A 288,358-nucleotide genomic window follows, 5' to 3' on the forward strand; every position below is an offset into this window, starting at 1 on the left:
ATGAAAGTGACTCGGACTGATTGGGGATTATGATTTCATCTTTCTGCTTTATAGGTGGCCATTATACAAAAAATGATTGTGCACCAACAAAATAAAACTTTAAAGCTATTTACTGAATTTATTCTAAATTGCCTCAATGAGCCAGTTTTTGAACCCACCCCTTAATCTCTTATTTTCCATAACTCCGTCATTCTTTCTCAAGTTAGCTTCCAGCATCTGAACTGATTTCTGATAGATTGATAACAGTATACCCACAGAAACAAATTATCTGTATCCATAGGTTGTACCTCTAGGCAAATAAATAAAACCTTGAACACAATAAAACCATATACTGAGTTTTCTTGGCTTCTCATGAACTACTTGACAAGTGTTGAGTGCAGTCGGTAGACAGATCTCTTGTACATCTTTAACAATAGTGACCACAGGTGGAATTCTCCCCTGTATCCTAGGATAGGGTGTATAAGACTTGATTCATTTTGATAACAATTCCATTGAAACTAAATAATTTTACACTCTCTTCTCTTATCTTCTCTTAAAAACAGAATCCTGATGTAGATCCCAGGAAGTTATTTCAGCAAATCATTGAAGAACAGGAGGAAGACTGAAAGCTATCTTAGCGCATTTAATTTTTTTAAGATTTTGCTAGTCACACAAATTCAAATTTGAGTTGTATAATAGTGTTAATACAGAAGATTATGTTTTTGTTCACTTTTTGATATAAATACAGTTCTCGAGGGGTAAAAATGAAAAAAATATTGCTGTAAGTTAAAAAAATTAAAAACATTAAAAACAATTCAGTAAACATTAGAATTTTTTGCATTTAATTTGTATTCTGTATTTTAACGTGAACATAAATTTCACTGGTTGGAAAGAAGGAACGTTTCAGTTGTCACAAACACAATCGTCGGCAGTTAAATCTTGGAAAATGGAGATATATGCAAGAATTTTATTTTAACATACAGATTTTTTGTCCACTGAAGTTTATAAAATGGCATGTAATGGAAGTTCAAAATAATAATGGTGCCTTTTTTTTCTGTACCAGCAGGATAAGGTGAAGTATTCACCCACGCATCTTCCTAATCAATAGTGTTAGGCCTCACAGGACTGCCTGAACATGTACACATACATGCACATATTCACAACATTTCCTTCCACTGTCAACTTCACCATGTACCAAACATGAATAGCTATGATTCATCGATGTGTTAAGCACTGAAGACCTTAATTACACATAAATTGAAGATGGTAATATTCATATATTGCAGAATATATAAGGGTTTTGAAGATTTCTCTGGTAAAGTTGTGATATCAGGTGTTACAAATATTTATGATTACAGTGTTAAACGTGTGAACAAATGAATTTACATTTATTGAAATCACAAATGTATCATCTATTTTATAAAGTTTTGATTGCATGTTGAGTGTTGGAAGTCTGTATTGTTTCATTGAATCCATTCGAAGAGATTGTACAGATCCTCATTTTGAAAAGCATTGATTAATCAATATAGATTTGTTATGGATTAACAATCATACTCTTTGAGTGAAATTAATGAGGGCAGTGTATATGATGTGGTATTTGTGGATTTGAACAAAACTTTTGACAAAGTCCCGCTCAGCAAACTAGCCAAAAAATTACAAACTCACAGGAGATATGGGAGGGAAACGTACTGGATCCAAAACAGATTTTGCCAACCAAGATGACTTAATTATATTTTTTTGACTTGACGCTCTTAATAGAGGTGTACTACATTGCTCAGTACCTAGTTCCTTGCCTTTTGCAATATCACTGATTGAGACTTAGTTTATGGAGCATGATAAAAATAAAATCTTGCATACAGCACAGAAATTGGTTATCTGAGGAGGAATTCTTTAAATGGCAGGGAGTATTGCATACAGTTCTGGTTACCCACTATAGGAAGGATGTTGAGGCATAGATAGAGTGGATAGAGAGTATCTGTTTCCCAGGGTAGAAATGTCTAAACCAGAAGGCATGCATTGAAGATGAGAGGAGGTAGGTTCAAAGGGAATGTGAGGGGTAATTATTTTACTCAGAGGGTGGTGGATGCCTGGAATGCACAGCCTAGTAGAGGCAAAAGTATTAGAGGCATTTAAGAGACATTTAGGTAGGCACATGGATGTGGAAGATGGAGGGATATGCAATGGTGTAGGTAGGAGAGATTAGTGTTTGAGTAATTTTGATTTGCTTTTTAACTGGTTTGGTACAACAATGTGGGCCAAATGGCCTGTTCCTGTGTTGTACTATGTTCTGTCTATATGAGACATAGGTGACTGGTTAATGGGGCAGAGAAAGGGCAAATGGAATTTAATTCCGGCTGACAGGATTATTAACAAGGTATGATGCACTATCAATTACTCCAAAAGACTGGAAGTTGAGTAAATACTGAGAGGCTTTTATTAGCAGTAAAATGTGACCTCGACCATGCTGAGTATCTGCCCCTGGATTGAGAGGAGGGGTAGTGGCACAATTGCCTTTATTCAGGGATCTCTCGGAGGAGCCACAGGGGCAGTCAACAGAGGGGCGTGTCCAGACAGGTAACCCAGTTACAACGTATATATATATGGTTTAACCACAAGGTATATGGGATGCCTTCTTTTATTGGCCAAAGAAAAGAACGTAAGAGCAGAGAGTTAATGTTAGAACTTTGTATCACACAAGTTGAACCACAGCTTGAAGCGTGCATTGCAGTTTTGGTTACCATGGTAGGATATTTATGGCTTCAAGGCAGTATTGGGGTATAGGACTTTGGTGCCGACTAACTGACAAATTGTTGTGGCTCTGAAATGTACATTACCGATACTATAGGAGAGAGACCCTAAGGTCAGTGACATTCTTTTTCATTTTTATTATATTTTATTTTAGAAAAAAAATTTTTGAAATTCTCTTTATGTTTAATGGTAAACGCCCAAAATGACTCGTGAAATTATATGAGGAGGTGGAGTTAAAGTTGAGTGGCAGTACCATACAATGCTGGGGATCTAAACTGTTTGAAATACTGGGCAATTCTTGTAGGAGCGTAGCAACTTTAGAAAAAGACGATAGAACAGCATTTTAGCAAAACAAAAACTTAAGTTGAGAATCTTCAAAATTGAAAACAATCGACACAATCAGCAAAAGTGACAAAATAATATTTGAATGGTTAACAGGTCTCCAATGGAAACATGAATGTAACATATACAGTACTCAAAATTAAAGAAATAGAAATATAGTGCAGCCAAAAACAATTCGATGAGGAAGCTAAGTAGCGGGACACGTCAGGAGCAGCGAAAAGACTTGATAGAATGCAGAAAATGGTTAATAAATGAGGGAAACTAAAGACCAAAATTATTTAGGGTACTGGAGGAAACACGCCATCAGCCTTCATGTTCCAACAAATACTGTGATCTAAGGAATTGTGGAGGGAGTAGGTACGCCTATGAAGGGAGATAGGCACTGGCCTGGGACGCTTCCACCGGCTGCGGGCTGGGCTGTTGCTCTGGTCGCACAAGGCGATCGATCCCATTCCAGATTCCGGAGGTGACGTCGCGACAGCGGTTGCCAGGGTGACGCTGGTCGGGGTGCCGATCGGAGTGGCGGTCTGGCTCCCGGAGCCATGGTTCCCGTGCTAGACGCGCTGTGGGAGGACAGAGATGTTCGCTTTGACATTTCGCTTCAGTGAGTATCCGGAGCAGTCCTTGCTGAGGCCTACTGCTCCCTTTCCACCTCTGGTCTGTCGTGGGGTTTCACAGGAATGCGTCTGTCAGAGCTTTGGGTACTTAGAGCGCGCTGTATGGAAACCCGTCCTAACTACATAAAACGAAGAATGGCCTTGCAGTCTGGAGCCCTCGGGACGCTTCTTCATGTCCCTGCTTCGGAGAGCAAAACAAAAGTCAGAATTAAGCTACAGCTGACAAAACAAGCAGATATTTTCAAATAAAAAACAAAAGTAAATCAAGCAGCATTCAAAGCGAGAAATATCGGGTGTTTTTATTTTCTTACGACCGTGCTCTCAACGTGATATTGTACTAATATGGAAAATGCTAGAAACGTTCCAAAATTTTAATAGGAGGAGGGGAAAGCCGAGTGAGAAAGGGAAATGATATATTGGTGTTTAGTATGAGCTAATTTCAGTCCTGAAGTGAAGCCGCCTTGCGTGGTCGTGCAGCTCCTTGGTGACACCGTGTGGAGTATTGTGTACGCATGCATTTGTATTAGGAGTAAAGATTTATCAGACTGATAAATCAGAATCAGTTTTAATATCTCCGGCATATGTAATGAAATTAGTTAACTTTACGATAGCAGTACAAAGAAATACATGATAAATATAGAGAAAAACTGAGTTACATTAATATATATATATATATATATATATATATATATGTGTGTGTTAAAATAAGTAGTGCTTAAAAAAATAATAAAACTAGTGAGGGAATGTTCGTGGGTTCAAGGTCCATTTGGAAATCGGATGGCAGAGGGGAAGAAGCTGTATTTGAATCACTGAGTGTGTGCCTTCAGGCTTTTGAACTTCCTTCCCTACGTTAACAAGGAGAAGAGGGCATGTCCTGGTGGTGAGGATCCTTAATGATGGACGCTGTCTTCCTAAGGCACCGCTCCTTGAAGATGTCTTGGATACCATGGAGGCTAGTATCCATGATGGAGCAGACTAATTTTTTTTTTTTTTTTGCAGCTTACTTCAGTTTTGTGCAGTAGTTCCCCCCCCCCATACCAGTCGGTGATGCACCTAGCCAGAATGCTCTCAAAAGTGCATTTGTAGTTTTCAAGTATTTTAGTTCACAAACCAAATCTCCTGAAACTCCTAATAGCCATGGTCTTGCCTTCTTTATAGCTGCATCAATATGTTGCATCCATGTTAGGTCCTCAGAGATATTGATACTCAGGAACTTGAAATTGCTCACTCTTTCTATTTCTAGTCCCTCTGTGAGGATTGGTTTGTGTTCCTTCGTCTTACCCTTCCTGAAGTTCATAATCAGCTCTTTGATCTTACTGACAATGAGTACAAGGTTGTTGCTGTGATACCACTAGCTAACTGGTATATCTCGCTCCTGGACACACTTTTGTCACCATCTGAAAATCTGCCAACATTGATTGTATTGTCAGAAAATTTATAGGTGGCATTTGAGCTATGCCTAGCCACACAGTCAAGGGTGTAGAGAGCGTAGAGCAGTGGGCTAAGCACACGCCCCTGAGGTGTGTCAGTGTTGATTGTCAGCGAGGTGAAGATGTTATTTCCAATCTGCACAGCTTTGTGCTCTTCCAGTTAGGAAGCTGGGGATCTAGTTTCAAAGGGAGGTTCTGTAGCTCTTTGATCAGGACCATAGGAATGCTGAGCTATAGTCGATAAACAGCATACTGTAAGTATTTGCATTGTTCAGGTGATCCAAGGCCATGTGGAGAGCCATTGAGATCGTGTCTGCTGAAGACCTATTGTGGCGATAGGCAAATTGCAGTGGGTCCAGGTCCTTCCTGAGACAAGTGTTGATTCTAGCCGTGACCAGATTTAGGCCCAGCAGGCTAGGAGGTGTTGGTTCAAAACTTAGCTAGTTCAGGGGTTTCAGTCTTGAGGGATAAGTAAATTAGGACTAGTATGAGAATGTTCTTCTCTCAGATTGTGGTGAATCTATGGAACTCTCTGCCCTGGAAGGTTCTGCTGTTGAACCTGAAACATTAATTCTCATCCTTCCTTTATAGATGCTGTATAATCCATTAATTATTAACAGTATCTCCAGCTGTACTATTTTGATTTTGTGTTTGGAATGGTTAATCTCTCCTCAGAGGAGATCATTCACTCTGGGGCTTTGTCAAGGGGACCATCAGTGTATGGCCTAATGAGGCAATCTCTATGCTTCAGGACTGTTTTGAACAAACCACTGACAGATGTTCAAGGAGGTCACCACAAACCTGAGTAGGCATAGACCTCAAAGAATATGCCTCATCTGTCATCGGCTACAATAGTAAGTGTAAAGATGACACCTGTACCTCAAGAAGGGTTATTTCGCAGTCCAACCAGAAGCCCTGGCTAACTCACAGATGCACTCCCTACTAAAACCTCGGGATGCTTCCTTCAAGTCTGGTGACAGAACAGCCAGGGAAAACTTCATCCTAGGCATCAAGAGGGCAAAGACTGCCTATGCACAAAAATTCAGGAACACTTGTCTGATAATGATCACCGGTGCACATGACGAGGCATTACTGCACCAGTGATGCCTCCCTCACTGATGCTCTAAACAATTTTCTGCATGCTCCAAAGCATGCAACACAGCACCAGCTACAAAAGCTACCCCCTTCCCAGGAGAGCAGCCACTGTCTGTACAGCCACAGATGTGAGGAGGACTCTGCATAGAGTCAACCCCCGTAAGGCGGCTGGGTCAGACAACCTCCCAGGCCAGGTACTCAGGGAGTGTGCATATCAGCTCACTGACGTCTTCACGGACTTCTTCAACACTTCACTCATCCAGGCTGCTGTCCCTACATGCTTCAAATCAGCCACCATCATTTCTGTACCAAAGAACTCTTCAGAACTAAATGACTGCTGTCCAGTGTCAAGTCGCCAATCATCATGAAGTACTGATAATGACACATATCAAAGACTCCATTTCTACCACAATGGATACTCACCAATTTGGTTACTGACAGAACTGCTCTATGACAGATGCCCTGATGCACCTAGAAAACAAGGACACTGGTCCTGGACTCTCCCACTATAGGGAACATCCTCTTCATGTACACACTATCTAGGCCTTTTAATATTTGATCGGTTTTAATAAGATTCCCTTGCACTGCTGCCTTCCCCCCCCCCCCCCCATTCTTCCAAACTCTAGTAAGTATAGGTCTATAGCCATCAAATATTCATATATTAACTTTTCACTCCTGGGATCATTGTTTTGAGCCTCCTCTGGACTCTCTCCAATACCAGCACATATTTCTTAGATAAGGGGTCCAAACTGCTCACAACAGTCCATGCAGTCCAACCAATGCCTTACAAAGCCTCAGCATTACGTCCTTGCTTTTACATTCTAGTTCTCTCGAAATTAATGCTAACATTGCTTTTGCCTTCCTAACCACTGTTACAACCTGCAAGTTAATCTTCAGGGAATCCTGCCGGTACCCATTTTCAGTTCGGTAGACTGGAGCAGTGTGTGGTTAAGTGCCTTGCTCAAAGACACAACACGCATTCAGATTGTGAGTCCAATGCCCTAACCACCTGGCCGTGTGCCACACTGTCCTTTATCTAGACTGCCTGTGATTTCCTCAAAGAATCACAACATAGAAGACATCTGGTCAAGATGGCGATGGTTTAGTCGCTCAAAGCTATCACTTCTGCTTTATTTCTTATCTCCGCACTTGTCTCTTTTTTTTTACTCCAGATTGTTAAATTTTTTATTCTCCCTCCTGCCTGCGAATACGTCGGTCTTATTATGGCTGCAAAGATCACCAAATCAGGGAAAAAAGAAGTACCTGCTGCTGGTTCCTCTGCCGAGATTGTTTCCATTTTGGAACAGCACTGACATGATATAATATCTGAATTTAACTCTGAGTTTAAGTCTTTCAGTTTGTTGGAGTCAAAATTGGATCAAATTAATTCCAAAGTGGAGGCTCATGCAGAACGTCTTTCTCATCTTGAGTCAGCTACCGATGATTTAAAACTTCGTTTTCACAATTTGGAAACCATTTGCTCCAGCTTGAAAGATCATAACAGCAAGTTAATATCCAAAGTTACTAACCTGGAAGGTCAGAGCAGGCGTCAAAATCTACAAATCCTCAGCTTGCCAGAGGCTATCGAACGTGGATCTCCTGTTGAATTTTTTTCCACTTTGTGAGATTTTTGGGAACAACATACTTCCGACCCCACCCGAGTTAGACAGAGCTCACCGTACTTTTGTGCCTAAGCCGGAGTTGGGCCATGGGCCACGTCCAGTAATTTTGTGCTTTCATCACTATAAGGTGAAAGACCTTTTGATTATGGAAGCATGTCGTAGAGGAAAGTTGGTATACAAGTGTCAGCCTATTCGTAGTGTTGAGGACTATGCCTCCCAAGTTCTGAGTCTGCATGCTGAGTATAAAGGAGTTATAAAGGAGTTATGAAAGAGTTTTACAAATGCAGATTCAGGCCCTCTCTGCGTTTTCCAGCTGGTCTCCGAATAACTCTCGCTACTGGAGACAAAATGTGGTTTAACTCGGTTACAGAAACTCAGAAATTTATCAAAGGTCTCCCTGCTTGCTGCTGATTTTTGGTAGCTTTCTTATTGTGGGATTTGGGGGGGGGGGTGGATCTCTAATGCCAATAGCATTTATAGAACCTTTAGTTATTCTTTGTTATTCAGGACATATTTTTCTCCTGGTTCTCTTGTTTTATACTTTTGCCCCAGAGCTATTATCTGAATGTTTGATTTTGTTCATGCCTACTACCCTCTATGTTTTTTTAAACGACAATGGTTAGTCTGTTGAATTTTATAAACAGGAATGTTAAGGGATTGAACCATCCTGCTAAAAGAAGGAAGGTGTTTTCACATCTTAAGCAGCGTAAAGCTGCAGTTGCTTTTTTGCAAGAAACACACATTCATAGTTCTGATAATTTTCGTCTCATGTCAAGGTGGGTGGGGCAGCACTACCATTCTATTTTTCCATCTAAAGCCAGAGGGGTCTCAATTCTTATAAATCAAAATGTTCCCTTTGAGCTTCACAACAAATTATCTGATATAAATGGTTGTTTTATTATTGTCTCTGGGAAATTGTATAGTACTGTGGTAGTCTAAGCTAACCTGTACACTCCCAATTCGGATGATGTGGAGTTTTTTGATTGTTTTTTCTCTTTATTGCCTGACTTGAGTTTATATTCTCTTGTACTGGGCGGTGATTTTAACTGTTGGTTAGATCCAGTTTTGGATCGATCTTCTTCTGTTCCTAGACTACCAAGTAATTCTGCTTTATCAATTCAGTCCTTCCTTTCTAATTATGGTATCCATCCAAGTGAGAGAGATTATTCTTTTTTTTTCACATGTCCATCATACTTTTACCGGAATTGATTATATTTTAATCGATAACCTGCTGATTCCATCTGTTCACTCTTGTGATTATCAGAGTATATTGATTTCAGATCATGCCCCAGTTACCCATCTATAATTCTTCTTGGTTTCCCCCATATGAATAAACATTGGCATTTTAACCTGACCCTGTTGTTGGATAATGATTTTGTAAAATTTATGAAGGACCAGATTACTTTTTTTTTAAAATACTAGCATGTCATCTGAAATCTCAACTCAGGTTGTCTGGGATGCCATGAAAGCATATCCAAGGGGTCAAATAATTTCATATATTGCGAATTTGAAAAGGAAGACCTATACAGAGCGATTAGATTTGAAGGGATATGGAGAGAAAGCAGGAAAAGGGTACTGATTGTGGATGATCAGCCATGATCACAGTGAATGGTGGTGCTGGCTCGAAGGGCTGAATGGCCTACTCCTGCACCTATTGTCTATTGTTAGTCAAATTAAAGCAACAGACCAATTAAAATCCAGAACTGTGCAAGAAGTGAGTGGAACTTCAAACTAAGTTTGACCTTATTTCCACTCACCCAATTCAATGCCAACTTCTTGAAAGTAAGAGCCGGTTTTATATTCATGGTGATAAATCCGGTAAATTTTTAGTCAACCAACTTAAGACACTCTAAAGCTGGACGACAAATTACAAAAATTCAAATGGGAAATGGGAACATTACCTTGAATCATTCTGAAATCAGTGATGCATTTAAGAATTATTATTCTGGACTCTATACCTCTGAATCTTTAAATGATAGCGTTTCTGTCAAGCATTTCTTAAGTAGTTTAAATATTCCTTTGCTTTCTCCTGATCTCAAAGTAAAACTTAATGAGCCATTATCACTAGAGAAAATATCCTTAGCCATTTCTGCACTGCAGTCTGGTAAATCTCCTGGACCTGACGGGTTCTCTGCAGAATTTTATAAATCGTTTTCCTCACTGCTCTTGCCTTGATTAATCTTAGTTTTATCTGATTCATTTAAACATGGTAAATTACCAGCATCATTTAGTGAGGCAAGTATCATTCTTTTAGCAAAAAAAAGTAAAGACCCAACAGAGTGTTCTTTGTATAGGCCGATTTCTTTGTTAAATGTTGATGTTAAAATTTTGGCTAAAGTTTTGGCTCATAGATTGGAGAACATTGTACCCTTAATTATTTCTGAAGATCAAACTGGTTTTATTAAAAATCGCCTCCCTTTTTTTCATATACGGCGTCTATTTAATATCTTATATTCACCTTCAACTGGGACTCCTGAATGTGTCCTCTCTCTAGATGCGGAGAAAGCATTTGATCTTATGGAGTGGAACTATCTTTTTGTGGTTTTAGAAAAATTTGATTTTGGCCAAAATTTTATTACATGGATTAAATTGCTATATTCATGCCCCATTGCTTCTGTTTTGACCAACTCTCAGCAATGCCAACCTTTTACTTTTTATATCAAATCCGACTACCTCCTTGCCTCCAATATTTTCACTTCTTAATAAATTTAGCCAGCTTTCCGCATACAAACTTAATTTACATAAGAGCGAACTTTTCCTGATTAACAGAGAAGCACAAATATTAGAATTTCATAACCTCCCTTTTAAAGTAGTAAATAATCAATTTACTTACCTCGATATTACAGTAACAAGGAACTTTAAGCGTCTTTTTCAAGAAAATTTTGCTAACCTTTTAAATCATACAAAACAGAGTTTGGCACACTGGTCACCTCTGTCCATGTCTCTGGTAGGTCGAATTAATGTTGTTAAAATGTATATTCTTCCTAAATTTTTATACTTATTTCAATCTTTACCAATTTTTATTTCTAAAGCTTTTGATGTCTTTATTGCTTTTTACTTGTCTTCTGTTTATTTTTATAAGTCTCTAGCTTCCTGCTAATTCTCTTTGCATAGTTCTCTTTGCTTTCCCTTGTCAATCACAGAAACCTTGTCTTCTCTTTAGAATTCTTCTTTCAGATGAAAGGTTCTGCCTCTTCTGAATTACTTCTAGAAAGTCCTGCCACTGCTGCCCTACTGCCCTACTGCCATCCATATTTAAGTTTGCTGATGTTGTTGTTGGCCAAATCAAAGGTGGTGATGAATCGTTATAAAGGAAGGAGATTGAAAATCTAGTGGATGGTGCCGTAACAACAACCTTTCACTCAACAAACAGATGTCATGGGCCAGTCCTCATTAGGGGATCAAAGGTGGAAAGGGTCAGAAACTTTAAATTCCTGAGAGTTAACATATCAGAGGATCTGTCATGGGACAAGCACATAAGAACCATCACAAATAAGACACAGCAGCACCTCTACTTCTTTTGAAGTTTCCGAAGAAACTGCATGTCATCTGACACTTTGAAAACTTCTGTAGTTGAACAGTGGAGAGTATCCTGACTGGTTGCATAACGGCCTAGTGCGGAAACACCAATGCTGGAGAACAGAAAGGCCTACAGAAAATGGTGGATACAGTCCAATCTATCACAGGCAAAGTCCTCTCTACCACTGAGGACATCTAAGAGAGCTGCCACAAGAAAGCAGCATATATCATGAAGGACCTCCACCATCCAGGCCACATTTTCATCAGGAAGCAGGTATGGGAGCCACAGGTCCCACACAACCACGTTCAATAAAAATTATTAATGACCCTTCAACCAACCGGCTCCTGAATCAGCATGAATAACCTCAGCTCTTGATTCCATAACGTGTGGACTCATTTCAAAGTGTCTACAATCCATGTTCTCAGTATTATTTATTCACTTCTTTTGTATATGCAGTTTATCTTTTGCGTATTGGTTGTTTGACAGCTTTTGTATGTAGTTTTTCATTGATGACTCTATTGTGTTTCTTATATTTACTGTGTATGCCTGCAAGAAAATGAATTTCAGGGTAGTATATGGTGACATATATGTACTTCAATAATAAATTTGCTTTGCTAGGATCTCTTTCCAATCTACTTTGCTCAGCTCCTCCGTCATGCTTCTTTACTTAACTGTAATACTGATAGCTGATTTTAGCTTCTTTCTCTGAAATTGCAGGGTGAATTCGTTCTTGTTACCATCACTACTTCCTAAAGGCTCCTTTAATTCTCTAGTGAAATGTGTTCATTGCATAACACCAAATCCAGAATTGCCTTTTCCACAGTGGGCTCGATCACTGGCTGCTTAAACAGCCATCTCATAGGTATTCCACAAATTCCTTCTCTTGGGATCCAATCCAAATTGATTTTCCCAGTCTACTTGCATAGTGATGTCCCCTATGACCCAGTAACATTGCCTTTCTTATGTGCCATTTCTATATCCAGTTGTAATTTGTACCCCACATTATACTGTAGCTACTATTTAGAACCTGTATATAATTCCCACCAGTGTCTTCTTACCCTTGTAATTTCTTAACTCTACCCACAGGAATTCAATATCTTCTGTTTCTATATCACTTCTTGCTAAGGATTTGATTTCACTTTTTACCAACAGAACCATGTTACTCTCTCTGCTCACCCTTCGTCTTTTCAATAGGATGCATATCCTTGAATGTTTAGCTTCCAACTATGATCTTCTTTCAGCCATGACTCTGTGATGCCCACAAGATCATACCTGCCATTTTCTAACTCTTCTATTCTTCTACCTTGTTTTGTATACAGCAGTCATTCAAATATAATTCATTTAGTCCTGTATTCACCGTCCCTCTTCTCAAATCTGTTTCCATATCGCCTGAAGTTAAATATTTATCCTCTTTTTAACTTCCTGTCTTATTTTTTAATTCTGGAGACCTGGGCGTTTTTTCTGGATACTGGATCACTCTTGAGGCAGGAGCTGATTCATGTAATAACCAACGTCTCTAAGTACTTCATTATGGTTGATGTAAGCACTACCATACATTAGTTATTGAGGCAGGGCACCAGTATAATAGATATCTTTATGAAGCAGGTGGGAATGTCCGGTAGAGAGGTACTACAGTCAGTTTGTCTACACGGATCTTTAGTATTCAGTGAGATATGCTATCTGGGCCAGACACCTTCATGGATTCATCCTTCTGAAGAATGCCCTGACATTATCCTCAAAGACTGAGACTGCCTGACCTCATTGATAATGTCTCTTATGACTTAAGGAGTATTCTTCATTTCCAAGCATCCCTCCAACAACCCTAATTTTTATTTTAGCGACACAGCATGGAGTAGGCCCCTCTGGCCCTTTGAGCCACGCCACCCCAGCAACCCCCTTACAAACCCGATTAGCCGTGACCTCATCACAGGACAATTTACAATGACCAGTTAACCTGCTTGGTATGTCTTTGGGTAGGTGCAAAGAGATCATTATGCATTTTGATGTCCAAAGAGATCAGAAAAGTGCACTGCCCAACACAATAGTATCATGGCACTCTTCAGTGAATCTTCTGAAAGTCTGCAAGATTATTTTTCTGTGGTTCTCATCTCTTTGTTTGCTTGTTTGGTGTTGTGTTCATTGAATTAGAACTGATTAATATTTGTTTTGTTTTTAGACAAATGAAGATGAGATCTGGAGAGGTGCTAATTGACTGTTTGGACGCCATTGAAGATACCAAAGGAAATAATGGAGAAAAAGGTAGGGAGTAAATACACATTAAATGATATATTAGAAATAAGTTGTTTGTTTCCAACCAATGGCATGTACTTGTAATGGACATATAGAAGTACATTGACCTAAATTATAGATTCTGTAACATGAGATGAGCTGTACCCTTGCCTTTTGGATCTATGTTCATGCCAGCAACTAATGGAATTATATAATCATATTTCACTGTCTTTTTGGAGTTTTGAAAGTTTGATCTCGCAATAAGTGAATTATATATATGAAATTGGAAGCTATTTATTTCTATGTAAGGATTAAATTTTTTGAAAAGTTATTTTAATCTCAGTTCTCACTGCTTACATGTTCTGAGTGAGGTGATGTTCATTCCTGCTGGACAAAAAAACCACAGAGTAAAATTTCAAAACCTTATCAGAAGTTTGAACATAAAGGTGATTTATTTGGAAAATGGCAAAATATATGGAACACAACACGCTGTTGACATTGTTGTTTTTCCATTGAATTGGAATTAGCACTGATACAGTAGAGCAGACATGAATCTAATGTTCTGTTCATTGCAAAAGCATCTGAAATTAGGGTAACTGCTTCTGATAAAATGGGAATGTTCATTAATATAAGAAATAGGTAAAGGGAGATTTCCATTTGTTGACTCAGATACACCTTTTGTGGCCTTAAGTCATACAGAATTGTCTCCACCAAAGCATCTAATACTGTACGTTTCATTGGGCTTTTGCCATTGACAATCTTAAATCCATATTGGGACTGGTTTTCATGATGCTGAGTTTCAAGTTCAAGATTGTTTAGTGTCATTTCCTGTACACAAGTGTAAAGGAAAACAAAATAATTGTTACTCCAGACTTGATGCAGCATTAAAGAACACCAATAAGATAAAGTACACAATAGTACTAATAAAAAACATTGTAAATATAAATACGTAAGATAGCTCATGTGCATAGATTGATTTTATGTTCACAAAGTGATGCTAAGCACAGTAGTGCTTGGATATAAGGTGACTGACAGGAAATGATAAAGTGGTGATTAGGGGTGTGGAGGGGTTGGTTAGTGGGTGGAAGTGTAGATCAGCTGTACTGCTTGGGGAAGTAACTGCTTTTGAGTCTGGTGGTCCTGATGTGGATGCTACATAGCCTGGTCCCTGATGGGAGTGGGGCAAACGGTCCATGAGCAGGGTGGGTGGGATCTGTTGTGATGTTACTGGCCCTTTCCAAAATAGAGCTTAAAACTGGATCTTCGCTATAACTCAAAATTTAGTCACTAATTACCACTTTATAACCACAAGGTTCAAGTGGAGCAGCCATTGTGGGGGTGGCCTTTGTGTGAGTAAGCCAGTGTTAGAGTGGGTTGTTCAGTCTTTGATTCAGAGGCTTCAGTGAGGAGAGGTAAATGTTGTGGCTAGATTTTTTCCATTTAATTGTTCTTATTGCATAGATAGAGCAGTGGGGATGTCAAGCCGGGTAGTGGAATGCTCCTCTTTTGGGATGTGGGAAGGCAGGGAGACCTTCAGTGTCTTTGATGATTACACCTACAAGAAGTGCATCCAGCTGCAGGTTCTTTCAGACTGTGTTAAGGATTTGGACCTGGAACAGGATGAACACCAGATCATTTGGGAGACTGAGGGGGTGATCGACAGGACACACAGGGAGGTAGTTGCACACAGTAACTGGTTGACCGTCAGAAGGGGGAAAGGAGATAGGCAGCTAGAGCAGGGTACCTCAGTGGCCTTTCCCCTCATAAAGAGGTTTGGATACTGTTGGGCAGTGGGCAGAGGTGATAACCTTGCGGAGGAAAGCCAGAGCGGTCAGGTCTCTGGCACTGAGTCTGGCTTTGTAGCTCAGAAGGGAAAGGGGGTAGAACAGGTGAACTGTTGTAATAGGGGATTCATTAGTTGAGGAATAGACAGGAGGTTCTGAGTCCACAACCTTCTTGACTGGGAGGGTGATCAGCCAGATGTCATGTTCCACATTGGTATCAATGACAAGGGTAGTAAGGGGGCCGAGGTCCTGCAAAGTGAGTTTGGGAAGTTTGGTGTTAAGTTAAAGGACATGACCTGCAGGGTTGTGACATCAGGATTGCTACCTGTGCCACATGCTAGTGAAGCCAGAAATAGGAGTATCATACAGTTTAATACATGACTATGGAGATGGTGCAGGAGGGAAGGCTTTTGTATCATTGGGCTCTCTTCCAGGGAAGGTGGGACCTGCACAGAGGGGCTTGTTTGCACCTGAACTGGATGGGGACTTAATATCTTTGTGGTAAGGTTTACATTAGTGCTGCACAGGGTGGGGGAGAACTTAAACTAGAGTTACAAGGGGATGGGAACAAGTGTGCCAGAGCAGATAGTGGAGTGGTTGTGGAGAAAAATTTTGTTAAACTTGCATGCAAAGTAAGAAATCGAAATGTTGAGTATGATTGGACTAGTGTTTTTGAGTTGTGTACGTTTCAGTGGAAGGAGTATTGATGGATGAGCTCAGGGTGGATCAGCACATGGAATTATGATTTTGTCACCATTAGTGAAATTTGGTTTCGGGGGTGGGGGGGAGGTGCAGGACTAGCAGCTCAGTTTCCAGAATTCCATTGTTTTAGACATGATAGAGTGGGAGGGATTAAAGGGGCAGGGGTGGCTTTACTACTGAGGGAAAATATCATAGCAGTACTCAGACAGGACAGACTGTAGGGCTCGTCGATTGAGGGTATATGGGTGGAACTGAGAAAGTAGTAAGGGATGGCTATGTTATTGAGATTACATCACAGACCACCCAACAGTCACAGATTTATAGGAGCAAGTTATAGAAAAATCGCAGACTGTTGCAAAAAACATGAGGTTGTAATAGATGAGTTTAACTTACCACATATTGTTGGGGACTCCTATACTGTAAAAGGGCTAGATGAGATATAGTTTGTCAAATGATTTCAGGAAAGTTTCCTTAATCAGTACATAGAGGTCCCAACTAAAGAGTGCGATGCCAGATTTCCTATTAGGGAATGAGACAGGACAGGTAACAGAAGTTTGTGTAGGGGAACACTTTGCATCTAGTGATCATAATCCCATTAGTTTCAAGATAATTATGGAGGAGAATAGGTCTGGTCCTTGAGTTGAGATTCTAAATTGGAGAAAGTATCTGGCAAGTGTGGATCTGTGACAGGTTGTTTTTTTTATTAGATTATGAGGACACGCAGTCCTCTTTTATTGTCATTTAGTAATGCATGCATTAAGAAATGATACAATGTTTCTCCAGAATGATATCACAAACACAAGACAAACCGACTGAAAACTGACAAAAACCACATACAGTAATCATAACATATAGTTACAACAGTGCAAAGCAATACCGTAATTTGATGAAGAACAAACCACGGGCACGGTAAAAAGTCTCAATCAAAGTCTCTCGAAAGTCCCATCATCTCACGCAGACGGTAGAAGGAAGAGAAACTCTCTTCCTACCATGAGCCTCCAGCGCCGCAAACTTGCTAATGCAGCACTCTGGAAGCACCCGACCACAGCCAACTCTTGAATCTGTCCGAAAGCTCCAAGCCTCCAACCAGCCCTCTGACACCGAGCACCATCTCTGCCGAGCGCTTCGACCTCGGCCCCGGCAACAGGCAGTAGGCAAAGCCAAGGATTTGGGGCCTTCCCCTCTGGAGATTCTCAATGGCGCAGTAGCAGTGGCAGCGAAACGGGCATTTCAGAAGTTTCTCCAGGTGTTCCTCCGTTCATGGCTGAGTCCATCAAATCAGGATTGTGCACGGCCCCTAGTTAACACATAGGATATCATTCGGAACGGCCGCGTGCACTGTGTTGCACCGCCATCTTCTCCTTCCTCCTTTTACTGGCCAAGGTGTGATTGGTATGTGGAGTGAAGTTTTGAGAGTGCAATGTATGTATGTTCATGTCACAATGAAAGGAAGGATAACAGTTTTAGGAAACCTTGGTTTTCGAGAGGTTTTGAGGCCCTAGGCAAAAGAAGATGTACAGCTGGTATGGACAGGAAGGAGCAAATGAGGTACTTGAATATAAGAATTGCAAGAGAACATTAAAAAAATAATCAGAAGACCTTTTGGGGCCAGTGCTGAAATTGCAGGGGTCCTTAGCAGAGGTGTTTAAAAATGCCTTTAGCCACTGGTGAGGTGCTGCAGGATAGCTACTGTTGTTCCATTGTTTAAGAAAGACTTTAAGAATAAGCCAGAAAATTATAGGTAGAATCAGTTAATGTTGTGTGCTTGGATTTTTGGAAGGCATTTGACAAGGTGCCATACATGAGGCTACATAACAAATATGAGACCATGGTATTACAGGAAAGATTTTAACGTGAATAAAGCAGTGACTAATTGGCTGGAGGCAAAAAGTAGGAGTAAAGGAAACCTTTTCTGGTTGGCTGCAAGTGACTAGTGATGTTCTATCCGGGTCTGTGTTAGGACTGATTCTTCTTACGTTATATATCATTGACTTAGATAAGGGGTGGCCAACCTTTTACAAACCCCATTTCCAGAAAAGTTGGGATATTTTCCAAAATGCAATGAAAACAAAAATCTGTGATATGTTAATTCACGTGAACCTTTATTTAACTGACAAAAGTACAAAGAAAAGATTTTCAATAGTTTTACTGACCAACTTAATTGTATTTTGTAAACATACACAAACTTAGAATTTGATGGCTGCAACATACTCAACAAAAGTTGGGACAGAGTTAAAATAAGATTGAAAAGTGCACAGAATATTCAAGTAACGCCGGTTTGGAAGACTCCACATTAAGCAGGCTAATTGGTAGCAGGTGAGGTATCATGACTGGGTATAAAAGTAGCGTCCATCAAAGGCTCAGTCTTTGCAAGCGAGGATGGGTCGTGGCTCACCCCTTTGTGCCAAGATTTGTGAGAGAATTGTTAGTCAGTTCATAAGGAACATTTCTCAACACAAGATTGCAGAGAATTTAGGTCTTTCAACATCTACAGTACATAATATTGTGAAAAGATTCAGAGAATTCAGAGACATCTCAGTGCGTAAAGGGCAAGGTCGGAAACCACTGTTGAATACGCGTGATCTTCAGGTCCTCAGGTGGCACTGCCTAAGAAACCGTCATGCTACTGTGACAATTATAGCCACCTGGGCTCGGGAGTACTTTGGAAAACCATTGTCACTCAACACAGTCTGTCGCTGCATCCAGAAATGCAACTTGAAACTGTATTACGCAAGGAGGAAGCCATACATCAACGCTATGCAGAAATGCCGGCGAGTTCTCTGGACCCGAGCTCATCTCAGATGGACTGAAAGACTGTGGAACCGTGTGCTGTGGTCAGATGTGCCATACACCTCTTGTACCCCCACAATTCTTGTAAAATATGTTAATATAGAACTCATGCATGAAAATATTGACGCATGGAATGTAAAATGTTGGCCACCCCTGACTTAGATGATGGAATTAATGGCCTTGTTGCAAAAGTTTGCAGACAATAGGTAGAAAGTTGGAGGGGCAGGTAGTTCTGTGGAAGTAGAGAGGCTACAAAGGACTTGGATTAGGAGAATGGGCAAAGAAGTGGCAGATGGAATACAGTATTGGGAAGTATATGCTTATGCATTTTGGTAGAAGAAATTAAAGGTTTGCTATTTTCAAAATGGAGAGAAAATTCAAAACTCTGAGGCACAAAGGGACTTGGGAGTCCTTGTGCTTGATTCCCTAATAGTTATTTTGCAGATTGAGTCTGTGGTGAGGAAGGTAATGTGATGTTAGCATTCATTTTAAGAGGATTAGAATGTAAAGGCAAGGATGTATGTTGAGACTTTATAAAGCATTGGTGACGTTTCACTTGAAATATTGTTAGTAGTTTTGGGTCCCTTATCTTAGAAAGGAGATGCTGAAATTAGGGAGGGTTCAAAGGAGGTTTACAAAGATGATTCCAGGATTGAATGGCTTGGCATATGAAGAACATTTGGCTCTGGGCCTGTATTCACTAGAATTCTAAAGAATGAAGAGTGGTCTCATTGAAACCTATCAAATGGCGAAAGGCCTTGATAGAGTGGATGTGAAGAGCATGTTTCCTATAGTGGGAGAGTCTGAGACCAGAGGACACAGCCTCAGAATACAGGAGTGTCCTTTTTAGAACGGAGATGAAGAAGAATTTCTTTAGCCAGAGAGTGGTGAATCTGTGGATCTTGTTGCCACAGGCAGCTGTAGATGCAAGTTTTTATATTTTAAGGCAGAGGTTGATAGATTCTTGAATGGTCAGGGAATGAAGGGTTACGAGGGAGAAGGCAGGAGATTGAGGCTGAGACGAAAAATGATGAAATGGCGGAGCAGACTCACTGTGCCAAATGGCCAAATTCTGCTCCTATATCATATGGTCTTATGGTCTATGGTGAGCCTGGCATCAGTAGTGGGTAAGTTATTGGAAGGTATAATAAGGGACTGGATATATAAGTATTTGGATAGACAAAGACTGATGAGAGATAGTCAACATGGCTTTGTGGGTGATGGGTTGTTTCTAACCAATCTTAGAGTTTTTTGAGGAAGTTACCAGGAAAATTGATGAAGGCAAGGCATGGACTTTAGCAAGGCCTTTGACAAGTCCTGCATGGGAGGTTGGTCAAGAAGGTTAAGTCACTTGACTTTCAAGATGAGGTAGTAAATTGGATTAGACATTGGCTTTGTTAGAAGAAGCCAGAGAGTGGTAGTAGATGGTTGCCTCTCTGACTGAAGACCTGTGACTAGTGGTCTGCCACAGGGATCGGTGCTGGCTCTGTTGTTTGTCATCTATATCAGCATTCTGAATGATATTGTGGTAAAATAAATCAGCAGATTTGCAGATGACACCAAGATTGGAGGTGTAGTGGACAGCGAGGAAGATGATCAAAGCTTGCAGCTGTAGGTTTTCTATGTTTCTTTCTATGTAAGGTGGTGGATATATGAAATGAGCCATCAAAATGATAGAGGTAGGTACAGTTGAGCACTTTAAGACATTTGAACAGGTAAATGAATAGGAAAGGTTTAAAGGTTTACTTGTTTCAAATCATTGTTATTTAATCAAAGTTTTACAAAGTGACTTCCAATAAATGATGCAAAGCAGCTTACCTTGCTGCCTATTTTCCAGTTTGAAGTATTTTTAAATCAATCTGATTTGTAAAGTTGCTAATTTTCTTTTCCAGGTAGACTGCTTGTGTCTAATCTGCGAATTATCTGGCATTCACTGGCTATTCCACGAGTAAATTTATGTAAGTGAAGCTTCATTAAGAAATCTGGCTATTAGCAAAGTAAATTTTCAAATTAACCCAAGGCTATTGTTTAGTAAAAAGTAATTAAATACTGATTAAGTGGGGTTGCCTATTAGATAGAGCTGCAGAAGCTGTAGTGAGATTTTTTATAGTGCTTTTAAAGATAGAAATTGATGTCATTCATGTGACATGTAAGGAGATAGTATGAAAGGATCCACTGAATTAAAAAACAGGAATTAAATGCAATTTCACAAATTACCATTTCCAAAAAATGTTCAAAATGGCATTCCATAAAGGTCATGATGTGTTACTCTTAAACAAAGTGTGGAGGAACAGAGGAATCTGGAGTACACTTCTATAGATTCCTCCAAAGTTTCAGTGCAAGTTGATAGGGAGGTTAAGGCACATGGTGTGTTGTCCTTCATTAGTTGTGAGATTGAGCTCAAGAGCCACAAGGTAAATTTAAAACTCTGGTTAGATCACACTTAGAGTATTGTGTTCTGTTCTGGTCACCTCATTATAGGAATGAAGCTTAGACTGCGGAAGAGATTTCCCAGGATGCTGCCAGGGATAGAAAGCATGTCTTTTGAGGGTAGATTAAGCAAGCTAGGGCTTTTCTCTTTGCAGAGAAGGAGAATGAGAGGTAACGATAGAGGTGTATATTATGGTAGATAGGATGGACAGCTAGAGACTTTTTCCCCAGGGTGAAAATAGCTAATATGCAAGGGCATAACTTTAGGGTGTTAGGAGGATGTCAGGGGTAGATTTTTTACAGATAGTAGTGGGCGCATGGAACACGCTGCTAGGTGCAGTTGTAGAGGCAGCTCCATAGGGACATTTAAGAGACTCTTCGATGAGCATATGGTTGAGGCCAATGTAGAAGAGAAGAATTAGATTGATCTTTGAATAGGTTAAAGGATCAACACAACATTGAGTGCCCAAGGGTCTATATACTGTGCTGTACTGTTCTGTGTTCTATGATCCAAAACTTTAAGTGTGTGTTTTCAAGTTCCTATACTTCCTCCATGAGAAGAGAAGAGAACATATCATGGATAGTGATGGTCCTTCATGATGAATGTGTCCTTGAGGCATTGCCTTTTGAAGATGTCCTTGATGGTGGCGGGGGGGTGGGGGGGAGCCCTAGTGTCTATGATGAAGCTTGCTGACTTTACAACCCTCTGTACTTTTTCCCAATCCTGTGCACTGGTGCCCCCATACCAAATGCAACCAGTCAGAATGTTCTCCACTTGTAATTGCATTAATATGTTGGGCCCTGGATATATCTTCCAATATGTTAACACCCAGGACCCTAATGATGCTCATCCTTTCCACTGCTAACCTCTTGATGAGGACAGGTCTATGTACTCCCAACTTCCCTTTCCTGAAGTCCACAATCAGTTCCTTAGTTTTACTTAGGTTGAATGCAAGGTGGTCGTTGCAACACCACTCAGAAGGGGTGAAACTGAACGTTGTGTTAGAACAAATAACAAATTGTTGATGGAAGTTTAACTACAGTGTGTTGCATATTGATGATGGTTTAGAAAATGTCTTCTACCTATTTTTTCTTCATGTAGTCTTAAGTAAAACATACAACATTTTTAAACGTAAACACAAGAGGTTTTGTAGATGCTGGAAATCCAGAGTAACACACACAAAATGCTGGAGAAACTCAGCAGGTCAGGCAGCATCTATGGAAATGAATAAACAGTTGATGTTTCTGGCCAAGATCCTTCATCAGGACTTATTTTCTTCAATATTTTTCTCTTTCAGCTGTTGGCTACAACTGTATTATAAACATCACGACCAGAACTGCTAATTCGGTAAGCAATTTTAAAATCTTACAATTTTAAAGACCATTTGTCATCATTATAACTTCTCTTTTGGTTCATCATGTTACACAGATTATATTCCTTCTTAAAAAAACTAAGGTTGGAAGTGTAATCAAAGGGGAAAAATGCTTATGATAAAGTGCTAGGCGCGTTCACTAGTTATGAGTTGATCACTTTGTAAATCAGTGATTTCAGTGCTACGAAGTCCCTGAACTTGATGCTGAAATTTTGCTCAAGGTGATTTGAATTTTTGTGAATTTCTGTGTTTTGAATTTTTGAAGCAATTGCATTATATTCTTTTTTGATAAATTTGAAAGGTTAGAAAAAAATTAGGTTGAAGCTATAAAAGCTGGATGATCTTGCTTATGTCATAGTCATACTTTATTGATCCTGGGGGAAATTGGTTTTCGTTACAGTTGCACCATAAATAATTAAATAGTAATAATAAAACCATAAATAGTTAAATAGTAATATGTAAATTATGCCAGGAAATAAGTCCAGGACCAGCCTATTGGCTCGGGGTGTCTGACCCCCCCAAGGGAGGAGTTGTAAAGTTTGATGGCCACAGGCAGGAATGACTTCCTATGATGCTCTGTGTTGCATCTCGGAGGAATGAGTCTCTGGCTGAATGTACTCCTGTGCCCACCCAGTACATTATGTAGTGGATGTGAGACATTGTCCAAGATGGCATGCAACTTGGACAGCATCCTCTTTTCAGACACCACCGTCAGAGAGTCCAGTTCCATCCCCACAACATCACTGGCCTTACGAATGAGTTCATATGTGTATGAATTGACTCCATGTTTTTGTGTTACTGTGTGACCATTAAAATACAAAGGCCTAATGAAGATCTTTTAGGTTTTTGAATTTGTGGGAGCTGATTGGATTGGTTGGATCTCCTTATACCAAACTAAGCACTGCATGTAATCACATTTGTGTTTTGAATGTTTCCCACCTGTAATGTGAACTATCTGAAAGTAATACTGTTGAAAGTTAATTTCAGCAAGTATAAGCTGAATGATAAACTGTTGATTGAGATATTTTATCTAATTTAGTCAACTGAATGAATGTTACAAAAAATGCAAGCTTATTTCAACAAAAGCTAAACACCTTTGACCCAAAAGAGAAAGTACAGCAGTTACTTGTCTCTGTTCCATCAGATTTAGGAACTTTTTTTATTTCCCCAGCACCATTTCTTTAATCTCTGACAACTCTATAATCCTTTGAAACGTCTGTGCTCTCCAGTTCTGGTTGCTGAGCATTTTCCAATATATTTGCTGCACTATTAGTAGCAATGCCTTTTACGTTCTTGAATTCATTCCACCTCCTCTTCTCTATCCCTCTTCTTTAAGATGCACTTTGAAACATACCAGTAGTCAAGTGTTTGGTAATCTAATCTAATTTTTCCTTGATTATATTGGTATCAGTAATTTTAACATTTGCAAATGGACTTTCCATGCTCGGTTGGCATGCTATGTAAATTAAGTTGTTTTAGGCTAGCTCATTCCCATACCGTGGAGTGCAATTGCCCACTGAACCATCAGGTGATACTTCAGTATATGACTAAATATATTGATTTTAAAATGTGACTTTACAGAAACTCCGTGGTCAAACTGAAGCACTTTATATCCTGACTAAAAGCAACAACACACGATTTGAGTTCATTTTTACCAGTGTTGTTCCAGGAAGTCCTCGGCTATTCACCACTGTTATTGCTGTACACAGGTAATATTTCAATGGATTACATTAAATTAAGATGAAATAAAGTAAGCCATGTCAGCAGATCAGTTTTGAATTTAGTTTCTGCTTTATTCTTCAAATCTATCATGTTTATTAAGGCCTTATTTATATTTCGAATGTTCATATTCAGGATTTGTTCTTTACCTTTTTAAGTTCTGGTTATAAGTAATCTCTGCTTAGATGCTGCCTGATCTGCTGAGTATTTCCAGCATTTTCTGTTTTTATTTATGATTTGCTTCTTTTTGCATTTTGATTCCTATTATTTATATTGCTGTAATTTTTTTCCTTTTAATGCTTATTTCAGCTGAACATGATTTAAAGGGGGTATTCAATTGAAATATTCCCTGCAAATCTTTCAAAGTAGTAACTTCACAACATATCCACTTTGTTTTAAAAAAAAAGTGGATTTTCTGACATTTGAAAATTTCATTTTATGACTCCCACACCCTGAACTCTTCAGGAACTGCTGATAATGTAGAATACTTGTGTACCTGGTGTACCTAGTGCAATTTGATTTACTGGAGGCTATAGAAAAGCACTACATGAATAAGTACTGATAGGATGTGTACAGGGATATTTTTTGTCTCATCTATGAGGAAGAGCATAATTAGATGATATCAGTAAAAGATAGTCAATTAGATATCTTACAAGGAGTTCCTAGGTAACTACACTAAGAGTGGTGAGAATGTGAGACTTACATTAAACGTGAGTGATTGAGGAGAATAGTGTTGATTCATTGAAGAGAAGGTGGGGCAAGCATACAAGTGAGAAAAGAATAAGAGGATCGTGTTCACTGATTCAGATTTTTAAAAAATGGGAAGAGACTCTAGGATATAAATATCAATGTGGGCTTGTTATTCCTCATGGTCTGTTTGTGTAGTGTGTACCTCAATGTAATCACATGATCCAGCCAGTGGTGTACTAAACCCAAGAAGACGCTAAGCATTCTTCAACTTTTATAGCATTCATAAAAGCTACTGGCGATATTAATGCTAAAAGGTTACTGCTTCATAAATAATGCCTGTTGAAAATTGGGGAAGTAAATGCTAGTGATTTTTTAAAAATTTGAATATTAGAACATTAGAAAGTTTTTGACAAGAACAGACCATTCAGCCCAACAAAGCTTGCCAAATTCCTATTCGCATAGTGTGTTGAAATAACTATTGAGTTTAGATTTGAAAGTCTTTAAGGTACTACTCTCAACTACACAACTCAATAGTTTGTTCCATGTGTCCACAACTCGCTGTGTAAAGTAATGCTTCCTGAAGTTAGTCTGAAATGTTTCAAGATGGCGCCGGTATCTGGCAACTCTGCGCGTGCTCTCCCGAGCAAACTGCCCTCTACACTATCCTATACCTGAGAAACCCTTCTAAACCTTTAATCTGCTACATCTAGCAAGATCAATAACACCCTGGCGAAGCTACTGACCCAGCTGGAGATCACCGCACCAGAATTGCTTCTTCAACTCCAGACCGCACCTGAACCCGACCAGAGAGGCCTGGTCCGAGGCCCACCACGTTCCCGGAGACCTGCGGCCTGCTACCGTGCCGGAGCACTTGAAGACGTGGCCCATTCCAACCAGCACCTCTATGGAGCAGACGACCACGCAGAAGTGATGTTGGAGACCTCAAGGTGCCCCAGACGCTTCCCTGGAGCGACCACCATAAAGCCTCGTTGGTGGCCATCCACAGCTGCCAGAAATGAGGCCTCTGCCGCTGACCTCGGAAATCGAGCTGGAGGCTCGGCTGGAGTGGAGGCTTCTGCAACTGTGACTCAGCTCACAGACTTGTTTCAGCCAGGAGCCCGGCCCTCCGGGATTAAGTGTCAGCTTCAGGGCCTGACCCAATGGACAGCCCGGGCCTCTGGCAGCTAGAAGTGGCAGCGGAGCCTCTCCCCATCACTTGGTTTGACCCGGAGCGCCCGACGACGTGACCTGCCGATCGATCCCTGTGGGACGCGTCCACCAACCTCAAAGAGCTGCCAACAACACACTGCATCAATGGAAACCTGGAAAGATGCACTATTTACTGAGGAAGCATGGGAAAAGAGCTGGACTGCTGGTCAGATTGAAGCTGAGGGGCTACAGGATCCCTATGCCCACCATCCTACTAGCTAGTATGCAAGCCATAGAGAACAAGGTGGATGATCTTAAAGGGAGACTCATTTACTGCAGGGAGATGCAGAACTGCTGTGTATTCCGTTTCACTGAGACCTGGCTCTCCCCTGCCACCCCCGACTGTGCCATCTGACCGGAGAGATTTTCGATCCATCGGATGGACCACACGGCGTCTTCGGGCAAGACGAGGGAGGTGGTGTCTGCCTACTAATCAACACTGCGTGGTGCTTGGACACAGTGGTACTGACAAGTTCCTGCAGCCCGGACCTGGAACACCTGTCGGTGAAGTGTTGTCCCTACTATCTGCGACGGGAATTCACCTTGGTCATACTGACGGCAGTCTACATTCACCCCCAGGTGGACGTGGAGTGTGCTCTGAACATACTGTATGTCAACATCAGTGAACGTGAGACCAGGTATCCAGAGGCTTTGCTCATTACAGCCGGAGACTTTAACCAGGCCAACCTCAGAAAGGCGCTACCAAAGTTATACCAACATGTCTTCTGCCCCACTAGAGGCCCGGACATACTTGACCACTGCTGCACAGCAGTCAAAGATGCTTACCGTTCCTTCCCACGACCTCACTTCGGAAAATCGGACCATCAGGCCATACTCCTCCTCCTGGCTTACAAACAGAAACTGAAGCGGGAGGTCACGGTGTCAAAAGTGGTGTCATGTTGGATGGAGGAAATGGATGAGGTCCTCCGTGACTGCTTTGAATTGGTGGACTGGTTAGTATTCAAGGACTCGGCAGCTAACCTCGATGAGTATGCCTCAGCTGTCACGGACTTTATCTGGAAACGCACAGAGGACTGTGTGTCTCGCAAGATGATCCGGGTATTCCCTAACCTGAAACCTTGGATGAATTATGAGGTCAAGTCCTTTTTGAAGGCTAGAGCTGCGGCTTTTATGTCCAGGGATACCAGTCGGTACACGGCATCCAGGCATGAACTCCGGAAAGCCATTAAGGGCGCCAAGAGGCAATATCGAGCCAAGTTGGAAGCCCAGGCTAACCAGAGGGATGCTGGTAGACTATGGCAGGGTCTAAATGAGATCACTGGGTGCAAAGAAAAGGCTGGGAATATCAATAACTGTGGCGCTTCTCTTCCTGACGCACTTAACGTATTCTACGCGACTCGAACAGAAGAGGAGTGTCCCGCTCCCTCCGGATGAACCGGACCTGGTGGCATCGAGATTCATCGTCACCAAGGAGGACGTTAAAAGGGCCTTCCTGAAGATAAATCCAAGGAAGGCGACGGGCCCAGATGGCGTCCCGGGACAGGTTCTCCGGGCCTGTGCAAGCAAGCTAGCTGGAGTGTTTACTGACATCTTCAACTGCTCCTCGCTTCAGTCTAAGATCCCCTCGTGTTTTAAGAAGACAACGATAATCCTGGTGCCGAAGAAGAGCAAGGTGACATGCTTGAATGACTATCGACCTGTGGCTCTGACATCAATTGCTATGAAGTGCTTCGAGTGATTGGTTATGGCACACATCAACCACAGCCTACCGGTTAACCTCGACGCTTTGCAATTCGCCTACCGGAGCAACAGGTCAACGGCAGATGCCATCTCTCTGGCCCTACATTCCTCCTTAGAACACCTGGAGAATAAAGACGTATATGTAAGGCTCCTTTTCATTGACTACAGCTCTGCCTTTAATACCATCATTCCAAATAAACTGATTCTTAAGCTCTGGAACCTGGGCCTTAGCACTCAGATCTGCAGCTGGATCTTCAACTTCTTCACAGACAGGACCCAGGCTGTAAAAATAGGGGACAAGCTCTCCTCTACAATCACTCAGAGGACCAGTGCCCCACAAGGCTGTGCACTCAGCCCCCTGCTGTACTCACTACATCCATGATTGTGTAACCAAGTTTCCATCGAACTCAATATATAAGCTTGCTGATGACACCACAATTGTAGGCCGTATCTCGGGTAATGATGAGTTTGAGTACAGAGAGGAAATTAAGAACCTGGTGGCATGGTGCGAAGATGATAACCTATCCCTCAATGTCAGCAAGATGAAGGAATTGGTTGTTGACTTCAGAAGGAGTAGCGGACCACACGACCCCATTTACATCAGTGGTGCGCAAGTGGAACAGGTCAATAGCTTTAAGTTCCTCGGGGTCAATATCACAAATGACCTGACTTGGTCCAACCAAGCAGAGTCCACTGCCAAGAAGGCCCACCAGCGCCTCTACTTCCTGAGAAAGCTGAAGAAATTTGGCCTGTCCCCTAAAACCTTCATTAATTTTTATAGATGCACCGTAGAAAGCATTCTTCTAGGGTGCATCACAGCCTGGTATGGAAATTGTCCTGTCCAAGACCGGAAGAAGCTGCAGAAGATCATGAACACAGCCCAACACACCACACAAACCAGTCTTTCGTCCTTGGACTCACTTTACACCACACGCTGTTGGAGCAGTGCTACCAGGATAATCAAGGACACGGCCCACCCAACCAACACACTTTTCGTCCCTCTTCCCTCTGGGAGAAGGCTCAGGAGTTTGAAGACTCGTGCAGCCAGATTTGGGAACAGCTTCTTTCCAACTGTGATAAGACTGCTGAACGGATCCTGACCCAGATCTGGGCCGTACCTTCCAAATGTCTGGACCTGCCTCTCAGTTTTTTTTTTGCACTACCTTACTTCCCCTTTTCTATTTTCTATTTATGATTTATAATTTAAATTTTTAATATTTACTATTGAGTTGTACTCCAGGGAGCGCGAAGTGCAGAATTAAATATCACTGTGATGATTGTATGCTCTAGTATCAATTGTTTGGCGACAATAAAGTAAAGTAAGTAAAGTAAAATAAATCTCCCTTTAACCAGTCTCCACCTATGGGCCTGTGTCCTTGATGATAGATTAATTTTTAAGTAGCAGCTGGCATCCGCTTTACGTATACCCTTAATGATTTTGAGCACTTCTACAATGTCTCCTCTCATTCTATGATAACTTAGGCTAAAAAGATGTAATTCTTTCAGTCTTTCTTCATAGCTCATACCCTACAGACCTGGAGTGAGTCGAGTCGCCCTTCTCTGATATGGACACCAAAATTGTTCTCAGTACTCAAGGTGTGACCTCACAAATACATTATACAGCTTAAGGAGAACATCTCTAGGCTTGAACTCCACTGAGCGCATTAGATAGCCCAACATTCAGTTTGCCTTCCTAATCGCTTCTGTGCATTGTCTCGATGTTGATACTGGTGAGTATCCCAGGACGCCCAAATCCTTCTCAGGCAGTGCACTTTCTAACTCAAGACCCCAACCCCATAGTATATTTGTATCTATATTTCTATTTCCTATATGTAATATTTTACATTGATACATTAAATTTCATCTGCCATTTATCTTCCCTCATCTGGATTTTGTTTAGATCAGACTGTATTGATACTGCTGCCCGAATGTTATCAGCCTGTCACTTTAATTTTGTGTAATCTGCAAACCTTACTAGTTTATTTGTTATGTGCTTATCCACTCAAATCATTAATATAAGTTAAAAACAGCAGTAGCCCCAAAAGTGATCCCTGTGAAACCTCACTTTCAACATTTTCTGGGATATGTAAAACTTCTGTGTGTTGTCTGAATCTACATGTTTATAGTACTGCTGCAAGCAAATATTTCATTGTTCCTATACCTCACAATACTTGTGCATATGATAATAAATCTGACTTCGCTTGTGTTCCAACTTTTATAACAATACACATTGACTATTGATTCAGATATGTTTTTTGCTAATGGAAAATAATTTTATTTTCATAACTCCATTTTTCTATCTGCACTATATTACCTGTACTCTTTCTACCACCACTTGAAAGATGTCTTCTATTTAAAATTCTCTGCGTCTTCCCGTTAATTTTCCACACTCTCACCACAATAACAACTAATCCAAGATCTTGCATCCATGTTCTAAATGTATCATGTCCTGTTTACCTTTTTGGACTTACTTAATATTCATTGGCTTCCTCATATCTATTGAATTGTAATGAGATGATGATCCTTATTTACAAATTTCTACTTGACTCTCATCTGTAAACTCTTCCAGCCTGGCACCTCAGCTCACAATCTCCATTATTTATAATTTGTGCTATTGTATGTCCTGTCTGCCACGCATTATATTATTGGTGAGTGGCTTTCTGTACATTTGAATACAGTTCTTTGGTATCTTAGTGGAAAAAAAATCTCATCATCACTCCTATTTTATTTAACAAGCTCCCAACTCCTGCTTTCATAATGCTATCACTTAGCCTGTGCTAGTTCTCATCTACACACATTATACTTCAAAATTCAAAGTAAATTTATAGCCAAAGTGCATATGTGTCACTATATACAACTCTGAGATTCTTTTTCTTGCAATCATACACAGTCAATCCAAAAAACCAATAAAATTAATGAAAGACCACACCCAAAAGGATGGATGAACAACCAATGTGCATGAGACAACAAACTTTACAAATACAAAAGAGGAATAATAATAATAATAAATATAGACAGCATGAGATGAGTCGTCCATGAAAAAGTAGTGAGATCATGGAAACTGTACAGATTGAAAAGGAGATGGTGCTTGCTGTCTTGAGGAAAATTAAAGTGGATAAATCCCCGGGACCGGACAGGGTTTTCCCTCGGACCTTGAAGGAGACTAATTTGAAATTGCGGGGGCCCTGGCAGAAATATTTAAAATGTCACTGTCTACAGGTGAGGTGCCGGAGGATTGGAGAGTGGCTCATGTTGTTCTGTTGTTTAAAAAAGGATCAAAGAGTAATCCAGGAAATTATAGGCTGGTAAGTTTACCGTCGGTAGTAGGTAAGTTATTGGAGGGAGTACTAAGGGACAGAATCTACAAGCATTTGGATAGACAGGGACTTATTAGGGAGAGTCAACATGGCTTTGTGCGTGGTAGGTCATGTTTGACCAATCTATTGGAGTTTTTCGAGGAGGTTACCAGGAAAGTGGATGAAGGGAAGGCAGTGGATATTGTCTGCATGGACTTCAGTAAGGCCTTTGACAGGGTCCCGCATGGGAGGTTAGTTAGGAAAATTCAGTCGCTAGGTATACATGGAGAGGTGGTAAATTGGATTAGGCATTGGCTCAATGGAAGAAGCCAAAGAGCAGTAGTAGAGAATTGCTTCTCTGAGTGGAGGCCTGTGACTAGTAGTGTGCCACAGGGATCAGTGCTGGGTCCATTGTTATTTGTCATCTATATCAATGATCTGGATGATAATGTGGTAAATTGGATCAGCAAATTTGCTGATGATACAAAGATTGGAGATGTAGTAGACAGTGAGGAAGGTTTTCAGAACCTGCAGAGGGACGGACTTGGACCAGCTGGAAAAATGGGCTGAAAAATGGCAGATGGCATTTAATACAGACAAGTGTGAGGTATTGCACGTTGGAAGGACAAACCAAGGTAGAACATACAAGGTAGGGCACTGAGGAGTGCAGTAGAACAGAAGGATCTGGGAATACAGATACAAAATTCCCTAAAAGTGGCGTCACAAGTAGATAGGGTCGTAAAGAGAGCTTCTGGTACATTGGCCTTTATTAATCAAAGTATTGAGTATAAGAGCTGGAATGTTATGATGAGGTTGTATAAGGCATTGGTGAGGCCGAATCTGGAGTATTGTGTTCAGTTTTGGTCACCAAATTACAGGAAGGATATAAATAAGGTTGAAAGAGTGCAGAGAAGGTTTACAAGGATGTTGCAGGGACTTGAGAAACTCAGTTACAGAGAAAGGTTGAATAGGTTAGGACTTTATTCCCTGGAGCGTAGAAGAATGAGGGGAGATTTGATAGAGGTATATAAAATTATGATGGGTATAGATAGAGTGAATGCAAGCAGGCTTTTTCCACTGAGGCAAGGGGAGAAAGAAACCAGAGGACATGGGTTAAGAGTGAGGGGGGAAAAGTTTAAAGGGAACATTAGGGGGGGGCTTCTTCACACAGAGAGTGGTGGGAATATGGAATGAGCTGCCAGATGAGGTGGTAAATGCGGGTTCTTTTTTAACATTTAAGAATAAATTGGACAGATACATGGATGGGAGGTGTATGGAGGGATATGGTCCGTGTGCAGGTCAGTGGGACTAGGCAGAAAATGGTTTGGCACAGCCAAGAAGGGCCAAAGGGCCTGTTTCTGTGCTGTAGTTTTCTATGATTTCTATGGTTGTCGGAACAGTTCAGTGATGGAGCGAGTGAAGTTATCCCCATTGGTTCAAGAACCTGATGGTGGAGGGATAATGACTGTTCCTGAACCTGGTGGTGTGAGTCCTAAGGCTCCTGTACCACCTTCCTGATGACAGCATCAAGTAGAGAGCTTTGTCTGAGTGGTGGGGCTCCTTGATGATGGATGCTGCTTTCCAGGGACAGCACTCCGTTTGGATGGCCTGTTTCTGTGCTGTAATTGTTATATGGTTATATGGTTATATATGTGCACAGTGGTGGGGAGGGCTTTACCTGTGATGGACTGGGCCATATCCACTACTTTTTGAAGGGTTTTCCGTTCAAGGGCATTGACATTTCCATACCAGGCCATGATGCATTCAGTCAATAAACTCTTCACCACACATCTATTGAAGTTTGTCAGAATTTTAAAATGTCATGCGGAATCTTTGCAAACCTCTAAGGAAGAAGAGGTGCTGCCTTCCTTTCTTCGTAATTGACTATGGTGCTACCATCGCTTTAGAGAGGGGTAGAAACAGACAAGTTAGGAAAGTGTTTAATTGGAGTAAGGGGAAATATGAAGGTATCATGCAGGAACTTAGAAGTATAAATTGGGAAAAGATGTTCTCAGGGATATGTACAGCAAAAATGTAGCAAATGTTCAGGGGATACTTGCGTGGTGTTCTTTCTGCATAGGTACATTCCAATGAGACGGAAAGAATGGTAGGGTACAGGAACTGTGGTATACAAAGGCTGTGGAAAATCTAGTCAAGAAGGGAAAAAAAGCTTATGAAAGGTTCAAAAACTAGGTAATGATAAAGATCTATAAGATTATAAGGCTAGCAGGAAGGAGCTAAGGAATGAAATCAGGAGAGCCAAAAGGGGCCATGAGAAGGCCTTGGTGAGCAGGATTAAGGAAAACTCCAAGGCATTCTACAAGTATGTGAAGAGGATAAGACATGAGGGAATAGGACAAATCAAGAGTGACAGTGGAGAAGTGTATATGCAACCAGTGAAGATAGCAGAGATACTTAATGAGTACTTTGCTTAAGTATTCACTCCGAAAGAAGGATCTTGGCAATTGTAGGGATGACTTAAAGTAGATTGAAAAGCTTGAGCATATAGACATTAAGAAAGGGGATGTGCTGGAGCTTTTGGAAAGCATCAAGTTGGATAAGTCTCCGGGACTAGACGAGATGTACCCCAGGTTACTGTGGGAGGCAAAGGAGGAGATTGCTGAGCCTCTGGCAATGATTTTGCATCATCAGTGGGGATGGGAGAGGTTCCAGAGGATTGGCGGGTTGCAGATGTTGTTCCCTTATTCAAGAAAGGGAGTAGATATAGCCCAGAAAATTATAGACCAGTGAGTCTTACTTCAGTGGGTGTAAATTGATGGAAAAGATCATGAGAGGCAGGATTTATGAACATTTGGAAAGGCATAATATGATTAGGAATAGTCAGCATGGCTTTGTCAAAGGCAGGTCGTGCCTTATGAGCCTGATTGAATTTTTTGAGGATGTGACTAAACACATTGATGAATGTGGAGCAGTAGATGTAGCGTGTATGGATTTCAGCAAGGCATTTGATAAGGTACCCGATGCAAGGCTTATTGAGAAAGTAAGGAGGCATGGGATCCAAGGAGACATCGCTTTGTGGATCCAGAATTGGTCTTCTCACAGAAAGCAAAGAGTGGTTGTAGACGGGTCATATTCTGTGTGGAGGTCAGTGACCACTGGTGTGCCTCAGGGATCTGTTCTGGGACCCCTACTCTTTGTGATTTTTATAAATGACCTGGATGAGGAAGTGGAGGGATGGGTTAGTAAGTTTGCTGATGACACAATGGTTGGGGGTGTTGTGGATAGTGTGGAGGGCTATCAGAGGTTACAGTGGGACATGGATAGGATGCAAAACTGGGCTAAGAAGTGGCAGATGGAATTCAACCCAGGTAAGTGTGAGGTGGTTCATTTTGGTAGTCAAATATGATATCAGAATATAGTATTAATGGTAAGACTCTTGGCAGTGTGGAGGATCAGAGGGATCTTTGGGTCCGAGTCCACAGGATGCTCAAAGCTGCTGCACAGGTTGACTGTGTGGTTAAGAAGGCATACAGAGCATTGGCCTTCATTAATCGTGGGATTAAGTTTAGGAGCAGAGAGGTAATGTTACAGTTGTAAACACAAAATAATCTGCAGATGCTGTTGTCAAAGGAACACTCACAATACGCTGGAGGAACTCAGCAGGTCAGTCAGCATCAGTTGAAAAGATTAGTCGACGTTTCAGGTCGAAACCCGTTTGTCAGGACTGAAGGAAGAACTTTGGGGAGGGTTTGAAGAATGCTGGTAGTTGAAAAAAACAGTAATTTGAAAGACAAAGGGGTGGGGGAGGGGAAGCAGGGAGGTGATTGGCAGGAGAACAATGCGCAGTAGTAGAAGGAGGCGGAACTATGAGGGAGGTGATGTGAAACTCAGGTTGGAGGAGCAACACCTCATATGCCATCTAGGTAGTCTCCAGCCCCTTGGTATGAACATAGATTTCTCCAACTTCTGGTAATTCCCTCCCCCTCCCTTCCTCTATCCCTATTTCACATCACCTCCCTCATAGTTCCACCTCCTTCTACTGTGCATTGTTCTCCTGCCAATCATCTCCCTGCTTCCCCTCCCCCACCCCTTTGTCTTTCGAATTACTGTTTTTTTCAACAACCAGCATTCTTCAAATCCTCCCCAAAGTTCTTCCTTCAGTCCTGACGAAGGGTTTTGGCCCGAAACGTCGACTAATCTTTTCAACTGATGTTGACTGACCTGCTTAGTTCCTCCAGCGCATTGTGAGTGTTCCTAATGTTACAGTTGTATAGGACCTTGGTCAGACCCCACTTGGAGTACTGCGCTCAGTTCTGGTCACCTCACTGCAGGAAGGATGTGGAAACTATAGAAAAGGTGCAGAGGAGATTTACAAGGATGTTGCCTGGATTAGGGAGGCATGCCTTGTGAGAATAGGTTGAGTGAACTTGACTTTTACTCCTTGAAGTGGCATAGGATGAGAGGTGACCTAATAGAGGTATATGAGATGATGAGAGGCATTGATCATGTGAATAGTCAGAGGCTTTTTTCCCAGGGCTGAAATGTCTAACACGAGAGGGCGCAGTTTTAAGGTGCTTGGAAGCAGGTACAGAGGGGATGTTGGTAAGTTTTTTATGCAGAGTGTGGTGAGTGTGTGGAATGGGCTGCCAGCAATGGTGGTGGAGGCAGATACAATAGGATCTTTTAAGAGACTCCTGGATAGGTACATGGAGCTTGGGAAAATAGAGGGCTGTGGGTAACCCTAGGTGATTTCTAAAATACGTATGTGTTTGGCACGGTTTTGTGGGCCAAAATGCCTGTATTGTGCTGTAGGGTTTCTGTGTTAATTGCACTTGGGTGCTGCACCCAGGACAGGTCTAAAGAAATGATAACACTGAGAAATTTAAAGTTGCTGACCTTCTCCATCTCTGATCCCCCAATGAGGACTAGCTCATGGACTTCTGGTTTCCTCCTCCTGAAGTCATTAATCAGCTCCGTGGTCTTGCTGATATTGAGTGAAATGTTGTTGTGGCACCACTCAGCCGGATTTTCAATCTCCCTCCTATATGCTGATTTGTTACTACCTTTGATTCAGCCAACAATAGTGGTGTCATCAGCAAAACTTAAATATAACATTGGAGCTGTGCTTAACCTCACAGTCATGAGTATAAAGCAAGTGGAGCAGGGGGCTAAGCACACAGCATTGTGATGCACCTGTGCTAATGGACTTAGCAGAAAACATGTTTTCACATATTCACAGATAACACCCTGCTTTACCCAACTTCAGCTATTGACCCCTTCACTGACTTCAGATTATTGCACCTTAAACCCAACATCTAAAGATTAGATTAGCTTTATCTAGACTGACACTACACCTCTTCCTGCCATGTGCTTGAATCAAAATCAAATCTGTTTGTGATGTTTTGTAGTTCCAAAATATAAAACTAATTGAAAGAAAAACGTGGGAGCCTGGGGTACATGTCTTAGGGTGTCTAATACTTTTGCACAGTACTGTACTAATTTTATGTATTACACTATACTGCTGCCACAATGTAAAGTGACATATGAGTGATGATAAACCTGATTCTGATAAAGGTCTCAATTGTGGACTGAGAGTCGGAAGTGGGCAGGGAGAGGGGAATCATGGTTTGGAAAGGGGAAGGGAGAGGGGAGTGAGCTTTCAGTTTGACAATGTGTAGATGACCGGCTTGTAGCTTCTCCAACACTTTAGCTCTCAGCTTAGGTGGTAGTAACTCTCAATCTCCACATAAGGAAACCTTCAAGGGCAAGTTCCTCCCAGCACTGGTTAAAAATGGGGAAACTAAAATTTCAGCCGCACATTCCGGCCATTTTACAGTGGCATGTAGACCTAAGACAGCATAAGGTTTTTTTCTGGTTTCCCTTTGGATCATCTGTTCCGTAATAGGGAAACTTCTGATTTGCATAAGGGAGAATATGTCAAGAGGAGTGTCCTCTTTTGCAAATTTTTCAAGTATTTTCCTTTTCAAAGGTAAATGGGGCAATCCATCAGTATTTCTGTGATTAATTGTCCTGTTGAATTTGATCTTGTACTTGTGTCCTCCAAGAAATTGAGCTCATCTCTGCATTTGTGTTGCTGCTGGAAACGGAACACTTCTGTGGATTGAAAATGGATACTAGTGGTTGATGATCAGTAACAAGGGTAAACTCTATTCCATACAAGAACTGATTGAATTGTTTTACACCCCAAACCTGACTCAAGACTTCTCTGTCAATCTGTATGTAATTTTTCTCTGAAGCAGTAAGGGAATGTGATGCAAAGGTTATGAGTGTACACTTCCATCACTCATAACATGTGACATGACCTGCACCTATACCATAAGGCGTGGCATCACAGGCAAGCTTCTCTGGACGATGTGTATCATAATGTCTGAGTACAGTGGTTGACGTCACCATTTCCTTTGTCTTTTGGAAAACCATCTTGCACTACTTTGTCCATTACTATTTGTTTCCGATCTGTAGTAATGAGTTCAAGGGGTGGAGCACAGTAGCCAGGTTTGACAGGAACATGTTATAATAATTGACAAATCCTAAAAAGGACCACGATTATGACATGTCCTTTGGTCTTGGGGCATCCACCACTGCTTAAATTTTCTCAGCACACTTGTGAAAATCTTGTGCGTCAATCGTGTGACCACAGTAATTGATGCTTGGTTTATAGAATTCACACATGCTGCATCGTGCTCTGAACCCATAATCTTCAAATTGTTTTTACATTGTGTTGAGATTTTGGAGATGTGCCTTGTTATCCTTCCCGGTAACGATGATGTCATCCAAGTAACACTGAGTGCCTGGGCAGCCTTGCAGCACCTGATCCATAGCTTTCTGCCAGAGTTTAGGTGCAGATGCTTCTCCAGAAATAAACCCATTATAGCAATAATGCCCTTTATAACTGTTTATGATAATAGTGGTGACAAGGAGATTTAAAACTAACCCTACACGCCTACCTACCTGTTGAAGTACAGCGAAACACTATTTTTTCCACAAGGGGAAAAAGAGAGAGATGGTAGAATTAAAAAATTGTTTGTTTCTTCACAAAGAGAAGAGCAGGATAGCTAAGTTTTTTTTTAAAAAAGGCCGAAAGCAGATGAAATTCATGGGTACATAAATAGTGCATAATGGGTGATAATAATCATAAATTTAAAAAAAGAGTAGAAATGGTTGCCTGCTTCACAATGGCATCAAAGGGTATGGGGGGAAGGCAGGGGAGTGGGGATGACTGGAAGAATTGGATCAACCCATGATTGAGTGGCAGAGCAGTCTCGATGGGCCGAATGGCCTACCTTTGCTCCTATGTCTTATGGTCTTATGGTTATGTTTTGTAACTCCAAAATATAAAACTATTTGAAAGAAGAACGCAGGAGCCAGGAGATGCATTTCTTAGTTTCATTTTTACTTTTAGTGAGGCATGCACATATGACATGGTGGCATAATGATGTATGCCATTCTTTTACTTCATACGTATAACCTGTAATGAATTACATAAACAACAAAGAAAGCATAGATTACTAAAATATTAAAGACACAACACTGCTTACGATCTTCATGTTACCCTTCTATCAGCATCCAAATCTCTGCTGTGCTTACTGATTCACATTGGCTTTCACCAGCAAAGCTTCTATTTTAAAAATCTGTATACATGCTTCAGGGTATTTCCAAGAGTTGGTGTGAAGGATATCGAGGGAATAGCATTTTTAGTATGTGTTTAGAATAGCTTTATGAACCAGTACATAGAGAATCATTTGTCCTGGACGTAATCTTAGAGAATTATAGCTGACCAAGAGGTTGAAGTGTCAATGAGAGAGCATTTTGGAGAAAGTGATCATAGTTCTGTTTAAAGGTAGCCTCAGAAGGGGTAAGGTTAAGACTATCATTTCAAGATTACAAGAGAGGACCTGACAAAAGTAGAATCAGCCAGTTACAGAGGTCTACATCTGATAAGTAGGGGTCATTCATGATGAAGTAATGGAAGTTTAGGGCCATGTAGGTGAAAGGTGAGCACAGTGAGTCCAAAGAACCCAAAATATCAAGTAATATTGAGGGCTGGAAAAAGAAACAGTTAAAGAGAACAGAAATCAGAAGAGCATCTTTTTTTTAGATTAGATTGGACACACAGTCTTCTTTTATTGTCATTTAGTAATGCATGCATTAAGAAATGATACAATGTTTTTCCAGAATGATATCACAGAAACACATTACAAACCGACTTAAAAATTGACAAAAACCACATAATCATAACATACAGTTACAACGGTGCAAAGCAATACCGTAATTTGATAAGAACAGACCATGGGCATGGTAAAAGTCTCAAAGTCTCTTGAAAGTCATATCATCTCACGCAGTCAGTGAACCTCCGCACCGCAAACTTGCCGATGCAGCATCCTGGAAGCATCCGACCACGTTCCGACTCCGAGTCCATCCAAAAACTCTGAGCCTCCGACCAGCTGTCCAGCACCGAGCACCATCTCTGCCGAGCGCTTCGACCCTGACCCTGGCCCCGGCCCCAGAAACAGACAATAGGCAAAGCCGAGAATTTGGGGCCTTCCCCTCCGAAGATTCTCGTTCGCACAGTAGCAGCGGCAGCGAAGCAGGCATTTCAGAAGTTTCTTCAGGTGTTCCTCTGTGCTCCTCACGGCTATCTCCATCAAATCAGGATTGTGCACAGCCTCCTAGTTAACACATAGCGATATCATTTGGAACGGCCACGCGCGCTGCGTCACGCCGCCATCTTCTCCCTCCCTCCCTAACTTGAGTACATAACATGTAGGGGAGAGCTTAAAAAGAATTAGGAGGACAAAGGAGAGGCACAAAATATCACAGGTGGACAAGATTAAGAAAATCCTATTTGAATGATGTGCTGCTCTCACCCTGTGGAACAGTCACCCTGTCTGGTCACAGCCAAGGTGAGGAAGATCCTAGCTGGGCAAACCCACACAAAGCTGTGAGAATGGACAACATTCCTGGTAAAGTGCTGAGGGATTGCGCTGTCCAGCTATTAGAGGTCTTAAAAGACATCTTTAATATCTCTTTGCAAAAGTCTACTGTCCATGCAGGCTTCAAGGCAACCACCATCATTCCAGTGCCCAAAAGAGTGACAATAACTGGCCAAAACCATTACCGCCCAGTGGCACTAGCCTCAACAATCATGAAGTGCTTTGAGCAGCTGGTAATGGATCGTATAAAATCCCACCTTCCAGCTGCATTGGACTCTGTCCTGTCCCATCTAGAAAACGATGCCTTATTGTTGCCAGGTTGTTGTTTATCAACTTCAGCTCGGTGTTTAACGCGATCATTCTTCAGAGTCTGGTTACATTTTTATTCTGCATTGTTATTGTTTTACCTTGTTCTACCTCAGTTCATTGTGTAATGATTTGATCTGTATGAATAGTATGCAAGATAAGATTTTCACTATATCTCAGTACATGTGACAATAATAAACCAATTCTAATTACCTGAGACATCAAAAGAACAACTTACGGATGGAGCCAGAGGAAGTAGGTGAGATCTTAAATGAATTCTTTACATCTGTATGCATCATGTTGTTTGACATTGTATTTGGAGAATTCAGGGAGGGGAAAAATGAAATTCCAAAGAGGAGGAAGTATTGGATATCTTAGTGGGTTTAAAGCTGGATAAATCCTCAGCCTGATAAGAGGTATCCATTTTGCTGCAGCAGGCCACAGTAAGCATAGCTGACGAAGGGTCTCGGCCTGAAACGTCGACTGCACCTCTTCCTACAGATGCTGCCTGGCCTGCTGCATTCACCAGCAACTTTGATGTGTGTTGCTTGAATTTCCAGCATCTGCAGAATTCCTGTTGTATAGCTGAGGTCCCAGTTGATTTGTGACCAACAAATGTTCCTTTATTCAAAAAGACAGCAAGGATAAGCTGGGTGAGTACAGGCCTGTCAGACTAGCACAATTGGTAGGGAAGGTATTGAGAAAAGTTCTGAACAGAATCAATAAACATTTGGGAAGGCAGGGTTTTAGTCAGAGGTACTCAGCAAAGCTTTGCTGGTGAGAGATTGTGACAGAAAAATCGAGTTTTTTGAAGAAATAATAAAATGATGAAAACAATGAGTTCAATATAGTCTAAATGGACAAATAAGACCCTTGACAAAGCCCTGTGTGTGAAATTGTTCCAAAAGGCTACAGTCTAGATGCAAGGCAAGTTGGCAAATTGTATCCAAAGTTTGTTTGATATTAAGAGACAAAGCCCTGTGTGTGAAATTGTTCCAAAAGGCTACAGTCTAGATGCAAGGCAAGTTGGCAAATTGTATCCAAAGTTTGTTTGATATTAAGAGTCAAAGGATGAAATATAGATTTAGTGATTGTAAGGACCAGTAGTGTGACAGAAGAAGCAATGCTGGAAACCTCCTTGTTTATTTTGGATGTGAATGGTTGGTATCAAAATGTTTGCAAATAAGATAAAAATTGGTGGTGGTGATTTGAGTGAGGACGATGTCTTGAGCCACAGTTGGTAAAATGAGCAGAGAAATGACAGATGGAATTTAATCTCTGTGTGAGGTGAAGCACTTTGCAAGGACACAAAGATAGGACATGTACCATGAATAGTAGGACCAGGGGAATATTGAGGTACAGAGCAACCTTAGTGTACAAGTGCAAGGATTCCTGAAGGTGGCAGTACAAGTAGCTAAGATGGTGAAGGTGGCATACAAAACACGCCTCATTAACCATGAAATAAGATGTATTCGAACAACTTTACAATAAGACAAACAAAAATTCTGGAAGAGCTCAGCCAGTCAAAAACATCTGTGGAAAAAAACTCGGTTGAGGATCCTTCATCAAGACTAGACTGTTTGCCCCACTTGACATACGTGATTGCACTAAAAAGGGTGCAAAGGAGCCCCATCAGGGTGTTGCCTGGAATAGGAGCAATTCAGCTATGAGGAGAAATTAGATGTTTGCTTATCCTTCTTCTGAAAGGATAAGGCTCAAGGGGGAATTTGCAAACAGTATAAAAATTATGAGGAGCATTAATACAGCAATCAATAGGACGTTTTTCCAATACCAAAGATGTCTAATCTAAAGGGCAGAGGTCAGGGGTTTAGAGGGGATTTGAGAAAGAATATTTTCATCCAGATGTTTGGGATGTTGAATACATTGCCTGAGTGGGTGATGGAGGAATGTATTCTCACAATATTTAAAAAGTATCTAATATTTAAAACACCGTGAATTGCCAAAGCATAGAAGGCTACAGACCAGGTACTGGTAAATGGGATTAGTATAGGTCGTTGACCATCTAGCAACTTAGATATGGTGGCCACAAGACCTGTTTCTGTGTTATGTGAACCTGACTTAGTTCCTCCCAATCTCAATCATCTCTCATAGTTCCGCATATCTGCAACTTCTCAAAACTCTGACTTTCAGTCATTCTGCTGTAGACAGTTTTATCACATGCCATCCAGGCAATTAGCTCTGAAATAAATTTCTTAATTCTCTGCCTTCACTAAGACAATCCTTCAAACTTATAATATTTGACTCTTAACACCTCACCAATGTGGATTGGTGCCAGATTTTAGATAATGCATTGAAACTTGGTGTGTTATGCTACATTAAAGGAGCTATATAAATCTTAGAAATCCTTTTTCTTTTCAAAATAGTGTCGTAGAATTTAGGGTTATTAATATTGTATGTAAGTGAAAGTACACTTTTGTGCTGAAAGTGAGTTCTCTTATTATTAAAATCAGGGATATGGATGATAAAATTACAGGCTGTATAAAAAGTTCTTACAAGTTATTACCAGGATTAGGAGGATTCAAAATGTTGCACAATATTTTGAATTCAATTATATTACTTTTCTGACCTCTTATGAATAAATTAGACCAAAAATGTGATAGCTATGCTGTGGCTCAGGGATCAATATACCTTTGGACAAGAGAGATCAAAGAATGTACGGTTAGTACATGAAAAGTGTTAATGACACTGAAGGTCAACCACATTCTTATTAAATGTAAGACCACGTGCAATGGCCCATCACTGCTTCTATAGTATGATGGGCCTGAAACATCTGTATATTCTCCGCAACATATTTGCCCTGTGTACGTACAGAAACCATGTGAGGGAAGATTCATAATTTGCTCTGCTTGTTTATCAAATAGCCTGCTGACACTAATTGTCAATGAAACTTGAAACTTCAGAAGATTGCTGGTTACGAAATGATGCTGATTGCGTGGTTGCTAACTATTGCATTTTTAGTACTTCTGTATCTCTGTTAATGTTTAATTTTTGCAAAAGACAAAATACATTTTTTCTGCTATAAATTTTCAGAATTCAAAAATAGTTGTGAAAAGTAAATATTCACAGTCTTAAGTCAATTTTACAGTGATGTGACAAGTCTCTTAGTTAATGAGATTTTATTCCTTTGTTAAAATGATATATGATAATGTTCTGGCTGGTAAATGAAGTAACATAATACTTTAAGATATTGAGGAGAATTAGGCCATTCAGCCCATCAAGTTTTCTCTGCCATTTCATCATGGCTGATTTATTATCCCTCTCAACCCTATTCTACCGCCTTCTCCCCATAGCCTTTGAAACCCTTACTAATCAAGAACATCTGCTTTAATCAACCACCATTTTACACAGACCCAATGACTTGGCCTCCACAACCATCTGTGACAATGAATTCCATAGATTCACCACCTTGTAACTAAAGAAACTCCTCCTCATCTTTGTTCTGAGGGAATGTCCTTTTTATCTGGCCACAAAATCATCAGTCCTGTCATCCATATCTTTGACATATAATGTGAAAAGTACCTGTTCCAACACTGACCCCTGTGGGTAATCACTAGGCACTGGCAGCCAACCAGAAAAAGGCTCTTTGCCTCTTGTTAGTCAGCCAATCTTCTATCCATGGTAGTATCTTCCAAATAATACTATGGGTTCTTATTTTGTTTACCAGCCTCTTGTTAAAAGCCTTCTTTCTGAAAATCCAAGTAAACAACATTCACTGCCTCTCCTTTGTCTATGCTGCCTGTTACTTGCTCAAAGAATTCCATCAGATTTGTCAAGTAAGATTTCCCCTTAAGGAAACCATACTGACTTCAAGCAACACACACCAAAGTTGCTGGGGAACGCAGCAGGCCAGGCAGCATCTCTAGGAAGAGGTACAGTCGACGTTTCAGGCCGAGACCCTTCGTCAGGACTAACTGAAGGAAGAATTAGTAAGAGATTTGAAAGTGGGAGGGGGAGATCCAAAATGATAGGAGAAGACAGGAGGGGGAGGGATGGAGCCAAAAGCTGGACAGGTGATTGGCAAAGGGGATACGAGAGGATCATGGGACAGGAGGTCCGGGGAGAAAGACAAGGTGGCGGGGGGGGGGGGGGAACCCATACTGACTTCAGCCAATTTCATCATTGAACAATGCAGTCTTGTTATCTAATGCTGATAAATTGCAAAGGAGGCTTATTTTTTTAATTCACATCTAATTCATTTTCTTTACAGAGCATATGAGACATCAAAAATTTATAGAGATCTTAAGTTAAGAGGCGCTCTCATCCAAAATAAGCAGTTAAGACTTCTACCACAGGAACAAGTTTATGATAAAGTTAATGGTGTTTGGAATCTATCAAGTGATCAGGTATGTTATATTCCATGTTATATACAGTAAAGAGTAGCTTCATTGGGTTGAATTGTGATTTGTAGTAGATTTTGTTTTTGGTCGTTCAGTTCTTAATAAATAAGAGTCCTATGTGTTTTCCTCTCTCTATAGGGCAATCTGGGAACATTTTTTATTACAAATGTTCGGATTGTATGGCACGCAAATATGAATGATAGTTTCAATGTTAGCATTCCCTATCTTCAAATTGTAAGTTTTATTTTCCTTTCATATAACATAAGCTTTATCTTCTTTCTCAAAATATTGTACCTTATTAATGAAATATTAGAATATAATCTAAAGAACATGAATGTGATTTTTACAGAGTGAAATTTTCATCTGATTATTTTATTTTATTTTGATTTGTATTAGTATTTTTATAATGAAATTAAAGCAGTCAGTTGGATGGTTAGTTATATCCAGGGAGCTTTATTTTTTGATGCACTTAGTGTTTTCCATAAGTCTAATGATTTGAAACAAATTTATAGAGTTGGGACCACTTCTTTTCACCTTGTTTGTCAATGATTTGCTTAATAGAATTGATGGCTTTGAGGCAAAGTTTGCGAATGATACCAAAGTAAGTGGAAGAGTAGCTGGCGCTGAAGAAATAATGTGATTGCAACGGGACTTAGGCAGATTAGAAGAATGGGCCAAAAAGTGGTAGACGGAATCCAGTGGGAAACGTATGATAATGCATTTTGGTAAAAGGAACAACAGTGCAGTTATTACCTCAATGGGGAGAAGGTTCAAACATCAGAAGTGCAAAGGGACTTGGGAGTCCTTGTACAAGACACCCGGAAGGTTAAATCATAGGTTGAGTCTGTGGTAAAGAAGATAAATGCACTGTTGGCATTCATTTCAAGGGGAGTAGGATATAAAAGCAAGGAGTTAATGCTGAGGATTTATTATAGTCAGGCCACACTTGGAGTATTGTCAACTGTTTTGGGCATGATATCTCAAAGGATGTGTTGTCATTGGAGAGAGTCCAGAGGAGGTTCATGAGATTGATTCCAGGAATGAATGAAAGGAGCGTTTGGCAGCTTTGAGCCTGTACTCACTGGAATTTAGAAGAATGCATGGGGATCTCATTGAAGCTTTCCGAATATTGAAAGGGCTAGGTAGGGTAGGTGTGGAGAGGATGTTTCCTTTGATGGGGGTATCTAGAACTAGAGGGCACAGCCTCAAAATTGAGGGGCGACCTTTTAAAACAGAGTTAAGGAGGAATTTTTTAGCCAGAGTGTAGTGAATCTGAGGAATGCTCTTCCACAGACTGCTGTGGAGGCAAAGTCTGTGGGTATATTTAAGGTGGGAGTTGATGATTTCCTGATCGATCAGGGCATCAAAGGATACGGTGAGAAGGCAGGTGTATGGGGTGGAGTGGGATCTGGGAGCAGCCATGATGGAATGGTGGAGCAGACACGATGGGCTGAATGGCCTGCTTCTGTTCCTGTGTCTTATGGTCTAACTCATTACTTTTTGGTCTGATATAACCTATTGCTAAATTGGAGAAGGGTGCATGTGAGGGTTGTCACTCAAGTCCACTTAATCTGAGGCTGCTGCTGGGTGTTAGCATGAAGTGTATGTGTGAAGCTGTGATTCTCAGCTAGTACAGTACTTCCTGATTTGGATGCAAATACTGGCTTACTCCTAGGTGTGATTAAAAGATTATATTTTTAAAACTTAGTTGAAGTGATAACTTAAGTGAATAGCTTGAACAATATAAAACAATGTGGCTGCATAATTTGCAAATGGGAGAAGGCATGTTTATTTTTTGGTTCAACTTTTGTGTTTTTTTTTAAAGTTTTTTTGCTCTTTTTAGAGTCTCCCATATATTTAACCCAAGGAAAGTTGAAGCTCAAAAGTAAGGGTTTAATATAACTGAGGTCCAAATTAATCAAGGTACAGAGAATTTCAGTTTCAAAATTGAATTTACATAATCTTTGTACTTAAACCACAGAATCCCATATCCGATTAATTTTTAAGTGTCTGGAGTTTTTGACATATTTGGTTATCTTGTGATACATGTGTGGCATAAAGTTTATTTGTTGTTTCATTCCAGCGATCTATAAAGATCAGGGACTCAAAATTTGGGCTGGCACTTGTTATAGAAAGTTCACAACAGGTAAGTTCTTAATATGATGTTGACAATTTGTTTTTAAACAAATGGTAGTCCATTATTGCATAAATCTAAACATGTGCTATTTTTCATGATGTATTTTGTTTTGATGAACTCATGTGGGCAATGGTGGCATTGTGGCATTTTCTGCTACTTCCTCCCAGGTCCAGGGACTTCAGTTCAATCCTAGCCTCAGATTTTGTCTGAGTGGAATTAATCACAACTGCACAGATTTGCAGTGGCTGTTCCCCACTGAAAGGTGTGCTGTAGGCCAAATTGTTCCTGTAAGTTACCGCTCAGTTTAGATAAAAGACAAAAGAAATAAAAGAATGTTGATGAACATGTGAAAAAGAACTAGTTGCAAGGAACATAAAGTGAGCAGTGAATAATGTGATTGCTCTGTTGGAAACCAGCATGTACTTGATTGATTCTGATTATATCTGCATCATTATAAGTAGGTGAATATAAAAGTAGAAAGAGTTATTGTAAAAGTTCTTGTTATTTCTAGAGTGGAGGATATGTGCTTGGCTTTAAAATTGATCCTGTGGAGAAACTTCAAGAGGCAGTTAAAGAGATAAACTCTTTGCATAAAGTCTACTCTGCCTGTCCGATCTTTGGGGTCCAATATGAAATGGAGGAAAAGGTGTGTATTTATTATATTTAAAACATTATGACCCATTATTTTGTGCTATTATTTAGGTTTCATAGATTGTGATTCTTTTTTTAAAGGGGACAAGCATCTAACTGCTCTGATCTGTCAGATAAGTCAGGACAGCCAAATGAACATAAGTTTCTTTTTGTTTTCTCTTGGCCATGATACCATTCATCTTATTTAATAAAAAGAGGAAATACCAGCAACATAGCAGGTTAGGTAGCATCTATGGAGGGAGAAATGTTCCAAGACATTTACCCCTCAGCACAATTCATTGTGATCTTTGATGTCTGAATGAAATACCAATGATGGCAAAAGAGCTGTGGATCAGGATAACTTTCAGATATGCAAACAACAGAAATTCTGCAGATGCTGGAAATTCAAGCAACACACATCAAAGTTGCTGGTGAATGCAGCAGGCCAGGCAGCATCTCTAGGAAGAGGTACAGTCCATGTTTCAGGCCAAGACCCTTCGTCAGGACTGAAACGTCGACTGTACCTCTTCCTAGAGATGCTGCCTGGCCTGCTGCATTCACCAGCAACTTTGATGTGTGTTGCTTAACTTTCAGATACAGTGAGTTTGTGATGTTACAGAGGGAGGTCAAGAGCATGAGTATATCAAAGCAAAGATTTTGGGGTGTGACAAGAATAATGATTGAGAATGCTATATATTTTGAACATGTCATTGATTTTTAAGTAGATCAGAACTATCAGGAAAAGGATTCAGCTGGAATTCACGTGGGCTGAAACTGGAGACATTTGCTAAGGAAATAGATGTAAATTGGAAATGAGATCTGGGGTGTTCTGATGATGTTGGTTAATATCTGTTCCTCTGGGCCCTTTTAGATTGCAAATTGTTGTCCTTGAATAGAATATGCCACAATCAAGCTAGTATCTCTCCTTTTTTAGAGTCACAAACATTTTTAATACAATTAATTAAGATCTGGAACTCATTAATTGAAATCGGCAGTTTGCACATTTGAGCACAGAAGGAAATTCAATAAAGACTGAAAATAAAAATCAATGCAGAACTAAGGAATGGAAGGCAAATGAGTGGGCAGGTTATCTTTGACAAATTTAAGTAAATCTGTTTGTTCCTTTATTTATGGCAGATCATGATGTATGATCTTGGATGCAAATGTGTGTGCATTCCTCTTGCAAGTCCCCTTTTTCACAACCTCTCATAGGGTTTAAAACATATTCCTTTCAATTTGACACCAAATAACCAAACCCTATAGACATAGATATGCACTATTCTTTTAAGAAACTGTCAGTAGTTTATAATAAAAATTTGTTTTCTCATTATAACAATATTGCACAGGTTGTAAGCAGCTGCACAGAAATTTTATAACTCGTGTTGCTCTAGCAAACATGACTGGACAGGACAGTGCATGTCCTACAAGTTATGCAGGTTTTAGATTGCTATAGTAGCATATGAAAGTCAGTCTTGCAAATTACCAAAAAATCTGCAGAAGAATGTAAAATGCAAAAGATCATAATTTTGATTGTTTTATGTATTGATAATCATTTTCTTTAGGGATTCCAGCTGCTACTTTATAAGGTCATAGTAATTTTCAAAATATTAACTTTGGTATAGTAAATGTCATAACTATTAACTTGCCAAATATATTAAACACAGTGGTCCCGCTAAGGATTAAAAAGAAATCATGAGAGAGCATAAACTGGATTTCCACAGTTATGCAAATAACACACAATTGTCTATCTCGGTTGAGCCTGATGATGATAACACCCTATCTTCTCTGACTTCTGGTCTGGCTGCGATAAACAAATGGATGAGCAATAATTTCCTAAAACAAAATGAAGATAAAACTGAAATACTTTTGATTGGTCCCAAAGCCAAAAGAGATAAACTACTTGATAAATTTGGAGACTTGGCTGTCCAAGGCAAATCAAAAGTAACTAGCCTGCATGTTATTCTTGATTTAGATTTGCATTTTAAATCCCACATAAAGAAAATAACCAGAACAGCATTTCTACACTTAATAAAAACATAAGAAATAGGAGCAGGAGTAGGCCACCTGCCCGTAGAGCTCTGCTCCACCATTCAATAAGATCATGGTTGATCTGGCTGTGGTCTCATCTCCACCTACTTGCCTTTTCCCCATAATCCTTAATTTCCCTACTCTGCAAAGGCATGTTTGTTTCTGTCACATAATGATGCTGAAAATCTAATTCGTGCCCTTATATTGAAGAGACTAGATTACTCAATGCACTTTTTACTGACCTTCCAAAGCAATCTATTGACAAACTTCAGCTCACTAAGAATACCACGCCTAGATTTTTAATCAAAGCCAAGATGAGGGAGCAACGTATCACTCCCATACTTGCTACTCTGCATTGGCTTCCTTTATCTTTTAGAATAGATTTTAAAGTTCTCATACTTGTTTTTAAAGTTCTTAATGGGCTGGGACTGGAGTAAATCACAGAATAGTTTTCCTTTTATAATCCTGTTTGAACTCTCAGGTCTTTTTCCACTGGTCTCTTAAATTTAAATGATCTCCCTCAAATGATCATTGGCAGGTCAACTTTTTTGATCTCTTCAACTGTGGAATTCAATTCCTAATACTATAAGGGATGCAGACTCAGTTGACACTTCTAAGCACCAGCTCAAAACCTATTTATTTAACCTTGATTTTAGCTAGCACCTTTTTGTCTTTCATTTTTATATTTATTTTTAAAATTTATTTTCATATTTGTACTTTTATTCCATTGTAAAGTACTTCGAACAACATCATCTGTATGAAAAGTGCTCTATAAATTTATTATTATTATAAGCAACTGGTTGGATTTTATTTTCATTACTAATTAGTGAGTTCAAAGGAATTAACATTATTCTTGGTGATTTCAAGATCTAAGTAATAAAATTATGATTCCCTCCCCACTCAGAATGTCTGCACTGGACCGAGATTCAGTTATGACTTTTGATTGTTACATACTGTTATAGCCTCAGCCACTTGAAGACCTGACGGTTGAGCAAGTTCAGGATGATGTCGAAATTGAACCAGAGGAACCAACTGATGCGTTTGTGGTGAGTTAAAATTAATACACGCAGAACATTTGTAGACTATAAAGACGTTGATATTTCAGTATAAATTGTCGACTTTGGAAAATATAGTTGGTTTTGCATTGAAAAAAGAATGGATTACAGATTCATCTGGGTAATGTTTTGAAAAGGCTCTTCTGTTAAGCCAGTTATGAAGAGGTTTCAGTCCATAATAAAGTAGTGATAGTTGCACGTAAGTATCACAAATAAGTTAGCAGGGGCCTATGAGACGTTTTTGTCTTCTTGTACCACATATCTAAAAGTAGTGATTGTCTTAATTTTAAAACTAAAATAGTGGATTTTCCAGGTAATATCAGACAGAATCTTAGGAAGTTCAGACAATCCAGTATGTACACAAATCCCAAGATCAACAGGCAATCTTATAATGGGTTTACTTGCCTCATGTCCTACTGTGTCTTACTGTATTACTTTGCTTCTCCTCCAATGACAACGTAGCAGATGTCACAACATGTCATGGAGAGCCTATCAATAATCAAAAGCCAGTGTTAACTAAAGAGGTATGATGTTGGAGGTATAACAGCACACTTTTTGCCTGCTATTAGAAGATTTCTGTAGACAGAACCGTATTACCTGATGATAGAAATTGTAGTGATGCAGTTATTGATACAATATGGATTTCTGCACAAAAACTAAAACTACACACAATAGTCTAAGATTGGTTACAGCAAGATCATGTACAATTAACAAGAGATTTGGGACTGAAGTTAGATAAAATTTACTCACTCAGAGATAATGAACCTGTAAAATTTGCATCTACTGAGGGCTGTGGAGATTCAGTTACTGAATATTTTTATGGAGGAGAGAAATAAATTACTCAGAACAAAAAGGCATGAAAGAATAAGGAAAGAAAGTAACAATAAATGGCTGCTTTTCAGGTGACAGGCAACAATTAGTGATGTACTGCATGGGCCTTAAGTATTCATAATATTTTTCAATGCTTTGATTAAGGGAAACAATTATACTTCAAAGTTGTCTTGTGACACTGGTTGTATTATGAATTGTCAGTTGGATACAAAGAGGCTTTAAGTCAAATTAGACAGTTACAGTGAATGCATAAAAACACAGCTGATGCAGTATAATATGGTTAAATATTGTTACAAGAATCACCCCTTGTAATAATGATCAATGAGGCACAGAGAGAATCTCTATTGACTGACAAGTACCTTTATTGCCTCAACGGAAGAACACATGAATTTACACAACCAATACCTGTGTGCACACCTGCTAAGTTTCCCTGATCTTCCATGAACAGTCAAAGAACAGAAAATGTAGTATCAATTAAAAAGGAGTTTCTGCTGCTGATCACGTATTCCTCGTAGTCCCGTTTCGAATCTCCACGTATTTGTGGGCACCTCACATCCACGCTAGTTGTTCTTCTAGAGTTGCGGCTGCCAGCACACTTGAAGTGTCTGCTTTTATATTCATTCCTCAGCAATTCAAATATTACATTCCAGTGTCATCGGCTGTAGGTCATGTGTCTGATCTTTACCACCTTTTTATTGGCTTCTCTGCTCCAGGCCAGCATCCATTTATTACCCTCTTCCCAGCAAGTGACAATCAGTAATTTATGGCTCTTTATTCTCAATTAACAACTAGATCGAATCACGCAGAACAGATTCAGACCCCAACAGTCAAAAACCTGCATGCTACAGCCAACCAAAGAACACCTCACAAGTAACTTCTTATTTGGAAATGATCCCTGTCCAACAGATTACCTGAGCCATTATTGGGTCAACTTTAAAACACTGATCAAGCCAAATGACTAACTCACAAAATGGAGAGAATCTTGATAAAATGGCAACCTCCATTTCCTCCCTCATGGCATGAACAAAGGCAATTGGTCTGTCTGCTTCCACTGTGCTTGATTCATTCGAATTCACTGATTCGTAGACTAATTCTTTCTGGCCAACAATATGAAATAATCCACTTGGGCAAGTAAAACCAAAAGGCAGATTATTATTTAACTAGCTTGGTAATTGTTGCTATACAGAGAGATTTGGGTGTCTTGTACACCAGTCACTGAAAGCATACTTACAGGTATGCAAGCAGTTAACAATGCAAAATGTATTTTAGCTTTCCAAGCAAGAAGATTTAAGTACAAGAGCGATGATGTTCGTCAACCTAGTTTCAGTTCTTATTAACACATTACCACGCACTCTTAGTTGTGTATATTAACTTTTTATTATGAACTCTGAAAATCTAAGAACATCACATCCACTAGTTTGCACTATAGGTTGGTCACCATGATTTCCCTTTCAGGAAATAATGTTGAATTTTTGTCATCCAGTTAAGATTTTCTAAATATCCTTTCTTTATCTTTTATTGCAACTTCTAACATTTTCTTCATCAACAGCGTTAGGCTAACTCAACCATTTTCCTGATGTCTTGATTTTTAAATAGTGAGGTTACATTGGCTTCCTAGTTTAATTCCGAGCGCTCCTGAAATAATCGGCCTGTAGATGGGAGGCTATGTCACTGTGAAACTTGGATGAGGATGTTAAGTAAAAACTTATGAGATTTTTCTTTTTTCAAGTTGTACCACACATGAGCAGGTGTTTAAAAAACATGTAACAATGAAATAAATTTAAGGTTTGAGAGAGTAGCATTTTGATACTAGTTTTATTTATAAGTACAAAATTCATTCTGGTACAGACCTTAAAAGAGATTAGGAGGGTAACTGTTATGAGTTTTCCATATGTCTGAAGTCCTGAGACCACATAAAGTCTGCGTAGTTTTCTGATTTCTGTTTATTTTCTGTTTCAGGCATATTTTGCAGATACCAATAAGGTATTTATAGCTTTCTTTAATAAACTGATATGTTATTGTAATTACATTTTAAATATCTTAAGTATAGCTATTTTTCCCCAATATTCCAGTACACAAGTGTAAAGGAGAACAAGATAATTGTTACTTCAGATCCAGTGCAGTACATTAAGATAAAGAGCACAATAATCCAATAATCTATAGTGCTCTTTATCTTGTGTGTGTGTGTGCGTGGGTGTGTGTGTGTGTGTATATATATATATATATACACACACACACACACAGACGTACATAAGATGGCTTATATACAATGAGTAGAGACACAGGAGTGTCTGTGCATAAAGTGACTGTCAGAAATGATAAAATAGTTGTGGTGGGGTGGGTTAGTGGGTGGAGGTATTGCTCAGTCTTATTGTTTGGGGAAAGTTACTGTTTTTGAGTTTGGAAGTTACATTTTGAGAGACTAAATTATATGTTTTTGTATATTTTCTTTAAATAAGCAAGAAGATCGTGAACCAGTTTATTCTGAGGAACTAGGGCTGGCAATCGAGAAATTGAAAGATGGCTTCACTCTGCAAGGTCTTTGGGAAGTAATGGGTTGAACTTCAGGTTCACTTTTGTATTAATTTGTTTTAAGAACACTATTGAGACCTTATGATGTTAATTCAAATAATAACGTAATTGGGAGTAATGTACATAATTCACAACCATCGACATTAAGTTGAGATTTCACTAGAAGAGGCAAGTCTGACGTAATGACATTATTACGTAAAGATTTTAGGTTTTGGTGTTCAATAAAATGTGTTACGGGTTTCATTAAACATAAAATGCCTCACTTCATTTTATTTGAGAAAACCTACATCAGTGACCCTGATGCTCTGGGACAATTCCAGAGTTATTGAATATGTTGCTTTGAAGCTGCTGGATTTTTGGAAGCAAAATGCCATCGCTTCGTTTGTACAAACTGAGGCCCAATTTGCTCAGCAAGAAATCGCCGCTAATGACACCAAATTCTACTATGTGGCAGTATCGCTCAGCAATTCCACGACTGTGAGAGTGGAAGTCTGCTTGAACACCCACCTGAACACGATAAATACGGATCGCTGAAAACTCGCCTTTGACAGAATTTTGGATTATAAGAGATTGAGCATGCCACTCTCCTTACCCTGTCTTGGTGATGCTAAGCCATCAGAGATAATGGACCATATGCTGTCTCCCCTGGGAAATCATTATCCTTGTCTTATTTTTAAAGAACTCTTCGTGCAACAAGTGCCTGATCAAGTTTGCATTATCCTCTCTAATGCACCCATGATGGATGACAGGGAGCTTGCTAACATGGCTGATAGTCTCCACTCAGCCAGGCAGTGGTGCATCATTCCTCCTCCTTTCTCTACCTCAGTAAGCCTGGTCAGCAAGGCGCCCAACATAAGGACACCCGCGGCTGCGAAACAGATGATGCTAGGCCTGTGCTTTTACCAAACTCACTTTGGTACGAGCGCGAAGAAGTGCCGACCACCTTGCAGCTTCAACAGTGCTGGCACATTGGGACATAAGAGGTCTGTGACTACTGTGGGTTCCACCTACCTGGGTCGTCTACTGATCATTACGGACACCCTTTCAGAACAACACTTCCAGTGTGACACGGATGGTCAAGTGTGTGTGCTGCTAGCATCGCCTATTGATGAGAAGGCAAAGAGCGACGAAACCTCGCTGGAGGCCGCCAACAGCAGCAGGATCCATACTCACGGAACACGATGGGTAATGCTCTGCTTCAGTGGGCCACGTTACACATGGGATTTAGTCCTGGCTAAGTTGGCTACACCTCTGCTTCGCGCATACTTCCTGTGTGTCCAAAGGCTGTTAGTCGATCTTAGGGACTGCTGGCTTGTGGATGTCAAGCACTTTAGGTCATTACCCTGCTTCCCCAGTAAGTTCCCCATGGTGACTCTGTCAAGCGCATGCACTGCCACCTGTGACTTTACTCAACTGCTGGGCGAATTCCCAGACCTCACCAAGCCCACATTCTCCCCCTACAGTCACAAAATGTAGGGTCAAGCACCACATTCCCAGAACTGGTCTGCCAGTCCATGCCCATGCACGTAGACTGGATCCAGAAAAGCTGGCAACCACGAGCTTGCCAACCTAGAAAGACTCAGAATTGTACATCGGTTGAATAGCCCCTGGGCTTCACCCCTATATATGGTTCCTAAGTCCAGTGGTGGTTGCTGCCCATATTGCGATTAGCAACGCCTTAACAAGGCCACCTCCTCTATTCATTACCCGGTCCCACACATCCAAAACATTTCAGCATATTTTGCCGGAAAGTTAATTTTTTCCAAAGTTGATCTAGTTAAGGGCTACCACCAGGTACCTGTGTACTCAGAGGACATTCCCAAAACACCTGTGTTGATTCTGTTTGGCCTTTCTGAGTTTCTGTACATGTTGCTTAGACTGAACAATGCAGTACGGACTTTCCAGTGGCCAATGGACTCGATTAAAAGACTGAGATTTTCTTTTTGTTTATGTGGATGACATATTTGTCAGCAGTGCATCCCAATCCGAACACGTATCTCATCTCCGCACACTTTTTGAGCAGTTAAGCCAACACGGGTTGATTATTAACCCTGCTAAATGTCAATTTCCGTTGTCAACCATTGACTTTTTTGGCCGTCACATCTCCACAAAAGGTGCGGAACTCCTCCCATCAAAGGTAACGACTATTATGGATTTCCCACCGCACTGCACTACTAAGAAGTTAAAGGAGTCTTTAGGCATGGTGAATTTCTATCACCACTTCATTCCATGAGCAGTTGAAATTATGTTCCCCCTGTATAGGCATGCCTCAAGGCTGTGTGTTGAGCCCTCTTCTGTACTCCCTTTTCACCTATGACTGCGTTCCTGTACATGGTTCTAACTCCATAATCAAGTTTGCAGATGACACCACGGTAGTTGGCCTGAGCAGAGGGGATGACGAGACGGCCTGCAGGGACGAGGTCCAGCACCTGACCGTGTGGTGTGCCGACAACAACCTGGCCCTTAACACCAGGAAGACCATGGAGATCATTGTGGACTTCAGGCATGCTAGGAGCCACACTCACGTCCCCATCTACATCAACGGAGCTGTAGTGGAGCATGTATCAAGCTTCAAATTCCTTGGTGTCCACATTTCTGAGGATCTCACCTGGTCCTTGAACTCCTCCATCTTGATCAAAAAGGCACAACAGCACCTTTATTTCCTGCGGAGCATCAAGAAAGCTCACCTCTGTCCCAGGGTACTGACAGACTTTTACCGCTGTACCATTGAGAGCGTACTCACCAACTGCATCTCAGTGTGGTATGGCAATTGTCCCGTATTGGACCACAAAGTACTCCAGCGTGTGGCGAAAACTGCCCAGCGGATTATCAGCACCCAATTGCCCACCATTGAGAACATCTACCATAAACGCTGCCTGGGCAGGGTGAAAAGCATTATCAAGGATGCATCTCACCCTAACTATGGACTTTTTACTCTCCTCCCATCCGATAGGCACAACAGGAGCCTCCGCTCCTGCACCAGTAGGCACAGGAAGAGCTTCTTCCCTGAGGCTGTGACCCTGCTGAACCTCACATCACAGCGCTAATCAGTATTGCACCCATATTGTACTGTCTCAGTACTTTTATATTTGTGTGCTATAGCACTTTTTATTTGCAGTTATTTTGTAAATAACACTAGTCTTTGCATTTCTGGTTAGATGCTAACTGCATTTCATTGGCTTTGTATCTGTACTCAGCACAATGACAAAGTTGAATTGAATCGAATCGAATCTAATCTATAATGTGCTTAAAGGCTTTATCCCTAATCAAGTGCTTGACTGGTCTTTCTAACCAATGAGCTCTTTATAACAAGACCCTACTAGTGCACTCGCTCCCCAACACCTAATGACTGTACTGTGGGTGCTGTACATGAACAGATGGTTGGAGGTGTATGGCAGACACATCTTCTTCAGCTGGCAGCTCTGTCCCCCAAAAGGAAGTGCAGCACATTTGACCATAATCTTCTCCGTCTCCATCTGGCAGTCTGCCATTTCTGCTTTCTTCTAGAAAGTCACCATTTCACAGAGTGTGTTGACCACAAACCACTCATGCACACAATGGCCAAAATATGGGATCCTTGGTCTGCATGGCAGCAATGCCACCTGGCCTACATATCGAAGTTTGCAACTGTTATATGACATACCAAGGGGAAAAATAATGCTGTGGCCGATTGCCTCTCATGACTAGCCATTGAGACCGTACACATAGGGGTTGACTATGCCGGCATGGCAGTCGACTAAGTTACTGCCCCAAAGGTCCAGGCTAACTGACCAGCAGTCATAGGCCTGCGGTTGGCTGACATTAAGTTCAAGGAAGCTGGGATTTCTCTCCTGTGCGATATCTCAACTGGTCACCCTCGCCCCATCGTGCCTGCAAACTGCAGACAGACTGTTTTTGACTCTATACAAAGTCTCTTGCATCTGGGTCAGAAGGCCTCCAGAAATTGATTGCACTAAAGTTTGTTTGGCACAGCCTCAGAAAGGACATGCATGATTGGACTGCAGCTTCTGTGGAGTGCGAGTGGGAAAGATTAACCATCATGTTCAGGTACCATTGGCACTTTTTGAGGTCCTTGAGTGACAGTTTGACCATGTCAATGTGGACTTTGTTGGTCCTCTCTCCCCCCCCCCGCCCCCATAGTTTCACACCTCCTTTTGCAACGGTGGACTGTACCACCAGGTGGCCAAAGATCATCCCTCTAGTATCGATGATGGCTGCAGATGTGGCTCAGGTGTTCATCAGCACCTGAGGTGCTCAGTTTGGCACCCCATTTGATATTTCCTCTGACCGTGGTCCCCAATTCATTTCAGACCTCTGGGCTATGATGGCCCAGAACCTCGGCGTTAGGCTATGTCACACCACAGCATATCACCCGCAATCCAATAGCCTTTGCTAGCAGTTTCATGACTCTTTAAAGGCTGCTCTGAGTTCTTCCCTGATGGATGAGTGTTGGCATGATTGTCTCCCATGGGTCCTGCTGGGGCTCAGAACTGCTCCATGGTTCGTATACAGGCAACTGTTAGGATTTTAAGATGAGTAAACATGAATGTATTTCTGTAGATGGCCACAAACTAGCCTTGGCATCACAATATGACGATGAGCGTGTCAGCAAGGGCAGCTGCTGTTCCTCCACCCATGGAACACAGGATCCCAGTCAGGCAGCTCATCTGAGCTTCCGACAGGCTCAGTGCCAGTTCTAGTGAATTCTGGGTGGGGCCTGTGTAGGGTGATTGTAATTGGGAGGAATGTATCTTATTCACAACCACTGACAGTTGGGAATTCACTTTAAGAGGCTGGTCTGACGTGATGACATAATTCTGTAAAGATTTTTAGCGTGTTTGGGTTTTGGAGCTCAAAAAATGTATTATGGGTTTCTTTAAACATACATGCCTCACTTGGTTTTAATTGCCAAGACATACAATTACACTTCCAAAATAAAATATAGCCATTAAAAATACTGTGTAGTCTTTCCTGCATTATGCTTCTCACCACCCCTTTTAAGAGTATTTTACTCTTTTGAAGTTTAATCCCGTACCAAGATTTTGTCTGCTGTCATGTTAAAATGGGTCAGACCAAAAGACGATGATCATGTTTCTTTGGCAATTGCTTTTGGCACATTGGCCTTCATAAATCAAAGTACTGAGTACAGCAGGTGGGATGTTATGCTGAAGTTGTATAAGACATTGGTGAGGCCTAATTTGGAGTACTGTGGCAGTTTTGGTCACCTACCTGCAGGAAAGATGTAAATAAGGTTGAAAGAGTATAGAAAACATTTACATGTATGTTGCTGGGACTGGAGGACTGGAGTTATAAAGAAAGATTGAATAAGTCCTAACTTCATTTCTTGGAACATAGAATATTGAGAGGAGATTTGATAGCGGCATGCAAAATTATGAGGGGCATAGATACAATAAATGCAAACAGGCTTTTTCCACTGAGGTTGGGTGGGACTACAACTAGAGGTCATAGATTAAGGGTAAAGAGCAAAATGCTTAAGGGGAACATGAGGGAAAACTTCACTTAGAGGGTTGAAAGAGTGTGGAACGAGTTGCCAGTGCAATTGGTGCGTGTGAGCTCGATTTCAATGCTTAAGAGAAGTTTGGATAAGCACATGGGTGGCAGGGTATGGAAGGCTATGGTCCATGGGAATAGGCAGATTAAAGTTCAACATAGAGTAGATGGGTTGAAGGGCCTCTTCCTGTGCTGTACTTTTACATGACTCTATGCTGCAGAAATTTTAAAATTTCTGATCACTTTGAATACAGTTAATTAGAAGTATTAATTAAAATTAAAATTGTGCTGTCCCATAGCATCTATGGAAGTGAATACACAGTCAGGCCAAGACCCTTCATCAGAACTGGAAAGGAAAGGGGAAGATGATGGAATAATACGGTAAGGGGAGAAGGTGGACAAGCTAGAAGGTGATAGGTGAAGCTAAGTGAGTGCAGCGGGGGGATGAAGTAAGAAGCTGGGAGGTGAGAAGTGGAAAAGGCAAAGGGCTGGAGGAGGATAGGAGGGGAGTGTGGATCATGGGAGAAAGGGAAGAAGGGCCATCGGGTGGAGATGATAGGCAGGTGCAGAGAAGAGGGTAAAGGCCAGCAAGGGGGAAACAAGAAGAGAGAAGGGGGAGGAGAATATAATAACTGGAAGTTAGAGAAATCAATGTTTGTGCCATCAGGTTGGAGGCTACTTAGACAGATAACCACAACTTTCCCAAAGAGGAGGCCATTGACTGACATGTTGGAACAGGAATGGAGATAAGAATTGAAATGGTTGGCCACTAGGAAATTCCACTTTCTGCTGATGGAGCTGAAGTGCTGGACAAAGCAGACATCAATCTATGTCAGATCTCACCAGTGTAGAGGAGACCACATTGGGAGCACCAGGTACAGATAGATCATGTTGGTGTTGCAGAGAAAGCATGGATCTGAGGATGCATTGACTTCAGTGCTATGGGAAAGGCTGATTAATATGAACACAAACACAAGAAAATCTGCAGGTGCTGGAAATCCAGAGCAAGGCACACAAAATGCTGGAGGAACTCAGCAGGTCAGGCAGCATCTATGCAAAAGAATAAACAGTTGAGGTTTTGGACTGAGACTCTTATTCAGGATTGAGAAGGAAGGGGGAAGATGACAAAAATCAAAAGATGGAGGGAGGGGAAAGAGGCTAGCTGGAAGGTGATAGGTAAAGCCAGGTGGGTGGAAAAGGTCAAGGGCTAGAAAAGAAAGAATCTGATAGGGAGGAGAGTGGACTGTAGGAGAAAGGGAAGGAAGGGGAAACCAAGGGTGAAGTATAGGCAGGTGAGAAGAAGTAAAAGGTCAGAGTGGGTTATAGAGGAAGGGGGCGGGGGTGGGGGATTTGTTTTACTGGAAGGAGAAATTGATATTCATTCCATCAGGTATGAGGGTACCCAGACGGAATATAAGGTGTTGCTTCCGCACCCTGAGGGTGGCCTCGTCTTGGCACAGAACAGAAATGGGAATTAAAATGTTTGGCCACTGGGAAGTCCCGCTTGTGCTGGATGGTCACCAGTAATCATGGGTGAATCCAAATTGCAAAGAGTGGAATTTAATTTGGAATCCACATGGGTCAAGTTGGGTCCAGAGACATTTGGCTATGGAATTGAATTTTGGTCAATTGTGCCATCTTGTTATGGCAGCCACTGAGTATGAACAAAGCAAAATAAATGGAAATTATATCAGAAAACCCAACATTGCTTGGTCATAAGTCAGAGAGAAAATGTCGGGGTGGGATGAAGACCACTGCATGTGACCACTGGAGAAGCATTTGTGGATCCAGAATAGTCAAAAATTTTGAACATTCAGAGAAGGAACCTCCTTATTGTCGTGAGATCAGCAATGGCACAGATGTAATTTAGAAAAGAATACAAAGAGATCTGACATATAACTGAAGTAGAAGTGGCCATAGTGCTAGAACACCATGGCACAGAAACAGGCCCTTTGGCCCATCTAGTCCATGCTGAACTGTTATTCTGCTTTGTCCCATTGACCTGCACTCGAACCATAACCCTCCATGTCGGTATCTATCCAAATGTCTCTGAACTGTTGACTCAAGCTTGTATTCAACACTTGCACTGGCATCTTATTCCACACTCTCACCATCCTGAGTAAAGATGTCCCCCACATGTTCCCCCTAAACATTTCACCTTTCATCCTCAACCCACTACTCTAGTTCTACTCTCACCCAACATCAGTGGAAAAAGCCTACTTGTACTTACCCTATCTATACCCTTCATAATTTCGGATACCTCTGTCAAATATCCCCTCTACACTCTAGGAAGTAAAGTCTTAACCTATTCAATCATTCCCTATAATTCAGGTACTCAATTCGCAGCAACATCCTTGCAAATTTTCTCTGCACTTTTTAAATCTTATTGACATCTTTCCAGTAGGAAGGTGACTAAAGTTGCACAAAATACTCTAAATAGGCCTTACCTATGTCTTATACAACTTCAACTTAACATCCCAACTCCTGTACTCAGTACTTTGATTTATGAAGGCCAATATGCCAAAAGCTTTCCTAACAACTCTTATCTATCTGTGTTGCCATTTTCAAGAAATTATTGATATGTATTCCCATATCCTTTGGTTCTACCACACTCCTCAGTACCCCACAGCTCACTGTACAAGTCGTACCCTGGTTGGTCCTCCCAAAGTGCAAAACTCACACTTGTCTGTATTAAATTTCACCTGCCATTTTTCAGCGCATTTTTCCAGCTGGTCCAGATATCACTGCAAGCTTTGATAGTCTTCCTTGCTGTTCGTTACACCCTCAGTCTTGGTGTCACAAATTTGCTGATCCAGTCAATCATATTATCATCCAGATCTTTGATAAAGATGACTAACAACAATGGAACCAGCAGCAACCCCTGGACTATACACTAGTCACAGGCCTCTAGTCAGAGAGACAACCAACTATTACCACTCTCTGGCTTTTTCCACGAAGCTATTATCCAAACCAATTTACCACCTCATCTTGAATGCCAAGTGATTAAAGTTCTTAACTAACCTCCTATGTGGGACCTTGTCAAAGGCCTTGTGAAAGTCCATGCAGTCAAGATCCACTGTTTTGCTGCCTTAAACTTTCCTGGTAACTTGCTCGAAAAATTCTGTAAAATTTGTTAGACGCGACCTACCACGCTGAAAGCCATGTTGACTATCTCTAATCAGTCTTTGTCTATCCAAATACGTATATACCTGTTCTAATAACTTCCTCGCTACTGATGTCAGGCTCATGGCCTATAATTTCCTGGTTTATTTTTAGAGTCTTTCTTAAACAATAGAACATCATTAGCTATCCTCCAATCTCCCGGCACCTCACCTGTGGCTAAGGGTATTTTAAATAACTCTGCTTTTTATTTACAGGTGGAGGCACTGGTTAGAAAGCCTTTAGATTGACTAAATATAATGGACAATAAGTACTGGGGAGGAGAAAAACAGAAAATGCTGGAAATACTCAACAAATCAGGCAGCTTCTGTGGAAAGAGAAATGGAGCCAGCATTTCAGCTCCACATCCTTCATCAGAATGGTTGGATGAGAGGCATTGTTGTGTGGAAGCAACAGACTGAAAGTACGTGGGCATATTGGGAAAATAGGCAGCATGTAAGCCAAGGATTCAGATAGATGCCTTATACTGCCGACTATAATCCCGACTGAGGTCATCAAATACAGAATAAGTGAAAAGGAAACTGCCTTGATGAGTCAGGCTAGGCCAGAAATGTGTCAAAGTGAAAAACAGGACTGAGGCAACTGGTGAAAAGTGGGTAAGGGGATCAGGTTTTCTGAGAACAGCCGAGGATGACTTAGGGATAATTTGTGGATGTAAATGGAGCAGCTGAAAGGCAATACATTGCAGGATGTAAATCTTCTCAGAAAGAATATTTTCAGTAAGTTTATCAGTTTATATAGTATGAGGGCCAACAAAGATCCAGACAAGACATCCTTGATTTCTAATCACCAAGTTGGAAGAATTAAAATGGTTGTCTTGATTGTGTAAATTTAACAGCACAGTTGTCCAACAACATGCTTAGTAGTTAAATTATTTATAAAGAATTTACATATATAGTTGCTACATTATAAAATTGCATCATGTTAAGGATATAAGAAAACATGAGCTGTGGAAAATGAGTCACTTTTTTTTATTAAGATAGCAGGATAATGAGATAAATGTTGTTTACTAATGAATATAACTGACAAACTTTCTAACCTAAAATTGGCAGGAGCTGAGATGACCACTACTTTCAGCTGTTCAACAGCTGACCTTGTGAAAGATTCACTCCATCTTCAAAATTGTGTGTCACCTATCTTCAGGAAATATTGTTTGTCGACAATTATCTAGCTATCTTCAGCTTAGGACTTCTCCTGGATTGTCCTCGACTTGCTATCATACTCAGACTGATTTGAACAAGTTAATTAAAGCCTAGTTTTTAATTTCACACAAAATTGAAAAATAACTTTGCATTTGCCAGATTTTAAATACATGGGTTAATAATTGGAAAGCACATTTGTAAACCAGTTACTGTAATTTATGATATAAGGATGAAAACAGATAGTTATGAGAAGTTACAGATGGCATTTCATTCCACTGCTTTCTAACGTGGCAAGACAAAATTAGATTACTAAAGTGTAAGAATTTGTATTTTAAAGTTAATCCTGAGAATTCGTGCAGTCTCTTGACAACCCTACATTTTTGAGTAGCTGGCAGCAGCTGTATAGATGAGGCATAATTTGAGAGAGAACACGAGAAGCTGGTAGAATTACCCTGCAACGTGCGATATTCATGGCTCTGTTACACACTGGCTGTGATGCTGCTTCAATATTATAAGCGCTCTAAATTTAATGCCCATAGTAATCATTCCTTTGGTGATTGTCCACGTCCTATTTTACCCCTTTGCTCATCACAGTTGTTTCTTTCCGTCTGCGACAGCTGCCAAAGTGAAATATTTTTTGCACATCATTTAACCTGAATTCCAACATGCAGAAGTTTCTTTCTATAATTAGCTGGAAGAGTTAAATTACAAGCTCTTCAAGTGCAGCAAGTTGCAGCGATCTGCCTTTTTCAGCTGGAGTCGACTGCAGTTAACATCACCTGTGTTCTTCGTCTCCAAATCCAGTTACAATGGATCTTCACAGAGATATGAGAGAGGAATCCCGTCTTTATCAAACTACGCTTCTTCAAGATGGACTGAAGAAACTTTTGGATGAGAACAAATTTGTTGATTGCTCACTGAAGGTTGGCAGTAAGTCCTTTCCTTGTCATCGGCTTATCCTGGCAGCCTGCAGCCCATACTTCCGTGAGTATTTCATTTCAGAAGAAAACGAGAAGAAACATGAGGTAGTTCTGGAAGATGTTGACGAAACTATTGTGGCTATGATCCTTCACTACCTGTATACTTCGGAGATAGAACTGACCGATGAGAATGTGCAGAATGTTTTTGCTGTGTCCAGTCGCTTTCAGATTCCTTCCATCTTCACACTGTGTGTCACCTATCTTCAGGAAAAGTTATCTGTCGACAACTGTCTAGCCATTTTCAGGTTAGGACTTCTGCTAGATTGTCCTCGGCTTGCTATTGCTGCTCGTGAATACGCCTCAGACCGATTTGAACAAATTTCTAAAGAGGAAGATTTTATGCAGCTTGCCCTTCATGAGCTGATCAGCCTCATTGCAAGTGACGCTTTAAATGTAGAGAAGGAAGAGGTTGTATTTGAAGCTGTAATGAGATGGGTACGGACTGACAAAGAGGACAGGGCCAAACATTTAGGAGAAATATTTGACTTTATACGTTTTCGCCTTATGACTGAGAAATATGTCAAAGACCGTGTAGAAAAGGATGATATTATTAAGTCTAATCCAGATTTGCTGAAGAAAGTTCAGACAGTTAAAGATGCGTTTGCTGGGAAACTTCCTGAGCCCGCTAAAGGAGGAGACAAAAAGGCAAAGAAAGGAGAGAGTGCTGCAGATGCAATAAATGGCGACGAAGATCTCCCTGGTTTCTTGAATGACATTCCAAGGCATGGCATGTTCGTTAAGGAGATGATCATGTTCATTAATGATACAATGACTGTGGCATATGATCCAAATCTAAATGAATGCTTTCTGGCTGCAGTAAGCAATTTGATTCCTAAAAATCATGTTAGCCTGGTTACAAAAAGAAACCAAATTTTTGTTATCGGTGGCCTGTATGTGGATGAAGAAGTTAAAGAACACCCTTGCCATTGCTATTTCTTCCAGGTATGCTTTGAGTCTATTCAGTTTTTAAAATTACTTAGGATTTTCACTTTCTTGCAGGATTGTATATTTGAAATAATATTTTTAGTAAATATGACTGGAAGTTTATAAATTTAATGGTTTCCAGAACTATTCTGAAAATCCAAAATACAAAAACACGTGAATTTATTTACTTTTTTAAAAAAAATAAGTTATGTTTAGAAATAGAAATCGTTATTTATTTAAACATCTTGCCCAAAGTATGGTGATTTATTGAAATAAACGACTGCACCAATTAGTCAGAAATTAAGTTTAAATGTTTTTCTTTAGTTTGACAGCATTGCTGGGGCATGGAATGGTTTACCACCATTGCCTTCACCCAGATGCCTCTTCGGGTTAGGAGAAACTGAGAATTTCCTTTATGTGGTTGGCGGCAAAGACCTTCAAAATGAACAGTCACTGGATTCAGTAATGTGCTATGATATGAAGTAAGTCCACCTTATTTCCATTTTGTATGGTGTTTTAAGTTTAATTCCCTATAGTTGTCTGTGGTTTGATTTATACCAACTATTGCTGTAAACTGTTTTAATTCGGCAGAACGTATTTTCTTAAAATGTTAAATAATATGATTATTTTGTTCAATATAAATAGATTACATTGATTCTATCCCATATGAACCAGTAAGGACATGGCCCATTCCATAACAGCAATATTTCAGCCTTGCTTTTGGTAGTAATACACTGAAAGGGATTTCACTCTGGTTTGGAAATGGCTGCAGTATTTAAATATTGTTATTATTTGGAATAACAAGATTTAGCTGGAGACAAAGATAATGAAGACAGATTTATCATTGAGGAAAAGAGTTTTTATTTGGATAAAACTCTATACAAAACTGCTTGTAACATTGAGACCAGTAATATTGTTTTAAAAACAATTCAAGTGCTTTCTCTCCAGTTTTAATTCTTTATTACACTATTGCATATCAAAATTGAGTATTCAAAATTGACCAAAGATTTTATATGGTGCTTCAACAAACACCTTGTTTTATCCATCTTAAGAGTAATGGCAATAACCTAGGCCCTGATAGTCAAAGGTATTTGACTAATTTTTAATCATGGAGTCAAAATGGAGCTTATGTTTAATCTGTTAATATCACGGCTTTTCATCTTCACGCTAAAGTAAATAGAATTCTGGGTTCTTTTGTGATCGATCTTTCCTAATTTTGTAAAGTTTTTTTTGTCTATCACTTTTCAAGTTTAAGCTTATTGTCATGTGGCTGTACATATATATAACCAAACAAAACAACATTCTTCTGGAGCACAGTGCACCCCCAAAGCATATACAGTATCACACACAGCACATAAGACAAAATAGTGTACTACCACAAAATAAGTTAGGAAAATACAATTCAAAGTGCATTTTGTGCGTAGCACAGGTGAATGGTAAACGTTAAACAGCTCATTGTCATAGTGATGAGACCTCAGTGGTGGCAAGCTATTCATTAGTCTCACTGCCTGAGGGAAGAAGCTTTTACCCGATCTGGAAGTCTTTGTCCTCATGTTCCTGTACCTCCTCCCTGTTAGTAGTTGGTCAAATAAATTGTGGGATGGATGGTAGGGGTCCGCAACAATGCTTCAGGCACTTCATATATAATGCTCCCAGTAAATGCCACAAACATGACCCTCCTGGTGTTTTTATTCTCCTCCATAGATTCTTGCTGTCCAATGCCTTGCAGCTTCTATACCACACAGTGATGCAGCCAGACTCGATGGTACTTGTGTCGGAAGTTGTTAGAGTGGGAGTGGGGAGCCTTGCCCACCCCAATCTCCTCAAAAAGTGTAGGCACTGCTGTCCTTCTTGTCTACTGAGGAGATGCTGTTGGTCCAGGTTAGATCATCTATTATGTGCACACCGAGGAACTTCGTGCAGAGCCAATGGTGTGCAATGGAGACTGGTCAACATGCACCTTCGTGAAGTCCACAATTATCTTTTTAAGTAAATCAGCTTTGAGTGACTGTTACGATATTTAAATCTGATAAAACTATCGACAGGTACAGTGAGAATGTTATTTTAATGCAAATTTTATTTTTTTTCAGCAACCTAAAATGGACAGAATCCAAAGCATTTCCTCTGAAGATTTATGGTCACTCTATAGTTTCACACAATGGATTAATTTATGTTATTGGCGGGAAGACTGATGATGGGTAAGTGTTGTTTAGATTGATCGTATAATGGATTCCTTCTGCAGCAGAGCGGTTGATTATCTTAATCCCTCTAATTTATCCACAGTAAATGTGTCAACAAATTATTTGTCTACAACCCTAAGAAATCTGAGTGGAGGGAGCTGGCAGCCATGAGCAAAGCACGAGCCATGTTTGGAGCTGCAGTGCATCAAAGTAAAATCTGGGTTGTTGGAGGGGTGACCGAAGAAGGCTTGACAGCTGCAGCAGAAGCGTATGACATCATGAATAATAAGTGAGTGAAATCCAATAGAAATTTCAAGTTTTTTTCTGTTTAGTCAGCAAAGGGAGATGTCTGTGAAGTGATCTTATAAAGGAATTTAGGTATTGATATATTAGAAGACCAGGAGGACAAAGAAAAAAACCTACTCAAAGATGTTTTAAAATTGATGCCCGTAAATTCTGATTGACACATGTGATGTTCAATATAATCAAATGGTTTCCAGAACAAACCTAACCAGCTCCCCTCCACCACCACGCTCCTCCCTCTGACACCTCAACAATCTCTCTTTCAGTTCATCCCACTTTCTCCAACCCCAAAGTGTTGTCATGGGCACCCGCACGGGCCCTAGCTCTGCCTGATTTTTCGTTGGCTATGTGAAACAGTCCATGTTTCAAGCCTTTGCTGGTAATGTTTCCAACTCTTTCTGTGCTACTTTAACTGCATTGGTGCCACTTCATGCACCCATGCTAAGCTCATCAATTTCATCCACTTTGCCTCCAACTTCTATTCGGCTCTTAAATTCACTTGGTCTATCTCTAACACCTCTCTGCTCATATCTTTTAAAAAACCTACTGACTCTTACAGCTATTTTGACAATACTTCTTCACACTGTCACTTGTAAAAAAAAATGTCATTCCCTTTTCTCAGTTCCTCTATCTCCAACAAATCTGTTCTCAGGATGAGGCTTTCCATTCCAGAATACTGTATCTGAGATGTCATCCTTCTTCAAAGAATGGGATTCTCTTCTACCATTGATGCCGCCTTCACTTGCATCTCTATTTGGCGGACACTCCATCTTCCCGCCACCATAATAGGGATAGAGTTCCTCTTGTTCGTACCTTCCAACCAATGAGCCTCTGCATCCAACACATCATTCTCCATAACTTCCGCCATTTTCAACAGGATCCTACCACTAAATCATATCTTTCCCTACCCTGCCCCACACTTCCCACTTTCCGCAGAAATCCCTCTCCACGACTCGATTGTTCATTTGTCCATCCCCACTGATCTCCTTCCTGGCACTTACCTTTGCCAGTGATGCCTGTGCTACACCTTTCCATTTACCTCCTCCCTCACCTCCATTCACAACCCCAGATAATCCTTCCAGGTGAGGCAACACTTCATCTGCGAGTCTGTTGGGGTCATCTACTACAAACGTGTTTGTATATCCAGTGTTCCTGGTGCAACCTCCTCTACCTTAGTGAGACCCGACGTAGATCGGCGGACTGCTTCAACGTGCACCTTCACTCTGTCTGCAACAGGCTGGATTTCCCAGTAGCCAGCCATTTTAATTCCACACCCCATTCTCATTCCAACATGTCAGTCCATGACCTCTTCTACTGTCAGGATGAGACCACTCTCAAATTGGAGGAGCAACATCTCATATTGTCTGGGTAACCTCCAACCTGATGGCATAAACATCGATTTCTCTAACTTCCTATAATTTCTCCCCTTTTCTCTTTTCTCATTCTGACTCCCCACTAGCCCCTCCCTTCTCTTCATCTGCCCATCACCTTCTGGTACTCCTCCTTCCCTTTCTCTGATGGTCTACTCTTTTCTCCTATCGACTTCTTTGTTCTCCAGCCCTTTATTTTTCCCACCTATCACCTCCCAACTTCTCATTTCATAGCGCCCCCCCCCACCTAAATTTCCCTTCACCTGGCTTCACCTATCACCCGTCAACTTGTACTCCTCCCTCTTCCTTTCCAGTCCTGATAAAGGATCTCGGCCTGAAACTTCGAATCTTTCTGAAGATGATGGTAATTATCCTGAAGATATTTTTAAAAATAATAACATTAAGTAGTAAGATAACATCAGGAAAGTAATCCAGGATTGGAATTATGAAACAACACTGACGAAGAGAATGGAAATGAAATACTAGGTCAAATTGTGAAAAGAGGAAAGATAGTGTTAGGTAAGAGGCCAGGTCATCTGTGATCCTTTACTGTGATCACAGTAAAGACTACAACTACTGTACAGTAACTATGAATATGGAAATTTGTGTAATATCTTTCAGCCAATGATTTTATTTTAGATTACTTAGACATAATACCTACAATACATTATAAATACTATGCGGATGAAGGCTGTTGCATATTTATTCTGAATTTTTGTTACGATTAATCCAAACAAAGCTACATAACTATCTGTAGAAAATGATAATATTCATCTACATATTTACAATTGAAATGTTAAATATTCTTATTTGACTATCACAGATGGGAGAAAGTGCCAGAATTTCCACAAGAGAGAAGCTCGATAAATGTCATCAATATGGCTGGATCACTTTATGCCATTGGAGGTTTTGCTATGATTGAACTGGAAAATAAAGAATATGCACCCTCAGAATTCACTGACGTGTGGAAGTAAGTCAATATTTTTGAAGGACAGGTGGACTTGCACTTATTTGGTCAAATTTAGTCTAGGACAGGGGCCCCCAACCTGGGGTCCACAGACCCCTCGGTTAATGGTAGGGGTCCATGGCGTAAGAAAAGTTGGGAACCCCCTGGTCCAGGATATATATTTAGTGCTGAAGTTTCTGTGCTTGAAATACATTTATTTGAAATATTAAGTAAAAAGTAAATGCTGGTAAAGGAAAAAAAAAATTGCTTTCTAGCATCTGTACTCTCAGCAAAAAGTTATCAAGATTAGAAATAAACCTAAAGAAAATAAGTGACTTTGTTTCTAGTAATTTTACCCTCAACCTGACTATCCCCTCAATGATCTTATATGCGTCTATCAGGTCACTGCAACCTCCCCTTGTAACTCAGGCCCCCTATTCCAGGCAACATACTGGTAAATGTTTTCTGCACTATTTCTAGCTTATTAGCATCTTTCCTAGAATGGGATGACAAAACTGTACAGAATTAGACAATTGCTTCAGAACTTCCCTATAGCTATATTTAGTGCCCTGCCAAATGCCACCACCTTCTCAAGCAGCGCATTCCAGATTCCACACACCTTCGGTTTCATGAGGAAAATTTTCTCACTATCAATTACCTTAATAAATTTATATCCCTCAAAAGTCTGCTGGTGTCAGATCTACACTTTCCCTAGTTTGGTTCCCAAATCCAGACTTTGGAAAGGTAGAACTTAACTTTTATGTAGTGGGCTAACAACAAAAGTCACCGACACCCTACACCATATGGTGCGCTAGAATTTCTAGACACTTGTCTAACTGCTCCATAAATCAACCATTGTTTACTTAATTGATTTTTTAATTCTGTATCTTATACTAAAATAATTTTAAATTTATGAACAACTAGTTACTAATTCCCTTAAAGAAAATATGCAAAGCATTAGACAAACCTTTTCTTTTCATAACTCTAATCAATTGACTACATAGTTAACACCTTGTCTATTCCATATATTACAATAGTTTAGTTATGCCTTACCCTGTGATTATAATAGCATGATGATTATTTATTTACTCAATTTTCTTATATATAAATGACAACAGTTTTAATGTTTCTTCATGTTGAAAGGGAGTAAATGCAAAAGACAAAAATACAAATTGCTTGTTACAATCAAAATAAAATGAATAAATCTACAATTTCATGTCAATCCACAACACTAATATTTGCCTATATTTTAAAAGATCTTTTAAAATCTCTTTATCATGCTTTTGGGATTCCGCTTATACACCAAATCTACTTTCAACTATTATTTCTATTGTAAATATTACAAAAAATTTTAGTCCTAACCCTTACTGTACAGCACCCTTTGATTCAACACTTTGATTCAACAAAAGCGGGAAAGAATGAATCATATGATTACCATATCTAGAACTGGCAACCAAAGAAAATCAAACATGGATTTGTTCCAGTAAATCTGCACCAACTCTATTGTGAGCACTTTAGTGGCCCTTATCTGAATGATTCCAGAATGAAAGGGTTAATGAGGAGCATTTGATGGCTCTGGGCTTGTACTCGCTGGAGTTTAGAATAATTGGGGGGGATGTCATTGAGTGAATGTTTCCTATAATGGGTGAGTCTAGGACTGGAGGGCGCAACCTCAGAATAGAGAGAGATCCATTTAGAACAGAGGAGAGGATGAACTCCTTTAGCCAGTGGTGGTGAATCTGCAGAATTCATTGCAATGGACAGCTGTGGAGGCCAAGTCATTGAATTTATTTGAAGCAGAGGATGATAGAAACATAGAAAACATACAGCATAATACAGGCCCTTCAGCCCACAAAGCTGTGCTGAACATGTCCCTACCTTAGAACTACCTAGGGTTACCCATAGCCCTCTATTTTTCTAAGCTCCAAGTACCTATCTAGGAGTCTCTTAAAAGACCCTATCGTTTCTGCCTCAATCGCCGCCGCCGGCAGCCCATTCCACGCACTCACCACTCTTTGCATAAAAAACCTACCCCGACATCTCCTCTGTACCTACTTCCAAGCACCTTAAAACTATGCCCTCTCATGCTAGCCATTTCAGCCCTAGGGAAAAGCCTCTGACTATCCACACGATCATTGCCTCTCATTATCTTGTACACCCCTATCAGGTTCTTAGTCAGTCATGGCATCAAAGGTTACAGAGAGCAGGCAGGAGAAAGGAGTAGAAAAGAATAAATCAGCCATAATGATATGGTAGAGCAGACTCGTTGGGCTGAGTGGCCTAATTCTGCTCCTATGTCTTATGGTCTATTTTTTCTTGATGACTGAACCAGGCAGGTTAGGTGGAGTCAGTTTCAGAAAGCAAGGGAGAAAGAATAAAGAAAAGTTCAAAGTTGCATTCTTTGGTTTGTTTTACTACCAGCACCATCTTAAACTGGAACAATAGGGTGAGAGATCAGAGACTTATAGGAATGAGAGGAAAAGCAAGTACATGAGAGGGAAAAAGGAGAAATTGAGCTGGAAGTCACAAAACTGCATGCATGTGAGTGAGTAGTGGGGGGGTGGGGGAAAGGGGGAAGATGTGAAGGTAGATCCCATCAGATATCATGCAGTGAGTCTATCTTCTCCGTGTTATACTTAGATAGTTAAGGCATATGACTACCTGTGAAAAGTATTGTCAACACTTTAAATAATCTTTTTCTTGTTAATATGCCTGATCAATCCATTAAAATATTAACATTTAATAACTTGTGTTTGAGTACAATTAAGCAACAGCCTAAATGTAGCACATATTCTGTTAAATACTTCACTAAATTTTATAAGAAAGGTTAAACAACGCTTCTGAACATACAATAAAATGCTTTTGTATCCTTTATTTAGGTATGAAGATGAAAAGAAGGAATGGAGTGGCATGCTGAAGGAAATTAATTATGGTGCAGGTGCCACCTGTCTTCCTGCACATCTCAATATGTTCAGACTTACCAAATTATAAATAGTTCCATGGTATCATTAATATTGCTGCTAAATAAAACAACTGGTATATGGTGCCAACTGGAATTCTACTCTACATGTACAAAAAATATATATACAAAATTTACATTTAAATTTCAAACAAGCCCAAATAGAGTAAATGATTGTACCATGATGCTATAAATGGTCAAAGGCTGAAGAGGATATGCATGTATACGCTGATAAGAATTTGCAATGCAACATGAACACAATTAGAGTTAATTTTTAAATACAGCAAGTAAATTGCATTTCCAGCAGTTTATATTCTGTAAAGTTTATATCAGTTTAATTCCTCAATTTTATTTTAAAAAGTGTTACTAGAGAACTTAAAGCTTTGCTTAAAATTGTATCCCCCTCAGCACTTTTCATTTACTAACTGAAATTTTCTGAATTAATTCCATCATACTTACTTACTGGATATAAAGCAACCTGAGAACACTTAAAAAAAAAAAATTGGCCTTTCCCTTCCTGACCGACACGTGAGAATTGCATTGTTTCTTTTGTTCCTAAGGCAGACTCTGTCCATAGATAGGACAACTGTATACTTACGGAAATTATGATAATTTCACCAGTGAGACTGTGTATTTAGTATTCTTAACTTCTAATTCATTGATTACTTTTTACTCAGGATTGTATTTAAGAAATTATCCTTGTTTTAACTTTACATTTTTTAAATCTGACATTGCATTTCAATATTTTGACAAATGAGTAATCATGATCTGGTAAAATATACTTTATTTGCATAATTATGATAGTAGACTTCCACGTGTGTACATGGAACAAAAACAGCTTTCAAAACTTGATTCATGAATAAGATATTTATACAAACAAGAGAAAATATGCAGATACTGAGAATCCAAGCAGAGCGCACAAAATGCTGGAGGAACTCAGCAGGTCAGGCAGCATCTATGGAAAAAAGTATAGTTGACGTTTTGGACTGAGAAATTAAGGGCCTCAGCCCAAAACGTCAACAGTACTTTCTTCCATAGATGCTGCCTGGCCTGCTGAGATACTTATGCAAATATCTTTTGTTTAAGGTAGTCCATCCATGCATCCTTTGTTGACAATTCCATGGAATTCCATTCAAAATGGGGTACCTGTAAAGCCAAGAAAGGCAAGATTTTAAAATTTAAGAAAATACACAGTAAAAGTAAATTGCGTGGAGCCATTTTCAAATATAAAGATAGATTTACAGATAACATAACTTGCTGCAGCAACTATCCCTGTATTACACTTGGACAATGTATGATTTAATAAATTTAAATATCCTAAAATCCTTGTTATCTTGATAATGATAATTCATTTTATTTACTTGTGCTAGGTGGGTACTGCTCACAAGATCAGCATTTATTGTCTAATCTTAAATGCTCTTGAGAAGTTAGTAATTTGTTGCCTTGTTGCTGTCCATCCAGTCACATATTCCAAGTACTGTTACACAAGTTCCAGGAATTTGATAAAGTGACTGAAGGAATTGCATAATATTTCCAATCTTGGATACTGTGACTTGGAGGGAACTTTGACATTATGGCAGTCCTACTCATTGTGGCTGTTGCTCTAACATGATAAAGGCAGCCACCTTGAGAGGTACATTGAGAAAGTCTTGGTGAGTTAAGGCAGTACTTGCAACTAATAATTATGACAATGTTTCAAAGATCATAAGATAACCAGCTATAACTGAACACCTCAAATAAAAGGTCCACAAAAGCAAAACCAGTGGGAAGTTAAACAAATGATTAGTTCTGCAAGAATTTTGTTACTTTGCAGTAAATAGAGTTTTTACATACAATTTTCCCCCAAGTGCTTCAGAGCCAAGTCTTATTTTTTCCCCTTATTGGTTCCCAGGATTATTTCTGGTTATTGTAAACTGCCAGATAAAGAAGTTAAAAATCAATTATTTTTATAAATCCCATATGGCCCAGTGCAGTTTCATCTTGTACCACACAAAACTGCCCTTTTGATCAATTTACCACTTAGTAAAGCATGTGTTGGTATTGGAAAGGGTCCAGAGGAGGTTCACGAGAATGATTATCAGGAATAAAAGGGTTAACAGATGAGGAGTGTTTGATGGCTCTGGGCCTACACTCACTGGTGTTTAGAAGAATGAGTGGGGAATGTCACTGAAACCTATCTAATATTGAAAGGCCTAGATAAGAGTGGATGTGGAGAGGATGTTTCCTATAGTGGGAGTCTAGGACCAGAGGACTCAGCCTCAGAATACAAGGATATCCTTTCAGAACAGAGATGAGGATGAGTTTCTTTAGCTAGAGGATAGTGAATCTGTGGAATTCAATGCCACAGGTGGCAATGGAGGCCAAGTCATTGGGTATATTTGAAGTGGAGGTTGATAGGTTCTGATTAGTAAGGATGCAGAGGTAATGGGGAAAAGGCAGGAGAATGGGGTTGAGAGGGATAATAAATCGGCCATAATGGAATGGCAGAACAGACTTTATGGGCCAAATGGCCTAAATCTGTTCCCATGTTTTATGCTCTAATGGACATCTTTCTCACGTCTTATGAAAATATATTTGATTTCATAATGCATTCAAAATTTAGATGGGCATATTTGGAATCCAGACATTTCTATTAGAAAATCCTGGGTGGTGGAGGTAAGAAAGTCAGAGGAACAGTTTCTTCCACTGCTTCGTGCTTCCATACACCCTGAAATTGTGTAACAAATCTTAAGTTATCCCGATACAACTTCATTGTCAGTCTCCACAAAGCTACTAAAAAAAACTTTTGTGTATCCTGACAAAAGTAGATAATAGATAATAGATAAAAGTAGCTATGGAACCTGATAAGTGGTTTAGGCATTAATTGAGTACTAAAGAATAAAACAAAATTACAATTGCTGATTTTTAAAAAGTTAACTAATTGAAAAGCACAGAGAAACTCAGTGGGCCAGATGGCATCTGTTTAAGCAAAGGGATAGGAAATATTCTTTGTTATATATACAGTACCTGATATTTATTGCAACTAGAGTGTCTCAGGTTAATGATACCCTCAGGCTTGAACGTAGATCTAAATTGTGTCAGGCAAAGATTCTCAATCTTTAGGATAGATATTTACTAGTTTTGATGCTCAAATTTTGCATGCTCTCAGAACAACATCATATACCTACCTGCACTACGTGGTATCCCAGAATCTCCAAGTGCCTCTTTTTCATAGCAGCTTCTCCCTTAATTTGTTGAGAGTTTTTGCAGAACGCTTTAACGTTGAGGAAGTCTATGAGAACTCTGTAGGAAATAAATATCCTACATTAATTTTAAGGCAGATTGAATGACACAACCTACTGCCCCCCCCAATCTTATATATAATTAAAATCTTGATGAGAACTAACAAGATGCATTATTCAAATAGGATGGGTAGAACTTCAAAAATTAGCAACAATTAAGCCTTAATAAAGTACATATGCTGAACAGTGAATGTACTTCCTTCAAACAAGGCCTGAAAAAAAGGAAAACCAAATTTAAATAAATATTGACATGAATGTGGACTCTGTGATTTCAGATTTAATCAAGCAAAACTAATGTTCAAGAATAATTACAGTTTAAATTTTACTTTATTAATATATCAACAGTGCAAATGTCATTTAGGCATTTTGTTTGCTAATATTCATATACAGTGATCAAAGGGCAGGTTCTGTGGCCAGCCATGTCCCTGCTGACCAGATGCCAACTTAAACTAATGCTTTCTGCCTGCATATAGTCTGTATCCCTCTATTCCCAGACTGCTCATGTGTCTAATTGCCTTTTAAACATTGCTGTCATAACTGTTTCTACCACTTCCACTAGCAGCACATTCAAGACACATACCACTCTGTGTAAAAACAAAAAAAACTCTCACTCATGTCATTTAAGCTTTCCAGTAAAATGGATGTAAGTATGGATCATACAGGTTATATAGATCAAATGAAAGCAAAAATATGAAATGAATGCCAACATGAAGAATAATCAACCCCTTTCTAACAGTTCTGTAAAATGATGTTCCTGAAGGCAAGGAAACCTGTTGGCCAGAAAGAATTACATTCTATAAATCAGTGAATTCAAATAGATCAAGAACAGTGGAAGGAGACAGTCTAACCTTCTTTGTTCTTGCCATGTGTTTGGGGATGGAGGCTGCTATTTTGTGAAGAAACTCTATTCTCCATTTAGCTTGACTTGCTGGCCTTGATCAATGTTTTAAAGAAGACACTATGATACTTCAGGTAATCTGCTGGACTGGAGACTATTTCCAAAGAAGAAGGTATTTGTGAGATGTTTTTTGGTTGGATATAAAATGCAGATTTGTGAATGTTGGGGATGGTGCCTGTCTGGAGAGATTCGAGCTCGTAGCTGATTGAGAACAGCCAACCATAAATTATCAACTGTCACGTAATGGAAGAGTACAAAAATGGATGCTGACTTGGAGCAGAGCCAAGAACAAGGTGTTAAAGGTCAGAAACATGACCTGTGGCCAATGACACTGGAATGCAATATCTGAATTGATAAGGAATGGATATAAAAGTGGATGCTTCGAGTGTGCTAGCAGTGGTAACTTCAAAGAATAACCATTGTAGATACGAGTGTGAGCGACCCTGCGTGAAACACGTGAAGAGTAAATCAGGACTACAAGAAACGCCTGGCTAGCATAGACTCTTTTGCCCAGATAATACTTTTGCTATTCTTTGACTATTCAGGAGAGTCAGGAATACTTAGCAGGCGTGCACACAAAGTATTTAGTGTATGAATTCACATACTTATCAGTTTATTCAATAAAAGGTACTTTCAGTAAATACAGATCTCTCTGTGCCTCACTGATTATTGTTGTAAGATTTTTTTTTAAAAGAACAAACCAGCTCAACATAGATCAGTAATTCATCCAAGAAAGACGAGGGACAAATAAAACTGAATATGTTAGTCTCTTCATGTTAATTGCTACTTAAACCTCTATCTCAAGAGAAGCAAATGAGATAAAGCAGAGCTAAATCTATCTACTGTAGATAGATTGTGAAGTGTCCAACTGGACAAAGCATGTTTTCACTTGTTTTAATGTTGGAATAATGGAATACAAGATATTTTAACCAACTAAAGAATTTTGTAGCAGTGTAACAGTATTTTACTGTCTCAGCATTACTAATTATTAAGGATACTTCATATCATAACAAGAAAATACCACTAAGTAAATAGGAAATTTATTATGTACAGTATATTGATGTAACAATTGTATTATTGTTGTCTTCAGTATCTAATAGGTACCAAACGTTAAAATACAGATTTAAAACACTAATTATTAAAGATAATTCATGTACCAAAATCACAATACGACATTTTAATTAATCATGGTCAACTGCTTTAAAAGTATGAGCTAATAATGTTTACTCCCAGTTTTGGAAATGGGGCAAAACCTCAGCATTTGAACTAAAGAAAACATTGAACTTCATCAAAACTGTCTTGGAATACTATACAAAGCTTGCAACATCACCCAAGGAAAAAAAGCTGGTGTAAATGAAAAGGTAAATTTATTTTATTCTAGAAGTCCAAATCACAATGCTAAATGTCATTCACATCAGGTTGCCTTTAGGAATTCTGAGCTGAGCAGTTAGTAATTCAAGGATGAGGAAGAAGAAAGTAGAACTACCATAAGCTGAGAAATATTTTTATATCAACAGATTATTGATCAAAGCAATGGAAACATTGCCTTCTTCAAAATTACATATTACCAGCTGTAGCAGCAGGATTTGCTTGTGTTGATTGCATAGTATCACACAGAAAGGGAATTACTTGAGATGTAATTATTTATCTTTATCTATTACAAGCTTGTTATAAGAACATAAGAAATAGGAGCAGGAGTAGGCCATCCAGCCCATCGAGCCTGCCCCGCCATTCAATAAGATCATGGCTGATCTGTCCATACATCTCAGCTCCATCTACCTGCCTGTTTCCCAAAACCCTCAATTCCCTTACTATGTAAAAACCTATCTGTTTCTTAAATATACTTAGTGAGGAAGCCTGAACTGCTTTCCTGGGCACAGAATTCCACAGATTCACCACTCTCTGGGAAAAACACTTTCTCCTCACCAAATATATCTCTATCCTAAATCTTTTCCCCTGAATCTTGAGGCAATGTCCCCTGGTTCTAGTCTCACCTACCAATGGAAACAACTTTCCTACTTCTATCTTATCTATCCCTTTCAAAATTTTGTATGTTTCTATAAAATCCCCTCTCATTCTTCTGAACTCCAGAGAGTATAGTCCCAGGCAACTCAATCTCTCCTCATAGGTTAACCCCTTCATCCCTGGAATCAACCTGGTGAACCTCCTCTGCACTGCCTCCAAAGCCAGCATATCCTTCCTCAAGTATGGAGACCAGAACTGCACACAGTACTCCAGGTGCAGCCTCACCAGTACCCTGTATAGTTGCAACATGACCTGCCTGCTCTTGAATTCAATCCCTCTAGCAATGAAGGCCAACATTCCATTTGCCTTCTTAATAACCTGTTGTACCTGCAAGCCAATGTTTTGCGATTCATGAACAAGCACTCCTAAGTCCCTCTACATAACAGCATGTTGCAATCTTTCACCATTTAAATTATAATCTGTTCTTCTATTATTCCCTCCAAAGTGCATGATCTCGCATTTACCAACGTTGTACTCCATCTGCCAGACCTTGGCCCACTCACTTAACCTATCTATATCCCTCTGCAGACTCTCCACATCCTCTGTACAATTTGCTTTTCCACTCAGTCTAGTGTCATCAGCAAATTTTGTTACGCTACACTCAGTCCCCTCTTCCAAATCATCAATGTAAATGGTAAACAGCTGCGGGCCCAGCACCGACCCCCGTGGCACCCCACTCACCACTGACTGCCAACCGGAGAAACACCCATTTATACCAACTCTCTGCCTTCTATCGGTTAACGAATCCACTATCCACGCCAATACACTTCCTCCGACTCCATACGTCCATATCTTATTTATAAGTCTCTTGTGCGGCACCTTATCAAACACCCTATGGAAATCCAAGTCTACGACATCCACCTGTACCCCTTTATCCTCAAAGAACTCCAGTAAGTTTGTCAAACAGGACCTGCCCTTTCTGAATCCATGCTGTGTCTGTCTAATGGAATCACTCCTTTCTAGATGTTTCGCTACTTCTTCCTTAATGACAACTTCAAGTATTTTCCTAACTACAGATGGTAAGCTAACTGGCCTATAGTTGCCTGTCTTTTGCCTACATTCTTTTTTAAAAAGTGGCGTGACATTTGCTGTCTTCCAATCCGCCGGGACCTGCCCAGAGTCTAGAGAGTTTATAAAGTATAATAAATACCTTGCTAAAATTACCTTTTTTATAGATGTAGAGTTTTTTTTTAAAAACAAAGATTTTAAGAGAAATTGAGTATGAACAAACCTTTTTCCTCCAGCTGGTGTCTGCTTCTCCCCAATAAATTCATTGTCTGATCTCCAAGGAACTTTTCCATTCTTGGGTAGTTGTACAGTAGTCTGATCCACATAAGGAACAGGCTTTCTGTTTTTGTCAAGTACACATTCAAAGTCTAAATGAAATAATTTATCAATTTCAATGATAGGGTAGGTCACCAGAGATTTTTTTATTGAGTTAAAGCTCATTATGGAAACAAATACAAAGTGTGGATTAATAGTGGTCATTCATATGAAAGAATGAATGGCTGGATTGGCTAATAGAATATTGGCCTTATCCCAATATGCAGGGAGTGATGTTTCAGTTCCACCTTGCCCTAACCAATGTACAGAGTATGGCATTCAGTTTCTGATGTCAAAATGACCTCGGTTGAGCTGTCGTGCTAAGTGACTAGAATCATCATCTTTTCTTGAACTTCTATGATATAAACTTGATCTAATCACTTTAAACTGATTTTATAAATGCATGCTGAACTATTTCCTTTAATGGGAGAATCCAGAACATGAGGACAATATCAGAAATTACAGTCAGCCAATTTAGGAGAGAAATTTCCATACAAAAGGTACTGTTCCCAAAAAGGCTGTAAAGGTAGGCTCAACTGAAAATTTGAAGACATAGACTGTTACATGTTTTGCAATTTGTACATTCCCAAATTGTATGCATTTCAAAGTATAAAACCAGAAGCAATCAATTAGACTATTGCCTTCACTCATTCAGAATCTGTACACTTTCAAACCAATGTGGAGCACAGCACCAATAAATTGCTTGTCATTTCAAGTTGGCAAACTACAAGTACAAATGCTGTTACAACCTTTCATTTTGGGCTCAAAACTAAGTTTCTGTACATTGCCTCCAGAGATGAACAACTTGCAAGTGAATGAGGTTTAAAAAAAATGCTTTTCAACAACACAAGATACACACAGTCATCCCAGTACTAAATCTGTTGAGCTGTGTAGTTAGTTTAAAGTTCTTTTGGGGGGAAAAAAAGCACTTTCTCCCATTCAAGTCCCTTACTATATTTATGTAAAAAGGAAGCACATGGTAACTAAACTGGTATACTGTACTCATTGGTACGAGTCAAAAATCCTGAACTAGTTAATATCAACATTGGTATTTGCAGGCTGTGGAGACAAAATGAGAAGATGGGGATACACAGTGGACATTTCTATGTGACAAATCTAAAGGTTTTATTTAGAAATGCAAATACATCACCAGCCTAGAGGTGGTTAATGGGATTTTTTAAAAGTTGTAAGACATAATTTGATTAACCATTACTTATGTTTGTCCTTGTCTTTACAGTTTGTTTGCCTGAGCAATTTTTGGTTTCATTTGTACAATATGCATTGTAATTATTAATGCAATTCATTCTTACCAAAAATAAAATACCCATCACCAATTCTAAAAGTAAAATGTAGTTAAAGGGTAATAAACCCTTCTTAAATTTAAGCAACTTGGGAACTGATAAATATGGATTATGTCATTAGAATTCTCCAGGGAACAAAATTCAATCTAATAAGCAATCTAATTTTTTTTGCTCTAAGGAGATTCAATGATTAGAATTAAAAGAAGCTGCTAAAAGTGGAATAACCTACCAGTGAAATAATAATATGGGGTGATAACAGAGGCTTTGACATAGTTACTTCCTCCCAATAAATGGCACAGTATTTCATGAATTTGCTGCTGCACTGGACCAACAAAAATATTGCCTACAAAAAGAAAATTTCTGTTACAAATTAACATTCTATTGCACTCAAAACATATACAATCAAATATATTTAATAAGTGACATCAATATATTTAATGAAATGAATTTAAGTTCCAATTGTTCTCACACGGTAAAATACAAAACCCCCACAAATGCCTAATGTTATAATGATGCTCCTTTTAGGAACCTGGAGCTGTTCCTGGGGTTATACAGCCCCGCAGCTACAGCAGCAACAGTGCCAAGTAAATATATTTATGTTCTTTGTAAATGTCTTTACAAATTATTAGATTCATTACTAACCTTCAGGTACGGTTCCAAAAGTTGGTAACCACCTTGTAGATGGGTTACACACCAGTCTGGAAACAAGCAATACAATACACTCAGTGGTAACTTCATTAGATATCTCCTGTACCTAATAACTGGCCACTGAGTGTACGCTCGTGGTCTTCTGCTGTGGTAGCCCATCCACTTCAAGGTTTGAAATGTTGTGCATTCAGAGATGCCCTTCTGCACACCACTGTTGTAACACATGGTTACTTGAGTTACTGTCACCTTCCTGTCAACTTGAAGCAGTCTGGCTATTCTCCTCTCTCTCATTAAGAAAACATTTTGCCCACAGAACTGCCACTCGCTGTATGTTTTTTGTTTGTTGGACCATTCTCTATAAACTCTAGAGACTGTTGTGCGTGAAAATACTAGGAGATCAGCAGTTTCTGAGATACTCAAACAACCTCGTCCGGAACTAACAATCATTCCTTGGTCAGTCAGTTAGTTCACATTCCTTCCCCGTGCTGATGTTTGGTCTGAACAACTGAACTTCTTGACCATGCACGTTTTTATGCATTGAGTTGTGCCATATGATTGTCTGATTAGATATTTGCATTAACGTTGTGTACAGGTGTACTTAATAAAGTGGCCACTGACAATATCACTTCTTCATCACAAGACTAATCATTGCATTGCTTGTACTGAAACATCAATAATCATATCAGCCATTTAAAGAAAGGTGTTAAGTTCTCAAAATGTATAAAACAATTGCTTGGTAACTGATATTTTCAGGGACAATTCAGGGAACATCTGAAATCAAACCCGAAGTAGGTGATAGGAATTCTGTCAGCCAAACTTGTTCTGATAATTTTAACACACACTTATCTTGCGTGCCAAGCATGTATTACAATCTCAACTGAAACTTGACTAAGATTCACTTTTATTATCACCGGCATGTGTCATGAAATTTGTAAACATAACAGCAGCAGTAGAATGCAATAGATAACAATGTAGAAAGAAAATAGAAAACATAGAAAACCTACAGCACAATACAGGCCCTTCAGCCCACAATGCTCTGGCCCTCTATTTTCCTAAGCTCCATGGACCCATCCAGGAGTCTCTTAAAAGACCCTATCATATCCGCCTCCACCACCGTCGCCGGCAGCCCATTCCACACACACAGCACTCTCTGCGTAAAAAACTTACCCGTGACATCTCCTCTGTACCTACTTCCAATCACCTTAAAACTGTGCCCTCGTGTTAGCCCTGGAAAAAAGCCTCTGACTATCCACATGATCGATGCCTCTCAAAATAAATAAATCGATTAAAGTATATACATGTATAGTACATAGATTAAAATAGTGCAAAAACAGAAGTAATATGCAGTGCCTACAAAAAGTATTCACCCCCCCCCCAGAAGTTTTCATGTTTTATTGTGTTACAACATTGAATTACAGTGGATTTAATTTGGCTTTTTTGACACTGATCAACAGAAAAGACTCGTGTCAAAGTGAAAACAGATCTCTACAAAGTGATCTAAATTAATTACAAATATAAAATACAAAATAATTGATTGCATAAGTATTCATCCCCTTCAAGTCAGTATTTAGTAGATGCACCTTTGGCAGCAATTACAGCCTTGAGTCTGTGTGGATAGGTCTCTATCAGCTTTGCACATCTGGACACTACAATTTTTCCCCATTCTTCTTTACAAAACTGCTCAAGCCCTATCAGGTTAAATGGGGATCATGAGTGAATAGCACTTTTCAAGTCCAGCCACAAATTCTCAATTGAATTGAGGTCTGGACTCTGACTTGGCCATTCCAGGACATTAACTTTGTTGTTTTTTAAGCTATTCCTGTGTAGCTTAGGGTTTATGCTTGGGGTCATTGTCTTGCTGGAAAACAAATCTTCTCCCAAGTCGCAGTTCTCTTGCAGACTGCATCAAATTTTCCTCCAGGATTTTCCTGCATTCACTTTACTCTCTATCACTGTGATCTAATGTTGTAAGACAATAAAACGTGAAAACCTCCGGGGGGGGGTGGAGTTGAATACTTTTTATAGGCACTGTATATTAAAAAAAGTGAGGTAGTGTTCATGAGTTCAATGTCCATTTAGGGATCATATGGCAGAGGGGAGGAAGCTGATCCTGAATCGCTGAGTGTATGCCTTCAGACTTCTGTGCCTTCTCCCTGACAGTAACAATGAGAAGACGGCATGCCCTGGGTGAGGGGGGGTGCTTAATAATGGATGTCACCTTTCTGAGGCACCGCTCCTTGAAGATTTCTTGGATATTACTAAGGCCAGCACCCGAGATGGAGTTGACTAACTATACAACTTTCTACAGGTTCTTTCAGTCCTGTGCAGTAGCCCACAACCCACACCACCGCCCCGCCACCGCCACCTTCCGCCATACCAATCAGTGATGCAGCCGGTCTGAATGCTCTCCATTGTACAACTATAGAAGTTTGAGTGTTTTAGGTGACAAACCAAATCCCTTCAAACTCCTAATAAAATATAGCCACTGTCTTGCCTTCTTTCTAGCACCATCAATATGTTGGGGCCAAGTTAGATCTTCAGAGATCTTGAAATTGCTCACTCTCTCCACTTCTGATCCCTTTATGAGGATTGGCTCGTGTTCACTCGTCTTACCCTTCCTGAAGTCCACAAGCAGGGCTGGGTGGGTGGGTGTGTGTGTGTGTGTGTCTATATATTAAACCAAATCCTTGCATAATGCTCCTATTTTTTGTGTCCCATCCCCATCTTACTCTGAAATGTGTCCATTAAATAACCAAATAAGTGTTTGCACTAGACCCATGATGTCTTAGGTACATTTCAGATACTGTTAACATGCTGCTGACACATACTTCATTTATAACTTGTGACCGATCAATCAGGGATCCCATGGTTTAATTCATTGCAGCATATTCTGACTCTGTGGTTGAAATAATTAAGCAGCTGGAAAAAATTATTTTTAAACACTGACACCAAAAGCTGAAAAGCACGGTTTTGAATTTACCCGGACTACAACACAAGTGTAAAGAAAAATATTTCCTTGAGGCAAAGTTTCTAGTGTTTGTTCTAAAGATTTAATTAATGAGTCTCCTACCACTCATGCATACAGATATAATCTAAAAGAAACCTGGAAAAAAGTGGAATTCCTTTCCACAGACTGTGAACCAGCACTAAAATAAAACCTAAGCAAGAAATTCTATATACAGTAGCAACCACTAACCTTTATTTAGCAACTTCTGGCAATAAAGATCATGAAACCATGTGGTCTGGAATTCTGGGCACTCCAAACAGACAGCCCTGTTCAGTTCCATTAAACGTAACCTGATGCGCAAGTTCAGAGCATCTGACAGAGCTGGTATAAGAAATTATGTTATGATAATACATTTTTCTTGCATTTTCTTTTTCAACCTGGATTCTCCCCCTCCCACAGGATAGAATGATTGCCATAAGCAGTGTGTTATCTAAAGCAGCATTCAAGACAATGATGGTTGAAAAGCTCTTCAGCTCTACATGAATCACAAATATATTTAATCCTATCCTGAAATATATAGAGTCACATAAGACGAATGGATAGTGATAAGACATAGAATTTTTTCACCCTTTTACCCAAGGAGCACTACATACTACCAAAAATGCAGATATGAAGTGCTTACTTTTCTGTATGAATCAACTGAATCAGAATCAGGTTTAATATCATTAGCATATGTCATGAAATTTGTTAATTGAAACTGAGTTCCATCAGTGCATTATAGACCTCAGGCACTTAAAATATTATCCTGAGATTTAAATGCAAGGAAATTGCAGCAAATGGTATTTCAAACTTAAAACTAATGGTAGCATGAAAGTGCTCACAAATCGAACTTGAAAAAAAAATGATACTCAACTGACTGAATAACCATACAAGAAAACACAAACAATTAAGAATGATGTTTAACGGCTTTCTTCCTTTTTCAGTAGGCTATTACGATGGGCAATATGTATTATGATAGCCAATCTCTAGTTATTCTGAGATGATGCTGGTAAAACTTTGAATACAAATTTAATGGCTTATCAAATCATTTCAGATTAGAGCTGAGTCAACTACATTCATAAGAGATTAGGGTCACAAACAGAAAATTAGCATAGTTGACAAGTTTAATTCCTGAAATTTGAAATGTTTTCCAGTTTGATATTTTGAGTCAACGCTGCCCTATGCAGATAATGCCTCTCATAAGAAAACATGATTGCTGCAAAAGTCCATTAAATTCTTTATTTAAGTGCTCTATATGTTTTAAAATTGCAATCTGTAGCAATGCTTTTCTGTAACTGGCAACTTGGGTATGTTGATCAGAGTTGCTGGATACAAGGAACCACAGAACTGATGTCTGACAGGTTAAAATCAGTTATGTCCTCTACAGAGATCACAAGATACTTTTGGAAGCTTTCTTTGAGATTACCTGTATGTACAATTGCTTTACCACCAACCACATATTCTGTTTTCTCGGGAAGATGGAAATAAATGAGGCATAATATCTTAAAACAGCTGGAATGTAATATCATTATTAACAACATAAAAAATATACAAGTCCCAATACAAACATGTAAAAGGAACTTACTGTCCAACTGCGAGTCCAACTTTGCTAGGAAATCAATATTAAAAATAGTCTTAATTATATCTTCCGGGAAGTAGCCTGCAAGAGCTAGTGAGTAACCAAATAACACCAGAAGATGAGGGTCAAATGAGCCTGTTTTAAGAAAAAGAATTATGGTCATGTTGCATCTTGACCTCAAGACATTTTAAAGTGTTTACATCCAATTAAATAATTATTAGATGACTTAACAAAGGAAGGAAAATATTCACTGAATTATTGAACTTTCTAGCTCAATTGAATTAGGACAATAAAATTAATTAAATATATCAATAAAATCTAATATATTGTAGTCATTAACACTGGTAGACCTACTGCAATAGTGCTCTAAATTTTGAACTTAATTGGCATTTTCCTAATGCAATCTTCATCTGCAAGGTAAAAAGTAATATATACACAAAATTGGATTAAAAATATTGAAAATATTATTTATTAAAATAAATATTAATTCACAAAATATAATTCTAGGAAGGTAACAATTTAGTGGCATCTTGGTTATAATCTTTGAAACTTATTCGTAAAAAATACAATTCAAAATTAGAGGGAATTATACAGCTTTTAACAAATATTTTGTTTGACATCTATTGATAAGTAATTGAGCTAGCAAGTTATATCATGAATTTTAATATTTTAACATTTAATATCAGTAAACATAATGTATTCTACATTTTATTTCACATTTGACAGCTTATATTTATGTTGGGACAAAAGGGCAAAAGAGTGAAAGCTCTTCACAACTATTAATGCAGTAAAGACATTTACACATGCAGAAAGGAAATAAAATGTCACTGCATCTGTCAGTACAAAATGATCTTCATAGTACTCGCTTCCACATGTAGTATTTATTTTGGTCAATGAATGAAACATCAGTTGAGCACAACAAATGGCTAACACTCTAGCATCTGTTTGGCACATGCTACCATGGATGTATTTCTACCACAAATCTTTGTACTTGAATATGAGAAATTATGGAACTCACTGAATGAGGAATATTTAGTGGTATCATGCCAAAATTTATCTATTACATTTTCATGACATACATTATACTCACTCAAATAAGTCCTTGATCGTTGTATACACGATTCAAATAAATCTTCAGCTTGTGGAGGATCATAATTGAAGACAGTGAATGGAAGCAAGATGGCATATGTGGCTGAATAATGGATCTGTATTTAAAAATGAATAAAGTATCTTTCTTGTCAGAAGTCTTTAGGCCACAAGATGATTCCATAAAATGATCAGTTTAAGTCATTATTCAGGGCAAAAATGGCTCAGGTTAACGATCAAGAAATTCAGCTTGAAAGCTAAATTAGTCCTAACCTTGACAGACCCTTATACAAATTACAAACTTACAGAGATCTTAAGTGGTGTTACCACTGAAGGGTGAGGTCTCAGGTTGGGAAGGGAGAGAGGTGGAGAATGGGATGGAATACAGATAAGGTAATCAAAGAATTGACAAACAGGATAATAAGTAATTATTATTGTAACCATTATTATCCATCCAGGGGGTCAGTGTGGACATGGTGGAGGATTACAAATACCTGGGGATATGAATTGACAATAAACTGGACTGGTCAAAGAACACTGAGACTGTCTACAAGCAGGGTCAGGGCCGTCTCTAATTTCCTGAGGAGACTGAGGTCCTTTAACATCTGTCGGACGATGCTGAGGATGTTCTACGAGTCTGTGGTGGCCAGTGCGATCATGTTTGCTACTGTGCGCTGGGGCAACAGGCTGAGGGTAGCAGACACCAACAGAATCAACAAACTCATTCGTAAGGCCAGTGATGTTGTGGGGATGGAACTGGACTCTCTGATGGTGGTGTCTGAAAAGAGGATGCTGTCCAAGTTGAATGCCATCTTGGACAATGTCTCCCAACCACCACATAATGTACTGGTTGGGCACAGGAGTACATTCAGCCAGAGACTCATTCCACCGAGGTGCAACACAGAGCGTCATAGGAAGTCATTCCTGCCTGTGGCCATCAAACTTTACAACTCCTCCCTTGGAGGGTCAGACACCCTGAGTCAATAGGCTGGTTCTGGACTTATTTCCTGGCATAATTTACATACTACTATTTATTATTTATGGTGCAACTGTAACGAAAACGAATTTCCCCCGGGATCAATAAAGTATGACTATGACTATGACTAACCACAATCCTGAGTCCCAAATGCCGTCAACCCACCAGATCAAAACTACAACAGAATCCTCAAAACAAGATTAGTTGGAATTATTGAAATCAATAACATAGGAAATTCAGGTTCCTCGAAATATTCTACTAGTTAGAGAATATGTTAAACAGAACCACAAAACTGGTAAACAGCTGATCAGTACCACACAGCCTGATGATCCAAACAAACACAAACTGGATATACTCCATGCAATATCCTGTCAAGTCAACATAAAGAAAAATCTGACAAGCTTCATTCAATCCACTCCCTTCTAGGTGAAGCCTCTGTAAACTACTGGTATTATGGAAAAATTTGTAGCTTGAAATAGAAGAGAACAGGACAGGTAAATTATGTTTTATTTCTTACAGGATGTACAGTGACAAGATCTTGAAGTCTGTTTTAAGGATGTGGTTTTGGAGTATTTGGAGGCACACAATAAAATAGGCCGAAGTCTCAAAGGGAAATCTTGCCTGCAGGAATTCTTTGAGGAAATAACGGGAAGGATAGGCAAGCAAAGGAGAGTCAGTAGGTAGTGTTTACTTGGATTTTCAGAAGGTCTTTGACAAGGTGCCATACATAAAGCTGCAAAACAAAATAAAAGCCCATGGTATTACAGAAAGGATACTACCATGGATAGGAGATTGGCGGCTGACAGAATGTAAAGAGTAGAAATAAAGGGGGTCTTTTTTGGTTGGCTGCCAGTGATTAGTGGTATTCACAGGGATTGGCATTGGGTCCACAACTTTTCATATTATATGTTAATGATCTAAATGATGGAAATGATGGCTTTGTGGCCAAGGTGATACAAAGAAAGGAAGTGGAGCAGATAGTGTTGAAGAAGTAGGGAGTCTGCAGAAAGACTTGGACAGATTAGGAGAATGGGCAAAGAACTGACAAATGAAATATATTGTAGGGAAATGTACGGTCACGCACTTTGATAGAAGAAATGGAAGTGTATCCTATTTTCTAAATGGTGGGAAAATTCAGAAATCAGAGGTGCAAAGGGACTTGGAGGTCCTTGTGCAAGATTCCCTAAAGGTTAAAGCAGGTTGAATTGATAGTAAGGAAGGCAAATTCAATGCTAGCATTCATTTCAAGAGGACTAGAGTACAAAAGCGAGGATTATAATGCTGAGGCTTTATAAGAGATTGGTCAGACTGTATTTGGAGTACTGTGAGCAGTTTTGGCACCATATCTAAGAAAAGATATGCTGGCCTTGGAGAGGGTCCCTAACAGGTTTAAAGGAATTATCTCAGGAATGAAAGGGCTAATATATACGAGGGGCTGTGCTCACTAGAATTCAGAAGAATGATTGGGGGGGGGGTGCTCTTTTAGAAACACAGAAAACCCACAGCACAATACAGGCCCTTCGGCCCACAAAGCTGTGCCGAACATGTCCCTACCTTAGAACTACCTAGGCTTTACCCATAGCCCTAAGCTCCATGTAGCCATCCAAGAGTCTCTTAAAAGACCCTATCGTTCCCACCTCCACCACAGCCATCGGCAGCCCATTCCACGCACTCACCACTCTCTGCATAATAAACTTACCCCTGACATCTCCTCTGTACCTATTTCCAAGCACCTTAAAACTGTGCCCTCTCACGTTAGCCATTTCCACCCTGGGAAAAAGCCTCTGACTATCCACACGATCAATGCCTCTCAATACCTTGTACACTTCTATCAGGTCACCTCTCATCCTCCATCTTATTGAAACCTTTTGAAAGGCCTAGATAATGTGGACGTGGAGAGTATGCATCTAATAGTTGGGGAGTCTAGCAGCAGAGGACATAGCTTCAGAATAGAAGGCATCCCTTTAGAACAGAGATGAGGAGGAATTTATTTAGTCAGAATGTGGTGTATCTGTTGAATTCATTGTTACAGATGGCTGTGGGTATATTTAAAGCAAAGATTGATAGGTCTTAATTAGTTAAGAGCATCAGAAGTTATGGGGAGAAGGCAGGAGAATGGGGTTGAGAGCAACGAATGAACGGTGGAGCAGACAACAGCCAAATGGTCTAATTCTGCTCCTATGTCTTACGGTCTTACAAACTTTTACATACCTTGTTGATATGCTCAAGTGTGACAGATGCTATTTGATCTAGCAGACCAGAATGCAGACAATTTGTTCTGGTTAGAAACAGTGCAATTTCAGGAACATTGGATGAAGTTATCTGCCCTTTTAATCTTTCAAAGCTTGCCATTGTCTCTTCTGCGAGAACTTCTTCAAACCACTCGCCACTGATATATTTCAGTTCTTCTAATAACAGGTCCAAGTCATTTGCTTTCTGCAGTCTCTCCAAGCCACACGTATTTAACTTCTGAAGAAGCTTCACATGCACAGTTGCTGTGCCAGGTTGGTATGAGGAGCTACTCCTTACCCACCTGGTAATGGCAATGGCAAATCCATTCAAGTCACTTAAGTTGCACTGGGGTAATACATCATCAATACGTGCAGGAATCAAGGGATCAGTTCGTGGAGAAGGAAGCAGAGACAGGACACGAGTAAACATAGATATCTCATAAGGAACAATACTGAGACGAAGGTAGCTGGAATAGAGGAGAGAAGAAAAGGACAAAATTATGAGCATTTCAAAGATAACAATTTAATAATAACTTTTCAACCATTATTAAAGATGTGAAACAGCTAATTGACTAAGTGTGAAACTGCGCAGCAATATTCAAGTTAAAAACTAAATTATAATTACTGAGAGATAAATGGTGTATTTACACTATTAAAAAAATAAGGCAAATCATGAGTGATTGTACAAAGACACTGTTCTACACAGAATGCAAACCACCTTATACGATGCATGTATTATCATTAACCAATATTTACAGTGCATCCTTCGTTACTTACTCAACCATGAATTACAATTTTCATATTAGGAAAATTACATTGCTCATCTAAGTTTTCATTGTAATGTACAGAAACTAAATTAATTTATCTAATAGGATAATCACTATTTATCAGGGTTCATCTTCACTTATAGGCAGAAGAAAAACAGGCTACTGGGTAAATAGAATTTTTATATTCTAAATAAGTGGTCCCTTAACCTATTTTATCCATCTAAATCAGCATCACTCTTGATTTTTTAATGTACGTGTTCAGCCATTCACTTTAGGTTTCCCTGTTTCAGTTTTTGCACGACATTTACCATCTTGTGGTTACTTCCAGTCATTCAGGCAGGTACGGCTGGGGCGGCCGTCACGGGGGGTGGACACTGTGTCAAGGCCTGACAACAGAAGACAAACCCTTGCTTGGCTCCATTACTCCGTGCTGATTAGAGGTTTGAGCAAGATCAGTATCATCACAGCCAAGAGTGGAAAATGAACAGGTGTTCAGAACTGCCTGCCTGCAGTTGACCGGTCTTCCTCTCTTCTTGTCACTACCATTGAAACGATAGTAAGAAACTATCCTAGTTTCCTATTGCACAGGATCACAATAGGGTTGCAGAGGGTTGTAGACTCAAATCAGCTCCATCATGGGCACAAATTCTCCCCACCATCAACAACATCGTCAACAGGCAGTGCCTCAAGAAGGTGGCATCAAACACTAAGGACCTTCTCCATTCAGGGTACGTTCTCTTCTTGTTACTACCATCAGGGAGAAAGTATAGAAGCCTGAAGACCCACACTTAGTGATTCAGAAATAACTTCTTTCCTTCTGTCTTCAGATTACTGAATGGTCCACGAATACTATCTCATTATTCTATATTTTTGCACTATTTAATTATTTTTGTAACTTATAGTAACTTTATGTCTTGCACTGAAATGCAACCACAGAACAACAAATTTCACGTTGTGTGTCAGTGACAATAAATCTAATTCTGATCAATCTGCCGAAAGATCTCAGCAAGTCGAGCAGTGTCTGTAGGGGAAAAGAAATCGTCAAGGTTTTGGGTTGAAACCCTGTATCAGGACAATAATGCCTTTTTTTAAAAAATGTACTTTCAATGTATCTTTCAAAATGTAACTAATAAATGTTTAATTAAAATGTGTGTGATAAGCAGTTTATCTAATATTCATTTTACCTTATTAACCTTTGCCTCAATTCTGCAAATAGTTTTGGTCTTTGACAATGAAGTGACAGCAAAGCCTGTGTTATCTTTGCAATATCCAGTGGCATGTATGCATCCAATTGTTTGGACAAAGATGATGCAACACTAAATGAGGGGAGAGAAAAAAGCAAGACTAGTTTCTTTTCTGGTTCAAGATCATTACAAAACATATTGACTATCTTTTCTACATTTGCTGCATTATACTTTATTGTGATTTTACTTACTTTTGAATTAGTTGTGGATTCCTGCACTCCATTTCTGCCGTGGTCTCTATGATAGCTAATGTTTGTGAAGGACTAAACTCTTCAACCATCAACAAGGCAGCCGATTCAAGTCTTTATGATAGTGGGAAGGAAGTGAAAAAAAAGTTTGATTTTTCCTCATCTTTGTTAACTGTGCAAGTCAAAACATCAAAAAGTAACCTCAAATATAAATAGTTTGATATTTCTGAATTATATAGTTTATGGTTTTGTAATTATTTGAAATGGAGTGATGGAAAATATATACATGTTGGAATTAACTAGAAGAGTATTTGGCACCTTAATACTCTTAAAGGATTGAAATTCGGGCCCTTAATTAGACAAAATAATGAAATAAAAATCTGGAAAGAATTATATTTACTGTATTTTAAGAGTCACTTTAAACCAAAAGAGTAATAGAAATGTTTAAGATAAAGAATACAGCTACAGATTTTACTTATATAATAAAAATGTGGTCTGAAGTTATACTTGGATACCAGAATTGCCAAAGTTAATAACTTACCTTTCCTTAATCACACTCCCTGATAAAGGTCCCAATGCTGCAAAAAGTCTGGCAAAACTCGCTGGATCAATATGAGTATCCATAAGTTCAATAAGTCTCCACCTAGCAGCTAACCGGAAGTCACAATTGTTGAAATGTAGAGATTGGTACACTCCAAGGATGATGCTTAGATTATCAGCATCTAAGCTTCTTATACTCTCAAGAAAAACCTCATTGCATTTTTCTAACAAAGGACGATAACTGTACTTGACATTGCGTAGAAATTGCACAATTCGGCGTGAATTGTTAAACTGCGAAGGATCTCTGGTATCCAATAAAAACTCTGCCTTCTCTATTAGACAATTCCGAAAGCGTTTGGAAATCAAAGCAGAAATGCTTAACATTAATGATGAAAGTATCCTAGAAACAGAGAAAAAAAATAATTAACTATGACTTAAAGTTTTTAAAGGCAATTTTTTATCTTCCTTATTATAGGAAAGCTTAGATTTTGGCTGTACCAGAGTATTTAACAAATGATGCAATAAATATCAATGGAGATTTCTGGAGAAAATATTAATACTTCTGTACTGCAGTACATGAATTGGTTTAATCTGTCCAATTGGAAATCAAGCTGTATTTGTGTTTAAGCAACACACATAAAAAATGCTGACTGTACCCTTTTCTTATAGATGCTGCCTGGCCTGCAGCATTCACCAGCATTTTTTATGTGTGTTGCTTGAATTTCCAGCATCTGCAGATTTCCTTGTGTTTGCGTTTTTGTGTTTAGTTATGTTTTATTTTTATCACTTAAAGCATAAAACAGGAACTGGCCTTTCATTTCAAAAGATTATACGCATAAACAGGTAAATGTATTGCAAACAACAGGAATTCTGCAGATGCTGGAAATTCAAGCGACACACATAAAAGTTGCTGGTGAATGCAGCAGGCCAGGCAGCATCTCTAGGAAGATCTAGTCCTGACGAAGGGTCTCGGCCTGAAACGTCGACTGCACCTCTTCCTAGAGATGCTGCCTGGCCTGCTGCGTTCACCAGCAACTTTGATGTGTGTTGCTTGAATTTCCAGCATCTGCAGAATTCCTGTTGTTTATCTCTAGGAAGAGGTGCAGTCGACATTTCAGGCCGAGACCCTTCGTCAGGACTAACCGAAGGAAGAGTGAGTAAGGGATTTGAAAGTTGGAGGGGGAGGGGGAGATCCAAAATGATAGGAGAAGACAGGAGGGGGAGGGATGGAGCCAAGAGCTGGACAGGTGATAGGCAAAAGGGTTAAGAGAGGATCATGGGACAGGAGGTCCGGGAAGAAAGACGGGGGGGGGGACCCAGAGGACGGGTAAGGGGTATATTCAGAGGGACAGAGGGAGAAAAAGGAGAGTGAGAGAAAGAATGTGTGTATAAAAATAAGTAACAGATGGGGTACGAGGGGGAGGTGGGGCATTAGCGGAACCCGACGCAGACTAGGAGACCGCTTTGCTGAACATCTATGCTCTGTCCGCCAGAGAAAGCAGGATCTCCCAGTGGCCACACATTTTAATTCCACATCCCATTCCCATTCTGACATGTCTATCCACGGCCTCCTCTACTGTAAAGATGAAGCCACACTCAGGTTGGAATCCTTCCAGGTGAGGCAACACTTCACCTGTGAGTCGGCTGGGGTGATATACTGCATCCGGTGCTCCCGATGTGGCCTTTTATATATTGGTGAGACCCGACGCAGACTGGGAGACCGCTTTGCTGAACATCTACGCTCTGTCCGCCAGAGAAAGGAGGATCTCCCAGTGGCCACACATTTTAATTCCACATCCCATTCCCATTCTGATATGTCTATCCATGGCCTCCTCTACTGTAAAGATGAAGCCACACTCAGGTTGGAGGAACAACACCTTATATTCCGTCTGGGTCGCCTCCAACCTGATGGCATGAACATCGACTTCTCTAACTTCCACTAATGCCCCACCTCCCCCTCGTATCCCATCTGTTACTTATTTTTATACACACATTCTTTCTCTCACTCTCCTTTTTCTCCCTCTGTCCCTCTGAATATACCCCTTGCCCATCCTCTGGGTCCCCCCCCCCTTGTCTTTCTTCCCGGACCTCCTGTCCCATGATCCTCTCGTATCCCTTTTGCCTATCACCTGTCCAGCTCTTGGCTCCATCCCTCCCCCTCCTGTCTTCTCCTATCATTTTGGATCTCCCCCTCCCCCTCCAACTTTCAAATCCCTTACTCACTCTTCCTTCAGTTAGTCCTGACGAAGAGTCTCGGCCTGAAACGTCGACTGCACCTCTTCCTAGAGATGCTGCCTGGCCTGCTGCATTCACCAGCAACTTTTATAAATATATTGCATAATGGTCTGGTACGGCAATTCAAATGTGCAGGAACATAAAAAGCTACAAAAAGTATTGGGCTCTAGCCAAGACATCACAGGTCCATCCCTTCCAACCACTGGCAGTATCCACAAGAGGTGTTGCCTCAAGAAGGCAATACCTATCATCAGAGATCCACACCATACAGGGATTTGCATACCATTAGGCAGAAGATACAGAAGCCTGAAGTTTTGAGAGCAGTTACTTCCCTTCAACTATTTGGTTCTTGAACCAACCAGCAAAACTCTTATGATTACAATTTAGCAACACTACAAATACGAGTCGATTGGAACTTTGAGACCTTTTTTTTTTACCATGCCCATGGTCTGCTCTTTAACAAATTACAGTATTGCTTTGCACTGCTATAACTATATGTTATAATTATGTGGTCTTGTCAGTGTTAGTCTTTGGTTTGTCCTGTTTTTTTTGTGATAGCACTCTGGAGGAACATAGTATAATTTCTTAATGCATGTATTTCTAAATGACAATAAACGAGGACTGAGTGTCCTCATAATCTAAAAAAATCTAAAAATCTATCGCTACTTAAAATTGGTGGACTCAGGGCAGAGCATCACTTTAAGAAAACGGAAGCATGGAAAGCAGACCAGTCTGCAGCACAAATGAAATGCAGAAACCTCAGACATGTCCTCCCCAACTCCTCACTATGCTGTTGGCGAATGCACATAGTCACTGATAAATAAAACTGAACACATCAGAGCAAGATTGCTGCGGCAGAGGGACATCGGGGAGGGCTGTGTACTTTGCTTCACAGAAATACGGCTAACCCCCATAATTTCAGATGCAGTGCTGCAACTTGAAAGCTTCACTATCAGGACAGGACAGCTGACTCACTTAAAGGTAGAGGAGGTGGATTATGTTTCATGATAAACTCAGTGGTGCACAGACATGGCAGTTCTGTCTCAATCTCGTTCATCCAATCTGGAATATCTAGCAGTCAAGTGTCGTCCATTTTATCTGCCGAGGAAGTTTTCGCCATCGTCCTCATAGTGGTGTACATTCCACCTCTGGTCAAGATCAGACAGGCACTGTGAGCACCATGATCAGCAATCACAGAACAACACACCCTCATGCCTTCCCAATCACTGTGGGGGATTTCAACCAGACCAACTTGAAGAAGTTCCTGACAAACCACTAACAAATCACTTGTGGAACCAAAGGTGCCAACACACTGGGCCATTGTTATCGCAGCATCAAGAACGCTTAGCGTGCTATCCCGCACCTGCACTTTGCAAGGTCAATCACCTGGCAGTATTTCTACTCCAAACGTCCAAGCGGAGACTAAAGACTGCAGCAACAGTGGTGAAGATCAAGAAGGTACGGTCAAGGGAGGCACTTACAGGACTGCTTTGAGTCAGTGGACTGGACATTATTCAGGGATTCATCTTCAAATCTGAATGAATACATCACAGTTGTCACTGACCACATCAAGACCTGCGTGGATAAGTGTGAACCTTTGAGAACTTAACGGACACACCCAAACCAAAAGCTGTGGTTGAATCAGGAGGTTCGTAGTCTACTGAGTGCTAGATCTGTGGCGTTCAAGACTGGTGATCCAGAACTATATAAGAAATCGAGGTATGACCTATGGAAGTCTATTTTAACAGCATAAAAAAAAATCCAATTGAAGTTACAGACAGAATCGGATGCACGTCAGCTCTGGCAGGTTTTGAGGCCATTACTTTCTACAAGGCAAAACCTAGCATCGTGAGTAGCTGTGATGCTTCACTCCCAGATGAGCTCAATGCCTTTTATGGAGAATACACCTACACCCATGCGAATCCCTGTAGCATCTGGTGACTCTGTGGTTCCTGTCTAGGAGGCCAATGTCAGATAGCATCAATGGCAGTGATGCTTCACTACCAGATGAATGCAACGTCTTTTGATGCCTGTTTTGAAAGGGATAATATACCTACAGCTGTGAAGATCCGAGCTGTACCTGATGACCCTGTATCTCTGTCCCAGAGGCCGATGTTAGGCTGTCTTTAAACAGGGTGCACCCTCACAAAGTGGAAGGTCCCGACGGCGTACCTGGTAAGGCTCTGAAAACCTCTACCAACCACCTGGCGGGAGTATTCAAGGATATTTTCAAGCTCTCACTGCTATGGTTGGAAGTTCCCACTTGCTTCAAAAAGGCAACAATTATACCAGTGCCTAAGAAGAATAATGTGAGCTGCCTTAATGACTATCACCCAGTAGCACTCACACCTACAGTGATGAAACACTTTGAGAGGTTGGTCATGACTAGACTGAACTCCTGCCTCAGCAAGGACCTGGACCCATTGCAATTTACCTATCACTACAATAGGTCAATGGCAGATGCAATCTTAATGGCTCTTTACATGGCCTTAATCCACCTGGACAACACAAACACCTACGTCAGGATGCTGTTTCATTGACTATAGCTCAGCATATAATGGCATCATTCCCATAATCCTGATTGAGAAGTTACAGATCTGGGCTTCTGTAGCTCCCTCTGCAATTGGATCCTCGACTTCCTAACCAGAAGACCACAATCTGTGCGGATTGGTGATAACATCTCCTCCTCACTGGCGATCAACATTGGTGCACCTCAGGGGTGTGTGCTTAGCCCACTGCTCTACTCTCTCTACACCTATGACTGTGTGGCTAGGCACAGCTCAAATACCATCTATAAATTTGCTGACGATACAACCATTGTTGGTAGAATCTCAGGTGGTGCTGAGAGGGCGTACAGGAGTAAGATATGCCAGCTAGTGGAGTGGTGTCACAGCAACAACCTTGCACTCAATGTTAATAAGATGAAAGAGCTGATTGTGGACTTCAGGAAGGGTAAGATGAAGGAACACATACCATTCCTCACAGAGGGATCATAAGTGGAGAGAGTGAGCAGTTTCAAGTTCCTGGGTGTCAAGATCTCCAAGGATCTAACCTGGTCCCAACATATCGACGCAGTTATAAAGAAGGCAAGACAGCGGCTATACTTCATTAGGAGTTTGAAGAGATTTGGTATGTTAACAAATACACTCAAAAACTATCACAGATGTACCATGGACAGCATTCTGACAGGCTACATCACTGCCTGGTCTGGGGGTGGGCTACTCCACAGGACCAAAAGAAGCTGCAGAGGGTTGTAAATTTAGTCGGCTCCATCTTGGGTACTAGCCTACAAAGTACCCAGGACATCTTCAAGGAGCGGTGTCTCAGAAGAGGCAGCGTCCATTATTAAGGTCCTCCAGAACCCAGGGCATGCCCTTTTCTCACTGTTACCATCAGGTAAGAGGTACAGAAGCCTGAAGGGATACACTCAGCAATTCAGGAACAGCTTCTTCCCCTCTGCCATCTGATTCTTAAATGGACATTGAACCTTTGGACACTCCCTCACTTTTTTAACATATTACTTCTGTTTTTGCATATTTTTAAATCTATTCAATACACATATACTGTAACTGATTTACTTATTTATTATTTTTTTCTTTTTCTTTATGCATTACATTGAACTGCTGCTGCTAAGATAACAAATTTCACAACACATGCCGGTGATAATAAACCTGATTCTGAAAACCTTTCAAAAGTATCAGGCCCTGATGGTGTACCTGGTAGGGCACTGAAGCGGTTCCCACCTGTTTCAAAAGGGCAACAATCAGACCGGTGTCCAAGACGAGCAGGGTGAGCTCCTCAATGATCATCACCCACTTGCACTTAACATCTACTGTGATGGAGAGCTTTGAGAGGTTGGTCATGGCCAGAATCAACTGCTAAGCAAGGACCTGGACCAACTGCAATTTGCCTATTGCCACAGGGGATCCCTCCCCCAATTCTTCTCAATTCCATTGAGTACAGGCCCAGAGACAAACACTCCTCATATGATAAGCCTTTCAATCCCAGAATCATTTTCGTGAACTTCCTTTGAACCCTCTCCAAAGCCAGCACATCCTTTCTTAGATAGGTGGCCCAAAACCACTCACAAAACTCTAAGTGAGGCCTCACCAGTGCCCTATCAAGCCTCAGCATTACATCTATTTTTTTATATTCTAGTCCTCTCAAAATGAATGCTAACATTGTACTTGCCTTCCTCACCACTGACTCAATCTGCAAGTTAACCTTTAGGGAATCCCACACAAGGACTCCCATATCCCTTTGCACCTCTGATTTTTGAATTTTCTCTGTTTAGAAAATATTCCTTCCACCAAAGTGTATGACCATACACTTCCCAACACTGCATTCCATCTGCCACTTCATTACCCATTCTCCTAATCTGTCTCAGTTCTTCTGCAACCTCTGTGCTTCCTCAACACTACCTGTATCGTCCATAAACTTGGCCACATAGCTATCAATTCCATTATCCAAATTGACATAGACCGTGAAAAAAAGTGGTCCCAATACAAACCCATGCAGAACACCACCACTCAAAGGTAGGCAATCAAAAAAGGCTCTCTTTATTTGCACTCTTTGCCTCCAATGCTCTATCCATCCTACATCTTTCCTGTAATACCACAGGCTCTTATCATACTAAGCAGCCTCATGCATGGTACCTTGTCAAAGGCCTTTTGAAAATCCAAGTACACAACATCTACCAATTCTTCCTTGTCTATCCTGCTTAATATTTCCTCAAAGAATTCCAAGAGATTTGTCAGGCAAGATTTTTCCCGTAAGGAAATCATGCTGACATTGACCCATTTTATCATGTCTCCAAGAATTCCAAAATCTCATCCTCAACAATCAACTCCAACATCTTTCCAACCACTGAGCTCAGGCTAACTGGCCTATAATATACTTTCTACTGCCTCCCTCCCTTCTTGAAGAGTGGAATGACATTTGCAATCTTCCAGTCCTCTAGAACTATGCCAAAATCTAGTGATTCTTGAATTATTATTATTATTATTATTATTGTCTTGACAATTCCTTCAGCTACCTCTTTCAGAAGCCTGAGGTGTAGTCCATCTGGTCTAGTTGACTTATCTGCATTTAGACCTTTCAGCTTCCCAAGTATCTACTCCCTAGTAATAGCAACTGCACTCACTTTTGCCCCCTGACCCTACAGAACATCTGGCATCCTGTTAGCATCTTCCATAGTGAAGAAAGATGAAAAATACTATCAGTTCACCAACATTTCCTTGGTCCTCATTATTACCTCTCCTGCGTCATTTTACTCCTTATATACTTCTCCGTAGATTGTCACCTTGTCGCGGTGGAGCAGCTTGTGTGGTCCTGAGATCCCAAGAGCGATGCTGTCTGGAGCTATGCTCCTGGTAGGGTCAACCCCTGGTGGTAAGGTCAAGGGTGAGGTCCCTGACAAAGAACAATCCAACCAAGACCTCAACGGTGGAACAGGTGGACGAAGTTAATTCAAACTCAACGGCTGTGAAGGCGGATGAAGACTGCAACAAATCCATCAGCTCCAATCGTCGTGGTTTCTAAGCCATTGGAATCAGTTGGTTGATTTGTGAAGTATCGCATGCTTCTTGGAATGCACCATCAAGTACAGGTTAAACAAATACACGCACAGGCGTCTTGGCTCTGTGGGCCACTTTTTCATGTCTTTCAGCGATCAGGGGAACGTGATGGGAACAGGCAATGTGATGGCTGGAAGCTCCTAGTGAAGAACTGGCACAAAAGTGGTGTATACTTCATTCAGTCGCTCAACTTTTGAACAGAAGCAGGAAAGTTATTCGGTAGCAATATTCACATCTGAGCAGCCCTATTTAGGATCCACTCTGCTCACCTTGAACTGGGAAGGGGCTAGAAAAGGTGCCCTAAAAATGGTCTGCTTCACCCCATCCTGTCTGGAAAGCCGCGTACAGAGGGATCACCATCATGCGGTCGAAAAACATCGAGAAGTGAAACTATGAAATTTGGAACCTGGAATATACGAACTCTGATGGAGAACCCAAACTCAGACTGACCAGGGAGGAGAACTGCCTTTGTTGCCCGGGAACTCCAAAAATTCAACTTTGACATTGTTGCTCTCAGTGAGATCCGCAGAGCTGGAGAAAGGAAGAGCACTAAAGGAAGAGCAAGGTCAATATACCTTTTTCTATAAAGGACTTGATTCTGAACAACCAAGGATCCATGGAGTAGGTTTTCCCATCTGAAACAGCCTACTTCAGAAGCTGACAGAGCAACCACTGGGAATCAACAAACACCTCATGACTTTGCAAATCCAGCTTGTCAATAACCAACACGCCACCATCATCAGCGCCTATGCTCCAACACCGGACGCTGAATATGAAGTAAAGATGAACTTCTACGCCCAACTTGACGAGGGCCTTTCCTCTGTTCCCAACAACGACAAGATCATTTTCTTGGGAGACTTCAATGCCAGAGGTGGGAAAGATCATAGGCTCTGGACCGGAATAATAAGCAATGAAGGATTTGGCAAGGTCAACGCCAATGGAACACTCCTCCTCACCAAATGTGCTAAACACAACCTGGTGATTACAAACACCTTATTTCACCAAAACAGGCACAAAGTCTCCTGGCAGCATCCACGCTCCAAACACCAGCACCTCATCGACTGCATCATCGTACGATCTCGGGACAAACAAGATGTACTGATATCAAAAGCTGTTACCTGTGCCAACGAGTGCTGGACAGACCATCGACTCATCTCGTCCACCGTGAGAACGAAGATTCGGCCCAAAAGAAAACACCAAGATCGGAACACTATTAAGAAATTCAGAACACTATTAAGAAATTCAATGTTGACATCCTTCAAGACATCAACAATGTACCGAAGTTCCAACAAAATCTTCAAGAATAACTGCCTCAACAAATCGCACCATCTGTAGAAGAACACTGAAATCAATTGAAGAACGCTATCATCACCTTCTGCAAAGAAACAATTGGGTTCAAGACGAAAAAACATCAGGATTGGTTCGATAACGACAAACTACTCCAACAACTCATCTACGAAAAGAGAAAAAGTTTTCATCACCTTACAAAATGACCAACAATCGGCTACCAAAAGGAAACGCTATCAGGAGTGCAAGGCTGCAGTCCAGAAGAGCACCCGAAACCTGAAAAACCAATGGTGGAGGAAGAAAGCTCAGGAAATCCAACAACTAGCAGACGCCAATGACATTCAAGGCTTTTTCAACGCAACTAAAGCTATTTTTGGCCCATCCACTCATGGTCAAGCCACTCTCAAAAGCAAAGATGGTTCAACCATCCTGAAGAGCAATGCTGACATCAATTCTAGATGGAGGGAGCACTTTGAAGACCTTCTAAATCAAACCGTCTCATTTGACAGGAATGTGATTAACAACATTCCAAAACAGCCCGTTGACGACTCCCTAAGCAAAATACCAACACTTGAAGAAGTCAAGGAAGCCATCAAAACCTTGAAATACAACAAGGCTGCTGGACTCGATGGAATACCAGAAGAGGTCTACAAAATTGGAGGTAACTCGCTTCATTACCAACTGCATCAACTTCTCATCAAGATCTGGATAAATGAAGAAGTACCAGCAGACTTTAGAGACTCAGCAATCGTTACCGTCTACAAAAGGAAAGGCAATCAATCCGAATATGGAAACTATCGTGGAATTTCTCTGTTAGCAACAGCAGGAAAGAACCTCACCCACATCGTGAACAACTGGCTCAAGCCTTCAGCCGAGAAGATCCTTCCGGAGACACAAGCCGGTCTTAGACCATCACGTGGAGCAATCGACATGATCTTCACAATGTGACAACTACAAGAAAAATGTTGTGAACAACCTTTGTACATGGCATTCATCGACCTCACCAAAGCCTTTGACTCGGTATCAAGGGAACTCCTATGGGATGTCCTATCCACCTATGGATGCCCTGAAAAGAACATTCAAATCCTGAGGCTCCTCCAGTCATGGTCAGCAACAGTAACTGTGAGCCTTTTCAAGTTAGATCAGGAGTAAAACAGGGATGTGTGATTGCCCCAACTTTGTTCACCATCTTTACTGCGACAATCATCCACATCATCAAGGATGACCTACCCCCAGAAATTGAAATTGTCTACAGAACAGATGGCAGACTTTTCAATCTTGCCCATCTCAAGTCCAAAAACAAGACATCCACGAGATCCCTCATCGAGTTCCAATATGCAGACGACAACAGTGTTGCAGCTCTCTCAGAAAACCACCTACAACAGATTCTGACTGCCTTCAACCGTTCATACACGAAACTTGGACTTACCATCAATTCCAAGAAGACTCAGATCATCTACCAACCGTCACCGAGACAAATCGGATAGAACCATCAATTCAACTTAGTGCAACAAACCTGGAAAACGTGGACCACTTTCCATATCTTGGATCTCTCCTCCAACGTCAACCTTAATGACGAGATCCAACATTGTCTTAAATGTGCTGGAACAGCTTTTGGGCGTCTCCGAACAAGAGTCTTTCATGATCGTGACATCCGAACAGACACCAAAATGTTAGTGTACAAAGCAGTGGTGATTCCAATGCTTTTGTATGCATCAGAAACATGGACAACATACCAACGACATCTGAAGGCACTTAAATCCCATCAACGCTGTCTTTGAAACATCTTAAATATCAGCTGGGAAGATAGAAGAACCAACATCAGCGTGCTAAATGAAGCAAAAACAACAAGCATTGAAGCCTACATCATCAAGAACCAACTAAGATGGAGGGGTCATGTTGTTTGGATGAAAGACAAACGTCTGCCGAAACAAATCTTCTACTCCCAGCTTAAGGAAGGCAAACATAAAAGAAGCGGACAACAGAAGAGATTCAAAGACATCTTAAAAGCCAACATGAAGAAACGTAACATAGACATCAACAATTGGGAAACCAATGCCAAGGACAGGAAACTCTGGCAATCCATCATCCAAGAAGAAACAGCAACTTTCGAAGCCAACAGATGTGCAGAATTAGAAGAAAAGAGAAGAAAACGGAAAGAGAGGCAGCAACAACCAAAGCCCCATCTGCCATCTGGAACTAGCTGTCCTGAATGCAGAAGAACTCTCAAAGCCAAGATTGGACTCATAAGCCACTTGAGAGCCCATAAACAGATCAACAGAACGAAGACCATCAACCTCGAGGGATAGCCACAACGATGACGACTCTTTATATATCTGAAGAAACTTCCAGTATTATTGGCTGACTTACCTTCATATTTCATCTTTTTGCTCCTTATGGCTTTTTTGTTGCCTTCTGTTAATTTTTAAAAGCTTCCCGATCCTCTAACTTCTCAGTAATTGTTGTTGTTCCTCTCCATGCCTTGTGGCTGTTGGGTGGCAACCTTGCAGTTGCTTTAGTGTTTGTCTGTTATTTTTAATGAGTCTGAGTTGTTAGCTCAATGCTCAACCCAGCATGGATGGAAAGCGTGCAAGGAGCTGGCCGAGTTCAAACCCGAGGCCACTCATTTCGAAGTCTGCTGTGGATGCCACTTCATCACCAGCCACCTTTCTCAGTAATTTTGCTCTATTATATACACTCACTTTTGCTTTTACGTTGGCTTTGACTTCCCTTGTTAGCCACAGTTGTGTCATCCTGCCATACTACTACTACTTCTTCGGGATGTACCCATCTTGTGCCTTCCAAATTGTTCCCAGAAACTCCAGCTATTGCTGCTCTGCCGTCATCCCTGTGTCTCCTTCCAATCAACTATGGCCAGCACCTCTCTCATGTCTCTGTAATTCCTTTTGTATTACTCCACTGTAATACTAATACATCTGAGATTAGTTTCCCCCTCTCAAATTACAGGGTGAATTCTATTATATTATGATATTTGGCTCCCAAGGATACCTTTACCTTAAGCTCCCTAAACAAATCTGGTTCATTACACAGCACCCAGAACAGCTGATTCCCCTAGACTGAATACGTAAGTGACCTGATGTGCCCACTTCCTTGGATACTCGGCCTAGGATGTTGTCTTTCCGGAAAGTCTTATGGGTGTCAACACTCTGCAGTGTCTCACGTCGGCCGCTGTTACAGACGGTGGCTGCTTACCTGGAAGGGGGGTAGCTTTCATGGCTGGCGCACATGGCGTTACACATCTCAAAGTATGCATAGAAGTTATTCAGAGCATCAGGGAGGGAGGAGCCACTGATACAGTCAATGCTGTTTTTCCTTGCATAGTCAGTAATGCCACATATGCTAGGGATTATTATCAGACAGGTGTCTCTGAATTTTTATTGTACGTAGGCAATCTTTGCCCTCTTGATGCCCAAGATGAGTTTTGTCCTGGCTGCTCTGAGAGCTGTTTGGTCTCCAGACAGTGTACTGGACATTCAGCAGGAGTGCACCTCTGTATTCAGCCAGGGCTTCTGGTGGGGCTGTGAGATAACCCCACCACAGATCATCTCACGGCCTAACCTTAATCTGTCTAGGTCTCTTTATATAGTTATGTGTTTTCATAACTATCTTGGTATTGACGAATACTCTTCTCGGGCTTGGGTACAGGTATTGATTATAACTGACATTTCTATGACAAACTCTAATCTTCTTCACGGATGATGCCTGGGCATGTCTTAAGAATTTTAACAAAGACAAAGGTCTCACTCCAAGTAAGAACTGGAATTCGATTGTAAATAAGGACAGAAAGCAGAAACCTGATTGGATGAGGACTAACCAATTAGGAGGGATAGACTACAAGGGTACAAAGACCACCAGACTAGACGTGCCCAGGCATCACCCTTGAAGAAGATGGCAGATTGTCATCGAAGCATTGGCTCTAATCAATATCTGTTAAAGGCTGGAAGCTCGAGAAAAGTATATTCATCATATATGCCGGAAATGCACGAGATCCTTTTTTTTTAAATCTTGGTATCATTGGTCACTAAACAATAATTGTTAACATTATATTAAGTTCTTTGATTAGTTTCTCTGTACTTCAGAATCAGATTTAATATCATTGGGATACACTGTAAAATATGTTGCTTTGTGGCAACAGCACATTGCAATACATAATAAAACTATAAATTACAATACTACATACACACCTATAAATAAATTTAAATTAACTAAAAGATGTGCAAAAACGCAAAAAAGAAAAAAAATTAGTGAGTTGCTATACATGGGTTCATTGTCCATTCAAAAATCTGGTATAGATGGGGAAGAAGTTGTTCCTAAAAGGTTCAGTGGTCTCTTCTGGCACTGTACGGCTTCCTTGATGGTAGCAATGAGAAGAGGACACGTCCTGGATGAAGGAGGTCCTTAGTGGTGGACGTTGCCTTTTTGAGACATTGTCATTTAAAGATATCCTCGATGCTGGGGAGGCTAGAAACTCTTGAAAATTTCTACACATGTACCATGGATAGCATTCTGACGGGCTGCATCACTACATGGCACGGGGGTGGGGTTCTACTACACAGGATGGAAGAAAGTTGCAGAAAGTTGTAAAAATAGTCAGCTCCATCACAGGTACTAGCCTCCACAGTCTTCAAAACATCTTCAAGGAATGGTGCCTCTGGAAGGTGGCGTCCATCATTAAGGACCCCCACCACCCGGGGCATGCCCTCTTCCATTGTTATCATACGAAAGGAGGTACAGAAGCCTGAAAGTACACATTCAGCAATTCAGGAACAGCTTCTCCACCTCTGCCATTCGATTTCTAAATGGACATTGAACCCACGAACATTTATATCTAGAATGTGTTCCTCACTATTTTATTATTTATTTTAACATAGCTACATATATATATATTTATATACACAAACACTCTTCTATTTTTATCATGTATTGCATCGTACTGCAGCCGCAAAGTTACCAAATTTCACAGCATATGCTGGTGATATTAAACCTGATGCTGATGGAGTTGGCTAAGCAACTTACTGTAGTTTTTTCCTGATCCTGGGCAGTGGCCCCTCCATACCAGGCGATGATGCAATCAGTTAGCACGTTCCCCGTGGTACATCTGTAGAAATTTGTGAGATTCTTTGGTGACATACCAAGTCTCCTCAAACTCCTAATTGAAACATAATCGCTGTTGATATGCTGATGTTACTTTAATTTTTTAAAATAGAGAAATTAATGAACCAATCCATCATTTTTTAAAAATTCCTTTATATCTGGAATGTGTTCCTCAAAACATTCCAAAGCACTCCAATGAATTACTTTGAAATCCAAGTAAGAAAACCTGTAACCAATATGGAATTACTGACACAAAATGCTGCTACTATAAGAATAAACAACTGGCATACACGCCTACTCACACTTACCTTACATCATGAATGGATTCCAATTTCCTGCTAACAATATCAGCAATTTCTCCCATTAATATACTATGATATAAATGCTGATCTGTCAGGCAGACAGCAAACTTGGATAACACTGCCATTTGAAATCTGTTATGAGAAAAACAGCATAATTAATCATAATCTTCAAGGAACATAAGAAATAGTTAGAGTAGGCAACATCCATGTGAATCCCTATGGCAATGTAAAGTCAGATCTTTGACCTCAACTACTTCTTCCTGTCTGATCACCAGAGTCTATAGTTCTCCTGCAGTCCAAGAATCACTTTTTGACTTGAATACATTAAATGACAGCTCCTTAGGTAAAACAATCCAAAGAGTCATAACCTTCAGAGAGAAGAAATTTATCTTCATTTCCATGTTAAGTGGTCAACATGGAGACTTATCCTGAGATTCTGCCTCTCAAGTTTTTGACTCCACCAGAGAATCCATACTCACCGCATTTCCCCTATGTAGCCAAATCAGGGTCTTGCATCTTTCCATTAGATCACCTATAGTAGATATTTTGCTTAATCGTTCCTCATAATATAATTGCTTCATCCCAGAAATTAATCTATTGAACTCGTAATGCAGTCTCTAGGAGGCAAGTATTGCCTTCAGTAAGTAAACAGACCAAACGAGTGCACAGTTCTCAAAGTGCAGTTGCAGCTAGACTTCCTTACTCATGTACTTGATCTTCACTACAATAAAGGTTAATATTACAGTTGCTCTCTTAATTATTTTCTGTATACTAGTTTTGCTTCTTGTACAAGTGCATCCAGAACTCTGAACATCAACATTTAATATTTTCACATCTTTCAAATCATAACCTGTTTTTCTATTCTTCCTGAAAGAACATAGAACATAGAATAGTACAGCACAGTACAGGCCCTTCAGCCCACATCATTGCGCCAACCCTCAAACCCTGTCTCCCATATAACCCCCGACCTTAAATTCCTCCATATACCTGTCTAGTAGTCTCTTAAATTTCACTGGTGTATCTGACTCCACCACTGACTCAGGCAGTGTATTCCACTCACCAACCACTCTCTGAATAAAAAACCTTCCTCCAATATCCCCCTTGAACTTCACACCCCTTATCTTAAAGCCATGTCCCCTTGTATTGAGCAGTGGTGCCCTGGGGAAGAGGCGCTGGCTATCCACTCTATCTATTCCTCTTAATATCTTGTATACTTCTATCATGTCTCCTCTCATCCTCCTTCTCTCCAAAGAGTAAAGCCCTAGCTCCCTTAATCTCTGATCATAATCCATACTCTCTAAATCAGGCAGCATCCTGGTAAATCTCCTCTGTACCCTTTCCAATGCTTCCATATCCTTCCTATAGTAAAGCGACCAGAACAGGACACAGTACTCCAAGTGTGGCCTAACCAGAGTTTTACAGAACTGCATCATTACCTCGCGACTCTTAAACTCTATCCCTCGACTTATGAAAGCTAACACCCCATAAGCTTTCTTAACTACCCTATCCACCTGTGAGGCAACTTTCAGGGATCTGTGGACATGTACCCCCAGATCCCTCTGCTCCTCCACACTACCAAGTATCCTGACATTTACTTCGTACTCTGCCTTGGAGTTTGTCCTTCCAAAGTATACCACCTCACACTTCTCCGGGTTGAACTCCATCTGCCACTTCTTAGCCCACTTCTGCACCCTACCAATGTCTCTGCAATCTTTGACAATCCTCTACACTATCTACAACACCACCAACCTTTGTGTTGTCTGCAAACTTGCCAACCCACCCTTTTACCCCCACATCTAGGTCGTTAATAAAAATCACGAAAAGTCAAGGTCCCACAACCGATCCTTGTGGGACACCACTAGTCATAACCCTCCAATCTGAATGTACTCCCTCCACCACGACCCTCTGCCTTCTGCAGGCAAGCCAATTCTGAATCCACCTGGCCAAACTTCCCTGGATCCCATGCCTTCTGACTTTCTGAATAAGCCTACCGTATGGAACCTTGTCAAATGCCTTACTAAAATCCATGTAGATCACATCCACTGCACTACCCTCATCTATGTGCCTGGTCACCTCCTCAAAGAACTCTATTAGGCTTGCCAGACACGATCTGCCCTTCACAAAGCCATGCTGATTATCCCTGATCAGACCATGATTCTCTAAATGCCCAGAGATCCTATCTTTAAGAATCTTTTCCAACAGCTTTCCTACTAGTCTATAATTACCCGGACTATCCCTACTACCTTTTTTGAACAAGGGGACAACATTCGCCTCCCTCCAAACCTCCGGTACCATTCCCATAGACAATGAGGACATAAAGATCCTAGCCAGAGGTTCAGCAATCTCTTCCCACACCTCATGGAGCAGCCTGGGGAATATTCCATCAGGCCCCGGGGACTTATCCATCCTAATGTATTTTAACAACTCCAACACCTCCTCTCCCTTAATATCAACATGCTCCAGAACATCAACCTCACTCATATTGTCCTCACCGTCATCAAGTTCCCTCCCATTGATGAATACCGAAGAGAAGTATTCATTGAGGACCTCACTCACTTCCACAGCCTCCAGGCACATCTTTCCACCTTTATCTCTAATCAGTCCTACCTTCACTCCTGTCATCCTTTTGTTCTTCACATAACTGAAGAATGCCTTGGGGTTTTCCTTTACCCTACTCGCCAAAGCCTTCTCATGCCCCCTTCTTGCTCTCCTCAGCCCCTTCTTAAGCTCCTTTCTTGCTACCCTATATTCCTCAATAGACCCATCTGATCCTTGCTTCCTAAACCTCATGTATGCTGCCTTCTTCTACCTGACTAGATTTTCCACCTCACTTGTCACCCATGGTTCCTTCACCTTACCATTCTTTATCTTCCTCATCGGGACAAATTTATCCCTAACATCCTGCAAGAGATCTCTAAACATCAACCACATGACCATAGTACATCATCCCAATTCACACCCACAAGTTCTAGCCTTACAGCCTCATAATTTGCCCTTCGCCAATTAAAAATTTTCCTGTCCTCCCTGATTCTTTCCTTTTCCATGATAATGCTGAAGGCCAGGAAGTGGTGGTCACTGTCCCCCAGATGCTCACCCACTGAGAGATCTGTGACCTGACCCATTTCATTACCTAGTACTAGATCTAGTATGGCATTCCCCCTAGTCGGCCTGTGAACATACTGTGACAGGAATCCATCCTGGACACACTTTACAAACTCTGCCCCGTCCAAACCCTTGGAACTAATCAGGTGCCAATCAATATTAGGGTGATGAAGAGGCTAACTTCACATTTTTCCTCATTATACACAATCTGTCATCTTTTTGCCCACTTACAAGAGCATCAAGAATGGAAGCCATTCAACCCATTTGCCTGCTTTCATTTAACAAGATCACAGCAGATTTTTTACTCTTACATCACTTCTGTACATAAACCCCACATCACTGGATCCCCTTAACATTTAACAATCTATCAGTATCCATGCTAGATATACAGGGCAATGTGAAACCTTTTGAAACAATTTCTCTACAAAGCATATTTTCCCATCCAGCTTTATATTATAGGCCCTCTTGGATATATTACACTTGGTCCTTTCATTGAAATAATAAATAAAAATTGTAAATGGCCAACTCCCCAGCACTAATGCAGAGGCATCCCACTTGTAACAGCTTACTGACTTTAAAATAGTCCATTTATCTCTACTTGATTTTTTTTTTTTTGCCTGTTGCCTACTCAGTACATAGAACATGATACTTCCAACCCCATGAGTCCCTACGTTGAACAGTACCATTTTATGTGGCATTTTATCAAAAATAATACTGTTACCTGAAACCAGGAGTTCCCAGTCTGGGGTCCATAGACCCCTCGGTTAATGGCCATTGGCATAAAAATGGTTGGGAATCCCTGCTTTAAACAATATTCTTATTGTGGTGTAAATATTTTATTTAGTTAATATGGAGTATTGCACTTCCCCTTTTGGGTCTAGTTACCACAAAATGAACTGACAGAGTAATCGAGTTAAACTGTATCAAAGATAAATACTTTCATAAAAAAAACAATTTAAAGGACTCATAAAATATTGGCACTTATCTCTCTGGGATGAAGTGCAAGGAATAAAATTCTTTTTACAATTCTCATATAATACAAGCCTTGAGTACTGTGTTTCGCGCTCGAGAACAAATATTTGACCAGGAGAACACTGCAATGTGGATTGAGCAGAATAATACCTCGACTCCAAAAGGTTAAATGAGAGGAGAAATTATCTTTTGGAATTGATGTATTATTATAATCAACTGCTATAATTCCTGGAATATACAAGGCTAAGGAATAATTTGACTAATATTTTCACAGATAATTGGGAAATGAAGATAGACAAAGAAACATCACTTCTGTCGAACAAGGGAATCTAATCTAAAAGTTAGTACCAAGTATTTCAGAAATGAACTTAGGAAGCACTTGACATAAAAAGGTTGATTGAAATTTGTAAATGCCAGTTTATAATAGAGCAGGTGTTAAATATACAAGTCTCAGATTTAAGACTTCCTTAACAAAATTGAGTCAATGGATTTCGAGCAAGCATGGTCATATTTCACCACAATCTTAATGAGGCCAAAGACTTTTTCTTTTCTCAGCTTACCGCATTTTGTTCCAATACAGCAACGACATCAACATTGAGAATGGATGCCTACCAAAATGCAATACAGTTTCTTTCCAATCAAATTTGCTGTGATGTAACTTAATCTCACCAAGCAATTCAGCAAGACCCTTGAAATATTATTTCAATAATTCCAAAGCCTCATTAATCTATCTAACAGTGCATCTGGTGGAGTTTTGTACGCCCTGCATGGAATTTGAAAAACCTAATAGAAGACGGGCAGGTCCCATTACAGAAATATGACTCTTTCTCTCTGCTTTTCTTATTACTTTCTTGGAAAGTGAGATTTTGGTTGTGCTATTTAAGTGATATTTAATGACTCCAGTACTGGTTAGCCTTCATTCTCTCTACAGAAGAAACACAAATTTCAATTGTACAACTTTCATGCTCACTCCCTCTTTTCCTGCAGTGAAATCAATGATAATTTCTCCATTTTCTTTCCCCTTTCATGCCTACTAGTTGCTGTAGGTTCAACTGGTGCTACTCCTGCCTGAATTAAAAGTAGACATTCCCTCCCTCAGAGGTGTCTCTGTACTCCAGACTGACACCCTGGTATACCAGAGAAAAAATGCTACCCCTGGCTTATTGGATAAGACATTAAACCAAGCCATCTCCCTTCTAGCTTAGCCTTCTCCACCTCTCCAGCTCAGAAGTACGGGCTTCCTCTGCGTACTAGAGTTTCCTCCCACATCAACAAATTTGGGGCAATTTTCAAAGGCCAATTAACCTACCAACCTGCATGCCTGTGTGGTGTGTGGTGGAATCTTGAGGGGGAGGGGAAGTGGAAGTGGAATTGATAAGAATGTGGGAAGTATAAAAGAAACGGGGTAGTATAAATGAGTGGCTGTTGGCCAGAGTAGACATGGTGGATCAAAAGGCCTCTTTCCATGCTTCATGTCTCTTTGACACTATGGCTCAATGACACCACACACAAAGATGTCTAAAGGGTTATAGTACAGAGAAAAATTAACCTAGCAAACCAATTTGATTTCCTGAAATAAACAATCCTCTTAATATTAGCTTCTTGTAGTTTTTCAGTGCCCTTTACATGCCAGCTCCGATGATTTGGCATGCCTGGGACGGTGATAGTGGACTAACTGATCTTCCAGGTTACCGATGTTATTGATAGCCTAATAATAATTTTAATTCACTTGTTTATTTTAATGTTTCATTTTTTCCCCATAGTATTATAAGAAAACTCCCAATAAAGCTGGTCTTTTGCAAGATTTAAGCTACTCCAGATCCAATGCAGGACAAAAAAATACAAGATAAAGAAAACAATAATAAAAAACACAAATATTAATACAGGGTGGGCAGCATCCTTCATGATGTTACTGGCTTTTTTCCGTCACCTTTCTGCATATGTGCAAGAGAGTGCACAAAGTAGAGCCCCAGTGAGTTAGAAAATAGCTCATAAATACAGGACCTGGCAACAGATAAGGATACACAGCAAACATTACCTGGTGAACTAGATGCTGAACCACTTGGAAATTCTGAATAGTTTAGACAGGGAATTTTTGGAGTTTTACTGTATTTAAGCCCAAAGATGTATCTACTTCTCTTAAAACACAAACACAATGCAATTAAACATAAACTCCTACATCATTTTACAATAAGCTGCGTTGGCACATTAGCAATGGTTGTAATAATAGAATTCCATCAAATTTAGTTAAGAATCATGTTTCTAATAACAAATCAAAAATATTAAAATAGTCTATTACTGCTGAGGATAGGAAAATAATGATGACATATTCTAAAGACAAGAAATTTTTTTTTGACCTGAATGTCAAACTCTATTCCCAGAAAAGCTATCATAATCATAAATACTTTCTTACCATTTTCAACATTTTGGGAAAATGATTCAAGAAAGGTGCTTAAACAGAGAGAGATTTTAAATTGACGTTTTCAGTTGCAATGGTATTATTTGTGCTATAGCTCAATTACAAGTTATCTACTATTTTGATGGACTGTCTAAGAAGAAAGCTGTTTTGAATATTAAATGTTTAGCAGATGGGAAACCAAAATCTTAAACCCAATTGTTAAATTTAGCAGGTTAAGCGGGTACTAATGTATTACTCTTCAAAATGAGTAAGCTTCAATTTCCTGACAATGCCTGGTTAAATTGTTACTGCTATTTTGTTTTCCAAGCCTCGGTTTAATGCTTTATCAAAAAATGCAGCAATGCTGCAATCCTTCAATGATTCACTAAAGTGTAACAGGGTTGTTGTATCATGAGTGGCTAAATAAATGCAATATATACATTTGGAGGTTAGAATAATGTGATCTTATTGAAACATGGTGCATACCGCAAAACTAAAACAATTTACTATACAGGTGTCCGCCGCTTTTCGAACGTTTGCTTTATGAAACCTCACTGTTACGAAAGACCTACATTAGTACCCTCTTTTCGTTTTCAGAAGGTGTTTTCACTGTTACTAAAAAAAAGCAGTGTGCAATAAAAAAAATCAGCGCGTGATAAAAGGCAGCGCGCGCCCCAAGCAGCCGCTCTTCCCGGATTCGGAACGGTTTTCTCGCTGGCATTGCTTAAAAACATGCCTGTGAGCAGTCGTTTGCAAGATGAGTTCTATGGTGTCAGAAAAGCCTGAAGGAGCTCGTAAGGGTGTTACACTTAGTGTAAAACTAGACATAATTAAGCTTTTCAATCGTGGTGAACTAAGTAAGGACTAAGTGAGTTTGGCTTGAGGAAGCTGACGAAGATGATGTTGAAGAGGTTTTGGCATCCCATGACCAAGAACTGATAGATGAAGAGCTGATGCAATTGGAAGAGGAAAGGATAACAATCGAAACCGAATGCAGTAGCGAAAGTGAAGCATCTATGTGAGATTTTCGCTGCAATGATAAAGTACAACTTTAATTTTGAAAGGGTATGTAGGTTTAGGGGATATTTGCAAGATGGCTTGAGTCCTTACAAAGAACTGTATGATAGAAAAATGCACGAGGCTCAGCAGTCAAGCAAGCCTTCCACATCAGCCACAGCAGACGACGAACCTCGACCTTTGACATCAAGGCAGGCAGTCATAGGAGAAGATGAGCTGCCTGCTCTAATGGAAACAGGTGACAAGAGGACACCCTAGTGTCCCACCACCCCAACAGCCAGGCCGCGGACGGATACTGTACCGATTCGCGGAGAATGCAGCAGTAGCCGGGAGGCACACAGCACATCTTTAAGAAAAAGGCCGAAATAAACATGCTAATTAATTAGGTGCTGCCCCACACGTATATGTCGGCCCAGATCAAAGGCGATGCAATTAGCATATTTATTTCGGCTTTTTTCTTAAAGATGTGTTGTGTGCCTCCCGGCTACCGCTGGACCCCTGCATGCCTCGCGGCAATGTATCGGTCGGTGGCCTGGAGGGTGGGGGCCACTGCACCACCCAACCTGCGACAACTCAGTCTAACACACTATCATCAGTGTGCTCTGCGCTGTCTTCCCAATTCCAGTAAGTGATACTACACTGTACATACATTATTTCTACTTTATATCGGCTGTGTATTTTTACGTGTTATTTGGTATGATTTGGCAGCTTCATAGTTTAAAGGTTACAGGAGAGCGCTTGCGCCATGTTTTTGCCAACAACGCTTGCGTGAGATTTTCTGCCAACGGCACTTGCGTGAGATTTTTGCTACGGAGAGCAGTGCAGTAATGATAATGTATTTATCATATCATTCCTGCTTTTACTATGTGTTACTGTTATTTTAGGTTTTATGTCTTATTTGGCATGATTTGGTAGGTTATTTTTGGGTCTGCGAACGCTCACAAAATTTTCCCGTATAAATAAATGGTAATTGCTTCTTCGCTTTATGACATTTCGGCTTACGAACTGTTTCATAGGAACGCTCTACCTTCGGATGGCAGGGGAACCCTGTACTATTGTACAAAAGTTCTAATGAATCAATATCTGGCTCACCAAACACTGTTTCCTACAATCCTTTAAAATTTTTAGAAGCCCATTTCCCATGCTCTCTTTAAACTCACTGACTCCATTCCCACACACTTCATAAATTTACCAGGCTCCTACTCCCAAGTTCCCTATGAACTCTCAAGGGCTCCATTCCCACTTTCCTTACAAACTCACTAGAGCTCTGTCCCTGTGCTCCTGAAAAGGTCACTGAAATGTTGCTCTTGTGCTCCTTACAAGTCCACCAGAGTCTCATTCTTACATTCCTTACACAGTCACCAGGGTCCAGTTCTTATGTTCCTTGGGAACTCAGCAGGGCCGCCATTCTTGCACTCCTTACAAACACACCAGGGCCCCGTTTTTATGAACCTTGGTCTTAATCTTTTGATACATCAGTAAACTAAGGGAGCAGGCACAAAAGAGGAAGTGAGCTATGGGGAAGTTCAACCATGACCTTATTGAATAGCAGGCCAAGCCTAAGGCGCCAAGTTGCTTAACCCTGCTCTGATTTTTCTATGTTCACAATGGTTATGCTTCTTAAAACTTCAAAGTAAAACTTGAACCCAAAATTATTTGACTCAGAAACAAAAGTGCAAACACCTAGCCACTGTTGATACCACTCATCACTGAATAAAAATCAAAAACTGAAAATTTGAAACTAAAATAGGAAATGGTGGAAACATTCAGCAAGTCAAACAGCATTAACAAGAAGAAAAACTGTGTTAACATTTGGGGTCAAAGACCATCATCAGAAGTGGGTAATGATTGGCAGGATATAGGCTGAGGTCACAGTTGTTGAGGAGACAAGTTGTAGAGGTCCCCCAACTGAAGGGTTAATGATGACAGTTAGAGAGAACATGAAGGAAAGCAATTATTTGGGGAGTACTTAGGGAGTGAGAATACCAACAGAAGACAGAGGTTGTGAAATATAGGACTGCAGGGACATGTCCAGTGGATAAGGCTTCACTAATGGAGGGAAAAAGATTTTTTTTTTACAGTTTTTCCTTGCTCAGTCCATTTCACAACCTAGTTTGTAACTTTATCTTCCTTTCTTTGATCCCATTAACACTATTGACAGATGACCCCCTATAACATACCCACATAGCAGGTCTAGGTTATCATGCCAGAGATGTTCCCGTTTCCTTACGCATCCCTCCTCCACTTTCTCTGTAATTTGGTAGGATAACGCTGGTGGGAGTTGTGTACAGGCCACCTAATAGTAGTGAGGTTGGGGATGGTATTAAACAGGAAATTAGAAATGCATGCAATAAAGGAACAGCAGTTATAATGGATGACTTCAATCTACATATAGATTGGGTGAACCAAATTGGTAAGGGTGCTGAGGAAGAGGATTTCTTGGAATGTATGCAGGATGGTTTTTTGAACCAACATGTCGAGGAACCCACTAGAGAGCAGGCTACTCTAGACTGGGTATTGAGCAATGAGGAAGGGTTAATTAGCAATCTTGTCATGAGAGGCCCCTTGGGTAAGAGTGACCATACTATGGTGGAATTCTTCATTAAGATGGAGAGTGACATAGTTAATTCAGAAACAAAGGTTCTGAACTTAAAGAAGGGTAACTTTGAAGGTATGAGACGTGAATTAGCTAAGATAGACTGGCAAATGACACTTAAACGGTTGACGGTGGATATGCAATGGCAAGCATTTAAAGATCGCATAGATGAACTACAACAATTGTTCATCCCAGTTTGGCAAAAGAATAAATTAGGGAAGGTAGTGCACCCGTGGCTGACAAGGGAAATTAGGGATAGTATCAATTCCAAAGAAGCAGCATACAAATTAGCCAGAAAAAGTGGCTCACCTGAGGACTGGGAGAAATTCAGAGTCCAGCAGAGGAGGACAAAGAGCTTAATTAGGAAAGGGAAAAAAGATTATGAGAGAAAACTGGCAGGGAACATAAAAACTGACTGTAAAATCTTTTATAGATATGTGAAAAGAAAAAGATTGGTTAAGACAAATGTAGGTCCCCTACAACAGAAACAGGTGAATTGATTATGGAGAGCAAGGACATGGCAGACCAATTGAATAACTACTTTGATTCTGTCTTCACTAAGGAGGACATAAATAATCTTCCGGAAATAGTAGGGGACAGAGGGTCCAGTGAGATGGAGGAACTAAGGGAAATACATGTTAGTAGGGAAGTGGTGTTAGGTAAATTGAAGAGATTAAAGGCAGATAAATCCCTAGGGCCAGATGGTCTGCATCCCAGAATACTTAATGAAGTAGCCCAAGAAATAGTGGATGCATCAGTGATAATTTTTCAAAACTCTTTAGATTCTGGACTAGTTCCTGAGGATTAGAGGGTGGCTAATGTAACCCCACCTTTTAAAAAAGGAGGGAGAGGGAAACCGGGGAATTATAGACCAGTTAGCCTAACATCGGTGGTGGGGAAAATGCTAGAGTCAGTTATCAAAGATGTCATAACAGCACATTTGGAAAGCGGTGAAATCATCGGACAAAGTCAGCATGGATTTGTGAAAGGAAAATCATGTCTGACAAATCTCATAGAATTTTTTGAGGATGTAACTAGTAGAGTGGATAGGGGAGAACCAGTGGATGTGGTATATTTGGATTTTCAAAAGGCTTTTGACAAGGTCCCACACAGGAGATTAGCGTGCAAACTTAAAGCACACGGTATTGGGGGTAAGGTATTGATGTGGATAGAGAATTGGTTGGCTGACAGGAAGCAAAGAGTGGAAATAAACGGGACTTTTTCAGAATAGCAGGCAGTGACTAGTGGGGTACCGCAGGGCTCAGTGCTGGGACCCCAGTTGTTTACAATATATATTAATGACTTAGACAAGGGAATTAATTGCAGCATCTCCAGGTTTGCGGATAACACGAAGCTGGGCAGCAGTGTTAGCTGTGAGGAGGATGCTAAGAGGATGCAGGGTGACTTGGGCAAATTCATGGCAGATGCAATTTAATGTGGATAAGTGTGAGGTTATCCACTTTGGTGGCAAAAACAGGAAAACAGATTATTATCTGAATGGTGGCCGATTAGGAAAAGGGGAGGTGCAATGAGACCTGGGTGTCATTATACACCAGTCATTGAAAGTGGGCATGCAGGTACAGCAGGCAGTGAAAAAAGTGAATGGCATGCTGGCATTTATAGCAAGAGGATTCGAGTACAGGAGCAGGGAGGTACTACTGCAGTTGTGCAAGGCCTTGGTGAGACCACACCTGTAGTATTGTGTGCAGTTTTGGTCCCCTAATCTGAGGAAAGACATTCTTGCCATAGAGGGAGTACAAAGAAGGTTCACCAGATTGATTCCTGGGATGGCAGGACTTTCATATGAGGAAAGACTGGATCGACTAGGCTTATACTCATTGGAATTTAGAAGATTGAGGGGGGATCTTATTGAAACGTATAAAATCCTAAAGGGATTGGACAGGCTAGATGCAGGAAGATCGTTCCCCATGTTGGGGAAGTCCAGAACGAGGGGCCACAATTTGAGGATAAAGGGGAAGCCTTTTAGGACCGAGATGAGGAAAAACTTACAGAGAGTGGTGAATCTGTGGAATTCTCTGCCACAGGAAACAGTTGAGGCCAGTTCATTGGCTATATTTAAGAGGGAGTTAGATATGGCCCTTGTGGCTAAAGGGATCAGGGGGTATGGAGGGAAGGCTGGTACAGGGTTCTGAGTTGAATGATCAGCCATGATTATACTGAATGGCGGTGCAGGCTTGAAGGGCCGAATGGCCTACTCCTGCACCTATTTTCTATGTTTCTATAAGTTGCATAGATCTTTTTCAAACTATATATCCATATGGTGAATTTTGACAATTGGCATGATGTCTAGTGGGTCTGCCTTTCAACCAATAAATTTTCCTGGTAATCCAAAGGCAGATTCAATTTAAAGTCCAAAATCACTTTATCTAATTTAGTCAATCTATGATTACTGTAAAAGCTCCATAAAACTGGTGGTTATATGTTTGCAGAAACAAGGGAACAGGACTTAAATGTCCTACAATGTGTTTGTAAATTTAATCCAAGGTTATTGATTATAATCTGCAATATATTTTCCATTTTGCATGTAATCTCATTTGAACGTGGAGGAAGTTCATATCCAGTCAGAGGACATCTGACAGGCTTTGTCAGAAGGCAAACCTAGGATTGGAACTTCGTCTACCAAAGATGTGAAATATTTGAAATATGAAAAACTAGAATAAACATTTGAAAAAATAAATCATTTAAAAAATTAGAACTAATAAATTTAATAAAGAACATAAGCACTTATGAATAATTATAAACATTAAAATACAGCAACATAACAAAAGAAAGCTTCTCGTTCCACTATATTCTAATCTGCAGAGTTGGAAACCCAATAAAACCAATCAGGGTCTCCGGCATCACATCAACTGCGTATGACAGAATATAAATGTGTTGATGTTCCAGTCTAATGCTGGAGAATAACAAAAAAACTAGGCTTTTCCATGGGAAAGCAGTAAGCAAAATGCTGAAATCTATAATGAGTAATGCAATAATTTACTAATTTACTAGAACCCCTTGGAGATGTGACTAGTAGACAGGAGGATAGAAGGAACTAACGGATGCTGTACTCTTTTGGACTTGTGGCAAGTTTCTGATAAACTCCGCATTGGACACTGATAAATAAGTTAGAATGCACAGAATAGGGGTTAATAAGAAAGGTATGAATCGTGTGCCGCTTGTTCAAAATGCCGCAGCAAGAATCTTAACCAAAGTAAGAAAACCTGAGCACATTTCACACCAGTTTTGGCATCATTACACTGACTGTCTATGTCCTTTGGGTTCAACTTTTAAATACTCTAATCGTATGTAAGGCTAGGAATGATTCAGCTCTTCCATGTATTTAGACTCCTTACATCAACGAATACTGGTATACTTAGTGTTCCTCGAGCTTGGTGATTTAGCCCTGTGCTCTTATGCATCAAAAATCTGGAATACTCTACGGACTGAGATACACCAGGCTGGTACTGTGGAACATTACAAAATACTTCTTAAAAACCTACTTTTTAAATTTGGCCTACTTGTAAGATTACTTAGTGTCTGTTGATGTTTATTATATTTATAAAATTTGGTATATTCCATTATATTTTGTTCTATATAATGTTTGTCTTTACTTATGATTTTTAATGACTATATTGACTTATTTTTACAATCTATGTAAAGCACTTTGCACTTACATCTTATGTATGAAAGGTACTATATAAATCATTATGAATATATTGACATGAAAAGAGAATTGGTTATTAGACAGAAAGCGAAGAGTGAAAATAAATAGACCATTCTCAGTTTTGGAGATGGTTACCAGTGGGATCCTGGGCCCTAGCTGTTTACAACCTATATTAATGATTTTTCTGAAGAGACTCATATTCAGTTTTCAGATTTGCTGATGATACTGAACTAGGCGGGATTTTAAGTAGAGAAGCTTGTAAGGAAGCTTCAAAGGGATATGGGTAAACAATGAAATGCCAGATGGAATAAAATGTGAAAAAAGTGAGGTCATCTATATTGGTGACTGTAACACAAAAGCAAAGTATTTGTGAAATAGTGAGAGATCAGGTTGTGTTGCTGTTCAAAGGGAATTGGCTTATAAGGCCAACATGTAGGCACAGCAACCAATGAAGCAGGCAAATTACATTTTCATCATTATGACAAAAGCATTCAATTACAGAAGCAGAGTAGTCTTATTGAAATTGTATAGGGCACAGCAATAACATCTATTCCTTGCTGACAGTCAACACAGGCGTACCTCAGGGATGCATGTTTAGCCCTTTGGAAGTACTACTTTCTCTACACTCATGACTGTGTGGCTAGGCCCAACTCAAACACTATTGAGAAATTTACCAATGACACCGCTGTTGCTGGCAAAATCTCAGATGGCAACGAGGAAGCGAAACCATATATAACCATATCATGCACAATGACCCTCTACTCCCTTTGCACATTGGATTTTTGAATTTTCTCCCCATTTAGAAAATAGTCTATGCTTTTATTCCTTCTACAAAATGCATGACCATACACTTCATGACACTGTATTCCATTTGCCATTTCTTTGCATATTCTCCTAATCTGTCCAAATCATTGACATACAATGTAAAAAGAACTAATCACCAGCAGCCAAAAAGAAAAAGTTCCCTTTATTCCCACTCTTTGGTTCCTAACAATCAGCCAATACTCTATTCATGCTGGCATCATTCCTGTAATAACAAGGGCTCTTATATTGTTAAGCAGCCTCACATGCGGCACCTTATCTTGGTGAAAATCCAAGAACACAACATCCACTGATTCTCCTTTGTCTATCCTGCTTGTTATTTCCTCAAAGAATGCTAACAGATTTATCAGACAAGATTTTCCCTCAAGGAAACCATACCGACTTTGGCCTATTTTACCATGCGCTTCCGAGTACCCAAAAACCACATCCTTAGCATCTTCCCAACCACTGAGATCAGGCTAACTGGCCTACAATACTTCTGCCTTCTTCTCTTCTTGAAGAGTGAAGTGACATTTGCAGTTTTCCAGTCCTCTGAGTTTGACACTACCTCGCTATTCCTCTTTTGCAAGATAAGGATGTTATTGAATGGTACAAATGGCACACACACTGACTAAGGGACAATCATTTTACTAACTTCAAAATATCATCAGTTGTTAACTTGTAATTTCTATTGACTTTTAACATCAGTATTGTGATAGTGCAAGTCAGTTCTGTATAAAAATGGCATTTCTCTGTTCAGACTTCAGAACAGTGTGATGACAAGGCCCATGTGTGAATGAGGAATAAGTGTGAATAAGTGTTTGTTTTCAGAATCCAGTTAAATCGATGATGACAACAACAGTAACATTAAATAAATACTGAGCTTTTATACTGCTTTGCTAATTGTAACACCAGTTTTGAAAAAAAGAGTAACTTACAGTAAAACATTTAATTCTGTGTTTTGTTGTAAAACACAATACATGTTATGTCATTGGTGGACTGAACCTTATAGTTTAATCAATGTCCAACTCAATCTAACAGCAGCTCAAAGGCAAAGATGATTAAATGAGATAATTCAGATCTTTTATGAGATTGTATTTGATGGAGATCTATTTTAAGCACAATGTCCCTCATATGGTAACTATTACCTCAAGTTAAGCATTGTTTTGAATACAAGAAACTAAAAACTTGAGATTACTGGTCACATTAACTAAATTATGTATTAGTACTTTAATGTTAGAATGTTATTATATACATGGATATTGGTATAATTAATAATACACTGAACTTCAGATATGTTTATATAAAAATATAAAAATGCTAAACAGTTTTCAACTGGAAAATCTACAAGACCATTTAACTACAAGTCATTAGAATATAAAATCTAAAAATAAGTTGTTAAAACCTACTAAAATTATAATTTATAGAACAAAATTTTCTTTATTTACCTTTCAATTCTTCCCTGTGCTTCGATCATAAGTTGCTGCACAAGAGAATCATGCGGTTCAATTTTCAACCTTTAATAAATGCATAAATATATTCTCAGGTTAGACCCATCATCTTTTCAGTCATATTGATCTAACATGATCAGACTCAACTTATTTGGACTCGCTCTAAATTTGCAAGCCGCATTTTAATTATATTTTTAAATACCGGGCAAACTTGGCGCTGGTTATGGAAGCTGTTGACATTGCTCAAACACAACTCCTGAAGTTTGATTTCTGCAATTTACTTAGGAGGTTTTAGTTAGCAATTCCATGTTGTTCTTGTTCAGACACCTCCATTATAGCCAATCAAGCCCAGAATAAACTTAAGAATCATTATCTCAGGTATGCTGTTGCAGCACCCAGGATTCAATAATGAATTCAACAATTATGTCTAAATTGGCCAGTTTTCTTTTGTCCACAGATGTCCCTTGATATGCTGGGTATTTTTCAATTTTTCAAAGTTCTCTTCCCCCCCCCCCCACATCTCCAGCAAATGCTGTGTTCAAAAACGCAAGCATGAGGAAATCTGCAGATGCTAGAATTTCAAGCAACACACACAAGTTGCTGGTGAATGCAGCAGGCCAGGCAGCACCTACAGGAACAGGTACAGTCCACGTTTCAGGTCGAGACCCTTCGTCAGGACTAACTGAAAGAAGAGCTAGTAAGAGATTTGAAAGTGGGAGGGGGAGGGAGAGATCCAAAATGATAGGAGAAGACAGGAGGGGGAGGGATGGAGCCAAGAGCTGGACAGGTGATTGGCAAAAGGGATATGAGAAGATCATGGGACAGGAGGCTGAGGGAGAAAGAAAGGGGGAGGGGGGAAGCCCAGGGGATGGGCAATAACGGATGGCGTACGAGGGGGAGGTGGGAAGTTAGAGAAGTCAATGTTCATGCCATCAGGTTGGAGGCTACCCAGACGAAATATAAGGTGTTGTTCCTCCAACCTGAGTGTTGCTTCATCTTTACAGTAGAGGAGGCCGTGGATAGACATATCAGAATGGGAATGGGGCGTGGAATTAAAATGTGTGGCCACTGGGAGATCCTGCTTTCTCTGGCGGATAGAGGGTAGGTGTTCAGCGAAATGGTCTCCCAGTCTGCGTCCGGTCTCGCCAACATATAGAAGCCCGCATCAGGAGCACCGGATGCAGTATATCACCCCAGCCGACTCACAGGTGAAGTGTCCCCTCACCTGGAAGGACTGTCTGGGGCCCTGAATAATAGTGAGGGAGGAAGCGTAAGGGCATGTGTAGCACTTATTCTGCTTACAAGGATAAGTGCAGGGAGGGAGATCGGTGGGGAGGGATGGGGGGGACGAATGGACAAGGGAGTTGCGTGGGGAGCGATCCCTGCGGAAAGCAGGGGAGGGGGGAGATGTGCTTAGTGGTGCGATCCCGTTGGAGGTGGCGGAAGTTACGAAGAATTATATGTTGGACCTGGAGGCTGGTGGGGTGGTAGGTGAGGACAAGGGGAACCCTATTCCAAGTGGGGTGGCAGGACGATGGAGTGAGAGCAGATGTGCGTGAAATGGGAGAGATGCGTTTGAGAGCAGAGTTGGTGGTGGAGAAAGGGAAGTCTCTTTCTTTAAAAAAGGACATCTCCTTCGTCCTGGAATGAAAAGCCTCATCCTGGGAGCAGATGCTGCGGAGACGGAGGAATTGCAAGAAGGGGATAGCATTTTTGCAGGAGACAGGGCGAGAAGAGGAATATTCCAGATAGCTGTGTGTTCTCTGTCTTTGTTCTGGCACTGTTCTTCCCTTTCCTCGTTTGTAAGACACCTCATCGGAACAGATCAGTTGTAATTAACAAGTCTGCACTTCTCTCTCAATCAGTAACTATTGAATCCTCTAGGTTATTACTATATCACAAACATTCTCTTTGTCTCTCCACCTTCCCTCTGTTTCTGTAATTTAAAAAATGCTTGTTTTCTTAGTCTTGTGAAAAAAGATCATCAACCTGAAATGTTAACTCTGTTTCTGCCACAGATGCTGCCCAAGTATTTCCTATATTTTCAGTTTCTCTGATTTCAAACGTTTGCAGATTTTTTTTAATCTTTTGAGCCCTATATCTTTTCAGGTCTGCAAACAGTGCTACATGTACATCCTGAGTATTTTCTCTGAGGACTATCTTGCATCTTTGGTTTTAACATTGGGATATAATGCGATTTGGTCATCCAAAAAAATAAAACATGCCCACCAATAACAATTAAACATTTTAAGCAGTCACATAATAGCATTGATAACAAAAACTCCACATAGTCCCATTCAAAAATCAATGTGGTACTTCCATTAGCCCTCATGACTGCTTCAGATATCTCACTCAGAATGACATTCTGAGAAACACCAACCTCACATTCTAACTAATTGAGGCAATATTGAGGTTACAAATCTTGAAATTGAAAGGATTTTTGATAGTAGTACAAGTTCTGAGATACATTTCTTCAAAGCTTTCTATTTTATCCAACTTGTAGATTAGAGATCACTCGCAACACGCTAGAGGAACTCAGCAGTTCGGATCTTTTCCACTGATGCTGCCCGACCCGCTGAGTTCCTCCAGCATGTTGTGAGTATTGCTTTGACCCCAGCATCTGCAGATTATTTTGTGTTGTAGATTAGAGATGGTGTTCTAATTTTCTTTGCCATGGACTGCACTCCAAGCTATTAACAAGGCTGTCAATAACTTGCTACTGACCTCAGAGAAAGCAACTGTCCACAAAGAATCAGCACATTCTGTGGAATCAATTTCCCCCTTTCATACAAGTCCTCCACAGCTTATGAATATTGACCATATGCAGCCTGTATATATGAGAATTTGGGAGACCGGAGGTATGGATTTGCTGACTACTGTGGAGCTGCAGGCATCTTCTGCCATGGGTGAAATTGGTTTGCAGTTGCACTTCTGACATGTATCACTAGGGTGACAAACAGTTCATGGGAAAAGAACACTGCCACATTCTGGGGAGCACCTGTACCAGGCTTTCTATCTACCACCATCTATAGGAATGTCTAGTATCCAAAAGTAAGGTCATCTTCAAGCAGACTCTACAACTTAAGAGATTTAAAATTTCTTTCTGGTTTTAATTTTGTTCTTTATTATCTCATATTTGTCTCAGCCATTTTATAAACAAAATATCATAAGCTTTGAACAGCAAACACTTGAAACAGTACCTAGAAAAATACTGCACTAAAATAACTATAGAAAATGCTGCAAATGGTCTGCTTCTCTGGAAAATGAAACAATTAACATTTGTTTTTGTTAAATGGTTCATTATCTGAAATGTTACATTTTTTCTCTCAAGAATTAACGTTGAACTTATTAAGAAGCTGACATCTTGTATATTATTAAAAAGTGATAAATAAGAAGCATTAAGAGTAGTAGGAACATGGCTTATAGAACATAGAAATCAACAGCACATGGCTTATAGAACTTAAAAATTTACTGCATATTACAGGCCCTCCAGCCCACAATACTGTGCCAACAATGTAACCTACTCTAGAAACTGCCTAGAATTTCCTTACCGCATAGCCCTCTATTTTTCAAAGCTCCATGCAGCTATCTAAGAGTCACTTAAAAGACCCTGTCTACCGCCATAACTACCAGTGTATTCCATGCACTCACCACTCTCTGTGTGAAAAACGTACTCCTCACATCCCCCTGCACCTACTTCCAAGCACCTTAAAACTATGCGCCCTCATGTTAGGCATTTCAGCTATCCACACAATCAATGCCTCTCATCTTATACACCTCTATCGGCTCACCTCTCATCCTCCGTCACTCCAAGGAGAAAAGGCGACGTTCACTCAACCTATTCTCATAAGGCACACTCTTCAATCCAGGGAACATCTTTAGAAATCTCCTCTACACTCTATAGTATCCACATCCTTCCTGTAGTGAGATGATCAAACTAAACACAGTACTCCAAGTGGGGACTAACTAAGGTCTTATATAGCTGTAACATTACCTCACGGCTCTTGAACTCAATCCCACAGTTGATGAAGGCCAACACACCATATGCCTTCTTAACACCACTATCAACCTATGCAGCAGCTTTGAGTGTCCTATGGACACGGCCCCCAAGATCTCTCTGATCCTCCATGCTGTCAAGACTTTTACCATGAACACTATATTCTGTCTTCAGATTTGACCTACCAAAATGAACCACCTCACACATATCTGGGTTGAACTCCATCTGCCACTTCTCTGCCCAGTTCTGCACTCTATCAATGTCCCACTGTAACCTTTGACAACCCTCCAGACTATCAACAGCACTCCCAACCTTTGTGTCATCAGCAAACTTACTATCACCAACCTTCTACTTCCTCATTCACATCATTTATAAAAATCACAAAGAGGAGAGTCCCAGAACAGATCCCTAAGGCACACCACTGGTCAATGACTTCCATGCAGAATATGAACCATCTACAAACACCCTTTGCCTTCTGTGGGCAAACCAGTTCTGGATCCACAAAGCAAGGTCCCCTTGGATCCCATGTCTCCTTACTTTCTGCATGATCCTTGGATGGAGAACTTTATCGAATGCCTTACCAAAACCTTCATGTGTTTTATTACATCCTCAAAGAATTCAAATCAGGCTCATAAGGCATGACCTGCCCTTGTCAAAGGCATGCTGACTATCCCTAATCAGATTATGTCTCTCCAAATGCTCATAAATCCTGCCTCTCAAGATCTTCATCAACAACTTGCCAACTACTGAATTATACTCATTGGTCTATAAGTACCTGGGTTATCTCTACTTCCTTTCTTGGACAAGGGAACAACATTTGCAATCCTGCAATCCTCCGGTACTTCTCCCATCCTTATTGATGATGCAAAATCATCACAGGCTCAGCACTCTCCTCCCTCGCTTCCCACAGTAGCCTGGGGTATATCTCGTCCAGACCTGGTTACTTAACTAACAATACTTTTCAGAAGCTACAGTACATCCTCTTTCTTAATGTCTACATACTCAAGGATTTCATTCTGCTTTAAGTCATCCCCACAATTGCCAATTTCCCTGGTATAATCATTAAATACCTCCACTACCTCCTCCAACTCCATGCACACATTGCCACTATTACACCTGATTGGTCCTATTCTCACATGGCTCATCCTCTTGCTCTTCACATACTTCTAGAATGCCTTGGGGTTTTCCTTAATCCTGCTCGCCAAGGCCTTCTCATGGCCCCTTCTAGTTCTCCTGATTTCATTCTTAAGCTCCTTTCTGGCAACCTTGTAATTTTCTAGTGCTCTAACAGTACTTAGTTTCTTGAACCTTTCGTAAGCTTTTCTTTTCTTCTTAACTAGATTTCCTACATCCTTTGTACAGCATGGTTCTTTTACCCTACCATTCTTTTCCAGCCTCAATGGAGCACATCTATGCAGAATGCCATGCAAATGTTCCCTGAACAATTGCCACATTTCTGCCGTGCACTTTCCCAAGATACCTTTCACCATTTTCTAGTGCTTTCCCATAATCATTGAATCCTCTAATGTTCCGGTATGCCCCTGGTTACTAAGGAAAGAGCATGCCATTGGTGATTATCTTTGTGCTCACTGGCTATTGGAGCAGTCCCAGCAGATTTCATGGTGGTAAGTGTTATTCTTTTGTTTAAGAAAGGCAATAAGGGATAACCTTGGGAATTACAAGCCAGTGAGTCTTATTTCAGTGGTGGCATTGGAAAACATTTTTGGAGACAGAATTTTCAAGCAATTAGAGAAGCATAGTCTGATTAGGAATAGTCAAGAGGGCTTTGTGAGGGGCAGGTTGTTCTTCATGAGTCTGATAGAATTCTTTGAGGAAGTAACAAAACATATCGAAGACAGAGCAGTAGATGTGGTGCATTTAGATTTTATTAAGGCATTTGACAAGGTCCCCCATGGTAGGCTCATTTAGAAAGTTGAGGAAACTTGGTGGCATAATTCAGAAATGACTTCCCCACAGAAGGCAGAGAGTGGTAGTAGATGGTACATATTCTGCCTGGAGGTTGGTGGCCAGTGGTGTTCCATAGGGATCTGTTCTGGGACTTCTGCTCTTTGTGATTTTTATAAATGACCTGGATGAGGAAATGGAAAAGTGTGGGTTAGTAAGTTTGCAGATGAAGTGACAGTTGGTGTTGTGGATAGTGCAGAAGGTTGCTGAGGGTTACAACAGGAAATTAATAGGATGCAGAGCTGGACTGAGAAGAGGCAGAAGAGTTCAACCCAGAAAAACGTGAAATGATTCAGTTTCGAAGATCAAATTAAAGGCAAAGCACATGGTTAATAGCAGGATTAATACTGCTGAGGAAAAGAGGTATTTTAGGGTTCACATCTGCATAAGTTGATAGGGTGGTGAAGAAGGCATATGGTGTGTTGGCCTTCATGAGTCGGGGGATTGAGTTCAAGAGCACAAGGTAGCATAGCTCTATAAAACCTTGGTTAAAACACACTTCCAGTATTGTGTTCAGTTCCAGTCACCTCATTATAGGAAGGATGTTGAAGCTTTGGAGAGGGTATAGAGGACAGTTATCAGAATGATGCCTAGATTAGAAAGCATGTCTTATGAGCATAGCTTGAGTAAACTAGGCTTTTTCGCTTTGCAGAGAAGTACAAGCAGTAACTTGATAGAGATGTACAAGATAAAAAGAGGCATTAATCGAGTGGATAGCCAGAGACATCATCCCAGGGCAAAAATGGCTAATACAAGGGTGTATTATAGGCATCCGTTAGTCTCATGAGACCATGGATTTGCGCCTTGGAAGGTTTCCAAGGCGCAGGCCTGGGCAAGGTTGTATGGAAGACCGGCAGTTGCCTATGCTGCAAGTCTCCCCTCTCCACGCCACCGATGTTGTCCAAGGGAAGGGCACTAGAGCCGATGCAGCTTGGCACCGGTGTCATCGCACAGCAATGTGTGGTTAAGTGCCTTGCTCACGGGTGTATTACTTTAAAATGTTGGGAGGAAAGTATAGGCAGACGACAGAGGCAAGTTTTTTTTTTGTTTAATATACACAGAATGGTACATGCATGTAATGCGCTGACAGGTGGTGGTAGAGGTAGATACATCAGGGGCATTTAAGAGACTCTTAGATAGGCACACGGATAAAAGAAAAATGGAGGCCTATGTGGGAGGGAAAGGTTACATCGAGCATGTTCAAAGATTGGTGCAACATTGTGGGCTGAAGGGCCAACACTGTGCTGTATTATTCCATGTTAAATTTATCAGTCTGCTTTATGATATGCACAATGTCTAAAACTCCAAAGGTCTCCAGGGTTGAGAATTCCAGAAAGCTCACCACCAGAGCAGAATTCTCATCTCAGGCCTAAACAGCCTACCTCTTAGTCTCAAACTGTATCCCTGGTTCTGGGCTCTTTATTTGCAGGAACCAGCTTCTCTGCATTAAGCCTATTAACCAAGAATTCTGTATTTTAATGAGATCCTCTTATTTTTTTTAAACTCCAAAGAATACAGTCCCAATCTACTCAATCTTTGCAAACACTGTAAATCTACCATCCCTCCAACCAGTCTAGTGAATCTCTGTTGCACTCCCTTTGATGGCAAGTACAGCTCTCCTTTAGCAAAGAAATGAAATATATACACAGTGCTCCAATTGCAATTGGAACAATACATGTAAAATTAATTGCCCTCCTTTAAGGACTTTTGTTGTTTCTAGAAATTAAACATCCTCAGTGGCTATAGTTACCTCAGTGCATTGTACAACATATCCACCAGCGTTTCATCATCCATCTGGTCAATCTTGTTTTCAGCAAGTACACGAAGAACCATGAACTGTGAATGATTTCTGATGTAATCTGTACTCCTTAGCATCTGCGGCTTTTCCTTTTGAAATTGCCAGAGTAGTTTTATTGCACTACCCACATGCATCACTGCAAGCTTGGCTTTGTTCTTGTCTACAAGATCAAATACTTGATCCTCATTTGAGCAGTTGCCTAATTGATACATTAAAAAATCACTCCCCTTAACTCCTGAGTGATAGAATTTCATTGAGAGGTAGCAAATGTGTTTCAACCTAAGAATTTTTAATGGAAACATGATTTTCCCCAATCTAAAAGCACGTATTTCTTTTTTCAAAATTTTTGAAAATTTTCAGATTTCAAAACTAACTATCAGAAGTTTTCTTGGGTGCACTGAAAATGCATTTCTCTTATTCCAGTAAAGGCACATTCCTCAAAGACCATATAGGATCTCTGCATTATCTGTGGGGGGAAAAAAAAAGAAAAGTGCCAGTTAAGTGACAATAATAATTTTGTGCATCTCTGAATTATACTGACTGAGGTGAAATCAAATATTAGTTTGTTGCTGTTCCTTTCTGAGCCTTGTGGCACATCGGGCGAACCTTGCCATTTCTTTTACCACTTTTGTCTGTTGTTTTTTTTTTAAAAATGAGGCCGGAGTTCCTAACTCAATGCTCAACCCTGTACAGATGAAAAGTGTGCAAAGGAGCCAACTGGATTCAAACCCTGCACCACTCACCTTGAAGTTCAGTGCAGATGCCACTACACCACCAGCCAGCTGTCAGTAGTTTAAGATGTACAAAAGTTTCAATCGTTTTAGTGATAGACTTACAGATTCACAAAGATCAGATAGTTGTCCAGAATACCCTTCAGTCATCATGCAGATCAATGTTAAAAGAAATTTAACCATTCATCGCGAACACCAAACATTGAGAAGACTGGTTTTCTAGTTTTGATTAGCTTTGTATTTGCCATGATCTTTACAGAAGTATGTACGTACAGTTTGTTATTGCTATTGACACTAAGTAACTATTTTCTTCCTCCATAATTTCCAAGATGAAGTGTATAAGAAGAAGAAAAATGATGGGATCTGCAGGAAACATCCAGCAGGTCAGCCAGCATTTTGCCTAGTCAATCACTATCCATCAGAACTGAAAGTAGTTCAATCCTTAAACTTATCAAAGGCAAAACAAGACAATTGGGGAAAAAACACTAACTATGCTGCAAACCTGAATTAAAAACAGAAAATACTTGAAACAATCAATGGGCCATGCAGCATCCCTGGAAATGAAACCAGAATTAATGAATTGGCTTAGATCCACTACTTCTGACACAGCATTTTAACCCAAAGCATTTCTTCTACAAATGCTACCCAACCTGCTGAGTGTCTTCTGTAATTTGTTTCCATTAAAAAGAGGGATAATAAAAACAAAATAAAAGGGAAGATCTGAGATCATGGTGAAACAGCAGAGGTCAAGTGGTGATGGTACAAATAAAAAGTGGCAGTAATGAAACAAAACAGCATCTTGTACACTATCATCTAGAAAAGCAATCATAGGATACAGATGCTACAAATGTGACAGAGGTACAAGTAAGACAGGAGGGGGAATTGCCTTTAATGAGGGAGGACATAATAACAGTGCTTAGAGAGGATATTCCTGGGGATCATACATTGAGGCTATATGGATAGAACTCAAAACAAGAAGGGGATGGTAACTTTGATGGGACTTATTAAAGACCTCCAATAGTCAGGAGTTATGGAGGAGCAGATGTGTTGAGAGATTGCAAATAATTTTAAGAATAGTAAGGCAATATTTGTGGAAGATATTAATTTCCCTAATATTGACTGGGACATCCATAGGGCAAAAGGCTTAAGCATTAAATGTGTCCAGAGAGTTATCTTAATTAATATATAAAGGGCTCTGTTAAAGAGGGTGTAACATTAGGTCAGAAATGAGGTGGGGGGGGGCAAGTGACTGAAGTGTTGGTTAGGGGCCATTCTGGGTCCAGTGCCATAATTCTATTAGTTTTAAAATTGTTATAGAGGAAGACAGGATGGGTTCACGAGATACAGTCCAAAACCAGGGTAGGATCTGGTGGGGTAAAGGGCAAGAATGATGAAATATTGAGCTTCTGGTCAAGAAAAAGGAGGTATGCAGTGGGTTGAGGTAATCAGGAACCATGACTAAGTTAGCAGCACACGAGGAAAATCAGGAGGGGAGAAGAGGATATGGCAGGGTCAACAAAAATCCAAAAAGATTTGGCTAGGGACAAAACAGGTCCCCTTAAAGTGGCAGTTTACGTTTGCAGCACAGGAGATGGGCAATATTTAATAAATATTTCTCATAATTTTTTTCTGTAATGAAAATGAGGGATGCAAAAGAAATGAGGAAAATGAATGAAGATATCCTGGATTGCATTCAAATTACTTGGGAGAAGGTATCGGCAGCCTTAAAATGCATCAAGGTGGATAAATCCTCAAGGATTCCTGATGCATCCTTAGACTTTGTGAGAAGCCAAGGAAGGAGATAATTGCTTCATCTTTGCCTCCAACTTCCAACCGACCCTTGAATTCACTTGTTCCATTTCTGACTCCCCTTCTCCTTTCTCAATTTGTCACCATCTTCGGAGACAAACTGTCAATCGACATCTTCTGCGAACTTACCGATTTCCATGGTTATCTTGCCTATACCTCATCTCACACTGTCTCCAGTAGGAATGCTATTCCCTTTTCTCAGTTCATTCATCTCCACTGCTACTGTTCCCAGGATGTGGCTTTCCTTTCTAGGGCATCAGAGATGGCTTCCTTCTTCAAAGAATAGGGTTTCCCTTCCTCCATCATTAATGCTCCACTCACTCACAACTCCTCCATTTCCCGAACATCTGTGCTTACCCCATCTGCACACCACCATAACAATAGAGTTCCACTTGTCCTGAACTACCATCCCAAGAGCCTTCGCATCTAGCACATCATTCTCCACCTCTGCCATCTCCAAAGGGATCCTACCACAAAATATCTTTATCTCGCCCCCTCTCACCACAAGGATCACTTCTTCAATGATTTCCTTGTCCATTCACCCCTTCCAACTCATCACCCTCCCAGCACTTATCCCTGCAAGGAGCCAAAGTGCTACACCTGCCTGTTTTCCTCCTCCCCCACCTCCATTATGGGCCCCAAACAATCCTTCCAGTTGATGCAACACTTCACCTCTGAATCTGCTGGGGCCATCTATTGTGTCCGGTGATCCTGATGCAGCTTCCTCTACATTAGAGAGACCCATCATAAGTTAGAGGACAGCTTGGTCAAGCATGTCTGCTCAATCTGCCAAGAGCAGAACATCCTGGTGGCCAACATTTTAACTCCGATTCCCATTCGACATGCCAGTTCATGGCCTCCTCTTTGTGCCACGATAAGGCCATTCTCTGGGTGGAGGAGCAACATCTGGTTCCAATCTGATGGCATGGAATGTCAATTTCTCTTTCCAGTAAAAAGCTGTTTTCCTCCCCATCCCCTCTTCTATTCTGCAAACTGACTGCTAACCTTCTCACCACTCCCTGGGTCCCCTTCTGCCTCCCTTTCTCCTATGGTGCACTCTACTCATCTATCAGATTGCTTCCTCTCTAGCATTTTGCCTTTCCCACACACCTGGCTTCACCTATCCTCCTTCCCCTCCCCCTACCTTTTCATTCTGGCATCTTCCCTCTTCCTTTCCAGTCCTAAAGAAGGGTCTCAGCCAGAAATGTTGATCTGTTTCTCTTTTTTGCAGATGCTACTTGATCTGCTGAGCACTTCCAGCATTTTTGTTTTTATAACAGTGGTGGAGTTACAGTGAGAATGAATGGGATCAAACAGGTGAGAAAATCATGGTCACTCCTGCAATTGGACAAAAATATTCTGTGAATCAGTCACCCAATCTGCATTTCTAGTGTGGAGGAGAGCATGTAATGAGTACTGAATGCAGTATACTAAATTGGGAGTGCTGCTTCACAAGTAGGAACATCTGGGTCCCAGTATGGTCAAAAGAGAAGAGATAAAAGGGCAGGTGCTGCATTTCACACGGCTGCATGGGGTGGGGAGTGTGCCCAGGGGTATTGGTTGACGGAGATGTCAGAATGTAGCTAGGAGTCAAAGAGGGACTGTCTCTTTGAAATTGAAATGTAAAGAAAGAGTTGCCTGGTGGTAGAATCCTCTTGGAAATGATGGAAATCCTCCACTGAATACAGTGGCTGGTGGGGTGAAACCTATCCTATTGCTGATTAGGAATAGACAGATGAAAGAAGAAAGGGATGCAGTTGATACAGTCAGTACCTATCAACAATGGTAGAGGGAAAACCATGGTTAAGGGAAAAGGAGGACACCTTAACATCTTAAGGGCACAAGCATGAATAGTCTCATCATGTAGTGGATACTTTGGAGATGGAGAAACTAGGAGTGGAATGGAATGCTTAACAATAGAAGGTAGGAGCCCATGGTCTTATGAAAAATATTGGTAGCTAGCCTAAACCTTGAGACAGAGATAAAGTGGTTCAGTAAAGGGATGTGAACTTTTACGACAATCTAGCAATTTCATGCTGGTATTTTCTTCACAGACACACAAGACTGCAGATGCTGGAAATCCAGAGCAACACACTGAAAACGCTGGAGGAACTCAGCAGGTCAGGCAGCATCTATGGAAATGAAGACACAGTTGATGTTTCAGGCAAGGACCCTTCATCAAGAAAGATTTTCTTCACAGATCTATTTTTATTACTTTCATTAAATTTTGTTAACATAGCAGCTTTTGCATACGTGTGTCTGGATCAATGATCCTAAACTGACTATTAATCCAACAATTTAACCACTATACCACAGAATCCCATTTTGTAAGGCTTAAGGGATAATGAATAGATATATAAAAGCAAGGACAAGAATTTTAATGAAGTGCTATCAGAGTGGGAGCTAACAAATAAAAGCAAGTCATCAGAACTGGATAAGTGTTGGAATAAGCCCAAGATTTTTGCAGAAAGTCATGTTTATTATGATGGGGATTTCCTTCTCTATAGCATTGGAATGGTCAGGTCCAATTATAATAGAAATATACACAAGCTTGAAACAGTAAATACAAACCTGTGAAATAGAAGTAGGAGTAGGTCACTTGGCCCTTCATACCTACTCTATCACTCCTCCTTATAAATGTTCAAAAACCGCTCGTACAATTTCAATCTTAAATGGACAATCCCTTGGTAATGGACCAACTTTAATGCTGGAGGACTTGTTTCAGGAAGACAAAACTATGACTGCAAAGGGTCTCATCTGGTTTCAAGGAATTTCCAAGGAAAGTGGTGGAACTGGTGATGAGGAAATTGAGTTTATTACATCACTTCTGGTCTTAACATTTTTGGCAGGAAATTTCAATTCATCCTATACAGATTGTCTTGAAAGTTTGTGAAGGGATCAAAAGGTGGTAGTGAGGTAGATAGGTGCATCGACCTCAACATACATGTGGAATGTCACAAAATGAATTTGTGTAGCACTCCCCTTAATTACTGACTACTCTACTCGGGGAGGCAAATCTTTCCCATTCATCCTGACTAAAATTCCATAATTGTATACATCTCAGCTGAATATTCCTTCCATGTGCCAAAGTAAAGAAGCCCAAGTTAATCAGTCCCTTCTCTAAATTTTGTCTGCCTTTCTCTAGCACTGTCACTTTTCAAAGTAAATTTATTATCTAAGTACATACAAGTCACCATATACCACCCTGAGATTTATTTTCTTGCAGGCATACTCAGTAAATCAAAGAGCCATAATAGAATCAAGGTGCAAAAGTCAAACTGTGCAATTATAAAAAAGAGAAAAAAAATTTAAAAATAAATATCGCAAACATTAGATTAATAGTCCCTAAATGAGTCCATAGGATGTCGGTACAGATTCTCCCGTTCTCCTGTTGAGCAATGATCAGAACTAAGCATGACAGCAGAGATAAGTTGAAGCAAATGGGCTGTAAAAAAATCAAAGTCTGAAGTAAATTTATTATCAAATTACATATATATCACCATATACAAACTGAGATTCATTTTCCTGTGGACATACTCAATAGATCCATAATAGAATAACAACCATAATAGAATCAATGAAAGACTGCACCAACTCGGGCTTTTAACCAGTGTGCAAAAGACAGCAAACTGTGCAAATACAAAAGGAAAATAATAATAAAAGCAAAATATTGAGAACATGAGATGAAGAGTCCTTGAAAGTAAGTCCATAGGTTGTGGGAGCATTTCAATGATGGAGCAAGTGAAGTTGACTGAAGTTATCCCTTTGGTTCTAGAGCCTGATGGTTCGTGTGAGAAGAGAACATGTTCAGGGTGGTTGGTGTCCTTGATGATGGATGCTGCTTTCCTGCGACCACTCTTCATGTAGATGCGCTCAATGGTGGTGAGGGCTTTATCCGTGATGGACTGGGCCACATCCACTACTTTTTGTAGGATTTTCTGTTCAAGGGCATTGGCGTTTTCATACCAGGCTATTATGCAGCCAGTCAATATACTCTCCACTACACATCTATACAGGTTTGACAAAGTTTTAGATGTCATGCCAAATCTTTGCAAACTCTTAAGTAGAGGCACTGTCGTGCTTTCGTCATAATTGCACTTAAGAGCTGGGTCCAGGACAGGAACTCTAAAATAATAACACGGAGAAATTTGAAGTTGCTGACCCTCTCCACTCCTGATCCTCCAATGAGAACTGGCTCATTGACTCCCTTTGAAGTCAATAATCAGCTCAAACATGAGGAAATCTGCAGATGCTGGAAATTCGTCCTGACGAAGAGTCTCGGCCCGAAACGTTGACTTTACCTCTTCCTATAGATGCTGCCTGGCCTGCTGCGTTCACCAGCACTTTTTGTGTGTGTTCAATAATCAGCTCCTTGGTCTTGCTGACATCTAGTAACAGACTGTTTTTGTGGCATCATTCAGTCAGATTTTCTATCCCCCTCCTTTATTATCATTTGTCATCACATTTAATTTGACCTATCTCAGCAAACTTGAATATGGCATTGAAGCTGTGCTTAGCTACATAGTTATAAATATAAAGCAAGTAGAGCAGAGGGTTAAGCACACAGCCTTGTGGTGCACCTGTGGTAACAGAGATTGTGGAGGAGATGTTGTTGCCAATCTGAACTGACTAGTGTCTGCAAGTGAGGAAATTAAGGATCCAATTGCACAAGGAGGTATTGAGGCCAAGATTTTCAAGCTTATTGATTAGTTTTGAGGGTATGATGGTATTGAATGCCAAGCTATAGTCAATAAAGAGAATCCTGATCTTTGCTGTCCTAATGTACCAGCGTTGAGTAAAGAGCCAAGGAAATGGCGTATGCTGTGGACCTGTTGCTCCAGTAGGCAAATTGAGGCAGATCCAAGTCAATCTCAGTCAGGAGTTGATGTTTCACCACCAACCTCTCAAAGCACTTCATCGCAGTGCATGTAAGTGCTATAGGCCGATAGTCATGGAGGCAGGTTACCACATTCTTCTTAGACACTTGTATGACTGAAGCCTGCTAGAAGAGGTACCTCAGACTGCCAAAGTCAGTAGTTTGGTCCATTGTGTAAATCGAGAATTCCAGTCTGATCGCTATATCTGGCGTGCTGGAAGTAAGCTATGCCTCATTCAAACATGGAACTCAACAACCTCTCATTTCTTTCCAATACCGCAATTTTGTCCTCGAGCGACTGCACATTTGCTAAAAAGATGCTAGGTTGAACATCTCATCCCTCTGTATTTCAGCCTGGCTTGGAGTCCCACCTCCTGTCTCGCTTCTGGCCATAGCAATAAAGTTTCGTCTGCTTAAATGCATCATACCTGCTTGCTAGATTTAAGTCCGCCTAGACCTTCATAAGATCTTGAAAGCTGTAGATAATTAAATTGATTTAAAAGTACATTGCTTAAAGGGAAATTACATGCTGCAGATTGCAGTGAGGTTAATTCAAAATAGGTATATTTTGAAGTATTGTACATAACCTGCAGAAAATCGCCGTGGCTCACTGGCACCTATAAATCCTGAGACTGTCCTCTTAAATTAAATTAAGGGGTCAGGTCAAAAGGGCAGATTTAAACCAGTAAAGCGTAATTTGACATTGGTAGCTGATTATGCAAAATAACCAAAAGCATGAAAATGTGAATTCCCATGCAAAGAAATTAACCTTCCATGCATTTCTGTATGAATTCATATAGATGTTATGTTACATTCATAAAATTTAAGATGACTTCCCCCTTAGAATGTACATCTAAAAAGAAAGTAAATCTGTAGTTGACTGTGTCTCCCATTATAAACATACAATGGTTTCCAATGGCGAGGCCGACTCAGCTTAGTTTCTTTAATCACAATCGCAGTGTAAACTTATACTTCAAAATTCCAATGTCCTCTCGGACGCGGACAGCCTGTGCAAATGGGCCAAACAGTGAAAATAGTCTGTGATGAGAGTTCATTGAAACCTGGGTTCAACACAGTTTGGAGTGCTGAGGCCGAGCAGAAATGATGGCAGTGGGCCCCGGCTACACCGAGAATTGACAGGCGGTGCAGCACGGTCGCGGCCTTTCTTTCGGTTCTCTTTGGGTTTCGGCCTCCAACTGCGCGCTGCCTGCGCCTGCGACGGATCGAGCGGTCCCAGTCCCCTCCTCCTTGCGGGCCTCCATTGCTGTGGGCAAATGGCGGTGGCAGTCGTCAGCAGCAGGCGGAGGCCGGGCCAATGCCGTGACCCCCGCCAGCGAGACCGGCCGTGGCACTCAGGCTCTGAGCCCAAGCCACCAGCGATGCCCGCAGCGCCATCTTGAGAGCTCGAGAAGGAGCGCGTCAACGGGCGAACGAGGCCTGTTCGTTCGAGCTTCCACCCCACCTTCCCCTTGCACGCCCTGATTCTAACTCTAAATATTCAACCATTACACCTCGCACAATCTCCTCCACTTCCCGTTACATTAAAAGCAAGCTGCGCATCATTCACCTGAAAGTTGCAGAGATAATTAGTTAGGCCACAATCCGGGGTCTCGAGTAGTAACCATAACCCCGTACGACGCTTGCGCATCAGGCAAGATCCAACAACACGCCGCTTCCGCGCAACCGAACATGATATCAATGAGGCAGAGATGCAGATTGATAGACGTCAAGAATGACCAATTGTAGTGCAGCTTGAGTGTGTGAAGGGGCGGGGTAATCTGCTTGTGCGAATCAGAGCTGCAGGCGCGGGACTGAATGAATCAGGTGTGGTTGTAGCAGTCGGATTTTGCTGAATGAGGACAACGTTGATACAAATCGAGGCCGAAGCGAGACCCAAACAGGTGAAAGAACCGAATTGGAGTTTAGAATTGTGGCCCAGAGGGTCCCTTGTAGCGTTCTCTGGTTTACCGAGACGTTGGGTGGACGCTAATTGGGCGAAATGTGAGTGTTTTGCTTCTTTCAAGACACCTGAGATGTCGGATCTTGACTGGTGTTTTCTTGCTGTCTGCATTTGCTTAAAATCTTTCACAATTCAAGGGGAAATATCTATTATTTATGGGGTGGAGGGGGAACAAACAATTTAGAGATTCTAAATGGCTTGGCCCATGAGCATGTTTAATTTCGTTTCATTTTCAAACTTCGAGTGATGAACGGCTGGAACTGATCTACAGTCTCTCCAAGATATTTCAGTCCCATACAACTCGGACTTCAGCTTGGATGCATACTGGCTCAAAAGATAATGCCGGCCAGTTGATTGCAGTATAGTCAACGTTGTTGGCATTTTTTTAAAAATCGGTGTTGTTGGGGTAGTAAACATTGCTACCATCATTGGTGATATCCATCCAGATCAGATCGCATACGTTAAATACATGACACTTCCTTTTGTTGTTACATTTGATATTCAAATAAGAAAGTTGCTCAAATTTAGGCTTGATCTTGAAGATTGAAATGTTCCATCTATAAGTATAAAGGCTGAGTTTCATTTCAAGTCCTTAGAATTAAACGATGTTCCCCCCCCCCCCCCCGCCCCAGGAAGTTCTGTATGAGAGTTTTACTTTTGGAAGATCTAAAATTGTGAGGGATCCTCAAGCATTTCAACAACAAACACTTACGTTTTAATGCAAGCTACAAAGGGTGATATTAAGACATCAACTGAAGAAATGGTTAGAGAATTCAAAGCAATGAGGGTGACAACACAGAATTTGAAGAGAATTCCTGAATTCAGAATTTAAAAGTTCAAGGTTCAAAGTCAATTTATTATCAAAGTACATATATGATGCTCTGTATTTCCTTGAGATTCATTTTCTTGCAGACATTTACAGGAGTAAAGAAATTCAGTAGAATTTATGAAAAACTATACATACACAGAGATTGACATATACTAATGTGCAAAAGAAGACAAACTGCAAATAAATACGAGAACACGAGTTGTAAGTGTTTGAAAGTGAATCCATAGGCTGTAGGGTTCAGAGTTGAAGTGAGTGAAGTTATTCTTGTTGGTTTAGGAGCCTGATGCTTGTAAGGTAATAATTGTTTCTGAACCTGTTGTTGTGTACCCAAGGCTTCTGTATCTTCTACCCGATGGTAGTAGAGAGAAGATAGTGTTGCCTGGATGGTGGAGGTGTTTTATGATAGATGCTGCTTTCTTGTGGCAGCTGTCCATGTAAATGTACCCTGGTCAGCAGGGCTTTGCCTGCGATGGACTGGGTTGTATCCACCACTTTCTGTGGCCTTTTCCATTCCTGGGCATTGGTGTCTCCATACCAGGCCATGATACAACCAGTAAGGATACTGTCCACTGTGCATCAATAGAAGTTTGTCTAAGTTTCGGTGAAGTACTGATTCTATGCAAACTCCTAAGAAAGTAGAGGTGCTGTTGTGTCTTTGTGATTATACTGGTGTGCTGGTCCCAGAATAGGTCTTATGAGATGCTAACACAAGAAATTTAAAGCTACAGACCCTGTCCTCCTCCACTCCCATAATTAGGACGAGCTCATGGCTTCTTCTGCCTGTAATTGATGATGAGCTCTTTGGTTTTGCTGACATTGAAAGAGAGGAAGTTGTGGCTCTACTCAACCAGATTTTCAATCTCCAGCCTATATGCTGTTTGGTCACCACCCCTGATTCGGTGAACAGTAGTGTCATCAGCAAACTGAGGTATGGCATTGGAGCTGTATTTAGCCACACTTAGCAACTGAAGGCATAGATACGAGTGATGGAGCAATTCAGGGATGTGCATAAGACCAGAATTGGAAGAGCATCGTGAGTCTTCGCGCTGGAATAAAAGATGGCTATAAATTGAAACTATTTGTAAACAATGATTTTTGCTTTTAAAGATAAATCTACTACAGTGAGCTGGAAGCTGATGTAGGTCATGGATAAAAGCTGAGGTAGGCTTTGGAAGGGGCAATGAAGATGGTAGGATTAGGAGATGCTGATAGTTCAGTTGGAAGCTCACTTCTACAAATATTATATAATGTTATGATGTTGAAGTATCTGGTTTAGTCTCTGCTGTTTGCCAGGAAAGAGGAGTTCTCTTACACCACACTGAATATACAAGTACAAAAGTAAACTGCTGAAAAAGCTCAAGGGGTGGGAGGCATTTAAGAATTGATGATGTTTCAAGTCAAGATGCATTTGGGGTTGACATGAAATGTAACAGATGTGACTCAACATGAGTTCCTCCAGCAGATTTTTTTGGTTCCAGTTTCCAGCATCTGCACTTTCTTGTGTTTCCTTTATGTGAAAGTGATGCCATCTTCATTTCTCAGGAACGTTTTTTAAATTTTAGATTGTGCCTCATCCTTAACACTACAAGTTGTCAAAATAATCTCTCTCCATGCTCTCAGCTCTCCACATTTATCTTCAAATTATTGGTCAAGTCATCTCTTTAAATAGTGAGGAACACATCACAATGTGTACTCTCTTTGTGAGGGCTGAGGTATCCACTGTGCTCACCCTCTGAGGGCAGTGTATCTGTTTTAAGCTCAGTATCCAATCTGTTTACAGTTCTCCAGGAATGGCCTAACATAGGACAAGATAGTTGTATCATAACTTTTACCCTTGATTTCTGTATATTTGGCCCAGAATTACATCCACCATTTTGATTTTTTTCCCTCAACCTGCCAATGATCTGTGTATATAAATCATTAGGTCCTTATTAAATGTCCACTGTTACAGCTTTTTGGCATTTTTAAAAAATTTTTTTGTGTCACAATAGTTTACTTTGTAATTGGCTATTTTGAAATCCATTTATCTTTTATATTTTCATTTATTTACTTATTTATTGAGATACTGTATGGAATAGCCCCTTCTGGCCCTTTGAGCCATGCCGCTAGCAATCCCCAATGTAATCCTAGCCTAATCACAGAATAGTTTACAATGACCAATTAACCTACCAACTGGTATGTCTTTTGGAGTGTGGGAGGGAACCAGAGCACCTGGAGGAAACCCACACGTTCACAAGGAAAACGTACAAACTCCTTACAGGTAGTGCAAGAATTGAACTGGCGTCACCTATACTGTAAGGTATTGTGCAGACCACTACATTACCATGCTGATCTAGTAATGGAGTACTGCATGTTTAAAGTTTTGTTTCCATCTACAATGTTTACAATCTTTGTCCTCGGAAAACCTGGATATATGGCTTTCTATCACATCAAAATAAATAGGGTGGTTAATAAATAGGGAATGTTGGAATACACAACAAAGATTTTTGCTGCACATCTGCATCACAAAGATATACAAGTTGGTAGGTTAATTGGCACTTCAGATGTATGGAAAATGGTAGAATGTGGGAAGTTGGAGGGAAATTGATGGGAAAATGGGGAGAGTAAACGAGATTAGAGTACGTTTAGTGTTATTGGGTGCTTGATGGTCAGTTACTCAATCATTCTACAATTTCCTGTCTCTTTTTTTCCCTTGCATTTTTCAGATGATTTTCTACCCTGATTAATAATTTCCCTACAATCTCACAAGTAATTTAAAATTTAGCTATTGGATTCTTAAAATCAAAATGTTTTAGCAAAAGACTATCCTTCTGACCTTTTCAATGACCTCTTGCATTTTTTCCCCAGTCCTTGTTATAATTTGCCAAATACTGGGAGAGAGTGAACTAATGTATATAAAAAAATTGTTTACATTTGGTAATGGAAGTAACATTATGTAAACACTAAGTATTAAGGACTGGCTCAGTAGAGATCTTTGGAATAAAAACAGAAGGCGCTGGAAAAACTCAGCAGGTCAGAGTGAAGAGAAACTATTAGCATTTCAGATCTGGGATTCTTTATTGTTTCTGTGCTATCGGAACTGTTGAGTTTTTCCGGTGTTTTCCCTATGTAATATTCCTCATTTGCAGGATCTGATGTTTCATTTTGATTTTCAGTGATCTTTGGCACACTACTCACATAAATTTGCAATAAGCTTATTTTGACCATTAGTTTTGTGCCTTCCCACCGCAACGGTCTATCCCAAATTATCCTAATTCCAGCATTCATTAACTTTGCCTTGAATCTATTGTGTGATACAATTTTAAGAGCCTTTTGGTTATTAGTATAGTATTTTTGCTATATCAGTTATTTCTTCAAATAATGTGAGGTTAGTTCACCCTGCCTTGGCTTAGATTCTTTACATTATTCCAGATGTTTGGACATTTCATTTATGCTTTCCAGTAGTTTACCAAAACACTGAATGCCAGCCTATAATTTTCTAAATTTTATCTTTTAAGGTGGCATTTTTGGTACATCATGATTATCTAACATAATTTGTGCTCGCATGACTTCAAAGCTTCAGGTATAATTTGCTGATAATGGATAGACACTGTAGTGATATAAAGTGGCTTTCTCTTTGTGCCTTTAATTGTCTAATATCTTATTACATTTTGTAACTTGTTAATTTCAAAATATTGAACAGCATGTTGGAAATCATTGCCTATATGTATACGTGTATACTTTATCTTTTGAATGGAATGTTTGCTATATTTGCCTATGACTCAAATTTTTTAACGTTCATAAAATAGTAAATCGCAAAGTAACAGGTGTAAGCTATAAGTAGAAATTCATGACACTTGGGGGAGGGCAGTTAGACATTGGGTGTTTTTAAAAGAAATCTGTCATTGATTCAAATTCTTGTTGATGCTTCTGATCATCATGGATTCCCCACCAACAGTAATCCCTGCTTGATTAAAATGCTCAGTGATAAGAGTAATTAACACGTGAAAATGATACGTCCCGAATATTAGCAATTTCTGTTGGAAAATTATTTAACAATACATCTACAATGAGTTGGGACTGAAAGTTCATGCTGGTTCTTAGATGTTACCTTTCAAAGTACTGATTTCCTCTGGTGGGAATTGGATCTCTAGACCATTATGTCTAGAATTTTACTGAATGATAATCAGCAGGACTGACATGCACATTCCAGAATCTGCTGTTTGAAAGTTCTATCCTTTCTAATGGAATTTTACGAAAAAGAAATGCTCTTGACCAAATACTATGTGACTCACAATATCCAAGATGGGTTCTTTCTTGACTGTTGTTGGAGATTGTCACCTCCTTTAATTACATACTTCAGCATAACTTCATGAGTACAGCAATGATCTATCAATGGACATCAAAGAGGTGATAATTTGGTAAAGCTGGGTATTGACAGTGGGTGTTCTACATTACTATGCAAAGTCTTATGCACATGTACATAGCTAGGGTGCCTAAGACTTCTGCACAGTACTGAATTTGTCAACATGGAGTGGTGAGAGAGTTCGTAAATCTAGTGTGAGCATAGGATGTTGAGAGTCATGAGGGTGGAGCACCACATGAAGGGTGTAGGGCAGGTGGCAGAGAAGGAGCGACTGGGGCAGGGGTGGTGTGGGTGCAGACACTCCCAGCGCTGAGAAACATGGCAAGGTCCAAGTAATTGGTTTATTGATCATTACAGAATGTCTCTCTGGTGCTTCTCACTCTCCTCCCCTTTCCCTTCCCTCTTCCCAACCATGATTCCCCTCCCCCTGCCCCCTTCCCACGCCCAGTTCACAGTAGAATCAAAATCAAAATCAGGTTTATCATCACTGACATATGTCATGAAATTTGTTTTTTTTGCAGCATAGTGCAACACATAAAATTATAGTACTGTGCAAAGTCTGAGGCGCATATATATTAATCAGGATACCTTAGACTTTTGCACAGTACTATGTACTTAACAAAGACCAGAAGCTAAGCTCATGATGGAAAGAAAAATAGTCCAACACTTTCTGAATGTTCATAACCAGTACTGTTAACCTATAAAGAAATAGTGTTCTAAGTTGTATTCGCAGGACAAAGTGTACCATTTTGATTGTACAAGGTCTTTGTTAGAACTTAGTTCAGGAGAAAGAAAGTGGCGAAGGAGGTGATTAAAAGATAGCTTGAGCCAAATCTGCTTTTGAAAGTCCGTGACTTATGTAGCTTGACCCCCTTTTTTTGGGTCTATCCATTATCCCTTAAATTCCCAGATATACAAAAAAAGGTTAGAATATGCACCACTTTGCTTTTCTCACATGGTGAAATGATCCTGAGGGGTTCTGATCAATATCATTAAAATAGTTTTCAAGGACTAATTATTTCAGCTAAATGGAGACAACTAAGGTGAGAGCCTGAAGGTTTGCAGTGGTTAAATTAGTTTGTTTGAATGTTGAGAGATCAATGAATTACAGGACAAGTGGCTGGCACATCTCACAGGAGGCGGAAACTTACACATTTTTTATCATGACTAGTTCTGATTGCCTTGGGACTTGTGGTTTCATTGGTCTTGGTAGGCAACATCTGTCTCTATCACAGTGTTTAAGGCACAACTGTAAAAAATGTAATTTGTAATCTTTTGTGGTTCATTGTTTTTTGTATGTTTTAACTATTCAAGTACTTTTATTAAGTAATCATTAATTCAGTTGATGTGATGCATTGCAATTTAATAGATACATTGCAAGTGTAGAAATAATTGTATGTTGATAACACCCAGTTATATTCACCATCAATGTTCCATTGTATCTGAAAGTGAGGTAGTTTGTCTGTAATTCGCCAATTAAAACATTATAAAAATCAAAGCCATTGCCTTCAGTTCCCATCACAATCTTTATTCGCTTGGTACCAGAACTATCATTCTCCTTGCCAGTTTGTCTAAGCTAAGCAGATTGTTCATAACTGTCATGTTTCATTTGATCCTGAAGTGCATTTTCAGTGACAAGACCCTAGATTCTTCCCCAAGACTCCTCTACATTTTTTACTATCCTTCGTTTTTAAGATCTTTCCTCGTAGGTAACATTTTGGCCCATCCTTTGAATATTTTCCTTAATATATCTTTTTGGGTATTAAAACCAAATTTTTTTTTGGTTGGTGGTGCTCCTATAACATGCCATTTTTTTGCACCCTTAGAAAATTTCTAAGGTGAAATCCGTAAGATATTCTGAAGTATTTGTCAAGGAACTGATTTTATTTGAATAGACAAAACTAAGTTGAATATCTAAAATATGTTAAGAACACAAAAAACTAGGAGTAGAAATCAGACACGTGACCTCACTGCCATGTAATGTGATAATAGCTAATGCCCTGATTAAGTTTTCTACTGCTGTGTTGTGAGGTATTTTTTATTTTAGCAGTTTTCTACAAAAGCAGTGTGTCATGTTAGTAAGAGTGTTTTGGCTTCGGCTAAAGATAAGGAACCATGTTGTCCAACTTAGGAATGTTGTGTCAGCCAATCGGGATTGGCTTGGTATGTGTTGTAATTTTCTGCCCGGTGGGATGTGATGAAAGATTTGAGAGAGCTGGACAGAATCAGATTTCTGAAGGGCCGTGGTCTGTTTGGGGGTCTTTTGGGTGGGAAGTGCAGAGCAGGACACGGGAAATGCTGCAGAATGCTACTCAAGAGAGAGACCGTGTTGTAACAAGTGCTTTGTGCGGGTGAATGATTCCAACTAGGAATGGTCAATACTCCTGAGTTAGCCAGTTTGTTCAAGATGGTCTTTAAGGGCGTCGCAGGTGTCTGACACAAAATGTGAGTTCAGGGTGTGAGTAAAGCAATACTCATACCTACTCCAGAAATGTGCACATTGGACTGGTTTAATTGTAATGGGCCCTTTTAGAAACATAGAAAACCTACAGCACAATACAGGCCCTTCAGCCCACAAAGCTGTGTCGAACATGTCCTTACCTGAGAAATTACCTAGGATTGCCCATAGCCCTCTATTTTTCTGAGCTCCATATACCTGTCCAGGAGTCTCTTAAAAGACCCTATCATATCTGCCTCCACCACTGTTGCCGGCAGCCCATTCCGCGCACTCACCACTATCTTACTCCTTACGTCTCCCCTATACCTACCTCCAAGCACCTTAAAACTGTGCTGTCTCATGCTAGCCATTTCAGCCCTGGAAAAAGGCCTCTGACTACCTACAAGATCAATGCCTCTCATCATCTTATACACCTCTATTAGGTCATCTCTCATCCTCCGTCACCCCAAGGAGAAAAGACCAAGTTCACTCAATCTATTCTCATAAGGTATGCTCCCCAATCCAGGCAACATCCTTGTAAATCTCCTCTGCACCCTTTCTATGCTTTTCACTTCCTTCCTGTAGTGAGGCGACCAGAAATGAGCACAGTACTCCAAGTGGGGTCTGACCAGGGTCCTATACAGCTGCAACATTACCTCTCGGCTCCTAAACTCAATCCCATGATTGATGAAGACCAATGCACCGTATGCCTTCTTAACCACAGAGTCAACCTGCACAGCAGCTTTGAGTATTCTATGGATTCAGACCCCAAGATCCCTCTGATCCTCCACACTGCCAAGAGTCTTACTATAAATACTATATTCTGTCATCATATTTGACCTACCAAAATGAACCACCTCACACTTACCTGGGTTGAACTCCATCTGCCACTTCTCAGCCCAGTTTTGCATCCTATCAGTGTCCCACTGTAACCTCTGACAGCCCTCCACACTATCCACAACACCCCCAACCTCTGTGTCATCAGCAAATTTACTAACCCATCCCTCCACTTCCTCATCCAGGTCATTTATAAAAATCAAGAAGAGAAGGGGTCCCAGAACAGATCCCTGAGGCACACCACTGGTCATTGACCTCCATGCAGAATATGACCCATCTACAATCACTCTTTGCCTTCTGTGGGCAATCCAGTTCTGGATCACAAAACAATGTCCTCTTGGGTCCCATGCCTCCTTACTTTCTCAATAAGCCTTGCATGGGGTACCTTGTCAAATGCCTTGCTGAAATCCATATACACTACATGAACTTCTCTGCCTTCATCAATGTGTTTAGTCAGATCCTCAAAAAATTCAATCGGGCTCATTAGAACGACCTGCCTTTGACAAAGCCATGCTGACTATTCCTAATCGTATTATACCTCTCCAACTGTTCATAAATCCTGCCTCTCAGGATCTTCTCTATCAACTTACCAACCACTGAAGTAAGATTCACAGGTCTATAATTTCCTGGGCTATCTCTGCTCCCCTTCCTGAATAAGGGAACAATGTCCACAACTCTCCAATCCTTCGGAACCTCATCAAAGATCATCACCAGAGGCTCAGCAATCTCTTCCCTCGCCTCCCACAGTAGCCTGGGGTACATCTCATCCAGTCCTGGTGACTTATCTAACTTGATGCTTTCCAAAAGTTCCAGCACATCCTCTTTCTTGATAGCTACGTGCTTCAGCTTTTCAGTCCGCTGTAAGTCCTCCCTACAATCATCAAGATCCTTTTCTGTAGTGAATACTGGAACAAAGTATTCATTAAGTACCTCTGCTATCTCCTCCAGTTCTATACACACTTTTCCACTGTCACACTTGATTGGTCCTATACTCTCATACTCTTGCTCTTTACATACTTGTAGAATGCCTTGGTGTTTTCCTGAATCCTGTCTGTCGAGGCCTTCTCAGGGGTAAGTTTTTTACGCAGAGTGCGTGGAATGGGCTGTGGGTAATCCTAGGTAATTTCTAAGATAAGGGCATGTTCGGCACAGTTTTGTGGGCTGAAGGGCCTGTATTGTGCTGTAAGTTTTCTATGTTTCTGTCTCCACGCAAATATCCCCTGAACATTTGCCACATTTCTTCCGTACATTTCCCTGAGAACATCTGTTCCCAATTTATGCTTCCATAATTTTATTTTTCTTTTCTTTCTCTGTTAGCTGTTTGTTAAAGTTGAAATATTGGTAAATATGTTTCCTTTGTAATTTTATGTTGGTGTACAATCTGTTATTTTTCTGGTGATTGATAACTTTGCATGGGCCAGTATTTACACAGCAGTCACTACAGTCGGTGTTCCTCCCTGGAACATCCCAATTTTACTGTTTGGTTGTACCCAAATCGTACCGACCCTATACGTATATTGCTTATGAAAGGTGGCCTTCTCATTGCTGATTCACGTGGCTGTTAGCAGAGTTAGCTCACGAGCCAAGTTTGTATAAGAACCTGGTGAGAGGGGTGCATGAGCGAGCTAGCCTTGCTCTCTGACAGAAGGAATGTACAGATACGTAAATTTTAAATGGCTTAGTTCCTCATTTTGTATGTGTATCCAATTGTCTGTTACTTCCCCCACTCATGAAAACATCTCAGCATTTACCTGTTAAGCTCTCTTAAGATCTTGTATGTTTGAATAAAGTAACTCCTCCTTATCTGTCTAATCTATCTTGATTTGGACACCCCTCTGATCCCTGAAATTAGTGCACAGTATTCTGGATATGGTCTTAAGAAGATAAAGTACAACTAGAAGAATAATGTGGGCTGACTTAATGACTATTGCCCAGTAGCACTCACACCGACAGTGATGAAATGCTTTGAGAGGTTGGCCATGACTAGACTGAACTCCTGCCTCAACAAGGACCCAGACCCATTGCAATTTGCCTATCGCCACAATAGGTCAACGGCAGACGCAATCTCAGTGGCTCTCCACACGGATTTAATACCATCATTCTCACAATCCTGATTGAGAAGTTGTAGAACCTGGGCCTCTGTACCTCCCTCTGCAATTGGATCCTCGACTTCCTAACCGGAAGACCACAATCTGTGCGGATTGGTGATAACATCTCCTCCTCACTGACAATTAATACTGGCGTACCTCAGGGGTGTGTGCTTAGCCCACTGCTCTACATTCTCTATACCCATGACTGTGTGGCTAGGCATAGCTCAAATACCATCTATAAATTTGCTGACGATACAACCATTGTTGGTAGAATCTCAGGTGGTGTCGAAGGAGTGTACAGGAGTGAGATATGCCAACTAGTGGAGTGGTGCCACAGCAACAACCTGGCACTCAACGTCAGTAAGACGAAAGAGCTGATTGTGGACTTCAGGAAGGGTAAGACATATCAATCCTCATAGAGGGATCAGAAGCGGAGGAATGAGCAGCTTCAAGTTCCTGGGTGTCAAGATCTCTGAGGATCTAACCTGGTCCCAACATATCGATGTAGTTATAAAGAAGGCAAGACAGCGGCTATACTTCATTAGGAGTTTGAAGTGATTTGGCATGTCAATAAATACACTCAAACTCTTCTATATTTGTACTGTGGAGAGCATTCTGACAGGCTGCATCACTGTCTGGTATGGAGGGGCTACTGCACAGGACTGAAAAAAGCTGCAGAAGTTTGTAAATCTAGTCAGCTTCATCTTGGGTACTAGCCTACAAAGTACCCGGGACATCCTTAGAGAGTGGTGTCTCAGAAAGGCAACAGTCATTATTAAGGACCTTCAGCACCCAGGGCATGCCCTTTTCTCACTGTTACCATCAGGTAGGAGGTACAGAAGCCTGAAGGCACACACTCAGCGATTCAGGAACAGCTTCTTCCCCTCTGCCATCCAATTCCTAAATGGATATTGAATCTTTGGACACTACCTCATTTTTTTTTTTAAATATACAGTATTTCTGTTTTTGCTCTTTTTTTAATCTATTCAATAAATGTAATAGATTTACTTGTTTTTTTATTATTATTTTTATTTTTTTTCTCTCTCTGCTAGGTTATGTATTGCATTGAACTGCTGCTGCTAAGTTAACAAATTTCACAGCACATGCTGGTGATAAAATAAACCTGATTCTGATTCCGAACTCTTATCATAACTTAGCAATTCTTAAATACCAACTGCTTTGTAATACAGGCAGTCCTCGGGTTACGAACGAGATCCATTCCTAAGTCTGACTTTAAGTTGAATTTGTAGGTAAGTCGGAACAGGTACATACGGTTCTTTTTTAGCGTCAGTTAGTCAAATGTTTGTCTTAGTATATAGTATATATTTTACCTTCCCATGCAGAGCCTTTCTTTTTCTCGTCATAAGTGGCCTTGTAGCAGCTGAGGCCGTCAGTAACTGTACGGTAAACTTAGGTGAACCTCTCTGTATTAGGATCTTCTTCCTCTAACTTTGCCATCCCTGCTTCAATGAGACAAAAGTCTTCAGCTAACTCTTTCGTCAAAAGCTTTTTCGGTTCTGGAGTTTTTAGGTCCCAGTCTTCTTCCTCAAATGCTATCATCACTTTGTCCTTTAAAATTGTTCCAATCGTTGACTGACTGTAGCCTAACGCTTTTCCGGTGACTGATGGCGTTTCACCTCTTTCCAGTCGCTTTATTATTTCCACTTTATTTTCAATCGTGATTGTTTTCCTTTTCTTTGATGCATCACCAGCACTTGCATCGGATTTACGCTTTGGAGGCACGGTTACAAGGGTAAATAAGAGAAAAATTTAAGCCAAATACAAAATTACACACTCAACACAATGTTAACAGCAATGTGATACGACTTAAAATGATGGATGGCGTTCTCCTTCCTCGAGCTGATGAACCGCTGAAGCCGCGCAATGTTTTCATGAGCATCACGAAGTAGTGCGTGCATTTCTTATTACAAACCATTGTATTTAACTCAAATTTTTAATATGATAGGCTTTATGGCAGTCTGTTCGTAAGTACGGGTCGTCCGTAAGTTGGACGTTCATAACCTGGGGACTGCCTGTAAAAGACAACATACTGTTTGTCTCTTTAGTTGCTTAATTGACCTGCCTGCTAACTTTTTGCGATTCATGCACTAGAACATGTAGATCGCTCTGAACGGACCCAACCTCACTGCTATCTTGACTATAGTTCTTCCCACTCTTGTCAGTTGTAAAAAATGCCATTTCCTTTTCTTTGTTCCTCCATTTGCTCTGCTTCTCTTCCCAGGATGATGCTTTCCTTTCCAGAACATCATTGATGTCCTCCTCCTCCTGCATCAACGGTGGAGGAAGGAAAACTTTGTTGCCCTCAACCACATTTCCTCCATTTCCCGGATTTCTGCCCTCACCCCTTCTTCCTGCCACCTTAGTAGGGATAGCGTTCCTCTTGCCCTTAACTACTGCCCCATCAGCATGTCATTCTGCACCATCTTCAGCGAGATCCTGACATCTTTCCTTACCTGCCCCACACCACTCTCTATTTTCCGCAGGGTTCACTCTCTCCGTGATGGCCTTGTCCATTCATCCCTCCCCAGTAGTTTTCTCCTGGCACTTAACCCTGCAAGCAGAAGAAGTGCTACACCTGCCCCTACACCTCCTCCCTCACCTCCATTCAGGGCCCCAAACAGTCCTTCCAGGTGAGGCAACACTTCACCTGCAAATCCATTTTTTTGTCTACTGTATCTGGTGCTCCTGATTCAAACTCCTCTACAAAATTCAGGACCTGGCATAAATTAGGGAATTGCTTTGTCAAGCAGCTGCACTCCATCTACAGTAAGCAGGATTTACTAGTGGCCAAAAATTTTAATTCCAATTCCCATTCTGACACATCAGTCCATGGCCTCCTCTGTTGCCGTGATGAGGCCATTCTCAGGTTGGAGGAACAATACCTCATATTCCATCTGATGATATGAACATAAATTTCTCTTACCTCTTACCCCTTCTTCCATTCTCCACTTTGGCTTCCCTCTTACCTCTACTCCTCACACTTATCACCTCCCAGTGGTGCTTCTCCTTCCCTTTCTTCCATGGTTCACTCTTCTCTGCGTCAGATTCCTCCTTCAGCCCTTTACCTTTTTTGCCTATCAGCTTCTTACTTCATCAGCCCTCCTCCGCCAACCTGGCTTCACCTATCATCTGGCTTGCACTCCTTCCCATCCCCTCATCTTATTCTGGCTTCTTCCCCCTTCCTTTCCAGTCCTTGTGAAGGCTCTCGGCTTGAAACGTAGACTGTTTATTCCTCTCTGCAGATGTTGCTTGACCTGCTGTGTTCCTCCAGCATTTTGTATATGTTACTCTGGATTTCCAGCATCTGCAGAATCTCTGGTGTTTCCTCTGAGCTCTTTTTTTTCGGTAGTCTCTCTCCATTTAGGTAATACCTGTCTCTCATTCCTTATTGAAGTGCCTGACCTCAAGTTTCCCCATATTAAACTCCATTTGCCACCTTTTCACCCAATCACTGAATATCTCTATATTCCCTTGCAGAATCAAGTGGCTTCATCTCAACCAACGCCTTGTATTTTCTTCACTCCTGATAACTGAGTTGACAATCCAGAGGCTCTTCACCAGTTACAGCCCTCCAGCTTGAAAAAGAACCCATTTACTGCAATTCTTTGTTTTCTATTTAACAGCCAGTTTGTGATCCAAGCTAAAAAATTTCCTCTGCTACCTCATGTATCCATTAACATTCTTCATGAGTTGGGAACTTTATTTATGCCAGCACCTGAAATTCAGAAGTAAATCTTTCAAATATTTTGTGAGGCATTTAAAAATTCATATACACTTTTTCCCCAGTTTTGCTGCAATAAGGAATAAATATTTTATTCAAGAAACCTGTGGATGATTCTCTTGATGACCTTGGAAATCTTGCTTCAGGCTTTGTTGTCCATCTTCTAACTCCTCAGTCTCATCATTTCCCTCTGCACGTGGAATAAATCTCAGCAGTCCTTTACGAAAATTGATTTTTCGCAGAAGTCGGTTTTGCTGTACATGAAGGTTACTTTAATCAAAATTAAGAATTGTACATGAAAATGAGGGGTGTGGAATTCAGATGAGTTGCTTTCTAGACAGACAGACATAATTTATTGATTCCGAAGGAAATTGAGTTTCGTTTCAGTTGCACCAACCAAGAATAGAGTATAAATATAGCAATATAAAACCGTAAATAGTAATATGTAAATTATGCCAGATGGAAATAAGTCCAGGATCAGCCTATTGGCTCAGGGTGTCTGACCCTCCAAGGGAGGAGTTGTAAAGTTTGATAGCCACAGGCAGGAATGACTTCCTATGACACTCAGTGTTGCATCTCGGTGGAATGAGTCTCTGGCTGAATGTACTCCTATGCCCAACCAGTACATTATGTAGTGGATGGGAGACATTGTCCAAGATGGCATGCAGCTTGGACAGCATCCTAGTTGTGTGTAACATCAAGTTTAGCTGCATTTAATAGTTCATAAGAAAACTTGATATTCTGAAATAAAAGCAAAATATTGGAAATATTAGTTAACACAATGGGTGCTCAATGTAGGTGAATGTTAAATATATACATGCAAGAAGAATATGTAAGCTTTACTTTCTAAACCTACTCAGTACAGATAAACCCAATCTAAAACAATTCAGCAATTTCTGTTTGACAACATCCGTAGGCCAGGCAGTATCTGTGGATAGTCAAATAGTGCTTTGGTTGGAACCTCTTCACTTTCTGGTTCTATCCATCTTCCTCCTTTCTTTTTCCCTCTCCAACCATCATATCTTCCATCTCCATCTCTCCCCAACCCCAGCCCTCATATGGCTCAATCTTCAACACCCTCTATCCCCTTAAGTTCATCAATCACATTATGCCTCTGTCTCACACCCCCATTTTCCTCTTTATACTGAAGATTTTCCCCTCTCCACTTCATCCTGATGCAGGGTTTCAACCCAAAATATTGACGATTCCTCCCCTCCCCCGACAGATGTTATTTGGAGAGCATAGTATTTTGCAGAAGGGAAATGGAAAATATTCTGTTCACCTCCTGCACATTGCTTATTTTCTAACCAACACAAGTATTCCTGTCAGCGGATGATGACCAGGCAAATCCTGTCTTGCCCTTTCTCTTCATATTGCTTCCGTTTGAACAAAAATATAATACTCATGTGATGTAGTTATGTACAGTTCACTTCATATTTAAATAAGTTTTGTAAACTTAGCATTTTAATGCAATTACAAATTTTATTCTGTTCATTTAAGTATCTAGGTAATTAATTCCAGATTTTCAGCTCATATGTAATTGAGCTGATAGCAAACAAAGCATAAACTCTAGCTGCCATAAATTTCAAAATAAGCCCATGTTTATCAACCATAATTTAAAATATGGATAGTATTAATGAGAAATACCATAATTTTGTATGTGGTCTGATATAATGTTTTAAAGTGCAGAGCATTGATGCTTTCCTTTAGTACCATCATTGTTTAAGTTAAGCTGCCAGTTATTCCTAGGTTATGGGAACGAGTGTTATGTTCAGTCCCACCTGAAACTAGGTTAAGTCTACTATAGTTCATGGGAAAAATACTTAGTGAAAGCAGAGCTTTTAATTTTATCAGTCTAGGTATAGCTAACGAGGCAGATGTCCAGTGAAAAGTCTTTTTCACCAATGGTTGCTTTTTGTAATAATATTTTAGCTGTTATTTAACAGAAAATTGAACTAACATTTAATGCTTAATTATCTGGAAAAATAAGAGGAGTAATATCTTACTATGTGGCAGCTTCTGTTCACTTAGAATAATTTATGAACATATTTTAAAGGGGGCATGAGACAGAACTAATTAATTTCTATATATTCTTGAGTTTCTTTGATTTATTCTTAAACTTTTATAGTCATATATTTCCATTGAGAAATACTGTGCGATACTTAGCTAAATCGTTGAGCAGGTTGGACTTTTGTACATGCTTGCCCAAACTAATCTTTTAAAAGCTAGTTTAGTTTTCAGCTTTTTTCATTACTGCTTCATAATTTCTGCTGGTATGTAAAATATGATATCAAAATTAATTAAAAAGCTAAGAGCTGTAGATGTCCCAAATCTGAAACAAAATCTCCCGGCAACAAATTACTTAATACTTTGGGAAATATGGTAGTTCCGATCTTAGATTTTCAGTATTATTTACCAGTAATATTAGGATACGAAATGCCAGTGTTCTTACTGATACTACTTATATCAAAGACATTACTTTCTCACAAGAATTTGTATTGGAGTTACTATTAACTCAATAATTCTCAATAATTCTCAATAATTCTGATTACACATAGATTTGTTATTGTTTCATAAACCTTTGGTAACAAAACTATAATACCCCGATGCCATTTGTGACTACTGTCCAATCAGTTATTTATGTTTCTTTAATTTCAGTAGTCAAATTTAAAAAAAGGTGAAGTGTTCAAAAACAAATGTTAAGTTTATAATGTGAAGATATCCACGGTATCGTACATTTTAATGATGGCATCTGTTTCTCTGCAGTGGCTTCAGCTGGTGTAAAGCATGGGGCTGAAAACACAGCGTCCTCGATGTTTTTTTGACATAACTGTCAATAATCTATTTGGTAAGAGAAAAGGTTTACATCAATTATGTTGCTTGGATGAATGAGTAAGATAGTAAATATACTGAATTGATTTAGGATCTTGGTTAAACATTTTGAATTTATGTTGTATTTGCAATTACAAGAATTTTACTGACGTGGTTTAGAATCCACTGTGAGGTTGGAACTTTGTTGCAAGTTTGGGTTGTGTGTTTTAAAAGAATGAGTGTAATTATTAGAATGTGATCATTAAAAAATTTCGAAATTGTAATGTGCAAGGATAGTTATGGTGTACCCCTTGAGACTCCAGGGAAAAAAAAAATTCCCATAAATTGGGAATTCTTTAGCTTTAGACAGGGAGTACTCAACTTGCACTTCCCTCAGAACAGCAGTTGTTGGCACTCAGAAAAGGAGTACTTTATATCAGTATCATACCTTCTTGGGTTACCTATAGTAAAATTCTCATGTAGAAGTACCCTCCCACTCTTATTCTCAATAATATGCTTTAACTCTCACTGCAAATAACCTTTACCGTTCCATTGTGGATTTTCTGCTTCTGATACAAGGCTCTTCCCGAATAAAATTGTCACTTTATAACTTGTGTGTACCTAGATTTAGTTTTACGTAAGTAGTAACTGGATGAATGCAGTGTGACATTGAAGTAACAATTCACACAGGATCTTCAATTGTAATTGATGCATATGTTATCTTTACAGTGGGCAGAGTTGTCTTTGAATTGTTCTCAGATGTGTGTCCAAAGACTTGCGAAAACTTTCGTTGTCTCTGTACAGGTAAGTTACAGCATAATATAATCATACTTTGGCAAACTAAAACATTTAGTTATATTGGGTATTATCTGGTATCTAAGAACCTACTCTTGGCCTTTTTGTTTTAACAGCTTGTTGCCCAATGTTAACAGCGTCTTTAAAAATGATTTTCTTCCACACACTGACACTTAGATCTACTTCATTTTCACCTCCCTTAACCTCTATGCTAGCCTGTGATGAGCTCTGGTAACAATCTCAAAGACCACAAATTTGTACCTCAGTCACACCTGTCTCGCTCATCTATTGCGAAAAACATTATCCCATACTTTGACGAAGGGTCTTGGCCTGAAACGTCGATTGTGCTGCTTCCTATGGATGCTGCCTGGCCTGCTGCGTTCCACCAGCATTTTGTGTGTCGCATACTTTGATACTTAATTATTTCAACACGTGTTAACCATTGTAAACTTGAGGCTCTGTAACGCTTTCTGTAACAATTTCTTAACTCACACCATATCTCAGTCATCCAGCACACCTTCCGTTGGCAGACTTGTATTGGCTCTTTTTTTAATCGATTTTATTTTAAAACTCTTGTTCTTTTTTCCCCAATTGTATATCACCTTACATTTCTTGGTCTTTGCTGCATCCAGTTGCTAAGTTGTCGACTGCTAAACTTACCGTTGCGAAGTGTCGAAGCTTCATGATTCACAAAACTATAGGTTTTAAGTCTATGCCAACTTCTTCCAAGGACAATCCAAATGGTTTTACTTCCCTGCTCTCTCCCCACAGCCTGCAACTATTTTACTTTTCTTGATCTTGTACTCTTTAAATGTTATGATGGAAATCTACTTTCATTACTCACTTTGGCAATACTTTCCAGATCCTAATGTTCTGTTCTGAAAATTAACAAAAAAATGCTTGTCAATTTTAGTTATTTAATTATCTTATTTCTCTGTCCCATTGTTCTTGATCCCACTGCCACTGATTATAGTTTCTCTCTGTCCACACTGTCCATACCCTGATATGAAATGCATCTCAACCACCTTCCTCTCAATTCCCAAGAGAACCAAATTACCTTTGTTAGACTTTCTGAAAATTAATTCCTAAGCCTCTTGTCAAGGCACCCATTGAAACCCATCACTTTAAGCAAACTTCTAACATTTGGCTTGAAAGCACCTAGTGCAGCTCAGTCAATATACGATTCATAATTCCTGTGAAGTTATTTGGAATGTGAAAGGTATTATTTAAGTAAGTGATATTGTTCTTTCATTATGAATTCTTAAGTCTCCGTTTACATTGGAAACTGCTTGTTTAAACTTATCATGCTGAAATCACAGCCTTGCACTAGTAGAGGTATCTGTTGTTATCTAACCCAGGACTTTAACATGAATTGCAGAAATGAAATTGTACGAAGACTGCATTTGTAGCTTTAGCTGCAGCTTCGTTGCTAAAACTGTTATTTCTGACTCGGAACTGTAAGTTCAAGTATCATGATGGAAAGTGGAGCACCAAATCCAGGCTAATGATTCAGTACAGTATTCAATGATGACCTTCCCTCTGTCAACACATCAGAATTGTACAATGTTCCATTGTATTAGCTGTTCTTCAGGAAATGAAGTACTCCGTGCACAAATGCAGTAGGCCTTGACAGTTCTTGGGCATGGGATGATAAGTGGCGACTATCATTTGAGCCACATGAGCCAGTCAATTCTAGCCCTGACATTCAGCTGCTTTGCCATTGCCTTATTCCCCATCATCAACATAGTGGGGGTGGGGGAATCAGCATTAACTACAGATTTCACTGGCTCACCCAAAAAAGGCAGCTCAGAAGCTGAGTGTTTAATGGCAGATATCTGGCCTCGTGACACGCACTGCGGATGAAGAACAAGTCAGGAATGCGATGAAAAATTATCTTGCTTGGGTTAGTGGAGATCTAAAAATTCTAAATAAACTTAATACCGCTCATGACAAAGAAATCTGTTTGGTTTCAAACCTATTCATCCTACAACATTCTCTCCCACCATTGGTGAAGTATGGACTGTCACCAAAATGCATTACAGAAACTCACCATCACCTTCAACAACAACTCTCAAATCCATGACCTTGACCAGCTTAGTGGACAGTGGAAGTACACACATGGAAACATCAGCACCTGCCTGCTCTCCCCCAAGTCAAACGTTGTTCTAACTTGGAAATTGAATTGTCGTTCTTTCACTGTTGCTGGATATGAGTCCTGGAAGCCGTTGCTGAATTAGCACTGTGGGAGTACAATTCCCAGGCTGACTGAAGTGGTTCCAGATGCCAGAGAAGAGCTGAGTGTCAACATCTCTGAAGATCTATCCTAGTCCCAATATATTGATACATTTATGAAGAAGGCATGCCAGTGGCTTGAGATGTAGCATGTCACCAAAGACATGGAGAGCATTTGACTGGTTGCATCAGTGTCTGGTGCACCAATTCATAGAACCATAAGAGGCTTCAGATGGTTGTAGACTCAGCCAGCTCCATCACAAGGCACAAGGCTCCCCATCATTGAGGACGTCTTCAAAAGACAGTTCCTCAAGAAGTTGGCAGGCATCATTTCTGATCCTCTTCCATCAAAGACATGTCCTCTTCTCATCATTACCATCAGAGAGGTGGTGCAGGAGCTTGAAGGCACACACTCGACATTTAGGAACAGCTTCTTCCCCTCTGCAATCAGAGTTTTGAATGGTCCATGAACACTATTCACTTCTTTGCTCTCATTTTGCATTACTCATTTCATGATATGTGTCAGTGTTAATAAGTATTCTGATTTTCTTTTTTAAAAACAAAAGTACTGAAGCAAATACATTGTTGTTGGTGGTGTCATTTGGATGAAATGAAAGTACCCAATGATGCATAATTCTAAGGCAACCAGGTGACTTTTCCTTGGAGTATTTATCCAAGTATTTATCTTTCATTTTTCAATAAAAGCTTCCAATTATGTAGCAGCTTTAATGGGTTTAAAACATGTTGTTGCTCCAAACAAGAGTGGTATCAGACAAGATGAGACACTGATTAATTTAACAAGAAATAAGATAGAAGGTTGGGGTTTATAGAATAACAGAATGATCACAGCACAGGAGCAAGCCATTTGACCTATTATGTCCATTCCAGCTCTCTGTCAGATGCACTGTAGAGTCTTTTAGAGGGGAATTGAGAGAGAGATTAGTGGAGAATTCAGCTTTTTTATCCATGTTTGGACTGTGGCCCAAGTGAGGCTTTAGGTGAGTGTGGAATATCTTCAAAAGTCGGAAGGTCTGGATCTAAGTGACCCTGTTGGAAAGCAAGCAGAGTAACAATAATACGTTATTGTGAAATAATCAGTTTGTAATAGTACTATTAAGTACATCATCCATCACTTTTGCTGTTGATTGACAAATAACTAATGGGGCAATAATTGACTAGATGAGACTTGTCTTACTTTTTGCAGATTGCGCACACCTCAATATTTTTCCACAATGAGAGCTAGATACTAGTGCTCTTTTTCTTGTAAGGCGGCTTTGCTAAAGTCGTGGTTAATTCTGGAGCACATTGTCAGCCTTATAAGGGCAATATTGATGGGGCGCAAAGCCTTTGCTATTTGTAGTGAGTCCATCTATTTTTGTTTTGCCAAGTGCCTTGAATTGGTTTGCCTGAAGGCAGACTTTTGAGATGTTAGAGACAGTGAGAGGAATTATAATTGCATCATCCATTCATAGTCACGCTGAAGGTGTTTGTAAAGGCTTCAGCCAGTTACAGTTAGTTGCTAGATTTTATCGTCATGGAGCATAGTGATTATTTACAATCAGATGAAGCAGTATTAGGATTTGGTCCAAAACGTTGACAATTTCTTTCATCCCACAGATGCTTCTCAACCTCCTGCATTCCTGCAGAAGATAGTTGTTGCAGATCTTTGACACGATTTGTCAGTTGCTTAGCTTTGACTCTAGGAAGCTCTTTCTGCTGGTTGCTTTGCATTTAGTCCTGTATTATACCTTCACCAGCTTGGCATCTCAATTTTACAGTACTTTGGGCACATATATATAGCTAGGATACCTAAGACTTTTGCACAGTATTGTATATTGTTTAAAATAGGAAGGGGGTTGGGAAATAGAAATAAGAATACTTGGCTTTGTATTCGCTCAATAGTATTAAGTGTTATTTGGTAACTGGAAAGACGTAACATACAGTCCTGTGCAAAAGTCTTAGACATCCTAGCTAAGATTTTTGCATTGTACTGTATGTATGCCTAGTGATATGCGCATCCACACTTATAGTCGTAGAGTTATAACAGGCCTATTGGCTCAACCAGTAGTGCTCATCATTAGACTAAAATTGATCAGTGTTTTGATATTAATGGTAATTTGGATGAAATACTGAGGCACGAGGTGACTTGTTTTGGTGGAATACAGGTCACAGTGATTAATGTTTTGCTGTCTGCATTCTGATCTGAATCTATCCCTTTAAATATGATAATAGGGACACATCTGTAGCACCTTTATGTGTATTGTCAGTGCAAAGTTAGGATTCATCTAAATAAGAACTCTGTTATCTCACTCCATGCCTTGGAGCTGAGGATTACTTGCTTCCACTCCAGTTCTCTGATGGTTAGTATGGCCAGGTTTCAAAGGTACATCTAATGTCAGAGAAATATATACAATATACATCCTGAAATACTTTTTCTTCGCAACCATCCACAAAAACAGAGAAGTGCCGCAAAACATGAATGACAGTTAAATGTTAGAACCTCAAAGCCCCCCCAGCTCCCCCCTCCCAAGCACAAGCAGCAGCAAAGCAACGATCCCCCCCTTCCCCCATCAACAAAAAAAAAGCTTCGGTGCCCCCCCCCACCGAGCACTCAAGTGTGCAACAAAGCATCAATAAAGATTCAGGCTTGCAGTACCCCAGAGACTACTCGTTCACCTGGTAACTTGACATACCACAGGCTCCCCCCTCCCTAATAAAGAAAAAAGAGGTGTCTCTGTTTCACAGCAAGAGGGGAGACATAACAAACAACTCGCTGATTCACGATGTTAGAAGTTTGTTGTGTCGCTTTTTCCAAGCTCTGTGTCCAAAGAACTCGGGTTTCTGGGCACACAGCCTGCAGCCAGGCTCACTGCTTTTGATCTTCCGTCTCCCACGACACAGCAAATTCCTGCAGAGGCACTGACCTTCGGTCCGCCCGCCTCCAGAGCCATGGAATCCCAGAACTCCAAAGGCGAGCTAATCTCTTAGGACACATTCTTGGCATATAGAATAACGGCCAGTCGTGAAACTCGGAAGGCTGGTCCCATTCCCGCAAAGAACCGAAGTCAGTGTGTAACGCCAGGTCAGGGTCTTCAAAAGAACCCTGAAAGGGGAAAAGTAGAGATATTAAAGATAGAAGTAGATCTGTTTCCGAAGATGCAGGCAAAGAAGTCGCCATTAGGCGCCATTGTCTCTCCAAAGCTCTGGTCTGGGAGGTGGACACCAACCAAATGAAGGTACAAGCGGACTACGTGCAAGCAGAATAGCAGAAAGCATGTTCCACAGATAGAGCTGAGCGACTGACAGAACTCTGCAGCGCTGCTTCTTCTGGTCATCCATTATTAAACAAGAGTTTAAGGAAGCTCTGTGAATATCACCATCAAAGTGGATGGGTCAAAGGAGCGGATAAAGGATAGATCATTGGGTGATAATGGAAGTTGTTGCTTGTGCCATGGCTAGCAGCGCATGAGTAGAAAGTATGACTATTACAAGTGATTATCTGTTTACAGCCAACCTGGTAAGAATGAAACCAGACAAGGACCTGGGAAAGAGATATTGGTAGAAGGTAGTGTGTTTAAACCAAATTCTGCAGAATGGGCGATGAGAGTGATATGGGATGATCAAGTTTAATGTCATTTGTGAGCTTGATAGAGATAATTTGAGGGTTATAATATGTGAAAACCTGACAGGATGATTCAAGTATAGATTTGCTGGAAAAGTCCTGAATTTTTAGAGGTGTCAAAATCTTCAAGAAGTAAGGTGGGAAGGGGAGCTGGAAATAGAAGGAAAAGTGGTTATCTGATCATTAAAATGTTTATGGAATCTTGTAGGATACACAGCATTTTGAGTTGTCCAGTACTAGGTGACTATTCTTCATTGGTACTTAATTGGTTGTAAAATTCTTTCAGATGACCAGATTTGTGAAATCCAAATGACTGGTACATATTATGTACTTCTGTCTTAGACCATAAGATATAGGAGCAGAATTAGACCATCTGGTCCATCGAGTCTGCTCTGCCATTCAACATGGCGGATCCTTTTTCTTTATTAATTTTTTATGAATTTGCTACATTGAAACCAAAAAAACCATCAAAAAAAGGAGATTTATACAGTGCAGGACCAACGTGTCTGATGTACAATTGATAACAGTAAAGAAAAAGCACCCAGAATAAATCATACAAAGTTAGTTTCCACCCCACCCTCCCACTACGCACTCCAAGTCAACCATTACAATATAAAGAAAAGTTAATCAGAGCTTTTGTCGCCACAGAGCTGTGAATATTTTTAAAAAAGTGTAATTGCCTACTACCTAAACTATAATACATTTTACGTCATAAAAAAACCCATAAAAATTAACCAGAAAAGAAAGCTGGATGTAAGGGACTAAATCACTGAAAGAAAAAGGAAGATAAACCTTTAATCTAAAGAGGAGTTATGAAAATAATCAAGAAAAGGTCCCCACACCTTATGGAACTTTATGTCTGAATTAAGAAGTGAATAATGAATCTTTTCAAGGTCTAAGTAGGACATAATGTCTCTAAGCCATTGAGCATGAGTGGGTGGGGCAACATCTCTCCACCTAAGAAGAACTAATCGTCTAGCCAAAAGAAAGGCAAAAGACAATGTTCGCTGTTTAGTTGGACTCAGTCGCGTGTCAACTTCACCCAAAATGCCAAAAAGAGCAATCAAAGGGTTAGGTTCTAAATGATAATTAAGGATATGGGATAAAGTTAAAAAGACATCTCCCCAAAATTTCTCCAAACTGGAACAAGCCCAATACATGTGGATAAGAGAAGCCTCGCCCACTATATACTTGTCAGAAAAGGGACTAATAGCAGAATAGAGCCGCGATAATTTGGCTTTAGACATATGAGCCCTATGTACAACCTTGAACTGCAAAAAGCAGTGGCGAGCACATAAAGAGGTTGAGTTAACTGACTTAAGAATTAAATCCCAAATATTTAAATATTGCAGAAATATTTAAATCATGCTCCCAGGCAGTTCTAAATTTATTAAAGGGGGCACACCTCAATGTCGCTAACTTATCACGAATAGTAGATATTAGACTTTTACCCAATGGGTTTATACAAAGAAACAAGTACACAACATTTTTTCCAGGCATCTCAGGAAAATTTGGTATTAAAGGGTTAAAAAAATGTCTAATTTGAAGATAGCTAAAGAAATGAGTATTAGGTAGGTTAAACTTTGCAGACAGTTGTTCAAAAGTTGCAAAATAATTCTCTATGAAAAGATCTTCAAAACGCCTGATGCCCTTTCTGTACCGATCATGAAATGTTAAGTCTTGCATGGAAGGTCGGAAAAGATGATTATGAAAGATAGAACTGGAGAGGGAGAAACCATAAAGACCATGTTTTCTGAACTGAACCCATACTCTCAGAGTATGTCTAATGAGAGGATTAACGATTAGTTTAGGCAAATGACAAGGAAGTACAGAAATGGAGAAATCCATATGGGAGTTCAACTCCATTGCCACCCATTTTGGGCAGTCAGACTGATTATGAAAGAAAGACCAAAAAGTAAGGCAGCGAATATTGGCTGCCCAGTAATAAAAACGAAAATTGGGCAACACCATAGCACCTTCCCTTTTAGGTTTTTGAAGGTGAACTTTATTAAGTCTGGGATGTTTGCCCTTCCAAAGATAGGACGAAATAATAGAATCTAACGAATCAAAAAAAGCTTTAGAAATAAAAATTGGTAAAGATTAGAATAAGTATAAAAATTTAGGAAGGATATACATTTTAATAACATTAATTCGACCTACCAGAGACGTGGACAGAGGTGACCAGTGTGCCAAACTCTTGTTTTGTATGATTTAAAAGATTAATAAAATTTTCTCGAAAAAGATGCTTCAAGTTCTTTGTTACAGTAATACTGAGGTTAGTGAATTGATTATATACTACTTTAAAAAGGAGGTTATGAAATTCTAATATTTGTGCTTCTCTGTTAATTGGGAAAAGCTCGCTGTTGTGTAATTAAGTTTGTATCCGGAAAGCTGGCTAAATTTATTAAGTAGTGAAAACACTGGGGAGTAAGGAGGTAGTCAGATTTGATATAAAAAGTAAAGGATCATCGGCATAAAGAGAAACTTTATGCTCAACACCCTCCCTCCGAATCCCCATCAATTTAACACAGCTACGAAACGCAATCGCCAATGGTTCTATGGCCAGATCAAAAAGTAAGGGATTTAAAGCGCACCCTTATCGGGTGCCACGTTTAAGGTTAAAATGTTGGGATTGCTGAGAGTTGGTCAAAACACAGGCAGTGGGACATGAATATAGCAATTTAATCCATGTAATAAAACTTTGTCCAAAGTCAAATTTTTCTAAAACCGCAAAAAGATAATTCTACTCCACACGATCAAACGCTTTTTCCGCTTCAAGAGAGGTGACACACTCAGGAGTCCCAATTGAAGGTGGATACAAGATATTAAATAGATGCCATATATTAAAAAAGGGGAGGCGATTTTTAATAAAATAGTTTGATCTTCAGAAACAATTGAGGGTACAATGTTCTCCAATCTATGAGCCAAAACTTCAGCCAAAATTTTAACATCATCATTTAACAAAGAAGTCGGCCAAACACTGTATGCTAATTCTTCAGCCCGGGTATGTATGGGAGGAGGTTTCTCAGAGTTATTTAACATAGGACGGGGCACACGACAAGGGGACCCTTTGTCTCCTTTAATTTTTACTATATCCATTGAACCGCTTGCACATTTACTGTAGTTAAAAACTCTCCTCAGATCTCCCCTATTACAATAGGTACAACATCACATTCAATATCACTTTACGTAGATGTCACGCTAGTTTATATGGCAAATGTTCAACAAACTCTCCCCAATGTTTTAAAAACACTGGAGCATTTTGCATTTCTTTCAGGATACAAAGTTAATTTGTCAAAATCAGCACTGATGCTGATTAATACGGATAAAAGTAAGGTGTCTCTCCTTCCCCAGATTAAAGTTACAAATGAGGTCCTCTACTTGGGTATTAAAGTTAGTACTTCCCTTTCCTCTGTGGCTAAAACAAATTACTCTTTAATTTTGAAAAAAATAGATATTAATAGATGGAGACACCTGCCAGCATCAGTCCCAGCCCGTATATCGGTCATTAAAATGAACATCTTACCCCGCATTAATTTTATCAGCTCAATGATCCCACTTGCGCCTCCAGCAGGATGTTGGCAAAAACTGGACTCCCTACTACGATGCTATGTTTGGAACAGTAAATGAACCAATATAAAATGGTCAGCTCTACAATTCAAAAAGTCGGATGGGGGATTGGCATGTCCAAATTTTAAATTGTATCACTGGGCATTTGTATTAAAAAGTCTTAGCTATTGGATGGAGGAGGGTTAAGTTTCATCATGGAAGAATATAGAACAAGAGCTAATAGCACCAATAAGGTTGAAGGACTTTCTCCTTATAGGTACGTATACCAAAAAAGTCTGATTTGTATTACGGTCCAATTTTAACCCAGATGCTACAAGTGTTTACATCAGCAGAAAAATTCCTAAAATTTAAAAGTGTATGGTGCAAATCATCTCCATTATGGAACAATAATCATCTTCTATCTGAGGGGAAAACATTCACAAACAGAACTTGGGAGGATAAAGGTATTACTACTCTTCAAGATATTAGTGGGACAAGTACTATCCTTCGCTTTCAAGAACTGGCATCTCAATATCATATTGATAAACACTCTCTTTTCTTCTACTTTAGAGTAAGATCAGCTTGTAAAGCCTACGGGGTTCCCGGGGGGTCAGATTTAAAGGACCATCCCATTTTAAGTTGGATACAGAGTGCTCCAGGACAGATAGTGTCATATATCTATGATAAATTAAACTCCCAGAAATATAGGCCCACATCAGGAATGAAAGCCTGGGATACGGACATACTGTATCCGAATTGGGACAAGACTTAGACTGGGATGCGATTTGGGATAATGCTGCCGGTGCTTCAAAAAACCCAAATCATCAGTATATACACTTGAAATTTTGTCATAGAGCATATTTAACACTGAGAATTAGTTATCAAATGGGACTGGTTCCTGACCCATATTGCTCATTTTGCCCCCACGGAACCGTTGGCTCTTTTATACATGTTGTAGGGGAATGTCCAGGGGTTTTTGGTTTGTGGGGGAAGGTTATCAGTACCCTTACAGAACTAACGGGGGTACAATTATCACTGGACCCCGCTGTACATCTTCTAAATGATGACTCCCACCTTTCCCTTACGGAAAAAACAGACAAAATCTGGCTGGCAGGCCTGACTGCAGCTAAGAAGATTGTAGTCCAGCACTGGAAACCTCCCCATGATATTTCAAATACTCACTGGCTTTGGAGCTTTTTGGACATTTCTTACCTGGAACTTTCATCAGCAAGAGTAAATGAAGCACGACCAAGCACAATCTTAATGTGAACAAATTTGATATCTAACTTAAAAGATCTTTTGTTAAAATAGGAATGCTTTGTCTGTGTATGTACTACTATTCAGTTAGTTGGTGGAGGGGCGAGGGATGGGGGGGACAGAAGGGTGGAGGGGGGATGGTGATGAAGGTTGGGGGTGACTGGGTAAAACAGTCAAATGTAATTGGCAATTGGTTGTATTGAATGTAATTTGTTGGTGTTGCAATAAAAATTAATAATTAAAAAAAATTAAATTGCTAAAAAGTAAAAAAAAACAAAGAAATCGGCCAATACGAGGAACACTCTGTTGGATCTTTGCCTTTTTTCGCTAAAAGAATGATACTTGCCTCATTAAATGATGCTGGCAATTGACCATGTTTAAACGAATCAGATAAAACTAAGGTTAATTTAGGTAAAAGCAGTGAGGAAGATGATTTATACAATTCTACAGAGAACCCATCAGGTCCAGGAGGTTTACCAGACTGCAGTGCAGAAATGGCTAAAGATATTTCCTCTAATGATAATGGTTCATTGAGTTTTGCTTTGAGATCAGGAGAAAGCAAAGGAATGCTTAAACTATCTGAGAAATGCTCAACAGAAACGTTATCACTTAAAGATTCAGAGGAATAGAGTCGAGAATAATAGTTCTTGAATGTATCATTGATTTCAGAATGATTCAAGGTAATGTTCCCATTTCCCATTCGAATTCTGGTAATTTGTTGTTTAGCTTTAGGGTGTCTTCGTTGATTGACTAAAAATTTACCGGATTTATCACCACGAATATAAAACCAGCTCTTACTTTCAAGAAGTTGGCGTTCAATTGGATGAGTGGAAATAAGGTCAAACTTAGTTTGAAGTTCCACTCGCTTCTCGTACAGTTCCGGATGTTTGGTCTGAGCATATAGTTGGTCGGTTACTTTAATTTGATTGACCAGATCTAATCACTCTGTATAGGTCTTTCTTTTCAAATTCACAGTATATGAAATTATTTGACTCCTTAGATATGCTTTCATGGCATCCCAGACAACCTGAGTTGAGGTTTCAGATGACATGTTAATATCTAAAAAAAAGTTATTTGGTCCTTCATAAATTTTACAAAATCATTATCCAACAACAAGGTCGGATTAAAACGCCAGTGTTTATTCATTTGAGGGAGACCAGGAAGAAGTATGGACAGGGTAACTGGGGCATGATCTGAAATCAATATACTCTTATAATCACAAGAGTGAACAGATGGAATCAGCAGATTATCAACTAAAAAATAATCAATTCTAGTAAAAGTATGATGGACATGTGAAAAGAAAGAGTAATCTCTCTCACTTGGATGAAGAAAACGCCAAACATCAGAGATACCACAATTGGAAAGGAAAGACTGAATTGATAAAGCAGATTTACTTGGTAGTCTAGGAACAGAGGACGATCGATCCATAACTGGATCTAACCAACAGTTAAAATCACCGCCCAAGAGAATATAAGCTCAGGTCAGGCAATAAAGAGAAAAAAGGATCAAAAAACTCCACATCATCCGAATTGGGAGCATACAGGTTAGCCAAGACTACCCTAGTATTACACAATTTCCTAGAAACAATAATCAAACGACCATTTGTATCAGATGCTTTGTTGTGAAGCTGAGGCCTTATAAGGCACTGGTGAGGCTTCACCTTGAGAGTACTGTGAACAGTTCCGGGCCCCTCATCTAAGAAAAGATGTGCTGGCAATGGAGAGCATCCAGAGGAAGTTCACAAGGATGATCCCAAGAATGAAAGGGTTATCATATGAGGAAGATTTGATGGCTCTGGGTCTGTACTCACTGGAATTCAGAAAGATGAGGAGGGGATCTCATTGAAACCTTTCAAATGTTGAAAGGCCTGGACAGAGTAGATGTGGAAAGGATGTTTCCCTTGGCCTTATAAAGCCTCAGTATCCCATTCTTGACTGATCATATCATGGAAAATGATGAAACTTTAAATTTTCTCTGTTCATGTGGATCTATTATTTGTCTTGTGCTTGAAAGCAGTACCTTTCGATGCTAGGGCTTTAATTTGTATGGACAGGGCTGCTATTTGTTTCACTGTAACTACTGTAATATTCTGTGCATGTTCTATCATTGATACTCTATTGATGTCGTTTCAGGTGAAAAGGGGGTAGGAAAGAGTACTCAAAAACCTTTGCATTATAAAGGTTGCTTATTTCACAGAATTGTAAAGGATTTCATGATTCAAGGAGGTGATTTCAGTGAAGGTATGAAATAAGAAACTACTTTAGCTAGTATGTCCTTTGCTTTAAAAAGGCTCCACTTCCTAAGTGCCGTACTTCTTTCATTTTTCAGTGTAATTGATTGTAGAGAGAGATGTCTATTATGTCTGTTATACATAAATAGCCTATTATTTATGTCACATTCTCTGAAACTATGGTTAAAGTCAGATGGATTGTTCTTTTACCTTCTGAGCAGCTGATGTATAAACAAATGCAACTAAGGGAGAACTTTGATACTAATAAGCCGTCATCTCTAAATGCACATCTTTCCAGCTAACTCAAGCAGTCAATGTTATATCTATTGGAATTTGTGCATTCCTAAATAAATAGCAATCTTACATACCAGCTGTTTTTCACAATATTGTATCTTTCATTTGTTTTGCTTTTTTGCTGACAGTGATTTTACTAAATTGATTAAGTCTCCTATGCTTCCAGGAAATGGCAGAGGGGGTGAATCTATCTATGGAGGGTTTTTTGAAGGTAATTGTTCTATTTTGCAAGTTACCGTTTGTGTTTCAGTTCGACTAAGAAATGGAAAATTTTACAGACAATCCAGTACTTGAATTCAGTTGTGCATTTATCCTTTCCATAATTTTGATTTAGTTGCTTCATGATACAAGTTAACCAAAAATTCAAATTTTACATGTACATTATTGGTAATGTGAAATCTCATATCCTGTTAATTTTTTGTGAAAGTTTGATAATGAAAATACTTGCGATTATATCTTGTTACATCTTCCATTTATGCAAAGTAAGCTATTACAAAGATAGAAATACCAGTTATTAGAATGGTAAGGATCAGATGTGTGGCAAGAGCAGTTTCATATTCTGGTTTCTTTACAATGCAGAAGATGATAATTCAGTTTGTGGAGTTAATGCTAACTCCCAGAACAATTCCATCAATCCCATTCTTTCACTTCTTTCCCTGTAATCAATTCTCTCACGTATGGCCATTAGTAACTCCTCTCCCACCTCCAATACTCTCACTAGTCCTTTGGAAAGATTTTCCAAACACTAAAATTAGATTTTTGTATAACCTTTAGGATTTTAAATGGGGTAGCTGGTCTGTTGAGAAGTGTAATGCAAACCCTACTCTGAAATTTCCATCACCATCATAGTGATCAAGGGTGTATCCATGTTCAGGTAAAGACAGGAATTCAGGTAATTCTGTCAGTGATCCCCTGCTGATCAACAGGTATTCTTTTTTTTAAACTCCTCCTCTGTGATCTTCAGAAATCAGTGAAATGATGAGCGTGTGAGATGTTTACAAACTAATTACCACAGGCATGAAAGAAGCAAAATGCCATCATTTGTGACCTGAGGTGCAAGTGGAATCTCACTGATATACAATCATAACTATACTACCTTTTAAAATATTGCCCTTCAGAGAGTTAATACTTTTCCTTTTAAAGAAAACTATCATACTGCGAAGTTTTTGATATTTCAGTTTGTACTGAAATCTTATATGTTTGCTTCAATCTTTATTTCCTGTTCTTTAAGAAGCTTAAAGTGTAAATAAAAAGAAATTGTTCATCTGTAACGTTGTGCTTGCTTTGCTTGATGCATCACTCTTAAAGGATTTCAACAATCTCTTTGAACTGACCTCTGCCAGCACCTGGTATCCAGAAAGGCGAAATCCACATGATTGAGAGTGGCTACTTCTTTGTAAATGCTGTTCTATGAAATCAACAGTGAAAGCCCTCTTTGTCCTTCCTCGAGTTCTCAAACCTTCTCTGCAATTTAAAACTAACTTTTATTTTTCTCTTTCCACACATGCTGCCTGACAGCAGAATGTTTCTTGAATATTCTATTTTTTAAAATTATTTTGTCTTTCTATTTTGTATGCAGTTTTGCACTTGACTATTATGTCATACAGAGTGCTTCTTTGCAATTCCAATGATCTTTCTTGCTTCTTTGTTTTCCTGTCTAAGGTAAAAACATGATTGCTTATGTGCAATTATAAAATGTTCATGTAATTCTACCTTTAGTGATAAATCTAACTACTGAAGACTCATAGAAATTTCAGGAAAAAATTCTGTTATAAGATGTTAATTACAGTTCTGTAAAATGATCACTCATTTCATTGTTAAAAATAGATGAGAGCTTTGAAGTTAAGCACAATAAGGAGTTCTTGTTGTCTATGGCTAACAGAGGAAAAGATACAAATGGTTCACAATTCTTCATGTAAGTTTTTAAAATTATCCTATTGAGAATATCTGAATTAGTCTACATTTGTGCTTGTTTTGCTGTGATTTTCTTTGCTTGGGAACTGTTGGAAAACAACAGCAGTTATCACTACTTTGTGATTGCTTACTGTGTCTATCTCCAATAACTTGACAACTGTGTGTCTTTCTCACATTGTGCCTTTCATGCTTTGATAGCTGCTTTCATTTTGTCTTCTTTGTTTTGCTTTCTTGCCCTCCCATGTTCTCTTTTGTTCTATCAAAATCTGATGAGGTTGCTCCTGCACAAATTGAAAATCACAGCTAGTTTTAACATTGATCTATCTGCTAGTAAACAATATTGAATAGGTAACATCTCTACATCCACATTGAAATATGATAGAATTGTTGTTCTGATATTGCAAGAATCACTTCCTGAGAAATAGTTATCCCAGAAAACAATGCATATTGGTGATTTCTTACGTACTAAAATATTAAATGTTTTTCTTATGATAATTGTCTCCAATTAATCCATTTTCTTATTGCAACACATCATGTAGTAGCACAATAACGAACATAGTAATTCGACCTTACTAATGTTTTCTTTGCACGTGTATTTGAAGACAAAAACCTTGCATTTGAAAGCATCTTTTTGCTATTTCAAGATCATTCTGAAGTTGTGCGTGTTTTACATTCTGTGATGCTTGCTTTTATTTGGAAAAGAAATGATGTTTTACTGTTGTATTTATTTGAAATCAGTGATTTTACTACATTTTTTACAAGATGTCTAATTTTGCTTTTCTGATTTCATGTTTTGAACATCCACTTTTATAAATATTAAAATTATAAAGAACTACAAAGCCTGCACCTCATTTAGATAGGTGAGTATACTTTTATTTTAAATAATGGATTCAATATCTAGATGTGCCTTGCAAGAAAACCAAAAGATCACATAATATCACCTTCCTTTCTTCCTTAGTGTACATGTGGTCTTTGGTCAAGTTATTTCAGGACAAGAATTAATAAGAGATGTGGAAAACCAGAAAACAGATGCAAATAGTAAACCTTATGCAGAAGTCCGAATCTTAAACTGTGGAGAATTGGTTCCAAAGGCCAAAGGTACAGTGTTTTGTTGTGTGTGCATGTTTGTAGGTGGAAAGGACAAGAAACTTGTACTTGATGTTTTAAATGCTGTGCGACTTCATATTACTGGAAATTGGTGAGATTTTTATTTTGTTTACAAACCACAAAATGGTAATGATAATTCTTTTAAATGGTAAAACTTTTCATTATGACGTGTGGTGAAAATAAAAATGATTTGCTGTAATAATCTAGAATATGCACCTGTCCCCTTCTCTAACCTACTGTGTTGTTTCTGAGATAAATTTGAATCAGAATACCACTGAACTCGGTATGAAGTTGCTTTGTTTTATTTAAAAGTTGACTCTTCAGTTCCTATTTTTGGCAGCTTATTTCGTTTTCTTTTACTAATTTTGCGAGCTGAAATCATTGAAATAATTATAGCAGGGCTTATGTTCGAATCCCAATCTTGGGAACAATAAAATAAGTCAGGAAACTGTCTGAGTGCAAAATTAAAAGGGGCGGGTGATAGAATATTCTGAAGATTGATATCTTGGAGTAATCAAAGGTACATATTGTAAAACAATAACTTTTTTTAACCGTTTTTTAGGAATATGTATTACAGTTAGTGTCAACTGAAAATTTACTTTGTCGTTGCCATTTAAAAAGAATACTTTCTAAGCCATGCAAAATTTTTTTAAGTTAGGTTTACTACAATGATGCCTGGTTTGGAGGCATGTGCTATCATGAGAGGCTAGATAAACTTGGGTTGTTTTCTCTGGTATGAGAGAGGCTGAGTGGAGATCTGATAGAGGCTTATAAGATTATATGAGAGGCATATATAGGGTAGATATAAGGTATCTGTTTCCCGGTGTTGATATGTCTGATATCAGAGGGTATGCATTGAAGGTGAGGGGGTTTAGGTTCAAAGGGGATGTGAGGGGTCAGATTTTTACTAAGAGGTGGATGCCTGGAATGTGCTGCCTGGAATGGCGGTAGAGGCAAATACCACCATACCAGAGGCAAATACATTAGCAACTTTTAAGAGATGTTTAGATAGGCACATCTGAGGAAGATGGAGGGATATGGATGTTGTGTAGGTATGAGAGATTAGTGTTTCGGTGTTTTAGTTTGCTCTTAAGCTGGTTTGATACAACATTGTGGGCTGAAGGACCTGTGTTATCCTATGCAGTACTGTTCTGTGTTAGACATGTCACGTTGCACTATCTAGATAGTAAGTTTCAATTTGGAACAAAGTACATGTTTCTGTAATGTTCAAAGGTTCATTTTATTATCGAAGTATACAACTCTGAAATTCGTCAGTTCTCCAGATAGCCATGAAACCAAGAAAGGAAAAAAAACAAAAGGCAGCACAATCATCAATCCCACGATGTATCAGGCACATCAACCCCCAAAGTCCCCCGTCCCACACAAAAAAAAAATCAGAGGAAAAAAACTCCAAATATAAAAACTATAGAAGTGGATAAAAGATTTTATAGTCCGAGTCCACATCCAAAATGCAGAAAATAACCTAGGCAACTCTGTCCTCAATGGCAGACTCTCCCCTCTCTAGTAGTGTAGCAGAGCAATCAGGCAGCCGGTACTCTCCCTCTGCACTCGTTTCAATGCTTCAATCACCCTTGCTGCTTTAATCAGTGAACAATGCAAGCTTTAATCAGCAAAATGGAGCCAAATATCGGCTTGAGTCCCATCTTGCAGCCTGCCCACTACGCAGTTCGTGCGTGCTGCCTCTGCCTCCGGAATCCTGTCTGGGACAGCAGAGCGCTGGAACACCTAAACAATTTCCAAACTTCCGTACTATATGTTCTGCACTGTACTAGATTATTCTGTTCACATCTGTCATTCACTTTATTTACAATTCTTTGTCTTTGCATTAATTTGGCACAGTAAAATATATTCATTGCATTATATTCATTTGTGTGCAAAACTTTGCTTGCATTTGAGTCTTCACCAATCAAATCTAGTCTAATAAGAGTATATTTAACTTTTTCAAATCAAGCCAAAAAGGACGAAAAGAAAAGAAAAAAATCTTCTTCATCCTCTTCAAGTGACTCTGAGAGCTCTTCTGACTCAGATTCTTCATCAGAATCAGAAAGTGAAACAGATGAAGATTCTAAGAAACAGAAAAAGAAACAACACAAGAAAGATTCCAAAAAGCGAAAGAAAGAAAAAAAACGAAGAAAGAAATCAGTCAAAAAAAGGTTGGTGTTCATTTCTATATGTCGGTGACATTGTTGATAATCCAGAGTAAACTGTTGGGCAATGATTAACCTAGTTGGCTTTGTCCTTTCTATGGAAGGGACATACCTGGGCAGTTTTCCATATTACAGGTAGACATGAATAGTAACTATTGAAAGAATTTGGCAGGTTTTCAGCATTAAGACTGGATCTTGACTGATCCTATGTCTTTTGTTGTAACCAGTACTAAAAAGTTCAAAGTTAATGTATTATCAAAATACATGTATGTCAAAATATACAATCCTGAGATTCATTTTCCTCTGGGCATACTTAGAAAATCCAAGAAACATAATAGAATCAATGAAAGACTACATCCAACCGAACGTACAGACAACTAATGCGCAAAAGACAACAAACAGTACAAATACAAAATAAAAATAAAGAAATAATATTCAATAACTATCGAGAACATGAGATGAGGATTCCTTGAAAGTGAGTCTTTAAGTTGTGGGAACAGTTCAGTGATAGGGTGAGTGAAGTTATTCCATGGGGAGTGAATCAAATTAGCAGAAGACTGGCTTCTTTGATGGTGGAGATCTCAGGGAAAAACCAAGCTGGATCATCTGTCTGGGATTTTTGATCTTTTTTCTGACACTACCTCCTCCTGTTGGCTGTCTAATTGTCCACCACTATTCCCAACTAGCTGTGGTAAAACTGCAGAGCTATGATCCATTTATTGTGAGATCACCTTGTCTGTTTTTGTTATTAATCACCACAAGTAGTCTTGTATTACAGTTTCACTAAGCTAGTCATCATACTGTTTGCCTTCAACGATCTTCACCTGCTACAGACTTGCAGCACCACCCACTCATCTCCCCTACCTGACACTACCTGCCTGTTATCTTGCAGCCCTCCTTAGTCCACCAGTCATCTCGGAATCCTTTCTTGCCACTTCCCATCTCATCTTAATGTTGGCCCGTCACCTCTCCTTTCTCAGTCCTGGTACAGGGTTTCAACCCAAAACATTGGCAGTTCCTCCCACAGATGCTGCTCGACCCACCCAGTTCCTCTAGTTTTACTTGGTGGTGTTGCTGGAAAGACCTGTACTTATTAAACTGCAGTTCATCACTTCGTGTTGGAGTAGGGTATATTTAGAGCCTGGTGATTAAAGATAGAGGTGGTGGTCACAACACATCATGGGTGCACAGTTTGGAGCTGAATAATCTGTTTTAAGACTGTCCCATTGAGCGTGTTTGGAGTCTATATCACGGTAGAAATTGTCCTCACTATGCTGTTGGGATTTTGTTTCCCCAAGGACTGCAAGGTTTTCACTGCTACCGATGCTGTCATCGGCAAGATGACGCTGTGTTCCTCATGTTAGCTCACTTACTACCTGCCGCCAAACTATTCAGGGAAAGTGTAGAACAAATTTTTGTGTGAACGGTGTGTACATCAACATTTATGTCAGAATGATATATCATGAACAGTGTTAATGACATTGAAATGAGATGTCAATACCATCTATATACTCCTGGTTTAATTATCTGCTTTCCATGACTATTTTGCTTGAAGACTGCAACCCATTTTGATAGCATTTGGTTTCATTTTCCCCATGTAGTGTTGCTTACAATTAGTCAATGGGAGAGAGAGTGATTGTTTATGTGTATAAATAATATCCATTCTTTATATCATAGAACTTCAATAATTTGCAATTGGATTATTTGGAAATACCGATGGTTCAGCATCTGACTCAGGTTACGTTTCCTGCACTTCTGAAGCGCACAGGAGCCCTGGTCACTGCACTCCCCCAAAACACACCAGGTCCCTAGTTCCCGCTCACCTTTTAATCTTATATGGTTCACTGGAAAATATATTATAGTGTAACACCTTTCTTAAAAAAAAGTTAGTGTGTTGGAGTATTAATAGAATAACAACAAATGGTCCAGAAAAACTGCCAGTTCAGCGCCACCAAAGTGTGTCATTTTATTGGTATTTAGTAATTGCATTGTTTGATTAACTGTTTTAAAGCTCATCAGATGAAAGTGCAGAAAGTACCACACAGGAAACTGTTGCCACTGTCCGTCCTGAAGAAATTCCACCTGTACCTGAAAATAGGTTTCTCATGAGAAAAAGTCCTCGTAAAAAAGATGAGAAAGTGAAAGAGAAGAAAAAAGAAAGAGAAAAAGAGAGGTTTGTATGATTGATACTTTGAAATTTGGCTCTCATATTGATCTATATATTGGTTCTCCCTGCCAATATATAGATCTATATGGTGCCATCGGTTCTCAACGATACATAGTCAGCATGTCAATTCTATTTACTCTTAACTCTGAAGTTTTCTAATTAACATTGTTGCTTATGAAGCTTTGAGAAATTATCAATCTGGAAGCATGAACAGGGCACTAAAATCCCACAATGCCAATTTGTAGAATTCAATCTAATAAATTTATTATTGGATGAAATGAGTGTGGAAGGAGGTGGATTTCATAAATACCCGGATTATTCACTACAGATCTTCAGGGAAATAATATACTTGTGGCCTCATTTCCTCACTGGTGGACTTGTGATCATCTGAAGATGATTACGAATGGACCATAAAAGCTGCCTTGTCTGCATCACAAGTATCCCAAGTATAATTTTTTGAAAGTTACTTATTATCAACCGGATTGCTAAAAATGCAGAATGTTCAGCAGCACTATATAAAGGTTGTTTCTCTGTTCAGTGAATACTAAACTAAGACAACTCATCTTTCTAGAATATTGTGATCTATTCATTCTGCATACTGTCCTAGTGGCCTCTTGCAAAGAGGAATGACACTGTTTACATTATGAATGAAATGCCTGACAATCATGATTTGTTAACTAGTTTACTTATTCAGTCAAGCTAGTGTTATATATGATTAGTACTGTAAGAATTATATTTTCAAGCAAGTTCTAATATTAACCAGTTAGCTGGCGTTCTTTTTTTCTGCAGTCTGTCAATTTGAGCTCGTCTTGAATCCAGCTGTGATATCCATTATAGCATTATTGGGGATTTTGGAGTTAAGAAATTATGGACAGAAAATAGTAATGAAAATGAGAGCTAGTCTTCGTGAAATAAAACCTGTTCACAATTTAACTTCAGCTGATACTTAAAGGCTATTGAAACCAACCATTGGTTTGGGACATTCTGATATGTACCATTGAAATTAGACAAAGGTTCATGTCAATTGGTGATCATTGAAAACTTCAGGAAGAGACAGGAAAGGCATTAAGTGGCCATCTCCTACATCAATACATCAAGATGTATCCCTGCCAATTAATATGCAATTCAAGACAAGTCTGTTTAGTTTAATATTTTGGCTAAGTGTATATTCAAGGTCTTATCCTTCAACACTGTAATCAAAGAGGTAAATTTTGCGTGTATTTAAAAGCTACAGAACATTGTGTGATGAAAGAACTAGATTTGCTCCAGCAGATCTGCTGTGTTGAGTAAAGTTTTCTATATCTCCCATTTACAGCTTCTGTGTGGCTAAATGCATAGTTGCAGCAGTAGAAGATACTTTGCCCATCATCCCTATTCTCTCTAGGTTAATTTGGTTTCCAGTTCAGCACCGTATCCGATTATAAGCTGTCGTATTTGTATTTAAATATTTTGATTGCCTCGGTTCTCCCCATCTCAGTAATTTCCGAAAGTAATATAGTCCTCAAGTCTTCCTCTAATGAAGATTTACCTGAGTATAAAAAGATAGAAGGAATGAGGTAAAAATCAAAGGAAGGGTTAGACATTTATTCTCTATTTGGACAATGAACAAAAAGGATATTTATTTTCTGGCAGTAATTTCTTGATCATAGGAGTAAAATTTATATTGATATTGCATTGAAGTCAATATCGCATTCATAGTAGCTAAGGCTGCATACGTTTGTCTTCCTGACTATTACATGGGTAAATTGAAATTACTGCCAAGTATGTTGTAAGAAAAGAATCAGTAACCCGCTTTTGCTTTTAAAGATTTGACTACAATTTATTTTAAAAATACATCTATCATTTTGATATGGATCATATGCATGACGATGGTATGGTATTATTTCAGTTAAAATTTTGCCAGAACTTGCAGTGTTGGGATGAGCAGTGGCAGCAGGGGCTGAGGTGGCTAGGCAGTGGTGAACCATTCATTTTGTGTTTTTTTGATTTTCTTACGAACCCGTAAGTTGGGCCTTAAGTTTAGTTATTCATTTTGGTTTCATTTAAATAATAAGAATAACTGTCTTTTCTTTGAACAGCAATGTTTCAAATTCCCAGATTTCTACATATCAAAGACGACTCTTAGTAACTAGATCAGGAAGAAAAATTAAAGGAAGAGGACCTAGGGTAAGTGCCTTATTTTTCCTTATACTTTTTGTGCTGTAGGCAGAAATTTAATTCTCTGCATTTGTTAGGCTTCACATAGTAAAAGCATTTTATCAGCCAGATCCCACAGCTGAGATGTCTATGAAACCAACTATTAACCTACGGCCTTGTCCATTGAGGTGAGCATAAAAGATCATGGGAATACTTACTGAAAAGATGGATATTCTCTCAATATTTTACCACCATGATACCTAAAATAAAATAACTGGTACCTTGCCACGTACCCAATACCTCTAGGTTTTTATAATTAGTCTTTGTGACTTTCCAAATTTATGAATGGTACTGAGTAATTGCAGTTTTTCCTTTCTTATTTTTTGATGTCAGACATGTCTCACACTTAGTCCTTCATTCTGAATCAACTAATGGGTTTATCTCACTCCAGTTTCTTAGAAACTAGATACAGGCTGGTATTCCATTGCAGTACTGATGACTGAGGTTTTGCAGAGAGATAGTTAACTAAGGCTACGTCCACACTAGACCAGATAAATCCGTAACTGAAGCTTTTTCTCTTCGTTTTGGCCCTCCATCCACACTGAAACAGAGTTTTCCTCCCCCGAAAACAGAGCTTTTCTAAAACGCCCTCCAGAGCGTGTAAATTTGAAAACGCCGATTGTGCAGAGCAGTGTGGACGGGGTAACCAGAGATTTCTAAAAACTGCTGTCACAACGTGCCGGAACAGATAGTGGCGGCAGTGCGGCATCTCATTGTTTTCTTGAACGCAACTTCCCAACAACCTAACAATTTCAGAACAGACGGCAACGAGACTGAAGCCAGAAGAGTTAGAAGAGTTAGAAATGTACTCACCAAATACTTTGACCCATAGCTTACTGAATAAATAAGTATACTCACTTTGCCCTGTTTTCTGTCCTTGCTTGTATGAAGGTGGTTTACCTATTTATGCAAGTACTCTGACAATAGATGTGTAACAGCCTGATGTAACATTGTATGGAAATACAAGATAGCACTGATGCAGACATGTTTTATACGTTTAACAAGGTGCTTTATTAATGCAACAGAGTTAGTCAGCTTTTCAGTGTTCGTCGTTAGCCGGGTCATACTGTCCGTGAACTCCCTGTCAGTTGCCTCCATACGCTCCAGTATTCGTTTTTTTTTAGTTTTAAGTCCCCCTGCGCGAGAGCCAACAGCTGTCCCTTGTTTGGCAATTTCCTTTTAAGCTTTTCTAGTCTGTAACTGGACAAACGCGCACTTCCACAGCGAGATTCAACACCAAACATGTCGCTTGTGTTTTCTGTAGATGTGTCCTGCGCATGCTCAGTAGGAGGAGATTCGCCCAAATATCCGTTTTAATGCGGACGGAGGTATTTTCAAAAACGCCTGGTGTGGACGCCTATTGTTCTTAGGCGAAACCGGCATTTTCAAAATTATCCAGTCTAGTGTGGACGTAGCCTAAGATTCAAATATCTTCAATGTTTAATGTAAAATATCTCAAGGCACAATTTTGCAGGAGAAGTCCCAGTGCTTTGTCTTGCTAACCATCACAAAAAAACATATTCACCTGTCATTATCACGATGCTCTTTGTGGGTCCTTGCTGTATTATTACTGGCTGCTGAAGAGGCTGCATTTCAGAAAGGCTTCACTGATTGTAAAGTGCTTTGGGGCACACTTGAATTGTTAACAGAATTACACAGAATGTTACTTCAAGTTCTTTTCCTCATGAGATTTTTGTATATTCTAAAAATGGTCTTGTGTAGCGTTACCGAACACCTTCACGATCGAGGTCTCGGTCAAGGGATCGATTTAGGCGCAGTGAAACTCCACCACACTGGAGGCAGGAGATGCAACGGGCTCAAAGAATGAGGGTTTCTAGTGGAGAGCGTTGGATAAAAGGAGATAAGTAAGTGTTACAAAAATTCTAAATATGAAAGTCTTGGCTGCAGGTATAAATATTTTGTATGTCTCAAGTGACATAGATTCCTAACAAGCCTATTAATACGTATTAGCTGTATTTTGGATGCAGTATAAAATCTTTGTAGTTTTTATCTGAAATAAATATACTTTAGTTTGTCTTCCTCCATGCATATCTTGCTTTACATTCATTTATCATCATTTTGATAGATTCTCTTGCAATGCATTAACTGCATTTGTGTTTCCGCCCTGAACAATGCAGTTGTGATGCGTTAGGGAGGTTGTTACATAGGACTCAGCCCATCAATTGTGACCTCTCACAATCTTAGACTAGGATCTTTCCCTCAAAGCCTTTGAGCTGGTTGTACTGAGCTTCATTGGGTCTCAGTATGCATTCCTGCTCCTGCAACATCAGAATCTTTTATTATGCAGCTAATCAGAGTACACCTTATCAAGGGCTGTTGCATCCTCCTTGGCAAATATACAAGGCACAAGGAAGTGGGTAGTCATCTCATTCACACAGCAGCCACATTGATGGTAATGTGCAGTGAAAGTGACACTCTACCTGTCCAGGAGGTTTCCCCATCGCTACCAGCCACATGAGGTCTTGGTGCTTGTTTATGATTTCTGATGTTGATACGTTCTGAAAAATGACTTTGATAGCCAATCCGAGAAACCAGTCCACAAGATCCACTATCTCCTTCTCCCGCGAGGTTTCTAGGACATTCCATTCTGACCACTGCCTGATACAATTGTGGGAAACAAGGAGAGGAGAAGATGGCGGCATGATGCAGCTCGACTCCAGTGATGAATATCTGTTATGTGTCAAGTAGGGTACTGTGCGCAATTCTGATTTGATGGAGGCAGACGTGAGAGCACGGAGGAACATCTGGTGAAACTTCTGAAATGCCTGTTTCGCTGCTGCCGCTACTGTGTGATCCGAAATCTCCGGAGGGGAAGGCCCTGAGTCCTTGGCTTTGCCTGTTGCTCGGCGGCCGGGGTGGGGTCAAAGCGCTCGGCAGAGATGGTGCTCGGTGTCGGAGGGCTGGTCGAGGGCTCGAAGTTTTCGGATGGACTCAGAGTCGGCTGTGGTCGGGTTCTTCCAGGATGCTGCATCAGCAAGTTTGCTGCGCTGGACGTTCATGGCAGAGAGAGTTTCTCCCTTCTACCGTCTGCGTGAGATGTTGGGGCTATCGGGACTTTGAGACTTTTTTTTTAACCATGCCTGTGGTCTGCTCTTTATCACGGTATTGCTTTGCACTGTTGTAACTATATGTTATAATTATGTAGTTTTTGTCAGTTTTAGTCTTGGTCTGTCCTGTGTTTCTGTGATATCATACTGGAGGAACATTGTATCATTTCTTAATGCATGCATTTCTAAATGACAATAAATGAGGACTGAGTGTCCTCATAATCTAATCTAATCTAATAATCATGTGGCAAGGTCCAGTAAATGCCACATTGAGCAGTGACAAGGACAGGCCCGTCCTTTGCAACATTTGGGACAGGCAAAATGCTCCTCACCCCCTCAACATCCACGCACCCTCCCCCCACCCCCTTCTCTGGAGACCTGTGAGACATGATCCATTCTAGATCGCCAGATGAAACATAAGATGGCCCATACCACATGGGCCACATCTACACCTCATACAACAACAAGAAGAGCATCCTGACCAGATTCTTGCCCACAGTTGACAGAGAACGATGCCCTACTTTCTCAATTTCTGTTTTACATGCTCTAGCTCCTCCAGCCAGATTCCGAGCATTCAGACCTAACAATAACGGGAACAGAAGATCAATCAGGCCAGTGGATTAAGGACGTGGTCTCAGGCCGGCTGGTGGCGCGATGACATCAGCGCTGGACTCCAGAATGAAGGTTCCTGGGTTCGAATCCAGTCAGGGCCACTCCTGAGTACGCTTTCCATCCGTGCCAGGTTGAGTGTCGAGATTGCAACTCAACCTCGTAAAATAAAGAGAAAAATACTGCGAAATATCTGTGTGAGGAGTGGCGTGCCACAATCTTTCTCTCTCGCTCCACGCCTTGTAAAGGTATGAAAAAGACATTGTCCCGCCAACATCGCACACAGCAAAAAAAAAAGAACGTGGTCTCACTCTTAGTAGGAATCTGAAGTTATCATGGAATTGGTTAGACTGACTCCCCAAGGTCTGTTGAAACTAGTCGCAAAAGCTGACCGATCTGTAGATTCAAATGTGGTCTCATCTCCTTGCATGTGGAGGATTTGAAATGAGTGCCTCCACTATCTGGAATCATTCTCTTCACCCCCTCCCCCCCCCCCCCGCCCCACCTCAAGACCCATGTCTTTCTTGATGTATTGTGCCAAAAGCTTGGTGCAACTCACAATCATGACAAAAGAGGGTGGTGGCAACTTTGCCTGAGTCCAGATTTGCTGGGGAATCTTTCTGATTCCTACCTGATAATTTGGACTGCACTTATGATGTCTGTATAGAGCAATTCCTAAATGCCTCCCAAAGCCTATTTGGGGAGCATGTCCATTATGTGTGATATTCTGCTGAAGGCCTTCTGGTCCAATCTTCTCTTGTGCATGTTCACACCTCTATCCCACACATAGGTAGTGGTATCACCAGATAGCACGATATAGTCAGCGATTTTCCTGTTGGGTTCAGCACAGGTTTGGTCTGACTGGATCCTTTGCCCCAGAGTAAACAGCGCATTTAACAACACCGTGGTGAACTGGGTTCCCAATTTCTAATAGCTTCCCTTTCCATGTTCTGCTTGTATGCAAGAGTTTGATGCCCTTCTTTGATTTTTGATGACTAGTGGCATAGTGTTGTATGCTTCCATAGGTGTGTACCCATTCAGTCTCTTTGCGCCAAGTGCAGCTCATAGTTGCTTCCAGGATCAGAGGCTGGTATCAACTCTTCTACCTGCTATCATCTAAATAAAACATATATTATATTTGTATATAAAAGTTAAGGTGTGAATATTTGAATTTCACAGAATTTGGTACAGGTATTTGTTGAATGGATTTCTAAGAGTTCCTGTGATGTTAAGGAGAAGGAGACTGTCCACCACATAAGGAATTTGAAGTTACCTATGATTTGGATAGATAGCTACCTTCCCAAAGACAATTCCTTTCATCTGTTCACAAATTGTTTTACAAGCTTATTTCTATTTGTTAATACATGGAAGTTATTAGAACCTGTTGGTTCTTTGACAGAAGCAAGTTTTAAATGTTATTCAAATAAGCATACACTCATTCCCAGTTTAACGCTGAGGACGTGTTCCTCAGCGGTGGAGCGCTGTGTAAATCAGCACTATGTGGGGACGTGTGTCTGATTTCTTTTTAGAAAATCAAACCCGAGGTATATTATTTTATATCATATATAAAATATGATGAAGTAATTCATAGATCAACAAACACACAATTAGGCCTAACCTGTATATCATTGGAGCATCAACACATCGCAGCAGCTGCAGAGGGAAGCGGGTGGTGGTTACATCTTAGAGGGAGGGGCCAAGCTGTGGGTGCTCCTCGAACTTTGGCTTTTTCTTCAAGTGGGTGTCGAAATTTGACTGCCTTTTCTTAAGTTTCCTCTCGTGAAGCAGTTCTGGGTAGCAAGAAATCATGTCGAACACCCCTCTTTGCCTTACTGCTTCACTCCCAGTCAGGGTCGTCATTGAGGAACTGGTCCATGAGTTGTGTGATCGTGGTGATGCTAATGCTGAGGAACTTTGTGGTGAGGTTTCTTGCTGGTGTTGATGATAACTTTGAGGTTGTCGCTGCAGAAACTTTTAACTTGTCTGGATTTTTATTAATTGTTCTGATCGTCAATGTAGCCAATTTCAAAGAGGCGCCAACATCAACGTGGCACTCACCATCTTCCAAACACTGTATCACTTAGTGTCACATCCATGCTAATACTTTTCCTAGACATCTTAGAAGGTACAGACCATTTTTCAGACATTAGGAATGAAAAAATAGAATAAATTGGTGAGGAAGCAAAAATGTTTGCACATGTGATGGAGGCAGAGTGTGAACTAATATGTGATTGGCTATGAGTGGCTCAGAGAGTACGTAAAGCGCTCTCATTGGCTGATTGAATATTTACTGTAATGGCGGCCACTTTGAGAAGTTTTAAGTGTTGTTTAGAATGAATTTTTGTGATTTAAAGAAAATTCAATAAAGAATTGAATAACCGTGTTGTAATAAATCAGCGCTATGCAGGGTCTGAGTGTACTTAATAATTCATTGTCCTATTAGAATGTGGCATTTATTGTTCGGTTATTTTGTAAATGATAAAGTTCTATTTTTTGTGTTCTGGGCAAACTTGCATACTCTTTTTCAGTAAAGCTGCACCTAATCTCTAGGCTTGTGTTTACCTGCTATTCCAAATGATCTCTGGAATCATGTGCATTAATCAGGGACACGGTTCTAATGTTCTCTATTGATTTGTTAAGATTAAGATTCACTAATTTGTTTTGAAATATTTAATTTTTCTAGTTTTGGCCGCACTTTGGCTCAAATTGCTTATTGGCCCATTTGCTAGTTAATAGCTAATCAGCCGATCATGTGACAGCAACTAAATGCATAAAGCATGCAGACAAGGTCAAGAGGTTCAGTTGTTGTTCAGACCAGAATCTGGTGTAAACATTGGCATATGTTGTGAAATTTGTTATCTTGTGGCAGCAGTACATTGCAATACAGAATAAAAAAAACTATAAGTTAGAATAAGAAATATAATTTTAAAATAAATAAACGGGGCAAAAAGAGAGCAAACAATAATGAGGTAATATACATCAGTTCATTGTCCATTCAGAAGCCTGATGACAGTGGGAAGAAGCTTGAAACATTGAGTGTGTGTCTTCAGGCTCCTGCACCACCTCCTTGATGGTAGCAATGAGAAGAGGGCATGTCTTGGGTAATGGGGGTCCTTAATGATGGATGCCACCTTCTTGATATCCTCAGTGCTGTGGAGGCAAGTGCCTAGTGCCCATAATAGAGCTGGCTGAATTTACAGCTTTCTGCAGCTTTTTTCAGTTCCTGGGCAGTGGCCCCTCCATAGAAGATGGTGATGCAACAAGTTAGAATGCTCTCCACAGTACATCTGTAGAAATTTGCGAGTGTGTTAGGTGACGTACCAATTCTTCTCAAGTACCTAATGAAATAGAGCTGCTGTTGTGCCTTCTTTGTAATTGTATCAATATGCTAGACCCAGGATAGACCTTCAGAGAGTTGACATCCTGGAACTTAACTGCTTATGGTTTAGTGGGCAGCTGTCAATCCCAGGGGATCATGGGTTTGCGCCTGTGGTGGACTGCGCCCTCTTCTCCAGAGTGCAAACCTGGGTGGGAAGGTTTGAAGAAACGCCTGTTGCCCATGCAGTGGGCTCTCCCTCTCCACATCACTGATGTAGTCCAAGGGAAGGGCAAGCGCTGATACAGCTTGGCACCAGTGTCGTCACAGAGGTTGCCAGAGTGAAGTTGTAAACAACATCAAACTACCTTAGGGACCCCGGCTCTGGATTTCTTCCTCGGGCTTTACTCCTGAAGCCTTTCCTTTGGATGGATGTGGCCGCAAAGCAGCGGAGGTTTAAAATCAGAGCTTTCCTTCTTCTAGGCGGGTTATCGTCCAAGGCTGACGAGCCTCACCTGCCCGAAGCAACTGGTTTTGAGGCACCAGTGGTCCGCCTTTGCCCCTTCTCTTATCAGTAGTAACAGTTCCACCAGGCCTAGTAGCTAAGTTATGTACGATATGAAGAAAATCTGGAAGTCGAACCTGACCAGAGGGCTTAAAAAGAGGATTTTCATAGCAGTCATAGAGTCCATTCTCACGTACGGATGTGAGATGTGGACACTCACCAAGACTATGCGAAAGTCTCTAGATGGTTGCTATACACGAATGCTCCGGATGTCTCTTGACATGAATTGGCAACAGCACATGATGAACGTTGAGCTCTATAACGACCTACAGAAGCTCACCACTAAAATTGAGGAGAGAAGACTGCAACTAGCGGGGCACTGTCTATGCCACCCCGAGCTACCTGCCAGCCTAGTCATCATATGGGGGCCCAAGCATGGGAGGATGAACCCTGGGCACCCTCCCAAGACTATGGTCAACACGCTCCTAGAAGACAGCGGCGCGGCTAATGTAGATGAATTGAACACACTGATGAGGGAGAGGGAGAAGTGGAGAGTCCGTCATCATGCCCGACACCGACCCCCTAAGCCTGAGTCGACGTAGTAGTAGTAGTAGTAGTAGTTTAAATGTCTCTGGATATCAGACATTTAACTACACGTCAATGTTAAAAGTAAATTTTATTATCAAAGTACATATATGTCATAATTTACAACTCGGATTCATTTTTTCTAGGCATTCTCAATAAATCTATGTGTGGTGTGTGGCCAAGTGGTTCGGGCATTGGACTAGCGATCTGAAGGTTGTGGGTTTGAGCCTCGGCCGAGGCAGCGTGTGTGTCGTTGAGCAAGGCACTTACCCACACAATGCTCCAGTCTACCCAGCTGAGAATGGGTACTAGTGAAAATGCTGGGGGTTAACCTCGTGATAGACTGGCGTCCTATCTGGGGGGAGGGGGGGGAGGTGGAGTCTCGTACTCTCAGTCGCTTCACACCACAGAAACCGGCATAAGCACCGGCCTGACAGGCCACAAGGCTCGTGACAGACTTTAATCAATAAATCTATAGAGTAATAACTAACAGAATCAATGAAAGACCCCCAAACTAAGGCGTTCTACAAAAGTGCAGAAGACAACTAACTGGGCAAGTACAAAAGAAGAAATAATCATAACAAATAAATAAGGAATAAATATTGAGAGCATGAGATAAAGAGTCCTTGAAAATGAGTTTGTTGGTTGTGGGAACATTTCAATGATGGAGCAAGTGAAGTTGAGTGAAGTAATCCCCATTGGTTCAAGAGCCTGATGGATGAGGATTAGTAACTGCTCCTGAACCTGGTCGTGTGAGTCCTGGGGCTTCTCTACCTTCTTCCTGATGGCAGCAGCAAGAAGAGAGCATTTCCTAGGTGGTGGGGGTCCCTGAAGATGGATGCTGCTTTCCTGCGACAGTGTTCCATGTAGATGTGCTCAGTGGTTGGAAAGGCTTTATCCGTGATGGTTTGGACTGTATCCACTACTTTTTGTAAGATTTTCCGTTCAAGGGCATTGGTGTTTCCATGCCAGGCTGTGACGCAGCCAGTCAACATACTCTCCACTACACATCCATAGATGTTTGTCAAAGTTTTAGATGTCATGTCGAATCTCTGCAGACTCCTATGAAATTAAGAGGTGCTGCTGTGCTTTCTTCATAATTGCAGTTGGTGCTGGGCCTAGGATGGTCTTCTGAAATAACACTTAGGAACTTAAAGTTGTTAACTTTTTTAAATATCTCTTGTGGCCGCCATTTATATTATTTCACACGTGAGTTGTCACTTCCTTACAGAAGTGCAAGAAGTCCAAAGACCTTTGACAGTGTGAGCCATTAAAAAGGCTTCATACTATTCTTAGTGCAAGGCTTCAGGATTTGTTGTCCGTGGAAATTAGATGGGCTTTGTTGGAGGTTTTTTTCTTTTTTAACTGGAACTCCTTTAATAATTGAAGGAAGTAGTCCACTGTCGAGCAAATAGATGTGGGAAAAATTATAATAGAAATTGATGTTCTTCTATAATTTACGCAAATTCATGTATGCAATTTAGGAATAATCTTATATTCTGTAAAATATACTACATTGTGCCATATTGTGACAGATGAGTGAATCGAGTCAGTCTATCTTAATTCATTTCCGAAGTCCTTTAACATTCTGTACATGGTAGTGTAGTGGTCAGCATAACATGATTGCAGCTCCAGAGACCTGGGATCAGTCCCTGCCACTCTCTGTAAGAAGTTTGTACGTTCTCCCCGTGACTCTGTTTCCTCCGGATGCTCCAGTTTCCTCCCACCAACACCCCAAAGATATACGAGGTTAGTAGGTTAATTGGCTGGCACAGGCTCATTAGGCCAGAAGGTTTGTTACCGTGCTGTATCGCTAAATTATAGAAATAAATAAACACTTCAGTTTTCTAATAATTCTTAATGTATACTTTGTTTTTTTGTTTGACTAAATAATCACTTGCAACTCATTCCAATGTTGTTACATACACATTGTTAACATTGTGTTTGGATCTGTTTTTTAATGGAAGTTAGATTCAGCTCTTAATGTTCCACCGTAGCCCACCAGAACATAATGGTCCTAAAACATTGTTTACTTTCTGGCCTTCAGGTAGTTTCAAGGATTAAATCATCATCCCCATGATTTTCATCTTGCCTTTTTAATTGCAATGTTGTCATCTGCCATTATAAATCTAGGACCACCAACTCCAGGATTGAGCACCTCCACTTCATCTGCCAGTGGCCAACCATTTTTATTCCTATACCCATTCCCATTCGGTCATGTTGGTCCATGATCTCCTCTTTTGCCACGATGAGGTCATTCTCAAGGTGGAGGAGCAGTACCTTATATTCCATCTAGGTCGCCTCCAACCTGATGGCATGAACATTGTTTTCTCCTTCCGGTAAAAAAAATTGCCCTCTCCCCTTTCTCTTCTATTCCCACTCTGGCCTCTTGCCTCTTCTCCTTACCTGCCTATCACCTCCCCCTGGTGCCCCTCCTTCTTCCCTTTCTCCCATGGTCCACTCTATCCTGTCAGATTACTTTTTTTCTAGCCCTTTGCCTTTCCCATCAACCTGGCCTCACCTATCACCTTCTGGCTAGTTCTCCTTCCCCTCCCTGAACCTTTTTATTCTGGCATCCTTCCCACTTCCTTTTCAGTCCTGAAGAAGGGTCTCGGCCTGGAACATCAACAGTTTATTAATTTCCATTAACGCTGCTGAACCTCTAGCATCTTGTGTGCATGTTGCTCTGGATTTTCAGCCTCTGCAGAATCCTGTGTTCACCATTCATATTATTTCCCACTTGAATTGTCATTTCCTTGCAGAAGTGCAAGGGATAGGATCTTTCTAAAACAATGTTGACTTCAGTTTACTGGACAATTTATTAAGAGTGTTAATTAAAAGTATATTTCAAAATATTCATCATAAGAATATAAGAATTGGGAGCCAGAAGTAAACCATCTTGTACTTTGAACCAGCTCCAGCATTAATTTCAGATTATTGCTAACCGCTTCTTCAACTATATTTTCCTGGAGTATCCCTAAATCCCTTTATTTCTTTAATATTCAGGTCTTTGATCTCTGTTTGGAATGAATTCACTTACTGAGCTTCATGAAACTTTTGGTTGGGCTTTTCTCTTCATCTCAGTCTTAAACGGCCTACTCCTTATTCAGAGATAAAGTGTTACCTGCTTTAGATTTCTCAATGACATCCCTCTGTATGCATCCTCTCACTGTTAGAACTTTATAAGTTTTCAAAGTGGAATCTCTCACTCTTCTGTACACTCGAAAATACACGCATGTCCTTAATTTTAATTTTACCTCCGAGCAAGCCTGCCATTTTTGTTGCACTTCCCCAGTGGCATTTATATCTTTTCAGGAAGACTAAAATTGTGCTCATTTGTCATCGACATTCTATATAATTGCAGTAAGAAATTTTTACTGATTTACTGAAGAATATGCTCAAGGTTTAAAGTGGTTTGAATCAAATACGCTATTAAAATTTGTTATTTTCTATCTTTACATATTTAAAAATTAAATATAGTTAATTATATAATTTAAGTTTTGTAATATCTGGACAACTATATTTGACAATTTCTAAATGAAAATTTAAAATAAGTTGGTGCTTGCTGGTGAGTGTGGGATTTTCATTTAATTAACATTAAAAAATGTTGAAACTTTATTTTGTAGATTGCAGAGAGGTCTAGATCGTATTTGCACAACTTGTCTTCTTTTTCACATTGGTATTTATCTGTCTTCATTTATGTATAGTTTTCTATAAAATTCTACTGTATTTCTTTGTCCTGCATCAAAATGAATCTCAACGTAGTATATGGTAACATAGACGTACTTTGATAACACATCTATTTTGAACTTTGAATTAACAAATTTGGGGATCGATGGGAACAGCAGACAGGCTTTGAAGAATTATTATTTTTCTTGTGCATTTGGAATTGTGTAAACTTGTTTTTAATATAATTTTACTGAAAATGTATTGTGATTTCATCACAGTATTGATTCTCTCTACCACCGCTATCATATAAAGAATTGCATTTGTCAAATCCTCAAGCTCATTGACACAGTTTAAGTAGCTGCTAAGGACCAGAAGATTTTACTGCATTTCCTTTCAGTGGTGTTTTTTTCAAAAATGTGTGGTAATAGTATTAATGGTCTTTATTGATCATTATTCATTTCTGGAGTGTACCTTTGCCTTTCCTGTGAAATGACTTTTTCTTTACTTGCAATTTTAAAACAAAGTAAATTTTCTTAGATTTGTAGTAAATGTTATTCTTAAGAGCACATTCAAACATATATATTATTTGCTAATCCCTTTTCTTTTCCAACTGCTACTTAAAGGGGTGAGCTGAATGAAAAGAAAGAAAACCATGATGATAGAAGTCCAGGCAGAGGAAAAGAGAGAGTGGCTGCAGACCACAAATCAGAAATATTGGAGAGTCAAGAAAGGAACAAAGAGAAGGAGAAGAAAACAGACCAAGATTCTGGCAGGAATCATCGATCCAGAAGTAAAGAAAGGGAACAGAAGAAAACAGACAAAGATGACAAACTTGATAAAACCAAGTCTAAAAGGAGAGATAAGTCAAGGAGTAAAGAAAGAAATCAAAGCAGAAGCAAAGATAAAGAAAAGCAAACCAAAGCCAGAAGCAAGGACAGAGAGCAGAAACAAAACAAAGAAAAGAAGGCAAAATCGAGAAGCAAAGAAAGGGAACATGCAAAAGGCAAAGAGGGGGATAAATATGCAAAATCAAGCAGAGAGCAAGAACGAAATAAAAGTAAAGAGAGAAGAAAACGTGAAAGATCCAGAAGTCGAGAACAGAGTAGAAGCAGAGAGAGGGGGAAACGAGCCAGGTCAAAATCTAGAACTCGTGATCAAGAACAGAGTAATAGTAAAGGAAGGGACAAGGGGTCTGAATCAAAATCCAGCACTTACGATCAAGAACAAAGTAACAACAAAGAGATCGTGAAACAGAGGGAATCAAGAAGTAAAGATCGAGAACAAAGTAAAAGTAAGGAGAGACGGAAGCAAGCCAAATCAAAGTCTAAAAGCCGAGACCGCGATGAGAGTAAAAGCAAAGAAAGAGCTAAGCGGGCCAAATCACGATCTAAAAGTCGAGGAAGGAGTAAAAGTGGAGACCGAGAAAGACGGGCTAGATCAAAGTCTAAAAGTAGGGAACGAAGCAAAAGCAGAGAACAAGAAAAAAAGACCAAATCAAAATCTAGAAGTCAGGATCGGGAAGGGAGTAAAAACAAAGACAGAGGGAGAAGGGCCAAATCCAGAAGCAGGGATCGGCAGCATTATAGAAGTAAAGATAGAGGAAGGCGAGGAAAATCTAGAAGTAAAGATAGGGAAAAAGAGAAAAGCAGAGAGAGAGAAAAGCATGTAAACTCCAAAGGTAGAGACAGGGAACATAAACACAGAGAAAACTGGACTAAATCCAGCAGTAATGGTGAGGAACGCAGCAGGAATAAAGACCAAGAAAAGAGAACTCGAAGTAAGGAAAGGGATAGAAGTCAGAGCAAAGAATATCAAAAGAACAGAGATAAAGAACAGAAAAAAAGAGGGCGGTCAAGGAGCAGAGACAGAAGAAGCCCTGAAAAGGACAGGCATGATGACTCGAGGAAAGAAGAAAAATCCAAAAGTTCAGAAGATAAAATTAAGGAGAAAGAGTTAAAAATAGCTGAAGTTGTAAGTACAAATGGTAAAAAGTTACACAGCAGGGAGCATGAGAAACTGAAAAGCCATACCACAAGCCAGGTTAGGGATCAAAGCAGTAGTTCTGAGAGTCTGAAAGAGAATGAGGGGAAAAATAAGGAGAAGGAACGAAGTAGTAGTCCCAGTTTAAAGAGGAAAAGGGGTGATAGTAAAAGTGAAAAGAATGAAGAGAAATATGCATCAAGAAGCAGTTTGTGTGAAAATGATAAAATTAACCAGTCAAACAGCAGGGTAAAAGATCAGAACCATGATAAAAAGCACTCAAGTTGTGATTCAGCCCCAAGTTCAGATGAAGATAAAAGTGAATAAATGTGCTTTACAGATAAGCAATCAATTGCCAATAAATGTTTCTGTGATCTTTATTTTTCAGAGGCATGTTTGGGACATGTCTTTTAAACTTGGATTTCTGTTGAGTTTGTTTTTTTTTTTGACAATCTGCAGCCCGATTATTTGTATTACTGGACTTTTAATAAATTTGTAAAGTGTTGCAAAAGTTGGTTTCATCTAATGACTTAATTTTTGGAGCTTTATTAGTTTTAACTTTATATTTTTTTGGTTTTTAAAACAACAAATGACATTGCAGATTGAGTTTTGTGTTCTTTATTGTGATCATTTTCATTTATCTTTAATGGCAATAGTATGTGAATGGCTAAAGGCTTTCTGGCAATTTACATTTTATTTTGTTTTTTACTCCAAAGAGTAGTTTAAGGGAACTGGGTAGGGTTCTTGTATGAAATAAATTTTAAGGGATTTGATCAAATGTCTCTTTAAAATTGATTACAATTCAATGTGGTTAACATTATATTGGTGGTGTTGCTCAGCAAGATCACAAGGGTCCAAAAAGGAGAACTGCAGGTACTGGAAATCTGAATTAAGATAAAATGCTGGGAACACTAAGGGCAGGGAATATCTGTGGAGAGGGAGCTGAAGTTAACATTTCAGGACATAAGATGCTGCCAAAACTGCTGAGTATTTTCAGCTTTTTCTGGTAAGGATGATTGATATGGAGTATAAAACATAAAAAAAAATTTTAAGCTAGTTTTCAACATTCATCCCTGGAAGTGACTAAATAATTAGTTAAGATATTTTGTCAACTTGAACACAGAGTATCATTATAAATATCAGCTTAACTGCCCATGACAAGCTTCATTTTATATATCACATTAAAATATTGCAGAATCTGTTAAATACCTTGTTTTTAGCTTAGTTGTGATGTAATAAACAGTACACAAAACAAACATGATTTGGGAGCTTTAGAACTTTCATTTACTGTAATGTCTTGCCCATCGGTTTGATCTCACCTTTCTCATTTGCTTAGATGTTGAACCTGGCTAAGCTTAAAACTGCAGATAATTAGAAATTATAGGTCAGAAATATACATTTTTGAAATTTTGATTCATTTAAATTTACTCTGATTGAATTTGTGTGAAGCACACCAGAGTAGTAATGGTTCTCAGTCCTGAGCCGAGCCGCAAAATTCTGAAAGTACTGGTGTGTAAAAACTATTTGCAAAGATTGCTATGGAATTCATTCTTTTGTGTGATTGTTTAATGGTTAATGCATTACAACACCACACCAAACATGTTTCATAAAGTGAAATGTCATGCTATCATATTTTATTCCAAACCTCTACATTTGGATAAATGTTTCTTATTTTGCTAAAGCTCTTAATCTGGAGAAAAAGATGCTCCTGTCGCCTCTTTCCCCTTCATAATTCAAAATCCAAGTTCTAAACAGAGATCCATTGAGTAGTTTTATCTAAAATTTATCTGATGGCAAGTTCTACATACCTGTTGTACTACCTAGTTTTGAAAATATCTTCAGGAATCTTAATGCTTGAGGCAAGCAATGTTTAATGTTTATTTCATTTTCTTGTCCTTGAAACTGTCAAAAAGTTATCTTTATCACAGATTCTTTCTTGAAGCATCTTGTATTTTTCTGATTTAAATTTATTCATATGAAAAGATAAAGATTAAAATCTTTATTTTTCTAAACTCATGGAAACAGATTTGTTTCTCCACATAATTAAATTCTGTAGTAATTTCTGAAAGAATGTGTTTCTTTAGAAAGTGTATAGTTACAGTGTATGGTCCTTGTGATATTTTCTACAAAGTTCTATCATGCAATAAAATCATATTGCAAGCATATTTTACTTGTAAAATTTATGATAAAACCTACCTTGCAATAAAATTATTAAAAGCTTCAAGTGCTAATATTAGATAATCTCTAATGTATATAAAGCAGTAACTTTCAGCTGCAGTGTTATGTTTTAAGCATGTAACTTATTCTGTGTAATATAGATCTACCTATCAACTGCAAGTGCATGTCTGCCAGTGTGTAGTATATGGCATCTAGGCTGCGGAAGTGGTTAACTAGTGAAGAAAATGAACAACCGCTTAACAGAAACCTGAGTTCTACTTCAGTTGGCACCCGGTCCAAGTGCAGAAACAATTTTTGACTTGTATATAGGATGTGAACATCTCTAAGAAGTTTGGTATTTATTATCCCTTTCTAATTATCTTTAAGAATGTGTTGGTGAACTACCTTCTTGAATCACTGCAATTGTTCTGTTATGTGAATTTTGATAATCATATAACCTAAAGAGGAACTTGCAGGTGGTGGTGTTTCTGTGTATCCGACACTGTTCATCTGCTAGGTGTGGGTGTTTTCAAATTTTGTAGGTACTCAGGAAAGCATTGACATATAGGTCTGATGGTTTTTGTATTGATAAAAGGAATAGTTGTTTTGAATTGTGGATGATGTGTCAGTCATATTGCTTGCCTTGAGCTCGATAAATTTGAATTTCATATCTGAGGTTGAAACTGCTCCTAATCAAATGATGGAAGGATTCTCCATTGTACCTCTTAGATGATGAAAAAGCTTTTGGGAGTCGGGAAGTGAGTTGCTGCAAGATGCTTAACTTATCATCAGGTCTTATTGTGGCAAGTTTGGTTAGTTTTTTGTGATCAAAGTGATTCAAACAGTGAGAAATGAAAATAGAGATTACACACTGCTCTACATAGTTCAATTACTCAACAGACTGTCCACTAACTTTTTCACTTATGGTGTTAATTATAAATCTTACCCTTCAACTTTAAAGAAATCATGTTCAATAATCAGTTTTTTTAGAAATGCCAGTTTTTGGAAGATAGTCTTTGGGAATAAAAGAACAGAAGGAAAATATGAATTTACAAAAGTAAGAGGGTTAGTAAGTATACAAATGATATAAAGATGGGTAGTGTTGTGGATAGCGCAGAAGATGGGCAAAGAATACAACTTGATACAGATCAGTTGCAGGAAGGGACAGAAAAATGGCAGATGGGAGTTTAACCTGGCCAAATGTGAAGTGTTGCACCCTGGTAGCTCTAATGTAAAGAGACAGTACACTTGTAATGGACCATAGCAGTGTTGATGAGCAGAGGTGTATTGGGGTTCAAAAGTTCATAGCTCTCTGGAAGTGGCTACACAGGTTGATAGGATGGTTAAGAAGGCATATGATGTGCTTGCCTATATTAGTTGAGGCACTGAGTTCAAAAGTCAGGAAGCTATTTTGCAACTTTATAGTTAGGCCACAACTGGAATATTGCAGTTCTAGTTGTCCCATTATAGGAAGGATGTTAGGGCTTTGGAGAGGGTGCAGGAGAGGTTTACCAGAATACTGCCTATTGGAAGGCATGTGCTGCAGTAAGAGATTGGACAAACTTGTGCTTTCTCTGAAGCAGTGGAGGCTGAGGGGAGATGTGATAGAGGTAAATAAGATTATGAGAGGTATAGGTAGAGTAGGCAAACAGTATCTTTTTCCCAAAGTTGAAATGCCTAATACCAGAGGGCATGCACTTAAGGTGTGAGAGGATGAGTTCAAATGATATATGAGGGTTAAGTTTTACATGGAGAATGATGGGTGCTTGGAATGCACTGCTTGGGCTGGTGGTAGAGGCAGATACTTGAAGGATTTTTAAGAGACGTTTAGATAGGCACATGAATGTGAGGAAAATGGAGGTATATGGACATTGTGTAGGCAGAATTAGTTTAGTTGGCGGTTTAATTACTAATTGGTTTGGCACAACATTGTGGGCGAAGGGCCTATTTCTGTGCTAAATTTTATTCCTATGGTCTAAACTTTTAACTAATGTTTCAAACAAATATTGGCTATGACAGCTGAATCCTTGGACATTGAAATTTGTAAATAGAGCTGCATAAATGTATAATCCACCAACATTATGGTGTGTATTTTCTCAGCCTGAATATGAGACCAGTGATATCTTCTCCACACTTTTGAAGCTATCTTTCTTAGTAACTCTGAGATGTAACAGAATATTGATGTGTTTCATTCATTTACCCAGAACATTGACAGAGTAAACTATGGGTTAGACAGCCTCTTTTTTTTCATCTGTACTCTGATATGAATGGAGTGGTGGAGGCTGAGGAGAGATTTTGATTAAAGGTTTAAAAGATACACTTGTTCTCTCCCCCCCCCCACCCCATCTTCCCTCAGAGGCTCTTCTTTAAGTTCCGCCTCCATTCTAGCTGTTGCTATAAATGGTCCCTATCCTCAAGGGCTGTGCTCTTGTGTCCTTTGTCCCCTTTTCAAAAACCGAACCTCAGTCCGTCCTTGCAAGCAACTGTGCTGCCTTTCATCTCATTCCTTTGAACTGTCCTGAAAATTCTGTTCTGCAACAGCTGAACAACTGTAACAGAAGTCCCAAGAGATATCATAAGTGTGAGAGTGAGACATCTAAAGCCATTTATGGTAATGATTAAGTGGATGACTGTGATAGAACTTACGAGGGTTTGTATTCCCATCTTAACACTTAACTCTGGAGAGCCTACAGAATCTATCTTAAACCCTTTCCATTCCTTAGCTGTACAATTGCTAGACTTCTATATCTCTTGATATTGAGTACAGTGATACTAATAAATACAGTGATTTCAAAAGACCAGCAAGACGGTGCCGGCGACCAATGGCGATGACGTGCAGCTAGCTCACAAAACTACTAGATACTCTAGTAGGTATACTTCTGAACTGCAGCCTGCAGCCTGAAATTTCCCTTTCATGGATGTTCTTTTGAACTGACTGAATGATCTGGCACTTTCACAATCTCCTGAGGGATTCGGCCAGCTAAACTCACGAGTGCAGGTATGGCTGGGGCATCCATCACTGAGGGGTAAATGCTGCTTCGAGGCCGAATAGCAAAAGAAACCTACAGTCAGCTCCATTACTCTGTGCCTATTAAAGCCTCAAGCAAGATTAAAATCATCAAGCATTGGAGCGGTAAATCAACAGGTGTTAAGCAGAGTCTGCCCTTGTTTGACTAGCTTTCCTCTCTTCTTGCTACTACCATTGGCAGCAGGTGCAGGACTCGAGGGTTCCATACCATCAAGTTCAGGACCAGTTGTTACCCTGAAGCTATTGGGCTCCTGGACAGGCGTCACGTGCCTCAGCGCTGAACAACTAAAACATTGGTCATAATTTAGTTGTCAAAAATAATTAAGCAAGATGTGGTATCAGTTTAATGCAATTTGAGAATCATCCTCTGATCTACTGTTCTAATGGAAAGAGTGAAAGGTTATATCTAAAATTATTCAAACTTTGTTCTTCAATCCTTTTGAAATGTCATCTACAGTTTGGTTTGTTTATTTTTGCACATATTTAAATGATGTACAAGTGAAGTTAACTTGTGTTTGTCCTGATCTTGTACTGTGCTGCTGTTGCAAAAAGTTAAATGCCATTTATATTCTCTATTTATACCTATAGCAACAATGAACTTATTTCAGTGAAATGGCTCAGTGTTGCCACCTCTTACTTAAGTAGTATATAGCACAAGAATCAGAGGACAGAAATCTCATTGACAGGGTGAGAAATAGCCCTGACACTTCATCTGACATCCTCTGATACTAACTTGAGTTTAATAGACAACTGAATTTCTCATCATTGCAGGAATTTAAATGTGAATGTTTAGCGGGACACACATGAAATCCATTAAAATCATAACAAGGTACATCCAAAGAACTAAATACCAATGCCTTCAAAACTTAAACAAAAATCTATGTGCTATGGAATTGTCTGAATGTGGAAAAATTCTCATTCGCACTCTGCTGGTGGAAACACTGCCATCGTTACTCATACACAGGAAAGTATAGCCCATCACTTTGCTTTTCAAGATTTTTGTTTCTAGGATACAGTTCTATTTTGCATATCTTCAAGCAAGTACAGTAGATTGAGGATAAAATCTTGAAGTGGCCCAGATTAATAGTAAAAGTCAATGGACTTTCAATAAAATGCTCAGTATACTGTATACTGAATGTAGAAAATATTGCCTAAACTTTAGTCATAATTACACTATATTTGTACTTGGTGTATGGGTCAAAGTTCAGAGTGGTGCAATCTGCATTGATCTCAAAGCACAGCACTTACATTTAAATACTAACTGGCTATGAAGATCGGAACAGATAACGGAAATATCAAAATTTGTTCTGATAGCATTATTACTATTCAATGTTAGCACAATCATAAGCAGTCAATTTATACTTGGCTATTGTTAAGGTTAATGTCAAATAAAATTAACCTCAAAGGTTTTTATTTTTGGTAGAAATATAATCATTTAGTTGACAGTAGAAAAGTTCTATACTTGTTTCATTGATATTTATTTGAATCTCAAATTCACAACATGACTATTCAAATATTGTTAATTTCATAATACGTGCAATCAAATATTTAAGTACATGGTTATTGGGTAGATGATTATGGAGATTAATGTTGGTAACTTAATGTAAGATGCTTGTAAAAGTGATACAATCAATTTGTCAGTTATAATTTCCGAAGCATTCACCATATAAACCCTAATGATTTTTTGGATTTCTCAATATCACAGTTGTCATATAACTTTTTAATCATTTCTGTTGTATTGCTTATATAATTTGGAAGCTGAATCCCTGAGGCATCCTGGACTTGGTAACTTGGTCTAATTCCACCCTTTTCTTTGAACACAGGACCATGCCCACCACCAATGCCCTGGTGGGCAGCCTTAAGAAGTGGATAGACACTTTGCCCTTTTTTTGAAGCTGTATTAATAACTTCCTGTGCATACTTTTCAAATTTCTTCTTTTCCACTTCAAGCAGAGCCAAGGTTTTTCGTTCATGTTCCAGTTCATCTGCACGCTCACTTAGTGTCTTTGCTTTCTTTTCAGCCTGGAAATGGACAAAGAAAAACAAAACTTTGAGACAATACATGGATTATAATTAGGGCATTTATTCTTTAACAGAGGCAAGGGAAAACTGAAGACTAAACAATCTTCAAACAACAATGTTAATCTGATCATTCATAAAACATTCTCACAACTGCCTGCTTATTTTAACAACACTGGAAAGGATATTTTCCCTGAATTATTTCAATCCTTGTACAATTCCTTATCTAAGTCCATCTCTTTGATGGGCCAAATTCATTGTGAGCATGTTGTGAGTGCAGAACAAATGGGCCAATTTCTTTAAATGTTAATTCATAATCAACTCATTTGAGCCAATAATGGCAAAAATGTTAAGTTTCAACACATTAAAGTGTTCAACATTTTTAATTAAAGACTATTGCATGTTTGATTAGTTGTTAATCTTGCATTTTGTTTACAATTATGTTAACTTTACATTTTGCTACTTATGTAAGTAAACTGCATCATAAATTGACAAACACAAGAGATTGTGCAGATGCTGGAAATCCAGAGCAACAGACACACAAAATGCTGGAGGAATGCAACAGGTCAGGTAGCATCTATAGGAATTAATAAACAGTCGACATTTCTGGCCAAGTCCCTTCATTGGGACTGGAAAAGAAAGGGGAAGATGATAGAATAAAAAGGTGGGGTAGGGGAAGGAGAACAAGCTAGAAAGGAAGAGGTGAAGTTAGGTGTATGAGAAAGATAAAGGCTGGAAAAGAAAGAATGTGATAAGAGAGGAGAATGGACCATGGGAGAAGGAGGAGCAACGGGGGAGGTGGTAGGCAATGTCTCCTCTAACTTGTAATGACTAATGTGCGTAAAAATCTCATGCTGTGCAATTTTTACTCAGTGACAACAACGTGCACACTGAATAATTTCTTCAATAAACACTATAAATAAGCCAGTTCTCAAATCTACAGACAAATCATCGCCAACTCCACGTTGTCATCATCATCCACATAGAAACTGGAAGAGGAAATGTGAGGTAGAGGGTGACAACCTGTTGTGCACAGTTTAAATTCCTTTGTCCGTTCGTAGCAAAAGATGTGTGGGTGTGCACACCTTAGAGGGAACATTGGTGGTAGGCAGGTGAGGAGAAGAGTTAAGAGGCCAGAATGGGAACAGAAGAAAAAGGAAGGGGGAGGTGAAAAGAAGAAAAAAGCTACCAGAAGGTAAATCAATGCTCGTGGCATCAGGTTGACGGCTACCTAAGCAGAATATGAGGTGTTGCTCCTCCACCCTGAAAGTGGTCTCATTGTGGCAGAAGAGGAGGACATCCAATGACATTTCAAAACAGTAAAGGGGATAGGAATAAAAATGGTTAGCTGCTGGGAAATCCTGCTTTTGGCAAATGGATCAGAATATTACACAAAGTGGTCACATTTCCATAGATGCTGCTTGGCTTGCTGAGTTCCTCTAGCATTTTGTGTATGTTGTATCTAAGTTAATACTTATGATTTTAAATTTTGTATAACACTTAGATTAGTTATCATTTATTTTCAATAGTAAGAAATATGGTGTTTATCATTAATACCAAGGAATACTATATTACAGGCAATTACTAATTGACAAAACAATCAGGTAAATCAAGTTACCTATTCCTTTAAAAACAAAAGCCCTATTATGCTGCATTTCTTTTTCCTTTTCTCTGTTGTCGCTTCATATTCACCTGAATTAAGGTAGCCCTCCAAACCAATAGATTTGGAATGAAGTAGGCCATTGTTCAGTTATGCTATGTATCAGGCATATGGTGAAGTAAGGATGATATTTAACTGTAGATTAATAAATATTGCCGCAACTGACACTGAATTAAGATTGTTGACAATTTTTTGTAACTATTATAAATATAAATAGAACTCTTTTTAACTATGCTGGCAAGAAGCATGCTGATGTTTACAACATAAAGAGAAAGGGGATTTTGCATGATGTGCTTCTCAACTAGAAAATATGCCTTGAGTACTTGATGTTTTGCTGCTAGTCTTGTTAGTCTTTACACAAGTGAAAAGGCTACTGCCTTCACATTGAATGACTCTCATTTTAGGTTCACTAAATGGGTGTTTTCATTTGTCCTAATGTAAACTCAAACATTGTTGTAATACAAATCGCAAAATTGGGTCATCCTCGCTTTAGGAGATTATGATTGTGTTTAGTATCATTAAGAATCATTAAAGCCCAAACTGGATGTTCACAAACAGTTGTTGCCGTCCAAGTTTACAATTAGCAATTGGGACATCTTAAAGTTATCTCTCTCTCTATGAGGCAGATAAAAATACATGGATCTCCAGAGACCTGCCCCTTCCCCCAAGACTTAAAAAGGGATTGACTGCACTCCAAAACAGGTGCTCCCAGGTCAATTTGAGGAGCAGCACTAGGGCCATGGATCAGACTTCAACAGAACACAGATGCTTTGATCTCTGCCCAGTGCCATCGAGTAAAATTGAAATGATTTTGAGAAGTCAGGATAAAATCCATAAAATGACATCCAAGAAGGGGTACATGAAATTGTGTGATACTTTCACACTGATGTGTCATTGTGAGTGAATAGTCTTTATTGTTAACTCACAATTCTGATGGAAAGGGTTTTGACATGAACCTGTAACTATCTTTCTCTTTTCACAAATTCCATCTAAGCTGCAACATTTCCAGAATTTTCTAGGTTTTGTTTTTAGATTTTCAGCATCCGGAGTTCTTTGGATTCTTAGTTAACGACAAAGGTCCTGATTTCCTCATCTAATTACTCTCAGTATATTAATAATACCCACTGTGCATGTTCATTATGTTGTTATGTGTACAAAATATAACGAGAAATGACATCTCAATCAGGTGAAGTATATGTACAACTTCCCAATGTATGGGACTATTACAGAAAATGCACACAAAACTATATTTAGAACACATTTATGCAAGATCAATGTGTAAAAACAGGAGCTGATACATCCAGTAGTCAGCATAAAATGAGGAAAAAGAAAAATCCGATTGGGATCTGTTTTCACTATCCAGAATCACATGATAAGAACATAAGAAATAGGAGCAGGAGTAGGCCATCCAGCCCGTCGAGCCTGCTCCACCATTCAATAAGATCATGGCTGATCTGTCCATAAACTCAGCTCCATCTACCTGTCGTTTCCCCATAACCCTTAATTCCCTTACTATATGAAAAGCTATCTAACTGTTTCTTAAATATATTTAGAGAGGAAGCCTCAACTGCTTCCCTGGGCAGAGAATTCCACAGATTCACCACTCTCTGGGAAAAACAGTTTCTCCTCATCTCCATTCTAAATCTTCTCCCCTGAATATTGAGGCAATGTCCCCTGGTTCTAGTCTCGTCTACCAATGGAAACTACTTTCCTACTTCTATCTTATCTATCCCTTTCAAAATTTTGTATGTTTCTATAAGATCCCCTCTCATTCTTCTGAACTCCAGAGAGTATAGTCCCGGGCAACTCAATCTCTCCTCGTAGGTTAACCCCTTCATTGCTGGAATCAACCCGGTGAACCTCCTCTGCACTGCCTCCAAAGCCAGTATATCCTTCCTCAAGTATGGAGACCAGAGCTGCACCCAGTACTCCAAGTGCAGCCTCACCAGTACCCTGTATAGTTGCAGCATGACCTCCCTGTTCTTGAATTCAATTCCTCAAGCAATGAAAGCCAACATTCCGTTTGCCTTCTTAATAACCTGTTGTACCTGCAAGCCAATGTTTTGCGATTCATGAACAAGCACTCCTAAGTCCCTCTGCACAACAGCATGCTGCAATCTTTCACCATTTAAATAATAATCTGCTCTTCTATTATTCCTACCAAAGTGCATAATCTCGCATTTACCAACGTTGTATTCCATCTGCTAGACCTGGGCCCACTCAGTTAACCTATCTATATCCCTCTGCAGACTCTCCACATCCTCTGTACAATTTGCTTTTCCACTCAGTTTAGTGTCATCAACAAATTTTGCAATGCTACACTCAGTCCCCTCTTCCAAATCATCAATGTAAATGGTAAACAGCTGCGGGCCCAGCACCAACCCCTGCGGCACCCAACTCACCACTGACTGCCAACCGGGGAAACACCCATTTATACCAACTCACTGCCTTCTATCGGTTAACCAATCCACTATCCATGCCAATACACTTCCTCCGACTCCATGCATCTGTATCTTATTTATAAGTCTCTTGTGCCGCACCTTATCGAAACCTTCTGGAAATCCAAGTATTTGACATCGACCTGTACCCCTTTATCCACTGCACTCATTATGTCCTCAAAGAACCCCAGTAAGTTTTGTCAAACAGGACCTGCCCTTTCTGAATCCATGCTGTGTCTGTCTAATGGAACCACTCTTTTCTAAATGTTTCATTATTTCTTCCTTAATGACAGCTTCAAGCATTTTCCCGACTACAGACGTTAAGCTAGCTGGCCTATAGTTACCTGTCTTTTGCCTACATCCTTTTTAAAAAAGTGGCGTGACATTTCCTGTTCTCCAATCTTCCGGGACCTGCCTAGAGTCTAGAGAGTTTTGATAAATGATTACCAATGTGTCTACTATAACCTCTGCCAATTTCTTCAGCACCCTGTGATGCATCCCATCAGGACCAGGGGACTAATCTACCTTCAGGCCTTCTAGTTTGCTCATCACTATCTCTTTAGTGACAGTGATTTTATTGAGGTCCTCACCTCCCATTTCGTCCATAACATCCTTCTTTGGCATATTAGACGTGTCCTCCACCATGAAGACTGACACAAAATAGTCATTCAATGACAAAAAAGATTGGAGCAAAGGAAAGTAAAACCAGATGCTTCCCTACGTGAATAAAATATATAATTTCATAAAACTCACCATTTGTTCAATGAGGAAAGATTGTATGTTTCTTCCTTCTTCCAAGTTCTTAAGCTTTTTCTTTCTTTCCTTTTCGTTATGCATATAATCTGCTTCCAATTTGGCATGAAAGGTTTCAATTGCTTGTAATTTTTCTTCTTTTTCCTTCTCCTCATGTTCTTTCAGCTAAACAGACATCATCTGGTTAAGTTACTTTGCTTCAAAGTGCGTTCATTAAAAAATCATTAAGCATTGTATTAGTTAAAGTGAAATATCACCTCTGTGCTCTCCACTTCCTGAGCAGTGACTTGAAAACACTTCAATTTGCCAACAGATGCTATTTCATTGGCACTTCACTCAGCTCTGGAACAACTGGGCAATGACAATGCATACATCAGGATGCTCTTCATTGACTACAGCTCTGCTTCAACATTATCATCACCTCAGAATTAAACATTAAGCCATATTACCTCAAAATAAAACACTATGCTCCAAGCCTTGATGTCTCCTTGTGTATGAAAAGATGTGCTGAAATGAGAGAAGGTTAAAAGGAGATTCAAGAAAATGATTCCAGGATTGAATGGCTTGTCATATGAAGAGTATTTGATGGCTCTGGGCCTGTATTCACTAGAACTCCAAGGAATGAGAGGTGACGTAATTGAAACCTATTGTATGGTGAAAAACCATATTGAATTGTGTAAGGTAAGGGAAACAAGTAGGGAAGTTATGGAAACTATGATGATTAAAGAAGAGGAAGTACTGGTGCTTTTAAGGAATATAAAATGGATAAGTCTCTGGGTCCTGACAGGATATTCCCTAGGACCTTGAGCTAAGTTAGTGTAGACATAGCAGGGGCTCTGACAGAAATATTTCAAATGTCATTAGAAACGGGGATGGTGCCGGAGGATTGGCGTATTGCTCATGTTGTTCCATTGTTTAAAAAGGGTTCTAAGAGTAAACCTAGCAATTATCAGCCTGTAAGTTTGACATCAGTGGTGGGTAAATTAATGGAAAGTATTCTTAGAGATGGTATATATAATTATCTGGATAGACAGGGTCTGATTAGGAACAATCAACATGGATTTGTGCGTGGAGGGTCATGTTTGACAAATCTTATTGAATTTTTTGAAGAGGTTACTAGGAAAGTTGACGAGGGTAAAGCAGTGGATGTTGTCTATATGGACTTCAGTAAGACCTTTGACAAGGTTCCACATGGAAGGTTAGTTAGGAAGGTTCAATCATTAGGTATTAATATTGAAGTCGTAAAATGGATTCAACAGTGGCTGGACGGGAGATGCCAGAGAGTAGTGGTGGATAACTGTTTGTCGGGTTGGAGGCCAGTGACTAGTGGTGTGCCTCAGGGATCTGTACTGAGTCCAAAGTTGTTTGTCATATACATTAATGATCTGGATGATGGGGTGGTAAATTGGATTAGTAAGTATGCAGATGACACTAAGATAGGTGGCGTTGTGGATAATGAAGCAGGTTTTCAAAGCTTGCAGAGAGATATAGGCCAGTTAGAAGAGTGGGCTGAAAGATGGCAGGTGGAGTTTAATGCTGATAAGTGTGAGGTGCTACATTTTGGTAGGACTAATCAAAATAGGACATACATGGTAAATGGTTGGGCATTGAAGAATGCAGTAGAACAGAGGGATCTAGGAATAATGGTGCATAGTTCCCTGAAAGTGGAATCTCATGTGGATAGGGTGGTGAAGAAAGCTTTTGGTATGCTGGCCTTTATAAGTCAGAGCATTGAGTATAGGAGTTAGGATGTAATGTTAAAATTGTACAAGGCATTGGTAAGGCCAAATTTGGAGTATTGTGTACAGTTCTGGTCAGCGAATTGTAGGAAAGATGTCAACAAAATAGAGAGAGTACAGAGATTTACTAGAATGTTACCTGGGTTCCAGTACTTGAGTTACAGAGAAAGGTTGAACAAGTTAGATCTTTATTCTTTGGAGCGTAGAAGGTTGAGGGGGGACTTGATAGAGGTATTTAAAATTATGAGGGGGATAGATAGAGTTGACGTGGATAGGCTTTTTCCATTGAGAGTAGGGGAGATTCAAACAAGAGGACATGAGTTGAGAGTTGGGGGGCAAAAGTTTAGGGGTAATATGAGGGGGAACTTCTTTTCTCAGAGAGTGGTGGCTGTGTGGAAAGAGCTTCCAGTAGAAGTGGTAGAGGCAGATTCGATATTGTCATTTAAAGAAAAATTGGATAGGTATATGGACAGGAAAGGAATGGAGGGTTATGGCCTGAGTGCAGGTCAGTAGGACTAGGTGTGAGTAAGCATTCAGCACGGACTAGAAGGGCCGAGATGGCCTGTTTCCACGCTGTAACTGTTATATGGTTATATGGACCTTGACAGAATCGATGTGGATGGTTGTTTCCAATGGTGGGAGAGTCTAAGACCAGAGGACACAGCCTCACAATAGAGAGGCATCTTTTTAGAATAGAGGTGAGGAAGAATTTCTTTAGGCAAAGAGTGGTGGATCTGTGGAATTCTTTGCCATAGGCAGATCTGGAGGCCAGGTTTTTATGTATATTTACGGCAGAGGTTGATAGATTCTTAATCAGAGCATGAAGGAATACAGGGGGAAGGCAGGAGATTGGGGCTGAGCAGACTCGATAGGCCAAATGGCTTAATGCTGCTCCTATATCTTACAGTCTTATGGTCAAGACAGCGATACCTATGGAAAACAGAGAGTGCTGGTGGGGGTTGGGGAGATAGATGAGTGATAGGATCCCGTTGTAGATAGCGAATGATGTGCTGATACAAAGGCTCGGGGTGGTTGGTGAGGATAAGGGGAAGCCTATCCCTATTATAGCTGCAAGAGGATGGGGTGAAGGCAGCATTGATCATCGTGGAAGGGAAACCCTGTTCTTTGAAAAAGAAGGACATCTCAGATGTTGTAGAATTGGAAGGTTCATCTTGAGAACAGATGCAGTGGAAACAACAGAAATGAAAAAAGGGAATAACATTTTTACAAGTGACTGTGGGAAGAGTTATAGTCGAGTCATAGGTATAGAGATATAGAATTTATTTTCTCTATTCTGTGTATCAAATGAATGGCCTTAATGTTTACTGCACCTTTCCTCTATTCAATGATCCCTTATATTCCTTGATGCCTATATCCATACTTTCATCTCATTCTCTCTAATAAAGGTGTCTCAAACAATCATGAGTTTTGGGAGTTTGGTATGTCACCAAAGTCTAGTCATGGAGAGCATTCTTACTGGTTATATCACTACCTGGTAAGGAGGCTCCAATGCACAGGAACAAAAGAGATTGCAGGAGGTTACACAATTTAACTTTGGTAGGACTTATAATGGATTAGTTCACTGTCTATCCATTATTAAGTCCTATTAAAGTTAAATTGCACTCCCATAGTATTAGGATCAAAATCAGAACATGGTTTATTATCACTGACAAATGTCATGAAATCTGTAGCTTTGTGGCAGCAGTACTGTGCAATACACAAAAATGACTATAAGTTAGAATAAGAAATATATCAAATGAAATTAATATTGCAAAAAGAGAGAAAAGGGGGTTCATGGATCGTTCAGAAATCTTCAGGTTCCTGTACCTCCACCCTGATGGTAGTAATGAGAAGAGAGCACGTTCTAAATGGAGAGGTTCCTTAATGATGGATGCATCTTCTTGAGGTACTGCCTTTTGAAGATGTTCTTGATGATGGGGAGGCCAACGTAATAAAATTTTATTTTCCCTATTTATAACATGGCTTTAACCATGAACCAAATGCAGATAATTTCAACTTGGACGTCCAAAATGGGCAGTAGCATTTTTACCTATTGTATGCGCTACCCCTAATTTTATTTCTACTTGGATCAGATATGGCATACAATAGATAAACATGCTACTGCCTATTTTGAATGTCCAAGTTGAAATTATCTGCCACATTATAAATAGGGAAAATAAGATGCACAAGAAACAGCAAAACATGCAAGTATTTTACCGTCATAATTCTGTGTTCTTCAATTGCCTTCATATCTGCCACTAATTTTTCTTCTTTTTTCTTTATTTCCATCTCTCTTGCAGCCTCCTTTTCTGCTGCTGCTTTCTTAATGCGGTCTGTTTCATCTCGTGCTTCCTCTCTCATTTGTTCACTTATTATTTTCAACATCTGGTTTCTCTGATCTTCCTTCTCCCTAGAAGTGCCAGAAAATCGAAAAAGGACATAACACTACAATTGTTCTACAGTTTCTTGTTAAATAAAAAAGCATAAGAAATAAATTAATACAAATAAACTACCCTTAATAAAACAAAAGTTTCAAATGCAGCAGACAATTCATTTTGAAATCATGAACATGGCATATGAGAGGAGTTAAAGTAAATATCTTAAACTCAAGGGGTAGGTGGCCCATTTTACTACATAGGGAGACACTACATCATAAAACCAGATGGTGATGGGTCTTGGGTTTCATCTACTCTCTATATTGGAAATGAATAATGCAGAACAATAGTTGATTCCTACTGTAGAAAGCTGATTATCTGATTATCCAGAGACCTGCCTGGATTCCTTCTTGGTGATGTTGAAGGTTTTTAATCTCCTTGTGCCTATTTGGGAATATCATGGCAATTCAATGAAACTCTTGTAACTGAATTTGAATCAGGTTATATTTTAGCATATATGTTGTTCAATTTTTTATCACTAATTTTTTATTGCAACACCAACAAATTACATTCAATACAACCAGTTGCCAATTACATTTTGACTGTTTAACCCAGCCACCCCCCAACCTTCATCACCATTCCCCCACCCCTCATCCTCTTCCTCATCCCCACCCCCTTCTCCACCCCTCTCTCCCCATCCCTCTCCCCTCCACCAACCAACTGAATAGTAGTACATACACAGACAAAGCATTCCTATTTTAACAAAAGATCTCTTAAGTTAGATAACAAATTTTTCCACATTAAGATTGTATTTGTCGCGCATCATTTACTCTTGCTGATGAAAGTTCCGGGTAAGAAATGTCCAAAAAGCTCCAAAGCCAGTGAGTACTTGAAATATCATGGGGTGGTTTCCAATGCTGGACTACAATCTTCTTAGCTGCAGTGAGGCCTACCAGCCAGACTTTGCGTGTTTTTTCCGTAAGAGAAAGGTAGGAGTCATCATTTAGAAGATGTACAGCGGGGTCAATTGGTAATTGTACCACCGTTAGTTCTGTAAGAGTACTGATAACCTTCCCCCACAAACCAAAAAACCCTAGACATTCCCATACAACATGTATAAAAGAGCCAACGGTTCTGTGGGGGCAAAATGGGCAAAATGAGCAATATGTGTCAGGAACCAGCCCCATTTGATGTCTAATTCTCGGTGTTAAATATGCTCTATGACTAAATTGCAAGTGTAAATACCGATGATTTGGGTTTTTTGAAGCACTGGCAGCATTATCCCAAATCACATCCCAGTCTAAGTCTTGTCCTAATTCAGATACAGTATGTCCTTTTCATTCCTGATGTGGGCATATATTTCTGGGAGTTTAATTTATCATAGATATATGACACTATCTGTCCTGGAGCGCTCTGTATCCAACTTAAAATGGGATGGTCCTTTAAATCTGACCCCCACGAAACCCCATAGGCTTTACAAGCTGATCTTACTCTGAAGTAGAAGAAGAGAGTGTTGATCAATATTATATCAAGATACCAGTTCTTGAAAACTAAGGATAGTACTTGCCCCATTAATATCTTGAAGAGTAGCAATACCTTTATCCTCCCAAGTTCTGTTTGTGAATGGTCTCCCCCCAGATAGAAGATGATTATTGTTCCACAATGGAGATGATTTGCACCATACACTTTTAAATTTTAGGAACTTTACAGCTGCTCTAAACACTTGTATCATATGGGTTAAAATGGGACCATAATACAAATCAGATTTTTTGGTAGACATACCTGTAAGGAGAAAGTCCTTCAACCTTATTGGTGCTATTAGTTCTTTTTCTATATTTTTCCATGATGAAACTTTACCCTCCTCCATCCAAGTATAAAGTAAAGACTTTTTAATACAAGTGCCCAGTGATACAATTTAAAATTTGGACATGCCAATCCCCCATCCAACTTTTTGAATTGTAGAGCTGACCATTTTATATTGGGTCGTTTACCGTTCCAAACATAGCATCGTAGCAAGGAGTCCAGTTTTTGCCAATATCCTGCTGGAGGTGCAAGTGGGATCATTAAGCTGATAAAATTAATGCGGGGTAAGATGTTCATTTTAATGACCAATATACAGGCTGGGACTGATGTTGGCAGTTGTCTCCATCTATTAATATCTTCTTCTATTTTTTTTCAAAATTAAGGAGTAATTTGTTTTAGCCACAGACGATAGGGAAGTATTAACTTTAATACCCAAGTAGAGGACCTCATTTGTAACCTTAATCTGGGGAGGGAGAGACACCTTACTTTTATCTGTATTAATCAGCATCAGTGCTGATTTTGACAAATTAACCTTGTATCCTGAAAGAAATCCAAATTGCTCCAGTGTTTTTAAAACGGAAGAGTTTGTTAAACATTTGCCCTATAAACTAGTTTGTCGTCCGCGTAAAGTGATATCGAATGTGATGTTGCACCTATTGTAATAGGGGAGATCTGAGGAGAGTTTTTAACTACAGTAAATGTGCAAGCGGTTCAATGGATATAGTAAAAATTAAAGGAGACAAAGGGTCCCCTTGTCATGTGCCCTGTCCTACGTCAAATAACTCTAATTCTCCTCCCACACATAACCGGACTGAAGGATTAGCATACAGTGTTTGAATCATATTGATAAATTTATCGCCAAACTTAAATTCTTTTAGAACTCTCCAAAGATATGGCCATTCAAGGCAATTGAACGCTTTTTCAGCATCTAGAAATAGCAGGCCACAGGCAGGCAGGATTTTATGTGTTGCACTCAGTATGTGTAAGAGTTGGCGAATATTATCAGATGCGGGACGTCCCCTGATAAGGCCCGTTTGATCTGGGCTAATTATTTTCCCAACTACTGTCTCAAGTCTACTGGCTAAGACTTTGGAAAATATCTTGAGGTTGGTACTTATCAAGGAGATTGTATGGTAATTGGCACACTCCAAGGTGTCCTTACTGGGCTTAGGTATAATGGTGGTCAGGGCTGTGTTTAGATCTCTATGGAAAGCGCCATTTCCAATAGCATAATTTAATGTTTCTAAACATACTGGTCCAAGAATATCCCAAAGTGCTAGGTAAAGTTCCACAGGTATGCCATCTATACCCGGCGTAAGGCCCTTATTTGTAGCTTTGACAGCTTTAAGTAGCTCATCCAGTGTAATAGGGGAGTCTAGAGTTTTAGTGTCCTCTAATGACAACGCAGGGAGGTCTAATCCACTAAAAAAAATCTGTGAAGTCATTCTCAGAAGGAACTGAGCCACTTGCATACAGTTCTTTAAAGTAATTCTTGAATGTCTCCTTTATTTCCTCTGTTGAAGATACTACTCCACGTTTAGCACATCTCATCACTGGTATAGACCTTTTAGCTTCCTGCTGTTTGAGTGTTAGTGCCAAAAGATGGCTCGGTCTGCTGCCTTCTGTGTAATACTTATGTTTGGTTATATGGATCATATATTCTGCCCTGCTTCTTAATAAATCATTTAATTCTGCTTGTTCTGTTTTGAGCTCGTTTTCTTTTGTTTTGGTGTATCTCCTTTTGAGATCATTCTCCAAAACCTTACATTGTTCCTTTAGGGTGGAAATCTTTTGAAGCTGGCTTTTATGTAGATGGGAACTGAACCATATGGCATTATTTCATAAGGAACCCTTGATGGAGGCCCAAATCACTGTCACATCTGAGACACTATTTTTATTTAAATTTATAAATTCCGTCAGTTTTGTCATTTTGTCATTTGTCAAATTCATTATTTTTTAGAAGGGTGGAGTTAAACCTCCACCTAGTAGCCTTATTTTTAATTTTGCCATAATTAAAAGTAGATATGTCTGGGTTGTGATCAGATAGATGTCTGGGCAAAAGTTCTATTGAGTGTACTAAAGGCAGCAGACCGGAGGATATAAGAATGTAATCTATTCAAGAGAAGGTTTTATGTCTTGTGGAGAAGAAGGTATAGTCTTTAGCAGATGGATTATGCACCCTCCACACATCAGTTAAATTTAAATCCATTAGAAAAAGGTTAAGTGCTTTGGAAGCAGATTCTTGAGAACTTGATATAGTTGAGGAAGATTTATCGAGGTTAATGTTTACCAAAGCATTCATGTCTGAACCAACATATAGTAGGTAGTCACTTAACTTCAGTAATTGTGAGGTAATTGATGGAAAAAATTCAACCTCAAATGCAGTCGGGGCATATAGGCTAATGAAAGTAACTTTTTTACCCTGAGTGGGTGTACAGCAAAAAGCTAGACGTCCTTCATTGTCGGCGCCAGTCCCTTCAATTGATACATCAATACAGCATCTCATCAATATCTCCTTTCGTATGAAAAATTAACTCCTTTCGTATGAGTACCATCAGCTGATGCCACAATGGGTTTATAAAAGCAGTTTTGAATCCTGAGAATGTCATTAGGTTTAAGATGTGTTTCTTGTAACAGCGCGACATCTATTTTCTTTCTGCGTAAGAAATCTAAAACCTTTGAATGCTTGTAGGGAGAGTTTAATCCTTTATCATTAAATGATACAATAGTAAGATTTTCTAATCTATCTGTGTTGCTCATCTTCCCCTGGATCTGTTGTTGTAAGTTGGTGGTGGAGCCCTGAGTTACCTCCTTCCCACCACACCCCCACATTCAACCCTTTACTTTGTAACATCTGTGAGTGTCACTTAGCAATGTCAGACACTGAACATTAACCGCCTCCCTCTAGCACCAACAAATTAGAAAGGCAAAGCAGTTCTCGTAGACAATCATATCAAAGAGACAAGAAAAAAAAAACCTGGTCAAACCTGTTAACCTATATAATTAAAACCATTCCCATCTCAAATATAATATAACACATAATCAAGACCCCAACAGCTCTCTTGCAAGAGACTGTTGCTTTAATAGACTGTCGCTTAGCGATGGCGCCAGTGACGTCTTATCTGGCACCCAGGAACGTAAACAAGTCAACTGAAGACATAACCCGAAATGAACATGTACAACTAAAGTCATTCAGAACAAACTGCTGTTTTTCAGCTTCATTCTTGATGAAGTATGATATTTGGGTGTATTGAATATCACCTTATAAGGTAAAAGATAAAAAGTATACTCTAGGCAGACTTATATCACCTTACCATGTTATCCTTGTACTAACAGGTTAACTGAGCCATTACCTTAAAACTCTGACCTGCAATACTCAGAAACAAATTGGCCCCTTAATTAACTAAATACAAAAGTGCATCAAATGACTTTCCAATAAAAGAATAACCAGAAAACTTCACACCTAGGACGTTAACTTGCCCGTGCCTGTTAGATTGCGCATACAGGCTGGTCCGAGCTCTTAATGCAGTTCCATCTCCTCCCGAGGGGCGTGTGGACTTTGCCCAGGGTCTTCTTTCATATCTCCCAGCACTGATGATTTCAGAGCTTCTTTCGCTTCCTCTGCCGAGTTAAACAACATCTTCATGCCCTTGATATTCACTCTCAAGATCGCCGGGTATATGAGGAATGAGTCGATCCCCTTCTGTCGAAGATTAGCACAGATCTCCTTGTATCCCTGCCGTTCCTGCATCGTGCCGGGGCTGTAGTCAGCGAAGAACTGCAGCTGGGTGCCATCAGGGAGAGTAGGTTTGGCTTTTCTTGTGCCCTCCAGGATAGCCTGCTGGTCGGTGTACCATAGAAGCCCAAAAACCATGGTCCGTGGTCTTGAGGTGTTGTTGGAAAAGATCCTATATGCTCTATTGATCTCCAATGGAGTGCTGTGGGAATTCTTGAGCGCTGGAATCCAATTAGGCAGTATCTCCTGGAGGTAACCTCTTGGATCGTCGCCCTCAGTGCCTATCGGTAAGTTGACCAGCCGCACATTGTTTCTCCTGGATCTGTCCTCCAAGTCATTTAACTTCTTCCATATCTTAGTCACCTCCGCGAGACAGGAGTTAGTAACTTTCTCATTCTTGCATAAGCTAACCTGAATGTTGTCTATTTTGTTGAAGACCGTGCTAAATTTTTTAACATGAATGTCCATTTGCCCCTATAACGACCGGAGAATGTTGCCGTTCTCTGCCATATGCTTCTGTGTGGGGTCGAGAACCTTTTCCAACGACTCCTTTAGCATATGGGCTACTGTTTCTTGCAGCGATTCCATCTCTGTTGCCATTGTTTGCCTAATTAGCATAGCTATTTCCTCGGATGAATCACTAGCTTGGTGTCGTCTGCTGGTATCTTGTTTCTTGGTTGAATTTGGATCTTGTTTTGAGGTCATGTCTTTAGTTAGATCTTTTACCAACTCAACCCTGTATTAAGACCATCTATGAGCCCTAGAGAACCTGAAAAAGGAGGGTTATATGTCAGCGTTCAGTGCTGTGCTGCCATCTTGCCTCGTGGCTCACCGGGAGTCCATGTTGTTCAATATTTTTATCTTATTCTTAAAAGTGCACAACACAGCATTCTACACAATGGGATTCAATGCTAATACAGGAATGTCTTCTTTCCATCATAATGTAATACTAGTGGTGGTGCAGTTTCCCCAAAGAAAAACCAACATACTTTTGACATTTTTCACAGCTCCCAGTAAAAAATATAAAAATTATAATAAACTATTTTCTGAGATATTCCAAATAAATGTTTATTTGGCAAAAATGTGCTGGGTTCTTTCTTACTTGTCAATTTCTGCTTGTCTTTCTTTCCTAAGCTTCATCATTTTTTGTTTTGCTAAAACATATAACCTGATATCTTCATCTTGTAATTCTTCTTTTTGCTTTTCTAGTGCTTTAATTATATTATTGTTCTCAACATGTGCCTGAAAATTGAAAAAAAATGAGAATTAATTTATCTTATGATTTTAATGTAGTTAAACACCCCAAGTTGTTTCAGAAAAGCATTGTCATACAATATTAGATCAAATGGCCCTAACCATGGCAAAGTGGTAGATTTTAGACAGTGCCTTCAGAGGGGAAAGTGATAGAAGGACAAAGGGGTCTGGACGGAGAGAAAATTCATAGCCTTGGTAACTGAAGGCATAGCCTCTGATAGAAGCGCATTTAAATATGGGAATGACCAAAAGGCCAGAAATTAGGCAATGCAAAGGTCTTGGAGGATTGTAAGTTAGCTAGAGATAATGGAATTATGAAGAGGTATGGCTAAGGGTGAGAACTGTAAAATTAATGTTACTTAACCAGAACCACAGAAGTTATGGGTAACTTAAAAAATGCAAACACAAGGAAATCTGCAGATGCTGGAAATTCAACTGTCACACACAAAATGCCTGTGGAACGCAGCAGGCCGGGCAGCATCTATAGGAAGAAGTACAGTCCATGTTTCAGGCCGGGACCCTTCGTCAGGACTGTTTTAAAAACGCAAACACGAGGAAATCATTTAAAAACGTAAACATAAAGAAATCATTTAAAAACACAAACACGAGGAAATAATTTAAAAACGCAAATGAAGGGTCTCGGCCCGAAACATTGACTGTACTTCTTCATGTGGAAGTTATGGATAAACTGAACTTGGTGCAAATTGTAATCAGTAAGCAGCCAAGCCACCAAAGGAAATTAATTTAATTTGTTTATGTAATTAAGCATGTAATTTATTTAACTGAAGTGAGCAATTTGAAGATTTTAAATGTCTTTCATTGTAAAGGTCAATATCTTTTAAGCCTGATGTACCATTCTCCTGCTGCAGTTAGGGCAACAGGAGATTTTGCTGTTCCCTGGGCATTCCAAAGTATAGCATATTTATCTTGGATGAACATAGTAAATTGACAGTCAAAGAATATTTAGCAGCATGTCAAAAGATGAAGACTACTGTGCAGAATGGAGTGGATAAAAAGGCAAATATTGAAAGTGGAACCTCTTTGTATTCCCTAAATTACAATTTATTATAGAAGAGCTGTGTTTCCCTTGATCTCCTCATTTCCCTCTCCTGTTGAATTAAAATATAGCGTCTCATTATTACATCATAAGACATAAGAGCAGAATTAGGCAATTCTATCTCCAAGTATACTGAAACTTCATCCTTAACAATAGAGTCCAATGCTTTCCCTACCACTGGGGTTAAGCTGACTGAGCTATAATTTCCTTTCTTTTGCTTTCCTCTCTTCTTAAAGAATGGAGTGACACTTGCAATCTTCCATTCCTCCAGGACCATGCCAAAATCAAGTGATTCTTGAAAGATTATGACCAATGCATCTGTTTTTTCTTCAGCAATCTCTCTCAGACTCTGGGATGTAGTCCACCTGGTCCAGGTGACTTTTCCACCTTAAGACCTTTGAGTTTGCCTAGCACTTTTTTCTTTGTAATAGCAATGGCACTCACTCCTGTTTCCTGCCACTCACAGATCTGTAGCACGCTGCTAATGTCTTCTGCAGTGAAGACAGATGCAAAGTACTTGTTAGGTTCACCTGCCATTTCTTTGTCCCCATTACTGCCTCATCAGCATCATTTTCCAGTAGTCCAATATCAACTCTCACCTCCCTTTCATTCTTTATAAAACTGAGAAAAATTTTGGTATCCTGCTTTATATTATTGGCTAGTTTGCCCATATATTTTATCTTTTCCCTTCTTATAGCTTTTTTAATTGCCTTTTGTTAGATGTTAAAAACTTCCCAATCATCCAACTTCCCACTCACTTTTGCTACATTATATGCCCTTTCCTTGGCTTCTATGAAATCTTTAACTTCCCTTGTCAGCCATGGTTGCCTACCCCTGCCATTTGAGAACAACATCTTCTGTGGGACATATCTATCCTGCTCCTTGTGAACTATTCCCAGAAACTTCAGCCATCTCTGTCCTGCTGTCATCCCTGCCAGTATCCTGCTCCAATCCACCTGGGCAAACTCCTTTCTCATGCCTCTGTAATTCCCTTTATTCCATTGCGACACTGATACATGTGACTTATGCTTCTCCCTCTCAAATTGCAGTATGAACTCAATCATATTATGATCACTGATTCCTATGTGTTTCTTTACATTAAGCTCCCTAATAACATCTGGGTTATTACACAACACCCAACCTAAGATAGCCTTTCCCCAAGCAGGCTCAAGCACAAGCTGCTCTGAAAAGCCATCTCATAAGCATTCAACAAATTCCCTCTCTTACAATCCGACATCAACCTGCTTTTCCCAATCCTCTTGCAAGTTGAAGTCCCCCATTACAATTGCGTCATTACCCTTATTACATGCCTTTTCCAGTTCCCTTTGCAATCTCAACCCCACATCTTGGCTTCTATTTGGAGACATATACATGATTCCCAAAATGTTTTTATTAACCCTTGCAATTTCTTAACTCCACCCACAAGATCCTATGTCACCTCTTTCTAAAGATATAATTCCATCGCTCACCAACAGAGCCACACCACTGCCTATGCCTTCCTGCCTGTCCTTTTGATACAAACAATATCCTTTGATGTTAAGATCCTATCTATGACCTTCTTTCAGCCACAACTCAGTGATGCCTGCAGTGTCATGCCGACCAATCTCTAACTGTGCGAGTTCATCCACCTTATTCCAAATGCTACATGCATTTAAATCCAACACCCTCAGTCCTGCATTCTTCACCTTTTATTTTGCCTCTGTGGTACAATTTAACTCTTTGCTCTGTCTGCATTTGTATCCAATCATTGGCTTGTCCTTCCTTACATTCATGTTACATCCATCATCCACTTGTAAACCTGCTGGCTCATCCTCAGCTCTATCATACTGATTCTCATACCCCTGCCATATTGAACTATTCCCAACAGCTCTAGTAAACCTGCCTGCAAGAATATTGGTCCCCCTCGGATTCAACCTATTCCTTTTGTACATGTCCCACTTGCCCCAGAAGAGGTCCCAATTATCCAAAAATCTGCCCCCTGCTCCAATTCTTTAGCCGCGTATTTATCTGCCACCTCGTTCTATTCCTATCCTCACTGTCATCTGGCACAGGGCAGCAATACTGAGATTGCTACCCCTGAGGTCCTGCTTGTCAGCTTCTTTCCTAATTGCCTGTATTCTTTTTTCAGGACCTCCTCCATTTTTCTACCCATGTTGTTGGTACCAATATGTACCACAACTTCTAGCTGCTCACCTTCCCTTTCCAGGATATTGTGGACGCGTTCAGAAACATCACGGACCCTGGCACCTGGGAGGCTAACTACCATCCATGTTTCCTTTTCACATCCACAGAATTGCCTGTCTAAATAGTCCAAGATCAATCTAACCCTTCCCTCGCACATAGCCCTCCATTTATCTTGTGTGGATTTAAGAGTATCTAAATTGTCCCTAATGCATTTGCCTCTCCCACCACCATCTAAGTGCATATTCCTTGCACTTACCACTCTCTATGTGAAAAAAAAACTATCTCAGACACCCCGCTGTACTTTCCTCCAATCTCCTTAAAAGTATGTCCTCTCGTATTAGCCATTGCCACTCTGTGAAAATTGCACTAGTTGTCTGTTCAATCTATGCCTCTTTTCATCCTCTTCACCCCTATCAACTTGCCTCTCTTCCTTCTTCACTCCAAAGAGAAAAGCCCTAGCTTGTTCAACTTTTCCCCATAAGACACGTTCCAGGCAACATCTTGGTAAATCTCTTCTGCACCTAAAATTTCCACATATCCTTCTTATAATGAGACTACCAGAACTGAACTCAATACTGCAAGTGTGGTCTAACCAGAGCTTCATAAAGCTGCAACATTACCTCATGACTCTTGAACTCAGTCCCCTGACTTAATGAAGGTCAACACACCATATGCCTTCTTAACCACCCTATCAACCTGCATGGCAATTTTGAGTTATCTACTGACTTGGACCCCAAGATCTTCAGTTCCTCCACATTGCTAAGAATCCTGCAATTAATCTTGTACTCTGCCTTCAAGTTCAACTTTCCAAAGTGTAATCCTTCATACATTTCCAGATTGAACTTCATTTGCCATCTCTCAGCCCAGCTCTGCATCCTGTCAATGTCCCATTGTAACCAACAACAAACTTCTAAACCAGGAGTGTCAAACTACCGGCCTGCGGGCCACATCCGGCCCGCGGGATGACTTGGGGGGAAAAAAAAGTATATTTACAACCATTTATTATGTATCTGTACGGCAGCCACCCTCTCTCCCACCGCTGTCTGTGCTGCCTGCTGCGCCAGCAGCTTGTTGTGTGTACTTAGAAAACAATTAACCACCCGCTGTTCGTAAGCACCTACCACCCTGTACTGAAGACCACTAGGGCCCCACTTACGTTGTCAGACACAGTATAAACACACAGAGTACTCAGGTAAGTAGCACCTGTAGCAAGGCTGAGACTGTTTGCTGCTGTGGTTCAAAATGCTTTCCAAGAAAAGAAAAGTTGACATCGAAGGTCGGATATTCAACAATAATTGGAAAGATCGTTTTTTCTTCTGTGAGGTCAACGGCAAACCTGTGTGTCTGATATGCTCGCAACAAGTGGCTGTGGCAAAAGAGTACAATATCAAACGACACTATGAGACGTCACATGGAGAAAAATATGACAAGTACGCAGGACAACTCAGAACGCAAAAGGTAAACGAGCTTGAAGCAGCTCTGAAAAAACAACAATCAGTGTTCACTAGAAGTCGAGAGACTCATGATGGAGTTGTCAAGGCCAGCTATATTATTGCCAACAAAATAGCTGCTGCATCAAAGCCATACTCAGAAGGGGAATTCATCAAAGCATGCATGCTGATGGCAGCTGAGCTGGTGTGCCCTGAGAAGAGACGGGCTTTTGGTAATATCGGCTTGTCAAGAAATACTGTGGCAGAGAAAATCGGGGACCTTGCGGAAGATTTGAAGAGTCAACTAAAAGACAATTGATGAGAGCACCGACGTGACTGATGTAGCTCAATTGGGAATATTTATTCGTGGTGTTGATGCATCTTTGACCGTCACCGGGGAGCTTGTGGAGATGGTGTCCATGACAAACACAACAGCCAACGATGTTTTCGTCGAGACCTTGGACAGACTGGAGGTTGACTGGAGTCATGCTGTCACCATGGCAACAGATGGCACACCATCCATGGTGGGGAAAAAGGCAGGTGTTGTTGCAAAACTCTGATGTTGACAGGCTGGTTAAATCCAAGAGATGTCAGGTGTCTGGAAGCAGTGAGTGAAAAATGAGTGACACTGTTCGATGCACTGCGACATGTAAGCAAAATGCATTATGAAATATTGAGTGTCATAATATTGTGATTCATTCATTTTCTGACTATTCTATTATTGTAAATGTGATCACTTCAGTAAAAATTAGAGGCTAACTGTGTTCATCGTCTGAGTTTGATTGCTGAAAGCAGGCAAATAAAATTAGGTGCAGTTGTATAGCCTACATTTACAATTTGTTTTGTTAGATCTACATTTGTGTCTGCTAATGTTCGATTTCAAATGGTTTATTAATGGAAAGGGTGCAGCTCCCAAAACAATCTTAGCCAAAATAGCATCGTTTTTTCTCTCTCTTATCACAACTTTCTTGTAGCCTACAACTGTAAGTTAATACCAATCATAAAAATAATGCTTGCTAGGCAATCTTCTTCATAAGAAACGAAATTCGTAAAGTGAAACACTTTGTAGTTATAGCAGAGACTGAGACACATGAGAGCAGGTTGAAAAAACAAAGGCAATGAAAGCTGTGGGAGCATGCGCGCGTGCACAACTGATCCAGCCTGCATGAAGTTGCATTTTGCCCAATCCGGCCCGTGACCTAAAATGAGTTTGACACCCCTGTTCTAAACTATCCGCAACACCACCAACCCACATAGGCATATTCTGAACCTGGTGCTCATTTTTTAACAATGAAACTCATTGTAGAGAGATCAAAGTATCCCAGTTGGATTGACTAAACTATTCCACCTCTTCATTGTCATTTGCGTTCTCACCTGAGTGAAACTATGGTATTTTTCTTTTTATTTGACTTGGTGTGATAGGCAAGCACTTGTGAAATAAGGATGGATTTCTGATTTTATATAGCCAAAAGCCAGCATAATCCAAGACCCCACCTGCTCTCTTCTCCCCTCTCCCATCGGGCAAAAATAGAAAATTCTGCAAACTCATACCAACAGGCTCAAGGACGGCCTCTATCCTGTTGTTATAAGACGATTAAATGGTTCTCTGGTATGATAAGATGAACAGTCGTCTTCATAATCTACCTTGTTATGATCTTGCACCTTATTGTTTACTTGCATGGCACCCTTTGCACTATATTCTGCAGTCTTTTATTACTTCACTTTTATTTTACCTCAGTACACTGTATAATGATTTGATCTGTCTGAACAGTGGGTAAGACAAGCTTTTCACTGTACTTCATATAACGATAATAAATACTGTAATCCCAATTCCAAATAAAGCAAAATTTAAAAGTAAAAGATAGCTTAGATATTTGTACTGTTAATCCATAAAATAATCAACTTTTCCAAGCAACGCTTTAGGAGCATTACAGGAAAGCCAAAAAAAATCATATCAGAAATCAAATTCAAGGTCCTCTATGACAACAAACCACAAGAATTTCTGGAACCACATGTTACTCAACTCATTAAGATGAAAAAGTTCTTGAAGCCTACCATATGACTGATCTTATTGTTATATTTTTCTTGCTTTTTCAGTTCTTCAATTTTACTAAGTTCCCACTTGTACAACTGTGCCAACTTCTTGATTTCTCTTCCTTCCATTATATCTTGTTGCTTCTCTTGTTTTCTTAGTTGTTCATGTTCCTTTATCCTGCCATCAAATAAATCTTTAAATGCCATTATTATAATGAAAAGTTAGTGAACAAATGAGTAACTTTCACCATACGCCTTCATAAAAAATTGCATTTGGTTTCAAAAGTTGCAGTTGGTATCAAATATGCATGCATACTGTTAACTTTGACACAGGTCAAAGTTAGTCTTGGTGAGAGAAGTGGCAGATAATATTAAAATGTTTGCTATTTGTGGGCTCAGAGGAAATTAGGCATCTTAATTGTAATATTTTGACTGTCAGGAGAACATCCACCATTGCCACTTTGTGCACTGGACCAAGAGGTTTTTGAGGCAGGAGTGTAACTGCCAGAACTTTTCTAAAGACACCGAACTTTTGTCCCTTCCAAGATGTTTTACAGTGGCACAGCAGTTATCATGACTGCTTCACAGCTTCAGGGACCAATTCAGATCCTGATTTCATCTGCTGTCTGTGTAGAGTTCGCATGTCCTCTTGTGACTACAAGGTTTCTCCCGCGTAGTCTGGTTTCCTCAAACATCCCAAAGATGTGATGGAAGATTTATTGGCTATTATAAGTGATCCCTAAGAATTTTAACAAAAAACTAAGTTGCAGGGCTACTGAAAATAAAGAGAGACTGAATGAAACAAATGGGATTTGCTCTGCTAGAACCAGCAAGGATCAAATAGATTGAATGTCCTCCTTCTCAGTCATAATAAGTAAGTAACCAAGACAAACACACGTAAATTCCTTCCAAAAATGTTAATATAATTACATTGTCCTTGAAGGTTTCAGACCATGATAATAATTTGAATTTCCAAATGCTTCCCATTGCTACACTTCATCTAACAGATATACCTAGTCTCACCAAAATCACCTTCTTCTTCAGGGCTGGAAAACCAGAAATTACAAGTACAGCAAATTATTATTTTTTTTCTCCCAATATTCTGTATCTTAAGTTGATGGCCACATCTAAAGAAAGCCTAGGCAGCAGCCCAACAATATCCCTTATGGACAACATATTTGGGTCCAACTCTGATTCACTTATGTATTGAGATGCAACGCAGAATAGGCCTTTCCAGCCCTTCAAGTCACGCTAACCAGCAATCCCCCAATTTATCATAGCCTAATCATGACACAATTTACAATGACTAATTGACCCACCAACCATTACACCTTTGGACTGTGGGAGAAAACTGGAGCACCTGGAAGAAACTCACGCAATCACAGGGAGAACATACAAACTCCTTACAAACAGCAGCGGGAATTAAACCTGGGTCACCTGTACTGTACAGCATTGTTCTAACCACTATACTACCATGCCGTCCAGTACTATGGTGATGATGATACAAATTCCTGCATTAGAAGATCCAGGAGTTTTCAAGTCCCAGTTTTAACAGCATATTTTTAATGCAATTTTTCCTCAAGCATATTCAGAGTTATGAAGCTGTTATGTAGTTTTTGGTAACTATTTCCATTTATATTAAAAGAAACAGATAAAAGAAATAAATTTATATTGAATTTTTTATATTCTAAGAATGTCCCAAGGCACTTTGCATCCTATCTGATTTGGAGTCACAGTTGAAGTGTGTGAAGAACTGTTCTACAGGAAGCATCAATAAATAATTATATGATAATATTAGACTTTATTTTCAGTCATGTTGATTTAAATGTAAATATTGGTATGTACTCCAAATATAACTTCCCTGCAGTTCTTCCCTGCAATATTGTCATGGGATCTTTTACGTTCAGATTATGGAGTATAACAGGCTTTAGTATAAAATCTTTGAAAAATAGCACTTTCAATCATATCATTTTAACATCATTTACAAATCAAACAAATGAATTTCAAAACTATAACCAAAATCAATTCTTTACTCACTGTTGCTGATGGAAATCAGAAAGAGCTTTTCTCCGTTCTTTCTGTTTTAGCATATTTTGATACTCTGTATCCTCACTTGTGTACCTTTGACGTTGCATTTCCTCCACAAATTGTTTTTCTTGACTTTTAAGAAAATGTTCCCTTTTCCGTTTCAATTCAATCTGGGCTTCTCGTTCTTTAAGCGTTTCAGTGAGCATCAGTGCAGCCTACAAGAATGTGTGTGTTCATTATGACAAACACTGATGTCATGTAGATTGTCTAATAAAACTGTCTGATCAGATGAAATTATATCATGAAAGTTATACAAATTCATTAAATTTATTCACATCAACATGACTCCTGGACTGAATTTTACCCTTCATACACATCATCATTTCTAATTCTACATTTCTTATACACTACTTGTGTTCTTAGGTAATTTGAATGTGGATACTGTATTAAGCATTTTCATAGAAATAATGTTACAAAAATCAATGTAATGCTCCTCTACTGAGTTTAAGGTGGTACGTCCCTCTTAGGCCACCAAATCCAATTTCTGTACATATGCACAAGCCTGCAATCAGCTCTAAGTATTGTTGGTACACATAGTTTGAACTCCAAACAACTTGAGATAAACTGGAACATTCTGTTAATGCTAAAAGCAAAAATCTTAACAAAGTATCAATTACAACTCCTCTCCCTCTGCTTCCAAGTACGGATTCTACTCTATTCTCCCAGTTTTGCATTTCCACCTGATGACAAGACTTTCCATTCCATTGCTTTGAGATACCTAGTTTTAAAAAATTAAACATGGCTTTCCTTCTGCAATGTTCCGCTGAGGTCTTAAACATGATAACTCTATTTTCCACACTTCTCATAGTCTCTCTCCTCCCATGAAGAAAAAAAGATAGGTTTCCCCTTGTCCTTACTTACCATGCCACCTACCCCCACCATCCTCCACATTTAATGGATCATACTGGGAATTACCAACAGCTTCGACAAGCTGGCACCATCGGACATATTGTTACCACCACTCATAGGAGATGTAATACCTGGCATTTAACCCCTTCTACCATTCTGGAACAGAAAGTTTTTCAGATGAAGCAGCAATTCATGTGTACTACTTCCAAGGTAGTCTATTACACTGACGTGCTCTTGACATTGTCTCCTCAACAGTGGAAGAATCAAACCTAAATTGGGTGACTACTTTGCACAACACCTCTGTTTGGTTTGCAAGGGAGATCCAGACCTTACAACTATGCAACATGTTAATCCTCCATCCCACTCCTACTCAGACCACTCTATTTTTTCGACCTCTGCATTAACTTTTAGTATTAAATAAACACTAAAAATTATTTTTACTGCTTAGATCCTAACCTCTCAATGGCAATAAATTATTCCATTTATTTTTTCAGCAAATGGCCTCAGACTTATCCATATTGAACTTTTCACCCCACTCCCTGTAATACACATGCTGTGCTTCCTATCAATGTAATTCTACAAAGCTGAAAGAACAACTGATTCAGATGAATTAATAGGAACACTGAAGCATTGGTTAGGTAATGTTGAAATCCAGTCAAATGAATAAAGCAAGTTAACTATGATGATGGATTAATATTAAGAAATAATTTAATTTCTGAAGCAAAATTATAAGATTGATAAAATATAATCAATTTTATAACATTCAATTACAATAAATAATTTTAATTAAAATGAAATTATAAACTTCTAAGAAAAAAACATTATACTGTACATTAAATCCTTTCACTCTATCAGTTTGATAGAAAAGCAGAGTTTCAGCCCGTTCCAGATTTTCTTTTCTTTTCTGTTCCATATATTTTGCCTCTTCTAAATCTATTTGTCTCCTATCCTCTTCTTCCTTTTCTTTACGTTGTTTTCCTGCATCAAGCCTTTTTTGTCTGTGACCCTAGGATAGGTTGTACATTGTTTTTAGAAATTAGCTTTTGAAAGCATTTTAACATTTTCACTATGAAACATTAACTTTTCAATTACATAACATTTAATTTACTCTTGATACAAGATCCTCAGCAACTGATTCTGTGTTATCATTATTGTTTCCACAGAGGCAATCAATGCTTTTGCATGAAATGTAATATACCTTTATTACAGTTCCAAGGCTCTGAAGTTCAGCATGATTATTCTACAAGTAGTTAATTATATGTATTAATAAATGTATTCAAATCTGTGGATTAAAATCCTTACTATAGCTTGAGCACATTATTAGTCAAGTGTTTATTTGACTTCTTTTGGCTTCCCACAGCCATTGGGATAAATTTATCCCAAGGATGGTGGTTATTTTAAGAAACGACTCAAAATCAAATGTTTAGATATGATGTCTGACATGAAGTGTATCCAAGAACACATGCACAGATTATTGAAAAATAAGCCTTCTGGCATTATATAAAATATTATTTAGAATAAGTTAGTCATGGTGTTCAATTAAAATCAATACATTGCTATACCAATATAGGAGGGGCAAATGCTAAAATTAAGTGTCTATTGCGGCAAAGGCTCCAGCGTATATATGGGGAATAAATTCCTTCTGCAGTAAAGAAATAAATAAGAGATTGAAAGATAGAGTGTCCTTAGAAGCAAAAAGCCTAGCCAAGGTATGTACTTTTCAATGAAGACTTAATTATAGCAACTTACTTAACCACTAAACACATGACCAACAAATACAGCAACATATTATTCCCCATATTTCACTGTATTCTTGTGCTTTAGGAATTTAATGCAGTTTGACCAGGGATAACAGACGGAAATAGAGAGAAGACAATGTACTAGAGTTAGATGCCTGATATTATAACTTCTTACAATCATGTGTGAGAATACCCTAAAGAGAACCTTGCAATGTTTAGTATCCAAAAGGACAAGGGCTTCAGGCACATGGGAGCATCAGCACCTGCATTTTCCCCATCCAAATGTTGGAGATATATTGCCATTTCCTCTTTCACTTGATCTAATTTGCTGGGACAAAATCCTATAACTTTAATCTTCAACATCATTAGAGAAATACCTTTGGAAGGAGTACAGCAATTCAGGAAGGTGGTTCACACCACTTGCTCATTCAATGTCATCTAGTATGTCCTCCTCTTCTGTGCCAGGTACCCATAATACTCAATTGTTCTATCTTTCAAATATTTATCTATCTCCACTTTAAATCTATTTAAGGATCTGGCCTCTATCACTCTCAGGAACAGAGAATTCCAGAGTATCACTACCCTCTCAGAGAAGTAATTTTTATGTAGCAACACACATCAAAGTTGCTGGTGAACGCAGCAGGCCAGGCAGAATCTCTAGGAAGAGGTACAGTCGATGTCTTGGCCCAAAACGTCGACTGTACCTCTTCCCAGAGATGCCGGCTGGCCTGCTGCGTTCACCAGCAACTTTGATGTGTGTTGCTTGAAATTTCCAGCATCTGCAGAATTCCTCATGTTTGCGTTTAATTTTTATGTAGCTCAGTTTTTAATGATCAGCGCCTTATTAAGCAGCTATGTCCCTTATTCATAATTCCCCCACTAGTTAAAAACCTCAACCTCTACTCAGTCAAACCGCCTTAGGATTGTATATCCAATTATTTTTCCAATGTCCCAATTAAATCAGGAGAGAGAGAGAGAGCAGGGAACTCACAGGTTTGTGAGTGAGATTTTTAAAAATGAGCTTTCTTGGGCTTTTGACATTTTCTAGAGGCTCAATTAAACAGTGATTCATTAGCAAGGGCAAATAAAAATAAGGTACTGACAAGCAGAGGAGCCATTGTTGGAGCAGCCATTGTGTGAGTGAACCAGTGTTAGGGTGGGGAGGCTTGGGCTCATCAAGCTTCAGTAAGAACAGGTTTGGGCGAGGTAGGCATCTGGTAAGTTTTTTCTTTATTCTTTGTCCGTTAGTAATATAGTTAGAGCAGTGAGGATGGCTTTAGGGGCTGTGTTTTGTTCTTTCTGTGAGGTGTGAGAATTCTGGCAGACCTCCAGCATCCCAGATAACCACAACTGCTGCAGCTCCTTGGAGACCATGTTAAAGAACTTTGGCTCATATGGGAAACTAAGGGGGTGATAGATAAGAGTATTAGGGAAGTTGTTACTCCTAAGTTGCAGGAGGCAGGTACCTGGGTCAGGAGACAGAAAGGGAAATGGGAAACCAGTGCAGAGTACCCCTGTGGCCATTCCTCCCAATAATAAGTATACTGCTTTGGAAGCTAGGAGGAAACTGCAGCGACGCTGTCTCTGGCACTGAGTCTGGCGCTGTGGCTCAGAAGAGAACAGTGGAGAAGAGGACTGTAGTAGTGATAGGGGTTTCCATAGTTAGAGGAATAGACACAAGATTCAGTAGACGCAACCAAGACACCCGGAAAGCATGTTACCTCTTATGTGCCAGAACCAGGGATGTCTCGGATCGGGTCCATGGTATTCTAAAGGGAGAGGGCGAGCAGCCGGAAGTCTTGGTACATATTGGCACTAATGACAGAGGTAGGAAAAGGGAGGAGGTCCTGAAGAGACAATATAGGGAGCTAGGTAGAAACCTGAAATGCAGCACTTCCAGGGTAGTAATCACTGGATTGCTGCCTGTGCCACATGCCAGTGAGGGTAAGATTAGGATGATTTGGCAGATGAATGGATGGCTGAGGAACTGTTGCAGGGGGCAGGGTTTTTCAGATTTCTGGATCATTGAGATCTCTTCTGGGGAAGGTACTGAAGGTGTTACTGCATATTTGAATGCATGCTGTATATGGAATAAGGTAGATGAGCTTGTAGCACAGTTAGAAACTGGCAGGTATGATGTTGTGGACATCACTGAGTCAAGGCAGAAAGAAGATTATGGTTGGGAGCTTAACATGAAAGGATACACATTTCGAGAGGTAGGCAGAGGGGATGGTATGGCTTTGTTGGTAAAAAAATTAAATTAAATCCTTAGAAAGAGGTAACATAGGATCAGAAGATGTAGAATTGTTCTGGGTACAGTTAAAAAGACGCTGATGGGAGTAATATACAGGCTTCCGAACAGCAGTCATGAAGTGGGCTACAAATTACAACGGGAGATAAGAAATACATGTCAAAAGGGCAATGTTATGGTTGTCATGGGGGATTTCAATATTGAGGTAGATTGGAAAAATCAAGCTGGTGATGATTTTGGATACTAAGAGAGAGAATTCGTAGAATGCCTACAAGATAGTTTTTTGAGCAACTTGTGGTTGGACCACTAGGGGGATCAGCTATTCTGGACTGGGTGTTGTGTATGAACCAGATTTGATTAAGGAGCTTAAGGTAAAGCAACCCTTAGGAGACAGTAATCATAATATGATAGAATTCACCCTGCAGTTTGAGAGGAAGAAGGTAAAGTCAAATGTATCAGTATTACAGTGGAGCAAAGGGAATTACAGAGGTATGAGAGAGGAGCTGGACAAAGTTGATTGGTAGGGACACAGGCAGGGATATGGTAGAGCAGCAATGGCTGGAGTTTCTGGGAACAATTCGAAAGCTGCACGATAGATACATCACAAAGAAGAAGTATTCTAAATGCAGGATGACCAACGGTGGATGACAAGGGAAGCAAAGCCAACATAAAAGCAAAAGAAAGGACATATAATAGAGCAAAAATTAGTGGGAAGTTAGGGGATTGGGAAACTTTTAAAAACCAACAGAAGGCAACTAAAAAGCCATAAGGAGGGAAAAGATCAAATACGAAGGTAAGCTAGCCAATATTATCAAAGAGGATACCAAAAGAGGATACCAAGAGTAAAAGAGAGGTGAGAATAGATATCAGACTGCTGGAAAATGATGCTGGAGAGGTAGTATTCAGGGACAAGGAAATGGCAGGTGAACTGAGTAAGTATATTACATCAGCCTTCACTGAGGAAGACACTAGCAATATTCAGAAATTTGAGAGTCAGAGGGCAGAAGTGAGTGCAGTTGCTATTACTAAGAAGATGGTGCTAGGAAATCTGAAAAGTCTAAAGGTAGATAAGTCAACTGTACCAGATGGACTACACCCTAGGGTTCTGAAAGAAGTGGCTGAAGAGATTGTGGAGGCATTAGTAATGATCCTTCAAGAATCACTAGATTCTGCCATGGTTCTGGAGCATTGGAAAATTGCAAATGTCATTCAAGAAGGGAGGAAAGCGGAAGGAAGGAAACTATAGGCCAAATAGCTTGACCTTATTTGTTGGGAAGATGGTGGAGTCCCTTATCAAGGATGAGGTTGAGAAGATGCTGGAGTCTCGTATTGAGGATGAAGTTTCGGGGTACTTGGATGCTCGTGGTTAGATAGGCCAAAGTCAGTGTGATTTTCTTAAGGAAAAATCTTGCCTGGTAATTCTTTGAGGAAATAACACGCGGGATAAACAGAGGAGAATCAGTGGGCATTGTGTACTTGGATCTTTGGAAGGCCTTTGACAAGATGGTGTACATGAGGCTGCTTAGCAAGATAAGAGCCCATGGTGTTATAGGAAAGATGGATAGCATGGATAGAGCATTGGCTAATTGGTAGAAGACAAAGGGTGAAAATAAAGGGATTGGTTGCTGGTGACTAATAGGCAACCTACAACTTCATAAAAGTTCAACTGGTTTGTAAGTCTCTGACAGTCTAATACTTGTGGCAGATTTTGGCTACCGATTAGAATATGTAAAGCAATGTTGTCATGGTTTCCCTAATAAACAATACATTTTGAAGACATGCAGCTACTGAGAGGTTGAGGTACTGTATATTTGAGTCTGTCCACAGAAGTAACCTCGAGACTATCTGTATTTGACCAAGATTGGATCAGCAATGATACTGCTCAATAGTAAAGAAGGCTTGAGGGACTGGTTGATCTCTTTCTGTTCCTAGTTTTACAGTTGGATGTTACAGTGAATAACAAACTTCTACAAATGCAACAAAAATCTTCACACTAAGCCTACTTCTTATTAGAATTATTTGTGTGAAATTGTCAGTGTCATTCAAGAGACACAAATGCACGAAGCTATAAAGCACTAAACAGAAACATTTTAATTGCTTCACTGTTGTGATGACATACAATGATGTTTATTTCAATTCGCCTTACAGCCTTCCCCAATATGATCTGGACAAAATACATAAATACATAGAAACTGTATAAAAACTCTGTGTCATTACTTCCAAATTAAAAATTAAAGGACAATACTCAAGGTTGTTCCTGGAAGTGTAAAATAAAATTTTGCTAACCCCTATCTTTTCTGATTTTCTATCCTCATTTTACATCTGTTTATCAGATACAATCAAATGAACTCAACTATACTTTAGATGTTAAATTTTTAAAAATCGTGCTTCCTTATTGGATTCACAATAGAATTTTTCAAATTTTAATGACGAACAATAAAACACTATAATGTACAACATAACAATGACAGATGGTGCAAGATACTTAAAGAATGCTTACTGCAATGGTATTTGTCCAGTGTTTAGTTATTTCTTTAGATTGTAAATGTAAAGCCTCCCTTTCTTCCTTCAGAGTACGTAAAAATTCAGCTTCTTTATTTATTCCATTCAAATCATCCTGGATGCGTTGCCATTCTGCTTTTGGAATAACTGTGACTTGTCGAAGATCAACCAAATTTGGAAATTGTAATCCACGAAAGGCATTTGGCTTGGTATGAATCTGTCCTAAAATTTTCAAACCATGAAATTCCAAACAGAGTAATTATATTCCCTGTCATACTTTGCAAAAGCGCTGTTTCTAATATCATCTGTCTGCTTTAATTGGTAAATGGTAGCAATCACCTTGTGATAACAGAACTGAACATCAGTGTTTAACGCGTATAACTGAAAGCAAAATAAGAATTGTTTTAACCAAGCAAATTTAAAACACCTTTACATTTTCATTTAGCTTCATTGTGGCCAGCCTGTTAACTTCAGGATTTGCACTCATCTGTAAACATACAGCTTTATGAAGCATCAGACTCTGAAGAGTTTTAATATTTTGTAAATTTTCAATATCTGTTTTAAGGGCTGCATATTTCCAACGTTTTAACAGATTATCATAAAAATCCCCAAAACATGAAAATTAACTCTCTGCAGTTAGTGGGGCTTCAGTGGGTCAATCAGTGCATAAATTGGTTGGTGCGCTTGATTAGCAGAACACTGAACTCTTAAAACAGCTGGCATACTAAATATGCATTTACGCCAAACTTTTTAAACTTACTCGAATGATACCGACTAATGATGAATGCTATCAGCTAGTTATTCTATACTGACTAACATTTGTCTCTCAGTAACTCCAATGAAAAAGTTGACTTGGTTTGGCCATTTTTTTGTGTAACCTTTCTGAAGACTTTCTACAATAGGTACCTTCCAAGAAATTCTGCATTGACTGTAAAAAAAACTGTTAAGTTCTCCTAAGCCTACAAAATATGAAAATATGTTGACGCTGGAAGTCTTAATTAAAGGCTGAAAATGTCAGTAAATCTCAGATTAAGTAGCTTCCACTAAAAATGAAAGAGAACCAGAGTGAACAATTTTGATTCTCCAGGGTTTTCAACCTGAAATGTTAAATGGATAACAGCGATAACTACGTTGGAGTGCTGTTAACTGATTCAGCCCAGCATTCAACAAGATCATCCTCTAGGTATTACTCAACAAGCTTCCAAACCTGGGCCTCTATACCTTTCTGCACCTGCATTGTTGACGTCTTCATTGGGAAACCACTGTCAGTGCAGGTAAGAAATAATAACCCCTTGCCGACAACCAACACAGCCGCACCTCAAAGATGCAGGTTTAGCCCACTGCTCTACTCTCTCTACACCAGGGATCTCAAACTGAGTGATATCGCACCTCCCCCCAGGTGTAGTAGTGTAGTGGGAATTTCTAAGTGGGAGATAAAGATAAAGCAGTCAGTGGTGGGGGTGGGGGTCTCAGTAACAAGGGGGACAGCTGAGAGATTACAGGCTTAATTAAAGAAATGAATTACTTATTATAAGCATTTGATCCTCAGTGACTCATTATGAGTTATATTGATCACAAAATCACCTCATCCCTTGCTAACACACCATTCTCTTAGACTTTACCCAAAGCATGTTATAGTTGTTGAAAACAATGTGACTCTTCCGTATTTGGCATATCATGAGAAATATGGACTGAAGAAATCATGTTATTTCTGGGCCCGGTCTGTGCATTATTGCCATTCACTACTGTAGTACCGTGTTAGCTAGTATGATTTTCATACTCTTATCATGCAGTGATACAATTCCAGTGAATTAGGGTGTGGTGTTCAATGGGGTAAAATTCAGAATCTGCTTTTTCGAATGGTCTTGATGAACTTCTCTAGACCATGGCCCAACCAAGATATCGCTGCCTCACTTTATATACCTTCAGGCAGAGAGTCAGGTTTTGCTTGAGCTGTAATGATATCATAACTTTCCCCTTTTATTAATCACAGCACTTGAGGTTGGACTTAAATAATGGTTGTTAATCCATAATGAAATTGGCTGAAGCAGACCAAATGAAAAAGAAGTGTAGAAAGTATAGTGTGAAGTATCTGAAATATGGATTTATACCAGCACTATGCAATTGAGGCATTGAAGCCATCCAGGCTCCTTGAACATTTTTAAATAATATACTCTGATAGAGCAAACACGAACTTGGCTTATTTTTGGTCACTTCGTGAAAGCTTTTCAGAAAAGGAAAGAACTTCAAAACATGTTTGCCAGCACTTCACAACAAAATAGTGATGGTTTGCCTGCCAACCATCATGGCTCATTGCTCATTGCTAAATCTGGAAAGCCGCATACAATTGGAGAAGAACAGGTTCTGCCAGCAGGAAAGGAGGTTCTGAGTACAGTTTTCCATAAGTGACCAGACCAAATAACACTGGACAACAAAGATTTTGCTTCCTGAATACCTTTCGGTGTATCTTATGAATTTTGGGCTACTGATCATGAAAATCACCATGAAATTTCCCTAGTACACACCATTTTTTGAAATCACTTATGTTTAGTATTTCAATTCATAATTCAAGTCAATTAAAATGTTGCCTACAATGTAAGCTGGAAAGTTTCCTATCTTGTCCAGGCATGCTTGGGAATGCTTAGGCAGCGTGGCTGCTGCATGACAGGACAGGTTTTAGTAATAATTATTGGGTTCAGGACTGTAAGGATGAAATTTGCACCAGGCACAAAAATTTCTATGAAGGATTTTGATATTTGAGACAGATGCTTCCAGGAATAATTGATGCCAAGATTAAGGAAAGCATTTTTGTTGGTCCACAAATCAAGCAGGTCATCAATGACAGGCAATTTGAAGAATTTCCAGTAAGACCGGAGAAAATCACATGGAAGGCATTCAAGGAAGTTGTTAAAACTTTTCTCGGCATCTACAGAGCACCAAACAACATTTGTACATGCAGCTGTTTGAAAGCATGCTTCAAGCATATAAAACTATGAAATACAACATGTCACTAAAAGATTCATTTTCTGCATTCCCATTTAGACTCCTTCCCTGCAAATCTTGGTGCTGTTAGTGACGAGCCTGGTGAAAGGTTTCACCAGGACATTGCAGTCATGGAGAAAAGATACCAGGGCAACTGGAATCCATCAATGCTGGCGAATTATTGTTGGACACTTAAATGAGAAGCTTCAGACACTGAGTACAAATGAAAATCATTAACAAAATATTTTTAACTTAGTTGAACTATTGCAAAGCATCAGCACCATTATGCAATTAAACACATGATATTCAATAAAAGTTTATTTGTTGTTTCTCCAAATTCCTACGTGATACAAGTAGTCTGAAATTATATCTTCAAGCAGTCTATCATAAACAAAAAAATTCTGAGGGAGCGACACTTTTGAAAAAAATTCGTTGTCCAGTGTAATTAAAGCCATTCAGCTCAACGACAACTGTTCAAAGATAAACAGATGAAATGTCTGAGAATGTGAAAGACACATTGTGCAACATATATTTAGAAAAACAGAATTTGTTCTGTGGTTGGATGAGTCAATTTTGAAAGGCAACAAATCTTTGTTTCTTTGTTATGTTTACTTCATAAAAGATGAAAGCATGGTTCAAAAGTTATTATTTGCAAGGGGATTAGAAACAGGTATGAAGGGCGAGTCAATATTTTGGGTTATTGAGCAATTTTTCAAAGAGGACATTCTGCTCACCAACATCCTTACCTGTGCAACAGATGGGGCACCATAAATGACAGAATGCCACTGTGGGGATATTACTTCCTTGAGAAAAAGCTGTACCTAACATATTTACCATTCATTATGTAATTCACAAACAACATCTTGTCACAAAAAACCTAAGTGATCAGCAGCACAAATCATTAAACACTATTAATACAGCAGTAAATAAAATCAAGTCCCACACTCTCAATTCTCAACTATTTCAAGAGCATTTACTGAGAACAATGAACACTTGCTGTTGCACACAGGAGTCAAACAGCTCTTAAAAGGAAACTGCCTGAGATGCTTTTATACACTTTTTGAAACTGATAAAATTCTTTGAAGACTCTAAAGTTTCATTCAGTAATCATCTCAAGAATATTAGGCATGATATTGCTTATTTGTCAAAATTATTCACAAAATTTAATGAAATCAGTCTTCATTTACAAGGAAACGATGGGAATCCTATCAAAGTCACATCAATCATCTCCACATTTCTAACCAAGTTAACCCTATTAAAGTGCAACATTGGTCATCGTGTCCATGTCCAATTTCTGAGCCTCTCTGAGTTGAAAGAGAAAGAATACCAGATGATGATCTTCAAATATACTGTGCCCCCTCTGAATGCTCTCCTGCATTGTGGAAAAAGGTTAAGAAGCTCTTTATTACCTTTTCAACATCATATTTAGTGGAGCACAGTTTCAGTGCAGCCACCCAACTTCTTCAAAGCAATGAAACATACTGCAAATTACCGAATCTGGGGATCTGAGAGTCCTTCGGAGTGATATTCAGCCTGATGTCGAGAAGCCGATATCACTCCAACTATCTCACTGAATGGTGGAAAAGCAATAAAGTAGTGAATAGTTGGACTACTAATATATGCACTAAAATTGTTGGTGAGAATTGTTTTACTGTAATTAAAGAATTTTATTTGTATGTAGCTTTAAATAGATTTGAATTATTTTTGCAATTATTTGGAACTGCATTGAATTTGATGTTCATATTTCTTTCATTGTGCATCATTCTTTATCATTTTTATGTAATGGCTGGAAAGGGAGAGGATGGCACTGGGGATATGGTCTGGGAGCAAACGGAGAAGTACACAAAAATGTTTAGCAGCCACTGCTCTGTACTCACGACTGCGAAGTTAGGCACAGCTCAAGCACCATCTACATACTCACCAATGACACAACAGTTGGCAGAATATCAGATGGTGATAAGGAGGCATGCAAGAGTGACACAAACCAGCTGGCTGACTGGTGTCACAACAATAATCTTGCAGTCAATGTCAGTAAGACCAAGGAATTGATTGTGGACTTCAGGAAGTGGAAGACACCAGTCTTAATTGAGGGGTCAGTGGCAGAAAGAGAGAGAAGCTTCAAGTTCTTTGACACCAACATCTCAGACGATATATCCTGGGCCAACATACTAACTTGATCATGAAGAAGGCACACCAGTGGCTGTACTTCATTTGGAGTTTGAGGAGATTTGGTATGTCACCAAAGATTAGCAAATTTCTACAGATGTATCATGTATTCTGTCTGGTACAGGGGCTCCAATGCACAGGATCAAAAGAGGCTGCAAAGGGATGTAAACTCAGCCAGCTCCAACATGGACTCTAGCCTCCCCATCATTGAGGATATCTTCAGAAGGTAGTACCTCAAGAAAACATGTCCATCATTAAGAACCCTCACAAAGCAGGTCATGCCCTCTTCTCATTACTACCATCAGGGAGGAGGCACAGGAGCCTCAATGTTGCAAACTCAACATTTTAGGAACCGCTTCTTCCCCTTCACCATCAAATTTCTGAAAGGTCCATGAACACTACCTCACTATTTTTCTTTCTTTTTGTACTTTTAAAAATATATTTCTTATTGTAACTTATAGTAATTTTTTATGTATTGCGTTGTACTGCTGCTGCAAAACATTAGATTTCACTACATATGTCAATGATAACAAATCTGATTCTGAACTATTTCATTTTTCAAAGATGCTATCTGATTGACTGTTTCCAGCATCTTCTGATTTTATTTCGATATTGGCAGCTACCTATAATAAATGTGGTTGGTGCAAAGTCAAGTCGTCACTTTTTATTGTCATTTCGACCATAAACTGCTGGTACAGTACACAATAAAAACGAAACAACGTTCCTCCAGGACTATGGTGCTACATGAAACAACACAAAACTACACTAGACTAAGTGAGACGACACAAGGCTACATTAGACTACGTGAAACAACACAAAAACTACACTAGACTACAGAACCTACACAGGACTACATAAAGTGCACAAAACAGTGCAGGGCAGTACAATAATTAATAAACAAGACAATAGGCACAGTAGAGGATAAATTACAATATAATAATAAATGATGTAGATGTTAATCTAAATTCTGGGTATTAAAGAGTCTGATGGCTTGGAGGAAGAAACTGTTGCACAGTCTGGTCATGAAAGCCTGAATGCTTTGGTACTTTTTGCCAGATGGCAGGAGGGAGAAGAGTTTATATTAGGGGTGCATGGGGTCCTTCACAATGCTGTTGGCTTTACGGGTGCAGCGTGTGGTGTAAATGTCTGTAATGGCAGGAAGAGAGACTCCAATGATCTTCTCAGCTGACTTCACTATCCGCTGCAAAGTCTTGCGATCTGAGACGGTGCAATTCCCGAACCAGGCAGTGATGCAGCTACTCAGGATGCTCTCGATACATCCTCTGTAGAATGTGGTGAGGATGGGGGTGGGGGGGGGTGGGAGATGGACTTTTCTCAGCCTTCGCAAAAAGTAGAGATGCTGCTGGGCTTTCTTGGCTATGGAGCTGGTGTTGAGGGATGAGGTGAAATTCTCCGCCAGGTGAACACCAGGAAATTTGGTGCTCTTAATGATCTCAACGGAGGAGCCATCAATGTTCAGTGGAGAGTGGTCGCGCCGTGCTCTCCTGAAGTCAACAACCATCTCTTTTGTTTTGTTCACATTCAGAGACAGGTTGTTGGCTCTGCACCAGTCCATTAGCTGCGCACCGCCTGTCTGTATGCTGACTCATCGTTCTTGCTGATGAGACCCACCACGGTCACGTCATCAGCGAACTTATATAGAAACATAGAAAATAGGTGCAGGAGTAGGCCATTCGGCCCTTCGAGCCTGCACTGCCATTCAGTATGATCATGGCTGATCATCCAACTCAGAACCCTATACCTGCCTCCTCTCCATACCCCCGATCCCTTTAGCCACAAGGGCCATATCTAACTCCCTCTTAAATATAGCCAATGAACTGGCCTCAACTGTTTCCTGTGGCAGAGAATTCCACAGATTCACCACTCACTGTGTGAAGAAGTTTTTCCTCATCTCGGTCCTAAAAGGCTTCCCCTTTATCCTCAAACTGTGACCCCTCATTCTGGACTTCTCTAACACCGGGAACAATCTTCCTGCATCTAGCCTGTCCAATCCCTTTAGAATTTTATACGTTTCAATCAGATCCCCCCTTAATCTTCTAAATTCCAGAGAGTATAAGCCTAGTCGATCCAGTCCTTCATCATATGAAAGTCCCGCCATCCCAGGAATCAATCCGGTGAACCTTCTTTGTACTCCCTCTATGGCAAGAATGTCTTTCCTCAGAATAGGGGACCAAAACTACACACAATACTCCAGGTGTGGTCTCACCAAGGCCTTGTACAATAGCAGTAGTACCTCCCTGCTCCTGTACTCGAATCCTCTTGCTATGAATGCCAGCATACCATTCGCCTTTTTCACCGCCTGCTGTACCTGCATGCCCACTTTCAATGACTGGTGTACAATGACACCCAGGTCTCGTTGCACCTCCCCTTTTCCTAATCAGCCACAATTCAGATAATAATCTGTTTTCCTGTTCTTGCCACCAAAGTGGATAACCTCACATTTATCCACATTCAATTGTATCTGCCATGAATTTGCCCACTCACCTAACCTATCCCGGTCACCCTGCATCCTCTTAGCATCCTCCTCACAGCTAACACTGCCGCCCAGCTTCATGTCATCCACAAACTTGGAGATGCGGGCATTTAATTCCCTCATCTAAGTCATTAATATATATTGTAAACAACTGGGGTCCCAGCACTGAGCCTTGCGGTACCCCACTAGTCACTGCCTGCCATTCTGAAAAGGTCCCGTTTATTCCCACTCTTTGCTTCCTGTCTGCCAACCAATTCTCTATCCACAACAATACCATACCCCCAATACCGTATGCTTTAAGTTTGCACACTAATCTCCTGTGTGGGACCTTGTCAAAAGCCTTTTGAAAATCCAAATATACCACATCCACTCGTTCTCCCCTATCCACTCTACTAGTTACATCCTCAAGAAATTCTGTGAGATTTGTCAGACATGATTTTCCTTCCACAAATCCATGCTGACTTTGTCCGATGATTTCACTGCTTTCCAAATGTACTGTTATCACATCTTTGATAACTGACTCTAGCATTTTCCCCACCACTGATATCAGGCTTACCGGTCTATAATTCCCCGGTTTCTCTCTCCCTTTATTAAAAAGTGGGGTTACATTAGCCACCCTCCAATCCTCAGGAACTAATCCAGAATCTAACGAGTTTTGAAAAGTTATCACTAATGCATCCACTATTTCTTGGGCTACTTCCTTAAGCACTCTGGGATGCAGACCATCTGGCCCTGGGAATTTATCTGCCTTTAATCCCTTCAATTTACCTAACACCACTTCCCTACTAACATGTACTTCCCTCAGTTCCTCCATCTCACTAGACCCTCAGTCCCCTACTATTTCCAGAAGATTATTTATGTCCTCCTTAGTGAAGACAGAACCAGAGTAGTTATTCAATTGGTCTGCCATGTCCTTGTTCCCCATGATCAATTCACCTGTTTCTGACTGTAAGGGACCTACATTTGTCTTAACCAATCTTTTTCTTTTCACATATGATGATGTGATTCGAGCTGTGTATTGCTGCACAGTCGTGGGTCAGTAGAGTGAACAGCAGTGGAACACAGCCCTGCGGGACCCCATGCTCAGTGTGATGGTGTTGGAGATGCTGCTCCTGATCTGGACTGGCTGAGGTCTCTCAGTCAGGAAGTCTAGGATCCAGTTGCAGAGGGAGGTGTTCAGGCCCAGCAGTTTCAGCTTTCCAATCAAGTGCTGAGGAATGATTGTGTTGAATGCTGAACTGAAGTCTATGAACAGCATTCGATTGTACCTGTCTTTTTTGTCCAACTCCCCCTATCTGTAGCCAGATCAGGAATATGTCCTGTGTTTGATATCTGCACACAATCCAGAATCCAGGATACATTGAATTAGCGAGCATAAATTAGCGGATCTGGGGCAACAATCATTTTGTTCTCCTTTACACTTGTATACTACAGAATGACAATAAACAATCTTGATGTTTATTTGTGTTATTTAATAATATCCAAGCAAAATTTTCTAGTCATACTATCCTTTTAACGCTACACCTATTTACAACAGAACTTAATTCTTTATTTATAATTTAACACAATATGCATGGCTATATTTCTCAACATTAAAAGCACCTACCATTCCCTTCTCCAGGTTCCTTTTCCTCAGAACATTTTGGTGCACATAATTTGGTGTTCCGAACTGAAGATATTCTACCTACAGTGCATATATAATAAGCAGCTGGAAAATTATTTCCAAAAACACACAATTATAATAATTACAGTTCATCTACTAATTTACTTTTACAATTACTAATTTACTTGTTCCTCATTAAGAATCTTATCAAACTGCAAAAGGAATACAATTCATATTTAAGATCAAAATAGTTGAGTGACAGCACATTGCAGGGTGACTGCAAAGTGACTAAGGATGGGAACTGAATATTCTGGGGTCTTTTAAATTTTAGGAAGGTAGACAGAAGGTAAAAAGAAGTGGATAGCTTCCTTTGTAAAGGTTGAGGTCAATGCTTATTAGACTTGACTCAAAAGATCAAGACAGAATTAATTTCATAGTCATAGTCATACTTTATTGATCCCAGGTTAAATATTAGTTAAATAGTAATATGTAAATTATGCCAGTAAATTATGAAATAAGTTCAGGACCAGCCTATCGGCTCAGGGTGTCTGACCCTCCAAGGGAGGAGTTGTAAAGTTTGATGGCCACAGGCAGGAATGACTTCGTATGACACTCTGTGCTGCATCTCGGAGGAATGAGTCTCTGGCTGAATGTACTCCTGTGCCCACCCAGTACATTATGTAATGGATGGGAGACATTGTCCAAGATGGCATGCAGCTTAGACAGCATCCTCTTTCAGACACCACCGTGAGAGAGTCCAGTTCCATCCCCACAACATCACTGGCCTTACGAATGAGTTTGTTGATTCTGTTGGTGTCTGCTACCCTCAGCCTGCTGCCCCAGCACACAACAGCAAACATGATAGCACTGGCCACCACAGACTGGTAGTTTGGGTGCAGATAGGATAAGGCAAGGTTAACAAATCATTGATGGCAATAGGATCTCTAATGGTAGCGATATGCAGATCAGAAATGAAGGAAAAGCTGGGAACTTGAAATAGACTTAATTATTATGGGTGGCATTAATCTTCACATGGATTGAGCAAATCAAATTGGCAAAGTCAGCCTTTAGATGAGTTCATAAAGAATTGAATAATAACTTGTGGAGCCAACCAGGAAACTGGCTATTTTAGATAAGATGGTATGGTAACAAGAGATAATTAATTAATAATTTCTAAGTAAAGGATCCTTTGGGACGGTCTCAATTTCATAGTTAATTCTGAAAATGAGAAACTGAGATCTAAAACCAGTACCTTAAACTTCAATGAAAATATGAACATAAGGAACATAAGGGTTGGGAAAAATAAAAAGGATGAAGATAAACAGTGACAGATGTTCATAACTCTCAACAAAAATGTGTTCTAGTAAGAAATAAATACTGTGAGAAAGATAATGCATCTGTAAACAATTTTAAATAGGTTTTTTTTAGGAAAAAACAGTTTATAACTATAGCATTATTAATTACAAACACAAAAGATCCTGCAGATGATGGAAATCCAGGGCAACACACAAAATGCCAAACAAAAACAACAGGAATTCTGCAGATGCTGGAAATTCAAGCAACACACATCAAAGTTGCTGGTGAACGCAGCAGGCCAAGCAGCATCTGTAGGAAGAGGTGCAGTCGACGTTTCAGGCTGAAACCCTTCGTCAGGACAAGTTCAGCAATCAGGCAGCATCTATGGAGGGAATAAGCAGTTGGCATTCTGGGCTGAGACTCTTCATCAGGACTGGAAAGGAAGGTGGAAGAAGCCAGATTAAGATGGTGGAGCAGGGGAGGATAAGAAGTACAAGTTGACAGGTGATAGCTGAAGCCAAGTGAGGGAAAAGGTGGATGGGTAGAGGAGGGGAAAGTGAGAAATTGGGAGGTGATGGGTTGAAAAGGTAAAGGGCTGAAGAAGAAGGAATCTGATAGGAGAGGGGAGTGGACCATGGGAGAAAAGGAAGGAGGAGGAGCACCAAAAGGAGGTAATGGGTAAGTGAGGAAAAGGGCAACAGAGGAGCTGGAATGGAGAATGAAAAAAGAGGGGGGTTGGGGGAAAATTACCAGAAGTTAGAAAAATCAATCTTCATGCCATTAGGTTAGAGGCTACAAAGACGGAATGAAGTGATGCTCCTTCAACCTGAGTGTTGCCTCATTGTGGCAGCAGAGGAGGCCAGAGGCTGAAACGTTGGTATGGGAATGTGAAGTAGAATTAAAATGGATGGTCACTGAGAAATCATGCTTATTGTGGCAGATGGAATGAAGGTGCTCAAAAAAATGATCTCCTAATCTATGTCAGGTCTGACTTATGTAGAGGAGGCCAAGCGCCCAATAGAGTAGATTACCCCATCAGACTTGCAAGAGAAGTGTTGCCTCACCTGGAAGGAATGTTTGGGGCCCTGAATGGTGTTGTGAGAGGAGGTGAATGAGTGGGAGTAGCACTTGTACTGCTTACAGGGATAAATACTAGGAGGGAGATTGTTGGGGAGGGATGTGTGGACAAGGAAATCATGGAGAGAGTGATCCCTGTGGAAAGTTGAGAGTTGGGGGGAGAGAGAAGGAAGTGTTTCATGGTAGGATCCCATTGAAGATGATGGAAGTTGCCGAGAATGATGTGCTGATTTATATTAATTATAGCCAACAATTTCTTCCCAAGAAAAGATATATAGTGAATTGCACGTAATTCCACTGCTTGCCTCACACCAGTGGTTACTTGCTCTCAACCCAATTATTGTTGTAAATCTTCTGCATCACCTATCTATTTTAACTAGCCAGTACAAACTATAGAAAATGTGGGAATACTTACAGTACATTACAAATTGTATAAATGTTAAAGCAATATTACTTAACCCCACTGGCCCAGAAGTGGAACAATTTAAACAATTGGCTTCCATTCTTGTGTGTAATATACTCTTCCTTGAGAGTCAAATAATGTACAGATAAGATTTGTTTTTAATTGTCTTCATTTCTCCTTCATCCTTAGATTCCCTCTCTCTCTACTCTTATCCCTTTATTTATTCAGTTTGGCTCTAATTCATGCTCCTTTTTGATCAGTTCTGTCTTTTTTCCCTTAAATTTCATCTATTAAAGAGATATGCTACTATTCACAACAATCCAGGAGTGTGTGAAGATACTGCATGTTTTAAGAATTCTTTTTGTTACTGAGCTTGGAATAGACTGTCTGATTTGGAAGTCTGGTGCCCAACATGTGAATGACATGATCTCCCCAATGGAATCAACAGAGTGAAATTAAACCCTCTGTGACAGAGCTGTGGACCAGGGAGAGGATGCTTAGATTCATTTTTCCTTCTAATGGATTTAGAGAAATTTGCTGGAATAGCTTAGGTTCCTTCCAATACTTCAAGCTGTAGATCATCTGTGTCTTGGAAGAAAATACGAGGGCAGGTAGACCAGCATTTGGGTGACCTGGTAGACCAGGTTTTGTGCCAGGTTTTAGATCTTAATGTTCAAACGTCTTCTTTTTACCATCAAACAAAAAGACTATGTTGGTACCTTGAAAGTAATACCTTATTTTACTGGGAGGTGATTCCCAGGATATGAGTCTTGAGAAGTTTGTTCACATTGTCATCAACAAGGGTCAATTGAAGAGGGTCAATGATCCTACAGAGTTTAGTAAATCTTACTTCAGAAGTTTTATATAAATGAGTCTCTTATGCTGCAAAAACATCTTGTACAAATAGACTTATAATTTTGACCTGGGAGATGGTAAATTGTTTTTCACCCTAGTGACCAGATGCAATTAATGAAAAAAAATCTCCATGATCCTATCGGAACGGAAATTCCCAGCTGTGTGATGCATACATTTCTGAGAGGATTCATAGCGACCATACTCACGCTGATTAAGTATTAGACCTCACAGAGAAGCATATACCAAAATGTGGGAGAAGTTATAATACAAACAACAGGAATTCTGCAGATGCTGGAAATTCAAGCAACACACATAAAAGTTGCTGGTGAACGCAGCAGGCCAGGCAGCATCTCTAGGAAGAGACGCAGTCGACATTTCAGGCCGAGACCCTTCATCAGGACCAACTGAAGGAAGAGTGAGTAAGGGATTTGGAAGTTGGAGGGGGAGGGGAAGATCCAAAATGATAGGAGAAGACAGGAGGGGGAGGGATGGAGCCAAGAGCTGGACAGGTGATAGGCAAAAGGGATACGAGAGGATCATGGGACAGGAGGTCCGGGAAGAAAGACAAGGGGAAGGGACCCAGAGGATGGGCAAGGGGTATATTCAGAGGGACAGAGGGAGAAAAAGGAGAGTGAGAGAAAGAATGTATGTATAAAGATAAGTAACAGATGGGATACGAGGGGGAGGTGGGGCATTAGCAAAAGTTAGAGAATTCGATGTTCATGCCATCAAGTTGGAGGCTACTCAGACGGAACATGAACATCGACTTCTCTAACTTCCGTCTCCGTCTGGGTAGCCTCCAACCTGATGGCATGAACATCGACTTCTCTAACTTCCGCTGATGCCCCACCTCCCCCTCATACCCCATCTGTTACTTATTTTTATGCACACATTCTTTCTCTCACTCTCCTTTTTCTCCCTCTGTCCCTCTGAATATACCCCTTGCCCATCCTCTGGGTTCCCCCCCCCCCCCATCTTTCTTCCCGGACCTCCTGTCTCATGATCCTCTCGTATCCCTTTTGCCAATCACCTGTCCAGCTCTTGGCTCCATCCCTCCCCCTCCTGTCTTCTCCTATCATTTTGGATCTCCCCCTCCCCCTCCAACTTTCAAATCCCTTACTCACTCTTCCTTCAGTTAGTCCTGACGAAGGGTCTCGGCCTGAAACGTCGACTGCACCTCTTCCTAGAGATGCTGCCTGGCCTGCTGCGTTCACCAGCAACTTTTATGAGAAGTTATAATACCCGAATCCATCGGAACGGATTAACCCGTTGTCTCCAGTCCCACAAAAGCAGCACGGTTGAGCGTCCTTTGACCCATTTTGAAGAAACACTCACCAGAATTGTTTCTAATGTCATTCATCGATCTTCCATTTGGCGGCGCAAAATTTGTCGCAGCCGCCATTTGCACCATGTCTTCGAAGCTAATCGTCGAAGCCCAACATTTCCTCGAGCATAGAGCCGGGCGGCAGCAGGCTTTGCGTTGCCCGGCAACAACACCGGAAGTGTGGGCGAAGTGCGTGCTCTGTTACCAGGCTACAGGCGGCGGGCGGAGCCGCGTGAGGCGGCGCGAACACTGAGTGGAGAGTTGCGGCTGCGCTTGGTTCCGGCTGTCGATCGGGCTTGTCGCTGTGACAGTACCGCTGTCGAGTCGAGGTATCGTATCAAATGAAGATCCTTCGGATCTTAGCGATGTTGTTTCTTTGAGTAATCATAAGCTAACGAAAGTAAAGTGTTCTTTTAAATTTGAGTGAAAGATAGGAAACTCAAAAGGGCAATAAGTTACTGCAGAAGTGGGAATACCATTGGGCGTCTGCTCCGTGCTCAAGGTTCATTTTTACCCCTGGTTCCGGCAGTGAAATTTTGACCTTGTGGCCTACTTAAATGAGGCAGTTGGGAATAAAGTGTGAGTAAAATGAAACGAAGATATTTCTGAAAACGATTAGGATGGCCTGAATTACTCTCTAAACCTTCTGAATCGTTTCAAATGAAGACGTGGGTTATTATTAAGAAGCATGGGGACATGTGCAATATAAAACGTCACATAAAATTTGTTTTATGTATATTTTATGTTCTTTATTGTGACCTCTCTAGCATCGAAAGTATGTCTGTTACTCTTTATGGTTAGCTTTAAAATACTTCCCTTTTGAAAATTCCTTTGACGCTTAATAATGAAAAATATACCAAATAAAATAGAAAATGCTGGAAAAACTCAGCAGGTCTTACTGAGTTCTGATGTGTGTTCAACCTGAAATGTTAGTTGTCTTCTGTTTCTACATATACTGTCAGGTCCCCTGACTTATTCCAACATTTTCTATTTTTATTTCAAATTTCCATCAAACATTTTCTGTTTTTATGATTTTTTTTCATTAAAATACATTAGTCTTGATATAAGTTGGGTCAAGTTTCCACTTTACTAATCCTATGATATATAAATAATAGAATTTCAGATAATTATTTTTTGGATGTGCAATTGAATATGCCACAGATTAACCCCGGTAATGTGCCTCAGACATTAATCATACAGTGCTTTGCTTTGAAATTCTCATGTCCGGTGGATCTCTCGACAATTACCTTCATTCAATATCCTAGTATGTACTTGATTCCTCTGCAAATTGGAGCATTTTCTACTGCTCGATAGAAAGAAAATGCCTTCTGGATTTTATTTGCAACCTCTTTTGGAATTTTTTTAAGGTGAATAGCTCCAGCTCTCTAGCTTCAAAGCGATTGCGCAACCACCAGCTGCGACCCCAGCCTTGAACTGCAGGCCAGGTCTTCATGTGCTGCTATTGTGACTCCCGTCTCCCCTTCCCGCACCACTACTCTGCAACCTTGTCTCCCTCACATTCCGTCAGCTACTCCTGGGCCCTCGGAGGCTCCTTCTTCCTCTGACCCCAACCCTCCCCTCTCCACTGACACCCCCAGCTCCCTCCCCCTCTGATCCCACTTCTCATCGGTGCCGGTTCTTTACCATCCCCGCCGACCTCCGACTCTCTGAGGCAGAGCACTCTGTCCTCAGTAAGGGCCTCACCTTTGTCCCCCTTCGCCCACACCTCAGCGAGTTCCGCATTCGCCATGATGCGGAACTCTTCTTCCGCCGGCTCCGTCTCCGAGCCTACTTCTTCGGCAAGGACTCTCCTACACCCACTGATGACCCCTTCTCCCGTCTTCAACCCTCCTCTTCTTCATGGACAACCCGCTCTGGTCTTCTGCCTGCTCTGGATCTCTTTATTGCTAACTGCCAACGGGACATCAACCGCCTCGACTTCACCGCACCTTGTTCCCATTCCAACCTCACTCCTTCCGAACGCTCTGCTCTCCACTCCCTCCGCACTAATCCTAACCTTATTATTAAACCCGCCGATAAGGGGGGGTGCTGTTGTAGTCTGGCGTACTGACCTCTACCTTGCCGAGGCACAGCGACAACTCGCGGATACCTCCTCTTATTTACCCCTCGATCGTGACCCCACTAAGGAGCACCAGGCCATTGTCTCCCACACCATCACCAACTTTATCCGCTCAGGGGATCTCCCATCCACTGCTACCAACCTTGTAGTTCCCACACCCCGCACTTCCCGTTTCTACCTCCTACCCAAGATCCACAAACCTGCCTGTCCTGGCCGACCTATTGTCTCAGCTTGCTCCTGCCCCACCGAACTCATTTCTGCTTACCTCGACATGGTTTTATCACCCCTTGTTCAATCCCTTCCGACCTATGTTCGTGACTCTTCTCACGCTCTGAAACTTTTCGATGATTTTAAGTTCCCTGGCCCCCACCGCTTAATTTTCACTATGGATGTCCAGTCCGTATATACTTCCATCCCCCATCAGGAAGGTCTCAAAACTCTCCGCTTCTTTTTGGATTCCAGACCTAACCAGTTCCCCTCTACCACCACTCTGCTCCGTCTAGCGGAATTAGTCCTTAGTCTTAATAATTTTTCCTTTGGCTCCTCCCACTTCCTCCAAACTAAAGGTGTAGCTATGGGCACCCGTATGGGTCCTAGCTATGCCTGCCTTTTTATTGGCTTTGTGGAACAATCTATGTTCCAAACCTATTCTGGTATCTGTCCCCCACTTTTCCTTCGCTACATCGACGACTGCATTGGCGCTGCTTCCTGCACGCATGCTGAGCTCATTAACTTTGTCTCCAATTTTCACCCTGCCCTCAAGTTTACCTGGTCCATTTCCGACACCTCCCTCCCCTTTCTTGATCTTCCTGTCTCTTTCTCTGGCGACAGCTTATCTACTGATGTCTACTATAAGCCTACTGACTCTCACAGCTATCTGGACTATTCCTCTTCTCACCGTGTCTCTTGCAAAAATGCCATCTCCTTCTCGCAATTCCTCCGTCTCCGCCGCATCTGCTCTCAGGATGAGGCTTTTCATTCCAGGACGAAGGAGATGTCCTCCTTTTTTAAAGATAGGGGCTTCCCTTCCTCCACCATTAACTCTGCTCTCAAACGCATCTCCCTCATTTCACACACATCTGCTCTCACTCCATCCTCCCACCACCCCACCAGCCTCCGGGTCCAACATATAATTCTCCGTAACTTCCGCCACCTCCAACGGGAACCCACCATGAAGCACATCTTTCCCTCCCCCCCTCTCTCTGCATTCCGCAGAGATCACTCCCTACGTGACTCCCTTGTCCATTTGTCCCCCCCCATCCCTCCCCACCAATCTCCCTCCTGGCACTTATCCTTGTAAGCAGAACAAGGGCTACACATGCCCTTAGACTTCCTCTCTTAGCACTATTCAGGGCCCCAGACAGTCCTTCCAGGTGAGGCAACACTTCACCTGTGAGTCGGCTGGGGTGATATACTGCGTCCGGTGCTCCCGATGTGGCCTTCTATATATTGGCGAGACCTGACACAGACTGGGAGATCGTTTCACTGAACACTTACGCTCTGTCCGCCAGAGAAAGCAGGATCTCCCAGTGGCCACACATTTTAATTCCACATCCCATCCCCATTCTGATATATACCATAAAGATGAAGCCACACTCAGGTTGGAGGAACAACACCTTATATTCTGTCTGGGTAGCCTCCAACCTGATGGCATGAACATTGACTTCTCAATCTTCCGCTAATGCCTCACATTCCCTCATACACCCTTCTATTATTTATTTATATACACACTCTTTTTCTCTCTCTCTTTCTCCCTCTGCCCCTCTGACTATACCCCCTGCCCATCCTCTGGACTTTCCCCCCTCCCCCTTTTCTTTCTCCCTAGGCCTCCTGTCCCATGATCCTCTCATATCCCTTTTGCCAATCAACTGTTTAGTTCTTGGCTCCATCCCTCCCCCTCCTGTCTTCTCCTATCTTTTTGGATCTCCCCCTCCCCCTCCCCCTCCCACTTTCAAATCTCTTACTAGCTCTTCCTTCAGTTAGTCCTGACGAAGGATCTCGGCCCGAAACGTCGACTGTACCTCTTCCTAGGGATGCTGTCTGGCCTGCTGCATTCAGCAGCAACTTCTATGTGTGTAGTTCTCTAGCCTATCTATGTAAATGAACTTCTTCCCACTGTTATAAGACTGTTGAACAGATCTCTTGTATGTTCTGGTAACTTAATTTTTCAATCTATCTCATCATAGCCCCAATATCTTATTTGTCTGCCTGCAGTGCATTTTCTCTGTAAATGCAACAAATATTCTGCATTCTATTATTGCTTTTCCTTTTGTACTACCCCAATGTACTTGTGTATGGAATGATCTATTCGGATGGCATGCATACAAAGCTTTTCACTGTATCTCGGTACATTTGACAATAATAAAATAATTACCAATTACAGTAAATTGTTTCTGCACCTCTACAGATCCTTATAATCTTTTCAAAAATTTGATGCTCAGAATTCCCCAGCAACATCAGTTACCGGGTAAATATGTAACATGTTCATTATTTATCTTGAATTAAGACAAGAGTGCAGCTATGTATAAAGCACTTCTTTCTTTTTGTTTTAAAACATAGGAGGCTGATTCCAGAAAATGAAGAGTTTACTCATTTTTGACTTTGACCACACAATTGTGGATGAGAACAGTGATACTTGGGTTGTGAGATGTACTCCTGAAAAGAAACTTCCAGATTGGTTTCATAAAAAGTATAATGGAAAACACTGGAATGAATACATGAGACGAGTGCTTGGTTACATTGGAGACCAAGGAATCAAAGAACTTGAAATAAAACAGATTATGGAATCCATACCATATTGTTCAGGAATGGTCGACCTCTTGAAGTTCATCTGCCAAATCAAGAAACATGTTGACTGTATAATTATTTCTGATTCCAACACAGTTTTTATCAACTGGATCTTAGAATCTACAAATACAAGGTTAGCCTTTGATAGCATTCTTACAAATCCAGCAACATTTGATGAACAAGGTTATCTAAGAATTGAGAGTTTTCATTCCCATAGTTGTCCACAATGTCCTGATAATCTTTGCAAGAGAAAAGCATTAAATGAATTTGTTGCTAATCAACTGAAATTGGGAGTACAGTATAAAAAAATCATTTACATTGGTGATGGAGGAAATGACTTGTGCCCAATTGAAAGTTTAAAGGAGAATGATGTTGCCATGGTTAGAAAAGGTTACAGGTTAGAGAAGCTGATTGATGAAATGCTTGAAAGATTGTTGCCAATGATAGTGATATGGTCTTCAGGTGAAGAAATCATTTCTTATTTGAAAAACTCTTTAATAACTTAACTAATCTATTGATTTATTTGCAAACAAGATTATTTGTTATCAATTACACATTCATAGAACTGCCACAAATACAGTATTGGAGAATCAAAGCACTTGGGCATCTTAATTTTATAAATTATCAAATGCTGACAATTCAGGTGTGGACTGAATTTTTCTGTATGGATGAATGCAAAGGAATTTGAATGAGTCAATTATACCATTTAAATTGTACCACTAACAATTCACCTAAGTGCTTTGAAATTGTGTTTAATTTGAATACATTAACATGTAGCACACTTGTCAATAGCATGAATTTACTTTTTTTTAAATAAGTGTGTTAGGTTTGATCTTCTTGCTCAAAAATGATAGATTACTCAGGATTTAATGTGGAACAAAGCTGTGTTCCGGTATTGAGAAGCAGGGAGCTATTTTGAAAGCCTATTTGAAGTGCAATGATTTTTTTTTTAGAGCTTTATGATAGCATAAAGATGTTCTTAATAAATGTTGCAGAAATTGCCAATGACCATGTAAAGCTATTGTAATGGTCTGTGGAATGCCTATATCAATATAATATTAACAGTTGGTAAGATCTTTAAGTTGTTATGCTTGGTTTTTTTGGTGTGTTTGTACAAGTTGGTACCTTGCATGCTGTATATCAGTAGTCCCCAACCTCCAGGCCACGGACCAATACCGAGCTGCGAAGCATGCAGGGGTGCAGTGGTAGCTGGAATGCACCCAGCACATCTTTAAGAAAAAAGCTGAAATAAACAAGCTAATTAATTAGGTGCCACCTGGTAATTAGCTTGTTTATTTTGGCTTTTTTCTTAAGGATGTGCTGGGTGCGTTCCGGCTACCACTGCACCCCTGCATGCTTCGCAGAGGTTAGGGACGACTGCTGTAATTAAAATAGCCTTATGAATTGATGCAACATGCACAAAATGCTGGAGGAACTCAGCAGGTCAGGCAGCATCTATGGAAATTAATAAGTAATCGCCACTTTGAATCGAGATCCTTCTTCTGACTGGAAAGGAAGGGGAAAGATGCCAGAATTAAAAAACGTTGGAAAGAGGAGGACAAGCTACCTAGAAGGTGATATGTGAAACCAGGTAACCAGGTGGGTGAGAAAGGTAAAGGGCTGGAGAAGAAGGAATCTGATAGAAGAGGAGAGTGGATCATGGGAGTAAAGGCTGATTTATACTTCTGCGTCAAGCTTGCGCCGTAGCCTACGCAAGTGGGCAACGCCATTGTGAGCATTTATACTTGTGCATTGGTGTGTCTGCGTCGCTCTGCAATTTGTGCACGTCACGCATGTGCACGCACCTGCCCGTGCAAGGCTTCATGGTCATGGTAGTCTTTCTCGGGGTAAACGAGTTTAAAGCGAGCGTCTTTTTTTGTAAAAGCAAAATGTGTCCTCCATAATTTCGGAGGTCTGTAAAGCTTTATGGAAAGCATTGCAGCCAGAGTTCCTTCCCTGCCTTCAGTTGCCCAATGGGAAGCTATTGCAGCGTAGGAGGAAATGCAATGCTACCAAGCAGACCAATCACAGTTGTTGCAGTCTGCGTTGCCGCGACGCGTAGTTACATTTTGGGAGAGTTGTGCATCAGGCTACGTAGGCACTGCATAGGGTTCGTGGCTATGCCATACCTATGGCGTCGATTTGACGCAGAAGTATAAATCAACCTAAAGGGTGAGCATCGGGGAGGTGAGGAGAAGAGGTAAGAGGCCAGTGTGGGGAATAAAAGAAGAGGGAAAGGGGAGGGGAAAAAATTACCAGAAGGAGAAATCGATGTTCAGGCCATCAGGTTGGACGCTACCTAGTTGGAATATGAGGTGTTACTTCTCCACCCTGACAGTGGCCTCATCATGGCAAAATAGGAGGCCATAGACTGACATATTGGAATGGGGATGGGAATTAAAATGGTTGGCCACTGGGAAATTCTGCTTTTGGTGCATCAGGAGCGCTGGATACAATACAGAACCCCAACAGATTCGTAGGTGAAGTATTACCCCACCTGGAAGGACCCGAGCTGCCCTCACCTGCATTTCCCAGACCTGCACGCTTACCCCATCTTCCCACCACTTTAACAGGGATAGAGTTCCTCTTGGCCTTAGCTACCACCCCAAGAGCCTCCGCATTCAACACATTAATCTTCACAACTTCCACCGTCTTCAAGAGGATCGTATCACCAAACACATCTTTACCTCCCCACCAATCTCCCTCCTGGCAGATAAACCTGGAAGTGACATAAATGCTCCATTCACTTCCTCCCTCACCTCTATTCAGGGCCTCATACAGTCCTTCCAGGTGAGGCAACAACTCAAAATTGGAAACTTCATTCACAATCTTTTTATGTAAATTGGATCAAATAATGAATGTTTAATTATATAAATTATTTTAAAAACAATGTATTTTAGAAAATTGTGATGTGATTTAAAATAATAATAATAAATGTTTTAAATTGTTCAAGTGGATTTTTCATTTTAGTGTTCACTTCAACATTGTTACAACCTTCTGACTAAATTTTGATTAAAGTTATGCAGCTGTTAGTTGATGCCTGCTTTTAAGAATGTTATCGCTATAATTATTAAATTAATGGCCTTGAGAAACTTGGGTTGATTTATCAGGAGTAAACAGAATGGCAGGAATGCACCTTTTTCCAACTGCCTTCTACATCAATCCCTTCTCTGAGAGTACACAAATGGCTATGGATCAAGAGGTGTGACCTGTGGACCAATACTGCGGGGACACAAGCCAGGGCCTGATCAACTCTGCCCAAGTGTCCGATGTTGAAAGTCCAAAAACACACAATGACACAGGCTACATCACTGCTGACGTGGCCCAGTGCATCCTAGGAAGTATCTCAGCATCGGCCTTCATTGGCATCTTCAAAGGCCATGGAGCATGCCTATCAACTTTGGAAGAAAGTCACTGAGGCTCACAGATCAATCCCGCTCTCCTATTTATTTACTTTGTCATCCATGTTTTTAATATGTTGATTCTCTATCACTAACCTACACTAGGAGTAATGTAGTAGCCATTTCACACACCAATATTGAGAGGAAACCAGAGCACAGATAAAATCCACAAGGACCCAGGGAGAATGTACAAACTCAAATACGGAGGCCAGAGCTCAGAATTGGACACATGTTATAGGACTGTGCAATCTAAGGGCCAACCAAAGAGGAAGTTCAAAATCAAGAAAATCTGCAGGTGCTGGAAATCCAAGGCAGCACACACAAAATGCTGGAGGAACAGAGCAGGACAGCATCTATGGAAATTAATAAACAGTCAATGTTTCGGACCAAGACCCTTGATGTTTTGTTGCTTCTACTATTATAAAGCATGCTCAGTGATAAACACTGCCATCTAGTCACCTTCATTCTCCCACTTTCCATGTGTCATGCTCAGAACCAGGTCTACAATAAGGTAACTTGCAAAATTAAGGTGAAGACTGTTGGAAGGTATGTTTTTAATTATTCTACTGCTGTAACATGAATGATTTTTCCTGCATTGAAAGCTTAAAATAGCAGCTGGCTAGAGGGTTAGGGCAGGACAAAAACAGAATGTTTAAGTAATTCTTTACTAAATATAAAATGGGGTGTTTACAAAAGGCAAATGGAAAATTTTGAATCAAGATATGAAAAAAGAAAAGTAAGGAAGATCAATGAAAATCTCAGCCAAAGGGATAGATTTTGATGACATTTGTGGAGAAGAAACATAATGAAAATTAAAGGGAATACATTAAAAATGCAGTAACCTATTTCATTGCACTTTGAAGAGCTGTGTTTTGAGAAGTAGCTTGTAAAGTTTTCATTAAAAACAAGCAGTGAAAAATTCTGATTGTCAGCAAAAGTATCTCCATAAATCTTTAAATAGTGTGGAAAATACATTAAGCAGGATCTGAAAGTTTGATGCATTAACTGTATATTGTTTGTTTCCCAAGTGGTTGCAGGCAGGAAGCTATTTTGTTATTTATGTCACAATTTCATTTGTATAATGATTGTATTCAAGAAAAAAGTTGGCAAACTACCAACGGTTCAGTCGCTTATTCACATGCTGGAGGGTTTCTCCACTTCACCGAACATCCGACTTGTCAGCAAATCTTGAAGAATAGAAGTCTCATTGTTTAGACAATCAAGGCAAGCAGCTGCATTTTACCAATTTTCTTTTTCTGAATCTTGAAATGTATGTCAATTTTATCATAATTACTCCTACAATCTTGCAGTTTATTACCTATTTTGCGCTATTTTTATTCCATTCTCTTTTACACAATTTTGATTGCAGGAATGAAATTTTTCGTGTAACATTAAGTTGTCAGCCTCAAGGCCACTGTGACCATTAGGTTAATTGAGTTCCTTTACATAAATAAGGAGGGTTACCTTGTAGCAAACAACTCCATCATTGAACAGAAGCACAGAAAATCCCAGTCTTCCAGCACCCTCTTTAATCTGGTTGAACTCATTCTCACATAGAAATTTGTCCTTTTAACTCCACTCGCTTCTTCTAAGCAAAGGTCCAGCCCCAGGAACCCAGATAGGTTAACACTGTGTTCAAGCTCTTCCTAAGAAACATGGAACAGTTGTCATTGCAGTCCTGATCAAATTCCTTCCCTATTTTCGTGACTCCATTAGTATGGGATGTTCCACAAGAATAAATTAGTGTTTTATTTCTATTCTGACATGTTCCAGCACCTATCCAACAAACTTTGCTAATTCCCGTGATGTTAATCTTTAGTCTTTCCATTTCATTTATCACATTGCCCAATCTTCCTGCTTGATATAGGGTTCTTACATTCCAAGTGGCAATAACAATAACACAAAAAGTGTTTTAGGACATTGAGCAATATCAGAAAGAGTGCTCCTTGTTAGATTCAGAGGACAACCATTTGCTTTAGCAATTATACAGGTATATACACCAACAACATATGGAGCAAATGAAGATATAGATAATTTCTATGAAGAGCTTGAACAAGCAAAGAATGAAAAGGAATCTAGAAAATAACTAAAAGCTTTTTCAAGTATATAAAGAGAAAAAGAGGTGAGAAGCACAGATATAGGACCAATAGAAAATGATGCTGGAGAAATTGTAATGGGAGATAAGGAGATGGCGGAGGAACTGAAGGAGTATTTTGCATCAGTCTTCACTGAGGAAGACATCAGCAGTATACCGGACACTCAAGGGTGGCAGGGAAGTGAAGTGTGCGCAGTCACAATTATGACAGAGAAAGTACTCCGGAAGCTGAATAGTATAAAGGTAGATAAATCTCCCGGACCAGATGGAATGCACCCTCGTGTTCTGAAGGAAGTAGCTGTGTGGAGATTGCGGAGTCATTAGCGATGGTCTTTCAAAAGTCGGTAGATCCTGGCCTGGTTCTGGAGGACTGGAAGATTGCAAATGTCACTCCGCTATTTAAGAAGGGGGCAAGGAAGCAACAAGGAAATTATAGACCTGTTAGCTTGACATCGGTGGTTGGGAAGTTGTTGGAGTCGATTGTCAAGGATGAGGTTACAGAGTACCTGGAGGCATATGACAAGATAGGCAGAACTCAGCATGGATTCCTTAAAGGAAAATCCTGCCTGACAAACCTATTACAATTTTTTGAGGAAATTACAAGTAGGCTAGACAAGGGAGATGCAGTGAACGTTGTATATTTGGATTTTCAGAAGGCCTTTGACAAGGTGCCACACATGAGGCTACTTAACAAGATAAGAGCCCATGGAATTACGGGAAAGTTACATATGTGGATAGAGCATTGGCTGATTGGCAGGAAACAGAGAGTGGGAATAAGAGGATCCTATTCTGGATGACTGCTGGTTACCAGTGGTGTTCCACAGGGGTCCATGTTGGGGCTGCTTCTTTTTACATTGTACATCAACAATTTGGATTATGGAATAGATGGCTTTGTGGCTAAGTTTGCTGACAATACGAAGATAGGTGGAGGGGCTGGTAGTGCTGAGGAAACAGAGAGTCTGCAGAGAGACTTGGATAGATTGGAAGAATGGGCAAAGAAGTGGCAAATGAAATACAATGTTGGAAAGTGTATGGTTATGCACTTTGGCAGAAGAAATAAATGGGCAGACTATTATTTAAATGGGGAAAGAATTCAAAGTGCTGAGATGCAATGGGACTTGGGAGTCCTCATACAGGATACCCTTAAGGTTAACCTCCAGGTTGAGTCGGTGGTGAAGAAGGCGAATGCAATGTTAGCATTCATTTCTAGGGGAATAGAGTATAGGAGCAGGGATGTGATGTTGAGGCTCTATAAGGCGCTGTGGAGACCTCACTTGGAGTACTGTGGGCAGTTTTGGTCTCCTTATTTAAGAAAGGATGTGCTGACGTTGGAGAGGGTACAAAGAAGATTCACTTGAATAATTCTGGGAATGAGAGGGTTAACATATGAGGAACGTTTGTCCGCTCTTCGACTGTATTCCTTGGAGTTTAGAAGAATGAGGGGAGACCTCATAAAAACATTTCGAATATTGAAAGGCATGGACAGAATGGATGTGGCAAAGTTGTTTCCCATGATGGGGGAGTCTAGTACAAGAGAGCATGACTTAAGGATTGAAGGGTGCCCATTCAGAACAGAATTGCGAAGAAATTTTTTTAGTCAGAGGGTGGTGAATCTATGGAATTTGTTGCCACAGGCAGCAGTGGAGGCCAAGTCATTGGGTGTATTTAAGGCAGAAATTGATAGGTATCTGAGTAGCCAGGGCATCAAAGGTTATGGTGAGAAGGTGGGGGAGTGGGACTAAATGGGAGACTGGATCAGCTCATGATAAAATTGAGGAGACTCGATGGGTCAAATGGCCGACTTCTGCTCCTTTGTCTTATGGACAAATCTCAAGATATTGTTATTGTCATGGGAGATCTAAATGCTAAAGTAGGACAAGGTGCTGATGGAAATACCATAGGAAAATTTGGACTAGAGGGAAAAAATGAAAGAGGTGAGAATTGGGTAGAATAGTGCAAGATGAATAATCAGGTCATTATGAATACCTACTTTAAAAACCATCCAAGACGCTTGTGGACCTGGAAAAGTCCAGGTGATAACACTAGAAGTCAAATTGACTTTATTACTATAAACCAAAGATTTAGAAACTCAGTGACTCAATGCAAAACATATCCAGGTGCAGACCGTAATAGTGACCATAACCCAGTAGTACGTCATGTAAAAGTAAAACTTAAAAAACTAGTGAAGCAAAAACCTGAACAATCCCTTGATTACTTGCAATTAATTAAAGAAGAAAACTTAAGACAAAAATTTACAATTGAAGTAAGGAATAGATTTCAAAGTCTAGAAATAGAATCTGTTGAAGATGATAGCAATCATGTAGAAATAAAATTTAACTCTCTAAAGAATGCCTTGGTAGAATCAGCAAAGTCAGTGATTCCTAAAAAAGAAAAAAGCACAGAGAATAAATGGATGACAGATGAAATCAAAAATCTAATGGAAGAAAGGAGACAGAATAAAGCAAATTCTATAGAATATAAGTCCTTAGATAAAAAAGTTAAAAGCTTATGTCAAAAAGCCAAAGAAGAATGGTTAAACTAGGAATGTGAGCAAATAGAAAGAATCCCTATTACTGATCCAAAAAGGTTACATCAACAAATCAAGAATATCACTGGTAAAAAGTTCCTCTGTTCTTCAGGTGGATGTTTGAAAGCAAAGGACGGTACCATTATCATGGAAAAAGATGAGATTATGAACAGGTGGCCTGAGTATATTCAGGAACCGTTTGAAGACGATCGAGGTGAAAAACCAGAAATTAAGAAAAACATTGAAGGTCCAAGTATTTTAAAATCTGAAGTTTGTAATGCAATAAATAAGATGAAGAAAGGAAAGGTAGCAGGTCTTGATGAATTAGTAATAGTACAAATTGTTGCCCTTTAAGATTATGGAATTGAAAAACTTACTGATTTAATCAATGATATTTATGACACTGGAATAATACCAGAAGAGATGAAAAAATCAGTATTTATCACTCTTCCTAAGAAACCTGGAGCAATAGAATGTGAATTACATAGGACTATAAGTTTAATGAGTCATATCACCAAGATACTTCTAAAAATTTTGATGACAAGAGCTAAAAGTAAGATACAAGCTGAAATAGGTAAAGAACAATGTGGTTTTGTGAAAGACAAAGGTACAAGAAATGCAGTATTGATGTTAAGGATATGAGCTATTCAAGTGCAAAAAGATTTGTTTGTTTTATCAACTACACAAAAGCATTTGATAAAGTGAAGCACAATAAGTTATTTGAACTATTACAGAAAACCCTAGATCTAGATTCGAAGGACCTCCGCCTAATCAGAAATCTGTACTGGAAACAAACTGCCGCTGTAAGAATAGATGGAGAAGTGAGTAAGTTTACAAAAATCAAGAGAGGCGTTAGACAAGGGTGTGTTTTCTCCCCTGATTTATTTAATGTGTACAGTGAAACAATATTGCAAAAAATAAGAGACATCTTGGGAATCAAAGTTGGCGGTGAAAACATCAATAATTTCAGAAATGTGGATAACACTGTGTTAATTGCAAGTACGGAGGAAGAACTACAAAACTTAAATGATATAGTTGTTGAAGTTCAAAAATGGGTCTATCTATCAATTGCAAAAGGACAGAATGTATAGTGACATCTAAAAAGAAGGAGAATCCTATCTGCAGGCTGAGGATAAATGGGGAAGGCATAAAACAAGTACAGAACTTTTGCTACTTAGGAAGCTGGGTGAGATCAGATGGCAGGTGTGACATGGACATCAAAAGAAGAATAGGGATGGCAAAAGACTCCTTTACGAGAATGAAGAGTATACTGACCTATACTAAACTAGGCATGACAACCCGCCTCAGAGTACTGAGATGTTATGTTTATCCAGTTATGTTATATAGCTCAGAATGTTGGACAATATCTAGTAACATGAGGAAACGAATTGTAGCAGCAGAGATGTGGTTCTTGAAGATGCAAAGAATATCACGGACGAAACGAATATCTAATGAGAATGTCATGAACAGAGCAAACACAAGAAGAGAAATAATGTATGAGATCATGAAAAGGCAACGTAACTTCATTGGACATGTGATTAGGAAAGAGGAGTTAGAATTACGGTAATTATGGGAAAGATTGAAGGGAAAAAAGCAAGGGGAAGAATACCAGTAAATTGATCCACTTGATCCAATTGATCCAAAACAGGAGTGTGTGGGCCATAGCAGTCAAAGCTCAAACTGGGCATGGCACCTGATGATGATGATTTTGATGACTATATTGGTACTGCTTCCTACTCTTGTACGAAATGACAAGTTTCATCATCTTAACTCCCAATTCCACATTGCTCTCATCTCCACGTGATCTATTTTTTGTCTCTTTTCTTTCTTGACTTCTCTGTCACCAACCTAGGAGCTATATTAGCCTAAAGCCTGTTCCAATCTGACTTTGGCCTTATACATTATTCCAACAGAGCTGAATGTAAGTTCAATAAACAACAGTTTTCTTTAAATTAGGGAATTAAGCTGACAACTGCTCCCAGGAGTCATCACTGAATTCACCTATTTCAGATGGCTAATTCTGCCTTGTTCTTAATCTGCAATATTAATGTTAATTTTGATGTGTTTCGGAGTCACAGTGCACAGAAGTGGGCTCTTTGACCCCAGATATCTGTGCCAGCAATCAAGTACCTACCTATACTATTCCCATTTATGAGCACGTGATCCATACTACTCCCAGTATTCCTTGTCAATTCAGGTGCTAGTCCAGCTACTTCTGAAATGTTCTGACAGTTTAATACCTATACTGCCACCGTCAGGGATTTTTAAATGGGTACACTTTGTTCCTCAGTGCTCCCTATGGACCTACTATTCATAGTGTATGTTCTATTCCACCTGCCATTGCTGTGCCCAATTTACCAGCTGATCAATATCATTCTGTAAACTAAGACTACCTTACCCACTACCAATATATTCATGTCACCTGCATACTTGCTACTCTTTCCTCCAACATTCACATCTCAGTTGTAAATGTACGTAACAAGCTAAGTTCAAAGTTCAAGTCATTCATAATCAAAATACGTACTGTATAAGTAAATACGTACTGTATAAGTCAACACAGACTGTGAGATTTATTTTCTTGCAGGCATTTCCAGTAAAACAAAGAAATACAAAAGAATCAGTGAAAAATGTGAAAATAGACTGACAAACTAACAGGCACATGACTAATCCCTCTGGAACTAACTGGCACAATGCTAATCACTAAACATTACAATCACAATTACAATGTGGTTGATGTTTAGAGATCTCTTGCAGGATGTTAGGGATAAATTTGTCCCGGTGAGGAAGATAAAGAATGATAGGGTGAAGGAACCATGAATGACAAGTGAGGTGGAAAATCTAGTCAGGTGGAAGAAGGCAGCATACATGAGGTTTAGGAAGCAAGGATCAGATGGGTCTATTGAGGAATATAGGGAAGCAAGAAAGGAGCTTAAGAAGGAGTTGAGAAGAGCAAGAAGGGGGCATGAGAAGGCCTTGGCGAGTAGGGTAAAGGAAAAGCCCAAGGCATTCTTCAGTTATGTGAAGAAAAAAAGGATGACAGGAGTGAAGGTAGGACCCATTAGAGATAAAGGTGGGAAGATGTGCCTGGAGGCTGTGGAAGTGAGCGAGGTCCTCAATGAATACTTCTCTTTGGTATTCACCAATGAGAGGAAACTTGATGATAGTGAAGACAATATGAGTGAGGTTGATGTTCTGGAGCATGTTGATATTAAGGGAGAGGAGGTGTTGGAGTTGTTAAAATACATTAGGACGGGTAACTCCCCGGGGCCTGACGGAATATTCCCCAGGCTGCTCCACTAGGCGAGGGAAGAGATTGCTGAGCCTCTGGCTGGGATCTTTATGTCCTCGTGGTCCACGGGAATGGTACCGGAGGATTGGAGGGAGGCGAATGTTGTCCCCTTGTTCAATAAAGGTAGTAGGGATAGTCCAGGTAATTATAGACCAGTGAGCCTTACGTCGGTGGTGGGAAAGCTGTTGGAAAAGATTCTTAGAGATAGGATCTCTGGGCATTTAGAGAATCATGGTCTGATCAGGGACAGTCAGCATGGGTTTATGAAGGGCAGATCGTGTCTAACAAGCCTGATAGAGTTCTTTGAGGAGGTGACCAAGCATATAGATGAGGGTAGAGCAGTGGATGTGATCTATATGGATTTTAGTAAGGCATTTGACAAGGTTCCACATGGTAGGCTTATTCAGAAGGCATGGGATGCAGGGAAGTTTGGCCAGGTGGATTCAGAATTGGCTTGCCTGCAGAAGGCAGGGGGTCGTGGTGGAGGGAGTACATTCAGATTGGAGGATTGTGACTAGTGGTGTCCCACAAGGATCTGTTCTGGGACCTCTACTTTTTGTGATTTTTATTAACGACCTGGATGTGGGGGTAGAAGGGTGGGTTGGCAAGTTTGCAGAAGATACAAAGGTTGGTGGTGTTGTAGATAGGGTAGAGGATTGTGGAAGATTGCAGAGAGACATTGATAGGATGCAGAAGTGGGCTGAGAAGTGGCAGATGGAGTTCAACCTGGAGAAGTGTGAGGTGGTACACTTTGGAAGGACAAACTTTGAGGCAGAGTACAAAGTAAATGGCAGGATACTTGGTAGTGTGGAGGAGCAGAGGGATCTGGGGGTACATGTCCACAGATCCCTGAAAGTTGCCTCACAGGTGGATAGGGTAGTTAAGAAAGCTTATGGAGTGTTGGCTTTCATAAGTCGAGGGATAGAGTTTAAGAGTCGCGATGTAATGATGCAGCTCTATAAAACTCTGGTTAGGCCATACTTGGAGTACTGTGTCCAGTTCTGGTCGCCTCTCTATAGGAAGGATGTGGAAGCATTGGAAAGGGTACAGAGGAGATTTACCAGGATGCTGCCTGGTTTAGAGAGTATGCATTATGATCAGAGATTAAGGGAGCTAGGGCTTTACTCTTTGGAGAGAAGGAGGATGAGAGGAGACATGATAGAGGTGTATAAGATAATAAGAGGAATAGATAGAGTGGATAGCCAGCACCTCTTCCCCACAGCACCACTGCTCAGTAGAAGAGGACATGGCTTTAAGGTAAGGGGTAGGAAGTTCAAGAGGGATATTAGAGGAAGGTTTTTTACTCAGAGAGTGGTTGGTGCATGGAATGCACTGCCTGAGTCACTGGTGGAGGCAGATACACTAGTGAAGTTTAAGAGACTACTAGACAGGTATATGGAGGAATTTAAGGTGGGAGGTTATATAGGAGGCAGGGTTTGCAGGTCGGCACAATATTGTGGGCTGAAGGGCCTGTACTGTGCTGTACTATTCTATGTTCTATACTTTCCACTAAAATGGACTTTGGTTTGTTCTAATTGAATTTTTCCCTTGTAAAAATAGTTTAACTTGCTTAATTTGCTTTTTTCTTGTGAATATTGATTACATAACATTGTGCACCTATGACACTGCTGCAAGTACATTTGTCATTGTACTTGTGTATACATGTATCTGTACAGGTACAATGTCATAGAGAGGTACGGCATGGAAACGGGCCCTTTGGTCCATCTAGTTCATGCTGAAACCATTTAAGCCCTCCATACACCTATTAGCTATGTACCTATCCAAACTTCGCTTAAGCGTTGAAATCGAGTTCACATACACCACTTCTGCTGGCAGCTCATTACTCACACTTACAACCCCCCGACTGAAGAAGTTTCCCCTCATTCTCCTGTTAAACATTTCACCTTTCACCCTTAACCCAATCTCTGGTTGTAGTCCCACCCAATCTCAGTGGAAAAAGCCTGCTTGCATTTACCTTATTTATATACTGTACCTCATAATTTGTATACCTCTATCAAATCTCCTCACATTCTACATTCCAAGGAATAAATTCCTAACCTATCCAATCTTTCCTTTTAGCTCAGGTCCTCCAGGCCTAGCAACGTCTTTGTAAATTTTCTCTGTACTCTTTCAATCTTACTTACATCTTTCTTGTAGCTAGGTGACCAAAACTGCACACAATACTCAAAATTAGGCCTTGCCAACATCGTAAACAACTTCAACCTAACATCCCATCTCCTGTACTCAGTACTTTGATTTATGAACGCCAGTGTTCCAAGATCTTTCTTTGCAATCCTATCTACCTGTGAGGGCCTGTGTTCTCAGATCCCTTTGTTCCACCACACTCTTCAGTGCCCTGCCATTCACCGTGTAAAACCTACCCATTGGTCCTACCGAAGTGCAACACTGTTGCACTTGTCTGAATTAAATTCCGTCTGTCATTTTTCAGCCCATTTTTCCAGCTGATGCAGATCCCTCCCCAAGTCATCATAGCCTTCCTCGCTGTCCATTACATCCCCAATCTTGGTGTCATCTGCAAATTTGCTGATCTAGTTAACCACATCATCATCTAGATCGTTGATGTACTGTAGATGACAAACAACGGACCCAGCACTGATCCCTGTGGCAAGCCACTAGTCACAGGCCTCCAGTCAGAGAGGCAACCATCTACTACTACTCTCTGGCTTCTCCATGTATGCTTGTGCACTTAACAATAAACTCAGCTTTGACTTTGATTTAAAATTCTCTGCTAGGGCAGCAGCAATCTCTTCCCTTGGCCTTCCATAGCAACCTCTTCCTTAACTGCTGGGTGACCTATTTTTATTTCAAATTAGCAACATCTGCTTTGCTTTCCAGCTCACAGTACCAGCACGGATTTTGTTTCTCTCTCCTGTTTTGTCTTTTCTTTTTGTTTCTCCACCAGCAGTATGAATAAACCTCCCCACCACCCCCACTCCAAATAACCTACAATTGCTTGTGTCACTGGGTTTTACCTGATCACCAAATCACAGGCTCCGCTCATTCACTGCAGCTTAAAACATTTTATTTCTAACTTTTCCCAGTTGTGATGAAAGGTAATTGACCTTACTTATTAACTATGCCACTCTTTTCTTTTCACTGATGCTGATTATTGTCAACATTTTCTGATTGCAGATTGTTCCAAATGTACACATCCAGTGGCTCACAGTGAGATTATACACCCTTTGACAGCCCTGCTGGGTGTTTACATACAGTTCCTTCCTAACTCAGGATAGTTGCCAACAACCAGCTGTACAGAGAACAGACAGATACTTTTACCTCACAGGCTTGACTGTGCTATAGAAAAAACACTCTATCAATGTGCACGATAAAGTGTTCCCAAGCCATTACAAAAATTCCAGTGAAAAATCTGTAAAACCCATAGAAAGCTCAAAAAAAAATTACAGCAAATCCAGGCCTTCACATTCTGAACTGATCCAAAGCTGCTTTACTATATTTGCTGTAAGGTACCTAGTGGGAGCTGCTTTACCTTGTGATTGAATGTTTGCTGTAAAAAAATCTCCAATTAAATGTGTAAATATTAGTTATTTTAGCACTATTATTGAAATATGTTAATACATAAATGTATTAACTGAGAAAATGTTTAATACACATTACTTAATAAGTATTCCAAGTAGTCCCTCAATCTGCATCAAGTCTCACTAATGTAGAGGAGGCTGCATCAGGACCACTACATACAATAGATGACCCTGACATCTGGGTATCCTCCAGCTTGATGCACTACATCCCAAGGTTCGGAAAGAGGTAGCTGAAGAGTTGTGGAGGAATATATAGTGATCTTTCAAGAATAACTAGATCATGGAATGTTCCCCGAACAATGGAAAATTGCAAGTGTCGTACCTCTCAAGAAGGAAAGAGGCAAAAGGAAAGAAATGATAGGCCAGTTACCCTGATTTCTGTGGTTAGCTAGATGTTAGAGTCCATTATTAATGATGAGGATTCAGGGTACTTGAAAGTTCAAAGTAAATTTTTTATCAAATTACATACATATTACCATATACTACCCTGAGATTCATTTTTTGCACATTAATATAGAGAAACAATAGAATCAATGACAAACCACACACAAGCCAAACAGCCAATGTATTTAATGAATACTTTGCTTCAGTATTCACCAGGGAAAGGGACCTTGGCAACTGTGAGGATGACTTACAGTGGACTGAAGACATTAAGAAAGAGGATGTGCTGGAGTTTTGGAGAAACATTAAGTTAGATAAGTTGCCGAGTCTGGACAAAATAAACCTCAGGTTACTCTGGGAAGCAAGGGAGGAGATTGCTGAACCTCTGGTAACGATCTTTGTGTCATCAATAGGGACGGGAGGAGTACTGGAGGATTGGAGGGTTGCAAATGTTGTTCCCGTATTCAAGAAAGGGAGTAGAAATAAACCAGGAAATTATGGACCAGTAAGTCTTAATTCAGTGGTTGCAAGTAATTGGAGAAGATCCTGAGAGGCAGGATTTATGAGCATTTGGAGAAATATAATCTAATTAGGAATTGTCAAGGGTTGGTCGTGCCTTACAAGCCTGATTGAATACTTTGAGGATGTAACAAAACACATTAATGAAGGTAGAGCAGTGGATGTAGTGTATATGGATTTCAGCAAGGCATTTGATAAGGTACCCCATGCAAGGCTCATTCAGAAAGTAATGAGGGCATGGGTATCCAAAAAGACCTTGCTTTGTGGATCCAGAATTGGCTTGCCCACAGAAGGCAAAGGGTGTCTGTAGATGGTTTGTATTCTGCACGGAGGTCGGTGACCAGTGGTGTTCCAAGGGATCTGTTCTGGGACCCCTCTTCTTTGTGATTTTTTTATATATAAATGAACTGGATGAGGAAGTAGAAGAATGGGTTAGTAAGTTTGCTGATGACACAAAAGTTGGGGGTATTGTGAATAGTGTGGAGGGTTGTCAGAGGTTACAGTGGGACATCGATAGGATGCAGAACTGGGCTGAGAAGTGGCAGATGGAGTTCAATCCATATAAGTGTGAAGTGGTTCATTTTGGTTGGTCAAATTTGAAGACAATATAGTATTAATGGTAAGACTCTTGGCAGTGTGGAGGATCAGAGAGGTCTAGGGGGTCTGTGTCCATTGGATACTCAAAGCTGCTGTGCAGGTTGTCAGTGTTGTTAAGAAGGCTTATGGTGTTTTGGCCTTCATCAACCATGGGATTAAGTTCAAGAGCCGCAAGGTCGTGTTACAGCTGTGTAAGACCTTAGACTCCACTTGGAGTACTGTGTTCATTTCTGGTCACCTCACTACAGGAAGGATGTGGATACCATAGAGAGAGTGCAGAGGAGATTTACAAGGGTGTTGCTTGGATTGGAGAGTGTGCCTTATGAGAATAGGTTGCGTGAACTTGGCCTTTTCTGGTGGCTTGTAATGTTCTTCTTCTAAAGTAAATAAATCAGCTATAATCAAATCATAGAGCAGACTCGATGGGCTGAGTGGCCTAATTCTGCTCCTATGTTTTATGGTCTACAGTCTTAAAAATTTATTCTGGAATTTTCGTATAATGAGGACAAATATCCTTTGCAGGGAAACTTGCTGGTGCCAAATAGGAGGGTTTAAAACTAGACTAGGAAGAGTTTTGGGTTTCTGAGCTGGAGCAATTCATGGGATAAGACTATAGCCAGAGAGAGCAAGTCTAGTTACGAGTATAGCCGGGGACCCAGTAAAGGCAGGAAAGAGACTACTCAGAGACTGCATTTATTTCAATGCTAAAGGTTCAATAGGTAAGGCAGATACGCTCAGCATGGATTGCTTCCAAGGACTGGGATGTTATAACCATAACATTGTCCTGAAAGAAGGGCTGGACTGGTGGCCCAATATTCTAAGATACAGATGCTACATGTATGACAGAGGTACAGGTAAACAAGTAGGGGAGCAGCCTTTTTGATAAGGGAGGATGTAACAGTAGTATCGTGATAATGTTCTTAGGGGATCATCCAGTGAGACCATATGGGTAGAACAAAATGTGGAAGATCTCTCTTGTGGTCTGTCATTGTGGCTATCCCTTGAGGTCAAGGATGATGGTCTTTGTTCTGAAGAAGTGGCCCACAGAGCGAAGACGCCTGTGCGTGTATTTGTTTAACACGTACTTGACGTTGCACTCCAAGAAGCACATGATACTTGACAAATCAACCAACTGATTCCAATGGCATGGAAACCACGACGATTGGAGCTGATGGATTTGTTGCAGCCTTCATCCGCCTTCACAGCCGTTAAGTTCAAAGTAACTTCGTCCACCTGTTCCACCGTTGAGGTCCTGGTTGGATTGTTCTTTGTCACGGATCTCACTCTCGACCCTTCCGCCATGGGTGACCCTACCAGGAGCATAGCTCCAGACGGCGTTGCTCTTGGGATCACAGGACCACACAAGCTTCTCCACCACGACAAGGTGACAATCCATGGAGAAGAGGATAAATGACCCCTTCCAGTAGTCAATGGGAAATTAAAGAGTAGGGCTGTAGAAATACTGCCTGTAGTTGTAAGAATAATAGAATTGTAGTGATGGAGATTTTAATTTCCTTGGTATTGTCTGGACCACCCAGAGGGTTAAGGGTCTGGATGGGGCAGAATTTGTGAAATGTGCCCAGGAAAGTTTCCTGAATCAATATATTGAGGGCCTAACCTGGGAAGGTACAACACTGGACCACCTTTTAGAGAATGAGGCAGACCAAGAAATTGAAATGGCAGTCAGGGAGCACTGGTGACCAGAGTTAAATTAGTTTTAAGATAGTGATGGGAAAGGATAGGACAGTCCTAAACTAGAGCAATGCTCATCTGGGGGGGGGGGTGGGGGGGGCGCACATTAGACAGGATCTAGCAGAGGTCAATTGGGGGATTCTGTTTGAAAGGAATGAATGACAACAAGGTTTTTAAGAGTGTGATAGCAAGTAAACAGGAGTAGCATGTTCCTGTTAGGATGAATGGCATGTTGAGAGAACCTAGGCTGACAAGAGATATTGAGGCTCCAGTCAAGAAAAAAAGGGGAAGAATACATTGGGTTTAGGAGGCTGAGATCATGTGAATCTCTTGATGACTCTTAAAAAAAGACTAGGAACATTCTCAAAAGGGAAATCAGGAGGGCAAAGAGAGGATATGAGTTGAATTTGGCAGGTAGGGTTAAGGAAAATCGCAAGAGGTTCAATTAAGCCTAAAAGGGTGATGAGGGAGAGCATTGGTCAGAAGAATCAAAATCAGTTTTATCTCACGGAACTGTCATGAAATCTGTTGTTTTGTGGCAGTAGTCCAATGCAAGACATAAAAATTACTAGGTTACAAACAACAAATAAATAGTGCAAAAGAGGAATAGTAAAGTAGTGTTCATGTGTTCATGGACCATTTAGAAATCTAATGACAGAGAAGAAGCTCTTCCTAAAACATTAGTTGTGGGTCTTCAGGCACCTGTACCTCTTCCTTGATGGTAGTAATGAGAAGATCTGATGGTGAGGGTCCTTAATAATGGATGATACCTTCTTGAAGCACCACCTTTTGAAGATATTGTTGATAGTGGGAAGGGTAGTGCCCATAATGGAGCTATTTCTTTTTAGAGATGAATATCGTAACAGGCCTTCTGGTCCAATAAGCCTGTGCCACTCAGTCTTTCCACTGCACATCTGCAAGGGTCTTCAGTGACATAAAATCTCCTCAAACTTCTCCCACAGTTGAGTAGCTGATGTGCCTTCTTCATGGTTGCATCAATATGTTGGGCCCAGGATAGATTTTCTGAGATGTTGATGCCCAGGAACTTGAAGCTGCTTTCCATTTCCACTGCTGATCCCTTCTAAGGTCCCCTTAGAGATCAGCAGTGCTGCTTCTGTCTTAAGCCACAAAATATGGGAGGGATCAATGCTTACTGAGGAAAAAATTAGGGTTGCTCAAGAATAAGGGGAACAAGTAAAGATGTTTTGGAGGACATTCAAATAGCCAGGGAAGGGTATTTGCAGCCTTACGGCACACTAAGACAGAAGTATCCTCAGGGCTTGATTGAGTGCATCCTCAGACTTTGGGAGAGGTTTGACAGGAAATTGCCCTCATGAAGATATTTGCTTTATTATTTGCCACTTCTGAAGTTCCTGAAGACTGGACAATGGCTTATGTTCTGTTGTTTGAAAAGGGTAGCAAAGATAAGCTGAAGAACTACAGGGTGGTCAGCTTGACATACTGTAGTGGGGAGGGGATTCTAAGAGACAGGATTTATCAGCATTTGGATAAAGAGAGTTATTAGGAGTCAGCAATGCTTTGTGTGTGGAACGTCTTGCCTGACAAACCTTTTAGAGTTTTTTGAAAGGGCAGCCTAATGGGTAGATGAGCATAGAGCAGTGGATGTTGTCTGTTTGGATTTCATCAGGGTCTCACACAATAAGTTGGTCTAAAAGGTTCAGTTCCACGAATCCAAGGAGAAATAGTTAAGTTAATTCAAAATTGGCCTGGCAGTATGAAGCAGACGGTGGTGGTTGAAGGTTGTTTCTTGGAATGGAGACTGGTAAATAGTGGTGTGTTCCAAGGTAGCTTTATTATTTGTTATTTATATAGATGATGTTGATGAGAATGGACAATGCTTGATCAGTAAGCTTACAACTGACACAAAATTAGGAGGTGTGGTTGATAGTGTAGAAAGTGATCTAGATTACAAATGGGATCTTGATCAGTTAGGGAAGTGAATTAAGGAGTGTCAGGTAAGTGTATCACAGAAAGGCGAGGTGATGCATCTTGGAAAGTCAAACCAACATAGAACTTGTACTATAAATGGTAGAGCACTAGGGAGTGTAACGGAACAGAGGGGCTCAGGAATACAATTGCACAGTTCTTGAAAGCATTGTCACAGGTAGATAGAGTGGTGAAAGAGGTGGTTAGCATGCTGGCCTTCAGCAGTCAGGGCATTGAGTACAGAAGTTCAGACATTATTTTGCACCTGTATAAGTTGTCGGTGAGGTTGCACTAAAAGTATTGTGTACAGTTTTGCTCAGCTTGTTATAGGAAAGATGTAGTTAAGCTAAAGAGTGCAGAAAAGACATACAAGGATATTGCTAGGACTGGAGGGCCTGAATTATATGAAAGGTTTATTCCTTGCAACATAGGTGAATGGAAGGTGACCTTATACAAAGGTTTAAAATCATGAGGGGCATAGATAAGGTGGAAAGTAACAGTCTTTTCCCCTGGTAGGGGAGTCCAAAGCCTGAAGGTATAGCTGGGGCGGGGGAGATTTAAAAGGCATATTCAGGCAGAGGGTGGTGAATAAATGGAATGAGCTACCAGGAGTGGTTGAGGCGAGTAGAATAGTATCGTTCAAGAAGATCTTGATTCGGTGCATTTTAGGGTGAGGCTGAGTTCAAGAAATTAGGACTAGATTAGCGGGTTCTGTGACTCGCAAGGACTCGACGGGCCGAGGGGCTTGTAACCGTACTAAATCATTCTGACTCGAAACTGCGTTTAAAATCACAATATTAGGTCTGAGAACTTTGAAATCAACACGTTTGCTTTTGACTTTCTGATTGGCATGCAGTAGTTCGTTTTTTTTTTAAGAATATGCTTCATAAATTGTCAAAGGGCGGGGTTAGGCAGCTTTGAAAAGTCGGAGTTGGTAACCACGTGAACACTTTCGCTCCCGAAGTTGGAAAGAAAAATGGCTTTTTCGGTTCATAGTCTCCTGATCAGCGACAGCGTAGATGCCAGCTGTAAGAAAATCCTGGAGGAGAATGGAATCAACGTAGTAGAGAAGAAAAATATGACCAAGGATGAACTGCTTGTTGAAATAAAGGTATCAATCAAGGAACTAAACTCTCGCAGTAAGATAATGTGCAGTGGACTTGCGGCGCTCAGGTAGTCGGATTTTCGGCATTAGGATGGTGGTGATAACTTTGGCGCAAGTTCTGAGGAGGGAGGGTGGGTACACTTCGCTTTTGATGTTCCTTTGGAACCATTCATTTATTTCCCTCTGTAAGTAAATGACCGAAACGCGAGCGGAGGTGAATAAATGGTAAACGACTAGAGAAGCTGCAGATAAATCTTCATTTGAGATATATTTATTGATGAGGGAATCATTCCCTTCCCGTCCCATTGTGACTGTTCCTGACGGCGCGCTCCGGCTCTGGTTCGGTTAACGAAGATCTTTGCTGATGCAACAGTGCCGAGAGTTTTCCAAGCGCAAAGCGTTCAGCAGCCGCGGACTGTTTTGGAGCTAGGAATAATGCTATTTGGAAATACTTTTAAACGTATACGTTCAAACCAAATGCGGTTTAAAAATTACTTTGGTTTTGAACGTTCGTTGCGGCATAAAACTTGATTGAAACCTCATAAAACATTGTATCTCCAACATTTCTGTTTTTGAATTAGATTTCAAGCATCTACAGTGCTTTTGATTTTCACTAAATATTGCTTTCGGTAGTTCCGAAATGGCGTCATCTAAAACTCCGATATTAGAGTTGAGATTTTGAAACTCTTCTACTATAATCGCTCTAATTTTGGTACTTGCCTGATTTCTTGAAAGCAATTTTCGGTTAATATAGTGCAAATCAAAGTGAAGGAAACAGCGCTTTTACCCTCTATTTCAGACATATAATTACAAGCAGATTGACCATCAGAAACTCATTTTCAAAAGTTACGTACTTGAAGGTTTTCTACAGGCATTTCTGAAATAGGAACCTTAGAAAATGGAATGAAGCCAGTTCCATATAATGTACTCTATAATGAACGATCAGTGTTAATAATGTACAGGGCTTCTCCCTGGTTCGTTTCTTTTCCTTTTGTGTTTTATTGTCATTTTATCAATTCTTGGTGTATTCCTCGGCGTGATGGATGGGGAAATAGTGTTGGCACTATTGTTCTGGCACCTATTGTGAGGGACACTAATTTCCCAATTATTTTACTCCTCCCCTATGAAGTACACCTCCTCCCAGTCTCCCAGAGAGCATAGTTGAAAAAATAGTCTACCATACCACAATATTACCTGGCCCCGTCTCATCTTTTCCCTTTATTTTCTCTTTCCAAATTCATTTATTTGATTTTTGGATCATCTACCAGCTTGTGTGTTCTGCAGCTCTACAGTCCAAACAATTTACAATCGTTTGAATATGTGATAAATGTTCAGGGACAACTTAAATTTGCATTGAATTGAAGACAAAATTCTTAGTGCAGCATATCTAAAATGTGTTGTTTTAAAATTATATATAAAACTATTTAGCAGACTTTGTAAGTGAAATGTAATAAATAAAAAGTGCTGGTGAACGCAGCAGGCCAGGCAGCATCTCTAGGAAGAGGTACAGTTGACATTTCGGGCCGAGACCCTTCGTCAATACTAATGCTTTATTATTAATAATATATTTCTGAATAAAGTATTTTTGGGAAAAAAAATAATGCTTTATTATTAATAGGACTACAATGGACTTATAATCCGTTCTGGAACAAAGGTTACAGCTGATGTGATAAATGCTGCAAAGAACCTGAAGATAATTGGTAGAGCTGGAACAGGAGTGGATAATGTGGACATAGATGCTTCAACAAGGAATGGAATTATTGTAATGAAGTATGTGCAATTTAATTATTTACATATTCAAACACACAGCAAATTACTGATTTGTGAGCTATCTGCCTGAAATGACAGTCAACTCCATTGCAACGGATACAAAATTGGATTTATTTTTTCACATTAAAGTATGATTGATTTTTCTTTAACAATATAAAGACATCAGAAGTATTTGAAGTTCGATGGTTCAATAGGTCCATTTAATATCAGAGAATGTATACAATATATAACCTGAAAATTTTTGTTGTTAAAACTAAAGAGCTAAAATGGTTAGCTATCTGTCAAACAGTTCTGTTATTGGGGGGTAACACATGCAAAATGCTGGACCTGATGAAGGGTCTTGGCCTGAGATGTTGATTCTTCATTTCTTTCCATAGATACTATCTGACCTACTGAATTGCTCCAGCATTTTATATGTGTATTTCCAGGATTTGCAGAATCTCTTGTCTTTTGGGTGCTGTTTGTGCAGAGTTTCCACATTCTCCTTGTGACCCCCTGAGTTTCCGCCAAGTACTCGGGTTTCCTCCAGGTACTCCAGTTTCCTCCCATATTCCAAATATATGTAGATCAGTAAGTCAATTAGCCACTGAAAATTACCTCCAGAATGTGATGTTATGAATCAGAATCAGGTTTATTATCACCAGCGTGTGTCGTGAAATTTATATAACCATATAACAATTACAGCACGAAATCAGGCCATCTTGGCCCTTCTAGTCCGTGCCGAACTCTTACTCTCACCTAGTCCCATCGACCTGCACTCAGCCCATAACCCTCCATTCCTTTCCTATTCATATACCTATCCAATTTAACTTTAAATGACAACATCGAACCTGCCTCAACCGCTTCTGCTGGAAGCTCGTTCCACACAGCAATTTCTTAACTTAGCAGCAGTTCAATGCAATACATTATATTGAAGGAAGAAATAATATAAATAAATCACAATATATGTATATTGAATAGATTAAAAATCATGCAAAAACATAAATAATATTTTAAAAAGTGAGGTAGTGTTCATGGGTTCAATGTCCATTTAGGAATCAGATAGCAGAGGAGAAGAAACTCTTCTCCTGAATTGCTGAGCATGTGCCTTCAGGCTTCTGTACCTCCTACCTGATGGTAACAGTGAGAAAAGGGCATGCCCTGGCTGCTGGAGGTCCTTAATAATGGACGCTGCCTTTCTGAGACACTACTCCTTGAAGATGTTCTGGGTTCTTTGTAGGCTAGTACCCAAGATGGAGCCAACTAAATGTACAACCCTCTGCAGCTTCTTTTGGTCCTGTGCAGTAGCCCTCCCATACTAGACAGTAATGCAGCCTCTCCATGGTACAGCTATAGAAGTTTTTGAGTGTTTTTGTTGACATACCAAATCTCTTCAAACTACTAATGAAGTATAGATGCTGCCTTGCCTTCTTTGTAGCTGCTTCGATATATTGAGGCCAGGTTAGATCCTCAGAGATCTTGACACCCAGGAACTTGAAGCTACTCACTCTCTCCTCATCTGATCTCTCTGAGGATTGGTATGTTTTCCTTCATCTTACCCTTCCTGAAGTCCACAATCAGCTCTTTCATCTTATGTTGAGTGCAAGGTTGATGCTGCGACACCAATCCACTAGTTCTTGCTCCTGTACACCCTCTCGTCTCCAACTGAGATTTTACCAACAATGGTTGGTAATATCCGGACCTGCATCTCAGCTTTTTGCACTACCTTGCTTTCCATTTTTTATATTTCCTGTTTATGATTTATAATTTAAATTTTTAATATTTACTATTGATTTGTAATCCAGGGAGCGGGAAGCGCAGAATCAAATATCGCTATGATGATTGTACGTTCTAGTATCAATTGTTTGGCGACAGTAAAGTATAATAAAGTATAAAGTATCATAAGCAAATTTATATGGAATTTGAGCTATGCCTACACACAGGGGAAAGTAACAGATATGAGAGGAATAATGCAATTACTTTCAGAGGGCACTTTAAAGTTGGTACAATGTGGTGGACTGAAAATCCTTTTTTGTGGTTTATGACTCTGACTCTATAATGCAGAAGCATAATAAACCATTGCTAAGCTGATAATGCGTCTGCTCTGCAAACATTTATTGAAGACATTAGGAAACCATATTAGCAAAACTTCTTCCCAAAAAATGTATATATTTATTGAGATACAGTGTGAAGTGGGCCCTTCCGGCCCTTTGAGCCATGCTGCCCAGCAACCCCCGATTTAATCCTAGCCTAATCATGGGATAATTTACAGCGACTAATTAAACTACCAACTGGTACATCTTTGGATTGTGGGAGGAAACCAGAGCACCCAGAGGAAACCCATGCGGTCACAGGAAGAACGTACAAACTCCTTTCAGGCAGTGGTGGGAATTGAACTTGAGTCGCCTGTACTGTAAAGCTTTGAGCTAACCACTATGCCACAGTGCTGCCCCGGATTCACGTAAGTGCTGAAAATCTTTGAATTTGAATTACCTGTCAAATGCATGCTTGTTGCTGAAGTGATAAAGTTTAAAAAGTAGCTTAAAACTTTTTACTTAAGCTATAAATTGTGAACCAGATATATAAAAAATAGAATTGAATTTATTGAATTGAATTATCAAGGGCAAAAAGTTATGAAACTGTTCAGATGGTTTCTGACAGAGAATTTGATTTTGTTCTGCTGTATAAAACAAAACAAATAAACAAAAAATTCTACAAATGCAAAATGAGTAAAAACGAACAACCCTAAAATAGCCTAACTATTTTTTCTTATTTCAATGTTTTGCAGTGCTCAGAAGGTTAGTAACTTAGTAACTTTTCTTTTTTCCAAAGCACACCAAATGGAAATACAATCAGTGCTGCTGAATTGACTTGTGGAATGATCATGTGTTTGGCCAGGCAAGATTTTTTCAATATATATATTATTGCAAATTATTAGCCATAGTCCTGTTAATCCACAAAAATTGTATTTTTATATTTGTGAATCATGAATCAATTTCAAACGGTTTCATTTATTATCAGAGAATGTATACTGTATACAACCTGAAATACTTAGTCTTTGCTGATGTCCATGAGGGAAAAAACCCAAAAACATGAGTGACAGAAAAACATTAGAACACCAAAGCCCTCTCTTCCCTTCTCCCATGTAAGCAGCAGCAACCATCAATACATCAACCTAAGCTAAGCTAATATTGCATGCTGGTAACATAATAATAATAATCATCATCATCATCTATCTTCTGCTCTATCTAATGATAATAGTAGCAAAGTTAGAATGGATTGGGAGGTACTGTATGTGGGTATTCTAAAGGGGATTCTAGAAATCTTTAAAAAAACAGAAAATGATGTCTTGATAAAGGGTCACTTTCCCCAGATGCTATCTAACCTGCTGAGTGTTTCTTGTAATCCTTTTCTGTTGTGATGTGCTGCTATATTACGACAGACAGTTGTTTCATATTAGTAAAATGTTTATAGCTTTTTGATTTGCTTTTCGGCTCTGATAAATTAAAATGAATATTAATTTGCTATTATAGAAAAATTCCTCAAGGAGCTGCCTCCATGAAAGCTGGAAACTGGGAGAGAAAAAAGGTGAGGTAGAGCTGTGAATGGTTAAAATGCACAAACAAGTGGCTGAAATTGTAAGTGACCTTTGGAATTTGGGAACCTTACTAATAAACTGTCTGTTAGTTGTCATGAGTTCTAACTTTCAATGTTTATTGTTAAGATATGTTGACTATTTTAGTCTCAGCTGTCTTTATGTGGAATAATTTTGATAATAAAGAGTCAGTGGAAGACCTATACGTAAACGGAAGATGTGTCCTTAAATTTGCCTTAAAGCTTGCTTTGAAATCTGACATGACCAAGCTATCTTGATCTCAATTTCTTTGTAGTTCATGGGCATGGAGTTATATGGGAAAACACTTGGAATTGTGGGACTTGGAAGAATTGGTAAGGAAGTAGCAACAAGGATGCAGTCCTTTGGAATGAAGGTAATTTCACGGTATAGTGGGACATCAAAGTTTAACTGTTGCAAAAGAATTATAAAGAACCCTAACTTATTACAACACATTTTTAAGAATATGCTGTAAAATTTCACCAAATAAATCTTTAATATCAATAACACTCACAACACGCTGGAGGATCTCAGCAGGTTGGGCAGCATCCGTGGAAACAATCAGACAACATTTCGGGTGGGAACCCTTTGTCAGGACTGAAGAGAGAAGGGGCAGAGGCCCTATAAAAAAGGTGGGGGGAGGGTGGGAAGGAGAAGGCTGGTAGGTTCCAGGTGAAAAACCAGTAAGGGGAAAGATAAAGGGGTGGGGGAGGGGAAGCAGGGAGGTGATAGGCAGGAAAACACAATGGGTAGTAGAAGGAGGCAGAACCAAGAGAGAGGTGATAGGCAGCTGGGGGAGGGGGCAGGGTGAAATAGGGATAGGGGAAGGGAAGGGAAGGGAATTACCAGAAGTTGGTATGGGAATGTGAAGCAGAGTTGATGTGGGTGGCCACATTCCCATTTGGATATGTCCATACATGGCCTCCTCTACTGCCATGATGAGGCTAAACTCAGGTTGGAGGAGCAACACCTCATATACTGTCTAGGTAGTCTCCAGCCCCTTGGTATGAACATAGAATTCTCCAACTTCTGGTAAATCCCTCCCCCTCCCTTCCCCTATCCCTATTTCACTCTGCCCCCTCCCCCAGCTGCCTATCACCTCCCTCTTGGTTCCGCCTCCTTCTACTACCCATTGTGCTTCCCCTGTTTCTTCTTCACCTTTCCTGCCTTTCACCTCCCTGCTTCCCCTCCCCCACCCCTTCATCTTTCCCCTTACTTGTTTTTCACCTGGAACCTACCAGCCTTCTCCTTCCCACCCTCCCCCCACCTTCTTTATAGGGCCTCTGCCCCCTTCCTCTTCAGTCCTGACGAAGGGTTCCGGCCCAAAACATTGACTGATCGTTTCCACGGATGCTGCCCGACCTACTGAGTTCCTCCAGCGTGTTGTGAGTGTTGCTTTGACCCCAGCATCTGCAGAGTATTTTGTGTTTAATATCAATAAGAAGTGAATGATGTGAAATCTGTAATGCAACCTTCTAATAATCTGTTGTATAAACTGACAAACTGGATGATGTTGGATTAGCAGGAAAGTTGTACAATACGGGTTTGACAACATTTGTGTTTATGTAGCTTCTATTGAAATGTCTCAGTGATGACAGGGAAAGTGACACCTAGACGAAAACGAAATCTGCGGAAGAGACCTTAACCAGCTGAAAACAGTGCAAAAATGAATTAATATTTAACTTATTAAAATGCAAGCAATTTAGAATTAGTGAAAGCACTGTGTCTTGGTCCAGGATGTGCTTAATATTTTGATTTTTGCATGCCCCTTTATATGAAAATTAATGTCATCGCAGTTGCTTTCTGTGAGATCAACCAAACACTATCCTCTCCACCCACCCCGCTCCTTGCTTGAAACCTCCTTTAATAATTGTGCATAGAGGAAGACCTGCTTTACTGACAAATTATTCTTCTTTGCTAGATTTGAGAATGCAAACAGCCTTGTAAAGCTACTTTAGCTTAAAACAGCAGGAAGCTGTATAATCTATACTAAAGTATTCATGCCAATTTTACTCAAATTTCCTATCACTAAAAGCTGTATTATAATCTCCACTGCACATACAGTGTTTCTAAGATCCTTTCTCTTTTCCCACAGTGTTGAAAGAAATTGTGCTTGGCAGTTGAAAACAAGTCTGACATGGAATTGAACAGAACTGCATTTACTTCAGACCTTTTGGCACATGCTTCTGATGGGGGTTTTGTTTGGAAACTAGATTTTGGCATGAGATTGGCTCCAGCAGAATCAGATGCAGTGCAGAGCTTTAATTCCGTTTCAATCTGATATCTAACCGGTCAGGCAAAGCAACTCTGTATATTCAGAACACAATCATCTTCTCACAAACAAGAGAAATTCTGCAGATGCTGGAAATCCAAGCAACACACACAAAATGCTGGAGGAACTCAGCAGGCCAGGCAGCATCTATGGAAAAGAGTACAGTCGAGGTTTTGGGCCGAGACCCTTCAGCAGGACTGGAGGAAAAAGAGGAACTCAGCAGGCCAGGCAGCATCTATGGAAAAGAGTACAGTCGAGGTTTTGGGCCGAGACCCTTCAGCAGGACTGGATGAGTAGATTTAAAAGGTGGGGCGGGGGAGAGAGAAACACAAGGCGATAGGTGAAACCAAGAGGGGGAGAGGTGAAGTAAAGAGCTGGGAAATAGATCAGTGAAAGAGATACAGGGCTGCAGAAGGGGGAATCTAATAGGAGAGGACAGAAGGCCATGGAAGAAAGAAGAGGGGGGAGGAGCACCAGAGAGAGGTTATGGGCAGGCATGGAGATAAGACGAGAGAGGGAAAAGGGGATGGGGAATGGTGAAGGAGAGGTTGGGGGGGCATTACTGGAAGTTCAAGGAAATCGATGTTCGTGCCATCAGGTTGGAGGCCTCCAGACGGAATACAAGGTGTTGTTCCTTCGAGCTGACTGAGGCCTCATCACAACAGTAGAGCAGGCCATGGATTGACATTGGAATGGGAACAGGAAGTGGAATTAAAATTGTTGTCACCTCACTACAGGAAGGATGTGGATACTATAGAGAGAGTGCAGAGGAGATTTACAAGGATGTTGCCTGGATTAGAGGATGTACCTAATGAGAATAGGTTGAGTGTACTTGGCTTTTTCTCCTTGGAGCGATGGAGGATGAGAGGTGACCTGAGAGAGGTGTATAAGATGATGAGGGGCATTGATCGTGTGGATAGCCAGAGGCTTTTTCCCAGGGCTGAAATGGCTAACATGAGGGGGCATAGTTTTAAGGTGCTTGGAAATGGGTACCAAGGGGGTGTCAGTGGTAAGTTTTTCACACAGAGTGTGGTGGTCTGTGGAATGCACTGCCGGCAGCAGTGGTGGAAGCGGATACAATAGGGTTTTTAAAAGCCTCTTAGATAGGTACATGGAGCTTAGAAAAATGGAGGGCTATGCGCTAGTGAAATTCTAGGCAGTCTCTAGAGGTTGGTTACATACTTTATACTTTATTGTTGCCAAACAATTGGTACTAGAACGTACAATCATCACAGCGATATTTGATTCTGTGCTTCACACTCCCTGGATTACAAATATTAAATATTAAAAATAGTTAAAATTAGTAAATATTAAAAATTTAAATTATAAATCATAGAAAAATGGGAAATAAGGTAGTGCAAAAAAAACTGAGAGGCAGGTCCGAATATTTGGAGGGTACCGCCCAGATCCAGGTCAGGATCCGTTCAGCAGTCTTATCACAGTTGGAAAGAAGCTGTTCCCAAATTTGGCCGTACGAGTCTTCAAGCTCCTGAACCTTCTACCGGAGGGAAGAGGGATGAAAAGTCTGTTGGCTGGGTGGATCGTGTCCTTGATTATCCTGGCAGCACTGCTCCGACAGTGAGACCCAACATAGATTGGGAGACCGCTTCGCTGAACACCTACGCTCTGTCCGCCAGAAGAAACCGGTTCTCCCATTGGCCACCAATTTTAATTCCTCTTCCCATTCCAATATGTCAATCCGTGCCCTCCTCTACTGTCATGATAAGGCCACACTCAGGTTGGAGGAACAACCTTGTATTCCATCTGGGTAGCCTTCAACCTAATGGCATGAACATCAGTTTCTTGAACTTCCTGTAATACACCCCACTTCACCATTCCCCATCCCCTATTCCCTCTCTTACCTTATCTTCTTGCCTGCCCATCGCCTCCCTCTGGTGCTCCTCCCCAGTTATCTTTTTTCCATGGACTTTTGTCCTCTCCTATTAGACTCCCCCTTCTCCAGCCCTGTATCTCTTTTACCAATCTACTTTCCAGCTCTTTACTTCACCCCTCCCCCTCTTGGTTTCATCTATCACCTTGTGTTTCTCTCTCCCTTCCCATCACCTTTTAAATCTACTCCTCATCTTTTTTTTTTTGCTAAAGCGTCTTGGCCCAAAACGTCGACTGTACTCTTTTCCACAATTATCTTCTGCTAATGCTGTTCTTCACTCCTTACCCCCACCCCAAAATTGGGTTACTTTGATAATCCAGCACCCTTGGGACTTTAGTTGTGCTGGACAAGTGCATTTTCTGGATTATTGGATATTCCTCTTTTTAATACCCAAATATTATTTCATTTTCTTATACATATTGCATAGTAGTATAATACATTTTCCAATGAGTTTGAAGGGGATGGTGAAGTGCTCCAGGTCTCAGCTGCTATTCCAGATCTACCATCATTCCTGATGCCTGGTGTTGTGGATCCCACTCAGCCCCAGCTCTGCACCTGACCCACAGCCAAGACCCTAGCCTCATCCTTGCTCTGGCTCTACTCCCCACTTGCACTGGACAAATATGTGACCTACCTGCTCAACTGTCAGCATTTCCAAATAATTGAATGCTGGGTTACTATTGGGGTTTACTGTTTCAGTTGTGGTCAATTTACTCCACACTATTTTACATATCCATTGGTTAGTTTGCAGATTCTTCATACTTATTACTGAGCGTTTACAGCACTTTCAACTGCATTTCTGTTCGTTGAACGGATAGCCCATGGGTGATTGTCTAGATCGATCTATCTTCATTCTTGTTAGATAGCAGAATTAAAGATGATGCATACGAGGCACCACACCTAGCTGTGGGGACCTTGTGGAGGAAGACATGAATGGGTTAATCATATATGAATTTATCCACCCATGGGTCACAGGGACCTATGCTATTTACTTCTCTCGGGAACAGTTTCAGTGTAACATATATGCAGGCTGTGCTTTAATACCAGTCCTTACTGAGATTTGACTTCAAGAACAGGGTTACAGATCTGCCTGAATTTCTCTTATGGTTAAAATCATGTTGCTTTTCCTGTCAACTTCCAGCCACTAAATCATTACAGGCCATTGGCACTGATTTGCTTCTCGTCACACTTTGCTCGCTATTGCATTAAAACAATTTTTCAGGCTCTGCACTTGAAGGAAAATTTAATTTTGCTCTTACCTGAGGTCTCCAAAGAAGTCTCCTGCACCACTAGAGAGTCTGTCACAGTAGAGTCCAGGCACAGTTCATCACTGTGAGATTCTTAGCTACAGAACATCACTCACCCTCTATTTCACCAGCCTCTCCAAATCTCTGTGAATTTCACAGATATTGCCTCCCCTTTCATAGGTCAGATGCACCCATTTTTCACACAGTGTATGTTCCTTTTAAGGCTGGATTCTGAAGTTAGAGCTGTGTGGCTAGGTGCTGGCAACTCAGCAACGTTGTCAGAAAATGACTTGAGTAGTGTGCGTTGACACTCTTGAATCTTTCCTTTTCACAACTGAACCTGAAAAAGATTTTGCATGAGAAATTCATGAAGTTCATAAACATCAGCATTTTTTTGTGAAAAACAATGTTAACTCGTCATGCTTCTCTGTTTTAGCCTGCCCAAGTTTGAGCAGAACACTTAGACCAGGTATTTAAAATTCCTGATTATAATATGTAGTGCAAACTTATGCTGTGAAATGAAGTACACAGTAAGGTTGAGTGAGAAAGCCATGAGCTGGTATCAGAAACACTCACAGGAGGTGATCATTACACCCTTGGTGTCCCATTTCAAAGTTCAAAAGTTGAAAGTAAGTTTATTATCGAAGTACATATATCCACCATATGCAACCCTGACATTTGTTTACTTGCAGGCATACACAGTAAATCCAAGGTACAATAGAATAATTGAAAGACCTCAACTAACAGGACAGTAAATCAATGTGCAAAAGGCAACAAACTGCAAATACAAAAATAAATAAGCAATAAATATCGAGAACATGAGATGAAGAGTTCTTGAAAGTGAGTCTCCTAGGTTGTTGGAACAGTTCAGTGATGGGGCGAGTGAAGTTAACCCCTCCGGTTCAAGAGCTTGATGGTGTCGGGGTAATAACTGTTCCTGAACCTGGGTCCGAAGGCTCCTGTATTACCTTCATGATGGCGGCAGTGAGAAGAAAGCATGGGCTGGATGGTAGGGGTCCGCGATGAAGGATGCTGCTTTCCTGCGACCATGCTCCACGTAGATATGCTCAATGGTGGGGAGAGCTCTACCCGTGATGGACGTATCCATTACTTTTTGTGAGATTTTCCATTTAAGAGCATTGGTGTTTCCATATCAGGCTGTGATGCAACTAGTCAATATACTCTCCACCAACATCTATAGAAGTTTGTCAAAGTTTTAGATGTCATGCTGAATCTTTGCAAACTCTCAAGGAAGTAGATGTGCTCCCGTGCTTTCTTCATAGTGACACTTGCATGCTGGGACCAGGACAGATTCTCTGAAATGATAACACTGAGGAATTTAAAGTTGCTGATCCTTTCCACCTCTGATTCTCTCATGAGGACTAGCTCATGGACTTCCAGTTTTCTCCTCATGAAGTAAATAATCATCTCCTTGGTCTTGCTGACATTGAGCGAGAGTTTGTTGCTGTAGCACCACTCAGACAGATTTTCAATCTCCCTCTTAAATGCTGTTTCGTCACCACCTTTGATTTGGCCAACAACAGTGATGTTGTCAGCAAACTTAAATACGGCATTGAAGCTTTGCTTAGTCTCATAGTTATAAGTATAAAGCAAGCAGAGTGGGGTCTAAGCATACAGCCTTGTGGGGCACTTGTGCTGATGAAGATTGTG

General features: G+C 40.0%; 7 protein-coding genes across 12 annotated transcripts in view; 5 read left to right on the plus strand and 2 right to left on the minus strand.

Annotated features, from left to right (window-relative positions):
- The first annotated feature begins 3,521 nt into the window (after window positions 1-3,521).
- Window positions 3,522-54,329, plus strand: bbs5 (Bardet-Biedl syndrome 5). The gene is made up of 12 exons (XM_072259650.1): window positions 3,522-3,673; window positions 13,530-13,612; window positions 20,751-20,816; window positions 22,587-22,636; window positions 24,243-24,370; window positions 44,723-44,858; window positions 44,991-45,086; window positions 46,936-46,998; window positions 47,501-47,635; window positions 50,610-50,693; window positions 53,493-53,516; window positions 53,993-54,329. The coding sequence occupies exons 1-12, from the start codon at window positions 3,612-3,614 to the stop codon at window positions 54,092-54,094; spliced, it is 1,029 nt and encodes a 342-aa protein (XP_072115751.1). The 5' UTR covers window positions 3,522-3,611; the 3' UTR covers window positions 54,095-54,329.
- A 10,307-nt stretch (window positions 54,330-64,636) lies between these two features.
- On the plus strand, window positions 64,637-74,881 carry klhl41a (kelch-like family member 41a). The gene is made up of 6 exons (XM_072261885.1): window positions 64,637-65,820; window positions 66,127-66,284; window positions 67,893-68,000; window positions 68,086-68,271; window positions 70,479-70,625; window positions 73,481-74,881. Exons 1-6 carry the CDS (start codon window positions 64,708-64,710, stop codon window positions 73,590-73,592), a joined length of 1,824 nt encoding a protein of 607 aa, XP_072117986.1. The 5' UTR covers window positions 64,637-64,707; the 3' UTR covers window positions 73,593-74,881.
- Window positions 74,330-142,011, minus strand: fastkd1 (FAST kinase domains 1). 2 transcript variants are annotated; one of them, XM_072261883.1, is made up of 15 exons: window positions 141,896-142,011; window positions 132,865-133,378; window positions 125,150-125,218; window positions 109,155-109,280; window positions 94,635-95,033; window positions 94,097-94,207; window positions 93,846-93,977; window positions 91,875-92,361; window positions 88,692-88,806; window positions 87,608-87,736; window positions 86,233-86,364; window positions 82,618-82,731; window positions 80,996-81,140; window positions 76,728-76,842; window positions 74,330-74,706 (listed from the first exon to the last, which is right to left on the minus strand). In XM_072261883.1, exons 2-15 carry the CDS (start codon window positions 133,212-133,214, stop codon window positions 74,623-74,625), a joined length of 2,508 nt encoding a protein of 835 aa, XP_072117984.1. In that variant the 5' UTR covers window positions 133,215-133,378; window positions 141,896-142,011; the 3' UTR covers window positions 74,330-74,622. The 2 variants fall into 2 exon arrangements, with proteins under 2 accessions (XP_072117984.1, XP_072117985.1); XM_072261884.1 differs by lacking the exon at window positions 74,330-74,706 and adding an exon at window positions 83,031-83,086 and having other exon boundaries at window positions 76,749-76,842.
- A 120-nt stretch (window positions 142,012-142,131) lies between these two features.
- On the plus strand, window positions 142,132-197,170 carry ppig (peptidylprolyl isomerase G (cyclophilin G)). Of its 2 annotated transcripts, none has more exons than XM_072261887.1 (13): window positions 142,132-142,229; window positions 159,335-159,416; window positions 160,109-160,183; window positions 172,967-173,074; window positions 173,525-173,569; window positions 175,186-175,273; window positions 176,103-176,132; window positions 176,231-176,370; window positions 178,352-178,553; window positions 180,559-180,720; window positions 182,793-182,880; window positions 184,633-184,775; window positions 195,286-197,170. In XM_072261887.1, exons 2-13 carry the CDS (start codon window positions 159,356-159,358, stop codon window positions 196,967-196,969), a joined length of 2,826 nt encoding a protein of 941 aa, XP_072117988.1. In that variant the 5' UTR covers window positions 142,132-142,229; window positions 159,335-159,355; the 3' UTR covers window positions 196,970-197,170. The 2 variants fall into 2 exon arrangements, with proteins under 2 accessions (XP_072117988.1, XP_072117989.1); XM_072261888.1 differs by having other exon boundaries at window positions 142,151-142,329.
- A 6,171-nt stretch (window positions 197,171-203,341) lies between these two features.
- Window positions 203,342-250,139, minus strand: cfap210 (cilia and flagella associated protein 210). Of its 2 annotated transcripts, XM_072261892.1 has the most exons (10): window positions 249,950-250,125; window positions 244,987-245,064; window positions 235,737-235,960; window positions 230,079-230,252; window positions 228,347-228,552; window positions 226,331-226,487; window positions 219,453-219,592; window positions 212,654-212,846; window positions 208,698-208,862; window positions 203,342-203,849 (listed from the first exon to the last, which is right to left on the minus strand). In XM_072261892.1, the coding sequence occupies exons 1-10, from the start codon at window positions 250,023-250,025 to the stop codon at window positions 203,487-203,489; spliced, it is 1,776 nt and encodes a 591-aa protein (XP_072117993.1). In that variant the 5' UTR covers window positions 250,026-250,125; the 3' UTR covers window positions 203,342-203,486. The 2 variants fall into 2 exon arrangements, with proteins under 2 accessions (XP_072117993.1, XP_072117991.1); XM_072261890.1 differs by lacking the exon at window positions 235,737-235,960 and having other exon boundaries at window positions 249,950-250,139.
- Window positions 249,980-256,036, plus strand: phospho2 (phosphatase, orphan 2). Of its 3 annotated transcripts, none has more exons than XM_072261893.1 (3): window positions 249,980-250,267; window positions 254,426-254,485; window positions 254,578-256,036. In XM_072261893.1, the coding sequence occupies exon 3, from the start codon at window positions 254,595-254,597 to the stop codon at window positions 255,309-255,311; it is 717 nt and encodes a 238-aa protein (XP_072117994.1). In that variant the 5' UTR covers window positions 249,980-250,267; window positions 254,426-254,485; window positions 254,578-254,594; the 3' UTR covers window positions 255,312-256,036. The 3 variants fall into 3 exon arrangements, with proteins under 3 accessions (XP_072117994.1, XP_072117996.1, XP_072117995.1); XM_072261894.1 differs by lacking the exon at window positions 249,980-250,267 and adding an exon at window positions 250,311-250,517; XM_072261895.1 differs by lacking the exon at window positions 254,426-254,485.
- A 19,738-nt stretch (window positions 256,037-275,774) lies between these two features.
- The window catches only part of phgdh (phosphoglycerate dehydrogenase), a 39,806-nt gene continuing 27,222 nt past the window's right edge, over window positions 275,775-288,358 (plus strand). The window contains exons 1-5 of the mRNA XM_072261889.1: window positions 275,775-275,921; window positions 277,534-277,685; window positions 280,497-280,562; window positions 281,198-281,252; window positions 281,555-281,653. Of these exons, the coding sequence (XP_072117990.1) occupies window positions 275,787-275,921; window positions 277,534-277,685; window positions 280,497-280,562; window positions 281,198-281,252; window positions 281,555-281,653 (507 nt within the window). The 5' untranslated portion in view covers window positions 275,775-275,786. The remainder of the gene's footprint in view (window positions 275,922-277,533; window positions 277,686-280,496; window positions 280,563-281,197; window positions 281,253-281,554; window positions 281,654-288,358) is intronic.

Source organism: Mobula birostris, chromosome 6 (assembly GCF_030028105.1).
Source record: "Mobula birostris isolate sMobBir1 chromosome 6, sMobBir1.hap1, whole genome shotgun sequence".
NCBI classification, from domain to species: domain Eukaryota; kingdom Metazoa; phylum Chordata; class Chondrichthyes; order Myliobatiformes; family Myliobatidae; genus Mobula; species Mobula birostris.

What these genes read in the sequence shown, in the direction of transcription:
- phospho2 (XM_072261893.1), top strand. Translation starts at nt 254,595, where the DNA reads ATGAAGAGTTTACTCATTTTTGACTTTGACCACACAATTGTGGATGAG.
- bbs5 (XM_072259650.1), top strand. Translation starts at nt 3,612, where the DNA reads ATGGTTCCCGTGCTAGACGCGCTGTGGGAGGACAGAGATGTTCGCTTT. An exon ending in TATTCCACGAGTAAATTTAT is followed by an intron (nt 20,817 to 22,586) that starts GTAAGTGAAGCT and finishes TTTCTCTTTCAG; the next exon opens with CTGTTGGCTACAACTGTATT. An exon ending in GGAATCTATCAAGTGATCAG is followed by an intron (nt 44,859 to 44,990) that starts GTATGTTATATT and finishes CTCTCTCTATAG; the next exon opens with GGCAATCTGGGAACATTTTT.
- klhl41a (XM_072261885.1), top strand. Translation starts at nt 64,708, where the DNA reads ATGGATCTTCACAGAGATATGAGAGAGGAATCCCGTCTTTATCAAACT. An exon ending in TATGACATCATGAATAATAA is followed by an intron (nt 68,272 to 70,478) that starts GTGAGTGAAATC and finishes TGACTATCACAG; the next exon opens with ATGGGAGAAAGTGCCAGAAT. An exon ending in GAATTCACTGACGTGTGGAA is followed by an intron (nt 70,626 to 73,480) that starts GTAAGTCAATAT and finishes TCCTTTATTTAG; the next exon opens with GTATGAAGATGAAAAGAAGG.
- cfap210 (XM_072261892.1), bottom strand. Translation starts at nt 250,025, where the DNA reads ATGGTGCAAATGGCGGCTGCGACAAATTTTGCGCCGCCAAATGGAAGA. An exon ending in ATAGAGTGAAAGGATTTAAT is followed by an intron (nt 228,553 to 230,078) that starts GTACAGTATAAT and finishes ACATTCTTGTAG; the next exon opens with GCTGCACTGATGCTCACTGA. An exon ending in AGACAAGCAGAAATTGACAA is followed by an intron (nt 212,847 to 219,452) that starts GTAAGAAAGAAC and finishes TGGCACTTCTAG; the next exon opens with GGAGAAGGAAGATCAGAGAA.
- fastkd1 (XM_072261883.1), bottom strand. Translation starts at nt 133,214, where the DNA reads ATGTTTCCATTAAAAATTCTTAGGTTGAAACACATTTGCTACCTCTCA. An exon ending in AATCCACAACTAATTCAAAA is followed by an intron (nt 93,978 to 94,096) that starts GTAAGTAAAATC and finishes CCCCTCATTTAG; the next exon opens with TGTTGCATCATCTTTGTCCA. An exon ending in ACGATCAAGGACTTATTTGA is followed by an intron (nt 87,737 to 88,691) that starts GTGAGTATAATG and finishes TTCTTAAAACAG; the next exon opens with GCTCATTTGACCCTCATCTT.
- ppig (XM_072261887.1), top strand. Translation starts at nt 159,356, where the DNA reads ATGGGGCTGAAAACACAGCGTCCTCGATGTTTTTTTGACATAACTGTC. An exon ending in AGGAGGTGATTTCAGTGAAG is followed by an intron (nt 173,075 to 173,524) that starts GTATGAAATAAG and finishes CTATGCTTCCAG; the next exon opens with GAAATGGCAGAGGGGGTGAA. An exon ending in ATTGGTTCCAAAGGCCAAAG is followed by an intron (nt 176,371 to 178,351) that starts GTACAGTGTTTT and finishes TTTCAAATCAAG; the next exon opens with CCAAAAAGGACGAAAAGAAA.